At 54.2% G+C, this 215,076-nt stretch overlaps 9 protein-coding genes across 25 annotated transcripts; 7 read left to right on the top strand and 2 right to left on the bottom strand.

Annotated features, from left to right (window-relative positions):
- Window positions 1-6,265: 6,265 nt before the first annotated feature.
- Window positions 6,266-13,764, top strand: ERF (ETS2 repressor factor). Its single transcript, XM_081118511.1, has 4 exons — window positions 6,266-6,433; window positions 10,801-11,035; window positions 11,403-11,518; window positions 11,626-13,764. The coding sequence occupies exons 1-4, from the start codon at window positions 6,412-6,414 to the stop codon at window positions 12,900-12,902; spliced, it is 1,650 nt and encodes a 549-aa protein (XP_080974637.1). The 5' UTR covers window positions 6,266-6,411; the 3' UTR covers window positions 12,903-13,764.
- Window positions 13,765-17,658: 3,894 nt separating this feature from the next.
- Window positions 17,659-26,847, top strand: GSK3A (glycogen synthase kinase 3 alpha). Of its 4 annotated transcripts, XR_013997498.1 has the most exons (13): window positions 17,683-18,061; window positions 18,419-18,511; window positions 19,741-19,928; window positions 21,337-21,420; window positions 21,583-21,693; window positions 23,287-23,417; window positions 23,512-23,618; window positions 24,308-24,405; window positions 24,482-24,577; window positions 25,000-25,186; window positions 25,540-25,632; window positions 26,170-26,345; window positions 26,639-26,847. XR_013997498.1 is itself a non-coding variant. In XM_081117568.1 (12 exons), the coding sequence occupies exons 1-12, from the start codon at window positions 17,782-17,784 to the stop codon at window positions 26,241-26,243; spliced, it is 1,542 nt and encodes a 513-aa protein (XP_080973694.1). In that variant the 5' UTR covers window positions 17,659-17,781; the 3' UTR covers window positions 26,244-26,847. The 4 variants fall into 4 exon arrangements, 2 of the variants coding, with proteins under 2 accessions (XP_080973694.1, XP_080973695.1); XM_081117568.1 differs by having other exon boundaries at window positions 17,659-18,061; window positions 26,170-26,847; XR_013997497.1 differs by lacking the exon at window positions 18,419-18,511.
- A 414-nt stretch (window positions 26,848-27,261) lies between these two features.
- ZNF526 (zinc finger protein 526) lies at window positions 27,262-33,646 on the bottom strand. Of its 3 annotated transcripts, none has more exons than XM_081117565.1 (2): window positions 33,563-33,646; window positions 27,262-31,574 (listed from the first exon to the last, which is right to left on the bottom strand). In XM_081117565.1, the coding sequence occupies exon 2, from the start codon at window positions 31,555-31,557 to the stop codon at window positions 29,566-29,568; it is 1,992 nt and encodes a 663-aa protein (XP_080973691.1). In that variant the 5' UTR covers window positions 31,558-31,574; window positions 33,563-33,646; the 3' UTR covers window positions 27,262-29,565. The 3 variants fall into 3 exon arrangements, with proteins under 3 accessions (XP_080973691.1, XP_080973692.1, XP_080973693.1); XM_081117566.1 differs by lacking the exon at window positions 33,563-33,646 and adding an exon at window positions 32,557-32,641 and having other exon boundaries at window positions 27,268-31,574; XM_081117567.1 differs by lacking the exon at window positions 33,563-33,646 and adding an exon at window positions 31,663-31,748 and having other exon boundaries at window positions 27,268-31,574.
- Window positions 33,647-34,465: 819 nt separating this feature from the next.
- DEDD2 (death effector domain containing 2) lies at window positions 34,466-50,977 on the top strand. 5 transcript variants are annotated; one of them, XM_081119630.1, is made up of 6 exons: window positions 34,466-34,555; window positions 35,131-35,359; window positions 35,954-36,319; window positions 37,697-37,819; window positions 40,451-40,591; window positions 49,749-50,977. In XM_081119630.1, exons 3-6 carry the CDS (start codon window positions 35,992-35,994, stop codon window positions 50,138-50,140), a joined length of 984 nt encoding a protein of 327 aa, XP_080975756.1. In that variant the 5' UTR covers window positions 34,466-34,555; window positions 35,131-35,359; window positions 35,954-35,991; the 3' UTR covers window positions 50,141-50,977. The 5 variants fall into 5 exon arrangements, with proteins under 5 accessions (XP_080975756.1, XP_080975755.1, XP_080975758.1 ...); XM_081119629.1 differs by having other exon boundaries at window positions 34,466-35,359; XM_081119632.1 differs by lacking the exon at window positions 34,466-34,555 and having other exon boundaries at window positions 35,265-35,359; window positions 35,954-36,151; window positions 49,749-50,974.
- Window positions 50,978-65,777: 14,800 nt separating this feature from the next.
- Window positions 65,778-131,635, top strand: POU2F2 (POU class 2 homeobox 2; the record flags this gene model as incomplete). 6 transcript variants are annotated; one of them, XM_081118591.1, is made up of 17 exons in its annotated part: window positions 65,778-66,020; window positions 81,888-81,948; window positions 111,894-111,959; window positions 112,053-112,087; window positions 112,223-112,279; window positions 115,759-115,875; window positions 116,120-116,398; window positions 126,533-126,638; window positions 126,725-126,816; window positions 127,115-127,276; window positions 127,458-127,599; window positions 127,683-127,831; window positions 127,910-128,086; window positions 129,351-129,417; window positions 130,503-130,704; window positions 130,836-130,909; window positions 131,160-131,635. In XM_081118591.1, exons 3-17 carry the CDS (start codon window positions 111,902-111,904, stop codon window positions 131,489-131,491), a joined length of 2,049 nt encoding a protein of 682 aa, XP_080974717.1. In that variant the 5' UTR covers window positions 65,778-66,020; window positions 81,888-81,948; window positions 111,894-111,901. The 6 variants fall into 6 exon arrangements, with proteins under 6 accessions (XP_080974717.1, XP_080974716.1, XP_080974719.1 ...); XM_081118590.1 differs by lacking the exons at window positions 65,778-66,020; window positions 81,888-81,948 and adding an exon at window positions 103,740-103,798 and having other exon boundaries at window positions 131,160-131,491; XM_081118593.1 differs by lacking the exons at window positions 65,778-66,020; window positions 81,888-81,948; window positions 130,836-130,909 and adding an exon at window positions 103,740-103,798.
- Window positions 131,636-139,767: 8,132 nt separating this feature from the next.
- ZNF574 (zinc finger protein 574) lies at window positions 139,768-145,083 on the bottom strand. The gene is made up of 2 exons (XM_081120073.1): window positions 144,925-145,083; window positions 139,768-142,736 (listed from the first exon to the last, which is right to left on the bottom strand). The coding sequence occupies exon 2, from the start codon at window positions 142,714-142,716 to the stop codon at window positions 140,026-140,028; it is 2,691 nt and encodes an 896-aa protein (XP_080976199.1). The 5' UTR covers window positions 142,717-142,736; window positions 144,925-145,083; the 3' UTR covers window positions 139,768-140,025.
- Window positions 145,084-149,714: 4,631 nt separating this feature from the next.
- GRIK5 (glutamate ionotropic receptor kainate type subunit 5) lies at window positions 149,715-188,815 on the top strand. 3 transcript variants are annotated; one of them, XM_081120069.1, is made up of 20 exons: window positions 149,715-149,796; window positions 153,170-153,298; window positions 153,589-153,753; window positions 154,560-154,657; window positions 154,755-154,920; window positions 157,070-157,248; window positions 158,729-158,782; window positions 158,878-159,039; window positions 160,561-160,713; window positions 161,092-161,196; window positions 161,317-161,424; window positions 168,846-169,049; window positions 175,124-175,237; window positions 175,435-175,544; window positions 175,998-176,171; window positions 181,014-181,179; window positions 182,421-182,646; window positions 184,146-184,274; window positions 184,357-184,478; window positions 187,369-188,815. In XM_081120069.1, the coding sequence occupies exons 2-20, from the start codon at window positions 153,220-153,222 to the stop codon at window positions 187,795-187,797; spliced, it is 2,943 nt and encodes a 980-aa protein (XP_080976195.1). In that variant the 5' UTR covers window positions 149,715-149,796; window positions 153,170-153,219; the 3' UTR covers window positions 187,798-188,815. The 3 variants fall into 3 exon arrangements, with proteins under 3 accessions (XP_080976195.1, XP_080976196.1, XP_080976197.1); XM_081120070.1 differs by lacking the exon at window positions 158,729-158,782; XM_081120071.1 differs by lacking the exons at window positions 158,729-158,782; window positions 158,878-159,039.
- Window positions 188,816-192,301: 3,486 nt separating this feature from the next.
- ATP1A3 (ATPase Na+/K+ transporting subunit alpha 3) lies at window positions 192,302-209,331 on the top strand. The gene is made up of 23 exons (XM_081117564.1): window positions 192,302-192,498; window positions 196,335-196,424; window positions 196,510-196,569; window positions 196,647-196,850; window positions 197,890-198,003; window positions 198,117-198,251; window positions 198,921-199,038; window positions 199,177-199,445; window positions 200,699-200,897; window positions 200,975-201,084; window positions 201,165-201,299; window positions 202,313-202,505; window positions 202,822-202,997; window positions 203,090-203,226; window positions 203,521-203,671; window positions 203,749-203,917; window positions 205,771-205,925; window positions 206,004-206,127; window positions 206,925-207,070; window positions 207,588-207,718; window positions 208,099-208,200; window positions 208,561-208,652; window positions 208,955-209,331. The coding sequence occupies exons 1-23, from the start codon at window positions 192,493-192,495 to the stop codon at window positions 208,981-208,983; spliced, it is 3,045 nt and encodes a 1,014-aa protein (XP_080973690.1). The 5' UTR covers window positions 192,302-192,492; the 3' UTR covers window positions 208,984-209,331.
- Window positions 209,332-212,052: 2,721 nt separating this feature from the next.
- On the top strand, window positions 212,053-214,743 carry RABAC1 (Rab acceptor 1). The gene is made up of 5 exons (XM_081119954.1): window positions 212,053-212,239; window positions 212,526-212,738; window positions 213,068-213,165; window positions 214,337-214,438; window positions 214,522-214,743. Exons 1-5 carry the CDS (start codon window positions 212,184-212,186, stop codon window positions 214,608-214,610), a joined length of 558 nt encoding a protein of 185 aa, XP_080976080.1. The 5' UTR covers window positions 212,053-212,183; the 3' UTR covers window positions 214,611-214,743.
- The last annotated feature ends 333 nt before the right edge of the window (window positions 214,744-215,076 follow it).

The following is a 215,076-nucleotide window of genomic DNA, read 5'->3' as shown; positions in this document are numbered from 1 at the left end:
ATCCCCACTGCTTATGCGAGTTACAGTTACAACATGAATGAAAGAACCCCATCCTTGGGAGTTCACACTGTCCAAGGCCTATTTCCCCTGTCATTTAGGAAAGGTGCGCACAGGGAACTGTACCCTGCCTCTAGGAAATTTACACAAAATGTAGTTAATTTAGTTACACAGTTCATCGAAATTACAATAGTTTGGGGGAGGTGTGGGGGTGATGTTGCAGGAAGCAGGATAACACAGGCTTACCCAGGTTGCTGGGGTCGAATCCAGCTGGGCTTCGGCCAAGATGTGTGACCTTGGGCAAGTCACTTAATCCCTCTGTGCCCAGATTTCTACATCTGCAGGGTATAATTTTTTTTGACCCTATGACATAGGGTTGTTACAAAGATGTAATGAAGTAACATGTGCAAAACATTTAGGACAGCGTCTCCAGCAGAATAAATCCTCAGTGTTACGTGTTGTGGTTATTGTCATTCACGAGGGGTGGATTTCTACCCAAAGAGCTTATGCTCTCAGTCTGACGCGTAACCTTGTCCGAGTTGGTTTGTGCTATGGCAGTGGTGGTGGTAGTGGTTGTTTTGGAGGGATTCTAGAGTTCAGCACATTGGTGGGGTATTTATCAATCCATCAGGAAGCATCATGGTCTAGTGCTTGATGTCTCAGCTGTAAAGACGTTTAGCTGTGTAACCTTGGGCCTGTAAACTCCCTCAGTCTCACTCTGCTCATCTGAAAAATGGGCAACATTATAGTACCTTCCTCATAAAGCTGAGGCACAGACGACATAAGATGTTGGACCCAGAGCCTTACATATAGTAAGTGCTCAATAAATGGGAGTGGTGATTGGTATGGGCCCTGGGAAATCCCTACCATTCAGGAATTCACCATTCCTTCACCTTTATTCAAGGCCTCATTGTCCATAACAGCTTACACCACCCTTCAGGAAGTCATCTGTCTTAATACATGTGGGCTGAAGGGGAATTGGGTAACTTTTTATGAGAGTATTAAGATTTTTTGTGAGGGGATGGCATAATATTATGGTTACAAAGGCCCAGAGGGTTTAAGTGGAAGGTGGGGTTTCTCCCCGCCTATGGGAAAGGGCTACATTATCCATGATTTAATAAAATGGACATAGTGACAGGGTTTATTGCACCCATTGGTGAGTCTACACTGCTCACAGAGTGGTCCACCTGAGCAGGGCCACAATATCCATGGACTGTGCTATATGAGGTCACATTGACTCTAGGGCTCCCCTGCTCACATGAAGAGTCACACTGCTGATGGAAGTGACCCTGTTTATATGGCTGGGAGGGGGTGCATACACAGGTTACTGAAGTTGACTTTGTTGACAGAGGAATTCACACAGTGTTAAAGAAGTTACCCTGCCCAGCCAGTGTACCTCAGTGGTTGAGCATGGACATATGATCCAGGAGATCGCGGTTCGATTCCCAATCAGGGCACATGCCCAGGTTGCAGGCACGATCCCCAACAGGGGGGTGCAGGAGGCAGCTGATCAATGACTCATCACTGATGTTTCTATCTCTCCCTCTCCCTTCCTTTCTCTGAAATCAATAAAAACATATTAAAAAAAAAAAAAGTTATGCTGTGTGGTAGAGGATATGCCTTGAGGGGGCACACATTGTTTATTGCTGTGTCCCCACCTATCTGGGGCTCATGCTATTCATGAGGGCCATGCTGCCTATATGGGGTTGACACCACTTGTAAAGGTTGCACTGTTTGCATGGGACTCATGTGATTGATGAGGGTTACCCTGTCTGTATGAGCTTCCTAGGATCACCCTGTTTTTGAGCACTGTCTATATGGGATTTATACTGTCCATATGAGAGTAACACTGTATGTGAGTTTTTACTGTGGGGTGATAACAGCTGTGCGTGTACTCAGTTCACACTGGCAAATCCGTATCACCAGCCTGTTGTTTGGCAGACCCGGACCTAGGCACCAGTGGTAAAGCAGCAAAGAAAACAGACCCAAACCCTGTCTTTGTGGAGCTGACATTCAGTAGGACAAGCAAACCCTTCAAGGGTTTTTCCTGTTTATGTGATTCACATCAGGGGTCAGACGTTTTTAGGGGGTTGTGCTGGCATCCATTGACCATGAGGGTGTCTCTGTGTCTGGGGTTACATTTATTGGTATCACATTGGGGAAAGGGAGTTCACTGTTTAAAGATGAGCTTATTGCCTCATAGATTGTCAGGCACTGTGCCAGACTTGGAGGATGCTGCAGGCAACAAAACAGGCAAAAAAAATCCCTGCCCTCTTAGAGCTGACACTGAAGAGGAGGCATTCAGACAACAAGCAAATACATTGTGGAGATATATGTCAGATGAGGGTAAGGGCTACGAAGAAAAATAATGCACGAAAGGGACTTGGGAATCAGGCAAGATCTTACTGGGAAGGTGTTTTTTTGTTTTGTTTTTGTTTTTTAAAGATATTTTTATTGATTTCAGAGAGAAGAAGAGAGAGATAGAAACATCAATGATGAGTCATTGATTGGCTGCCTCCTGCAGGCCCCCAACTGGGGATCGAGCCTGAAACTCGGGAATGTGCTCTGACCAGGAATTGAACCCCAATCTCCTGGATTCTAGGCCCATGCTCAACCGCTGAGCCACACCCGGCCGGGTGGGAAGGTGGTTTTTGAGTGAAAACCTGAAGGAGATTAGGGACAAAGCTATGCAGACTTCTGGGGGAAAAGCCTTCCAGGCAGATGGAACATCGGCAAAATCCCTGAGGCAGGAATATGTCTGGCATATTCAAGAAATAGCCAAGAGGATGGAGATGAAGGGAAATGTGAGGTGAGGAGTTGGCTTTTACTCTCAGTGGGCAGAAAGGTCGCTGGAGGGTTTGGAGCAGCAAAAGGACATTATTAAATTTACTAGAACCCCACTGGCTGTGGGTAGAGCACAGGCTACAGGGGCCCGTGGAAGCAGGAAGACCAGTGAGAAGACCCCAGCCCAGGGGTGTGGTGGTGACGGTGGAGAGTAGCTGATTCGGAAATAGCTGAAGTCAGCCGATGGGACCTCCCTACAGATGGTGGATGAGAGAAAGGAGTCGTGGGTGACTAAGGTATTCAACTTGAGCAACCAGCAAAATGGAGTTGCAATTCCTATTTGGGAAGCTCAGGAAGACCATCTTGACTTGGAAAACTTGAGAAATCCCAACGGAGACCCTGGTAAAGCACTTCGATATGTGAGATTGGAGTTCAGGGGAGAGTCCTGAGCAGGGATAGAAACATGGGTGTAATCAGCATAGAGATGGTACATAAAGAGAGAAGAGGACCTGGGACTGAGCCCTGGGGCCCTTCAGCATTACAAGTCAGGGAGATGAGGAAGGATGAGACCATCATGGGGTTACACTTTCCATTTGGGGTGGTCTTACACTGTTTAGGTGGCTATACTCTCTACATAGAGTGGGCCATACTATTTCTAAGGGAGCTACAATGTTCACAGAGGAGTAATACTTCATTATTTGTTCACAGGGGTGGTGGGCGGGTTGTGACTATGATTTTTATTGTCCCCTCAGTTTCCAAGAGTGAAGTCTTGAAGGGTTGCAACTTCTGTAGGGACAGGTTTTGTCTATGCCTTAGCTTGACAACAATAGGATAAATGTTATCTGTGTCAGGACGATAAACTGGAACAAAGGTTGCTAGGTCCATGGGAGGATGGGGGTGTCCTCACTGGGCAGACAGAGCTGTTTTCTTCATGGAGCGTTGCACTTTCCATCACAGGCTAGTCCTGGGTCTGTGAGAGGTTGGGCTTTTCACCAGCCCAGGGGGAGCCTTTTCATAGTAAACTGGGGTGGGTCCCCTTGTTCATTGGTGTTGACATAGCCCTGGTATGTTTTTAGGAATGACCAGCGATGAATAGTTTTAATCACAAGTTCACAATACCTGTTTCACACATTACTGTTTCACACAGTAATGGCGGGGTTCACCTTCCTTGGGGGTGACTCTTGGTGTTCAAGTGTGAACTATCCAAGAGGGTTCATATTTCTATGGTGAAGTCACATGGACCCCTAAGGGGTTGTAATATCTGTGGACAGGTTTTCAGAAACCACCAGAGGTTATGCTGTCCAGGGGACATTTTCACCAGGGACTCCCATCCTCTGTGGGTGGTTCAGACACTCATGTGAGGCATGCCCATCACCCATAATTGTGTTTCATAGAAGCAGTGGGATTGAGTTATCCAACTGGGTCAGGGTGGGATTATGCATTAACAGGTGATTTCACACTGTCAATGCGATCTGTTTATTGTCTACAGTTGGAGTCTGTAGGGTGAAGGGTGCTTACATTATCCATGAGGTATATAGTTCACTCTGCAAATAATTACCACCAGTATTTATTGCATGCTTACTTCAAGTCCCAGATTTCTCACAACAACCTGGTTATGTAGTCTCTGTTAATATCCCCATTTTATAGATGAGCAAGCTAAGGCTCAAAGAGGTACACAGGCCCTCTGTCACAGAAGTAGTAAAGTTAGAGTTGCAACCCAGGTCTCTGACTTGCTGGTGGGATGGCAGGGGCCATTAAGGCTATTATCTTTGAAACTTTGCATTCTTTATCCAAAGGTGGGGGACAGGAAAATTGGTAGTAATGCCTAGTGGTTAAGGGTGATGGTTTCCAATAGAATAGATTTGAATTCCAGCTCCAACACTTCATGACTATAGGACTTTGGCAGATTTCCCCTCCGAGTCTCACTTTCTTAATCTGTAAATGGGTATAACAATAGTAATTCCCCTTTTGGGGGAATTAAATGAGATGATGCCCTGGACAGTGCTTGGCCCAGCGCCTGGCACATCATGAGCACTAGGAATTTGGGAGCAGTTATAATAACAATGATGATGATGATTATTGCTGGACCACACTGCTCCCAGAAGGTTACAATATCCATGGAGGAGCTGCACTGTCCGTAGGCAAGGTTACATAATTAATTCCCCAGGGGGCTGATGCTTCCCTGGAGTCCTTGCTCTCCCCAGGGAAGAGGCCTGAGACTTCTTCTGAGGCACCCGTGAGGGACTGCTGTAATGCAGCTAGGAACCCAGCAACGGAGGCTGGACTTGAAGCCCTAAGAACCCAGAGCTGACCCTGCAGGCCTTTCCTCCCAGTAGCCTGTCTTTCCCTGCCCTTCTTCTGGGTTTCAGCCTCTTTGAGCACCCCTCCCCTCCACACATTCCTCATCCTCTGGTACCTCAGAGTCTTTTTTGAGACTCTGCATTCAGGTTCGGCCTGTGAGTATCGCTTCTATGTGCCCTCTACCCAGTTGATCAGCGCTGATTTCGTTTCCGGAAGCCCCAGGCTCCTTCCATCCCTCCCAGCTTGGGAGCGAAGACTTAACACTGTCCTACGCTCTGGCCTTCACCCTACGCCCTGCCCTCCTCTCTCTTGGCGACCCCCCAGTGCCCCTTGGGAGCACATTTGTTCCGACTTTGTTCCGACTTTGGTCGCCCCCTCGCATCCTGGCCCCACCCCCGGAACCCCCTGCCCTGGTGATGGAGATGGAAGTACCTCCGGTGTCGGCCCTGTCCCCTGGACAGCTGCAGCTTGGGGATGGAGGGGGGAGCTCCCGAATGCATTCTCTTTGGTCACTTCCTCCCCAGCTGGGATTGGGGCTATATGGAAGGCCAAGAACCCATCCCCGGAGGAGCGGAGGGCACAGCCGCCTCCCCATTTCCGATGCTGGGAAATGCTTCCCACCCATTCCACCCCACCCCTGGACAGCTGCCCCCATTCAGGCTCAGGGTTTGGGGGGGGGGCAGGGTAAAGCTAGGCTGGGAAATGTGGTCCTGATCATCTTCCAAGGTTTTGACCCCCCACCCCCAGCGGAGAAGATTCTGCCTCCTCCCAAATGGTCCATGCCTCCTCCCGACAAAAGTTGCTGACCCTCCCTTAGAAGGTACCCCCCCTTCCCTCTTACAGGCTTCCCAAAAGACAATCTGGATCCTGCAGTGGGCAGGAGAGGAGGAGGGGCGGCAGGTCCCGAATGCCGAGGACTTAAGTTATCTGCAGACTTGGAGTCTCCGAGAAGGGTCATGACCCCCGAGACCCCATCCCACCGCCACCCCCTCCTTCCTTCCTCCCCCGTCGCGCGGCCCCTTTAAGCCCAGAGACAGCCAGTCCTCAGTGGCTGCTCGCCGGCGAGAGTGTATGTGAGTGCGGCGGGAGGGGGCGGGCGCAGTGTCTCCATGGCGACGCGGCGGTGACGTCGCCGGCCGGGGGCGTGGGCGTCCCGGCCCCGGAGTGCGATATTAACCCGGGAGGCGGCGGCGGGGAGGGGAGAGGCTCTGAGAGGCGAGGCCGGGTGAAACGGCGAGGGCGGCCCGACCGGCGCGGGACGGGACGGGGCAGCGCGGGCGCCGGGAGCTGCGGCCCGGAGTCGGGGTGCCTCGCCCCGGGCCCCCCAGCATGAAGACCCCGGCGGACACAGGTGGGGGCGGGGGCAGCACGTGTGGGGGAGACTTGTTGCCCCGGGAAACCAGGCGGAGAAACTTTGGGGGAGGGGGCTGAAGGGTTCCGAAGGAGCCCAAGTGATCCCCAGTTCCGGGGGACCCCCAAGCACGCGAGACCTGTTGCATCTCACGGCGCGAGCGGGGGGTGCTGCATGGAACCCCCAATTTCTGGTTTCGGGCGAAGTGGTTTGGGTGCTGCGAGTCCTGGTCCTCTCCCTGCCTGGACGCCGAAAGCTGGGCTCTCCCCCACTCCCGGAATCAGAGGGGTGGCTGGGTCCCTCCCCGCCGCTCTGTCACGTTGCACTCTGGGGGCCGGGACGTGTGCGGGGCGTGGGGGGGCTGTCCACGGGGCCCGCTATCCCCGGTTCTGTGCTGCGCGGTCCGGCCGGTGACCTTCACCGCGGTGCGTGCCCTGCACCGGCTCGGGGGGACAAGGGATGGCTTTTAGGAGGAGGGCGTGAGTGGGGATCCCGGACTCGGGGTCCGGGCTACGCTGCCCTTCCCCCGCCTGTCTACGCCGGCTCCTCACTCCCCCGCCCGCGCGGAGTCGCAAAGTTCCAAAGCGCAGCCCGAACGTTCGAAAAAGGAACTTTTTGTTTCCGACCTTAGAACGCGCGGCTTTAAGGTGGCTCAGGGGAGACCTGGGTACCCTCTTCCCGCCCCGCCGGGAACTGAGGGTTGAGCAGGGTAGGGAAGGTAGGGTGGACGCTGAGGCCCCCCCTCGCCCCCCCTCCCTCACTCAGCTCTTCTCTTTCAACCGGCCGTCTTTTCCCTCCGCCCCCCTGTTCCCCGCCAACTTGCTCCTCCTTAAGGGGCCAAGGTTCCCCTCCCCCGCTCCGTCGGCGGGCGGGGGGCAGCGGGATTAACCCCCCTCCCAATCGGACTTCCCCCCCTCCCCCGCCGCCCCCGGGCTCCAGCGGGCTGGACTTTGTGCCCGGGCGCGCTGGGGGGAGGGGTCCCAGCCGCCCCCTGCCCGTCCACCCCGTCGGAATCCGGCCCCGGGCGGGGACGGGGGAGGGGGAAGGGGGCCGGGCGCCGCTGTTCAAACTTGTTTCCTTCCCCCGGCGGCGGCTGCGGCTCCGCTCCTGTGTGCGGGTGTGTGCCCCGACCGGCCCACCCACCCCGCCCCCCCTCTGCTGGTGGGGGCGGCTCTTAAAGGGCTCGGAGCCGGGCTCCGGAGCTTTGGGGAGGCGCTTAGGGGTCGGGACCGAGGAGGGGGGCTGGGGCAGGGGTGCAGAGTGCTGTAGGGTCAGTCACGTGCGACCCACGTACTACTCTCCGGCTCCCACGGGCTCCAGGGACGCTGGGCTTTGGGGGCTGCAGGAGACTACCCTTGCCCCGAGGAGTGGGCCCAGGCGATCAAACAACCCCGCCTCGTCTTCCTTCCCTGCTAGGGGCCTTCCCCTTGTGGGACCGGCTGGGCTGCTCCCCCCAACCCTGTCTTGGGGCCGAGCCGCTTGCGGGTTCCCCGGCTAGGGGAAGGGGCGGGGGCCTGGGATGGTCTCCGGGTCGTCGGTCGGGTCGTCGGTCTGTCTGCCTCTTGGTCGGCAGCTGTGTGCCCCTCCATCCGATCCTCCATCCCGGCCCCTCTCTCCTCTGCGCGGCTGTTTCCCACTTCCTGTTTTCTTCCCGGCTCTGGCGCCACCGAGGGCTGCCTGGAGTGGGGGAGGTGGTGGGGCCCCCCAGGAGGCCGGCGTGCTCTTCCTCTACCACCACCCCTCCCTTCCGACCCCCCTTAGTTTCTTAAAAAAAGTTTGGACAGTCATGTGAACTTGGGGGGTGTCCAGGAGTTTTGGCTCCCCCAGGTTTCCACAGTCTATCAGGGAGAATCTCTACCCCGCCTCTGTGGGACCCAGGTGTGCCTTCTGGGACCCCGCCGTACCAGCCCTTCCTGTCTGTCTGCTGCCACTTCTCCACCCTGTGTCACAATGTTCTGAACCCCTCTCAGTGTCGGCTGCTCTCTCCCTACCCCCATTGTCCCCTCCATACTCCAGAGGTCCTATGCTCCCAAGCTTTCTTGGTGCAGGCCTGGTGGTTCCCTGATTTAAGCACGTGGACTCAGACACAGCACACACTCACACACGCTCCCCTTGCCCGTGCCGGTGCCTGGCTCCTGGCTCCAAGGCTCCAAGGCCTGGGGAACAGAGCCCCATTGAAACACCCTGACGTCACCCCCCCTTCTTCCTTCTCCCCCCAAAGCTGGGAACAGGCCCTCATGTATGCCATGTCAGATGAGGAAAAAGCCGGTGTAGGGGTGGGCCTGGCAGTAGGGTGGGTCCTTGGGTCCACCAGGAGTGGGAACCAGGGTCCTGGCCCCTGAGGGGGGATTGTCCAGGGAGGAGGCTTTACAAGGGGGCCTGGGACAGCCCCTGGCATGTAGCTTGAGGCCTTTCCAGAGCCCCCCACCTCCCTTCTGAGTTCCTTTGTGTTGCATGTAGTCTCTCTCACTCCTTCTCTTCTGCAAAGTTTATTTTTAGCCTCCTGCTCCCCCGCTCCCAGGACTGTCGCTGCACATACGTTGCCTGGTTACCGGGACAAGGAGGCTGGGGTGGGTGGGTTGGGAAGGGTGGCTTTAATTTGGGGGGCAGGGTGGAAGTCAGCACTCCCCTCCAACCCCAGACTGATGTCTCAGGGACTTTGCCCCCCCCACTGGGTCTGAGAACCAGATTGGAGTTTAGGTGGGAGGAACTTGAAGCTTGGTGTCCTGGTGGGGTGAGCTTTTTGGAGTGGGTGGGGAGGGTTCATGGAGCTGGTGGTTTGGTCTCTTGGCTTCCCAAGGGTTTCTGGGGCCTGGGTTCTCTAGAGGGATGGGGATAAGGGGGTGAACACGTGGATTCCTGAGAGGAGGATAGGGCTATGGATGCTGGGGTCCAGGAAGGCGTTGTCAGGGGCTGTCATTTCTGAATGGAACAGTGGCTGCTGGTGGCTGCTGTAGGTCATATCCCTGGAGCCCTGAGGGGCTGGTTTGAGGTTGGGATTTCTGAATGGGGCAGGGACACTTGGAGACTGCTCGCCAGGGGTTGGGGAGCTGGGTCCCTGTGGGGGAGACAGTCAACTGTGGATTTAGAGGGGGCGGTCCTTGTGGGAGCAGGAACCGCTGATCCCCTGTGTCCCCAAGAGGAAGAATCCCCTGTTGGATTCCAGACTGGGGTGGAGTCTCACCGTTGCCCCAGGCTTGGTTGGTACCTGCTTGAGCTGGGGCTTGAACCAGGGCCAGCCTGAAGAGAGGCTGACCCACACAGCCTGACTGGGACTTAGGACCCCGCCCATTTTAGCTGTCTACCTTGGCCTTCTCCCTCTAGTGGCACCAGGGCCCCTGCCCTGCCTCTTTCCCTCCTTCCTTTCCTCCCCTTCCCTCCTCCCACCCCTCCATTACCGGCTGCTTAGTGCTGAATTATTGATGGTCCCTGATTACCCGGGGGTTTGGGAAATGACAACAACCGCAGCCCCCCCACCTCCTCCCCCCCCAGGCTGCCCACCCCCTCCAGGGACCAGCCAGCCCACCACCAACCTCTATCCAAGGTTAATGCTGGGGGCGGGTAGGCAGGTGGGCAGGGAAGACGCTGAGGATGAGAAGGCAGAAGGGGAAAGAGGCTCCAGCGGTGCCTGTTCAATCTTGAGGCCTGGGCTGGGGCCCTCCAGCCAGGTTGGGCCCATGTGCTTGGGTCTGGGGAGGGCAGTGCAGCACAGAGGGTCCGGGCTTGGGGGGCCTCTCTCAGACAGTCTGGGTTTCGCTCTCCAGGGAAGACAGAAGCCTCTGTGTGTGCAAGCGCTGACCTCATCGTCAACCAGCCACCCCACCCCTCCTGGTCCTTTTAAGAAAAAAAAAATCCTCTCGGGTCTTGGGGTGGGAGTGAGGGCTCTGGTAGGTCTTCGGAAGGAGACAGTGTGTATGTTCCTAGGAGGGGACCCAGAGGAATTGGCAGGGGGTGGGGGTCAATATGTCTGATCCTGAATGGGAGTGGGGGCGTTCTGGGGGGGCCTTGCCCCAACCATCTGGCCACGTGTGCCCCTTCCTGCCCTTCCCCCACTGGCAGCCCTGCCCGCCGGCCTGGCTTGGTGCCTGGCCCCCTGGCACTGGCCCCGGGACCCGCCGCCGACGGTTTCCTGTTTCTCCCGGTGTCGCTGGAGCAGGCTCCAGCTCCCCCCACCCCCCATCTAGCCCCCCTCACACACAGACAGACACTTACACTGTCTCCCTTGCCTCCCCAGGTCTTGACTTGGCTTAGGGGAGATGGATTTCCCCACGTTGAGGGTGGGGCAGGAGGTGGACCCTGGGGGGGCCACCTAGAGGCCTGGACTTGGCGCCCTAACCCGGAGCCACTTCCCTGCCTCCTGTCCCCAGGGTTTGCCTTCCCGGATTGGGCGTACAAGCCGGAGTCGTCCCCTGGCTCGAGGCAGATCCAGCTGTGGCACTTCATCCTGGAGCTGCTGCGGAAGGAGGAGTACCAGGGTGTCATCGCCTGGCAGGGGGACTATGGGGAATTTGTCATCAAGGACCCCGACGAGGTGGCCCGGCTCTGGGGCGTCCGCAAGTGCAAGCCCCAGATGAATTATGACAAGCTGAGCCGGGCCCTGCGGTGAGGAGGGCAGATGTGGACAGCTCCCCACTGGTTGGGGAGCCCCTGACCCATGGGAATAAACTTGGGGTTTGACTCCTGGCTCTTCCAAATCATAGCCATTGACCTTGGGCAAGTCCTAACCCTTCTCTGAACCCATTTGTCAGACGGAAGTGTCCCGAGGAGAGAATACAGTCAGGTGTGGCCTCTAGTCTGGCTCCAGACCTGAGGGGAGAGCTGGTCCCTACCCTTTGGGGACTTGAGTTCTCTTTGCGGCCTAGGTTTCTCAGTCGCCCTTCATGAGCAGCACCTAAGGCATGTCATGGTATGGGGGTCCAGACTTAGGTCCCCTGTGACTGACCATCCGATGGTGTCTCTGCACCCACAGTTACTATTACAACAAACGCATTCTGCACAAGACCAAGGGGAAAAGGTTCACCTACAAGTTCAACTTCAACAAACTGGTGCTGGTTAATTACCCTTTCATTGACGTGGGCCTGGCCGGTGAGTACCAGGGCTGGCAGAAATGGCCTCCGAGGGGGGAAAATGGCCTGTCTGTATGTCCCGGCTAGGCCGGTTGCCTTGACACCATGTCTTTCCTCTCCTGCCAGGGGGTGCAGTGCCCCAGAGTGCCCCTCCTGTGCCATCGGGCGGCAGCCACTTCCGCTTCCCTCCCTCAACACCCTCTGAGGTGCTGTCCCCCACCGAGGACCCCCGCTCGCCACCCGCCTGCTCGTCGTCCTCGTCTTCCCTCTTCTCGGCTGTGGTGGCCCGACGCCTGGGCCGAGGCTCAGTCAGTGACTGTAGCGATGGCACTTCCGAGCTGGAGGAGCCGCTGGGAGAGGACCCCCGGGCCCGACCACCAGGCCCTCCTGAGTTGGGTGCCTTCCGAGGGCCCCCGCTGGCCCGCCTGCCCCATGACCCTGGCGTCTTCCGTGTCTATCCCCGGCCCCGGGGTGGCCCTGAGCCCCTCAGCCCCTTCCCTGTGTCCCCTCTGGCCGGGCCTGGCTCCCTGCTACCGCCTCAGCTTTCCCCGGCTCTGCCCATGACGCCTACCCACCTGGCCTACACGCCCTCGCCCACGCTGAGCCCTATGTACCCCAGTGGCGGCGGGGGCCCCAGCGGCTCAGGGGGAGGCTCCCACTTCTCCTTCAGCCCTGAGGACATGAAACGGTACCTGCAGGCCCACACCCAAAGCGTCTACAACTACCACCTCAGCCCCCGAGCCTTCCTGCACTACCCTGGGCTGGTGGTGCCACAGCCCCAGCGCCCTGACAAGTGCCCGCTGCCACCCATGGCGCCGGAAACCCCACCGGTCCCCTCCTCAGCCTCATCTTCCTCCCCATTCAAGTTTAAGCTCCAGCCGCCCCCGCTGGGACGCCGGCAGCGGGCAGCTGGGGAGAAAGCTCCAGTGGGCACTGACAAGAGCAGTGGCATTGGCATTGGCAGTGGTGGCAGCGCAGGTGGGCTGGCTGAGGGGGCGGGGGCGCTGGCCCCACCGCCGCCGCCACAGATCAAGGTGGAGCCTATCTCGGAAGGCGAGTCAGAGGAGGTGGAGGTGACTGACATCAGCGATGAAGATGAGGAAGACGGAGAGGTGTTCAAGACGCCTCGTGCGCCCCCGGCACCCCCTAAGCCCGAGCCAGGCGAGACATCTGGGGCCTCTCAGTGCATGCCCCTAAAGCTGCGCTTTAAACGGCGCTGGAGTGAAGACTGTCGCCTGGAGGGGGGTGGGGGCCCCACTGGGGGCCTTGAGGATGAGGGTGAGGACAAGAAGGTGCGTGGGGAGGGCCCTGGGGAGGCTGGGGGTCCCCTCACCCCAAGGCGGGTGAGCTCTGACCTCCAGCATGCCACAGCCCAGCTCTCTCTGGAGCATCGAGATTCCTGAGGGATGCTCCCCCATCCCCAATGCTTCTTTTGCTGCCTTAACTCCCCTGTGCCCTGGAGGTGAGGGCAGCTCTGGTTTCTTCCCTGCCTCCTCCCTTTCCTCTTCCATGTTTTGTATAAACGTTAATTTCTTTTTTTTTTTTTTTTTTTTAAATTGTGAGGGTGGGTGGGTGCCCAGGGCTGGGGGCTATCCATTCTCTGTGGGTTTCTAAGCTCTGGGCAAAGTGGTGGGGGGTGGGGTGGGAGGGAGGGAATTAAGGGGGCCACCTCCATTCTGGGGAATTTATATTTGAACTGAGGCTCCAGCCTCGATGCCCAGGAACTTTTTTATTACAATCGCTTAGGAAGTAAAGCCTTGTCTCCCTCCCTGTTCTGTGCCTCCTGTACCTCTCCCTGTCCACCTCTGGCCATCCTCAGCCCCAGTCCAGCCTTCCCTGCCCCTCCAGGGGCCATGAGTGCCTGGGTTTCTAACCCCACAGGGTTACAACAGGGGAGAGTCGGACATTTTATGATGAACCAAAAATTCTGTGTGTGGGGGGTAGGGGGCAGAGGAGGGTGAGGGGTGCCACCCATAGGCCACAAATCTCTACAAGTGCCTGCTATCCCTCTTCCACTCTCCACCCCAGCACTGGTCCAACCCCTTCACCCCCAGCTGCTCCTAGGACCAGCCCATAGGCAGGTGGGTGGGGGGTGGGAAGGGTGAACCCTAAAACCAAACTGGAAGCCCCCTCTGCCTCCCAGCTGGGGCCCCTTGGGTGGGGGTCTGTGGTCAAGCCTTATTCTGTATTGGGGGTAGAGGGTGGGGGGAGGGAAGTTGGGGGCTGTTGGAGAATGTATTCAAATCAATAAAACTTTGGACCTTTGGATGGAGTGATCTGTCTCACTGCAGGGCCATAGCCTGTGTTAGATTCTGAAGGACAGGTCTGGACTGGTTCCCCAGGAGATCTATGGCCAGAGTGCCTAACCCCATCTGAATGGGTAAAATCCAGGCCTGGGAAATGATCTCCTGACCTTGGGGGCACATAACCCCCAGGGCCTGATGATTAAGGTCTCAGGCATACTCTGACCTTCCTCTGATTGCTCCCTTATCCCGTGGGGACCACTTGTACTTGGGAACATTTGGACTCTTCACCTACTGCCTGAAATGCCTTTTCTCTGGCTCTGAATTACTATCCATGTCCCCAAGCTCTGGTGAAGGCCTGGACCTCCTTTTGCACTATCCTCTAGCACCCTCCCACACATCACATAAGGAAGGGCCTTCCTTAGGGCACTTCTGAGTTAGTCTGGGGTCCTTTGGGGACAGGCCTGCAGTCTCTTGAAATGTAGACCTTGCAAGGGATCTTAGTGATCTTCCCTTGGAACCATGGGAACATCATCTGCCAATAAGTCGAGAAGGAACGGGCTTAATCAGAGTTGCTACTGATTGACCTACTGTACCAAGTATCTGCTACCTAGTTAGGAGCTGCAATGCTTCAACATCTAGCAAGGTATGGGGAAGTGACTCAGTTAATGACTTGCCCAAGGTCCTGAGCTCGGCCAGGACTTTCAGTGAGGTCAGTCTCAAGTTTTTTCACCTCATGAGTTAGGGTGGCTGGATCCAGACCACGGTCTCAAGATCATAGGATCTGAGAGGTGAGCTCATCAAGCTAAAGCCTAGATTGGAGAGCTCCAATGGGATGAAAGAATAAGGAGGCGGGATCCAGGCTGCAAGCGCTCTTCCTAGACAGCCCAACCCCTTCAGTGCAGGTGAGGTGCCTGAGGCCCCAAGGGGCAAAGGAGTTTCCCCAAGGCTACACAGCGGCTAAGAGAGAGAATGGAGGGCTCGAGACCTGTTGGAATGGCTTCACTGGAACCCCACCCTGTGCAATTCTGAAGGGGAAGGGACTGGTAATTCCTACCCACTCTTAGTCTTCATTTCATGCCAGCCCAGGGTGGGTGGTCCCACATGATGTCCCTCTGTTGGCAGTGAAGAGAGGATCCAGAGCTGGGGTATTGGCAGGAAACCGAGGCTCCAGAGGCGGCCTGGGGCCGGCGGGCAACTGCTCCCTCTCCTGGGTGATGTAAGTCATTCCCTGGGGTGGGGGACACTGGGCTATTTCTGGAAGTTGGGATGAGGCACGTCTCCTGGCAACACAGATGCAGCTGAATTGGTGGTGGTGGTGTGATGATGGAGAAAGGGGGATGTCATCACTTGGGGAAGGTGGGAGGACCCTGCCTGTAGGCTCAGCTTCTGATTCCGGTGCCTTCAAATCACCTCTAACCAAGTCTAACATGGACTCAAAAGTCCTCAGTTCCAGAACTACTCTCCAGGTCAGACCAGGCCCAAACAGACTTGTTGCCCCCAATTCTGGCTGACTAGGATGTCACAGGTGGCTCCTGGTTTTGAAAACTCCAGTGGATCCTCTAATCTTAAGTGACCCACCTATATCTACAGTTTCTGCAAGACCACATCCTTGCTCCCTTCCACATCCTCCAGGGTCTCTGATTCCAAGTAGAAAGCCCTTTATAGATTTCATGACACTTAATTCATCCCATCAGAGGTTCCCTTCATACCTGTAACCCCCAGCACCCCCACAAACCCTCAAAGCTCCTTCCTGATGCTTCTCAGCCACCCCTCATCCCTTCAGGTCCCTCAGAGATCCCTTCAGTCAGTAGTAGTTTCTCACAGTCTCCCACAGACAGTTTAAGAACACCCCAAGTTCCCTGACTTATCCACTGGTCCCCAAGGAGGCCCCTTCATTGCTCCACGTGGGGAGGCCCCTGGGTACCTCCAGACACCATAGGCCCCTCAAAGACACTTACAACCCGCCCTAGCACCACTCAGTAAACATTCTCTCCCTACAAATACCCGGGTTAAGATTCCCTCAGGCTCCCCCAGACTCCCACGTATCCTAATGCCCTCGTGGCGGTTGCCTACGCGCAGCCTACTGCGCATGTCCTAGGGGTTCTGGCCGTTAAGTAACCGCCGCTATCCCGCCCGGCTCAGCCGCCCTTCTGAGCCTTCTCGGTGCAGTGTAGGATTATTTCCCAGGCTTTGGGGCTTGACTCAGATTTTTGCTTTTCGACTCAGAGCTGCCGTCAGAGGGCAGCAGGCACCGTCTTGCTAAGAAACTACAACTCCCCAAAACACCTGCTCCAGGCTGTGCGTGATTCTGCCGCTTTCATTGAGAAGGGAGCGAAAGTGTGTCCGCGCTTTGCCTTTTGGTTAATGTAGTCCGAAAAGGCTTCGGTGCTACCGTCCGTTCCGCCCCGTGGGTCTGCGTCCATTGGGAATTGCAGTCAGGAACAGACTTTCTCCAGACTTCAGAGAGGGCAGGATAGTATGACCACAGGCTCGGATTAAAGTGACATCTAGAGAGTGCATTTCCCATCATTCCACGAGGCAGGAGGGGCTTGAGGGTGATTTCATTCTAGTTCCAAGTATTTCCGGGACACACACACTCACGAACTCCCTTTGGTGCTGCTGTCCTTCCGGGTATGAATCGATAAATGGGGAGACTTAATACGTGCACAAAACCCTAGGCTACTCCTAGCAGCCGGCTTCCTTGTTTGGGCCCTCCGAGATTCTGTAATATAGGAAGCAGGCGGACGCAAAAAGCTGAGTGGGGGTTTAAGGCAAATTGTATTTTGTTTTTTAACGCTCGGCTCGACCTTCTGGTGTAACCCTCAATGCTAAAAAAAAAACTAGTATCCGAAGACTATTGTTCTGAGCAACCGCCGGGAACTTTGTTTCCCAAACCGTTTGCAGGGAGTTTTTCCTTCCCTATTTTTGGAAACTTGGAACTTGGTTTCCATTTTCCTGTAGCCCCTTAGTAGACTTAGGCTCTTTCTTAGGGCCTGGGGTCGGAGAAGGCGGCTTTGAAACACTCTTCAGTATCCACAGGGAACTGCCGTCTTTCACCTTTCGCTTACTCTTTCCCGAAGGTACCCTTCAGACACCACTCTACTGCAAGTGTAGGCAGTCTGTCCCACCGGGTCAGGAGACGGTGTGGCCTATTCCCCAGCATGCTTTGGGCTCACGGTAGATCCCTCACCTCAGTCAATAGGAAGGCTGTCCTGAACTCCATTTCCCAGAAGACACAAGGGCTAGCTGTAGCAACTGCTCCGAAGTCTGGGTGTTGACTACATATCCCGGCAGGAACTGCGGCCTAGCTTACGAAGGAGGAGGAACGCTGTATCTACTCCATTTCCTAGCTTGTCTCCGGAACTGCAGTATCCACTTAGGGTTTAGGGATCACCCCGGACTCCATTTCCCGGCGTGCTTTGGGAATCTCTTTACACCTGCAATGCAGTGAGGGCGTGGCGATGACTCCATTTCCCGGCTTGCCTCACGGCCCGATATCTGCGGGTCCTCCTACGTAGACTCAATTTCCCAGAGTGCATCTGGCTCCCGTAGTCATATACAGCCAATAGACTCAGTGAGCGACTGGACTCGGTTTCCCGGCGTGCGTCAGGTCATTGACGGAGTGGCTGCAACTAGGTTTCTGAGGCACACCGGGCGGCTCACCGTTGCCGCAGTGGAGTGAATGTGCGACTTTGACTCAGCTTTCCAAAGTACTTTAGGGTCCGCCGTGCACGCAGTCGACTGACTTATTGCCAACGACTCTATTCCCTGACGTGTAGCGCGGTTCATCATCCCCGCGGTCTACTCTGAGGCCTTTGCGGACTCCATTTCCCGGCGTGCCACACGGCTTTCTCCAGGCCGAGGGTGGTGACGGCGGCGAGAGGGGAGGCGGACTGCATCTCCCGGCGTGCCCCGCGGCGGGCGCTGGGCCGGAGCCGGAGCCCGAGCGGCGCGGCCTGGAAGAGGCCAGAGGCCGGGAAAGGCGGCGGCAGCCCGGGCAGCCCGAGCCCCGCGGCCTGGGCCTGCGCTCGGCGCCATGAGCGGCGGCGCGCCTTCGGGGGGCGGCCCTGTGGGCTCGGGCCGGCCGCGGACCAGCTCGTTCGCGGAGCCAGGCGGCGGCGGCGGCGGTGGCGGCGGCCCCGGGGGCTCGGCCTCCGGCCCGGGCGGCAGCAGCGGCGGGAAAGTGTCAGTCGGAGCCATGGGTGGGGGCGTGGGGGCCTCGAGCTCCGGGGGTGGCCCCAGCGGCAGCGGCGGAGGAGGCAGCAGCGGCCCCAGCGCGGGCACCAGCTTCCCGCCGCCCGGAGTGAAGCTGGGCCGTGAGTACTAGCGGTGTCGGTGGTGGGTGGAGATCAGGGTTCCTGAAATCTCTCAATCATCGATCGGATTCTTCCATATGTCCAGATAAGAGCTCGAGGTCATTGCCGTCCAAGACTGGGGTCTCGGCTCTCCCCCTCCAAGAGAAGGATTTAAGGGGTTACCGTCACTTGTAGTTTAGGATTAGAGTTAATAATCCTCAAAGAAACGGGGGTCACTGGTTCCTGTTCTTCTAGTACCGAGATCTTGGGTCCTTGAGGCTTGAAAACAGGGATCTGACGTTGCCAATCCATTAGAGAACAGGATCAGGGGTCATCGTTGCTTACAAATGGGGCTCAAGGGTTATTGTTCCCAAACAGAACAACATAAAATCACCACCACCGAAAAGGGGGGAGCTGAATTTGCTTCTCTTCAGAAGATGGGGATCTGGAGTGCATATTACTTAGAAGCAGGTAATTGGGTTTACTGTGTCTCCAAAGAACAGGGCTACAGCTTTCCAAACCTGGTACTCAGGTCATCTAGCCCTTTAAAGCACAGGCTTGGTATCATTACCTGTCTGTAATGTGTAGATTTGTACTCCCAATGGTGGAAATTAATAGTTGCTACTTCTTAGAAATAAGGACAGATTGGGAGTCAGCATACCCTTCGGACCAAGTCATAGTCACTGTTCTACAAAAAACATGGCTTGGTGGGTCTTTTTTTACAGAAATGGAATGGGGGTGGACAAGGGTCCTAGTTCCCCATGCATATGGATCTGGGTTGTACCCTTTTTATTATTCTGAGGTGTGGTATCATTGGCTCTGGAAAAATAGCTATGTAGGATCACCTCTTCCAAAAGAAGGTGTCAACTGGTCCCTCATAATGGATTTGACTCATCAGTGACCCCTTTTCTTTGGGGAACCTTTCATCAGTTCCCTGAAGAAAAGGTGTCACTATCACCAAAGAACGCCACCACACTTTGCTGCCATTCAGAGACTGGAACTAGGAATTAGTTTTCCTACGAAGCATTGAGGCAGGGCTAGCCCCCTGATCATAGAGATCAGATTCACCAGTCTCAATTTAGTGCTTATCTATTAAGGATCACCCACATGCAGGAAGGGGTCTGGGGCTTTGGACCACACAGATGAGTTCAGGTCAGTGCCTTCTCTACCTCAAAGTATTTGGGTAAGAACTGATTGTCCCCCAAAAGGGAGTCAGGGCACTAGGACTCATGCCAGGAGGAGTCATTTATTTCTGTCACCAAAAACCAGTGGTGAACTTTCCAGCTCCACCAGGGAGGACGTAGAGGTCACCCTCTCCTGAGCTGTGAGGAAGGTTAGTGCTTTCCTAAAGTAGAAGTACCTCAGGGTTACTGCTCTCTCAAGTGGGAGAGGTTAGGTCATGCTTTCCCCAGTCAGGCAGGGCCAGAGGGCAGCGAGCTCGGGTGGATTCATTATCTCAGTGTCATTGTCTCTCCAGTCCAAGAGGACCCAATGGTTTGCTGCTTATAGAAGTGGAGATTAGGGGTCAGCAAGAAGTTTAGGTGTCAGTATCTTCCTATATGGGAGGAGGGACAAGGAACGAGGGACAAAGAGGCCCCAGAGAGCTTCCTATGGAGATTCCTCTCCCCTCCATAGCCCCAGGATAGGGTGGTGGCCAGAGGGGAAAGGTCAGTGGATTTTGTGTCTCGTTTGTTCCCCAGGTGACAGCGGGAAGGTGACCACTGTGGTAGCCACTCTAGGCCAAGGCCCGGAGCGCTCCCAGGAGGTGGCTTACACAGACATCAAAGTGATTGGCAATGGCTCATTTGGGGTTGTGTACCAGGCACGGCTGGCAGAGACCAGGGAACTGGTAGCCATCAAGAAGGTTCTCCAGGACAAGAGGTTCAAGGTAGCTTGGGGGGAATGGGAACAAGGAGGTTTAACTAGGCATGACTGGTGTGAGAGCCCCAGCAAGAGCTGGGGGATCTGAGCATGGGCCAGAGGAGAAGGGAGAAAGAAGGGAGTGAGTTGTGTGGAAGATAGGAAGGTAGGTTCCAGGAAGGCCCAGAGCTGACAGTTTATTGGCCTTTGGCTCTTTGAAAGTGCTTTTGCAGGCAAGTTCATGTTTAATTTACATAAAGATTGCGTGGAGGTGTAGGCACTGTTGTCATTCCCATTTTAGGTAAGCAGAAACCAGAAACTGAGACTCAGAGAATTGCCAGAGGTCAAGACTAGATTCTGATTCCCTAGCTCTCCATCTTAACTTAATCACTAAGTTAAGCTTCTGCTCAGAAGAGAACGGGAGCTGGTGAGGTTGAAGTGTGTGCAAAGGTCTCACTCTGCCCTTGGTGCTTGGCAATTGCAGGGTGGATTCCAACCTGCCCAGTGCTCACTAAACCATGCGCCTTGGTGTGGGGCTCTGGACTCCTGAAGAAGGGGTGTCCATTCATACAGTGTTGCCCTACGAACTAGTGGATACCCAGGAAACGAGAAGGAGATGGAGGAGTGGAATTCAAGGGATAACTGATGTTGGAAGGGATGGCATTTTAGAGGCTAGGCTAATCTGGACGTGGAAGTGAGGCTGTGCTGGGAGGGAAACAGGTCAGGCCCTGGGTCCTGGCAGCGAGTAGTCTCGGGCAGGAGGAGCTCCAGGGTATTGTCAGAATTTGATTAATGTTGAGTCCTAGAAGTGAGAAGGATCTGAGGGTGGGGAGTTTTGAGGCTCCAGAGGGGAACAGAGAACAGGGAAGAATGCTGAGACTGGGCCTTCTGGGAAGAGGCTGGGGCTGGGTCCTCTTTGGGAAGATGAGAATTGGAAACCTGGAGTCTGGGACTCAGGATCCAAGCCAGGGTTCAAGGGCCCAGATACGTCCAGGGGAACAATAGGGAAGAGTGGGGACTAGGGTGAACTGGATGGCCACTACTTGTCAGGTGTTGCTTGTGCCATGCAGGGAGGAGAGCCTTATGCGGCCACATCATCTGATTTTTCAAGAGAAGCCGCAAAACTGGGCTGATTTGATTTGATTATTAAGTCATTTGATTCTCAAATATCAGCAATAAACATTTTAAAAAGTGGGCTACAGAAAGCACATCTGTGGTCTGGGTTTAGCCCAGAGGCCTCCAGCTTGTGTGTGAGGGGGATGCATTGGGGATGAATTAGGGGCTGCCCCAGAGGGGTCTGGGAGCCGGGACACAGGGAGTAGTAATTGCCTAGCTCTGTTGGCAGGAATGGGGGAGTAGGCTGTGGTGAGGGGTGTTAGGGAGGGGAGGCAAAGAGAGCTGGTGGTTTTCTGAGGCCCTCTCCCTTTGCCCCCAAGAACCGAGAGCTTCAGATTATGCGGAAGCTGGACCACTGCAATATCGTGAGGCTGAGATACTTTTTCTACTCCAGTGGGGAGAAGGTGAGACCTCTGGTGGGGGGAGTCCTTCACCTTCACTCCACTTGTTTTCCTGCCTTTCTCATGACTGCTAGTCCTTGCCCGGTTTTCCCCAAACCTTCCATCCCCCCGTCCTTATAAGTTCTTTCTTAACGATGCCTCACACCTCTCCTTTGCTCTCCACAGAAAGATGAGCTTTACCTAAATCTGGTGCTGGAGTATGTGCCCGAGACGGTGTACCGGGTGGCCCGCCATTTCACCAAGGCCAAGTTGACCATCCCTATCATCTATGTCAAGGTGGGCCGGCAGGCAGGCTGCTGGGGCCCAGGCCCACAAAGCTAGGGGCTCTGGACCCTCCTGCCTTCTGTGGGTTCCCTTGTTCTCCAAGTTTGTGTTGGTCTTTGGAGGTCTCATGTTCCCTGCTCTTGTCCCCATACCCCCAGAGCTGGAGCTCGCCAAATGCAGGGCAGCCCAACCTGAGGCCTTATTGAATCGGGGAGGCAGACTCACCAGGGTTGGGGGGAGGCTGCAAGGTTCCTGCTTGGGTCTATATTGGGAGCGCAGTGACACCAGTGGTGTTGGAGGAAGTAGCTCAGAATCAGATGGTGGTGACAGAGAATACAGAGGGGTACCCACTGAAGTCTGGCAGAGGAGTGGGAAGGAGGTGGGGCTGGAGGAAGGTTAAGGTCCACAGAGCCAGGAAAGCAGGCACCTTCCTCCATCACTTCTGCAGTTCATTCCCCAGTGCTTGGTGCTGAGCCTTGGGTGTTCCTATCCCTCAGCAGGTGTTTGAATGAATGAATGAGTGAATGAATGAGCGAGCGAGCCTAGTGATGATGTGGAGAACAGAGGCTGGGGCAGTCTGCTGCATTGGGATGAGGTGGGTAGGTCCAAGTTTGCTTGAGGTTGCTTGAGGTCCCAGTTGCTCCTCCTGGTGAGCCACAGGGCTCTACTAGTGGTTGGTGCTATGGGACCTTGCCTCCCAGGAGGGGAGTTCTCTGGTTTGGTGACTGTCCTGTGGCTGCCTGTGTGTCAGGCCCAGCAATGAGCAATTTCAGCGGCCCAGTTGACTAAGACCCAGGCCTTGCCCTTGAAGCTTCTCAGGTAGCAGGGTAGACAGGTGTCATCACAGAGAACTATAAAACTACTAGCAGCTGGCTTCCTAGAAGGAGCACAGGGAATTCTGGAAACACAGAAGGCCCCCAGCCCTGCCTGCTTTGGGGCAAGAAGGGTCAAGGAAGGCTTCTGGGAGGAGACCAGGTACAGGGTGAGGAAGTGGTATCTCTGGCTAAGGGCAGCAGGAGTAGAGGAGAAGGGGGCCCAGGAAGTAGGCCTCAGTAGTTACTGCTTGCCAGGCCCTGCAAGGCAGTGATGAAAACATAAAGATCACTGCTCTCTTGGCACTTAGGTTCTAGTTAGTCAGTGGGATGGGAGCATGGCAGGAAAACCCAGCTGGAGAGGGGCTGCTTGTGGGCAGTTTGACTGGTGGATAAAGGAGGCTGAGCCCTTCTTCCAACCAGTGGATCTGGGGGAGCTGAGTGCCTATAAAACAAGGCCTTCCTGATGTCTCTGTGTTATTCATCAGGCTTCTGCTGAAGTATGGGGTTGAAGCAGTACTCACAGAGTGGACCAGCACCAGCACTGGGAGTTGTTGGAAAAGCCCCATCCTGAACTTACTGAATCAGAAACTCTGGGAGTGGGGCCCAGCAGTCCCTATTTCACTAAGGCCTCCAAGTGATTCTGGTGCACACTAAAGTTTGAGAACCAAGGGGCAACGGAAGAATTTTCAAGTGGGAGACAGGGTCTGGAATGGCTCTTCAGGCCAAGAGGTGGAGCAGTGCCATGCTGTGGGGAGAGCTGGGCTGGAATTCTGTTCTCTTCCTGTCCCAGGTATACATGTACCAGCTCTTCCGGAGCTTGGCCTACATCCACTCCCAGGGCGTGTGTCACCGCGACATCAAGCCCCAGAACCTGCTGGTGGACCCTGACACTGCTGTCCTCAAGCTCTGTGATTTTGGCAGGTGCGCCCGACCTGGGGTGTGTTGGGTGGCTGAAAGGGCAAGGAGGGACTCCGACCCGTGTCTTGTGTTTATTCCTGCCTACCTCTTCCCACAGTGCAAAGCAGCTGGTCCGGGGGGAGCCCAACGTCTCCTACATCTGTTCTCGCTACTATCGGGCCCCAGAGCTGATCTTTGGAGCCACTGATTACACCTCATCCATCGGTCAGACTTATGGGAGGCTGTGGGTGGGGATGGCAGTCAGGGCAGTTTTTGAGTGTTGTGTGTGCCAGGTTTGGCAATAAAAGTTTAATTTCTATTCTTTTATGCAGTCCTCACAAATTTAGGAGGGTGATGCTGTTGTACACTCCTTTACAGATGAGCAGTCTCAGGCTTAGAGCGGTGAGGCCACCTGCCCGCAGTCACACTGCTGGGATGGCAGGGTTGGGCTTTGAAAGCTCACCCAACTCCAGAGTCCATACTGACTCTGGAATCTCCCAGTCAGCTCTCTCTTCTCATCCATGGGGAGTGGCTGATGATGACCCTGAGGGAATCTGAGGCGGGGCTATGAAGGTGTGACCTGCTCACTGGGCCTCTGTGTCCCTACTAGTTGGTGGGGACATTGCTATCTTCCAGGCATGAGGAGAGGGTGTGAAGGGTTTGAAAGAGAACATGCGTCAGCGGTGAGGAAATTGCCTGGTCCTTAGGTGTGAATTCCTGTTGCAGGGCTTAAGGTACAGACCTGGAAGGGGGAGAGTGCAGCGCAGTCAGGCAGACCTGGAGGTTCAAAGTCAGGCTCCAGGGTTCCTAAACTATGACCCTAAACAAGGCGCCTCCTCTCTGATCATAAGAGACAGAAGCGTTTGTAAGAGGATGGTCATGGTAGCTCTGACCCTTCCCCATTTCCTCTTCAGATGTGTGGTCAGCTGGCTGCGTACTGGCCGAGCTTCTCCTGGGCCAGCCCATTTTCCCTGGGGACAGTGGGGTAGACCAGCTGGTGGAGATCATCAAGGTGAGGGCAGAGCCAGGTGGGCAGGGGTGGGGCTAAGCGATAGGGGTCTTGGCTCAGACCCTTCTTTTTCCTACAGGTGCTGGGAACACCAACCCGGGAACAGATCCGAGAAATGAACCCCAACTACACGGAGTTCAAGTTCCCACAGATTAAAGCTCACCCCTGGACAAAGGTGCGGCAGGGCTAGGGGCTCAGGCAGCATGGCTGAGGTCCCCATTGGAGGCCAACTGGTCTGGGGATCTGGCTACAGAGTCATGGTGTGGGAGTGGGTCAGTAACTTTCATTAGATTTCAGTTTATGGAATTTCCAGTAATATGAAAGTTGAAGGACCCACAGTAGATTCAGGAGCCCCACTTTTCTAGTGGGGAAACAGACTTATAGCAGAGCCCATATAGTCATGGGACTTGGTGAGCTGCTCACCCGATACAAACTGAGCTCCCCTCAGTGTTTGTGCCTCAGTTTCCTCATTTGGAAAGTGAGTTTGTGGGAGGCAGGCAGTCACATTTGCTGCGGGCACTGCGGCAGTGAGGTGCAGGAATATGCAAGTGCCCAGGACCTATCATCCTTGTGACTTCTGCCCCTCCTTCTCCCCAGGTGTTCAAATCTCGAACGCCACCCGAGGCCATAGCACTCTGCTCTAGCCTGCTGGAGTATACACCGTCCTCGAGGCTCTCTCCACTGGAAGCCTGTGCCCACAGCTTCTTTGATGAACTGCGATGTCACGGAATCCAGCTCCCCAACAACCGCTCGCTTCCCCCCCTCTTCAATTTCAGTCCCGGTGGTGAGGGCACAGCCTGGGATCTGGGGCACTGGAGGGGCAGCCAGTGATTGTGGAGAAGACCTTGGAGTTGAAGACAGGAGTGGGGAGCTGAGGGTGGGCAACAAGGAACTCCTGGGGCTTGGGAGAGGGCCCCCCCCCCCCAGTTCAGGGAGACCCAAACCTGATTCACCTGCACCCTGTGATCTCCTATGCTAGGCTCTTTAGTTTTTTCTATAAAGTATTTGGTGGCTACACGTGTCTGCAAACACCTGGCCTTGCCAAGAGCTGGGTCCCCATTCAGTGCCCCTTTCTAACTCCATCTGGGTCTGCAGATGCCCTGCCCTCTGACCAGGCATGTCCATTCCTGTCTCTAGAACTCTCCATCCAACCATCTCTCAACGCCATTCTCATCCCTCCTCACTTGAGGTCCCCGGCGGGCACTGCCACCCTCACTCCATCCTCACAAGGTAAGTCAGGGCAGAGCAGCATTTTTCAGCAGGGGGGAAGGGGACGATTTTCACAGCTCCTAAATTTCCTGTAGGTATTTAAAAATTGCTGACAGTTTGATGGTTTAGAAAGTATATTTTACAACATGCGAATGGCCACTTGTGTCGAGCATTATTGCCTACGTTTGTGTTGAAATGCTAACTTGGAAAACCAAAGATATATGTTTGGCTTGCACAGATAAACAGTTGAATTTGTTGCCCACATTTAAAAATTGGGGCCATTTCATGTACAAATCCGGTTTTCCTGTTGCTCTTGGGGAAGAAAACCAGATGGGACAGCAGTGGGCCTGCCTTTCCTCAGGCCCTTTGAGTTGGCACCTGGCTCTCTGGTGAGCCACTCAGTAACTAGCCTGGCCCTTTGGCATTTGGGTTTGCAACCCTGGACCTAAAGTGACAGCTCTCAATTTCTAATGTAGCATTTCACACCAACTTCCTGCTTGTGGGGGTTGGGGGTTTGAAAGGCAAAGGCTAACTGGTCTGCTCCTTCCTCCTCTTCAGCTTTAAGTGAGACTCAGACCGGCTCAGAATGGCAGTCAACTGATGCCACAGCTCCCCTGTCTAACTCCTCCTGAGGGCCCTGCCAACTACCCTTCCATCTGGGAGCCCCAGGTGGAGCTGGGAAAGGGGGTCGCATAGCTCCTGCCCTGGCTCGGCCCCTAGACTAGAGGGCAGAGGTAAATGAGTCCCTGTTCCCTCCTCCTGTCCCTCCGTCACCAGCCTCACCCCTGTGGTGGGCTTTTTAAGAGGATTTCAACTGGTTGTGGGGAGGGAAGAGAAGGAAGGATGGATGGGGTTGGGGGCAGGAGGACCTCCTACCCCTTGGCCCCCTTCCCTCCCCCCAGGCCTCCACCTCCTCCAACCCACCCTCCTCTCCTGTGTCCCTTGTAAATAGAACCAGACCAGCCCATCTCCTCTTCTCTTTCCTTGCCCCGGGTGTAAATAGATTGTTATAATTTTTTTCTTAAAGAAAACGTCGATTCGCACCGTCCAACCTGGCTCCTCCCCCTCCTTCAGCTGTGTCCCCCTCCTGTCCTCTGCCCTAAGGTCTCCTCCCTCCTCTCCCCACCCTGGAGGGCCGGGGTAGGGGTAGTAGGGGGATCCTGATGTCTTAGTTTCCACAGTAAGGTTTGCCTGTGTACAGACCTCCGTTCAATAAATTATTGGCATGAAAACCTGCTTCTGTCTGATTGCCTTTTTCTACAGAGGTGAGGGAGGTACCTGGTGGGCTGTCCTGGGACAGGAGTGGGCTCTATCTCAGGCAGGGGGACAGGGTAGAGTGAACGCAAGCTGGGCCATCTAAGGCCTAAATCTGGATCCTGGCTGAGGTGCCCAACCTTCTTGTGTGAGGGTGAACTGGTCTGGCTTATGTGCTACAGAGGCCTGGGAGGAGCCTGTCCCCTGAACCCAGTGCAGACCATCTGTTTCCACCTAGGGAGGGAGAACTGAGGCTCAGAGAGTTCATGGCCATAGAGTGTAAGTGGCAGGGTCAAGACTTGAACAAAGAGCTGTCTCAGCTCCTGCTGCCTGCTGCTTCAGGGTCCGGGGGACACAAAACAGTCCGATACAGACTCTTTTTTTTTTTTTTTTGTTAATCCTCACCCGAGAATATTTTTCCATTTATTTTTAGAGAGAGTGGGAGGGAGGAAGTGGGGGAGAAAGAGAGAGAAGAACATCGATTGGTTGCCTCCTCCATGTACTCCAACCAGGGTAGGGGATTGAACCTGTAACCCAGGTATCTGTCCATGACCAGGAATTGAACCTGAGACCCTTCGATAGGCAGGGTGATGCTTTAGCCACTTAGCAACACTAGCCAGGGCCTGATGTAGACTCTTAGTGGGCATGCATGGGGGCAGAGGTGCCGTCCCCAAACCCTAGCAGATCCTCAAGCCTTCAATCCCAGGTCTCAAACAGGGCACCTAGGGACCACTTCCTAGGGATGCTGGGAAGTGACACCCCTGAGAAGGAAGGTTGAGGCAGAGAGCCTGGTTTTTTCTTTAGCGTAGAAAACATGCTGGGGTCAGATGGTGCTGAGCATGTATGATGAATACATAAAGCACATGAACCAGAGGAGAGAAGAAAGGCTAGGCTGGGTGAGGGGACCCATGGTGGGGCTCCTGGGGACCCCTTCCTCTTTGATACATCTGGTCAGCCATGAGGTCCCCCTCCTCACATCCCCATGGCCTATGCCCAGCTCTGGCCTGTTCTCTCCCTCCTGGACCATCTTCAGTTTTCCCTATCGCCCCACCCTGACCCCAGGGAGCCCTAACCCCCAGTTAGAACCCACCCCTCCTCACACTTCCCCAACTTAGTCCCGCTTTCAAGGCCTTCCCAGGTCTAGCCCTCTGTCCCATACAACTCACAGCCCTGCTTCATTCTGCCTCATCTGCCTGAGCACCTGGATCTGCAGAGGTCTGGGAGGAGCCTGCCTCACGGCCTGACCTGCCTTGTATCATCCGTTTAGAGAGGGAAGGATTGTCACCTGAGGATCCCTTCCTGCTCCCAAGACCTTTGATCTTTTGAAAGACCCCTCAGACCCCAACTGCTCTGTGACACTGGCTCACCTTTCCTCCAGTTACAATGAATTCTCTGAGCCCCCAGCCCCTGCAAGGGTTTCAGGTCACAATCAATAGCACTGGTTATGGCAGTGGGCTGAAGGGACCCCCTAAGTGCAAACCTCAGCAATGCCTCTGCCTAGCTGTGAGACCTTGGGCAAGTCTCTGCCCATTTTTTTTCTTTTTCTTTCCTATGGAACGTTTCATGAATTTGTGTGTCATCCTTGAGCAGGGGTCATGCTAATCTCTGTAATGTTCCAATTTTAGTATATGTGCTGTAACCCAGGGAGAACTCTGCCCATTTCCTCATCTGGATAATTCTGAGATCACCTCACAGGCCCTTTGGGAGGACAACACATGTATAGTGGTAACTGCGGTGCCTGCCACCGCTAGGGGTCAAATGTTCGCTGTTACTGAGTTGTGAATAACTGGACGGTCTCCAAGTATACTAAGAACTCACTCTCCGTGCTGTCTGCCTAGAATGCTCTCCTCTTCTGCTAGCAGATTCCCACCTCCTCTAGAAAGCGTCTGACTTCAGATCTCACACCACCAAGCTTTGTTCCCTGCTCTGGGACCCACTGTCCATATACATCCCCATTGCAACCCTGAGGAACCTGGTGCTGAGATCTGTCTGTGCCTTGGGCAGAGCAGAGGCGACTTGTCTTTTGCCCCAACCATCGCTCAGCACTCAGGAAGGAGGCCTTAGGACATCCAAGCTGAAAGAATCAACAAGACACACTTAGAGAGCAAGGCCATCTATACTTGTGTGTGTGCACCTATCACACTGCAGGCGTCCTGGGCAGAGCCTGTGTCTGACTCATTCCTGGTCTCCAGCATTACTATGTCTGCAGCTGAGCACCTGGGCACCTATAGGTTTCTTTCCACATCGTTAAAAGTGAGACTAAGGAAGCCCAGAGAAGTCAGTGTCTTCCTCCTCCAGGTAGAGCTGAGTCCCGGGTGCTGAGAGTCCAGGAAAGGCTAGAGCTGGGGGGATAGCAAAGTACCTGAAGATGTATGGGGCACATACCTGAGCACATGGCCGGGGCTCAGGAAAGGTTACCTGATGTTGCTGGGTAGCAGGGTGATGCAAAAACCTTGGCAAACCCCACTTTGCAGGGTGACCTGGGACAGATCATATCACATCTCAGAGCTTCAGTTTCCCCTCAGGCAGAGAAAGGTGATGAGAAACCTGGCAGGGCTGTCCTGAGGAGTCAGTGGGTAAGAGGCCAGGGTGGATACTGGCACCCACTGGGGTGGGTTTGCCAGGGGGTGGTCCCCTCTCTTCCCAGAGGTGTCCACACTTGCTGCTGCAACCAAACTCTTATTGTTGCTCCTAGCTGTGTCACACGAAGGCTGTGTCCAACTGCAACAGCCCGCTGGCTTCACTGGCCCCCAGGGCTGCCTGGCACAGCTGCAGTGTGTCCTCAAGTGCCAGTGGCTGGGACGTTTCGATGATGGCAATGGTCTCCCCAAGCTCAGTGCACATGATAGTCTGCTGAGGCTGGGGGGGCGGGGGTGGGGCAGGAGGTGGAGATCTGGGCTGCAGTGTCATCGTCCGTGTTCGAGCATGGACCCGCTGATGCAGGCGTAGGCCCGCCATGGCACGGAACCAGCGGCCACATGTCCCGCAGTTGTAGGGGCTCTTGTTGTAGAGACCGGGGATGGCAAGGCGGGGTGCTCGAGCAAAGGCCACGGGCCGCAGGTGCAGCCTCCGGTGCTGTTGCAGGTTGGAGCTTTGTGTGAAGCGCTTGCCACAGTCCAGACATTGGTAGGGACGCACGCCTGTGTGGGTCAACTGGTGGCGGCTGAGATTGGCCAGAGAAGCAAAGGTCTTGCCACAGGAGTGGCACTGGAAGGGCCTCTCGCCTGTGTGTGTCCGCAGATGGTTGTGCACATGGACAAGCTTCTTGAAGCCTTTGCCACAAACCCCACAGCAGTGTCGCCGCTCAGGGGGCCCATGGACTGTACGCCGGTGCCGGGAGAGGCGGGAGGCTGAGGCGAAGGACTTGGAGCACTGTGGGCAGGGCAGCTGGGCAGGCGGGGTGGGGGGCCGTGGCAGCGGCACAGGCTCAGCTGGAGTCAGGGAGGCTCCTGTTGTGGTGGGGGGCACCCCGCTCTTGCCGGCGTGGGTGCGCCTGTGGTACAGAAACTTGGTCATGTTGCTGAATGTCTTGCCACAGCGGCAGCGATGCAATGGGTTGGCAGTGTGGGCCCGCCGGTGGGCCACCAGAGTGAGTTCTGTGCTGAAGCCACGGCCACAGTCCACGCAGAGGTAGCGGGCTTCCCCTCGGTGCAGCCGCAGGTGCTGCTCCAGTGAGGCTGCTTTCTTGAAGACCTTGAAACAGGTGGTACACTCGTGTGTGCCACCCACATGGGCCCGCCCATGAGCCAGCAGACGGTTTGCTGAGCTGAAGCTGCGTTGGCACTGGCTGCAGCAGAAGGGGTGGGTTGTTGGTGCTGGGCCATGGGATGCCCGCCGGTGCCGCCGGCGTGCCCCTGCTGAGGTCCAGTGTTGGGGACAATCCCCACAGCTCTGGGCTCGGGGAGCTGTGGACTTGTCCCTCCCTATGGCATCGTCACCAACCTCTGCTGCCAGTGCCTCCTCCTCCTCCTCTGTCTCATCATCTTCATCCTCATCTTCCTCTAGCCCATTGCATTCCTCTTTCTCTAGGGAGTCAAAGTGGGTGCCTTGATGCTCCAAGAATTCCTCAGGGGTGGCACAGAGGGTACAGCACTCAGGACACTCATAGGGCTCCATCTTGACTCCGGGTGGAGCAGGGGATCGAGGGGGTGGTGCTGGGGGCGGGGGAGGGGGAGGTGGCGGCACTGGTGGTCTGGCTGCTGCAGTAGAAAGGTGCTGGGCCTTCCGATGAGCCACCCACAGCTCAGGCGAGGGGAACAGCTCCTGGCAGTCCCCACACTGGTACTGGATCTGACTTGCAGACTCCCGCAGGTGGGAGTCCTGGTGGGCCAGAAGCTCACCTCGGGAGAGGATGAGCTGGCTGCACTCACCACACTGGAAAGGCCCATCCTCAGTACCTGGCATTAGCTCTGGCTCCAGGCCAGCGTCCTGGGTGGTCAGTGCCTCCTCCTCTGTGACAGTGGGCACATGCTGCTCCTGGTGTGAGATGACTTCCTCCAGTGTGTTGTAGAGGCTGCCACACTCAGAGCACATGAACTGGTGGTGTTGGAAAAAGAGGGATGAGGCAAGGGCCTCCCCAGGTTTCATCTCAGTCACCTCGGTTGATATCTCCCCAAATGTTGGTACTGACATCTCTGTTGCCCCTGGTGATATCTGTGTCAGCATCTCGGCCATCTCAGCTGTCTCTGCCATTGTGGGGAAGTCAGTGCCTGGAGAAAGAAGGGAGCTGGTGAGACACCAGGAATCCATGGGGAGGGGGGATGTCTCAGGAATTCCTTTGCCCATCCTGTCACTCACTAGCCTCTGTCAGTCGCTGAGACTAGATCCAGTGTTTATTCCTCAGTCTTCAATGAGCCTGTGACTCTGAAGCTGACACATGTCCCATGGTGGCCAGACATCTGCAGGAGAGAGACAGCCCTCCTCAGTCTGGCCTCTGACACTGCCCTTCTTACCCAGAGGGCAGTTGCACCCTTTCTGAGAACACATTTCTTTTCGGGCCTCTTGGCCTTTGCCTGTGCAGTTCCCTCTCTGTGCAGCACCTTTCTTCCTTCTACATGGAGACACAGAGATGCAGCAAAGCAAAGAGATTAAGAGCCCAGGCCTAGAACCAGACTGCTCTGGGCTTGAATCTCAGCTCCACTACTTCCTCTCTCAGACTGTTTTCTCACTTGTGAAATGGGGCTAAAAGTAGTACTGACCACAAAGTCCCTGGTACTTGATAAAGGCTAGACAGAACCATTGTAGTTATCCAGAAATGTTTTTGGACTCTAGGTCTTTGAAGCTGCTATTCCTTCTACCAAGGAAGTTCTCTCCTCTTGTCTAGCAAACTCCTCTCCAGCATTTTCTTTATGAAACCTTTTCTGACAACATGTCTACAGCCTCAGGCTGGTGGCCACTCCCCATCTTGGGATTCCTATAGTATCCAGTGCCTCCTCTATCATAGCAATTATCATGAACTTGGGATGAAGTCTCTGTGCTCCTCAATGAGCTTGTAGGCAGGACAGGTCTGATTCATTATAGGGACTGTTGTTACCAATAAAACCACTGACCAGGGAGGTGTCCCATCTCCCCTTCTAGATGCGTGGGCTCAATCCAACCCAGGTCCTTTCACATAGCAGGGGCTCAGGGTCCCTTCAGCAAATGACCCTCCCTCCCAAGCATAACAGCTAATTTTCCAAGTTCAATTCCTACCTTCTCCATGTCTTCTTCAACTCATCTGGTAGTGCCAGACGGCAGGTGGAGTTCGTTTTACAGCCTGGCACATAACCCTTGCTCATATTAAGCTCCCAGGGGGCAGGGATTTCAGTCTGTTCGCCACTGATATATTTCCAGCGCCAAGAACAATACTTAGCATTAGGCACTGAGTAGATATTTAGTGAATGAATAATGCTCCTTCCTGGAAGTGAAGCCCTGAGAATTTAACTGTCCCGTTCACATTCCACCTCCCCACCAGACCAACTCCTATTAGACTGTGAACTCCCACAATAACAGTCCAGCACAGGGCCCTGCTTTCAGTTGGTGCGCAATAAATGCTCCTTGAGTAAATAATTCACTAAAAGCCCAGGAGCTAAACTTTCCTTAACTCCCTCACTAATTTTTGAGTTGCCAGGGCTTCAGAGTTTAATTTTTTCTTGTTTACAGCCCCACTCCAAACAGAGAACTCCTCTAGGATCAGGACCAGTGCCTGGTGTAAGGCTTATGCAAAGCAGGCACCCAGTAAATGCCCCTCTAGAAGGGAATCCGAAAGACCTAACATTTGGACCTTACACGTTTACATTCCCCCCCTTCCCAATCTTGGACTGTAAACTATTGTGGGGAGGAATGGGGGCTTTCTATACAGTATATCAGTAAGTCCTTCCAGGAAAGAACCCACCAGGGGCCTGGAAGTTCAACTTTCTCGCTGCACAGCTACACATCCCTTTTCTCTGAACAGACATATCACTTCAGCAACCTAAGAGCTCCCTGCAAGGTGTCGGGGAACCGCGAGCTTAAGCGTTGGGTCCTGCACGCCGCGGGAGCTCTATCAATGCTCCAGGGCACATAGGAAGGAGCGCTCTTCTTCCACTCCGCGCCGCTCCCGCCATCGCGCAGGCCCCAGAGCTCTTCGACCTCCTGTGCCCCCTTCGTTCTCCCTCCACCCTCTCCGTTGGCACAGAGCTCTCTTCGCCCGCCTGCCCCACGGCGCGGCGCCCCTCACCTGTCTCTCTTGCCTCCCGCAGCCCCCGCCGCTCTTGACACAGACCCTCCGCTCCTGGTGTGCGGCACCCCTCACTATCCACACCTCCCATTGGGCGGCGCCCTTACCCGTGGCGGCCAATCAGAGCCGGCAGCGTAGAGCCCGAGCCCTTGAGCCTGCGTGTTGAAGCTCAGGCGGGGCTCCGCGAGTTTCTCCACGCACACAACTGTTCCCTGTGGGCTGGGCTCTGGGCTCCGAGGAGCGCCTGCGCAGTTCTCCCGGGCCGCTTCTCTGCCAAGCCTGAAAGTGGAGAGAAGTGCCCACGGCTGGAAAGTCAGGGCCCGCGGAGTGGACTGGGCGGCGGGAGACCTTGACAGAGGTGTCATTTCATAGCTGAAGAGATTGGAGCATCTCGGAGAGCACAGCTTTGGAGCCTGATACACTTGGAGTACTCCTCTCTGGGCCTCACTTTTACTCCTGTGTAAAATGGCCTTGAATCATATCCAAAGTTGTTGAGGGGACTGGATGAAATCAAATATAAAAACGCTCAGCACAGGAGCACCGTGGGTGCTCACTATAACCCATTTAGCATGGATGTACTCCTTCCCAGTTTGCTTTCCCTTCCCTCCCACTCTTCGGTTGATTTAATGATACTCATTTATTGGGCACCAACGCGCGTCCGACCTGGACTGAGGTTCAATGTGTTGCAACTGCCATCAGAGAGGAAGGGACCCTTCCGAGGTCACAGCTGCAGCCCGAGCAAAACCAGTGCTGGCTGAGCCAGTGCCTGGCAGGACCTAGGTCTCCCGCCTCCCAAGGGGAGATAATTCTGGGGGTGGGAACCGGTCCAGGAGAGGACAGGTGCGGGCCCCGACCTTGAGTCACTTAAAGGGGGGGGGGGAGGACAGCCACGCCTAAGGCTCTGCCGTGAGGAGTACGGTTATACAAGCAGCCTGGACTCCAACTCTTCTGATAAGAGACCTGCTCTCCCCAGAGAGAAACTCATAGGTGCAGGTTAGAGAGGGTATTGGGTGGTCCTGTGACCTTGGACGGCAGAGACTGGAAGGGGTTATGGGGGGAGGGGTGTTCGTGGTGGGTGCCGTTAGGAGGTGCACAGTTGGGACGGAGAGGCCTATTGCAATCAGGAAGGAGGTATTGGTTCCTAACATGAGATGGAGGAGCCCTTATCTTGATCAGGGGAAGGAATTTATAGATGGGTGTTGGGGGTTTTGTTGGATGTTGAGGGATTCCTGTTGAGATCATGAGATAGCACAGTTGGGTTGCAGGTTCCTGGCTGCCATTAGGAGTAAGGGGCACCCTAAAGGAGGAGAGTCCAAGTCTTGATCTTCAGGGCCTGGGCACTACTCCGAGGTCGGTCGTGATTGTGGTCTTTTGCCATGGATAGTTGGGGGCAGTGGTAATGTGGGCGTCTAGGTCGTGATTACGAGAGGGCTGTTGTAGTCCATGAGATGAGTAGTTCCAAAAGGTCGTGACGTGAGGCAGCAACGACCCGGCGGTTTAAGTCACGGACTGGCAGCAACCCTGTCCCAAATCCAACCCAAACGCGGAACTACTCTCGCTCTGCGCAGGCGCAGCACTGGCCGGCTCAGCGGCTACTGTTGGGGGCGGGCCCTGAGGGGTGGGGCTTAGAAGCCTCGCTCTGCGCTTGCGCCTAAGGGGCGTGGCGGTCGCACCTGCGCGAGTTGGAGGAAGGAGGAGGGGCGAGGTGACGCAGGCGTAATAATAGAGAAGGTGCCAGAAAGATCCAAAACAAGTGGCTGCCGCCGTCGCCCAGGAGTCATCTGACGCGAGATTCAGGTGAGGATCCAGAGGGGCCTAAGGGCGACTGGTGGAGGGTAGACGGAACCACCTGGGTGCTGGGGAGAGGGCGGTACCATTCACACTGGGCGAGGGGGGTCGGATTTGGACAGCACCACCTGTGCTCCTTTGGTCGGTCCCACTTGTAGGGGCCTGAGCGTCATTTTCGGACGGCACCACTGGTGGGGAGCCGTGGGGCCGATCGGAGAGCATCGCTGGACGGAGCCCAGGGGCACGTCCGGCGGTACTACCCAGAGTCAAAGGGCCAGTCGGCTGGGTGCCCTGGGGTGGGCCCTCAGGCTCGTTCGGACCGAATCGCGTGGTTGGTTCCGGAGGCTGGTTCGGAACATACCACCTCGGGAGGGGCGCCCGGGCTCTGCAGGCCCGACCGGTCGGAGGTCGAGTGAGGTCTGGTGTCTCGACCTCTTATTAGGGGACCTCGGACGATACCATTCCCTTCCGGGGGAAGGGGGAGGCTGAGACGGCTAGGGTGTGAGGGTAGAGCTGCCTCGCGGGTCGCGACGCACTGGCGGGGGTGGCGTTTGGGCCCCCACGTCGCTGACCACTGCCCCCTCCCCGCTGAGTGGGTTCTAGGCCCTGGTTCGAGCTTGTTCCGACCCCCTCCCCCGGGTATGGCGCTGTCTGGGTCGACCCCTGCCCCGAGCTGGGAGGAGGACGAGTGCCTGGACTACTACGGGATGCTGTCGCTTCATCGTATGTTCGAGGTGGTGGGCGGGCAGCTGACCGAATGCGAACTGGATCTGCTGGCTTTCCTGCTGGACGAGGCCCCCGGCGCCGCCGGCGGCTTGTCTCACACCCGTAGCGGCCTGGAGCTGCTTCTGGAGCTGGAGCGCCGCGGGCAGTGCGACGAGAGCAACCTGCGCCTCCTGGGGCAACTCCTGCGAGTGCTGGCCCGGCAGGACTTGCTGCCGCACCTGGCGCGCCGGCGGCGCCGGCCAGGTATGGTTGACTTCCGGTGGGGAGAGGGCCTTGCTCTGGACAGTATCAGACAGCCTTTGTCCCATCCCAGTACCCCCTCCTCCCAGAGTATCAGTGAGAAACTAGAGGGAGAAGCGAGCTCAGGGAGGAGCGAGCTTGTGGAATTTGGCCACATCAGTAATGTTTGTGACCACTGTTTATGGAGGGCTTGTTTCATGCCAGACACAGAGTAAGCCCTTTATATGAACTATCCCTTTATATCCTTCTGGTAATCCCATGAGGAAGTACTGTTACTGTCTCACTGTGCAGGGCAGCAATTGGTTCAGAGAAGTTAAGCAGCTTGCTCACATGTTAAAACTGTGTGCTGGGCACAGGAGGTACAAGGTGACCGGACTGACAAAGTGCTACCTACATGAGGCTTATATTTATTGGGGGAATCTGGTATTAAAACAGATAAACAACTTTACATATGATTATAGAGAGACTAAAACAAAATAATGGTACATAGAGAGTAGGGAGTTCTAAGTGAAGGGAGGCCCCCTTAGATTGGATAACCAGCCAAGACCTTTCTGAGAAGGCTGCACTGCTGCCACTGCATAGAAAATTCCAGGGAGAGGGAAAGGCAAGCTTTGAACCCCTGAGGCAGGAATGAGTTTGGCATCATCAGAGGCAAGTGTGGCAGGAGCAGAGGGGACTAAAGAAAGGGCAGAGATGTAGGTGAGAAGCCACATTACAGGGGCTTGCAGATAACACAGCTAGAAAGTGAGAGCTAGGATTCACACTCAGCTGGTTTGTGTCCAGAGTGGATGTCCTTAATCCTTGTGAGGGAAGGACAGCAGTCTTGAGAAGGCCAGGAGCTGGGAGGGCTTAAGGCACAGGCTGTTGTGTATAGGCCAAGGCTGTTGAGGCCTTAGCGGGATTACTTGGCGAGATGCAGGGGCTAGTTTGGGGAGGGGGATTGTGAGGCTCCCCTGCCCAGAATAAGCCCATGGGATTTGGACAGTGCTAGGGAAGAACTGACAGCGCTTTTGGAAAAATGTGTCTGAAGGTCAAGGCTCTGGAAGGAAGATTTGGGGAGCCTGAAAAGAGGCCTGCTTACTTCTTCGGGCCTCAAGGAGAGTTGGGGGCGGGGCAGTTCATGGTGGGCAACATTGCAGGGTTCCTTACCATGACTCAGTTTACAGAATAACTCTGACTGAGTCCTCCTCTATGTCAGGAGGCATCAAGCAACTACTGGGCAGGAGGTGTTGGAGAGGGAATGGGTGTCTGGACTCTGACCTCTGGGGAACTCAGGTACCCTATGGGGCAGGTGTTCATCTCAGGGGGTGGAATTGGAGGCTGGGCCTGGGAGGGGCCAGAAGCTGTGCATTACTTCTTTCCATTTTTCTCTATCCCTAGTGTCACCAGAACGCTACAACTATAGCACCTCCAGCTCTTCTACAAAGAGGACAGAGGGCAGCTGCCGTCGGCGTCGGCAGTCAAGCAGTTCTTCAGATGCTCAGCAGGGCCAGTGGGAGACAGGTGAGCCCAGCCGGGTGGTTATAAAGGCAGTTTCTCTCTTTTCCTTCTGAACCCTGATAAGCCTCCTTCATTCTGCCTCATCAAGGAAGGGGCCCAAGGGGTCATTCTGCCTCTTTTTTTAAAAATTGATTTTAGAGAGAGGAAGGGAGAGGGAGAGAGGAAACATCAATGATGAGAGAGAAGCATCAATTGGCTGCCTCCTGCATGCCCCCTACTGGGAATCGAGCCTGCAACCCAGGCATGCGCCCTGACTGGGAATTGAACCATGACCTCCAGGTTCATGGGTCGACGCTCAACCACTGAGCCACACCGACTGGGCATTCTGTCTCATTTTTGCTTTGTGTGTTTGTTATTCCTACAAAAGCATGTATCCAGAAGCAATGTGTGGAGTTGTTCTTGTGGTTTTAGATTTCATCTAAATGGCATCACTTCATGGGTTCATTCTTCACATGGGTGTCTGTGTTGAACATGTTTCTGAGGTTTATTATCTTCCTAGATTCAGTAATTTTAGATTCATTTTGCCGTTTTTGCTTTACATGAATTTCTACGTTGTTCTGTTTTTGTTGTTGTTGACCTCTTTGAAAGTAAATTCCAGGCATCAGGACACTTTACCCCTAATCAGCAAGCCTCCCCTGAAAATGAGATTTTCCTCTACCACTTCAGAACCATTATCATACCTTAAGAATGTAAACACTAATTCTCTGGTATCCTAATGGTCCATTTTCATGTCTCTGTAAGATTGTCTCCATTTTCAGGATCCACTCATAGTTGAGTTGTTATGAATTCAGTTCCTACGTCTCCTTAACCTCTTACTAAAGTGAAACTCCTCCCCCACCCATACCTTTTTCTTTTTATCCCATGACATGGACTTCCTGACCCCTACTAGGCCAGTTGTTTTATAGAATGTCCCCATTATTTCTGGAAGTGTCTAATAATTTCCTGATGATGTTTAACTCGTCCCTTTGCCCTCTATATTTCCTGTGAAGTGGGAAGTGGGTCTGGAGGCTTGATTTGGTTTAGGTCCCACGTTTTTGGCAGGGATGTTCCTGGGTTGATGCGGTTGGTGTGCTTTGCATTGGAGCACATCAGGAGGCAGAAGGTCTGGTTTTCCTGTCGTGAGTGGGCAAGCTTGATCACTTGGTTAAGGGGTGTCTGCCATATTTGTCCTTTGCCAAGTGACATTTTCGCCCCTTTATGGTTAGTAAACAATCTGTGGGATGACACTGGCACATCCTGTTCAGACGCATCTCCAGTGGGCTTAGCATCCAATGGTGATTCCCACCTGACCCAGTTATTACATTGGTGATTGGAAAGTGGTGATTTTTCTAATTCTTTCATTTTTCTACATCTGTTAGCTGGCATTTTTTCAAGAGGAGTTTTTCTTTCCAACTCTGTACCCCCCCTTTTTTTTGGTGGAGAGTATCAATGTGGACTCATGCATTCGTATTTATTTACTGTGTTATGATCAATTAGTCACTCTTTCTGATGTTCAAATAGGCTAGCTCCTGTGTCTTTTTGATGAGTCTCCATCATGCACTGGGCACTTCCTGCTGTGTGGCACTGCAAGATGTGGCACTCACCTGTGCTTTTCCCTCCCTAGCCCTGGAATCAGTTGCTTTCAGAAGCCTGGTTTCCTTTAGAAGCAGTGGTATTTAGAGACCAAGATCTGGGTGCTGGGTCTGTTAGAAACTGTTCTTTTAAAAAGTTCATATTAGTATTTTTAATTTGAAATGAACACATAAGGATTTTTTTTCTTATACTGAAAATCTTAGTTCTTAGTAACATTGAGAGATGGATTTATTTGTTTAATTTTACAACAGTAAAAAAATAGCTTCAAAATTACGATGTCAATACGACTGCTGACGCTATGAAGGAAGCCACATATTTGTAGTTATGGTCCTTGGGAGTATATCCCATTGAGAGTTTGCCTTCAGAATGTTTTTATAAGTAACTCGAAATAATTATTTTGTCCACCTGTTTGTTACCAATTATATACATAGTTAGGTTCGTTTGTTCCTGTCTGTGTTCAATTTTGTTTCTTTTATCTTTTAAAATTTTTTTGACTATGTCAGAACTTAAGTGTGTAAAAAAAGTGTTCTTAGAAGTATCCCTTCCACTGTTGTCCCCCCTCCAGTAAATAATCAGTTTCACTCATTTCTAATGTATCCTTACAGTGTTCCCCTTGCAAGAATGGCAAATCGGGATATACTTGTGTCCTCTCCTTTCTTATGTGGAGTGTAGCAAGCTGTACACGCCTCTTTTGCACCTTGGTTTACTTCACTAACCAGTCTATCCTGGAATGGCTCTGTATTCTCTTTGCCACATGCACATTTACATTGTTTCCAAGTGTGTGCTCTTATAAGCTATGAATAACGCCTGTGGCCTCTGCCGTACTGGTTCCTGGTGTGAGTGCAGGAGTTTCTGTATGGTCACACCTGGGAGTGGGGTTGCCAGGTGCATGTGTGCTTGTCTGCCCTTCTGGGTGATGCTAGGTTGTCCTTAATCCCCATCTTAAGGACAAGGCTCTGAGGCACAGGGCCTCACCGCAGAGACCAGCTGTGAACCCTTCCCCAGGCACCTGCCTTGGTGCTCTACCTGTCATCTTGTCCTCAACCACCCCATTTTTCTCAGGCTCCCCCCCGACCAAGCGGCAGCGGCGGAGTCGGGGCCGGCCCAGTGGTGGTGCCAGACGGCGGCGGAGAGGGGGCCCAGCTGCCCCCCAGCAGCAGCAAGAGCAGGCCAAGCCCACCTCGGAAGGCAAAGTGACCTGTGGTAGGTGTCTGTGGGCCTTGGGGAATGCATGTACCATGTCCGTGGCAGGCTGCTGAGCCAGAGGACAGGAGGAATTGGTACTTGTCTGGGGTTTGGCACAACTAGTGACACCTGGCAGGAGGGCAGCAGTTCTTGTCCCTCTGTTTAGCACAGTGGGGTCCTTGTTCCTCTGTTCATCTTGTTTATCTGTAGTTGAAGGGTCACATCCTGTGCTACCTCCCCTAGGAAGCCTCCCTGACACTCTGCTGCCCAGTTTCATTTGTTTGTGCAGCACACATCTGCAAGGGTGTATTTATTCAGCAGGGGTGAAGTAATGCAGGGGTGGAAACAGGGCCCTGTGACAAATTGCCCGATTTACCTGTTGGCCTTAGCAATTAAATAGGCTGTTTGATCTTGGGAGGTGACTGAACCCCTCTGTGCCTCAGTTTGCACATCTGTAAACAGAGGCTGATGATGGTACCTTCCAGCTTGGATTGTTGAGAGAGAAAATGAGTTAACACACATAATACACTTGGAGCAGCATCTGGCCTGGGCCCTTGCTGCTGGGCCCAGTTTTCTCTTCTCCCTGTCACTGCACCATGTGCTTGAGGCGGGAACAGCAGTGAGGACCCTGCCCTAGTGGAAGTGACCTTCTTTCTAGTAGAGTGACAGACCAGTGAAACTGAAGCTCACTTTAGATAATAAGCTCCTCCAAGAGAGGCTGGGGATTGGATGGAGTAGCCTGCAGGCCTCCGAGCGGGTGGGAATTGGGCTTTTATTCTATGCAGCAGGTGCTATCAAGGGATTTGAGGGGGGGTGAGGTAATCTGGTACCTGGTTTTAAAGGGTCTTGACTGTATCTGGAAAAACAGTAAATGTGTTATGACTTGTAAAGTACTTAGATCAACTCTGGGCACATGGTATGTGCCCTGTCAGGTGTCTGTTAAGTAAAAGCGGGAGCAGGGAAATGAGTGACAAGGCTGCCCAGTCCAGCAAGAAGGAGAGGTCTGGCCTATGTTGGTCACATTGGAGAAGGCCAGAAGGGGGTGAACTAAGGAAATAAATGTAGAGCTGACTGGATCTGCAGACAGGTTAGGTTGGGTGTGTTGGGAGGACTCTGCTGTGGAAAGTCCTCCTCAGACATTGCCTTCGAGAAAGTCCACCTATCTGAGGGAAGGACCCAGGCCTGTGTGGGCACACTCTCTTACACACTCCCCCTCTCTGCTCATATCTCTGGTACACACTCTGAGTTGGGCAAGCCTGTGGACGTGGGATCAGGTGGTGAGATGCTCTGGTGGAATTACAGGCGGGAAGGTCCGAGGTTAAAGCAGCTCTGCATTCCCCAGAAGACCTTGGTCCAGGGTGCTTCCTCTCGCCATCTGCAGAGCCTCCTTCAGCCCACAGAGCAGCCATGCTTGCCACCTCCCAGTGCCCAGCCTCGCCCCTCAGGCTATGGTGACACATCCACCCCATAGATGAGACTGCAGATACCTGTGCAGGGCAGGTCAGGAGGAACAGACCAATAGAGCTAGACTGTGTCCTCAGACAGCCACCAACTTGAGCAATGGCTGCCTGGTCGTGACTCTTCCCCCAGTCTGGGGTAATTACCAGAGCCACCAGGCTGGCTGGGCTGCCTAGGGAGTCATTGCCTGCCTAGGGAGCAGGCCAAGCGGAGCCTGGGGAGGGGTTTTGCCAGTAGAGGCTTCAGGTCTCTTCCTTGAGGGCAGGGAGGTAGTTCATGGGGTGCGGCTGGCACTTGATAGGGAGGATGGGTAAGCAGGTCTGACTGCTGACTCATCAGGCGGGGTGGGGCTGGAGCCAGGCGCTCCCCAGTAGGGCTTAGTTTTTCCCTCTGAAAGCGGAGATGGTTTACCTTTAATGAGGCCCAGTCCCAGGGGTGAAAGGAGGCCCCACCAGACCTGAATGAGGAAGGATCCTGCTGTTCTTGCGCCCTTCTCACCTGTGACAGCTGTGGGGGGTGGCCCCCAGTTAGCTGCTGTCCACTGAGGGGTAGAACCAGACTGAACTCCCGAGGGTCGTAGAGTGTAAGAAAGGGGGAACAGAGGGTTGGGTGGGAGTCCTGGGCTTGGACCCAGGACCTCTGTGTTTCCATGTCCCTCTCAGGGCCATCACTGGGCACTTTGCTGGGCGTGCTATCTGCCTGACCTTGAATTTTCAAGACAGTGTTGAGGTATAGGAATCATGGTCCCCATTGTGCAGGGCTGGGGCTGGGCTGAAACTTGGGTTTTTTCATTGGGTAATTCCATATATTTATAGAGTGCTCACGCTAGGTGCAGCAGGGACTGGAGGCTCTTGCCTTCAAGGACCTTGAGTTCTGGTGGGAGGAGAAAGTCAAGAGAGATGTCAGATGTCAGCTGAGAAGAGAAACAAAGCAGGGCAAGAGAGTGCTGAAAAAAGCGGCTCTAGACATAGTTTCTAGATAGGGTGGTCTAGGAAGACCTCTCAGAAGAGCACTTGGATGGCTGGGGTAGAATGTTCCAGATAGAAGGGATAGCAAGAGCTCAGGCCCAAGAGGAAGTGTACCAGTAGTGGTGAAGGGAGGTGGCGGGAAGGCTGACAAGGCTGGAGCGGAGGGAGCAAGGCGAGGCTGCTAGGAGGCGAGGGCAGAGCCTGTGAGCCATGGGCCAGGGCTTCACATTTTTTTAAATTGATAGAAAGCAGATAGAGGATTTGAATGATGGGCTGAGCTTTGCTTTTCCCTCAATGCTTTCTGTGGAGAAGATACAGAAGCAGCAGACTAACGTCATGAACCCCATCTCCTGTCACCCAGTTTTAGTAGTTGTCAGCTTGTGGCTGATCTCATTTCATCAGCCATATTGTTTGGGCGTTAGTTCTAGGTGTCCTGTTATTTCATCTGTAGGTTTTTCACTGTATACCTCTCAAAGGTAAGAGATCTTTTAAGAAATTAACAATAATGTCTTAATATCAAATATCTAATCAGCGCTTACATTTCCAGTTGTCTCATGAGTATTGGTTCTCCTGAGTCTCTCCTAATCTATGGTATTTCCTCGCCATCTCTGTTTTCTCTCTTTCCCCCTTGCATTGTGTTTGTCTCATAGCCTTTCCCAAAGACTGGATTTTGCTAATTGCTTCCTGTGGTAGGGTTGATTGAATATGTTCCCCTGTTGCCTATATCTCCTAAAAATTGGTAGTTAGGGCTCAAGAGGCTTGATCATATTCTGGTTTGGTGTTTTGTTTTTTCCAAGCTCACTTTTTAAAAAAAAATATATTTTTATTGATTTCAGAGAGAGGAAGGGAGAGGGAGAGAAAGATAGAAACATCAATGATGAGAGAGTCATTGATCGGCTGCCTCCTGCACTACCCTTCCTTGCTGGGGATCGAGTCTCCAACCCCGTCATGTGCCCTGACCAGGAATCAGACCACGATCTCCTGGATCCTAGGTCAGTGTTCAACCGCTGAGCCACACCCAGCCGAGCTGATGCTCACTTCTTAGGTGGTGATGTGTGTTCTTAACCTTCCTCTGACATTGGCAGCAGCTTCTCATTGTCTTGATCCATTAGTTCAAGATTGAAGAACATTTGACACCTAGACTCTGGCTGTGTCTTGGGGAAGAGACTGGAGAAAGGGAGGCGTCCTACTGTTGTCCAGAGGAGGGTGGTCCTGGCCCTGTGTGGCAGTGGACGGCAGGGGTCTTTCCATTGGAGCACATTGGCTACCTCCCTCCACCATGCAACATGGGAGCGCAGGTCCTTTTTGCCCCCAGCCCTTCTACTAGGAACTCCCAGAGAGAAGATCCAGGTGTATCTCTGGCCCCGAGCCACACCTAGCACAGGGACTGGTATGCAAGGCTGCTCAGCTGCTCTCCTGGTCCTGGGCTTGGCCCTCATATCTTTCCTGGTCCCTCACTGAGAAGTCCCTCTCATTTTCCTCTGCCCCAAAAGAAAGACCAATGTTGCATGGGTTTGGGGGAGCAGAGGATTCTGGAGCCCACCCGAGTGCAGGAAACAGGAATAGTTCTCCTCTCTAGGAAGACATACCCTCACCCTCTGTCCTGGGAGCAGGGAGCATTTCCCTATAGCTGCCCAAGTGGAGAGGCACTGTTGACAAAGTCTTGGTGTTCATGGCCACAGGAAACAACTCAGCCAGCCCTCAGCCCAGGTCACAAGTGTGCTGGGTGCTCTTTTTGCCTTCCCCTCACTGTCACACCCGGGCCAGCCCATCCACTCTCTCCATGTCTGCTCCTTCCGTCCTTGGGCCAGCCACCTTTGGCTTCCCCAACTGCTGCCCTGGCCCTGTCTCTGATACCCTGCTGCACTTGGCCTCAGCTCTTTGCCTGCATCCTGCCATGTAATCCTCACTGGGTCCATGAGAGCAGGTGCTGGGGTGAGGGTGTCTCACACAGGAGGCCATTGAAGTGCGGAGAGGTGCGGTCACCTCGGGAGATCCCAGACTCCCTGCCATGGCCTGCCAGGACATGGTGGGTTCCTCACCTCCAGTTGTCCCCTTGTGCCCTTCTCCACTGTGATCCAGCCACACTGGGTGTCAGGCTGTGAACGTCCCAGGTTTGTTTTCTGCCTGTGGATATTCATGTGTCGGCTTCTCTTCTGGAAATGCTACTCTTCTCTCCTGCTTTTGTGTCTCAAGCTATTTGTCCACATTCACATTTCACTTCCGATATCATTTCCTGGAGAGGTCCTCTCTGATCATTTCAATCTAAATTACACCTTGTTCTCTATAATTTTCTCTCCCCACCCTCGGGATGTCTTTTAATTACAGATTTCTGTGTATGGTTGTAAGAGGCAGCAAACAGGATAGGGGTAGTTAAGAGCTCAGCCTCTGCAGCCAGGCACCTCAGTTGGAATTCCAGCCCTGCCACTTCCTGTGTTTGTGGCCATGGGCAGGTGACTCATCCCCTGTGCCACAGTTTTCCCATCTGCAGAAAGGGATAATAGCACTGCCTTACAAGGTTGCAGGGATCATCAAAAGGGTCAGTAGGTGTGAGGTGTGTGTCAGCATGTGAGAAGTCCCTCCCATTTTGCAGGAAGTATTATAGAGGTGTCTCCTATTGCTATCACATTATTTTGGTCAGGAGTCAAGGGGAGATTGCACATGTGCTGTGACCCAGGGCCCGTGGTGGAGTGGCAGTTCAGATAATGCACAGCTTCTGTGCGCTTCCTCTTGCATTCTGGACCAGGGTTGGACCATGGTCTGGTGAAGGATTCTCTCGTCTGTAAATGGGGAGAATGAAGGTCTGTGAGGACTCAGGGACCCAAGATAGGGAAAAGGCTTGGGTAGGGCCAGGCACATGGCAAGTGCTCCCTAAGTGGGGGTTCCATGTCTTCCAGTGCCACCTGTGCGTGGGGTGCTCGTGTCACTCCCACGTTGCTGGCACTCAGTAAATAGCTGTTGAATGGAAGAATGAATGAGACACACGACTCTACCCTGGTTCTGTCCTACTTCTAAACACCACCCCGCATGTTGTGGGGTAGCCTCTGGGTGAATAGACAGTATATGCCACAGGTCTAGTAGCAGTTCGTGTTGGGGAGAGGGGTGAACTGGGAGGGATTCACGTGGGCAGGACGTGGTGGGTGAGTGGGGCCATTTATTTTTTATTTTTATTTTTGAAATACATTGTTCATTTATTTTTAAAAATTGTGGTAAAATATGTGTAACATAAAATTTACCGTTTTAGCCATTTTTAAGTATACAATTTTGTGGCATTAAGTGCATTCACATTGTTGCACAGCTATCACCACCATCCAGCTTCCTAACTTTTTTGTCTCACCAACCGGAACACTGTCCCCATTAGACACTCCCCAGCTCCTTTTCCCCTTGGCCTCTCGCAACCTCTGTTCCACTTTCTGTCTCCATGAATTTGGCTATTCTAGGCACCTCATACAAGTGGAATCATACATATTTGTCCTTTTGTGACTGACTTATTTTACTTAGCTTAATGTTTTCAAAGTTCATCCATGTAGTAGCATAGCAGAATTTTCTTCCCTTTTAAAGCTGAATAATATTGATCATACCATATAATGTATATGTTATATATCATGTATGTATCACATTTTGTTTACCCACTCATCTGTTGGTGGATGCTTGGATTGTTTCTGTCTTTGCTCTTGTGAGTAATGGTGCTATGAACATGGGTGTACAAATATTTGTTCAAGTTCCTGATTTCACTTCCTTTGGGTACATACCCGCAAGTAGAATTGCTGGATCATATGGCAATTCTGTGTTTTGAGGAATTGTATTGTTCAGTGGGGCCATTCTGGTCAGTGGAGGCTGGCGGGTCACTTTTGTGAGCAAGTGAGGCTTGGCTGGGAGCACTTTCCTTGGGACTGGAGGACAGGGTATGGAAGGATACAGCCAGGGTTGAAGGAGATGAGGGAGGAGTTTGGCTCAGGATCCCAGGCAAGAGAGGGCAAGGCCTGGGCAGGGGCTGTGGGATTAGAGGTGGGTGTCAAAAATCGCAGTTCCTGTTTCTGAGTGCCTTCTGTATTGTAGGCCCTGGGTCAAGCATTTCACAAGTTGCCTCATTTAATCCTTATGACCCCACTGTGTAGCAGGGACCTCTTGTTTGTTTATGTTTTTCAGATGGGGAAACTGAGGCTCAGAGAGGTGAGGTCACATGCCCAAGGCCCCACAGCTAGAGAGTGGCAGAGCCGGGACTCACCTCAAGGTCTGTTGGACTCTGCCACCTGGCTCTGTGCCTCTGCCACTGAGCAGCCCTGTGTGGCCTTGGACAGGCACTGCTCCTCCTAGTCCCCTTGTTCCCCAGCCCACGCTGATTGAGGGCATGGTCACACATTCATAGGAGTCAAGCATGTGAGCCCAGAGGTCTTATCTGGTCCTTAGGATGGAGAAGCCAGGCCTGAATGCCATGGGAGGTCCTGGGGGCTGAGGCCAGGCAGGTTTCCCCGGGCCTTGAGCAGAGAGGGTGAGGTTCCCCTTGAGGCAGAAAGAGGAAGGTTTGGGGTTTGGGGTGGGAGGAGGAAGTGGGTGGTGCTGAGAAGTCATCTTGGGGAGCAGGGACCTGCCTTCTACTTTCTGCTCTGCTGTTCACACAGTCTGTGAAAGGTGAAGGGAGGCCGGAACATGACACTTCCCTTCCCAGAGCTTCAGTTTCCTCATCTGTCATATGGGTTGAATGTGACACACGGGGCTGATCCTGCTGATCCTACTGAATCCCCAGAGGTAAAGCATTCGACACATGGGGCACATCGGAACTGTTGGAGGCTGCCGTTCTTGGGGCACCCAGTCGGCACTGTGTGTGTACTGTGCCAGCTAGTTTCTATTCTTTGTTCTTTTTTTTTTTTTAATTAAGATTTTACTGATTTTCTTACAGAGAGGAAGGGATTGAGAGAGAGAGAGAGAGAGAGAAACATCAATTGGTTGTCTCCCACATGTGTCCTGGTCAGGGATTGAACCTGCAACCCGGGCATGTGCCCTGACCGGCAATCAAACCAGTGACCTGTTGGTACATGGGTCAGTGCTTAACCAGTGAGCCACACTAGCCAGGTTCTTTGCTTTTTTAATCCTCTTAACATCCCTTTACAGCAGGGATTGTCCCCTAGTTTAGGCAGGAACCTGAGCTCAAAGAGGTTGTGACTTGTCCCAGGTCACACAGTTAGTGCCTGGGTTCGAATTGGCTCCATTGACCTGAAGCTGCTCTCTGGGGCATGGGAGGTTCAGCAACCTCATAATGTGCTGCCACTGCCTGGCATGCAACATTGAACAAATCACTATACTTCTCTTTGCCTCCATTTCCTCATCTGTACAGCGGGGGTGATAATAGGGCCTGCCTCACAGGGTTGTTTGTGGATTCAGAGGAGCCTAGCAGGTGGAGTGGTGCCTGGCAGATAGTCAGTGCTCTGTGCTATGGACTGCTGTTATTTATAGCTTATAGCTGGTCCTCGGGACAGCCTGTGCCTTGTGTGAAGAAGAGGTTCTGTTAGTAGCCCCATTTCACAGGTGCAAATTCAGTAATCCCAAAGGGAGGCGATATGCCCAAGGTCACATTATAAGGATAACGTTAGTAGTCCCATGTCCTGTCCACTGCACAGGGCTGCCATCTCATTTGGGCGGAGGAGGGCAGGGTTGTAAGTGATAGAAATGCAACTCAGACTGGCTTAAGCAGACAAGAAAGTGTAGCTGAATCTCCAGGTGCTCTGCGTATCATGTGATGAGCTCAGGAGTCTTTCCCTTTCTATCATTGGCCCTGTGTAGGGTTCATTTTCTCCCTTCCTGAGGGCAAAGTGGGCCCCAGCAGCCCTGGGCTTACAGCCCACCATCTTAGCAGCCTCTGTGGAAAGAGAGCACTTGGTTCCAGTAGAGCCAGCCCAGCTCCAGCCTTGAGTCTCCTGGGTCTGGTGCTTGCTTGGTAGGTGGGGGGCAGGGGATGTGGTTAGCTCCACATGAATCTCACTAGTTGAAGGTGGCAGAGGGGTGAGGCTGGTTGTCTAAGGCAAGTTGTTCATTCATGTATTCCTTCATAAATACAGAATGAGCAACTACTGTGCCACGGGGCTATAAAAGTGAACAAAGCACCTACTGTGTGCCATGGGGCTATAGAAGTAAACAAAACAGACCAAAAGCTGTCCTTCAGGGAGCTCACATTGTGGGGAGACAGGTGATAAGCATGACAGGAAGGGAAAGCATAGGGTAGGTGTAAAGGTGCTAGGCACCTTGGGAGAAATGGAGCAGGGTATGGGAAACTGGGAATGCCGGGGGCCAGGGTGGTGGTTGTGAAGTTCTAAATGGGATGGTTGTGGTAGCCTCATTGGGAAGGTGACATTTGAGCAAAGACCTGAAGGAAGTGAGGGAGCAAGTCCTGTGGGGACTGGGGACAGAGCATCCCCCGGTTAAGGAGAGGCAGGACTGGGTGGAACCTGCCTGAGGTAGGGGAGGAGGGGGAGCAGCAAGGCAAGGCTGGAAGTGGGGCACGTGAAAGGAAGGAGGGCGCCAGGTCAGGAGGTAACAGAGGCCAGACCAGAGGAGGGAAGCCGTGTGAGGGTGTCACTCATACTTGGGTGTGGTTACCAGAAGTGGGAAGGATGTGGGTCAGGTGCAGTGTAACCCACAGGGTAGTGGGAGGAGCCTGCAGGGGAGGCTCAAGGGAGGGAGGAGGGGTGGCAGACTCCTGTGCAGTGTGTTGGGTGTCAGCTCCTCGCTGATGAGTCCCTCTTTCTCCTTAGACATCCGGCTCCGGGTGCGAGCAGAGTACTGCGAACATGGGCCAGCCTTGGAGCAGGGTGTGGCATCTCGGCGGCCCCAGGCGCTGGCACGGCAGCTAGATGTGTTCGGGCAGGCCACTGCAGTGCTGCGCTCCCGAGACCTAGGCTCCGTGGTGTGTGACATCAAGTTCTCTGAGCTCTCCTACCTGGACGCCTTCTGGGGGGACTACCTGAGTGGCGCCCTGTTGCAGGCCCTGCGGGGTGTATTCCTGACTGAAGCTCTGCGAGAGGCTGTGGGCCGGGAGGCTGTCCGCCTGCTGGTCAGTGTGGACGAGGCTGACTATGAGGCTGGCCGGCGCCGCCTGCTGCTGATGGAGGAGGAGGGGGGACGGCGCCCAACAGAGGCCTCCTGATCCTGGGTCTGGCAGGACTGACCCCACCTCCTAGCCTCCGGGCCACCTTCACCCCAGGAGGACGAAGATAGACGACCATCTCTGCCCCTAGGGGACTGTCACTCCAGCAGCTCTGAGGACTGAGACAGACAGATGGCCAGGCCCCCTGACAGCCTGCACCTTGACAGCTCCTCTGACAGGATGTGGGCTCTGAAGCCTAAACCACTTCCAGCTGAGTTTCCTTTCCAAACTACCCCCATCCCACCCTCAGGTGTGTTCCTTCAGCTCCAGGAGGCCAGGGGCTCAGGCATGCAGATCTCAAAGGGAAGGAGACATAGCCACACAGTCACCAAAGGCCCCCTGCACATTGTGTTCCCAACCCTGGGTGGTTTACACACACTGCCCCCATTGAAGTCTCCCCTGGGCTCCTGCCCTGGCCTGCTCCACACACTTCTTTGGCCTAAGGGCTTCTCTCTCAGGATCTCTGATATTATCGCCCCCAACCCTGGGCTTCAGCTGCACCAGGCACTGAAGTTGGGGCACACACGGGGCCTGCTCACCTTGCCCCAACATCTCTACAGCCAGCCAGGGCTCTTCCCACTTTTCACACACAGACCTGGCCCTTCACCTTTTCCTGCTCCCCAGAGCTGGATGTGGACTTGCACAAGGACCTACACCCAGAGTGTCTCACGTGTGTTACCAGCTGTATCAGACCAAGTGTGCTGCTGCCCATGGGGCCAGGACCAGAAGCCAACTGCCATCTCAGAAAGGGAAAGGCAAAGGCTTGTGGGCCGATGGGAAAAGTCTTTTACAAATTGCATCAATAAAACTGCCCTGGAAGGGGCATAGGTGGGCATCAAGGCTCCCTGGGACTCTTTCTTAATGGGCTGGAGGAAGGAGCTGTGCCTAGTACCAATCCTGGAGTTCCTGGCCCAGTATCAGGCTGATAGGTAAGCAGGATGCTAGATCATCTGCCAGTTGTTACCACAGGCTTGCTCTCCTCTCTGGGCCTCAGTTTCCTCATCTGTCAAAGGAAAATACTGCCTTGGAGTCACAAACCCTCCCAGCTCCATTTGCACTTGTTTTGCTCCTTGGGAGTGCCAATATTTTTCACTTGTTCGGTGAAATGGGCCAGCTATCTGCAAGACTGACAGCTCAGAGATGAGCAGTTAACGCTTTGCCTAGAACCCCTCTTCAGGTGGTTCCCCACCTATCATACCTTCTGGACAGTCACCTTCTCAAATCTGGATCTCTGTTCTTTCTCTTCCTGAGGCCAAACACTTCTTCCTGCTGCCCTGTGGCTGTAGGAGGTTGTGGCCTCCTACTCTTGACCCATTCCTTGTTTATGGGCTTAGGAACTCAAGTTTCTTACACAGCACCCAGTTTTCCTTCCTGATGGGGAAGGGAACCAGGACTGGGAAGCTGGGGGCATGGTGGGCAGGGATTCCAATTTCTGGCCTTTTGTGGGGGAAGGGATGGACCTGCCCACACCTGGAGCCTGTCCTGAACCCTTGACCTGTATATGGGGGATAAAGTGGCAAGTTTAGGAGTTGAGTCCTGTCCAGGAGTCAAGACCTGGTCCAGCTAGTTGCTGTGTGACCCCAGACGGTCCCTGTACCCTTTCTGGGAGGGAGCTAATGTCTATGGGGCACCTACTTAAGTTCTATTTGATACTTAGCCCCTTGTGTGAAGTAGGGATTTTACAGGAAATGGGCTGAGAGAGGGGAAGTGACTTGCCTGAGGGATAAAGCAGCTTCGGTGGGATGGAAAGCAGCTCTCCCCTAGAGGACCAAGTCAGGTTGGGGAGGGAGACCAGCTCCTGCGCTCTTTCTCCTCTTGAGCTGTGGGACTCTCCTTGGCCTGGGCAGAAGTAGGCTTTCTTTTCAGGACCTTCCCAGATTTAACTTGGGCTCTATTTTAATGGGAGCTTACTGTACTTAAGGGTGGGAGCTGCTGCCTGTTGGCTGGGCTAAATTCCAGGATCTGCCTCTTCCTCGGGCCATGGTGCCTGCCTCCACCCCTAGTGAATGATGGGTGCCACCAGCCCCCATGGTGGACAAATTCAGGCTTGGCCTCTGCTTTAGTTCCGTGCTCCAAGCCCCACCGCCTGCCTGGGCCCGTCCCGCCCGCGGCCCCCTCGCCCTTCAGGCTCTTTCCCCAGCGCCTCAGGCCGCGCGCCGGCGCCTGCAAGGCGGAAGGAGGGGTCCTAGCTTTGCGGCCCCAGGAACGCGCAGGCGCAGTACGCAGCGCGTGCCGAGTGGCGGGAACCTCGAGGCTGTCTCGCCTCCAGAGCCTCCCTGTGCGCATGCGTCGTGGAGCCCGCCTGTGCTCTTGCCAGAGCCCGGCCTGGCGCTGGGGGTGACCCGACAGACCCCTGAGGCCCAGAAATGGGTCAGACGCAGGCCTTAAGGACAACCCGGGGAGATCAAAGCTTCAGAAGTCTAGAAAGACTTGTGGGGCAGGGCCTGAACAGGCTGCCGCCAAGGGAAACGGACCGTGGGAGCTCAGAGGAAGGCAGGCCATGGTTCCGCGGAGGAGAGGAGCCCGCAGCTGGCTCTTGGAGGATGAGAAGTTCAACAGAATGACAGAGGGGACATTCCAGGCAGAGAATCTCTCTTAAACCCTAGGGAACATTCCTAAATGGGATGTGAGACAGATGCAGTCAAAGGTAAGTGACAATGCAGCGTGAGCCACCCCCTCACTGCATCAGCAGTCACCTACTGCCACATGCTGGCAGACAGACATGGCCCTGATGATTACAACCTAAGGTGGAAACATGAGCAGGCCCATTGTGCCTGGGGCATGGAAGCACAGGTCCCCCAAGGCTTCTGAGGGCCAGGCCCTGGGCTGATCTATGTTGGGGACCTTGAGAGGACTCTAGACTGGGCTCTGGCTTCTGTTCTTGTGGGTGAGCCAGAGTGGGACACTGAGTCACAGCCCAGAGTAGTCAGCGACTGAACAAGCAGCAGAGGCTGAAGGAGCCCGAGGACTCTGAGTGGAGGGACCCAGGAAGGCTTCATGGGTTGAGAAGCTCCCTGTTCACTCTATTAAACATTAACACCACCACCACCATCACCACCTAGATAGCTTTTAATTGTGAATATAACATTCAGAAAAGTGCATAAAACATAAATGAACAGTTAAGTTGTAAAACACCGGAGCCTCCCATGTTAATACATGACCAACACCCCAGAAAGTCCCCCACCCCGCCACCTTTCTGCCATGTGTTCCATCCTGATCACAACTCCCCTCTTTCCCTAGGCAGGAATACTATCCTGACTTTGACAGTAATCATTTCTTTTTTTAAAAAATAATTTTAAAAAATATTGATTTTAGACGGAGAGGAAGGGAGAGAGAGAGAAGCCAAGATTTGCTGCTCCACTTAATTATACATTCATTGGTTAATTCTTGTGTGCTCCCTGACTGGGATTGAACCCGGACCCTTGGTGTATCGAGACAATACTCTGGGCCTCGACAGTAATAGTTTCTTGCTTTTCTTTAACTTTCTAGTTTTACAGCACTCAGTGATATAGTTAATTTAATCTCTTTTTGCACTTGACATAAATGGCATCATGAAATATATTTTCTATTGTGTTTGGTTTCTTTTGCTCAACGTTGTGTGCGTTTCTTTCATGTGTTTATCCATAGCTGACTCATTTTTATGAACACCCCTCAAGTAGTCCATGCGTTGCAGCGTTGACAGGCATTTGTGTTGTTTCCAGTTTAGGGATGTTATGAATAATGCTGCTGTGAACTTTGTTCTGCATGTTTCTTGGTGAACATATGCTTACGTTTCTGTTTGGATACACCTAGAAGTAGAATTGCTGGACATGGGTACAAGTGTATTCAGGTTTGGTAGATACTGCCTGTGAGTTTCCTAGGGCTGCTGTAACAAATTACCACAAGCTTGGTGGCTTAACACAACAGAAATGTATTCTCTTATAATCCTGGAGGCCAGAAGTCTAAAATCAGTTTCACTGGGCCCAAATAAAGTTGTCAGCAGGCCCACACTCACTTCAGAGGCTCTAGGGAAGAATTTATTCCTTGTAGCTTCCTACTTCTAGTGGCTGCCAGCAATCCTAGGTTTGTGGCCACATCGCTCCAATCTCTGCCTCTATGGTTATATTGTGTCTTCTTCTGTCTGTGTCAAGTGTTCCTCTGCTCCCATATAAGGATATATGTGATTGCATTTAGGACCCACCTGAATAATCCAGGCTAATCTCACCTCAAAACCCTTACTTTAATCACACCTGCAAAGTCTTTTTGCCACATAGGATAGCTCACAGGTTCCAGGGGTTAAGCCATGGGCATTTTTCAGTCTACCGTACTCATAAGCTGTTCTGAAGTGTTTATGCCAACGTACTCTCCCAGCAGTACTGAATGAGAGTTCCCTTTCTTCAGTCCTCACCAGTACAGTTTTATCAGGCACTTTACCTTTGCCCAGCTGACAGATGCGCGGTAGGCTGTCACCGCAGTTTGTCTTCATCTTCCCTAATGATTAATTTCCGCTCACTCCTGGGTGAGGAACAGGCGGTCTTTGGGTGGGCAGGATTCTAGATAGGCGGAATAGCATGTATGAAAGTTTAAAGAAAACATTTATTTAAATGTGAAGAAGAGGTGTGTTTTAAGCATTAGGTTATTAAAAGTGAAGAGAATGCAGAGATATCGGTGCAATAAAGCCAATGGTAAATAAGATGGTCCAGTATGAGGCTCTGGCTAGGCAGGCAAGGGAGAGAAGCCAGGAGGGGTCTGGCCAACTGGCAGAAAACAGGTATCAAGGGGGCGGAGCTCTCTGTGAGTTGAGGCATGATGCCATGATGGCAGCAAGGGCCTGCCAGGCTGGGATCAGGGTGTAGGATACTGGATTTCAAACACAGAAGATAGTACTGGGTTGTGATGAAAGCTAGGCCTTTTAAATTTGGAACCCAAAGAGTCCTTCCTGTGTTAGAATCCTGGCTCTGCCACTTGGCTAAATGTCACCCAGTACTTTTCTCCATCTTTCACCCTCAAGTCATTCAACGATCATTTACCAAGGTATACATCTATTTCAGCTACTATGGGATGGGTCAGGCCCAATCCCTCCCTTGACAAGTTCTGTCATAGTATAGGATGTGATCCCTGGGGGCACCTCAAAGGGACTTATGAGGGGCTGTGGGAACTCAGCTGAGGCAGACCACGACTCTAATCTGGCTTCATAGAACCTGGCTTCCTTGAGCCTTATGTCCTCAGGTTCTATCACCCTCTGTCCCATTTCCTCACCGACATCTGTTGACTCCCTGGTCATTTCCCCTCATTTCTGGAGACTAGCACCTCCTCACAGACTTTCCACCCCAGCCCTGACATCCTACTGGGATACTTAACTTCCCTGTGATGGTCTGATCTAGCCTCTCAGTCTCTTTCCACCTCATCTCTGCTAAACTTCATCCCACTCCAGCCACCCACTCCCATGACCACACCTTGGACTTAGTCATTACCTGGAAGTGCAACACACATAGCAAACATTCACCGAGCACTTATAGCAAATGCCAGGCACTGTGCCAAATGGGTTACAGGTGTTTACCCCTCACAAAACCTGCAAGGTGGGTATTAATATCCTCATTTTCAAGGTGATGATACACACTCAGGATGGTGAATTCACTTCCCTGGGTGAAACTTAGCAAAGGGGCAGGATTCTTAACACAAGACCCTTTGGGTCCCAGATTAAAAAGCCCTGGTTTTGCCCTGGCCGTGTAGCTCAGTTGGTTGGGGCATCATCCTGATATGCCAAGGTTGTGGGTTTGATCCCTGGTAAGGACACATACAAGAATCAACCAGTGAATGCATGAAATAGTGGAACAACAAACCGATGTTTCTCTCTCGCTCCATCTGGAATCAGTAAATTAAAATAAATAAAAATTTTATAAGAACCTGGTTTTAACCACAACCCAGTACTGTCTTCTGTGTTTGAAATTCCAGTATCCTACACTCTGATCCCAGCACCTGCCTTCCAGGCCTGGCAGGCCCTCACTGCCATCATGCCTGTAGCCTCAACTCATAAAGAGCTCCACCCCCTTGATCCCTAGTTTTCTGCCAGTCAGCTAGACACCCCCCAGGCTTCTCTCCCTTCCCTGCCCAGCCAGAGCCTCATATTGGACCATCTGATCTCTTTTGCTAGCTCTCTAATAGCCGGGGTCCCAGCAGGAAACAGGGCACCGCAGCTGGGATTTTGAAGATAATTTAATAAAGGGACAATTTACAGAGGTGTGGGCAGAGTTGAGCAAACCAACAAGGGAGGTGAAGACAGCAGGAAGCTGTGACCACCCTTAGGTCTGCATGGGCAAAGAAAGGAAGTGATGGTATTACTGCAGCTAGGTGAGAGCCGTGGAACATGCTGGAGTGCACCAGAGTTGTAGAGGGTACCGCTGCTGCCAAAACTGTGGTGCTGACACGGAGCTAGGAGTAGGAGAAATATCGTGAGTGATGTTTCCTTCTCCCACTCTCTGATGTCCTACTGGTGCTTCCCATGGGGGACCCATGTAGAAGTCAGAGGGCAAGGGAGCCTGGATGATGTTGTCCATATGGGTAGAGTAGGGTGGAGGGTAGATCCCGAAGGGCAAATGGAAAATGACCAGCACTTTCTTGATTCCCTTCCACCCCTGACCTTCTGCCTCATCTGTCACCACATCCCTAGCGTTGGTCCATGTGGTTGAGATTGGCTCAGAGAAGGATGGTGGCAAAGTGGTGCATGTGGGAACCACTCCGACTTCTTGGTCAGTCTCCTCTCTGTCACCACTCTCCCGTGAATATCCCTCAACTCCACCCTTTCAGTCTCAACAAATTAAATTAAGGCTTATCAATTTAGCTTAATCAACTTTCTTCAACTTCCTATTGAAACCTACGCCCAGATTTATGTCACTCCTCCAGGCTCGGTTTTAGTCCAGCCTCCCCACCCTTGCATCACCCATCCCATCAGGACTCCCAGAGTATTACTCCATCATTCTTCCCTTTTGTTTCAACAGTCCTTCCTTCTCTCTCTTCCTTCTTACCCTATAAATTATCCAAATATTTACCACCTTTAAAACAAACACAAAAACCTCTACCTCCCTGTACTCTATGCCTGTTCTTTGTTCTACTCACCTCATCCAAAATTTTTGAAAAAACAAGTATGTTAGTGTTCTTTGGGTGCAAGCAACAGAGATGGACTCTTGCTAATTTAAGCAAGCAAGGAATTTATTAGAAGGAAATGAGGATGGCACACACAGTGGAAGGAGAGACAGAAGAACCAGGCTTTGGAAAGGACTGGAATCAGGGCAGTGGCAGGGATGAAGACAGCAGGAAGAAATGGCAGTTTCCTCAGGGTCCTGGCTGCCACATGAATCAGCTCTAACCAGGTGCCGGCCTCCTGTCACGTAAGCTCAAGATTCAAATTCCAGGGAGAGCTTCTGATTGGTGCAGCTCGAGTCATGTGGCCTCCCCTTGGCCTGTGGACAGCTGGGCAGCCTGATGGACAGTCTCATGGAATCGTATCAGGTAGGCTATGGGTGGTTCCTCAGAGAAAAATCGGGGAGATGTCATAAACGATGGGGAAATGGATGCTGGGCAGGCAGAAACAACGGATGTCTGCAGAGCACTCCTGCTCAACAGCCCAGCCTTCATCTCCCATTGGAGTCTCAACTCACCGAAACCACTAGAACCCAGCTTGTTAATGACCTTTGCCAAATCTAAGGACATTTTTTGGTCTTTATGTGCAGTTTTTAACTCCATTGACCAGGGTCAGTATCTCTCTCTTGAAAATCTTTCCTCCCTTGGCTTCTGCATAACAAATAACCCAAAACTTAGCATCTTAGAACAACAAACATTTATTATCTCATAGTTTCTGCAGGTCAGGAATCCATGAGCCCCTCAGCTGAGGGGATGTGGTCTTTTCTTAAGGCTCCAGTTGTATATGTGGAGGGTTAGCAGGACATAGTTTCCCCCAGGGTGAGTAATTAGAGAGAGGAGAGAAGAGAGAAGAGAGAAAGGAGAGAGGGAAGGAAAAAAAGAGACATACCTGCACATCTTTTTATAAACTAAATTAGAAATGGCATCCCATTACTTCTGCCATATTCTGTTCATTAGAAGTGAGTCACTAGGTCCAGTGCACATCGATGTGAGAGAGAAACATTGATTGGTTGCCTCCTGCATGTTCCCCTACCAGGGATTGCACCTGCAGTTGGGTATGTGCCCTGACTGGGAATCGAACCCACTACCTTTTGGTGTATGGGATGATGCTCCAACCAATGGAGCCACACCGGCCAGGGCATGAGTTGGTTCTTGAAGTCGAATAGAAGCCAGGAGAAGAAGAGTGAGAAAGGCATTACCGTTAAAGGAACGGCATATGTCAAGGCTGGGAGGTAAGAGGAGGCAGACTCAGGGAAGCGGTGGTGGTCTGGTGTGGTTGGAGTGTGGGGTGAAAAGTGGGCAGTGACTAGAGGGGGAGGGGAGCCGATATTGTGAAGGGCCTGACAAGTTGGCTAAGAAGTTTGGGGTTCATCCTATTGGCAGCGGAGAGCCCAGAAAGAGGTTAAAGCCTGGGAGTGACTTGATCAGAGCCATGTTGTAGCAAGAACACCTTGGTGGCCAATGTGGAGGGTGGACTGAAGGCTGGGAGGCAGGAGCAGCAGGCGAGCAGGAGGTGCAGAGGCCTGAACTAAGACACTGCAAGCAGGGAAGGGAAGAAGAGGATTTGAGAAATACTAGGTTAAATCTGATGAAATTACTGTTTTGTAAGAAAAAGCCAGTTAATGATTGGCAACTTTTATATGGTTCATCTTCATATTAAGGAGGTAAATGAGCTGGATGGGATTTCGAGCCTAATGTGGATATGAATGTGAGAAAGAGGCTGTCCAGGCTGGGGGCTGCCCTTCTGACTTGAATGTCAGATTGGGTGAAGGTGCCACTATGGGGGGAGGGAACCCAGGTTGGGGGGTATGGTGGGGGAGGTGGCATGTTCAGGGTGGATGTGTTGGTTTTGAGGTGCCTTTGGGACCGCTAAGAGGTTACTAGATATCTGGGTCTGAAGTTAGGAGAGGGATAAGTTGGAGATGAATTTGGTGATTAGCAGCATGGAGAAGGCAGTTGTGGGGGAAAATTCTCCCTGGGAGGGCAGCGGAGACTGAGGAGGAGAACCACAGGAGTGAGCTTTATTAGATCCAAAGATGATGTTTTCGAGATCTAATTGGCTTTATTAACGATTCATGAATCAGGCAGCATCCCATCTAGCAACAAGCTCTCCAAAGAGGATTTTTAAAAGATGGTCGTGGCCATGTGCTGTAGAGAAGGAAAGTCAAATAGGACTGAAAAACCTGTTGGATTTAGCATGGAGGAGCTTGTCTGGGAGTGGGGACAGCAATGGGAGTGGCTTGGACTCAGTTCTGGAGGGACAGAGACTAGGCCTGGCCTTGGGACTGTCCTTTCATCCTAAGTAATGCACCACTCCAGCCACCAGGGGGCAGTGGCCACACAGAATCCAGGTAGGAAGGATGCTCTGGGGCCAAGGAGCTTGTGGGTAGATGTATAGGGACTCCCGGGTCTGGCCCTTGCAGAGGCTGTTTCCTAGTGAGGAGAGATGTCCCCACATGAAGGGAGCAGGGAAGAACTTCTGGACCGCCAGAGGAAAGGAGCCCTTTCCATGGGGGAACAGGGGCAGACCAAAAATTCCCAGTCCTGTCTTGTAGTTTCCCTCTTTGTGGGCCTTTGGGGGTGCAGATGGTGCTTACTCAGCATGGTATTCCCAGTAGTCATGGGGTTTGCATTTTGGACCTTGATTCTCTCTAGTACCATTTCTTGATAGTCCTACCTTTCATTCTGTGTGTGAGACATATGAACTTTTAAAAACAACGTTTTTATTGATTTTAGAGAGAGAGGAAAGGAGAGGGAGAGGGAAATAGAAACATCAATCAGCTGCCTCCTGCACCCACCCCTGACCGGGGATCTGGGGATCAAGCCTGTAACCCGGGCATGTGCTCTGACCCCGGGAATCAAATCAGTGACCTCTTGGTGCATAGGTCGACGCTCAACCACTGAGACACACCAGCCAGGCCATACTGTACTTTTTTAGGTCTCACCTGCTTTCATGTGAAAGTCCTTCCATAGAAATGCCTCCCCCATCCTTCAGGTTTTATTTCAGGCATCACTGCCTCCTAGAAGCCCTCCCTCACTGCCCCTCTTACCTTCTCTTGGCTCCTACAGGGCCTTGTGTTTTCCTTATTTCAAGTCTTACAGTTCTGGCTTGTAATAGCTTGTTTATTTTTGGCCAACTTTATTGCAGTATGACTTAAATACAGTAAGATTCACCAGTTTTAAGTGTACAGTTTCTCTGTCACACACACACAGTCATGTAACCACTGCCACAATCATGAGGCAAAACATTTCCATAACTCCCCCAAATCCCTTCCTTGGCCCTTTGCTATAGTTTCCCCCCATGCCCAGCCCCTTTCAACCACTGACCTGCTTTTCTGTCACTAAAGTTTTGCTTTGTCTAGAATTTCATATAAATGGAATCCTACAGTATGTAGTCGTCTGTGTCCAGGTTCTTTCACTGTGCTTTGGGTTATGTCCGTGTCACTGTGTGTATCAGTAACTGTGTATTTATTGTCTGTTCTCCCCCAGATGAGGCTCTCTATGAGGGCAGAGTTGTGTCCCTGTCACCTTTGTGTCTTCAGCTTGCAGCATAGTCCTAGCACACAGTAGCCCTCAGTGAATGTTTCTTAAATGGAACAATCTGGAAGAACCGACCTGGGAGAGCTTCTGACCCTGAGATGTGCATAAGGCAGGGCCCATTTGCAGGATGTCCGTGGCCATCACCTTGCGCTCCAGCTGCTCCTCCATTTGCCTGGTCGGCTTCCTCTGCTCCTTTCTAAGCTCATTCCTTCCACCTGATCCTCGGTTCCCCACTCCTGCCAACCCCAGCTTCTTTCTGGCTTTTGGAAGTCTCTGTCAACTTGAGCCCTGGCCTTCCACAGCTCCCTCCCTTAGCGTGCCAGTCTTTCAGCTCGTCCTCTCACCTCCTCTGGGCCCCCCACCTCCTACACCCGGTCCTGATCTGTGTAGCTCCTCTGTGCCTCAGGGCCATCTCTTGGAGAATGCTGGAGACAGCTGGCTGCCCCATCCTGGGGAGCTACATTATGATTTCCCTTCCCTTCTCTCTTCTGCTTCCTGTCATTCCTGCCCACCCCCACCCTACACCTCAAACACCTTCCTGTGGGAGGTCTTTGGGGGAATCTCTAAATGTTGTACAGACCACTAAAATCTCTCTCTCTCTTATTTTTTTCCCTTGCCTCCCTCCCTCCATTTCCCACCTCCTTTCTCCTCTCCCCAGTCCCCTTCTCTCTCTCTATTTTTTTTTTTTTTGGACAACAAAAGATTTATTGATCAGCTATCATATATAATGATCTTCTTGTAATTATGGAGATATTCACAGCTTCTTCTACCCTTCTCTCTTCTTGACACCCTCATCCTGCACTCTCTCTGCACTCCACCATTCTCCACTCACCCCTTCTCCCTTCTCAGCAGCTTTCCCTTTCTCTCCCACCCATTCTCCTCCTGCCAGTGTGCTCCTTCCTCACCCACCCTCTCCCCCTCTGCTTGTGTCCCCAAAGCCTCCCTCTCTCCCTCTCTTCCTTCCTCTCTTCCTTCCTCCCTCCTGCCTTTCCTAGGTCCCATTCTAGTTCCAGTTATCTTCTTTTTCCCCTCTTACTGCCCAACTTCCCTCCTCCTTAATCCTTTCCTCCTTTCCCTCTATTTCCCTTATCTTACTCCCTTTATCGTTGGGGTTGTAAGGGAGACCCAAGATTTGTGACCCAGGTACAAAGATTTACACACACACACACACACACAGATAGGTGGCCACAGGTGTGTGAACAGACATGGTACATTAGTGAGCATGTGCATCTGTCTAGAGGTACATTCTGATGCACACACACAACTAAGTGTATTCATAGCTTACAATGTACTGTACTTAGTATAGTCCAGGTACTGTTACTTTACACATTTGTGAAATGTGAATAAGCAGGATGAGAGAGAGCTGAGCACACAAGTTCATTTGCACAGGAAGAGGTGGAGCGTGCACACCCATACCCAGAGACAGCCCTCACCTGACCGTACATGTGCACACCCTCCTCAGAGGAATCTAATACTTTTGGCATGGGGGCTCTTTCAGGAGCAGGGAGAGCAGGCATGTTTTCCCTATGTTGTGCTCAGTGTGCTGCGTAGGTCTTTGCATGTGTCTGGTGTGTATACATGGGCCACATTCACCCACCCTCGTGGGGTCATGACTCAGGGCTGGGTGGAGCCCCCCAGAGCATTTAGGACAATCCGCACCTACAGTTGCTTGAGTCACCTGCTGGATCTGCCTCTGGTAAGTACGTGAGGGATATCAGCTTCTGCTTACTGTGGATGCTCTGGATAACCAAGGAATGCCTATCACACGTAGGCAGCAGACCACGGCCCCTCAGCATGCTGTGGAGTGAGCATCTGACATGGACTTCACATGCATCAAATCAGCGTTTCCGTTTCCGGATCCTTAATATCGGTACTCCTGTGTTTAGTGTGTATTCGTTGTACACATTATTGAGAAAGACCAAGTGGTCTTTCTTAGAAGGGATGGGCTGCACCATGTGCTGGTGCTTTAGGTGCTGGGGGTGACGCAAAGGACTGTGCATCCCCGGCCCCGCCCTGGCCCGGAGCTTCCCCTCTGGTGGGCATCAGGGCATCTGCAGCTCCTCTATCTGTAGTACGTTCACACGAAGCGCTCAGGAATCTGTCAGGGATACCTGTCCCAGGTCCACTGCTCCTTCTTGCTCTTTCCAGTGTGAGTGGACCCTGTGCTGTCATTCCAGGCGTCCTTTTTGAGTTCCCTCCTTGCTAGTGGGACCCATGGGTTTTTGTATTGAAAATCTTAACTTGTGTTCTATGCACTCTGTGGGTCCCCAGAACCTGCTCCTGGATGTCTATCATGTTCCCACCAGGGAGCTCATCAGGTCCATGTGCCTACTTTATAGACACTTCCGTAGGGCACGTCTGCATTCATTTGTGTTGTGCACACAGTGTGGGTCCCAGGAAGCTGTTGGGTGTAGGGTCCTGTGTCTCTCACGTCCATGCCCTGTAGGTGCTGTGTGCCTAGTTTGGGCACGGGCGGTTCCTTATTTGTCTGTGTTGTGCACGCGCAGTGTGTGGGTGTTCGGGGAGTGGCCTGTTCTGTAAGAAGGTATTAAGTGGTTCTCTGTCTCTTACACACGTGCTGCATTCGTACCTGTGTCTACTTTGTGCACACACGGAGCAGCGCAGCTGTTTCTTGCATTTATTTGTGCTGTGCACACAGTGTGGGTCCCAAGAGGCTGATGAGTCCAGGAGGTAGTGGGTAGCTCCGTGTCTGTTACACCCTCCGCACAGGTCCCGTGTACTTTGTATGCCCGCGGGGTAGGTGTTTCCGGGATTTATTTCAGTTACGCACTTGCAGTGTAGGTCTCGGGAGCCCATGTACATGTGAGCAGTTGGTGATTCTCGTGTTTCTCTCACGCACACGTAGTGAGGGTCCCGTGTGCCCACTCAGTCCGCGTGGGGCATTGGTGCGGGTAACAAAGCGACGGCCGGCTGCGGCTGCTAAGCCCAGACTGCGCAGCGCGTGCCCGCGTCCTCTGTCCCTTCCTCCCCCCCAACTCCCTCCCGGCCTGGGTACCACTCGAAGCCCCAACCTCCTCTCGGCACTGCCGCGCCCCTGCTGGCAGGGGGCCGGAGCCAGGCGCTTTCCCCAGACCCAGCGCAGACTTTCCTCCGGTCCAGGATCCCTTCCCCCTGAGCCCCGCTTTCCTTCCTCTCCCTCCCCAGCCTGACTGTGCCGGGCACAGGGGAAGTGTTCAGTGACCGGGTACTGCCTCCTCCCTCATTGCTGTTCTTGTCTCCCCTGCCTGACCTCTCCCCCTTGGTGCTCCCGTAGCCCCACTTGTCACTCTCCTGGTCTCTGCTCTCACCCCAGCCTGCCCCTTTCTGCCTTCCCTAAGCTCCGTCTTTTTGTGCTGCCCCCCTTTTCCCAAGTCTTATTCTCTACTCCCCACACTCCTTTTATCTCTTGCTGTCTCTGTCTTGTATCTCCTATGGATCTCTGTCCACCAGAAAGCCTCTTCCAGTGTCTGTCTCCTCACCGTATCTCTGTCTCCTTGGGTTTCTCCTTCCTTGTCTCTTGCAGTCGTCTCTGTCTGTACCTCTGTGTTTCTCTGCATCACTTTGACTCTCTAACTCTCCCTCTTTGCTTTCTAGCGTGTTTCTCACTGTCTCTGTAGTTTTTTAAATCTCTTTTCTGTCTTGGCCTCTGTGTCTCTCTTTGCACATTTCTTTCTTTCTGTTTCTTAGGTTCTCTCTCCTTAGGTTCTCTTCTCCTAAGACTATTTCACTGTGTTTCTCTCTACGTTTCACAAATCATGTCTCCTTGTCTGTCTCTGTCTCTCTCTCTCTGTGCCTTTTTCTCTGTCTCTCAGTCTCTGTATCTTTTGGTCTCTGTCGGTGTCTTTCTAGCTTTGTGTCTCTCTCAGTGGTTGTTTTTTTATATCTCTCTGATTCAACTTGTCTCTTATCTCTGTGTCTATCTCTCTGTGCCTGTCTGTCTCTCTCCAATTCTGTCTTGCCTCTTTATTGCTCTCAGTCTGAATCCGGCTCTTTCTTCCATCTCTGGTTTTTGCATGTTTATCTCTCTTGTCTCTGTCTCTATCTCTGTCTCTCTGACTCTCTGTCTCTCCTGCCTGTGTGTCTTCTTCTCTATGGCTCCCTTTCTTCTTTCTGGCTCTTCATTTTTCTCTATCCATGGACTTCTTCTCTTTATCTCTTTGTCTCTGGGTGTCTCTGTGGTTCTTGGTGCCTCTCTCTGCTTTTGTGTCCCTATCTGCTGCCCTCCATCTCTCTCCCTCACCCCCCAACTGCGCTGTGCATGTGTCGATATTTTTCTGTGTGTCTCTGGCATCTCTCTGTCTCTGTTAGTCTCTCCCTGCTCCCATGTCCCCTGTACTTCTGCTCTTTCCCCTGTCTCTTCCCTCCTTGTCTCTGTGTTTCTGGTGTCCCTTTGAGTCTCTGGGTCTCAGGGCCTTTCCCTGCCTTTGAGTTCCACTCTGCCTCCCACCCCTCTCTCTCTGTCCCTGTGTCTATGTTTCTGTATGTCTCTGCCTCTGGGCATCTCTTTGTCTCTTTCCCTGCTTCTGTGTCCTCTGTGCTCCCTGCCCTCTCCCCTCTCCTTTTTCTCTCTGTCTCTATCTCTGGATGTCTCTGGGTGTCTCTGAGAGTCTCTGGGCCTCAGGGTATCTTCCTGCCTTTGAGTCCCCCTCTGCTCCCTGCCCCCTCCTTTTCCCCCCTCTGTCTCTTTCTGTATCTCTGTGTGTCTCTGTGTGTCTCTGTGTGTCTCTGGGGGTCTCTGGGCTTCTCCTTGTCTGGGTGCCCTCTTGTAATCCCGGCCCCTCTTCCCTCTCTGTCACTGTGTCCGTCTGTTTCAATGTATCTCTGAGTATCTCTGCGTCTCTCTGTCTCTGCGTATCTCTGTGTCTCTGTGGGTCTCGGGCCTCTCCCTGCCTCCGTGTCCCCTGCGCTCCCCGCCCTCTCCCTCTCCCTCGCTCCCCCCTCGCTCTCTCGCTCGCGCTCTCTCTCTCTGAGCATCCTTGGGCCCGGGGTTGCCATGGGGACAAGGTGGGAGCCGGGGATGGCGCGCGCCTGGGCTCGCGCCGGCAGCTCAGGCGAAGAGCAGCGGCCAGAGCAGCGCCAGCAGCAGGCAGCGAGCGGGCGCGGGAGCGGGAGCGGGAGCGGGGGTAGCGTTGGCGGCGGCGGCTCCTCCTCGGCCATCCCCTCGGAGCCGTGCAGCTGACGCGCATGGCGAAGACAGCGGCGCCTACCGATGGGAGCAGCGGTAAGGCAAGGCGGCGCGGCGCAGCCGGGCGGGCGGGCGGCGGGCAGCCTCCTCCTCTCCCCAGCTCGCCTGCGCGCCCGCTCGCCCGCCCTCCCTTCCTCCCTCTCCCCTCGCAGCCCCTGCCCGCCCGCGCCGCGCTCGCCCTTCCATTTAAAAATCTTTAAAACTTTGCATATTAATATCTGCGCTTTGCATAATCTGACCCGCGCTTTATTGATTGCAAGAAGCTTAATGCAGCCGGCTCGGCCTATTGCAGAGAGCTCTCCGGGCGGGAGCCGCGCGGGCGCCGCTCGCTCCGCACCGCGCTCCGGCTGCCCGCCGCCGCTGCGGCCCCGGCCTTCTCGGCTCCTGCCCGGCGCCCGGCGCCCGGCGCCGGGGTTTTGCCCCCTTGCTGGGTATTTTTATTATTTGGGGGTGAGGGGGTCGGCTTGCTGTCAATGGCAGCGAGGGAACCAAAGGAGAGATGTCGGGAGGTGGGGGAGAAATAAGGACAGAGAGGAGAAGCGGGAGAGAAAAAGGGGAGAAGGGGCGCGGAGGATGGGGAAGGGGAAGCGCAGAGCGGAGGCAGGAGGGAGAGGAGGGAGCCGTCGGCGGAGGACCGCACTGAAAGGACGCGGAGCGCGCGGAGACAGAAGAGAAAGGAGCGAGGCGAGGGGAGCGCAGACTAGAGAAAGAGCCGGCAGCCGGGAGCTGGCGAAGCAGACCAGGCGCTCGGCATTTTGTCGCTGCTGCCTCCCAGGCCAAAATAATAATAATAATAAAGAAAAGGGGCAAGGAAAAAAAAACAACCAACACTAAAAAGACGAAAACAAAACACATCGAAGCCTGGGCCACCATATACAAAAAAAGCGGGCGCAGAGAAGAGAGGCGAGGCGGCATCAGCTCAGGCTGGCTCCACCGCTTTGGAGAGGCTCCCGGGGCTGGGCGGGATCCCCATTTTGGACCCTGCATTTTGGGAAGGGGCGACTGTGGAGAAAATGAAGCGAGAGGAGGGCAAGGCTGGTGCTAGTGCCGCCTGTTTTTTCCCCCCTTTCCTGGGGGGTGTGGGGACCGGTTTAGTGCGATGATGGTGAGGATAATGGTTGGTGATGCTGTCTGAAGCTCCGAAGCAAGCAGGGTGCATGGGGGGGAGAGGTAAGAGGGTATAGGGAACTAGAAGGGGCTGAGGGTGTGGGAATGAGGGGCCAGAGAAAGAAACGGGGTGTCTTGGACTGTCGGAGGGTGGAAGATGGGGAGAAGGAGCAGCCGGGATGGGGCGCAGAGAGGCGGTGGCGTCTCTGGCAGCAGGAGAGGTGGACAGTGGAGCTCCAGGGTCCGGAGTGATGTTGGGGATCCAGGGCGCACCCCTCAGCTTTCTGGGCAAAGTCTGTAACTTGGGGGACCCCTCAGCGGCCTCCTTCCGCCTTTTTACTCCCGTCTCTTTTCTTCTTCTAGGCTCCCTTTTCTCCATCTCCTTGCCTGTTTCGTTTTCTCTCTGTTTTCCAGCTTTTCTGTCTCTTTCTGCTCTCAATAAAAGCTCCCCTACCCCGGTTTTTCTTTTCTTTTTTTAAATATTCTTTCTCTTTACCCCTCCCTTTCTTTTTCTCTTTTCCCTTCCCCTTCCCCCTTCCTTTCATTCTCCCTCCTTGCCACTCATTTCCTCTGTGTTCCCATCCCTTCTGTCCCCTCCCTCAGTCCCATTTATTCATCACTTGGTAGCACTCGCCTTGAACAGTGTGCCAGGGAGAGGGGCTCCATGCAAAGACAAGAATCCCCTAAGTTCCATAAACCTAATCACTACTCCATACCTCAGTGTATTTCTACCCTCTTTTCCCTGCTGGGGCTTGGGTCTGCCCTTGGGGTTCTAGCACCACCCCCTATTTCCTCTGGCCTCCTAGAGGAGTCCTGCTGGCTGCTTACTGGGCCTGTGGGAGGGGGAGGGGAAGACCTTAAGTGAAGGCTCAGGGCTATGGACTCAGCCCCACTGAGAAAGAAGGGTGTGGACAGAGAAGAAAATGACATGGATGGCTAGTGGGAAGTGAAAAGGGGAGGAAACTAGGGCTAGGGTCCACCTGAGAAGGTCCTCAGAGCTTTTGAGCCCCAGGTAAGTGATCCTAAGAGAAAGCCTCTGGCCTGCTGACCACTCCCCGCTTTATCCCTCCATCCTGAGGCCTGTGAAGTTGGGGAGCAGGTCTGGATTTAGAGAAAGACCCAGTGAGCCACTTAACTTGGTAGCTTTTAGTTTCTTGCCATACCGTCAGGAAAATTTGCCCCCCTCCCTCGGGGTACAGGGGAGAGTGCGCAGTGGGGGGCTGGTGTGCATAGAGCCCAACCATGGCAGCCATATGCATGTGCACAAGGCCTGTGTGAGTTGGGAGCGGTGTTCAGGACCGACTGACTGTGTGTAGGGCTTGGGTGCCTTGGCAGAATGAGGAGCCAAAGGCTTAGAGTCATGACGTGTGCTCAGCGGGGGGCCGGGTACTGGGGTCCCCATTGTAAGCGACACGTTTGCAAGAAGGAGTTGGTGTGTGTATTTATACTGGACCTTCCGTTGTCTTGATGTTCACGGACTCCTCGCTGCGCGTACACTCGGCAGGCCCTCTCTGGCTCTGTGTGTGGCGGGCATCCACACGTGTACAGGTCTGTGTGCCACATCTGGCATCAGTGGCGGGTGTGTGAATCTGGATGTGAAGCATGGTTAGAGTAGAGGCTCTGCCGTGCGTGCGTGTACTGGGTCTTGTGTGTGCCCATAAGGGTACACATTAAATAAAGTCACATATTGCAAGTACTGTTTCTGCATAGAGCTATTATTGTTTTTGTTAGGTGTCTCTGTGTATCCTGGGTCAGAGGGAGGTGGGCTTGTGTAGTGGGGTCTGGATGCAGTGATGAGAGATGTGCACAGAGGTCGCAGATGTATGGGTGGGCTTGGTAGCGGGCTTGCACAGCAACCTTGAAACTGGGTTCAAGGAAACAAAACTGGAAAAGATTCCCCCCTCCCTGAAGTCAGGCAGCCCAGGGAAACCTTCTGTGACTCTTCCATAGTAACATAGCGTCCTATGTCAGGACCACAGGCAGGATCTCCAGTTGCTAGTGACACAATTCTGTGTTTGCTCCCTGATTTCTGGATAATGCTGGACAGAGGCCCATTTGTTCCCATTGGAGAAGTCCAGATGCCCATCTCCCTTAGGCTGCTAGCCAACCCTCTGGCTGATTGCTATGCCATCTTTGGGGGCTTTGGTTGCCCTCACTTCCCTCTGCAAATCTTTGCAGGGAAAATGGAGGTGGCTGTGGCAGGGACCATGGTAGGGAAAGAATTCGGCCTCTGTGTGTGTGTGTGTGTGTGTGAGAGAGAGAGAGAGAGAGAGAGAGAGAGAGAGAGAGAGAGAGAGAGAGAGGAAGGGAGGAAAGGGGAGGGAGAGGGAGAGGTTAGACTATACATCCTAAACTGCCTGCTGGCCAGATTTTCTCCCAGTGGGTCCATCAGTGGCCACCCCAGGCCATCTTCAGTCTGGTTCTTACACACTGACTCCTTCCATGCAGGGGCCATAGGCCAGAACCCCCTCCCCACCAATGCGGCAACCAATCCAAGGGCCCCAACCTCTGTAACCCACTGGATAGAGCTTCGGAGAGTCCTGGTGCATAATCCCAGTGTGTGGGGGATGGCCCAGGAAATCAGGACAAATGGCCATGCCAGGGGCTGCTTGCACCTTAATGGGGGCAAGGGAGCAGTTTCCCTGTCTGGCATGTGCTGGTTAATTTCCAGGTTTTCTTTCAGGATTGAAATGGTTGAAATCGGTTGTGGAGAATTGTTGGAGGAGAGAGTGAGTGTGGGGTCTTCTTAGACTAGGGTCTGATTTTTCTTCTCAATAGATACCACTTGTCATTTTCCCCTTGGGTTCAACACCTCCTGATCTAATAATGATGAGGACTCCGACGCCCCTAACATCCGCCTAGCTCTTATAGCAGGCCTGATGTTGCCCCTTTCACAGATGAGGGTTTGAAGTCCACGTGACTCTCCCAGCCCATAAGCCACCAAGCAGTGCTAGGGTCGAGGTCTTTGGACTCCTAGTACCGAGCCTGGTCTGTCCTCGGAGGTCTGCCCCTTTCCTTGGCTGTCCCAGCACCATTTCCTTTCTCTGGCTCTGCCCCTTCCTCCTCTTTTTCTCTGCCCCCTGAGATGCCCATCCACAGACCTGTCTTCCAGGACCTGTCAGGTGGATGGATGCCTTACGTGGCTCAGCAAGGGCTTCGAAGACCTGGGTCTCACTTTGTATCCTGAAGGGAAAGCCACAAACGAGCCAGGTCGAGAGCTCACCGTGTCGGTGACATTTTGGGGTTGGGGCTGTTCAAAGACAGCGCTATGGATGAGCTTACATTCCCTCCAAAGCCTGCCGGGAAGCCTGGTTCTGTACAGCCCCTTCCCAGATGCAGATGGTGGCCTCGAGAGGCAGGTGCACCGTCCTTCTCTTGCTCACAGCCCCACCTTCGAGAGATTATTGGAGCAGGCAGCTTTCCTAGCTCTGACACACTCAGAATGAGGCTGGAGGTGGTGGCCCCACATCCCAGGTCCCCGCATTCAATAGGTGTTTATTGAGTGGTGTGAGTCACTGAGCTCATGGAGTACAGTTTGTTCCCTGAGGTAATCAGGTGACAGTGGCATGAGCGCTCCCTACCTGAAAATTGTCAGGCACCAACCTCAGACTGGGAAGTAGATCCCATCCCAGCCTTAGACAAGTGTCCGAGCACAAAGGGAGCTTTGAGGTCATTGGGAATCCAGAGATGGAGGGAGGCGTGGGTTTAAACCGGCAAGTGGGTCTTTGAGGATGCTCAGGCCTTGAGGAAGGGGACAGGGAGGAGGGCAGAAAGATGGCCAAGCCCAGCAGGGAAGAAGCTGCCCAGGTAGGGGGTATGGCCCGAACAGAGGTGGGCACCATGTGTCCTCGTAGAGCCTTTCTGTGGAGGCTCTGAGAAGTTTGGACTTGATCTGGCTGGGCCCCCGGGAGCTATCCCACGTGTGATCACTCACACACATGTGCATCTCATAACACTGCCTTGGGCAAGATGGACTAGTGTATGAGTGTGAGTGTGCGTGCGTGCAAGCACACGCAGAGCCCTGCACCCTAGCGTCCTCTCAGACAGTCTCCCTCGCAGAAACCAACAAGGGCTACCTTCACCCTTATTCCCAGGATCCTATACTGTTCAGGGCTGCGGCCCACACACTGAAGTGTGAGAGCAGGCTGGGGACCCTCCCCCACTGGGGTGCGGACTCATGTGGCATTCACAGACTTAATCCGCCGCAGTGAGGCCAGGGAGGCAGCATCTGTCACTTTCACAAACACAGGCAACGGAGTCGGAGAGACACAGTCCACTGGCTCACAACCGCTTGAGAAGCAGATGCCTGTACCGCACAGCCCCCTATGCCCAAGCCTTTCCTGGACCCCCACGCTGAGCCCACACCTATACACCTAGTCACCCCCTGCATCAAAGCACACACAAGTGTACTCACGCGCACACTCAGGTGAAGCACAGCCCGACATCCCAACTTCCTGTATAGACAACCACACTCTCAGACTCTGACTGTAAGCACAGCTGCTGATGTCCTAACCCCTTATTCATACACACACACACACACACACACACACACACACACTCTTTTTGACTTAAAGCACAGCTGTAGCCATCCCACCAGCCAAACACATATGCCTACAAGAGGACTCCTACACTCACACACACACACACACTCAAACACACAGACTCGCGATCCACCAGAACCACCGTGGTCAGCGGTCATTGAAAAATGACAGTCTGAGTAGTGTGCGGGGGTGAGGGTTGCCCTGAGGCATGGGCTGCAGGTCACACAGCAGGGGATATCGGACTCCCTTGAGGAGAGGGTCAGGCAGACCCTGAAAGGGCTTCATTGGTCTGGACGGTTCTGCCAGGTAAGGGGGATTCAACAAATGCAGGCCAGAGGCGGGAGCCAGTTAATGGCCGAGGCCGACGATGGCCGAGATGGCTGGTCAGCGAGGAGGGGAGGCTCGACAATTGATGTGACTCTGGGCTGGACAAATGATGGTGCATTTGGCTGGAGCTGGCTGGGGGGGCCTCGGGCCAGAGACCAGGCGGCCATTCTCGCCTCAGTAAGGAAAGGGCCAGTGCCGCTGTGGTGCAGCGGGGTGGGTTTCCCAGCTGGGCTCCACCACGTCTCTTGCCTGGTGTGTGTGTCTTGGAGTCTTTGTATGTGTGTGTGTGTGTGTGCACATGTGTGTTTGCGTGCGCACACACACTTATCTGCAATTGTCAATGTGCAATTGACAATTCTACCTCTGTAGAACTTTGTGTCTTTGGGACTCTTGCTGTGCACCTCTGTGTGTCTTTGTGTGCGCTCGCGTGCGCACATGTGTGTGTGTGTATGTGTGTACATGCTCACCCATAAAGTGCTCAGGACCTTTCTCATTGGACCCTGTGCACCTTTGTGTCCAAGTGTGCGTGTGTATATCGAGTGTATAGGGACCTTTCTTATGGTAAGATGCTATGCACTCTTGCGTGCTGGGTTTTTGTTTTTTTTTTTGCATTGAGGAGAAGGTTGGGGTGAGGGAAAAGGGATGGGTTTGGCTTTGGACTCCCAGCGCTCCATGCATCTGGTGGCCCACGAGGCTGTCTTTGTGCATCTGCTTGAGCCTCTCTCTGGGTATCGGCGGGCGTGGGCTTGTGTGCTTGCCTGCTCCAGAGTTTGTCCACAACAGCATCTCCCTCTGAACGTGGCTATGGGCGGGCTGGGCCAGACCAGATGAGGGGCCATCTCCCTGCATCTCATCATCTCTCTGGAGGGGGTCACACAATCCACGCTGGGCCTGGCTGGGACCCAGCAGCCCAGCACAGTGCAGGCCACCCCTCCTCCTCCTTCTCCCCCCCATGACCTTTGAGCACAGCAGCCCCAAATACATATTTATCAGAGGGGCTGTGGGGACCAGCCCCTCCCCCACCACTCCCCTCAGGGCCCAGGCTGCCTGGCTGCGGAGAAATTAACCTTGTGACACAGGAGCTTGCTGACACCCCGGCCCCCTCCCCATTCGCACAGCATATATGAGCATGGGTGGGTATATGAGAGAGAGACAGAATAGGTACTCACCAGACTGGGGAGGCAGCAGCAGCTAGGGGAAGAGAGACACACAGGTATACACGTGTTTATGTCACCCATCTCACACACACACACACGCACTCACACTCTCTCCCAACTACAGAAGCTACATAAGTCTGAACAGATACACAAAATTTGAAATAGATTTACATGTAGACATATACAGTGGTTCTGAAATAGACACACAGATTTTCAAACTCATGATAGACATGTGCACCGCGGGTCCTGAGACCCAGTACATGTACCTGCAGTCAGAGATTCTCTGAGAAAACGTGGAGGAACTAAAGCCTGAAGATCCACACAGACATTTGTGCACGTATCTCCAGAGATGCTGAAATGAACACACCAGATGTGGAAACAGGGATAAGCACAGACTCACACACAAGCATGTATGTCCAGACGTCCACACATGCATATAGGTACTGAGACTCACAGGACAGAACAGATACCAAAACACCAGTATGCTCCTCATGTGGAGATTTTCTTTTCAACAAAAAAGACACAAAAAAGGTACAAATACTAAAACATGGCAGCACCCAGCCCACATGCCCACGCATGCACACGGGCCATGTTCAGAGGTCCCATGGGGAAGCCATACTGGAAGGGACAGAGCATCCCACTTACAGCAAAATGAAAATGAGTAGATGCTTAACTTTGAAAATGTTCACAGAATGAATTCACTCATCACACAGGGACTGAGCTCTGCATGCATCAGGCCCCATCTTAGAAGCTGGGAAACAGTGATTTACAGATGGACTTGGGCCTTGATCTCCGAGATCTGAACCAATAGGATGGGTGCTGATCAGACCTCAGCGAGTAGTTAGTTCTAAATGGCAGTAATATCTGGGAAGGAAAGGAACAAGGGGCTGTGGGAAGGTTTCATGGGACGACCCGGTTTAGATTGGTGGGTCAGGAGTAACACCTCTGAGGAAGTGACATTTAAGCTGAGTGTTAGACACAACACGCAGCTTGTTAAGTGTGCACACACACTCCTCCTAAAATTCACTGAGGCCACACAGGCATAGATAACGCAGGCCCAGATCCTCTGCCCCACCCTGCTGTGCCTCAGCACCCCTCTGGAGAACTCTTCTGGTGGGGAGTGGGATCTCCTTGGCTGGGGCCCGACATCTGGGGCTGGTGCCCCACTGAGCAGGGAGATCAAGCTGCCTGGGAGAGTCCAGGGGTTACGGCTACATTGAGACAGTAACATGAGAAGGGCGGGCAGGGTCCAGAGGAAAAGGTGAGGCAGAGGGCTTTCCTAACAGAAGCACTTCCTGTACACAGGCACGGAGGTGTGAACCAGTGTGGATGTCACTGGACCAGCAGGTGTGCTCAGGGAAGGGTGAGAGATGAGGTTTGACATCATGCGGAAGGGCCGTGAGGCACAGAGGGTTTTGAGGAGGGACTCCACAGGGCATGAGCTGGGCACTAAGTCAGGGGACCCTCAGAGTCTGGAGTGGAGGGGGGGCAGGAGGGATGGGGAGACTGCCCTGCCCATCTACTGTGGTAACCCTGGACAAGGCCTGGCCAGGGAGGGGGCGGACTGCCTTCCCCTTGCTCCCAGCCCCTTCTCTTGGCCACAGAACAGAACAGAGCAGGCTACAACTTGCCCCCATGTGGAGATTTGCTGGGAGCTGGACGTCAAGGGCTACTCTCCCCCTTAGTGACCACCGACATTCTATTATTTTCTGAGGCCTGTGGCCAGGCCTGAGCTGGATGCCAAGGTACAACGGTAAGCCAGACCCTTCCCTGCCCCAGAGGAGTCCCCAGTCTGGGCAGGCTGACCCTGACAAAGCCCTGTCAGGGACTGCAAGGGTTTACTGAAGGCTTCTTGAGCTTATTCTAAGAAAATGAATGAGTCAGATGGCCCCACAGGGTGTGTGGGGAAGGAGTGAGGATGGAGCCTGGTTTTGGAAGATGAAACCAACCCGCATCTGCCACCGTGAGGAAGCCTGTCATTGCCCCATCACACTCAGGACATCTTCCTTACCCATAAGCCCTACATGAGCTGGTGCCCTCCTGCCTGTTCGACTTCTAGTCCTTTCCTCCTGCCTCCAAAAGTTTAGGCCACTCTGGCCTTCTTGCCCTTTCTCAAACACACCTTGTTCCTGCCTCAGGGCCTTTGTATCTGCTGTTTCCTTTGCCAGGAAAGCGTGTACCCTCATACTTCATTTGGGCTGCTGCTCAGCACCTACCTTCCCCGACAGGTCTTTCCTTACCTCTCAGTCTAAAGTAACGTCATCTTGTAACCTACCTCTTCACCTGCTCTATTTTCCTACTTAGCTCTTAAGTATATGTTCTTGTCTATTGCATCTCTTCCTCTACTAGAAAGTCAACACCATGAGGGCAGGGACTTTGCCTTGTTCATGGCTGTATCCCCAGTGCCTAGAACAGTGCTCAGCACACAGTAAGTGCTCAATGGGTCTTTGTCAGATGAACAGGAGCTGCCGGGTCCCCTGGCATCCTAGTTGCCCAATATAAAGGCAGAACTGGACATCTGCTGTGCTGTAAAGGGTGGAGGGATCTCACCTTCTGGGGACATCCTGTAGGGGCATCAGGCAAATCAGGCTACCTGCTGCCAGCGCCTTGAAGCAACCAGACTACAAACCCGTCATCCAGGGTCTGTGTGCTCCCCTCTGACTCCGTCATAAAGCTCCCCTCACCCCAGCCAACTTATCCTGAACCCCCATAATCACATCTGCTCAGCCCTACTATTGCCTTTCCCCTCCTCCCCCCAGCCATGAGGAAGGGAAGAGCCCAGGCTGTGGAGTCACACGCACCTGCTTGGAGTCCTGTCCTGGCTGTGTGGCCATGGGCAAATCACATCACCCCTTTTAAGCTTCAACATTTCTCCTCGGCAAGATAAGGTTTTGTGGGGATGAAGAGTGACCCCGTGTGTGATGATGATACTAATAATAACTGCTATTAATTGAGTACTTGCCAGGTGTTGGGCATTGGGCTGGGTGCTTTGAACTTTTTTTTTTCTTTTTCATTAAAAAGACATGGAGGGGGAACACCTGAGCATGGCATGTCCCTAGAGTGTCAGGCCTGGGGCACGGTGCAGAGTCACAGAGGGGCTGTAATCTGTACCATTCCAACATGTGCTTGCACACACGTGTACCTGTCGTACCGCGCCGGCCAGGCAGTGGGGCTTGTGCTGTGCTCCGCCTGTCAGCAGACGCCCCCAGGGATAGTGTGGAGGCTCCTGAGGCAGCCACTTTCAGATGAGAGCCCAGCCCCAGCCGCCAAATCTGCTCACCCCTACTACTGCCTTCACTAACCCAGTGGGAACCTTCATTCGTCACATCTGGATTGTAGGGCCTGCACAGGGTCTAGCCTAGAATTGGTCTCAGGAAATACTTATTGACTGACTGATGAATGAATGAATGAACAAAAGAACATATTTAGCCAGGTGTTTTCATTGCATTTGCTCACACCAAGACATATCACCAGGATGTGCTTTCTCCCTTCCCCTCCCCCTGCGCTCTCCCCCACCCCCTCACCCCCGAATCCTGCTCACATACAGCATTTATGGCTAATAAGCTTGATATCATTTCTATCATTCACTTGCCCCTTTCTATGTCAGGCCCCCTGCTAGGTTTGTTATAACTGTGGTTTTATTGATTCCTCACACCAGCACTGTGAGGCAGGTGCTATGATCTCCATTTTATGTTTGAGCAAACTGAGGCTCAGAGAGTAGGAACCACTTGCCCAGGGTCACACAGCAAGGCGGCAGCATAACTACTTTCTAACCACCGCAGAAGCAAAGTCATTAGTCCTCTGGCCTGCATGCACACTTGCTCTTGCAGTTTTTCCCCTTCCTGCAGTGGGATGGCAGGAGCCAGGAGCCCCAGCTTGGGTCCCAGCTCTGTCTCAACCAGTTGTGTGACTTTGAGAAAATCCTTTCCCTCCCTCTAGCTTGGCTTTCCCTCCAGCTGTTCTTCCTGTCTGCGAGCCCTCAGCCAAGGGCACAGAATTTGGCTTGGTCCTACCCTACCCTTTCTAATGGAGGAAACCAGAGCAGCAATGTTTCTCCACTTAGCACTTCAGATTCATTCACATTCCCAGGCACTGTACTCTGCTGGACTTGGACAGCTGGCTGGAAAAGGCTAAGGGGACAGAGAAAGGCCACTCATTGTGGGCCCACCAAGCACCTCTCCACAGGCCTGCGGCTGCAGGGTTTATTAGCCCCATTTTTTTGTAATTACAAACAAATGTTAACTGATGTGATATTGGTTCATTGTTTAAAAAGAAAAAGAAAATGCAGATATTCAAAGAGATAAGAAAAACCATGATAAATCAGTTAAATTTTAAAAAAATTTAACTTGACGTCTAGTAGATAGCTTTGTAGATAGCTTTTTCTCAAACCGGAGTATGCCTGAAAATTGACCCAAAGAACGTATTAAAATTCAGGCGCCTGGGGCCAAACTCAGAATTCCGACTTCTGCTTTAAATTTTTTTTTCTTTGGGAAAAAAAATATGTGTGTGTGTGTTTCATAAAAATGGGATCATATACTACACGCCAGTTTATAACCTGCCTTTTTTTCTTCCTAACGATGAATTAGGAACATTGCTCCCTTGTCAATGGATGTGTTTCGAGCATATTTCCCACACCTTTGCAGTCCTTCTTTTGTGGTTGCTGTATCATCATTTACCGTACCAGACCCCTGTCGTAGGACACCTAGCTGTTTTCTGGCATTCCTTGTTATAATTATTTCCAGTTAACAGATGAGGATACTGAGGCTCCAGGAAATCCCTCGCATGTGTGAAAAGCTAAGGCACCATCCAAAGGGATCTGGGGGTGGTGAGGGTGCTGGGGATGGTTCCCAGCCTCACTCAGGGAGGGACTGAGGGGCCCTAAGTGGAGGGAGGGGCTTGGGTAGAAGCCCCTGAAGTGAAGACCCCTGATCTGTCACAGGGGAAGCTGGTGCTTGAGGAGAGACAACCCTCTTCCAGGTCCCCAGACCCAGGCACGTTGTCAGCTTGAGCACTGCCCCATCAGGCTCCTTCAGCTCTCTCGCTGCCTCCCTCCCTGAGCCTACTTGCTGCCTGCTCCATCCTTGCCAGCTTATCAATAGGTTAAGTGGTCAGGTCAGGGATATTGACCATTTGATTAGGACCTTGTCAGATCAATCCCTGGCTCATCTCATGGGCCTCCTCCCCTGCGCGCACCCCCGCCTGCTCTTCTGTACCAGGGAGCAGGTGGCCTCGGAAGCCCCTGCCCTCCCCACACAGCACCCCAGAACCAGGAGCCCTTTGGCAAGTTCAGATAAAGTGAGAGCCAGCCTTGGGCTCATAATCTCCCGTCCTGGTCCTGCCAGGTCAGGAGCCCAGGATGCCATCTCCAGTTCTGCCCTGCCTTACTCACCCTGCCCCCAGCCCCCCAGCTCTGTGGGGGCCCTTCCTGGTCCTCTGTCTAGGTGCCATGTTCCCGAACTCCCACCTTGCACCCCTCTCTCTTTCCTGCAGTCATTAGATCTTGTTTGTTTTGCACCCCATGCCCCTCAGAGTCCAGTCAGACAGATCTATCTCTCGGCTGTGTGACCTTGGGCAAGTGACTTCACGTCTCTGAGCCTCCATTTCCTCATCTGTATCTTGGGGATGATACTCACCAGATGGTTGTGAGGATTCTGTGAGATCACACCTGCAGAGCCACTAACCACACCCAGAGCTCAGGAAACACTGGACGTTCTCACCAAGGGCTACTCTGCTGAACTGATCCTAACCGATGTGGTTGTGAGGGCAGTCGCTCAGTCCATTTGTCCCTCAGTGGAGGTGTATGTGGGCAGCCTGTGTCTGCGTGGCCACGGGACACTGTCATTCTCAGGCCTGTCCTGGGCCCCAGCTCGGGGCCATTCCCTGATTGATGTTGGGGACCTCCAAAGGAGCTAGACCCCAGCCTATTCTCCTGGAGCCCACAGTCTGGCAGGCAAGTAGCAGATAGACCCTGGGACACAGCAAACCATTGTAGCAGCTGTGAGGAGACCTGACGGGCCAGGTCCAAATGCTGAGCTTTCTTTCTTTCTCCAGTGACTTCACTGGTGAATCTTCCCCTTCTCTGTGGTGCAGCTGCAGGGAACGTAGATTTTGGCATTAGAGAAATCAGGGTCATGTCCAGGCTCCTCCTCTTTCTGTGCTAGGTCACTGTGGGCCAGCTGCTTCCCCTGCCTGTCCCTCAGAGTCCCCATCTGTGAAATGGGGAGAAGGCATCTTCTAAATAGCTTCCACTCCCACCTCCTGTCTCAGGCACTGCTGGCAAGACAGCTCCCAGCTGCCACTGAGCTGTCTTTCCCTGGAGAAGTTCTCTACTTGGGAGTGGGGTCTGTCAGAGAGCGAATGGGGACACGGGTCCAGGAAATGGGATGAGGAGAACTGGAGGCAGACGGTGGGGTGGTGCTGCCAGTGGGTATCACAGCTGAGGGGCAGAGGGCAGAGACGGGGAGGGGGCCCTGCTGGAGGGAAGAAGCCCCAGCATGGGCGCTGTCCCGGGGAAGACCCCAGCCCTAAGGCGCTGACTCCAAGCCCCTCAGAGGCTCGGGGATTCCCCGCCGCCCCGCCATCACTTACACCAATATTGACGGTTAATGCCGTGTCGCCACCGTGTTCAACACTCCGCGCGGCTAATTGTTTTGACTGGGAATCGGCAAGGCGATTAAACGCCATCGATTTTGCCCTGCGCGCTGCATCGATTTTTAAATTTCCTATTGATCCTGGCCCTAAATCTCCTTAACCAAGACCTCACCGTGGAGATGACAGCCGCTGATTAGCTCCGGGGAGGGGTGTGGGGGGGAAGACCCTGAGGGGGGAGAACCCCAGCTCCTTCCTCCCCCCAAGAACCAGGGGTCCTGGTCCCCTTCCAGCCCTGCAGATGGAGGCCCAGGTAGAGAGCCAGGCGTGGGGTGGAGTTGGGCGGACCCCTCGTTCTGTTATCTCTTGGTTCCTTCTCATTTGGGCTTCTCTCTGGTCCCCCTGCCTGTGGATCCCTCCATACCTTCTCTTTGTCCATCTGTGCCTCCCCATCTCTTCTCTTTCTCATCTATCTGTCCGACTTTCTGTCCATCCATTGGTTCGCCGCCTGTCGTCCGTCTGTCTCTTTGCTGTATTAGTCCAGTTTTTTCTCTTTCTCTTCTCTCCTCCTGAACTCCAGTCCTGCCTGTGTCTTCGGCTGGTCCTGGGTCTCACCTGTGCTGCCGGATTTGCCATGAGATGGAAGAGTGGTCTGCCAAACCTCAGGGTCCATGGCCATTCTGCCCGTCCCCGTCTGACTTCCCTCCCGGGAGTGCACCCACAGGGACACAGAGATGTCAGTGTCTTGGCTTGTGACCTCGCCGACAGGGCTCTCCCTCTCCAAGCCACAGCTTGGGGTGTTGCTCACCGTTCACTCTTTAGTACTCGCCTGGTGGGGAGTCTCCTGCAATCTTGTCTCGTCTGGAAGTCTGTCCTTATGCTGCAGCCCCTGTCCCTTCTCTGTACCCAGAGCAAGCAGGGCACGGGTGATCTTTGTGCAGGTTCAAGAGCTTTCCCAAGAAGACGACATTCTCAGAAGGCAGGACACCAGGGTTCAGGAGGAGGCACACAGGCCCAAGCTCTCTAACCAGCTCGGGCCCCGCCCAGGTGTACAGGATCCTCGGGAAGTCAGTCTCCCGGTAGCCTCACCTGCTGCATCTGCGAAGTGGGGATGCTACCAGCTGTCACTGCGCCTTCCTGCAGGGCTGTGGAGAGGCTCACAGACATTTTGTGGGGATAGCTCCCACCATGTCCTGTCCACCCCTCTGCCCTCTTTATCTTCTACACAGAGTACAGCGAGACCTTTCTAAAGGCAAACTGGACCGTGTGCCTCCCCCCAGGTGCTCGGACCAGGCTGTGCGGGGTGCAGTCCCTGCTGTCTCTTTGGCCCCATCCTTCCCACTTCTCCCGCTGAGCCCTGGGCAGGCGAAGGCCCGACATTCTGTTTCCTCCCAACCGCCCCTCTGCCTGACCAAAGTTGATTTGTCTGCCAGGCTGGGCTCGAGGGTTGCATCCCTCGGTCTTCCCTGGCCCCCTCTGAGACTTCTGCCACGCCCTCTGCCTTCCTCCAAGTGTTGGCACTGGCCCTTTATTCTGCCTCCCCAGCTTGCCCATGAGCCCCCGGAAGACAGGGCAGAGACCTTGTCTAATCCCTCACTGAACTCTCCACCCTCGGTCCGGAGCCCGGCTCAGACAAGCCTCAGTATTTTGCTGATTAACTGAGTGAATAAATGAGTGAACAGATAGACAAGTCAGAAGCATCAGCTTGACTTTTATTTTCATCTCCCCACAGCTCGTAGGCACCTGATAATGAGTGACCCTTGAGACTTCTTCCTCATTTGATCTTCCCAGCATTCCTTTGAGATGCATAGTTTGTTAATGAATTAATTCCTTTACCCATCCATCCAGACTGTCATCCATTAGACACTTATTGATACCCCGCTTTTGCTGGGCCTCTGCCAACAGCTAAAGCTGGGAGACACAGTCCCTGCCCTTGAAGGAGCTTCCAGTCTGATGGGAAAAGATGTTTCACAAGGGCAGGAGGCAGTATGCCCACTTATAAGATGGGAACACTGAGGCTCAGAGCCCAGACATGATCGCCGGAGGCAGCAAGTGGGTGTGAGGACCTGACTCCACATTCACCAACTGTGACCCCTGGTGGTATAGCAGGAGTAGGGTCCCTCCACTTGAGGAGATGCTTCCTGAATTTGAAGGGTGCTGACGACCTTCTTTTTTCTCTCCAGGTTCTCAACTGGACCGGGTTGGTGGCCTGAATGTATTAACTTCGCTGCGTCTACCCAAGAGGTAAGGGCCATGGCCCAGAGCTCTGCGCCTTGCTGTGTTCTGGGTCTGTTTCCTCTCAGAAGCCCCTGATTCCCCATCCTAGTCCCTGCCGCATCCCAGAGGGTGCTGTCCTTCCTTTCTGCCTCTGCTCTCCATGAGGTTTTAATACTCTGGGCGTCTTGCGACTTTCTGGCCAAACCAGTGGTTCTGGGTGTTGGTGACTGTGAGGGTTTCTGCTGAGTGTCAGGGCTCAGTACGGTGTGGGGGAAGATAACCTGGTGGCTTAGATGACAGCTTGGGGTAAGACACACCCGTGTCTGGATCACTTTTTTGTCCCTTCCTAACTGCAAGTGACTGGGGACTGTCTGAGCTTCCATTTCCTCATCTAGAAAAGGGAATAGTGATAGAGGCCACTTTACACTCTGTTCCTAGGACAGAAAGCTAATGAGGCCGTTCCAATTCCTGTCTGGGGCTAAATGCACCAGCTGTGCCCCACGCCAGCTGTGTGATCCTCAGTTTCCCCACCTGTCAAAGTAACAGCAGCCGCCACCCAGGATGTGGGCATGAGAAGTAATTTTGTGAACGCATGTAGCCTCAGGAAGCGGGAGCTCAAGGTAGAGTTGGAAGCCCCCTGAACAAGTGAGGGTTGGTGAGACCTCTCCTTGGAGCCCACTGACCTCCCGCCCCCAGACATTGGTGGGTGTTCTCCAGCCTCTCAGCCCTGTTAGAGCAGTGGCTCTGGGCACCTACTCTGGTGTTTTCTCTACTCAGCTTGGTGAGGGCCCAGCAATGAGCATCATGAGTGGGGCCAGGACCCCTGGGGTGGGACTTCCATGCTGTGCTACCCCTATTCCAACCAGAGCAGCTTAACCCGCAGGCCTCAGGACCCCTGGGGAGTCCTCTGGCTGCCCTCATAGGCCTCTTACTCAGGCATCCTAGCTGCACAAGGGGGTCACAGACTCACTCTAAGAAACAGGTAAAACTGTAGTCCAGAGTGTGCATCCTGCAGTGGGGACTGTGGAGGACTGAAAAATGCATGGGGCAGGGGCTGCTTTTCGGGTGTACTGACTGCCTCCTGCAGAGATGCAAGGGGACAAGGTTTCCCACTTGCCAGATTTTTTTATTTTCCCAAAGAAACCAGAAATCCAGACTTTTGTGTGAAATCTCCCAATTTTTAAATGTTGGCAACTAACAGAATTTCAAAAATCCACGTGTGGTCCAAACCACACATTTCTGGCAGTCTTTGGCCCATAGATTTCTAGTTTTAGTATAGACTTTCTCCAAGGAAAACACGTCCCTACATCTACATGACTGTGTGCTCCAACCTCAGGATGCTCACAGGCCCCCGAAACTCATCCATGGACCAGAGTCTGGGTACAGGTTGCCTGCTTTCTCCAGGGAACCAGACTGTAGCTTTCCCAGGAACTCGCACGCCCTCTGATACTCTTGACACTGAAAAGAGGGTCAGGGAGCTTCCAGGTTGCAGACTTTGTTTGAAGGCTAGAGGTTTTGAAGAATGCCTAAAAGTTGGCCTAAAGTAACAGAGGAGTTTAAAAGTAATTATGTTTCAGAGTTGGTGGAGATCTATGATTTTAATTCTTTGTGGTCAAACAGGTGTTTGTTAAGTGTCCCAGTTTTCATAGACATATGAGTGACAGATTTGGTAACGTGCCCGAGAGCTGTTAAATCCTAATGAGGAAACTAGTAGTTGTCAGGGGGCACCTATGGGCCAGGGCCTCTTCTGGGCACTTTTCATTTAACCTTCACTGAAGCCCTGGAGAGAAGATGTTAGTCACCTGTTACAAGAGAGGGAAACTGAGGCACAGAGAGGGGTGGCAACTAACCAAAGGTTACTGAACAAGTAAGTAGTCTGAACTGGGGTCTGCCTGAACAAGTAACTGAACTGGGGTCTGCCTGAACTTCAAGCTCTCTTCTTCCGCCTCAGCAAAACTCACCCCAAGTTTTGGGATCTCCTCGGGATGCCAAAGGAGCAAATTTAAAAAAAAATTCTCACCCAAGGATATATTTTTATTGTTTTTATAGAGAAAGGAAGGGAGAAGGAATCGAACCCATGACCCTTCGGTGCACTGGACAATGCTCTAAACAACTGAGCCACACCTGCCAGGGCTGGGAGCAAATTTGATTTGGGGAAACACTTGGAATCTTACTTGGCGTCATCCTGATAAATCTAGCAATGAAGAGATTGGACAGTACAGGGGCGACTTGTTGCTCTTTTGGTAGAAACTAGAGACAAATCTACGACAGAGAGATGTTTGGTTGATAGAGTCTGAAAACTCACCTTGAAGGCCGTTGCCAGAATAGCTGAGTGGTTCCAGGGAAGGTTCATCTTGGCAGGCAGATGTGTTTGAAGGAGGCCACACTCTTTCAGGTCTATAATTTTGTTACAAACCACAACTGCCCCCCCCCCACCTTTCCTTTATAGCCACACTTGGAGGGCGAGTTATTCCCCAAATGTGAATGGAGCCCCGGTGGGAGCTGGAGCCTTAAACCCCATCATGCATTGTGTGTGTAGTGTCTCCCCACAGCTTCATGGTGAGGGGACTTCTCTATTTGTCCAATACGACCGCACCCAGCCTATGGCATAGTGTAAATGCTCAGTAGGCGGTTTGTTGAGTGAATAAGGGAGCACACAGATGTACAAACTGTAGCTGCTCATTTATTGCTTCAGCCAACCTTTCCTGGGGTTTCTTGTGTGCCTCAATCTGGTGACAAAGAGGAGAAGCAACCTGTATGACCTCTGAGGGTCTCGGGCTGGTGGAGAGACAGGCACAAATGCTACGACTCCGAACTGGGGGGTTTGTAAGATACTGGGCCAGGGAGAAGTGGGATGTGATGGACCCGCCTCCGGGGCCTCAGCATTCTTTGGGGGGAGGAGGTGGTAAGGGGAGCTCCTGTAGGGTTAGGAGAAGCCTGGGAGTAAATGAGTGGGTCACTACTGGGGACCAAGGATGCTGGCCTGGCGTAGAGTCCCCATGACCAACATCCAAGGCCCTCCCAGTGCTGGACAGGAGCAGGGATCTGTCTCTACCTTTTCTCACCCTCCCTTCTGTCCTTCCATCCTTCCTGGGGTCACAGGTGACCCAGACACAAGCCCAAGGGCATGCCTGGGTGCCCACACACAATGATTTGGAAGCAGGAGCTTAGCTGTGGATGACAGGCTTCCTTTGCTGTGTCTGGTGAGGTGACTTGGAGATAACCTAGGACTGCACAGGGAAGAGGGACATCTGGGGGAGAGTAAGTGTGGTGGCGGAATGCTTCAGGACTGGCCTGTGGGGTAGTACAGGTGTTCTGCAGCAAGAACCAAGAAGCCAGCACGTGGGCTCAGGGACTTGCCCGGATCCTCCAGGTGTTAGCCACCCTTAGGATTGTGCTTTGGGCCTGGGCTTTGGTTACAGGAATAGGCTGTGCGCTGTTTGTTACAGATGTGGCTTGGGGGCGTGGAGTGGGCCAGGCGGGAGCTTCCGTGTGGGGACGGCTCCTTGGATGTCGCTGGCACGCTGTGGCTGTGGGATGGTCCACAGGGAGAGGCTGGGCGGCTGCAGGCATGTTGGCCGGGCTACAGGCAGTGGTGCTCCTCCCTGGAGTTAGGATGCAAGGGGCTGTTGCCGTTGAGGGCGCTGGGAGGTGGCAGGAGATCACTGGATTCCTTTGGCTGCCTTTGCCTTCCCTGGGTGGGTGCAGACAGCTGCCACCCACCCAGGACTGAGAGTGTCTGTCAGCCACGGGGTGGGGTGTCACACACGTGGAGGAGGGAACAGTAGCTCAAATCTCTTGGCAACTTCAGGGACTGATGGCTCCCTGGGGTCCGTGAGAGTACCAGAGTAAACGAAGGCAGCAGTGCCCACAGTCCTGGCAAACATGGAGCCCCAGGGGCCGAGGGCAGGCACTTGCTTGTGACTCCACGTAGAGGGCACTGGTAGGCAGAGGGCAGGCCAATGACTCTGACCCCACAGACGGACCCTATGAATGATGCGCCCACCCCTGCCCCAGCCTCGGCAGGCTGTCAGGCTCTGGTGGCCCTGCGGTGCCTCCGCGGTCTCCGCCTCTGGGTCCCTCCTCCTTTGCCTCGCCTGGGGCTACACTCGGTCCAATTCCCTTCTCCTTCGCTTGGGCTTCATCCGTGTCTTGGCCTCTCCCTTCCACCCTGGTTGCCTCCTTTTCCTCTGAGCTTGGATCTGTTTCCAGTCTTGCCTGGAGGATGTGTAGGGTCCACGTCTAGCTTTCTGCCTCCAGAGAGAGTCACACAGAGACGTGGACCTGGTGGGGGCGAAGGGGGGCGAGGAAGAGAGAAAGGAAAAAAGGCTCTTGAGGGAAAAGCAAGAAAGGAGGTGTCCCCCCCATTCCAGTATGGCTTCTGAGGTTTGCGCACAGCCATCTGCCCTCCTCCTCGTGGGACACCTGAGAAAGGGGAGTCCAGAGATACACCAGAGAGGAGGAGAGTGGGAGCGAGAGACTCAGGGAGACACAGTGAACACCCCACGACGGACAAATTCCTGGAGAGAAGGAGCGACCCAGCCGAGCAGACAAAGAGACACGGGGATAGCAAAAAGTCCGCCGGGAAAGCGGAGCCGGAGACGCAGACAGTTAGAAAGGAGCAGAGCGCTGCGGGAGTGTGCCGGCCTGGGGGCGGGCAAGCTGCGGACGGATGTAAGCCGCTGGGCTTGGGCGGCCGGGCCAGGGCGAGAGGGAGCAGGGATGAGGAAGGTGGGCCTGTGGGGCAGGAAGGATGTGCCCCTGCCTGGCGTCTGGCGGCCGCGCCCCTCAGCAGGCCGCTGTGCGGGCAGAGTATAAGGAACTTGACCAGGGCGCCTCCCGCGCATCTGTGTGAGTGGACGGAGAGGGTGCAGGGGTGAGGTAGGAGGCATGTACTGCTCCCACCTGCCCTTGTGATCCTGGGCCCAGTCTGCTCCGTCCCTCCCTGCTGCTGCCCAGGACCACCCCTGTCAGTCTATCTCCCCTCCCTGCCTCGGCTCACGGGGCCCAGAGGACCGTGGAAGGGCTTGGGCACCCCTGACTTCTGGCCTGGAGTGGGTGGGGAGAAGGCCGTGTGTGTGTGTGTGTGTGTGTGTGTGTGTGTGTGTGTGTGTGTGTCTCCCTCCAGTCCCTCTCTAGCTTTGCCATCTGAGACTCTCCTCCTCTGGCCGCATGTCCTTCAAGGCCCCTCTCACCAGCTGTCTCACTTCCCTTGTCTCCTCTCCCTGTCTCTCTGTCTCTCCACCTCCTCTCACTCTCCACGCGATCTTTCAGCTCCTCTCTGTGTATCGCTCCTGGTTTCTCCCTATCTGCCTCTCGGCGCCTCCCCCCACCCCTTTCCGGGTTCTCCCTGGCCCTGGCCCCCATTCTCTCTTTATCTGCGCCTTCCCTGCGTGGCTCCATCACTGGCTGTTCGCTCCGTTGTGTTCCCGCTCTTTCTGTATCTTTCTGTCTCTCCGGCCTCCGCTTCTCTGTCTTTCCATCTGGTCCTCTCGTTTGTCCTTCCTCCGCTTTTTCTCTCCGCCTCTGCCTCCTGTGCCTGTCTCTTCTCGTCTCTTTCATCTTCTGTCTCTCCCCTCTGTCTCTCATACTCTCTGCGGGTCTCTACCTCATCCCTTGTCTCTCCGTGTCTCTGGCGTCCATCCCTGCCTCTGTGTGTCTCTCTCGCTCCCCCTCCCTTCCCCCCTTTTTTCTGTTTCTAACACCCACACTCACATCCTACCTCAGGAGTAATTGCTTTTGTCTGGGTTGGACTGGACTTGTGGTGGGGGGAGGGCGGGGGGAGCGGGTGGCGCTGGGGGGGTTGGGAGGGACGGAGGTCGCTTAGTGGAGTTGAGGTGGCGTCTGCCAAAGCAGGGGATGCTGGGGAGCAGAGGTCCAGCGGTGAGGGGGCAGGGGGAGGGGCCTGGGCCCATCCTGGTAGGGGTCTGGGCCTCTGGTTGGGGATGGAAGAGGCAAGCAGGCCCTTGCATGCGGATATGGAGGCGATATAGCAATAAAACGGGATAGCCAGCAACCTGTACTGCCTCAAAACCTCCCCCACCCAGAGACACCCCCCCCAAACATCATCATGTGCACGGAGCCACCATGACACACACGGAAACACACCCAGAGCCTCCAGTCCACTCGTGGACACACTGGGCCATCGTCACACAGGGACACAGGGAGTCACGTAGACACACAGAAAGCACACGGATCTCTGACACTCGTAAAGGGAAAGGGTCTCTGATTGTGCAGAGACGACCACACCTACAGCTACCCACCAACACAGGCACAGAACCCACACACACGGACACATGGGGACTCACACCACAGTCCCCAGACCCTCGCAGAAACATCCAAGCTCAGACACACTCAGGTGGGGGCTGAACACACCAATACTCAGATTTCCTGGAACACGGGAACACACGGCCACCTTGTTATCTGGGGACAGAGGTCATTGAAATGCTACTGGGACAGATGAATCTTCATACATTCAGACATTTGGGGACAACGAGAGTGGGGGAGCCACTCATGGAAGTACACGCAGGGCCACCCAGTCCCCTGATACACTCTCGCAGGCTGATGGTCGCAGAGACATGACTCAATAGCTGAGCCATGCGGGGACACAGAGTCTCGGAGTTCCACAGCAGAGGCACACAGGGGGCGCACACACACCCTACACATATGGCACAGACAACCCTTTTCCTTGGAACCTCCTATCCTAAGCCTCACCCCCCCCCCCCCATACAGGCCAGGCTCTGGAGTGAGGCCAAGGCAGCTCTGCCCACGGAACCTCAAAGATGGAGCAGCCAGGGGCTCTGTGGGTGGGCAACAGGCTGCCTAGGGGCTGCCCCACTGTTCCTGGCATTCACTCACCCTAGTTTACTCCAATTCACCCCATCAGTTAGGTCTTCCCCTGCTCAGGGGCTCAGGACAGTGTCTCCCCAGCCCCCCAGGTACCCACTGCCCACCTCCCAGAGGTCCATCAGTCTCATACCTTCGAAGGGCCCCACCTCCCTGAGCTGCTCCCAACTGAGGGGATCCCTGCTTTGTCGCAGGGGACTGTCCCTCAATTTCTCCCAGCCCCCTCCCTGCCAGTGTGACCCCCATCCCCATCTATTCCCTGCCCACTGCCATACTCACCCCCTTCCTGGCTGTCCAAGCTCTCAGCTTCCCTAAGCTCTCCCGCTGTAGGGGGCGGTGATGGGGGTGGACCCTGGCCCCTCAGAGGCATGAGTAAGGGGTACCTGGGGGTGGGGGGCCTGGGTGCGGCTCCGGGAAAGGGAAGCAAGGCAAGCGGAGAGAGAGACGCAGAGGCAGGCAGGCAGCCAGCCGGCTTTATATCCCTGCCGTATTGATCCACCATGTCACAGCCCCGGTCGATAGCCAGCCGAGAAAGAGAGGGAGTGAGGGGAGGGGAGGTTTGGGGGAGGGCAGCGGGACCCCTATAGTCCTTGGCCCATCTGGGGCCTCCTTGGCAGGCTGTGGGGGCATACCCCAGCAGGCCCACCCCCCCAAAACAGGCCCATCACCATATCCTGCCCCTCTCCCTCTTGGCTGCGGCCCTCTCCCTGAGAACTGCTTTCGTAAAAGAATTTAAACACAGATTTGCCCATTTCTTTTTGTTTCTGGCGGTTCTTCATCCATTGTGGGCATGGGTGGGGGGCTCACAGCTGTTCACTGTCTCAGCTCCCCTCTGCCTTCCGCAGTTGGGCTGGGCAGGTAAGAGGCCTCGAGGCAGTGTTGTGTTGACTTAGGGACAGACATTAGTAGGAATCCTCCTGCTTTGCTGTGTGAGCCTGGGCGAGCGAGAGAACCTCTCTGAATGCCCTCTTCCCCAGTCATCGCTAGCCAGGTGCTCAGGAGGGATTGTTCACATCTGTTTCCTGCCCCCTCCAACTTGAGGTTCCAGCTTGAAGCTGTGCCACAGACAGACCACATTTAAAATCTTTCTCCTGTTCCCCTTGCCCCAGTGGTCTGGGACAGAAAACTCAGCTTCCCCTTTCCTCAGCCTCCTCTTTCCTCTCCGCAGAACTTTCTACCACCTGTCCTCCCCCCCATTTAAGCTTCCCCTGACCTGGGTGGGGAAGGGAGGATGTCTCCCTAGGTAGGAAGGGAGGAAAAGGGAGAGGCTCCTGGACCCGGCTGAGATCCCTGGCGCTGTGCTTCCATCCTGGATCCCAGCCCTGGCTCAGTCTCCTCTCTCTGAGCCTCAGTTTCCCTCCTACCCCCATCCAACCCTGGCCAAGCTCAAAGGTTCTGTGTGGCTCTGGGATCCACAGGGATTGATGCAGATGGGAGGCAAGGCTGTCCAGAGGGTGAGGGCAGGGCCAGAGGGGTGCCTGGTGCCCCTCCCTCAGCTGGGCTTGCCTGGGTCCCAGGTGTTCCCCCAACCCCCAACTCCCTGGGGCTTGGGTTCTTTGTCTGTCCAGATCCTCCTCCCCTTCCAGCCCAGCCTCAGAGAGGTTGAGGAATCACCTTAGCCTTGACCCCAGGGGGAGGGCAGAGGAGGGGCAGGCGGGCCCCACCCCCACCTCCTGCCCTTGGCCATCCCTACAACCCCTCTCCTCCCTGCTTTCTTGAGTACCAGGCTGCCCCCCCCACCTCCAGCTTCGGGACTGCCGTTCCCTTTGTTAGGAAGGGGGAGGGGAAAGAGAGCTGAGGGGACGTGCCTTGACCCTCGACCTCTCCCCTTCCCTCCTCCCATCTGGGTCCCCAGGGGCTCAGAGCCCCCTTGACGGACAGTTCTGACCATCAGCCAAATGGCTCTGGGAGTGAGCAGGGGCCAGGTAGGGGGGAGGGGAGGGAGGCCTGGCCAGGGCCCTGAGCCCATCAGAAGGAGGGTGTTTTACGGGTGTTTTTTGAGCAGCAGGGGGAGATAGGTACCCACGGGGGCAGGCCCTGGAGGAAGCCTGATTGCACTGGGGGATGTGGAGGCAAAGCGGGGCTCTACTCAGAGCTAGCAGCTCTGGGAGCCCTGTGGGTAGGGGCCTGGCCTGGGCAGACACCCCCCACCCCACCCAGCCTGCGGCATTGGGAGTGCAGTGAGTTTAAGAAAAAAAATTAAAAGAAAAAAAATAACAGGAGCAGGAGAAGCTGGGGGAAAAATATATAAGAAAAAATATAATAAGAACTAAGCGGTGGCTGCAGGAGAGAGAAAGGGCAGGAGGCGGGGAGGGGGGCGCAGGGGGGAGGGCGGCTGGGCCCTGGTCGCTGCGGAGGCCCGGCCGCCGGCCTCTGCGCTGAGCCCTCCGCGTCCCCCCTGCCGGCCCCCTCCAGCCCCGATCGATCCAGTTTCTTGGCAATAAAGCATTTTTATTGTCAGCTGCCCTGAATGCCAAATGTGAGCCTGGTCCTGCTCCCCCCTCAAACCGCTTCCTTACCACCCCTCCCCCAGTCCTCCTCTACCCCCTCCTGCCACCCCCCACCGCAGCATCAGCATGGCCCATCACCAAGACCCCCTCCTCTTCTTCCTCATCTTGTCAGCCGCAGTCCCTCACACCCTCAATAATCCACCTAGCCCCCTTCCCAGCTAGGCCGCCGGGCACCCTCCCTAGCCCTAAATCTGCAGGGAGCAGAAAGGTGGGCTCTGGAGGAGTGGCCTTGGGGGGCACAGGGATGGACAGGAGGGTGCTTGGGTGGGCAGGCAGGGAGATGATGGCCACAGGTTGAGGGAGGCGTGGGCAGAAGTCAGGAGAGCAGAAGCTGTCTGCAGTGGCACAGGCTGGGGACAAGAACAGGTGGGGGAAGGCAGGCGGGCCTGTCTGGCCCCTGCCCTGTGATCAGCTGCAATCCTGCAGGGCCTGTCCTACCCCTTCCAACACTGAACTTGGGCCCCTGTCTTGGGGAGGCAGCCTGGGGCCCAGGAAAGAGAGAGGCTGGCGTTGGACACCTCTTCCACTTACCCACCCATTTCAGGCCGGCCAGAGAAAGCCCCAAACTTCAGGGCCTGGGACACACCACTCAATCCGTAGGACTGCTGGTGTAAGGGCCAGAGGAGAGGGTATTGGAAAGCAATTTACAGAGACCCTGGTGGCCCCACCTGGATTGCTCTTCTTCTCCCTCTTTCTCTTCCCTCTCTCTTTGTCTCTCCAATTTTCCCGTCTCTTTCTCTCCTTTTCTGCATCTTTCTGACTCTCTCTCTGTGGGACTCTCCTCTCTCCTCTATTGCTGCCTCCCCCTTCAGGAGTTTAAGAACCCCACAGGCTTCTCTGCTCTCCCCAATAGTCCCTGGCTCTTCATTCCCTACACCCCTCTTTTCCTTTCCTGCTACATCCTTTCTCCTCCGATCTCTCCTACCTGCTTGCCCCCCATGCCCTTGTCTTACTCCAGGGCTCTCTTGGTTTAGCCCCTCCTGCAGTTGTGAAAATAAACAGAGGCCCAGGTCCTGGAACCTGAGCAGGAAGTACAGAGAAAAGGTCTAAAGCCCCTCTTCTCTCTTCTCTGGGGGTGTCAGTGTCCAGAGGAGTTAGAACTCATCTACACCTGTAGAGAGAGAGCTGGGGAACTGGAGGCTGCAACCCGCCTGTGGGCCACAGGTGTGCTGTGTGGCTTTGCTCGACACACTTGCCTGCCCTGAGCCTCCGTTTTTCCCTGAAAAATGAGTTGCTCAGATGGCCTTATATCCTTCCCTGTAGGAAACCTGTGTCTTGAAGGGGCCACAATCCTCTCAGGTTCCAGGGGAGGGAGTGGGTGGCAGGGTCCTCCTTCTGGGGAAGGTGGTCACCCCTCCATCCAGGTGCTTTTATTACGGTGACATTTCAAGGCTGCAGACCTGCCCTGTCATCATTTCCTAGTGGCTTGGGATGGTGATGCTGGCGAAGCCTAGGATGCCAGACTGTCGTCTTGGGCTGGACAGGGGAGTGACCCAGCCAGGATCATGCTGTAGGGAGTAGGGAAGACAGATTCCCACCTCCATTGTCAGTTCTGGAAGGCAGGGGCCATGTCACTTATCCCTAGCTCAGTGTCTGACACACGGAGGTATCTGTGGGGGAAGAATCTATGCAATGGTTAGGCAGGAGGAACGAAACAGAGAGATGGCCGGAGATGGAGCAGGGCTGAGGGCCGGGGGGCAAGAAGCCGGAGTTCAGCCATCTCTGGGTTGAATCAATGGGAAATTAGGGGTACTTAGGAGGAGAAAGATTCAGGGATGACCCCAGGTCTCCTTTTCAGGCAGCCATTCTTCACCTAAGACTCAGTGACCCAGTCAACAAATCCCTGCATTGGTGCAGCAATCTCATTCCCTTCCACCAGGCCTCACAGCCACCTGGGTTTGGAAGGGGGGTAAGGAACTCTGTGCCAGATCCCTCTGGCACATGGGAAGATGAAGTCTGTGTTTAAAAAGTGGTGTATATGCCCTGGCCACTGTGGCTGAGTTGGTTGGAGTGTCATCGTGTATTGAAGGGTGGCAGGTTTGATCTCCGTGGGGGCACGTGTAGGAGGCAATGGATTGGTGTTTCTCCCTCTCTCTAAAATCAATTTTTAAAAAATTGTGCGAGGGGAAAAAGGTGGTGTATGCACATGCATACCTACCCACATGTCATGTGCTTGCTTGTGCCTAAAACAGTTCTTACCCTTTTCCGTCAGGGATTTTTTATGTACTACCTTCAGATAATAGTTTTGCAGTTAGTAAAGGGCCTTCCTAACAGGAGAGAGAAAAATCCCTTTGGGCCATGCACTGGGACAGGGCTTGTGTGAAAGGGCCTGCCTGAGTGGGGCCAGCAGAGCCCTGGGATGGGGACAAGCTTGGCAGTGATTGAGATGTATGGGATTCTGGCTGAGGCCCAGGGAACCTGGGAAGAGTTGAGGGGTCTGAGGGTAGAGGGTGGAGAGATGGGGCAGGAGGGCAGCTTCCCACTTCCCTGCTTGACAGCTGGACGCAGACTTAGGAGTCCTTTCCACCTGGCTCCAGATGCCTGTCCTTGGAGAGGTCCTCTGATTGACCCTCTCCCCACTGGTCTCTTATCATCCGCCAAACCTGCCCCTTTGCTCATGCTGCTCCCTTGCGGGACTGCGTGCTGCCTGCTAGGCACTTGACCCGCGGGCTCTTGCTGAACCCCTGACCACCCTAGGTGGCAGGCATGATCATGATTCCCTTTGCAGATGGAGACACTGAGGCTCAGGGAAGGGAAGTGGCTTGCCCAAGGTCACCAGCCAGTGAGTGGCAGAGCCACGACTGACATTCAGGCCCAAGTGACTCTGATTGGCTCTCTTCATTGGTCCAACCCATAAATGTTTATCAGGAGCTCACTGCTAGGGGTCAAGTTCTGCTTGGAGGTGCATGGGAAATGTGACTGCCTGGGTGAGGGGTTCAATCCCATCTCTGCCACGGACTTGCTGAGACACTGTGGGCAGGTGGCTTTTCCTCTTTGAGTCTCAATTTCCTTCTCTGGGTCATAGCCACCATCTCGCAGGAGTCAGTGAACAAGGAAATGCAAAATGTCCAGCAGGTAAGGTTACGTGACAGATGGCCATGCCCTTCTCCCTTGTTCTGTCTCTGACTCTTGCCCAACCTCTAAATTCCAAATCTTTTGAGCTTTTACATTTGACAAGCATTTTTTCCAAACCACTGTCAACATTCACTGTCTGCTTAGATTCTCACCACTACCCTGTGAGGGAGGAATTATTTTCTTGATTTTGCAGAAGTGGAAACTTAGGCTCAGAAGACTCGTCTTCTGCCTTGGGTGCTTGTCTCCATAAAGGATTCATTTAACTGACACATTCCACACGTCTGCTGAGTACCTGCTATGTGCTGGGCCCTGTGCTGGGCACTGGAGAAAAAGCAGTGGACAAAACTGGCACAGCCAGCTTCCATGGAGTTGAAAAACTGGAGGGGATGCAGATCTTTAAGTGTAAATGTTAATTAAATGCAAAGTCAGAAATTGTGATAAATTCCCCTAAAGTAGAGAAAAGAATAGGGAACCGACAGAGAGAGCTCAAGACATTTAAACTCAACTTTGAAAGATGAGTAGGATTTAACCAGGTAAAAGATGTTCTAGGCAGAGGGACAAGCACATGCAAAGGGCCTGGGGTGGGAAAGAGCTTGGTTTGAATGCTGCCTTTTCTTCAGGAGGCCAGGGAAGCCTCTGGGAGGCAGAGACTCAGGTTCTATCTATTTTATGTTCTCCACACAAACCTCAAGTTGCCTGGTGTTTTTGGCTCTGAGTTCACTGCCAGACAGAGGTCCTGCATGGAGGGGAATGTGACACTGTCCCATAGGAGACTCCTGTAAGAAGTGAGCTCTGAGCAAGGTGGTGCAGGGGGAGAGTGGGTCCCCTCACAGCCACCCCTCACAGAATGTCCCAAGGCACCAGGGACACTGTTCAGTGTGCATCCCAGCATTGCTGTGATTCAAGGTAGGTGACCAGAATGAAAACTCTTAGTGAATGGCTCATATTGGCAGGAGGCCATAACTGGGACAGGGATAGGAGACATGGATGTCTTAGATGGCAAGCTCAGGTTCAAGTCCAGTGTTTCTTACCAAGCCAAAGGGAAGAGGTGGCAAGGGTCTGGGGCAGAGGCAGAGTGCATGGATGGCAACATGGACTTTGGATCCCAACTGCCTGGATGTGAATCCTGATTCCATCTGTGTGACTGCAGACAAATTATTCAACCTTGCTGAGCATCAGTTTCCTCATCTGTAAAATGTGAATGTTGACAATGATTCTCTCTTACAGTGTTGGGAAGATTCCATGAGAAAAGGTGTAGAAAGTGTTTCTAACCAGTAGGTTCAGGGTTCCCCCTTTACTTGGAGCTTGGGCTTGGTTTGCAGGAATAAAAGCCAGCCTGGAAAAAGGGAGTGAGAGGTGGGGAGCAATAGGAGGTTATGTATTAGAGGCAGACAGAGGCCAGGCCCCATGGCAGGGTCGCAGGATGGTGGGTCAGGATTAGGAATCCGGAAGCTATCCTTAAGTACCCTGGACAGCGGCCTCAGCCCCGCAGAGCCCTTGCAGCCATGGGCGCACCCTACCGAACATGGACTTCTATTACGGTCTGCTTCTTGGCAGTGAATTGGGGGTGGGGGTGGGGAGCAGATGATATTGCAATGCGTACAAATTGACCCTTGCCCACAGGAAGCACCATCATGTGGATGAGTCATAAATGTACAGTTTAATCAATCTTTATCGAGCGAACGTCAGTGTGATCACTCCCTAGGTCAGGATAAAGGAGGCAGTCAGTGCCCAGGAGCCCCACCCCCGTGTGTCCCTTCCAAAACACATTCCTGCCTCTCTCCCAGCTGGAAGCACCGCCGTCCTTACTTTGGGAGTAATCATTTCCTTGCTTTTTTCTTTGTGCTAGCCACCTGTGTGTCATGTAATATATTCCAATTTTAATTCAAAAAATGAATATAAGCTCATTATAAAAACCAAAACGATAATAGAGAAGGTTAAAATTCCCCTTTGAGTCTCCTCTGCTTTCCCACTCCTGGCCCCTCACCACCCACAGAAAATGTGTAGTGTTTTTGTCTGGGTTTTACATAAATGATATTAAGTTGTATAAATCATCCTACAACTTGCCTTTTCACTCAGCAGGTCTTAGAAAAGTTTCCATGTCCATATCCGTAGGTCTGTCTCATTTTCTTTTATGACCATATACTGACTATGAATATATTTATCTAGTCATTGTTCTGTTGTGATATCTAGGTTGTTTGATGTTTCTCTGTTTCAAACCTTGATGTGGTGAACACTTTGTGAACTTTTTGAATTCCTTATGCATGGTGGCAAGTATTATATTTAATATTATGAAGTTCCTTCAGCCCATGTTACTACCCAGATTTCACAGATGAGGTGCCTGAGGTTCAGAGTGGTAAAGTCACTTGTCCAAGGTCACAAAGCAAGGGAATGGAGGAACTAGTTCCCAAAGTCTTGTCTGTCTGACTCCCAAACCAGTGCTTCTATACAGGTAATTACAGTCTATGGAACCAAAGTCCTCATTCAACAAACATTCCTGGAGCCCAGCAAACTCCACCCTGCCCTGAGGCCTTGCCCTGTGAGGACAGACTCATTAAGAAGTAATTACAATGCAGTAGGATGCTGCCTGGAGCTGTGGGAAGACTGGGGTCATTACTATTAATTGGGCCTCTGGTGGAGTCAGAGAAAGCTTGGGGGGGGGGAGGAGAGGGGAGATTTGAGCAGAGTCTGTAGAGGTGGGTAGAATTTGGGCAACAAAGTAAGCATGAAGGACAGGCACATAAAGGAACCCAAGTGGAACAGAGGAAGAAGTGAGCTCTGAGGGCAACATGGTGAAAGGTTGGCAGGGGCCCATATCCACTTGACCTTGGAGAGCTAGCCTTGGACTTTGTCCTGTGGGCCATTGGAGCCTAGAGGGATTTATCCACTCAATGGATAGGGTTTGAGCACCTGCTGTGTGCTAGGTAGTGTTTTTAGATGTTGGGGATACAACAGTGAACAAGACGAAAGAGCACACCTGCTTTCAGAGCGCTTACATCTTAGAGGGAGAAAAAGGCAGTGAACCACGTCCACAGTAATTGAGTTCCAGAGGTTGCCTTGAAGAAAATGAAACTGGGTGATGAAGTGGAGAGTGATGAAGGGAGGGCCTCTCTGAGGAGGTGGCCTTCCAGCTGAGACTGGAAGAATCAGAAGAATGGGAAGAGATGGGAAACAGAATCCTAGGGGAAAGGTCAGCAAGAGCAAAGGCCTCAAGGTGGGGACACACTTGGCTTCCCCCAGTGTGGCTGGCATGTGGTGCTCTTGTGGGGAAAAGTGAGGTCTTGCAGGACCTGGAGGCCATGGTGAGGAGATGGGGCTTGTCCTAGAGGCCACAGAAAGTTACCAGAGGGCCTCTGGACCAAGGACAAGGGCGCGTGCATTTCAGCCTTTGGACAGCTCCCTGTGCGGAAAGACACAGCGTGGTGGTCAGTGCTGGGCTGAAGTGGAGTGTGCAGCCTGGGGGCAGGTGGGGGCTCCTGGGCTGAGGGTGCAGCCTCATTAGGGAAGGGCCCAGGGTCCCAGTGGGTATGTGGTGAGGGATGCCAAGGACCCTGTTCTTGGAGGACCTACAGTCTGAGAGACACATACACGTCAAGATGAGGAGCGTGGAGCTCAGCACAGCAGTTAGCCTGTGCCTAGCAGGCTTTAGTGTGAGAGACTCTAGGTCCACGCCAGCCTAGCTATGTGACCATGGGCCTCAGTTTCCTCATCTTTAAAATGGAGATAATATAAGTCCCTACTAAAAGGTGAGGGGTCGGTGGAACCCTGAGTACGCTCAGCCAGGCCCTCTTTAGACTAAGCCCACAATGCATTCTTTCTGTATTTGTTCTCCAGCTAGTTCACCCATCTTGCCTGTTCTTGTTTCTTTCAAGCTGCAGAATGTTAGAGCTGGAAGAAGCCTTAGATTGCTCCTCCAGCCCCACCTCCCACTTATGGGTGGGGAAACTGAGACCCAGAGAGCACAGGGAGCTGGCACTAGGTCACCAGATGGCCAGTTTCAGAATGGGGATCTGGTTGGTCTTCTGACTTTTATGTTCTTTGAGCCATGTCACAATACTTCTCAATTTCTTCTTACTTGAGGTGAACTCCTGGAAATTCTGGTGGGTTTGGGAAATTGGTGGTGGTGGTGGGGATGCAATGAGGAGTGTTTGTGTAGATGCATTTATTAAGCACCTGCTGGCTTCCTGATGTGTACACCTTGCTGCTTCCGAGATGCCTCTTCCTGATCTTCCCCTTGGCACTGGCCCAAGTCTCCTTCCCAACCCGGTGCCCTTCTCACTGTCCATTGGTGATGTCCTCAGGTCCACCCAGCCCCCCCTGCCCAGCCACCCATGTGTAAGCTCACTAGAGTCCTGTAGACTCGCACTGGAATTTGTAGCCTCATTTGCATCCTCATGGCCCCTTCCTCCCCTAATGTCTGAGCCACTGTCCCAGCCTCCCCCCTGGTCATCCTGCCTGCAGATCCCCCACCAGCTGGTCCTCATGCCAGCCCCCATGGATCTCCTTTACACAGACTCTCCCTGCTTAAAAGCCGTCCACCTACAACATCAGATCCAACCTCAAGGCATGCAGGGTATCCTGCTGGGATATTTCTCATCCTGAGCTTGATCCCTCCTCCCCCGATCTTTCTATGGCAGGAAAGGCCCTCATTTTTTACTCTTCCCTCTTCCCCACATCCCACCCTCAGCCAGTCACCAATCCTGTTGGGTCTACTCTCAAAATTGCTTCTGGAGACACCTGCTCCTTTTCTACCCCCTCTGCCACCACCCTGGTCCCAGCCATCATCAGCTCTTATGTGGACATCACCCATTTCTTCATGGCTGACCTCCTTCATGCTCTGGCCCCTCCAGATTAGTCTCCCACAGCAGCCAGAATCATCCATGAAAACGTTCACAGAACCACGTCACTCACCAGCTTAAAACCGTCTCAGTTGTATCCCACTGTACTTACAGTAAAGGCCAAAATGCTTACCCTCACCTGCAAGGCCCTGTGGTCTGGCTCGCCTTCCTCTCCACCTCGTCTCCCACGTCCTCTTTGTTCACTCTGGTCCAGCTAGATGTGCCTCCTTTTTGCTCCTGGAATTGCCATGTTGTTTGCTGCCTCAGGGCCATCACCTCCTCTGTTCCTATGGCCTGCATGCTCTTCCCCACACTTTGCCTTATGAATGGTCCAACTGCTGAGTAAGTGCTACCCTCCATCTTATCTCAGGTATGCTAATCCTGAAAGCACTTTTCCCAACCTGGAATTGCATATTTATGTGATGGCTTTTTAAAATTGTTCCCCCCCCCAAAAAAAGACTGTAAGCCATCTGGGGGGTGGGGAAGAAATTTCTGTTTTGCTTTTTCAAAAAATTTCAGCTTTACTGAGGTATAACTGATTGTTTTGCTTTTAACCACTGCATTCTCTGAGCTTAGCAACGGCCTGGCACATAATAGCGTTTATCGGGTACTTACTGACTCAGTGATGGAATATCAGGGTATTTCATCAACTCCAGTCTTCCCCTTGGATCGTGAGCTCCTGAGGCAGGTTCAAGCTTGTCTCTGGGTCCTCAGCCTCCAGCCCAGGGCTTGTCACTAAGAGACACGTAGGAAATGTTTGAACTGAAGGAAATGGGGAACTGATGGGTTCCTTCAACAGAGAGAATCCAGTGCATTGCTGAGTATCAAAAATAGACTCTAAGGGCTGTGGGGGTTGGGCTGTGGGCTGTGAGGAGATTCTGGTGTCCCTGAGTGGACAGGGAATGGCTTTCTGCTGTCCACTGGAGGATAGGGAGCATTTCAAAGCTCTAAGGAGGCCCATGGAGGAGTAGAGAAAGAGCAAGCTATGATAGCTTTAGTTTGAATACTGCTCCACCACTCACATGCTGTGTGACATGGGGCCAGTGACTTCACCTCTCTGAGATCCAATTCACCAGCAGAAAAGGGATGATAACAGACCTTATCTCCTGAGACTGTCGTGAAGGTTAGAAATAAAGTATTGGCTCAATTAGCACAGAACAGACTGTGCTGCTGCTACTGAAATGTTTCAAGTCCCTGGAGGCTGGGTGCTCCTAAGCAGAACATGGGGAGGATACTGCTTGACCTTGACTTAGGGCCACTGGAGAAGCCATTCTGAGGGCAGGCCCAAGGGTGAAGCAGGTGTACAAACAAGAAATGAAGGCTTGAGCCCAGAAGCCAGGAGGGTGGGGAAGAGGTGGGCAAGCAGTGCCCAGGGCGGGCCAGGCTGGGTTTGATTTGAGAGTATTGGAGGCCCATTGGAGGATTGCATGGCCATGTAGCAGGCAGGACCAGCGAGATATCCCTTTGTCTGTGTGTCTGTCTGCCACCCTCATCCTGTTTTCCCATGTGTTTAGGTCCCCAAGCCAGCTTTCCCTGTCCCCCCAGAGACTGCCCTGGCCTGAGCTCTGCTGAAGACAGATGTCCTGGGAGGTTGGTGTCAATGAGTCTTAGGCCGAGTTCATCTTCTAGCTCAGCCATCGACTCACAGCGTGGCCTGCAATCCAGTCTCCCTTTCTGTTGCCCAGCTGGGGGTCTGAGGGGCCTCTGAGCTCCCACACACTACTGGCCTACAGATTAGGAAGCAGTTACCGGGGAAAGACCCCTTGGGTCCCCACACAGCATTGAGACACAGCCAGGGACTCAGTGGAGATGTCGCCAGACCACAGCAGCATCCAGAAAGAGGCTGGGGAACCGAGCTGCAGACAGGGTCCCCAGGGGCGGCTGAGAGGAAGAAGCCATGGCTGGGGGCCCTGAGGGGTGAAGAATCCTGCTCTGCTGTCCCCGGTGGGCTGGCTGCTCCCCCCACCACTCCCCGCCAGGCCCCCAGGGGACCTCGCTCTAATAATGTATTTGATCGACTCGCCGGCCGCGTACAAGCGATTATTGTCTTGTCGGGAGTCAAACGTATCGATCCGGTGAGAAATATGAGCGGAGCAATGGGGCCCGCGTGTCAGTTACCAGCCCTGCTGGCCCTGGGGAGCCCCCTGCGTCTCCTTTAATTACCGCTCAGCCCTGAGCCCAGCCTGGCCTCCCTGCGCGGCCTCCTGCCCAGACTCCCTGCACCCCCAGGGCCCCCCGCTGCTCCCCAGCTCCCATGCCCTACCTGTCTTGCTCAACATGGCTTGAGGCCTCTTCTCCAGCTGAGAGACCGCCATCCCCTGCCTGGTCCACCTCATTCCTGGCTGCCAGGCCCTACCCACCCAGTGTGCCCCAAGCTCTGCTCCCCTGCCCTCTTTCCTCTTTCAGGCAGGGGGACATCTCAAGCCCATTCTCCTTCCGGATTTCCTGAATTTCCTGACTCGGGAACTCAGTTCTGATCTGCCTGAGGCCATAATAGTGGAGCCAACGTGGGAGGCAAGTGGGGTGACTTCATCCCATGGGGGAGCATGGAAGGCTCTTCCCTGCTCTGTCCTCAGCTACAGGCCTGGGAGGGCAGCTCAGAAATGAGCGAAGCTTCTCTCCTTGCTCACCAGAAGGGGCTGACACCCGGTCATATCCAAAAGCTCACTCCACACATGGGCGATGGTGACTATGTCTGGGGTGGAGCATGGGTGTGGCTTGATGGGGTTTGGGCCCTCCATTGTGTCCTTATGACCCTCATTTCCAAATCTCCCAAAACATAAATCCTAAATCAAAACAGAGTGTGCTGGGCAAATGAGGCTTTAAGACAAGGCTCCAGTACCCCGCTGCCACTGGACTGCTGTCTGGCAGACCCTCATGTATAGAAATTCTGCATGAGAGATAGGGAGAGAGACAGAGACCAGAAGGCAGGAGGTCTGAGTTGGAGCCGGGATGATGCAGGGCAGTCTGGATTTCCTCAGTGAAATGGCCTTTACAACACGGGATGCTGTGGAGTATAGACAGCTGGAAACTGGCCCTTCTGTGTGTGCAGAGGTAAGGACTGCTGGTCATTCGCATCCGGTGGGCCTGCCTGCCTGCCTGGGCATGTTTGGGTGCGCAGGGCCCATGTGGCCCGAAGGGCACTCGTGAAGATCTGCTTGTGTGTTATATCCTGTGTGAGTGTGCATGGGTGTGAGTGTGGGCGCACATGGCCAGGAGGCCTTCCTGGGCACACATGTGTAGATATGTCCCTGTGCCATGTGTCAACGTGAGGGAGCAGAGGGGGTGTCTGAACAGGCGAATGGGCAGGGAGGGTTGGTTGTGGGGCCAGTGCACAGAGTGTTCCTATGTGTCTGCGTGTGCACACGTGTGTGTGAAGTGCTGGGGTCCGTGTGTGTGTTGGGAGGGTGAGTCCAGGCTTCAGTGTGCGCGCATATTTTGGGGGGGTCCCCCAGCGTGGGGCGTAATGAGTACTGCAGGGCCCGGGGAAGGCAGGTGGGCTGTTTGGAGAAGCGAGGCAGCCCCGCAGCCTCAGACCTGGCACCGGCAGGAGGAAGAGGGCAGCTGCCTGGCCGCGCCTTTGTCTGCGCCGCCCTGCACCCGGGAGTCCTGCGCCTTTGTGTGACCCTCGCAGGTGTGCGCGCGGGGGCGGAGGAGGGGTGGGCGGGGAGGGGAGCCGAGGGAGGGGCTCCCTTCTCCGCAGCCGGCCCCGCCCTCCCGCCCATTGGCTGGGCGCTGCCGCCCTCTGGCGGGCGCGGAGGGAAGCGCTGGCCGGGAGCGCGGCGGCGCGGAGGGCCAGCCGGCAGCCTGGGGACCCGACGCTCCCCTCCAGGAGCCGCCTCAGGCGCCCGTATTTGCCCTTTGGCAGACTTCTTGCTGCTCCGGAGCAAAGTCCCGACCTGCCTCCTGCACTGCCACTGTCCATAGGCGCCGCTTCCTCTCGGTGGTGGCCCGGGACGCTTCACCTGCGGGCAGGCGCACGGCAGGGTACCCCCTCTCCACGGCCGCGCCGGAAACCCACCGCGAACGCCGCCTCCTGCTGCGCTTTTGGGCTCTGGGCTCTTGTGAAGGCCACCCCACCTCTCTGGTCCTCAGTCTTGTCTTCTGTAAAATGGGGCAAATAGTGATCGCCTCAAGAGATGACGCTTGTCAAGTGCGAGGTGCAGGGCGTGGCCTTGGAAAAGCCTCCCCCCCTCGCCCCCCAAATGACACTTCTAGCCAGTGTTTTAGTGATGTCCTTATGGGCCCACCTTCTCTCCCAGGCCCACTCGCCCTGCTCCAGATTTGCCCTGGAGGCAGCAGTGGGCTGGGGCAACTGTCGCAGGCCCCTCCTGGAGGTACTGCCGTAGGAGTCAGCTCTTCCAACCTGCCCGTGCTCTGCCCGCTACCCCCACTTCCCCTACACACATGATTTGGGGTCCCTGCTGCAGGGGTGGGCCTTCCAGCCGGGGCATTTTCCCTTCCGAAGGGGGCGGACCCTGTGGTTTCCTCCCAGGGTGACTTCCGGCAGAGAGGACTTGGCCCCCAGAGAGGGCGGGGAGATGACACAGTTGTTCCCCCAGCCCTGTGGGGCGGGCAGCGCGGTTCACTCCAGCATGGGGGCTCCAGGTAAGGGGCCCGCGCCGCCGCCCAGAAATGTGGGCAACTCCTGGGGTTTGCCCGGCTGTGCCCATCGCTGGCCTGCCCTGCCCCTCCTGCTTAGCTGTCTCCTCTGTCCTTTCACTCTGTCCCTCAGCAGCTTCCCCCTTCCCACCCTGGCTCCCCACTCCCAGCCCCCTTTTCTTCTCCCCTCCCACATCAGACACCTGGGGCTGCCGACCTCTTCTCCCCATCTCTGCCGCCGCGTCCTGAAGGCTCCGGGGGGAGGGACTCAACCCGGGGTTGGTAGGGGGCTCCTGTAAGGAGGACCGGTGGGTGGGCCATGAGTCGGGGCTGCAAACCTGTTGGAAGGCTGAGCGCGGTGCCGGCTTTAGAGTGTGTTTGCGTCTGTGTACCCTGTGTGTGAGGTCGCCGTGAGTCTCCTGAGTATGACTGTCATGTGTCTGCGTTGAGGGAGAGTGGGGGGCTGCTGTGTGTGCCATTGTAAGGGTAGCCTTGGCAGTGATCTCTTGGCTCACTTCACTTCATTCGCCTCAGATGTCACCTCCTCAGGGAGGCCTTCCGTGACCTTCCCATCTGAACTGGCCACTCATCCTGCCATTCTCAGTCCCCTTGCCCTGCTTGTCTTTTCTTGATGGCACGTACCACTGCCTGAAAATTTATATGCTTGTGTGCTTAATAACTGCCCCCCCCCCATGTCAGTTGGCTGAGTGAACATTGAGTGCCAGGCACCGTACAAGGAGTTTTGGTTTGTTGTCTCATTTGATGTAGTGCTCTATCTCTGCATGATGATAGTTATCTCTCAGCAGTGCTGATGGGACAGTTAACTGAGCTAATATGTGCCAGTGCTTAACACGGTGCCCAGAACATGGCAAGCGTCAGTACTTCATGACTGTTTTATCTGTGGTCACATAGGTACGACTGTGGGTATGTGTCACATTTCTGGGGGACAGTGGGGATGAGTCTTGTTTGGTGTGTGCCATCCTGTGTGCATCAGTGTATGTGACCCTCCATCAACATGTAGTTATTTGACAGCTCTGTGCTGGGTGTTGGAAATACAACCAGAAGGCAGCTTCAGCTCTGTCCTCCTGGAGTCCCCAGTCCAGTGGGAGAGACAGATGAGTCACCAGACAACAGAGGAGGCACAGGCAGGGGGCTCAGGGCTTGGAGGTGGAGGCACAGGGGGCTGTGGGAATCCAGAAGACTTGTCCAGTTTAGCCTGTGGGGGGTCAGGGAGGGCTTCCTGGAGGAGGGAATGTCTTGGCTGATATGTGAAGGACGAGTGGGTGTGAATAAGGTAAAAAGGTGAGGAGGAGACTGAGGTGGAAAGAAGACAGGATGGCATGTGGTTGCCTACTGAAGTGATCACACGCGCAACCATGCATGTGTGTGTGTGCATACTTTGTGCACACAGATCCAGGGCATCCACGTATGCAGGCTGTTTGCTCCCCCACTGACTCATCCCTGTCTGGGGTTGAATGAGGGCCTCATACGTGCTAGGCACTGGATTACAACCTTGACTTGGGATTTCTCACTGAGTTTCCCTGCCTGGGAGGCCTGCCCTGGGTCCCCCCTCCCAATACATTATGTGGTTTGGGCAGGTCACTCATGATGCCTGGTCTTGTTGTTGTTGTTGTTAATCTTCATCCCAGGATACTTTTTCCATTGATCTTTTAGAGAGAGTGGAAGGCAAGGAGGGAGGGGGAGAAGAGGAGAGAGAGAGAAACATCTGTGTGAGAGAGACACATCGATTGGTTTCCTCCTGCACATGCCCTGACCGCGGCCGGGGATTAAACCTGCAACCCAGGTACGTGCCCTTGACCGGGAATCGAACCCACAACCCTTTGGTCCGCCAGCCAATGCTCCAACCACTGAGCAACACTGGCCAGGGCTGCTTGGTCTTGGGCTGCACATCTGTGAACTGGGTTCAGGGGTCCGCCCTGGCCATCTCCCAGGATGAGGTGGCTCTGGACATGTGAGTGTGTGCATGTCTGTGTGTGCGTGTCTAGCTGAGTGACCTGGGTGTATCTGTGGATGTACATCTGTGTGTGAGTATATCTGTCTATGAGTGACTCTGGGGTGTGAGTGTGTGCACGTCTGTGTGTGCGTCTGAGTGACCTGGGGATATGTGTGCACATCTGTATCTAACTGCATTTCTGTCTGTGAGTGACTCTGGATGTGTGAGTGTGTACGTCTCTCGGTGTGACTGGGTGTGTGTGTGTAAGCAAGCCCAGGTGTGCATACTCATGTCTGGGTGTGCTTTGCATATCTGCCCATGTCACTGTGTCTGGGCCTCTGTCTTCATCTGCACACATTCCTGTCTGGGATCTGTGCACACCCATCCCTATGTGAGTTGCATGTCTCCATCATGTCTGGGACCCTGCCTGGCTGTGGCTCTGGTGTGCATGCTGTGGCAGCTCTTGCCTGTTGTCAGCACAGTTGGCCACATCTCTTGTTGTGTCTGCCCATATCTCCATCCCTCCCTCCTGACAGCTCAGAAGTGTTCACTCCCTTGAGGCTGCCCAGGGACAGCTGTGGGGCTGTGGGGGTGTGAGGTGTGGTTCCTGAGGAGGCCCAGACTAGGCCAGCTGGGCGGGCAGAGGTTCCCGGCAGCGCAGATTCAGCCCAAAGGGGCTCCCAGGCCAAGCCTTGATTGAAGCAGTCTGTGGAGGCAGGGGACCCAGGGGACAAGCCAAGTGGGACCAAGAGGGGTGAGGGGCAGCCCTTGGGCCCTCTATATTTAGCCCCATTTTCGGTAAGTGCTAACGAGAAGCTGACCCAAGTCTGCTAAAACCGGCCGGGGGAAATGCAGAGGAGAAGTGAAAGTCGGGTGGGAGGGGCGAGGGAAGGGTGAGGAGAGGAGGGCAGCCAGAGTCCCAGGCCTGGGGCAATCGCCTGGGGCAAGCCTGCAAGTGGGTGTGAGGCCAGGGGCGTGGGCAGCCCTGGGTGGGTCTGACTCGAGGACGGGATGGTGGGAATCAAGGGGCCCTGCAGGGCTCTGCCTTGCTTTTCCCTGCCTGTTCTGTTCCGCTATAAACGTTCATAAATAAGCAACCAACTTTTCTGTGCGAAGGTGTCTTTGAGAGAGGCTTCAGAAGTTTCCAGGGGCGGGAGCACATTAGAATCGCAGGGACGGGGGCTTTTGAAAACCTGATATCCAGGCCGCCCCCTGTCCCAGTGAAATTGTGTCTGGGGTGGGAATAGCATTAGTATTTTTGTAGTTGAGAGAGAGGGGCATGGGGCAGCCCTGCTGGGCCAGGTGCAGCCTGCCTGCAGGGTTGGTGGCTCAGTGCCCTCCAGTGTCCATTAGGTCATCCCGTGGCTTTGGGTTCATGGTGGAAATGGAGTCCCCTATTTGTCCTTGGCGGGGAAGGCCTGATGAGACCCTTTTCTCTGATGGGGCTCTGACGGAGGAGAAGAAGAGCTGGCGAGGCCTGGGCAAAGGGCAGCACTGGCCATTTTGCCATTCGGCCAGCCTGAGGAACAGTGGTGTGAGGCTGTGTGTGTGTGTGTGTGTGTGTGTGTATGTGTGTTGGGGGGTGGGGTGGGATTAGGGAGAACAAAGGAAACAATGGTGGAAGTGTCCCCTCAGACCACTTTTGTCCCTCCAGCCACTATCCCTGCAGAGGGGCTGTTACCTTAAAGGTGTAGGTTGGAGTTGCTTAGGGATTGGGCTGAGGGTCGAGGTATCAGGTGACATCAGGAAGAAGGGCTCGTTTGGGACAGGATTGGGTCCTGGTCCCTGGGAGAGTCTTTCATGCATTTATTCATTACAAAGACACAGTCCCAGCCTGAGCCCACCTAAGAGACAAAGCTGCAGCGAGAGATGGTCAGAAATATTGATAACCTGTTCTTCTGAGATGGGTGATGCCAGTGATGAGTCTGGGCTTTAGGTCCATGCCCAGGTGGTCAGGGTATGTTAGGAGGCAGGGGCATCCCAGATGAGAGAAACAATGACCACCTGGGGAGTAAGGGAGGACCTCACAGAGGAGGTGACATGAGCTGGGGCCTTAAAGAGGAGCAGGAGCTTGCTGCTAGAAATGGAAAAGGTGGCCCCAGGTGGGAGAAGAGCAGAGGCAGAGGCCTGGAGGAGGGAGATCTGGGCTTGGGACCACCCTCGTTCATTGGATCCACATGCCTAATGCTAGGCAGTGTCAGGCACCCTAAGATAAGTCAGACCTGCCCCTGAGGGGATCCTAGTTTAAGGGGGGGAGACATACTGGGGTCCAAATGGCTATAGCCTCTAGGACAGTGACAAGGGCAGATGCTGGGTCAGGGTGGAGGGAGCATGGGAGAGACATCTGTGAGTATCAGGGGTGGTGACTTCATAGAAGACGGAGCCTGTGCTGGGTCCTGAGGGATGAGTAGAAGGTCGCCAGTGGGCAGAGTGGAGAACAGCATTCCAGGCAGAGGGACCAATCCGTGACAGTCTCAGGAAACATTAGTTAAATGGCAGAGAGACAGCAGCACAGAGGCAGAAACAAGGAAGAGACAGAGCTGCAGGGAGACAGTCAGAAACACTGGCAACCTGTTCTTCTGAGCTGGGTGATGCCAATGGTGAGTCAGATCCAACTTTGCATCCTGGTGTGGTGGGAAAGGACCGGGACACAGAGGGCCACGGCGCTATGGGGTCGTGGCTAGGACAGTGGGAGGGCACAACTGTGGGAGGCCATATTCGTCTGCTAGGGCTGCTGTAACAAATAGCACAGCTGGGTGGCTTAAACAACAGAAATTAATTTTCTCAAAATTCTGGAAGCTGTAAGTCCAAGGTCAAGGTGTCAGTAAGCCTGGTTTCTTCTGAGACTTTTCCCTGTGTCTTCACTTTGTGTGTGTCTGTGTCCCAAACTCCTCTTCTCATAAGGACACCAGTCATATTGGATCAGGACCCACCTGACCCAATGACCTTTTTTTAACTTAATTACCTCTTTAAAGACCCTATCTCCAAATACAGTTGCATTCTGTGGTACTGGGGGGATAGGGCTTCAACATATAAATATTGGGGGACACAATGCAGCCCGTAGCAGAAGCTGAGGATGAGCACGGCCTCTCTGGGGTGGAGGTGAGGTCAGAGGCTGCCCTGGTCTGCGGCAGGAGGGGCATTCCCCAGCCAGGCGGGAGTAGGGAACCTGCAAGGTCTGGGCTTCCCATGAAGCAGAAGCCCCAAGCAGAAGGAGATGCCTGGTGTGGCTGCATGATGCATGAGTGGTTAGAGATGGCAGTGGAGGGTGGCAGGGGCCACACCCCAAAGGCCGGCCAAAGAGCCTGGGCTTTTCTTCGGGAGATGGTGAGCCAGGGAAGGGTTCAGGGCCAGGGTGTAGGAAGGATCTCCCTGGGGCACTGTGGACACTGGCTGAAGGGAGGGGACAGGACTGGGCAGGGGTTTCAGGGATGCTAGGAGGGGCAGGATTTAAGGCTGTCTTAGGGTGAGATGTTGCCTAGAGCAAGGCCAAGGACTGGGTGATTTTGAGCCAGAATTAGACAGCACTCCTGCCTTTGGTGCCCCAGAGTCAGGAGCAGGGCCTCACCGCAGCTCCCTTTGCGTGAGTCTCAGGATCATGAACCACTCAATGCTCCATCCCTAGAGCCCAGAAACAGGGCCTGAGCTCCCGTACAGTTCTGGGCTCCCGCTCCCCACCTCAGCCTCACCAGCCTATGCCTTAATGGAACTACATGCTGGTTTAGTCTTTTTTTTGCTTTTAATTTTTCCCCTTTTTTTGTGAAAACTTAACTAACCTATAGCAAAGTACCCTGAATTTAAGTGTACAGCCTGATGATGAATTTTTACATGTGTATAAACTCATATTGACTACCAAGCAGATCACGATGCGAAACATTTCTAACCCCTGCAGCCTTCCTCATGCCCTTTCCCAGCTGGCACCCCCGAAAGGTACCCACCACCTGACCTTGATCATTTGATACCATCTCCCCTCTTTCTGAGCTTTGAGTAATTGGAGTCCTACTGTCTGTACACTTTTGTGCCTGATGTCCTTCCCTTGGCATCAGGTCTGTGAGATCAGTGGTCTGTGATGCAGGAGTTCGTGCTTTTTCCCACTGTGGAGTATTTCCCTGTGTGGACATACCACAATTTGTTGATCCATTTCCCCGTGAAAGGGACCCATGAGTTACTTCCAGTTCAGGGCCTTTACTAAAGGCCTGCTGGGAACACGTGTGCCTGTGGGCATTGGTGGGCAGGATGCCGGGAGTGGGTGTGCGGTGGGGAAGGAGGGGGCACCTCTTAGCTTTCCTGACTTGTGCGTGTATCAATTTACACTCCCACCAGTAGTGTGGGACCTGCCTTCTTAATCAGGAATTTTAAACCCGAGCGGCAAAATTCCTCAGCTGCAAAATTCCTGGACTGTCTTTTTTTTCAGAGAGAGTGGAAGAGAGGGGGGTGGAGAGAGAGAGAGAGAGAGAGATACATCAATGTGAGAGAGACACGTCGATTGGTTGCCTCGGGCACGCGCCCCTACAGGGGCCGAAACAAACCTGCAACCAAGGTACGTGCCCTTGACCAGGAATCGAACCCTAGACCTTTGGTGTGCGGGCTGATGCTCTGTTCTGACCGCTGAGACCAGGGCAATTCCTGGACTTTTTTCAGTTGCTGAGGACGTCCCAGCTCTCTCTTTAGCTGGCCTTCTGAAATAATGGGCTCAGAACACACTGGAGTTGGACAGCTCCTTTGACAGGGTGGGATCACCGCGTAGGTGGGGATTTGGAGTAACCCGTGGGAGAGACATTTGGGTCATGATTAAGGTCTGAGGCCAAGTTGGGAATCGAGCCCAAATGAAGATCTTGGACTATCTGGATGGGAGTTGGGATCCAGGGTGGGTAAGGGGATTGAGAACGTGTCAGGCAAAAGCCTAGATTTGGGGGGGAAAGTCCAAGACCAGGAAGGATTGGGCTGGAGTTGGTGTCAGGGTGAGCTTGGGCTGGGGTGACTGTTGGCAGTGAGGTGGGTGGAAGTCATGACTGGGGTCCATTAGCCTATATCAGTCCTGATTAAAAGCTGAACCCTGGAGTCACAGAGACTGGGGTCCAGTCAGGGCACCTCTGCCGTCTCACAGTGCTCTTGGGGAGGTGACATCCCCTCAGAGCCTCAGTTTCCTTCTCTGTGAAAGGGAGTAATATTAGCAACAATTCCTAACATGCGTTTGGAGTCACACCCAGCCCTATGCTTGGCACTGGTACGCACTCCGCTTTCCACTGTCAGCATCAAAGCACTAAGAAGACAGGGCTGTCTCCATTGCACTGTGTCCCTGGTGCCAGCTTGCTGCCTGCCACCTCCCCTTGGTCACTGCCTTTCATTTCCAGGGTCGGTAGAACTATAGAAAGGAATTGTGTTTTAGGGGCCAGGTATCTCACTGGGATTTGGGCACGCAGTTGGAATTCAAGTCCCAGGAGAGGTCTAGGATTAGGTTTGAGGACAAGGTCAGGGCAGAGCCGGAAGGAGTTGGAGCTGGAGTTACTGAGATCAGAGCGGGGCTGCTACGCCTATGCACGGAATACACGAAGGGAGACCGGTGGGAGTGAGGTGTGGAGGGAAAGTAGTGGGCCGGGGGACCCGCTGGCGGTGGCTGAATCACACCCGGAGATCTTAAGACTCGTTCCTTTGGGGATGCTGCAGTCCTGTCACATCCCCCAGGCCCCGCTCAGAGTGGAAAACATGCCTCAGCTGAAACCTGGTGGGGCAGGACGGGCGCCTGGGCGGCACGCCTGAGCAGAGGCCCCGGGCTGAGTCTCTCCTTTGGAACATCACCCACCTCCTCCCAGGAAGCCGGGCAGCGAGGTCTTCTCACGACCACCGGCCACTGTCTACCTCCTGCCCTGCCCCATCGCCTCCCAGGGCCAAGCCTCCCTGTGCACCTTCTGGAGGGTAGAAAGGATCAGTCAGGAGCCTCAAGGCCTGAAGGCCCTTCTCTTGTCCTCCCAGAGAAGGGCAGAGGCCCAGAACCAAGGGTGTGTCTCCCGGAAAGAGACACTTGCAAGGTGGCAGAGGGTGGGGGGGGGGGATTTGGGGAGAGGCTGGGGTGGTGCTGGAGGAAGGACTGAGAGCCTTCCTGGCTTCCCCTTCCTCACCCCACTTCCATCCCTCCTCTGTCCCCAGAAATAAGAATGTCTAAGCCCCTGGAGGCCGAGAAGCAAGGTCTGGACTCCCCGTCAGAGCACACAGGTGTGTGGGGAGGCAGAGGGTGGGCAGGGGGCAGGTGTGGTGGGGAGCTGCAGGGACAACTGGTGACAACTCACCTTTTCCCTCTCATTTCAGACACTGAAAGAAATGGACCAGACACTAACCACCAGGTTAGCAGGGAGTGGATGAGCGGAGGGGCGGGGAGGGGGAGAAGGGAGCAGCAGGGGGCTCTGTGGGGAAGGGACATGGTGTCAGAAGCTGCTTCATCTCACAGGTCCCATCCCCCCCCAACTTTCTCTTCACAGAACCCCCAGAATAAGAGCTCCCCATTCTCCGTGTCCCCAACTGGCCCCAGCACCAAGGTAAGCACCTGTCAGAACAGCCAGGGCAGGAGGAAGGAAGGGGATGTCCTGTGAATGGTGGCAGTTGCTTTTGGGAGAGTGTCCCACAGGCCTGTCATGGGCCCAGGGCCTAAGGGGGCACCTAGCCCCGTACCTTGGTGACAAAGCTCCTCCCACCCCTTCTCACCCTTGGGCTCCCGCCCCAGGCCTGTGACTCACCCGGGCTCCTTCCCCTTCCCTGGGGGGTGGGGGTGGCCAGGGAAATCCCCCCCAGAGCCCCAGGGCGATGAACAACAGGAAGCCAAGGGCCCGCCCCCATCCCAACTTCCCTGACCGAACTGGGGCCTGCCCCACCCCATTTTCTGCCCCCCAACACACACTCAGGGGGTAGGGGACCAGGGGACATCAGACCCAGTGAAGATGGCTGGGGAATGAAGGGATGCTGGAGGAGAGGACGATGGGGAGGCCGAAAGTGGCCACCAGAGCAAATCCCAAATCCAGATGGGGCCCTGCTGCTGAGCACTGATGGGCTTCCTGGGGTGTCTGGGGCCCAGGTCTCCATCCTCCAGCCTGGTGGGGGCAGCCGGCAGGTCCAGAGTCCTAAAGGCAGCACGGGGGGTGGGAGAGGCAGGGCATGGGCAGGAATCTTGATCCTTACCAAAGGTGGCAGAGGGACCGGGTGAAAGGGCTGGGGACTGCTCTGTGACCATGGGAAAATCACTTCCCCCCTCTGGGCTTCTCAGTTTCCTCTTCTCTAACATGGGGGGAGGGGGACAGTCAGATCTGATGGCCTCGGAGGTCCCTTCCACAGCTAGCATGCCCTGATGCCACTTGGTGGGCAGGTGTGTGGTCCTGAGCGAGTTGGACAGGGCCCAGGGGACAAGGGCTCCCGCTTGGAGCTCCCTCTCTCTGATCTTGGTTTTGGCTTTGACCTGAGCCCTCAGAGCGTCCACCTCCTCCACACCCTCCTTCCTCAGCTGAATCTTTGCAGCCTCTCCTGGCCCCATGGCAGCCCTGTTTCTTCCTGGGGAAACCAGTGGGGCCCAGGGAAGGAAGGGTTCTCACTCCCTTTCCCAGGGAAAGCTCAAGGCCACCCCCGGCCTTGGCCTGTCCGCCCCTCCATCTCTCCTGTGCCAGGCTTTCTGCTACTGCATGCTCCCCTCACAATTTCAGACAAATCCACACACCACCGTGTACGATCATTTACATCATACCTTTGTCAATTGGCTCAATTAAAAAAACAACACCAAAACATTTTATCTGGGGGAATGAGCAGATAAAAAAGTAGAAAGAGCATGACAAAAAGAACCCGAGCACCCGCCAGTCAGCCTCGACTCAGGAACCCGCTTGCTCTTTCAACAGCTGAAATAAATGTTTTTTAAAATGGAAATTTCACAAACGGAAAACCAAAATCACTTGCCATGGAAATAAATGCAATGATTATTAAAATGTACCCAGAGACTCTTGCCTGCCTAAGGGTCTGAGCCCCAGGCCTGCTCTCAGTTAGCAGGGGAGTGGCCAGCGCTGGGAGGTGTCACACATCCTAGCACCCGACAGAGCCTTTCTTAGAGAACCAGAAGGAACGAAAGAGCTCTGCAGGAGGAGTGTTCTCGCCCTGCGCCCGGAGTGTCGATGTTGTTTTTTAAAACTTTTGATTGAAACATGACACACATACAGATCCTCAGTGTACAACTCTGGGTTTTCACAAACTGAGCAGCCGTGTCTCCAGCACCAAAGCCAGACGCAGAGCAGGACCCGACTTCCAGCAGCTCTCGTTCCCCGCCGGGAATCCAGCCGCTGCCCTGACTTCTAATGCTCACTGTTGTTTCATGCTGCACCCTGTGGCCCTCAAACTTTCTCACATTTGCATCCCATACTTTGGGGCACGCCACTCACCTCTATTGTTTGCCCTTTTCCGGGCGTCTGTCTTTGCCACGGTCTGCATTCCAGATGCTACGCCCGTGCCAAGCTGCAGTATCACCTTGCACAGTTTGCTTTTCCTACGCACCTTTTTTTTTTTTTTTTTAGCAAAACGATGCTGGGACACTGGGCTGCAGGATGATCCCGAACGTCCCCTCTGGCCCCAAGAGAGTGATTCATCAAGCCATGCCTCCTCCCACCCCCACGTGTTCTTTACCAACAGACCCCCCAGGCGAGCCCACCAGTGTCTGGCTTTTTGTGTAGGAGAGGAAGGAGGCCAGGGCTACTTTATGCTGGTCTGCCCTACGTTTTTTGTTGTTGTTTTTTGTTGTTGTAAATATATCTTTATTGATTTCAGAGAGAGGAAGGGAGAGGGAGAGAGAGTGTTGAAACATCAATGATGAGAGTCGTCATTGATCGGCTGCCTCCTGCATGCCCCCATGCCCCTAACTGGGGATCGAGCCCGCATCCTTGGCATGTGCCCTGATGGGGAATGGAACAGCGATCTCCTGGATCTTAGGTCGATGCTCAACCCCTGAGTCATGCCTGGCTGTGTGGTGTTGTTTTTAATATGTTTTTATTGATTTCAGAGAGAGGAAGGGAGAGGGAGAGGGAGATAGAAACATCAATGATGAGAGAGAATCATTGATTGCCTGCCTCCTGCACACCCCCTACTGGGGATTGAGCCTGCATCCCCGACATGTGCCCCAGACCAGGAACCAAACCCTGACCTCCTGGTTCATAGGTCGATGCTCAACCACTGAGCCACACTGTCCGGGTTGCCCTACGTTTTTGATGCAAGATGCCTCCGCATCCTACAGAAAGATAAGGAGGAGCTGAGGGACTTGGGGGTACAGGCTGACAGCTGGCAGCATCTGGGCCCACAAGCCTGCAGATGTGCTTTCCTTGTTCTGTAGCACTCTTGCTTTATATTTTAAAATCTGTGGCTGGCAGGAGCAGAGTAGGAGCCGGGTAGATCTCCCCTTTGGGCAGGCTGGTGGGCACAGTCTCTTCAGCCCACCTGACATTCTCTGCCCACTGCACCCATTTGTGCTGTCTGCCTGTTTCTGTTTGCATTTGAATTTGTGACCTATGTTCTAAAACAGTGAGGTTTTGTTTGTTTGTTTTTTACTATCCTAAGACCCTGTCTTCCGATAAAATCTTACTCCATTGGACAAATAAGAGAGAGATGCACCTTTGGTTGAAGGAGATCAGGACTGTGAGACCCAGACCCCCTTATTTGAGGTTCCAGGGCCCCATAGCATCATCTCCCATTTTACAAATGGGGAAACTGACTCCCCAGAGGGGAAAGTGCTCCCCAAAGGTGGCCCTCTCCCGTAGGGAGTTTGGGTGCAGGGGTGTGGTAGCCCATCTGACTGATGAGGAAATGGGCCTGAGGGGTGGCCTGAGGCCTCGGTGAGTCAGTGCAGGTCTGGCCTCCATACCCTGTCCTGTCCTCCTGTGCCCTCCGGAGGCTGCTGTTGCCACACTCGTGCCCTCTCTTTGGTTCGCAGGTGGGCATTCTCTCTGGCCTCCACTTAACATTCTGGGGTCCCGGACCCTGCCTCTCTCCCCCCCAGATCAAGGCTGAAGACCCCAGTGGTGACTCAGCCCCAGCAGCACCCCCGCCCCCCCAGCCGGCTCAGCCACATCTGCCCCAGGCCCAGCTCATGCTGACGGGCAGCCAGCTTGCTGGGGTAAGTACTTGGGAAGGACAGGGACAGGGTCACAGGCCGGTCACCTCCATCTGTTATAGGACCAGTGGCCCGGGTGTCCCTCCAGGGCCACGCCACTCTCTGTCATCTGCCTCTTGCCCTCCTCTGCCTCCTGGAAGACTGGTCCCCTAACCTGTTTGGCTCAGGCACTAACCCCTCTCTGCCTTCTCTGCTCCTCCCCGTGCCCCCTGCGTCCCGCTGTCCCGCTGTCCCGCCTGCCCCACAGCTCACGGCACTGATGCCAGCTCAGCAGCAGCTCCTCCTGCAGCAAGCGCAGGCCCAGCTCCTGGCCGCCGCCGTGCAGCAGTCCAATGCCGCCGCCGCCGCTGCTGCCGCCTCCTCCACCTCCTCCTCCTCTTCCTCCTCTTCCTCCTCTGCCTCCTCCGCGACCTCGCAGCCCCCAGCCTCCTCTGGGGGGGGCGACCTGCCACCGCCACAGCCTGCCAGCCAGCCCCCGGGGACCCCACAGCTCACCCTGTCCCAGCCCATCCAGCTCACAGCACAGGTAAGGGCAGCCAGGGAGCAAGGCCCCAGTGGACGCCCCTCAGGGGCTGACTGACCCTCGCGGACCATTCCCACCACCAGCTACGTGCCGGGCAGTTCCCAGCAACCCTAGGAAGCTTTGGGGGATGCTGGCCCCATCTCTCAGAGGGGCAGAGAAGGGGCATCCTCCACAGGACAAGTGCCTGGCCAAGCTGGCTCGCCCTTTCTTTCTTTCTTTCTTTCTTTCTTTCTTTCTTTCTTTCTTTCTTTCTTTCTTTCTTTCTTTCTTTCTTTCTTTCTTTCTTTCTTTCTTTCTTTCTTTCTTCTCCCTCTCTCTCCCTCCCTCTCTCTCTCTCTCTCTCTCTCTCTCTCTCTCTCTCTCTCTCCTTTCAATATGTCTTTATTGATTTCAGAGAGAGGAAAGGAGAGGGAGAGAGAGAGGAACATCAATGATGAGAGAAAATCATTGATCAGTTGCCTCCTGCACGCCCCCCACTGCGGATCGAGCCCACAACCCAGGCATGTGCCCTGACTGGGAATCAAACTGTGATCTCCTGGATCCTAGGCGGATGCTCAACCTCTGAGCCATGCTCAGCTGGGCCCGGCCAAGCATTTTCTATGCATCTGGCTGAGGGGTCACAGCCACTTGGGAGGTTGGCATGTTATCCTCAATTTATAGCTGAGGAGACCAGGAGTCACCCCATGAATGGTACCTGTGTGGATGCAAAACGAAAGGCGGAGATCAGAATTAGGGCCTCATATGGTGTCCCTGGCTCAGCCAGTGAATCGCTCTTTCAGAAAAGGGGACTATGATCCTGAGGTAGGAAGTCCTGCATCCTTCCTCCCCATCCTGGAGACTTCTGGACAAATCCTGATTAGGGGCTGTGTTAGTTTCCTAGGGCTGCTGTAACAAAGTTCCACAAACTGGGTGGCTTAAAACAAGAGATTATTGTCTTAGATCAGAAGTCCAAAAGCAAAGTGTTGGCAGGGCTGCGCTCTCTCTAGTGGCTCCAGGGGAGACTCCCTCTTTGCTTCTTCTAGCTTCGGGGAGTGCAGAAATCCTTGTCTTGTAGATAGATTGCTCCAATCTCTCCCTCCGCCATTGTCTTTCGGTGGTGTCTCCCTCTGTATCCAAATTTCTCCATCTTATGAGGATACCAATCATCAGATGAGGGACCACCCCAATGACCTCACTTTAACTTGACTACATCTGCAAGGACTCTATTTTCAATAAGGTCAAATTTACAGACACCAGGGGTTAGGACTTCCAACATATCTTTGTGGGGGACACAATTCAACCCATGACCGTCGCCAACAGATTTCCCATGAGGATAACCAGTGAGAGTAGAGTAGTTGGGCAGACTTGCCTTCTGCGAGGCCTACTCGCTCTGGCCCACCCACCCACATCTGCCCGCGCCACCCATCTATGCTATCTGCATGGTTTCCGTAAGCGTTTGAGCCTTCAGCCCGTGCTCCAAGGCGGTGAAGGTCCTGAGAAGTCCTACAGCAAGGAATCCTGTTTAACTTCCCTTAGCCCGGGGTTTTGCACAATGACTGCTCTGCAGGTGGCTTCCTCTCCCCACCCCTTCACAGAACCCCTGGGCAGGTGCTGCTATGCCAGGGCGCTGTCCAGCCCACGAGGCTGTTCCCTTGACAGGGTTCTGCCTGTGCAAAGGGTTCTAGCACTAGTGACCAGCGCTCCCATTTGGGACTGTCCTTCACACCAAGCTGGTATCTGCCTCCTTAGAGCTTCCTGCCTCTGGGCCTGGTTCCCAGAGCCATCAGTGTCTACGGCTCCATAACGGTTTTTCAGACGTAGCCTCCCAATGCTGGACTTGCCGGCAACCGTAACCAGAGCCTGTTTGGCACTGCCTTGGTACCAGGCACTGTGCTAATGTGACCACCTTGAATCCACAAAGGCTCTGAGGGGCAAGTTGACGTGCCTGCACCAGGTCGCACTGTGAGCATGAGTGGCAGAGTGGCCTAGGAATCCAGGGTTTTAACCACACAATCTGGGTCTGCCTTCAGCTGACCACGGGACATGTGTCCTGCCCCTCACCCCGGCCACCAGAGACCCCAGCAGCAGATGTTCCATTTCCTTGAAGCACAAATGGCCCTTCACAGAGCAACACCGAGGCTCAGGGCTCCGCACTAGGTCTTGAATCTTGGTGTCCCTGCTCTCGCTCTTCTTCCTACCTGGGAGTCAGCTTCCTCCCTGTCCCTGGACAGCTCCTCAGCATCCTCCAAGCCCCAGCTCCAGAGTCCACAGCTCCAGGAAGTCTCCCATGCTGTCCCTCCCTCCGGCTGGTCTGCTTTCCTGCCTCCTGCCTCCTCAGGGGACCCGTAGTCCAGACCCCTCTTTCTGCTCTCCAAGGCTGTGTCTCAGCATATGAGGAAGTATCTGTTGAAGGAACAAAGATGACAGGGAGGAGGAAGGACAGGGCAGCCTAGTGCAGACCCAGCCAGGCCATTATCCCCTGTGAGCAGCAGACACCCCTGTGTCCATACACCCCTAGAACCACGTCCCCCAGTCTCCGCGCGGACACCAGCAGCAGGCTGACCCCTGCCATCTGCCATCCCACCAGCCTGATTCTCAGGGTCTCCTGAAGCCCTTTCCTCTCCCTCCTCCCACCCCAGCTTCCCTCAGCTCTCATCTTCCCCTGTCTGTCTTCTGTGAGTGCAAAGCTAGGCCAGGTTTGTTTTCTGGGAGCTCTGTCGCCCATGATCTCTTCCTACAACAGACAAATGTGTATTCTGTTCTGCCAGTGTGTGGGCCTGGGCTGTGGCGGGGACCATGTTCCTCCTGCCCTGGCTGTCCACCAAGGTACGGCTGACCTGGCCCCTGGGTTTCACCTGTCTCCCATGTCCTGTGCCCTCCGATTCCACTCTCCATGCCTGCTCAGCTCTGTCCCGGGGTCATGTCACAGGCATATCCCACCTCCTGTGTCAGGCCCTGAGTGACTCAGACCCATCCTTGCCCTCGAGGTCTCCCAGTCTTATAGAGAAACAAACACACCGATGAACTATTAGGAAATGTTTTAGTTGAAAAATACTAGGAAAGTCAAAAGCACTCATAACCCTATCATTTAAAAGTTATAAAAAGTACGAAGGAAAGTCTCCGGTTTGTCCCTCTAATGCCAGCTTCCAAAGTAATGTTTTTTAAACCACTTGGCAGGAACCCTCCCTGCGTTTTCTTAGTTTATACAGATAAAGGGACGATTATCACACCATTTTCTAACTTGTGTGTCCAGTGCTCGGCACAATGCTTGCCACCAAGAGGGCCACACATGTGTTTACTGAATCAATGAGGGATGTTTTGCTGCAGTTTTTCAATCAAGAGAGGGAAGACATCTCTCCAGGGGAGTCATTCAGAATGTCTGGGGTAGGAATAGGCATTGACTGAAAATTTACATTAACTGTTAAAACATCATTTTGTATTTGGAGAGTGAAAAAAAATCCCAATTTTTAAAATATGACCATGGCAAATAGAGCTTGACAAAACCTTTTAGGCTGGCAGGACTTAGTGAATAAAGGTTTCCCAGGGAAACCTACTGGGTGTGGTGGGAAAATAAAGGTGACCTATGTCTGAGAGAGTCAGGGAAGGCTTCCAGGAGGAGGTGATATCTGAACCAAGGTGGGACAAATAAGAGTTTACCAGGTGGATGAGCTAGAGAAAGGGGTTCCAGGCAGTGGGAACAGGGAATTCTAAGTGAGAGCGCAAGGTGGGCTCACAGACTTGGGAGGTGGGAACTAGTGTTGGAAGACAGTGAAAGATGAGCTGGGAGAGGGTGTCAGCCTGACCACCCCAGGCGACTGAGAAGAAAAGGGAATATTTGACTCGTATCACTGAAAAGGTCCAGCCTGTCCTCAGAGATAGGTTTCCCTTTTTGCTTTGGGGAGATCAAAATGGGTACCAGAACTTGTAGACTTGTAGCCACCCTGCCCAGGGAGGTAACACACCCAGTGGCCAGCTTTGAGTCTGTGCCCCTGACCCCTGAGAAGGTGGAGTTAGCCACACCTGGTCCAGGTGACCTAAGAGTGGGAGTGGGCAAGGACACATAAGGAAAAGATGGGTCCTATTGCTTGAAGAATGGGTAGTGGGTGCCAAGCCAGCCAAACCACCCACCTGGAGGGTGTTGTCAGTGCACCCACAGGCCCAGGAGCCAGGCCCACAGTTCTTGAGTTGGGATCTGCTAGGGCTTATCTGTCCTGGAATTTTAGCATGAGGCAGCATGGATGTGACACACAATGCACGTGCAGGTGGTTTTCCTCCCTGTGGAGTGGTTCTCTGTTCTGTCTCAATTGCTGCGACTGCCTGGGCTCCATGTGGCAGGGCCAACCTCTGGGGGACATTGGTGCATAGAAGAGTCCATGCTAGAGACAGGCCACCTCTGTTCACGCCACCACCCCTTTTAGAGCTTCTCCTAGTGACTGGAAAAATCGTAGTCATTTGTTCATTCAACTAACATTTATTGAGCACCATGTGTATGCCAGGTGCCCACTCATGGCCCAGAGGGGACAGCTATGAACAAGGCAGAGGTGGCTGCCCTTGAGGGCCTTATGTTCTAGTGGGGAGACAGATAGTAAACAATAAACAAACCAGCAAAACAAGACTGTTTTAGAGTAAGTGTAATGAAGAAAATGAAACTGGGTGGTGCCGTAGAGGAAGGAAGCCACTTTTAATAGGGTAGCCAGGAAAGGTTTCACTGAGAAGGTGGCCTCTGACAGCCGAGGCCTGAATGAGTCAGTTATGAAGAAGCCAAGGGGGAGAGCTTAGGAAAAAGCAAGTGCAAAGGTCCTGAGGCAGAAACCAGCTTGACTTGTTCTGGGCACAGAGGAAGTTAGTATGGTTAGAGCAAAGTGAGGGAGAGGAAGACAAGTAAGAGGTGAGGGGGAGGCAGGCAGGACCAGGTTTTGCAGGGCCTTGTAGGGCCCAATCAAGGGATTTGGAATGAATAATAAGTGTCATGGAAAACGGTTGGAGGTTTTTAAATAGGTGAGTGGCGTGACCCGATTGACCCTTGACAAAGCTCTCTCTTGATGCCGTGGGGAGAATGGACTATGAAGGATGGGAGTAGAATCGAGGAGCCCAGTCCTTGCAGGCATCCAGGTGGGAGATGGGGGTGATGATAGGTGGCCAAGGGGGTATGGATGAGATAAGTCAAGGGTGGCTCCTAGGACTTTGGCTTCAGCCCCTGTGTGGTGTTCAGGTGGTTTTCTGAGATGGCAAGTAGGGGGAAAGGGTTGTTTTGGAGGGCTGGGTAGGAAACCAGGAGTTTTGCTTTGGACGTGGTAGGGTGTGAAGAGCCTTAGTCATCCAAGGAGAGGCATCAAACAGGCAGATGGATATGTGAGGCTGGAGCTCAGCTAGAAGTTGTGAGTTGTCAGGAAGAAGATGGAATCCATAGCCAGATGGGTCTTCCACCCTCGAGAGCTCATGGTCAGGTGGGGTGACGTGAGGGGATGACATGAGGGTGCAGGAGTAGCAAATGGTCGTGCTGGAGGAGTAGGTTGAGATTTCCAAAATGCTTTATGGATAATAATATTCCTCAGGCCTCAGAACCACCTGGTGGAGAGTTAGACGTTATTACCCCCATTCTGTAGATGAAGAAACTAAATCTCTGAGAGAGAAATGACTCAGTAATGATGACTGCCACGTGGGGAGGACCACGTAAGTGAACAGGGGTCAGCCTAAACATTCTCCCCATGTTGTCTCATTTAATTCCTTTAATGGCCCCCTGAGGTCAGAATTATTGAGGTGTCACCTGAGGAAATTGAGTCTTAAAGAGGGAAGGTGCCCACGGTCCTAGGTGTGTGAGGAACAGTCAGGTTTCGGGTTATCTCCAGAGCCCGGGTCTTTCCAGGTGCACCATCATCCTATCACTTAAGGTGGCTGCGGCCCAGAGAGAGTTGGCTTTCCCTGAAGTCACACAGCAAGAATCAGGCAAGAGGGCTGAGGTCAAGCCCCCAAGATTCTCAACTGGAAGGGACCCTTACACACCTCTAGTCTACCCTCTGCACTGTTCTGGGCAGATGGGGTGCAGTTTCACCCAGGTGGCCCTCAGGACAGGTGCTCACTGCCTTCCCAGGCAGCCCATCCACCACTGGGCAGACTGACACGAGCCTGTCCTCATTTGAACACAATCGATCACAACATAACTTATGTGGTGTCTAGAGCCCATCCCTTCTTGCCCTCCCCACTCTGGACTTAACTTGAGGCTGTCCATGTCTTAGAGCTAGTCATAATTCGTCAGATCAAGGGTGGCCAGTGAGTGTCCATGGACAAACAGCGTCCCATTGGTGGTGGCTGCCAGAGCAAGCGTGGAGACCTCTGACAGGCTAAGGGGAGTCTTCCCTGTGCGTCGGGGTGAGGCCCTGCACCTGGGCGGGGTACAGCTGGCTGCTCTGGGCCCAGGCCTCCCCTAGTTCCTTCCTCCCAGGTGGAACCAAGCCAGATGGGAAAATGAACAGTTATACTCCAGGTCACCCGTGTGTCATATAAACCGTATCTCAGTCTTTCTGCCCCCAATCTGTGGCCAACTGTAGCAAAGCATAGTCTGCCCCAAACAGCACTAGTCCTAGGTTTTACCTCCTTCATTCGCTGAACATTCCTTGGTGGCCTTTTGGGTGCCTGCACTGGGGTGGGGGTGACCGGAATACAGCAATAAGCAAGAATGAGTCTCTTCCCTTCTTGGCGTTCATGGGGTGTGTTTTGCTGTGTGCCAGTCTTTCTCACGGGTTAGGTCCTGAGCAGATGATACACTAAATATCCTGGCGGGGTCCCTTTCCACCACTGGCATCTCTGCGCTTCCTCTAGCTGCACCGCCTGAGTAGTGGTAATGCGTCTCCAAGTGGCTTCAGCTTGCATGCTGTTTCTAGATTGTGGAGAAATGGGGCCACCTACTGGCCAACCCCAGTCCTGAGCCAACTCACTGCTCACCCAGAATCATCTTTCTCCTTGAATTCCTTTAGATAACAAACATTTAGTGAACGTTCCCCATGTCCAGGCACCTTTCTATGTGGGGGATACAGTGAGGAATAAGGGAGCCAAATCTGTGCCCTCATGGAGCCGGCACCCACTCTGGTTGGGGAGACAGGAAGCTGATAGTTGCTATGAAGGAAAGAAAAGAGTGTAATGGACTAGAGACTGACTGAGGGAAAGGAAGACTCCTTATCAGAGGGGTGGCCAGGGGAGGCCTCCCCGAGGAGGGGGTGTTTGATAGAGACTTGAGTGATGAGGAGGGGCCATTCATGTGCAGATCAAGAAGGGGAAGAAGGCACACACAGCAACAGCTTGTGCAAAGGCCCTGAGGCAGGGACTTCTTTTTGGGTTCAGTAACAGGAAGGAGACCGGTGAGGCAGGATTAGAGTTAGAGAGTGAGAAAGTCATGGGCGGCGAGGAAGGAGACACAAGCAGGGGGCCGGCTCGTGCAGGACCATGGCAACGAGTTAGATTATATTACAAATGTCATCAAACCCAAAGAAGGTTTTCTGGTTCAATTAATAATTTAGAACAGGAACCTGGATTCCACAGATCACCCCTCAAGGGGTCTGGGGATCGAATTCAAGTAGGTCCTTGAACTTGGAAAACGGTTATGTCTCAGTTTTCACTATCCTCTAACCAACAACATAGTATTTCCTTCTGTCATGAATATAGGCAGCAGGCCACAGTGGCACAGCAGCACTTGGGCTTTGTCACCAATGGAATGCACAGCTGTTTCCATATCCTGTACAGTTGTCGCAGGTCTCTTAAAATACTGTTTCACTCACTATGGCTTTGAGATTACAGTAGTCATCAGACCTATTGCTTGATCTTAAATAATACTATGCCAACTAAAGAAGCCTATAGGTTACTATTATGACAATTCAAAATGCTTTTGATGACCGTATTTCAATATAATTGATTTCATTTGAAATCTTATATATTTTATCTTGTGCAATTTTTTTTTTTAATTCTAGGTTTTGTGAGACACCAAAGAATTCAGAGCACAGAAAGTTTAGAACTTTTGGGTGGGACTTGCAGTGGACTGGGAGGGGGAGGGGAGGGGGGAACCAAGGCTGACCTCCAAGTTTAGGGCTGAGTAGCTACAGTTAAGTTCTTCATTTGGACTCCTCACCGTGAGACCCACTGCAGATTGCACTTCATCTTCTCCATTCTTTTCCTCTTCCTGCCGATTCAGAAAGAAATCTGCAGACACCGCTCTTTCAGGCTTTAGGGGAGAAAGTGGGGTTTTTCGCTGAGTGTCAAGCTTGGGAAAGACAGGAGTCAAATATTTTAATCAATAAGCTAAGGGTTATAGGAAATCAAAAAAGTACTTTAATAAGACTTTATTTCTGTTCTTATTTGATTCAATTCCGTGGGCATTTAATGGGGCTTACCAGGCCCTGTGAAGTTTTCAGGGGTGCAAGGACAATGAGACGTGCCTCTTCCCCTAGAGGTTCAGCCCAGCAGAGGAAAAGGGTCCACAGGCAAACGCAGTGCATCATGAGAAATGCAGAGTGGAGCAGGGTGGGTACAGTTTGGTGAGGTCTGACATTTATATGTACAATTTGCAGGGCCTTTTAGAGAAAAAGAAGACAAAATTATGAAACCAAAATTAGGTCCACGGTCCACTGTAAATGGGAGTGGGGGCTGAAGTCCGAAGCCCAAGCTTCCCTCATTCGTGGGAAGGGAGACAGCCATGCAGATTTTATTGATGGGGGGGCGGGGAGCGGGTCACAAAAGGGAAGGCAGAATGGACAGTTTCAAAGGATAAAGTGTTAGGACTCCAAACCCCTTCAGCCATAGTCTTGGATGATTAGCAGCAGGAGTGAGAAAGGTGAAAGGTTGGAGCACCCAGATACTCCATCCACTTCCCAAAGCACACAGAGAAAGCGGAGACCTTCACAGGTGGACAGGGACCAGCCTTGAATTGTGGCAAGATGAACGGTTGGAAAAGGAGAGATGCTGGGCAGAAGTGACTGTTCAACAGTTATGTCTTTAGCTGGACTAAGTAAAATGTTCAAAATCAAGAGGTGCAGAGGGTTTACAGTGTTGTCAGTTCCTGGTGTAGTTTTCTAGATCTAACCCATGCACACCCAAGGAGAAACCTAGGTATAAGTTTTTAAAAATACAAACAGTAGCATATCATACCCACTGTTCTGCCTCTTGAGCTTTCTACTCAACAGGACATCTTGAAAATTGTTCCATATCAGGGCACAAAAAGCATCCTCATTATTTTTCATGACTGCATAATATTCGTTGCAAAGATCCACTCTAATGCACTCACTTGTCCCCTGCTGTTGCGCACTCACCTCCACTCTTTTGCTGAAACACCACTTGCTGCTGGGACTATCCTTCTAGAGATGTTATTTTGCACAAGTGTGAGTATATCCCTAAAATAAATTCGTAGATGCGGAATGGCTGAGTTAAAAGGTATGTGCATTTGTGCCCTGGCCAGTGTGGCTCAGTCGGTTGGAGCGTTGTCCTGTACACCAAAAGGTCGTGGGTTCGATTCTTATCAGGGCACATAATACCCAGGTTGTGGATCTTCACTTTGTCTTCCTTCTGAGCATGTCTGTCTTTGCGTCCAAATCTCCCCTTTTCATATGGAAACTAGTCATAGTGGGTTAGGGCCCACCCTAGTGACCTCATTTTAACTTGGTCATCTGCAAGGACCCTAACTCTAAGCAGGGTCACACTCTGGGGGTCTGGGGGTGGGGATTCCAACATATCCCCTTTCAGGGGGACACAGTTCAACCCACAGTAGTGCCAAAGATTGTGATTGTGCAATCTCCTCACCCGCTATGTGCTAGAAGTTCAGTCCATACATGATGCCATTTGCCTCGGAGTGTTTTAGAAGGAGGAAAGACTTGGTCTGATTTACATTTTTAAACAGTTCTATTTGTTCCCTGGGAATGTAAGACAAGGCAAATATTTCATTAAGGAAGAAAAAGTAAATAAAGAGTGAGCCCTCCTGGGACAGCCCAGTAGGACACTCCAGAAGCCTAGGGTTGAGACAAACCTCCCAGGTGCTCTTAGCTGAGGGATGCCAGTCAGAGATCCATGTGCCATCCTTCACTGCCTGGTGCCAGGCTACCCTGTGCAGCACCCCTTGGGGCTCAGGTGAGGTAGAGGGACTCAGGCTGTCTTTCTGTCCATCCCCTTCCCTGCCAGGACATACAGCAGCTCCTCCAGCTCCAGCAGTTGGTCCTTGTGCCGGGTCATCACCTTCAGCCACCTGCTCAGTTCCTGCTGCCGCAGGCCCAGCAGAGTCAGCCAGGTAAGGCCCCACCTGATGGCCTCCCTGCTGCCCCCACAGAAGTCCCCCTACTCCCTCACTTTGTGTGTTCCCCCTTGTCTTCCCAGGCCTGCTACCGACGCCAAATCTATTCCAGCTACCTCAGCAAACCCAGGGAGCTCTTCTGACCTCCCAGCCGCGGGCGGGGCTGCCCACACAGGTGAGTGTCCACCGAGTGCGTGAGGCAGGGACAGCTCCTTCTGGGAGTTTGCAGGCTGGGAGGCAATCTGCAGAGTTCCAGCAGTGAGAAGCCCCACGCAGGGCAGCAGAGTGCAGCCTTGATGGGAATTGGCAGCCCACTGTGAGGGGGAGGGGGCCTCTTGGGAGCAGGTGGAAGGGAACCTGCAGGAAGAGGCTGGAAGGCAGGGAGGGAGGGAGGGAAGGGGGACTGCCTAGCCATTACTGAGCCCCATCCTGGTCCTCCGTCCTGCATCCCACCCACCTGCCCACCCCACCAGGCCGTGACCCGCCCCACGCTGCCCGACCCGCACCTCTCGCACCCGCAGCCCCCCAAATGCTTGGAGCCACCATCCCACCCCGAGGAGCCCAGTGACCTGGAGGAGCTGGAGCAGTTTGCCCGCACCTTCAAGCAACGCCGCATCAAGCTGGGCTTCACGCAGGTCAGGGATCACCGGGAACCACAGTGGGGTGGGGGTGAGGGGGCCGGACGAGCTTGTGGACCCTTCGAAGTCAGAGCCATCTCGAGGGCGGGGCGAGGGGCGTGGTCACCTGATGGGTAGGGCCAGCCCAGTACTGAAAGCTCCACCCTGACCGCTGACTCTCCCTGCCCCAATGGCCCAGGGTGACGTGGGCCTGGCCATGGGCAAGCTCTATGGCAACGACTTCAGCCAGACGACTATCTCCCGCTTCGAGGCCCTCAACCTGAGCTTCAAGAACATGTGCAAACTCAAGCCCCTCCTAGAGAAGTGGCTCAACGACGCAGGTGGGACTGGGGTTCCTAGATGGGTGGCAGGCTCCCAGGTCGGGGGAGGCCCCCTCTCATGCCCCATCTCCTCTCCGGCACAGAGACTATGTCTGTGGACTCCAGCCTGCCTAGCCCCAACCAGCTGAGCAGCCCCAGCCTGGGTTTCGATGGGCTCCCTGGCCGGAGACGCAAGAAGAGGACCAGCATTGAGACAAACGTCCGCTTCGCCTTAGAGAAGAGTTTTCTAGCGGTGAGGCCCCTTCCTGGACAGTGCTGAGGGCGGGTGGGAGAGGGGGGGGCCCCCCGCTAATGAGCCCTCTGCCCGCAGAACCAGAAGCCTACCTCAGAGGAGATCCTGCTGATCGCAGAGCAGCTGCACATGGAGAAGGAAGTGATCCGCGTCTGGTTCTGCAACCGGCGCCAGAAGGAGAAACGCATCAACCCCTGCAGCGCGGCCCCCATGCTGCCCAGCCCGGGGAAGCCAGCCAGCTACAGCCCCCATCTGGTACCAGAGCCCGGGGGTGGGGCACAAAGCTCTGCCACCTCCTTGCTCCTCAGCAGGCACCTTGTGTGAAGCACAATCTACCTGGTTGTCCACAGTGCCTAGAACAGAGGCAGGGAGACCTGGCACAGTACAAACACCCTTGCACCTGGCACAGTACAAACACCCTTGCAGACAGGCTGTCACATGCATGGAGCACTGTCACACAGGGACAGCTTCCAGGGAACTGTGGTTTTATGTGGGGGATACAAGCACACACACATACCAACATGGCCAAACAGAGTTATCACAGGATGTAGTCACACAGGGATGGATACGGGTAGGAGATGCAGGCACCCTCCCCCACACACAGAGGCTCACAACCACACAGACACAGGCAGGACATTATTACACCCCTGGGTATGCACTCAGCTCTACAGCCTCATACATCCCCGTTGGGATCAGACACACTTGGACATCCCTTTGCTCCATCTAGAGTGGAAAGGGCTGTGACAGGACAGAGAGGAGCAAAGGGCCCAGAGGAGCACCCCCACCCATGATATGGAGAAAAGAGGGACCATCTGAGCTGGTCATGAAGGTCAAGAGAGAGTCAGCCAGTTACATGAAGGACAGGCAAAGGGACTTGGGTACACAGAGGCTTAGAAGCCAGAGTTTATCATGCCCAATTTGAGGAACTCCAGTAAATTTAGTGTGGTTGGAGCTGGAATGTATTGAATGAATGGGGGTAGGGTGGTAGAGGGTGGGCAGGGGCCAGACACCCAAGTTACATGCTGAGGAGCTTGAACTTGGGCAGTGTGAGGCTAAAGAGGAGTTTTGAGCTGGGGAGGGACAGGACACATTTAGAGTAAGGTTTCTGGGCTTATGGAAGGGTGAGACTAGAGGCAGGGAGGCCAAGGAGATGGGTGGATGTTCCCAGAAAATCAGGCCAAATGACATTCCAACACTCTGATGCAGAGACACAACTTACCCTCAGCCCTGCCCCCCACCCCCCCCACACACACTTCAGACTTGCAACTGAGTAGTGTCAGAGGATAGGTGGGAGCCCCTCGATTGGTAATTACTGGTTCCTGCTGGTGGCTCAGGATCAGCTAGGGTACCGGTGAAGAAGGATGGTGGAAAGCACCTGGCACAGTACAAACAGCGTTGTACCCAGAGCCTCCCTTCCTCATTCTGGGGGCAAAGGAGTAGGCGTCATACCCATTGGGAGCACCACAGGGGTTGGTGGGAGACAGTGGCCTGACCATTGCCTTCTCTCCTCTCTCCCCAGGTCACACCCCAAGGGGGTGCCGGGACCTTGCCGATGTCCCAAGCTTCCAGCAGTCTGAGCACAACAGGTCAGGGAGGGCAGAAGATGGTAGGGGTGGAGTGGGTGGGGAGAACACAATGCAGGCCTGAGCCCAAGGGTCTCAAGTGGCTCAGGGTGTCCATGGGCCTCAAGGCTGAGCCTGGGGATGAGGGAGCAGGGAGAACAGAGGAGAGAGGGCAGATTCACCCCTCCTGGCCAGAGAAAAGCATGGGGTTGCTGAAAGGTGATGTACTTGGGTTCTGTTCCTGGCATTTATAAACTGTGTGAACTTCCAGAAGTGACTTTACCTCTCTGGGCCTCAGTTTTATAAAATTATCATGAATGTATAATACATGCAGAAGCTATATGCATGCATACAAACATACAAGTGTCACAAAGACACACACACACACTCTCTTTTGTACAAAGCCCTCCTTTCTTGGGACAGGGCGTCATACACCATACATAAGAATACTATTTTTAAAAACCCACCATATTGCCCCTCCCCACATTAAGAAATAATAAGTGGAGGTTTAAAAAATAGTAAGGGTGTTGCCTGGCACTGTTCTAAATGCTTTATAAAGAATATTGACTCATTTAATCCTCACACTCATTTTACTATCCCCATTTCCCTGATGAGGGAACTGAAGGCCAGAGAGGTGAAGGCGCTTGCCCAAGGGCACAGGTGAGGCATGACAGAGCCAGGAATTGCTGCCTTGGCTGCCTGGCCTGAGTCTGGGCCCTGAGCCCTCTCAGCCGGCCAGCTCCTGAGCCAGTCAGCGCACAGCCGCACCCTCCATGCCTGACCCCTAGAGGGAGCCAAAGGGCTTTGTCTTCTGGGTGCCCCCTGTTCTTACCCCTATAAAAGGAGCCCTGGGATGAGGTTCAGGGCAGGGTACAGGGCATGGGCTCAGTGAGTGACCGCTGCTCTTGCTTTGATGACTGTGATTGCCATCACCGTGGCAGAGCACGAAGAAACGGCCCCGGGAAGAGGAGGCAGGAGGCCTGAGTCGGCTCTGACTGAGGAGGTGCTGGGAGGCTGCGGCTGGAGGAGGCAGGCAGGAGTCGACCCAGGGGCCTGGGTGGAGGGCGAGTGGAAGCTGAAGTCTCCCTCTCTCTGTCTCTCTCTGGCAGTTACTACCTTATCCTCAGCTGTGGGGACGCTCCACCCCAGCCGGACAGCCGGAGGGGGTGGGGGCGGGGGCGGGGCCGCGCCCCCCCTCAATTCCATTCCTTCTGTCACTCCCCCACCCCCGGCCACCACCAACAGCACAAATCCCAGCCCTCAAGGCAGCCACTCGGCTATCGGCTTGTCGGGCCTGAACCCCAGCGCGGGGTAAGTGGGCAGCTGCAGGTGGGAAGACAGTGGGGAGAAGCAGGGTCGCTACTGCTTCCAGGGTGGGGAGCCGAGCCCCAGTTCTGCCGGCGGCCCTGACCCTGCTAATGCCCCTGCTTTGCCTCTTGCAGAAGCACAATGGTGGGGTTGAGCTCCGGGCTGAGTCCAGCCCTCATGAGCAACAACCCTTTGGCCACTATCCAAGGTGCGTGCTGCCTCATGTCACCCCCATGGTCACCAGCCCTGCCCTCAGGGGCCTTGGGCCCCTCCATTGCTGCTCCAGCCATGCCATCCTGCCCCTGCTCACTGCATTGCTCGCCTCTTCATACCCATCTCACCTTTGGGGAAGGTGTGAGGGCTGCTCATGGGGGTCAATGGGGCTGATGGGAAGACAGGGCACTGCGGGCAGGACGCTGGAAGGCGCCCGCAGCCCAGCCTCTCTCTCTCCCCGCCAGCCCTGGCCTCTGGTGGAACCCTGCCCCTTACCAGCCTTGACGGCAGCGGGAACCTGGTGCTGGGGGCAGCCGGTGCGGCCCCGGGGAGCCCCGGCCTGGTGACCTCGCCGCTCTTCTTGAACCACGCGGGGCTGCCCCTGCTCAGCGCCCCGCCCGGCGTGGGCCTGGTCTCGGCAGCGGCTGCGGCCGTGGCAGCCTCCATCTCCAGCAAGTCTCCTGGCCTCTCCTCCTCCTCCTCCTCCTCCTCCTCCTCGTCCTCCACTTGCAGTGAGGCCGCAGCACAGACCCCTGGAGGCCCGGGGGGGCCGGAGGCAGGGTCCAAGCCCGAGTGAGGGCCCGCCAGGCCTCCCCTCCTACTCCCCTGACCTCCACTTTGGTCCCCGCCTAGAAGAGGGCGAGGAGGCCAGCAGTGGGGGCGTAGAAGGTCCTTGGAGCAGGAGTGACAAAGGAGGAAAGACCAAAAACATCAAACAACCAAAAAAAAAAGAAAGAGAGAAAGAAAGAAGAGAAACCAACAAAAAAGAAAACCAAAAATAATCACAACAGAAACCAGCTGCCCCAAAGGAACCAGAGATGAAAACAAACAAAAAAACCAAAAACTCCCCAAAACCAAACAAACCAAAAACCAGTTGCAAGCCAGACCTCAGTGTGCTCACCCTCACAGCTAGGACACCAAATAAGAACCCCCAGCCAGGGGCCGAGAGACCTCGCAGGGCGGACCTCACCCTGAGCCCCAGGCTGGGGGGCTCACCTGCAACTTTGCCTCCCCCACTGGGAGCCAAAGAAGGAAAAAGAGAACTCGCCAGCCTCCCAGTCCCAGCCCCCAGCCCTGGGCCAGTGAAGATGGCACAGCCTGGGGCAGAGGGGTGGGCTCAGAACCACCCCCAAATGTTCTTTTCCAGAAGGTGAAAGAGAAAGGGCCTGAACAACCTTACACCAAATATTCAGTAGCTTCATCCAAAGGATGTACAGAATTTTTAGCGTTGAGCTCAACAGAATGTGTCCCTACCATGTGTCCCCCCCCAACCCCCAGCTCTCCCCATCCAGGCAGGGGGTCTCGCTTTAACCTCTCCCCCCCGCCCCCCGCCCCCAGCCAGGGGAGAGTGCAGGGGAAGGCCTGAGATGACTTTTCACCCCTGTACTTGCCCCTTTTCCCTTTGAAGGGTGGGCTAGGCCGTTTTTTTGCTAAGTTCTAGCTCTCACATGTCCCCCCACACCCGGTCACCCTCCTCTGCTCTGGGACCTCCCCCCTACCCAGCCCATGGGAAGGTGGAAGTTGCAGGCAAGAGGGCATCCGAGTTGTCTTTTTTTCCATCCTTGTCTGTCAGTTTCCCTGAAAAAAAAATTCATATTCCAGTGCCTATCCGTGGAATCCTTCACGTTCTTTGACATTGACCAGAAACCAAAAAGAGAACTCACTTCATGCCCCCCACCCCGTGCCCCTCTGATACTGGCCGATGCCTCTTCCTCCCCTCCCACACATGCAGACACACACGCACCCCAGTGGTGGGGTTCCTCGAGATGGCATCCCCATCAGGGTCCATGTGGCGGGGAGACAGTGCCATGACCTGTGGTCCCCATCTGAGAGGGCACTGTGGTGGCCACTGCTCCCATGAGACCTCCCTCTAGTCTTGGCTGGACCCTGTGTTTGCTCAGCCCTGGGCTCATCTCGATGACGGACAGAGGAGAGCTGCCGCTGGGAGCCACTTTGCCCTCCTGCTATTGTGGAGGCCAACAAAGTTTTGAACCAAAAACAAAAACAAAAAACCAAACAAACAATAAATTAAAACTAGAAAAAAGAATTTATATATATATATATTTAAGGGAAAGAAGACAAGGACTCTTCAAGTATAAGAAGGAGCCGCGAGGTGGAGCCAAGCCCTGCCCCAGTGGTCCAGGCCCTTGGTCCCCAAGGCGGATGGAAGGACGGATGCTTCTTTCTCTTCACAAATACCTCATGGACGTTGTCTTCGGGAAAGCCGGAGGTGGGCGGCTGGGGCAGGGCCTGTCCCTCAGCCAGGGCGGATGGAGGCGGGTGGGCAGGGCTGAGAGAGGGTGTCAGGGACTGGGGGAAAGAGCCCCATGCTCCCTGCCCCACCCCAATCAACTGAAAAAGCTTTAAAAACAAAACAGGAAAAAAGGAGTAAGAAGACAAAAAGAATGGACGAAGGAAAACTAACAAACTTTCGGGTGGTTTGATCCCTCCTTTGATTTCTTTCTCTATTCCATCTGTCCCCTCTCCTCTGTGTCCTTTCTCTCTGCTCCCCTCTGTCTCTCTCCCTCTTCCTTCCTTCTCTCACCTCTCTCAATCTCGTTCTTTCTGTGTCTCTCCTCAAACCAAAGTGTTGCTGTGAAGGACGAGAGCCATGGAAATCAGAGTGGCCCCGCCCCTCGCCGGGCAGAGCAGAGCAGAGCAGAGCAGAGGGGGGACCCCAGGAGACAGTGCTGCTGGACACTCCGAAGAGAGGCAGACACAGCCTCGGATGCCACCCTGGGCCCCGAGGCCTCAGCGTTCTTTTTCTCGTCTCCCTTCTCCCACCCGGGAAATGAAACTGTTGGGCTGGGCCACGGAGGCAGCAGAGACTCGGCTCTTGCCGGGGTCTGGGATGCCTTGTCTGGGCAGCAGCGGAGTGGCCGCCCCTCTGACCCTGGCACCCATGATGGGGCCTGGCGTGCCATCGGCCCACCCTCGCCGGAATGTAAGCATCTCAGCTCCGCTGAACTGACTCCCTGCCCTCACCCTACCTCTGAGTTTGTCCATTTTTATTTCCTGAAGAGAAGAGACTATTGAGAGGGCCTGGGCCCCAGCCTGAGGGTGGAGAGGGGGGCCAAGGGCTCCTGAACAGACAGTAAGGACATTTGAGCAGAGCAAAGTTAAAGGAATTACAACCAAAAACCCCTCCGAGAACACAGGCAGCATGGAAGGCATGGTGGAGATGACTCAAAAAAAAAACAAACTATGATTCTAGACCAAAAAAAAAAGAAAAAAAAAAAAATGGGGAAAAAAAGAAAAAAATTCCAGGACTCACCACCACCCACTTCATCCTGCTTCCTCCCCATCTAGTCCTGCCACCTGGGACCTCACCCCCTTCCCAGTGTGGGGGGAGTGAGGCAGACAGCAGAGGAGGAAGTAGGGGGCAGGGATAGGGCCTATGCCCTGACACAGGTGGAGGGACCCCCATGCAGCCCGGGGGTGGTGGGGACCCTCCCCATACAACCCCTATAACTGGGAAAAGAAAAACAAGAATAAAAGAAAATTCCTGGGAGGGGGAAAAAATAACCAAATCCCAAGCTTTAACTACAGCTGTGAAACCAAATATTGGGAAGGGGGTGGGAGGGAGGGAGGGGCAAGTGTGCCCCAGGTCTCCCCCCTGGGCCCCCCTCCCCCGAGGACTCGAGATAAGGCACCAAATACCTCATAGAACTTTAATGTTAAAAAAAGGAAACCAAATATCGTTGGCTGGGGGCCAGCCAGGGCAAGGGGCTGGGGGGCAGGAGGGAGCCAGGGTTGGGAAGGTGATGGGGGAATTCATGCCCCCCACCCCCCTCTTGCCCCTTCCACTCCAGTCCCCCCCGTCTCGACTCCGGGAAACAAAACTATCTCATCGTTTTTATTTTGTGGTCTGTACAGAGCCTGTGTCCGTGTGTCTGTGTGTGAGCGAGAGAGTTGGGGGGTTGGGGAACATTATATGGGGGCTGGGGAGGGAGACCCTAGGCCAGGCTCTGGGCTAGGTGAGATGTCTGAGGTGAGGGGCCGGGGGCCTGGGCTAGAGAAGAAGATGAATGGATTGGAGAAATGGGGCAGGGGGAGCCCTCTGAATTTCTCTTCTCCCCATCCATGACCTCCTGCTTGAGGGAGGGACAGAGACTGGGTCTACCCTAACGGTGGGCCTTTTAATTGTGCCAAAAAAAAAAAAGAAAAATGCCAGTAACTAAAACACCTGTCTCTGTTCTCTTCTGGGAGGGAAGGGTGGGGGTATAAGGGAGGGTGGGTGGAGATGGGGAACCCAGGCCCCTGTATGAGTTGGGGCTAAGATCAGAAGGAAGGGGAAGGATATGAGTTTCCCACACATCTCCCTGGGGAGGGCCAAGAGAGAGGGTCTCCAAGCTCCACACCCAAGCCATGTACAGGGTGACCTCCTGACATGACTAGATTTCCTCACCCACCCAGACCCTGGGTGCCTCTCTCCCATTTAGCCTAGGGTAAGGGGAACTGAGTGAGAGAGAGAGTGAGACAGACTGAGCAAGACTGAGACACGCGGGCCCCCACTGGCCTGAGTGGGAAAGGCAAGTGCGAGAGATAAAGGCCTCCAAGAGAAAAAAGAAACAAACCAAAGATTTAACCATTAAAAAAAAAAAAAACCCACAGACAACTCCGCTACCTTTTTATACGTTGGAAAAAAAAGTGAAAAAAATTTAAAAATAAAAATTAAAAAAAATACACAAAACAAGCCGTAGTTCCTTCGTGCGGTTTGAACTTTGACCTCAGCAGTCTCCAAAGCAAGATGACGATGACAAAGGCGAAACAAAAGAAAAAGAAAAAATAATGTATATTTTTAAGTATTTGTCCTTGAGATGTTAGCTCCTTGTTAAACACAAAAAGGAGAGAAAAATCCAGACAGAAGTGTTGCTGGGACGGAGACAACTATTTACTATGTCTGTGACCCCTCCTCTCTGCCTCCCCCTTCCTCTCCTGTCCCCTTTCCTCTATCCCTGCTGCCCCCCCCCCCCAGCCTGTCCTCCAAGCCCAGGGGCTCAGTATTTATTTATTTATATAACTGCAGGGTGACTGGGGGCCTCTCTCAACAACTTGTAGAGAAGGCCTTTGACCATGGTGGGGTAGGGAAGGGGCAAGGAGTCTTTGGGGAAAAACAGGGGCCTGATCTTTTACCAACTCCTCTCTGCTGGCTCCTTCCCGGCTTCTTATCCCACTGCTGCCACCATCACCTCCCAAATCGTAGGCTGCGCTAGGGCAAGATGACCCCCCCACCATGTAAAACTGATTGGCTCAGCCCTTGCTGGGTGGGTGTCTCTCACCTACTCACTAGAACGACCAGGTTGGAATGGGGATGGGAGGAGGTGGCAGCTAGTGGGCATGGGAGACCAAGCAACAGCATCCAGAAATTGACTGGGCCCTGGAGACCTTTTTCTCCATCCTCACCAAGTTAGCCCCCCCTTTCAGTTCTGTCTGACCCCTGTGTTGGTAGGCCCTCCCTTCCCATCCTGCACCCCCTTCCTGTCTCTTCTCGTGGTAGCGGGTTAGCGTTTCAGTGTTCTTAACTCCAATCTGCTTGTTCATTGTACAATGTGCTTCTTTTAAGGCCCCATTTTTGTAACTTGAGTGTGTCATTCATCTGAACAACATCAAAAAATAAAAAATTAAAAACTGTACAGAGAGAAATGCTGTCTGCTCTCCCTTGGTCTCCTCTCTGTCCTGGGAAGGGTGGTGGGGGGAAAAATCAGGGTATGTGTGTGCTGGGGAGGGGAAGGTTTCACTCAGAAGTAAGGCCTGAGCCCTGGTCTGTGTGGTTCAGTTGCCCGGAGCGCTGTCCCCCAAAAGGTAGAAAGGTTCAATTCCCGGCCAGGGCACATACCCAGGTTGTGGGTTCAATCTCCAGTAGGGCCCTTACTGGAGGCAACCTGTGGATGATGATATTGATGTTTTCTACTCCCTCCCCTCTCCCTTCCTCTACATATCAATGAAAAGCGTATCCTCAGATGAGAATTTTAAAAAAAGAAGGCCCAAGCATTTTTTTTGTTTTTGCTAATCAGAAAACCAAGGTTCAGAGCTTAGGATGAATTCAAATTCCTGAATTCAAATCTCAGTTCTGCCATTTTATAGAAAAGTGAGCATCAATGTCCTCATCTGTAACAGGGACAATACCTACCCTGGGGTTGCAAGAATTAAATGATGCAAATCTTGGGCACACTGTCTTCAATAAATGAGAACCACAAAAAGCCAGGAAACCAGTACTCCATTTACATCCCCAGAGGACTAACAAAACCCTTTAAAAACTGAGTTGATTTTGAAGTTGTCTGGTGAAACAAGGTACATACCCTTCTTTTTCAGAGCAACATACTCTCAAACTTTGTGCCCATGCTAGGTCATTTGAAAGGAACAGCAGCTTCACAGGTGGTGTAGTCAGAACCAGAAAGACCCAAAAGTTGTCGCTCAGGTCATCCTGTGACAAGCACAGACGCCACACCTGAGAGCACTCTGGAGCTGAACTAGCATCCACCTGTAGCCCTCTGAATGTGCCCAACCACTCCACAGGCCCTCTCCTGTACAGTCATACTTGGGACTCCTATCAAAAACACATTGGGCACTAGGGGACCACTGTTCTGTCCCTTTGACAACTCTTAAGCAGCTTCCATATCCAAGTATAAATTGGCAATGCAAAGCTCTTAGAGGGGTCTGCAAGTCGCCTGCATCCGAACTCGTGTGTTCAAAATGTAGACTCCAGGGTTTCACCCACACAAACTTGCTGGATCCAAAGCCCTGGGGGAATGGCCTAACACACATTAACATTCAAGAACCTTTGCCTGTCCAACTCGAACTCCAGCTTCCAACAAGCATTTAGTGCCATCTTTTTTGACAGTGGTTAAATTGAGAACTGAAAATTTCAGCAGGGTGATGGTGAATGAGTCTTGTTCATAAACCTGTTTGCACATATAAATTTTTCTCAGGGTGGGAGCCCCAAATTTCCTTTTAGAGGCTCTAAAAAAGAACAATAGAGGAAGGGTGGTGACCCCACTGTCACAGAGCCTTTCTTCTCTACTGAAAGCATCTTTATCTTGGGGTCAACTAACACCTTGAGGTTTTCAGCCTGATGTTTAGCTGGTTTTACAAGCGTATCTTCCAATTGTTCTAAGTACTGATTTGATATGACTGTTAGGATAGGATGTTACAGCTCTTTGTGAGGAGGTAGTCTGAGGACAAATCTTTACATGGTAATTAAGGTGGGGGGTTGGGGGCTGTCTGGTATGCTGGGCTAACTTGGCTGAGTCCTTTCTGCAGGGTATAAGGTTACTGAAAGAAGGTGTCTAGGATCAACACACTCTGGTCAAAACTGCTTAACAGATAACTTGCTCTTCATCAGGAGATATCAAGATACCAAATGGGTGAGTGCTTTTTCTTTTCTAAAATGACTAAAATAAGCATAATGTAGCAAAATCTATTAACAGTGTTAGGAGGCCTTGTTTCTAGCCTGGCCCCACCACTTGTGTGGCCTTGGTTTCTTCCATCTCTTCCTTCTCTCAGCCCTCATTTTCTTACCTGAGTAACAGGCTAACCCAGTCTGTGTTAGAGCCCCAGTGTCCAGAGGGCAACAGAAGTGCTGAAGGGAGTCCAGAGAAATGTGGTGGCCCAAGTGGGCAGCAGAGAATGACAATTTCCCTTTTACTTCTCATTTATTAGTGTTCCAAATAAGAATTCTAACAAAACGACTGGAGTAATCTTTGGGGGGGGGGGGGGGGCGGCTTGTTTTCCTTGGGGTGTGCCTCTTATGACACAAGACTACCACAGCAACTGAGCATTCCCAACAGTCACACACTCACCATCTCATTTGCCCACCCTCACTGCCCAACTATGCAGAAGGCAGCAGAGTGTAAAGCATATGGGTGATTAAACCAAATGAAATTAAGCTTAAGTTCAAGCTCTGCCCTATCTGGGTTAAATGACCTTGGGCAAATCACCTCACTGCTTTTGACTTTGGATTCCTTCCCTGCATAATGTTCTCCTCGCAGGATCAGTTTGACAATTACTCCAAATGGCACTGGCCAGTGTGGCTCAGCTGGTTGGAGCGTCGCCCTGTACAACAAAAGGTTGAGAGTTCAATCCCGTCAGGGCACATGCCTAGGCTGCGGGTTTGATCCCTAGTCGGGCACATATGGAAGGCAACTGATGTTTCCCTTCCTTCTCTCTTTGAAATCAATAAAAACATATCCTCAGGAGAGGATTAAAAAAAGTATTCCAAAAATGTAGGAAAGTATTTGAGACAAACTAGACACGCAAACATGTCAGCCACACGAGCCACCCCTCTCCCAACAAACATCTATTAGCTGAGCCAAAGACCAACTCCAGGTGGGTATCAAGGCACCTCCTCTTATGAAGCTTCCTCCCCCAGTCAACCCTTAGAATCAACTCCACAGCTGGGTCTAGTCCCAGGAGCCACCCTCCTCTACTGCCATGGAGATCATGCTTTTTCCAGACCTGAATGTGCCCTCAGGGATCCACAGTGGGAAAACCAGATGGCCCTCAGAGAGCCGACTTACATCAGGCCAGGAAGTGGGGGATAGTAGTGGTGAGGAGAATCTGATTTCCCCAAATATTCCCACCACCAGTATTAACAGCTTTTAGGCTTTTCTATGAAACTGTGGGGACCTCTAGTGGCAAGTGAGCCATGCTGCCTCCATTTAGAACCAGAGTGAAATCTTTACTCCCCAGATGCCATAGCCTTGGAATTCAGGTCTTCAATATAGCAAATATTTACCAAGCTCCTACTACTTGTCAGGCCCTGTTCTAGATGCTGGGAACGAGGCCATGAAAAGTACCAGGGCTCATGGCTCCCAAATTCCACTACACACAGCCAGGCTAGCCAAAAGCACATAAATGTCCAACTCAGTCTTTATTGACTATTTCACTTTGGGACCACCAGTGCTAACAGGTAGAAGGGTGAGGGGCACCCTTTTGCATTTCAGAGACCCCAGAACACCCCTCAGAACAAAATAGGTCCAGTTACAGAACTTACATAGCGGTAGGGGAAGGTGGAGGAAGGAGCACTGTATGTACAGAAATTTAAGGGGATGCTGGAGGGGGTTCTTCAGCAACAGGGCATGGCACTGCTGAAGAGGGAAACAGGCAGGGTCAGCCACTGATCTGGACACCCTCAGCCTCAGCCAGAGGGTAGATCTCAATGGCCTCCACAAGGGGTAGCGCCTCCACTGCAGTCTCCATCACTGCCAGGCCAACAGCAGCCTCTGCCTCTGCCAGCTGCTGCCGCACAGCTGCCTGATGCTGCTGCTGGTGGGTCTTGCGGTGTTTCCATAGGTTGGAGAAAGAGCGGTAGCTCTTGCCACAGTCGGGGCAGGAGTAGGGCCGTTCACCCGTGTGAATGCGGCGATGTTCTGCCAAGCGCATGGAGATGGCAAAGGCCTTGCCACACACCTCACAGGCAAAGGGCCGCTCACCTGTGTGCAGGCGCCGGTGGTCCTTCAGGTGGGTACTCTGACGGAAGGCCTTGCCACAGTCTGGACACGGGTATGGCCGCTCACCTGTGTGGATGCGCCGGTGCACCTGCAGTGACGTCTCTGTGCTAAACAGCTTCTTGCACTCGCTGCACTCCAAGCCCCGGCGTCGGGTAGGGGCCGCAGGGGCTGCAGCAGCAGTGCCTGCAAGGGCCGTTGGGGGGGCAACTGGTGTGCGAGTGGCCCGTGGGGCCCGTGGGGCTGGGGGCTCCTTAGCCAGGACTTCTCCAGGCCCAGCAGCTGCATGGGCCGCCTCATGTGCCTGCAGCCGAGCAGCTGAGCCCACTTTCTTGCCACAGGTACCACACTCAAAACGCCGTGGGCCCTGGGCAGCAGCAGCTGCACAGCGGTGCTCACGGAGACGCAGTGAGGAAGGGAAGGCAGCACCACAGGATGGGCAGCGGTGGGGCTGGCGCCCAGCGTGGGCCACAAGCTGGTGTACCTCCAGTAGCCGGCGCAGCAAGAAGGAGCGGGGGCACTCACGACACTTGTAGGGGTACTCACCAGTGTGGTGGTAGCGGTGCATGAGCAAGCGGTAGGGGCGGTGAAAACGCACTCCGCACTCCTGGCAGCGGTAGGGGAAATGCTGGGCATGCACCAGGCGGTGCTGCCTCAGTGTGGAGCTTTGGGTGAAAGCTTTGCCACAATCCCCACACCGGTAGGGCCGCTCCCCTGTGTGCGTGAGCCGGTGGCGGGCCAGGTTTGCAGGCGAATTGAAGGGCTTAGAGCAGTCTGGACAGGGGAAGGGCCGTTCACCCGTGTGTGTGCGCAGATGGTTTCGCACATGGGACTTCTTCTTGAACATCTTGCCACAAATGCCACATTTATGGCGCCGTTCTAGCCGGTGCACAAAACGCTGGTGCCGGGTGAGCTGTAATGCCTTGCCAAATTCACGGCTGCATAGGAGGCAGCGGTAGGTGCCTGGGGCAGCAGGTTCTGCTGAGCTCTCCTCGGACACTGGGGGCTCTGGGGCCTCTGGCTCTCCAGTCTCTGCTGGAGCTGGCTCAGGGAAACCAATGACAGGCTCCTCTGGTGGGACTGGTGTTGTGGGTAGAGGGACACCTCCCACCCCATGGGTACGCCGGTGATAAAGGAACTTGGTGAGGTTGACAAAGTTCTTCCCACATGGACATGAATGCAGAGGATTTGGGGTGTGGGCTCGCCGGTGGGCCAGGAGGAGGGCCTCTGTCCCAAAGGCTAGGCCACAGTCCACACACAGGAAGTGAGACTCACTACTGTGGTCTCCAAGGTGTTGGTCCAGACTGGAAGGGCTAGGGAAGACACGACTGCACAGGGGGCACTTAAAGACACCCTCCCGGTGACTCCGCAGGTGCTGCTGTAGCTGGTGAGGTGAGAGGAAGAGCTGATCACAGGCAGAGCAAAAGAGCTCCTGGGTAGCTGTCCCGCCTGGCTCTCCACTGTTGTTCCTCCGGGCCTTCCGCCCCCGGCGATCGCGCCCAATGGCTTCACCATTGCGCAACTCATAACTGTGGTCAGAGGATGGCAGGGGATCAGGCTGAGTCACAGGCACCTCTGCAGGTGTTGGGGTCAGGGTCTCCTGCTGCAAGGCAGGCTCCTCAGACTCTAGGGCAGGAGCAGGGAAGTGGGTGGCCTGGTGCTCCAGAAAGTCAGCTGGCAGCTGGAAGAGCTGGGAGCACTCAGAGCACTTGTAGAGGAGCAGCTCCACCTCAGTCACCACCTCAGTAGTGGTGGCAGCAGCAGAGGGGACAGCTGCCCCTTCCCCACCTTCTTCTGCTTTGCGGTATGAGTGCTCCACGGCCACACGGGCCTGGCCCATGGGGGACCCCAGGACAACTGGGGACCCCAGGACAACTGGGGCTGAAGGCTTGGTGGGAGTGGCCCGGAGATGCGTCTGCCGGTGGTTCAGCCAGAGCTCTTGGCTGGCAAAGAGAGCCTTGCAATCAACACACTCATAATGGATGGTATTGGAGCTCAGGGGAGGCACCTTGGGTGGCGATTCAGCTGGCACTGCCTCCTGAGGTGCCATCATTTTTAGATGCAGTTCCTGGTGCTCCAGGAGCTGGCTAGGTGACATAAGCAGCTGCCCACACTCCAGGCACTGATACTGGCTCTCCTGTACTACAGTCTGATAGAGGCCTGTGCCAGAAGCTGCCTCCGTGGCCACAGTGACTCCAGGGTCAGCCACGCCCACCAGCTCAAAGTGCTGCTGGGGCACGTGGGAGTTCTGGTGCATGAGCACCTCCTCCAGGGATCCATAGAGCTGGTTGCACTCAGAGCAGACAAAGCGATGCTCAATGTACAGGACTGTCTCCTCTGACTCCTCAGTCATGGCGGCAGCAAGGCCCTGGGCTGGGAAAGGGGAGATTTGGGGGCAAATCACAACTAAGCGATTGCTTCCTCAGTCCTCAGGAATGATTCTTTCCCTTTACCATCCCTCCACCTAGATCTATATCCCCTTCTGACTTCTTGCTTCCATTTTTCCACTCCTACCTGCCTTCCTAACAATCTTTCCTCTCCCCAAACTCACAAGAGCACCAAGCACAAAATCTTCCCAGCTGGCTCTTCCTGGTGAATCTACCCAAGTCTCACCTCTGAATCCAGTGGAATCAAACTCCACCCACCAGATCCTTCTAACCTGCCTCACAGCTGGCCCAAGGCCCCACCCATCAGACAGAAACCCATGTCCTCTCCAATCAGACTTCCTTCCACTGACTCCTCTCCCTACCAACCATCCCATTCCCATTCCCAGGCACCCAGGGGGAGTCCACCTACTTCTTCCAGCCTTGCTCCTCCTCTGCTCCCTCCCCCAGACACTCAACCTCTTTTTACACCTAAATCACTCAAATTGCCCAATGTCCCACACCTTTAAGCACCCTTACATTGTGCAACTCCTCTCCTATACACACAACCCTTCCTATCCACAATCTCTCCCTCCCTCTGGCGTCCAGAAGCTTCACATCAAACTATCCCTTCCTCCAATTAACTTTTCTCACATTGGCCTAATCCACCTCCACACCTAGACTTTCCCACTTGACCACTTCCCCAAGATACCCACGTCCTCCTCTTCAAATAAAGGCCCTCTCCTACAACCCTTACCCCTTATCCAGAATATCCAGATCCATCTTCACAAATACCTAACTCATTCTTTATACCTAGACCCTTCCCATCACCCTAACTTGTGTCTCCAGGGTACCCAGATACTCTTCATATCAACCACCTTTTTTTTTTTTGCTGCATTGAGACTTCATCTACAATTCTAATTTCTCTCTGGGATACCCAAATCTCCTATTCGCGTTGATTAAAACCCCTTGTCTTCATTTACAACCACCCTAACCTATTCAGGGATTCCTAGACTCCCCTTCATTATTATATTAATCTCACTTTTTCTTTGCAAAAAGACCCCCTCCCACCTTAACCCATTCTAGGATGCTCAGACCTCCTCTTCATATCAACTTAATTCTCCTTCTTTGCTAAAAGATCCGGCACACACACTAACCTAATTCAGGGATATCCACACTACCCTTCACAATAGCTTGAACCCCGTCACATATAGACCCTCCCACTGCCCAAATCCCCTTTAGGGATACCCAGATCCTCCTCCTCTTATGCAGAATCCCCCCGCCCCCCCCCCCAGCACAGCCAGATCCCTCTTCCTCACATCTGAACTCTTTCACCAGCCTATTATGTATTCTGCGGAAACCAAGACCCCCAACTACTTATCAACCAGTAATACCCAGATGCCCAACACAGATCTCTCTCACCACCCCAAACCCCTCCAAGAACACCCAATTCCCACTCTTCACCTTGACCTAATTTCCTATACTTTTCCAAAGGACTACCTCCATCCGACCTATTCTAGAGGCACCCAGACACCCTTTTCAAGTAATAACTCTTCTTTGCACAGAGACCCCTTTCAACACATCCCAAGGGTATCCAACCCCCCTTCACTTCGGTTTAATTCCTCTTCACACCTGGACCTCTTCCTCAGCTCTAAATCTGCCCTCTGGGAATGTCTGTTTCCTAATATCTTTTTAGGTCAAGACCCTTCTCACTGGCCTAATTTTTCGAAGTATAACTCAACCTTCTCTTTATATTAACTTAATTGTCTCCTTTCTCACGTCCTAAACTTCCCCGGGCACCCAAGTGACCTCTAACCGTCCACCCCCTTTCGGTTCTGGACGGTCCTACGGCCAAGCCCGTTGCTCCGAAATCCCCTGAAGCCCTGGAGACCCTCTGAGGACAGCTCTAATGTCTCCCTTTCCACAAAGGACCCTCCCAGGCCTCAACCCGAGCCCGACCCTCCTCACTCAGCTCCATTACTCGACTCTAGACCCCTTCCCCACCGACCGCCCCAGCCCGGCCCCCGCTCGGCTGCCCGCAGGCCCGGCTGGCAGTTGGTGCCGCTTGGCACTCACCGCCGGCGCGCGCGCCCCGCCTGCCGCCCTCAGCGCGCAGGCGGGGTGGCGAGAGCAGGCCGCAGGGGAGGGTGAGCAGCTGGGCCGACCCTTAGCGCGCGCGCCCGCCCGCCCACACTCACCCGCCTCCGCCGTCTCGCACGCCTCAGGCCCGGGCCCGGGCAGCCGCTTCCCTTGCGCGGCCACCCTACAGCTACGCTCTCTCTAGCTCCCGCAGTCGTCACCTCTCGCCTGCTCCGTAGCCTCGCTCTCGCCCCAATCACCCTCAGCAACGCCCCTCCCACCTTCCTCTTCGGCCGCCGCGCGGACGTACAAACGTGCCCAATCATCGCCTGTCTAGCCCCTGCTGTTCGGCCAATAGGCACTTACGTCCCCAAGCTCTGGACCAATAGTATGGAGCGTCTGAGTTCTCTTCAGCACCCAACCAATCCTCTAGCGACGTTTCCTCGCCGGCCGGTCCCGGGTTGATAGTGCCCGCCCCCTTAAGTCCCCTGGAGGATGCTCCTCCTCCACCATCCCGTCGTCTTCGCTAGACGGCTCAAGAGGAGGGGGCAGCGTGATGACGTCAGGCAGCGGAGTCAGGCCGCGGGCGCCATCTTGGGGACACGGGGGGTAGTCGCGTGGGGGACGGGGGGCAAAGTCGGGAAATTGAGGCACGTGACACTCAGAGGGCTCGGGCAGGGGAATTGAGGCAGGAACTCCGGAGAGCGAAGGGAGAGAGTGAAGGAGCACGAGTCAGCGCGAACAGGAGAGGAAACTGCAGCACCAATTACAGAGAGGGAAGAAAAGGGGAAATCAAGGCTCCAGATTCATTTTGTTAGGAAGAGAGGAATAAAGGCAGCGTGCAGGAAGAGGAGAAACACTGAGGGGCTCTTGAGGGGTAGGAGAAATGTCAGGGGAAAAGCAAGAAGAGAGAGAATCTGAGGGATTGAGGAAAACCTGAAGGAGAAAATGGGAAATGGAGAGAAAGGAAAAGCCGAGAAAGGCAGTTTCATTTGAAGAAACGGGGGGGGGGGGGGGGGGGGGGGGCTTGGGAGCGAGTTGCCCCAGCCAGGACTGTTATAAATGTTTCTAGAGCTACTTGCACACCCAAGGAAGGGGAGCTGCAAGAGACTGACGTGGTGTCGTGTTGTGTGGCCCTCCCGCGTTTCTCAGATGAATAACTGAATCTTAGAGGAACTGTCATTTACCTTCCAGAGGCCAAAAAGTTACTAGGGAACCTCAAACACAGACTAAGACCTAGGTGTGACATTTCAGTCATAATTTTGCTATGTCATACAATTGGTTTCTACCTGGTTGTCCTAATTTTCCACTTGATTAAACTCCCTAACACCTGGCCCATGTAATTAAAAACAGGCTGCTTGGCCTTAGCTCGTTTTGCTCACTGGTTGGAGCGTTGGACTGAAGGGTCCCTGGTTCTATTCCAGCCAAGGGCATGTACGTGGGTTGCAGGCTCAGTCCCGGGCCCAGTCTGCCGGGAGCGGGAGGCAACCAATCAATGTGCGTCTCTCACATTCATGCTCCTCTCTTACCCCCCCCTCCTTCCACTTTCTCTGAAAAGCTATAGGAAAAATATCTGTGGGTGAGGATTTAAAAACAAACAAACAAAAAAACAGGCTACTTGGATTGGATTGAATTGAATCTTGGCCCTGCCACTTCCTAGCTGTTGCTTTGGGCAAGTCAACTCCCTTGTACCTCAGTTTCCCTATCTGTGAAATGGGGGAATAATGGCCCCTGTCCCATTTCAGTTTAATCCTCTCAACAATCTTAGAAAGGAGGAACTATTATTCTCACTTTACAAAAAAACTGGAGGCTCAGAGAAGTTAAGTAACTTGTCCATAATTAGGAAGAGCCAGAGTCAGGATTCCAACCTAGAAGTTGACTCCAAGGTTTACACTCATGACCCCCAGGCTCTACTGCCTGGCAGGTGGGGACCCAGTGGCATATTGAATGGATAAATGCAAGAAGTAAAAGAAAGAAGTTGGTGGGAATCTGTGATCCCTAAAGCTGGTAATCTGGGTTTTCCCTCAGGGTGATATAACTTGGGGTGGGAGCCAGAGAACCTGGAAGCTAGGTTCAGCTTTTGACAAGTTCTGTGTTCCTGGGTAGGTTCTCACTCCTGTTGAGGCCTCCTCTTCCCACTTGAAATTGCCAGCCATCCCTGGCTGGTGTGGCTCAGTTGGTTGAGCATCCTCCAGGTTGCAGGCTCAACCCTCGGTAGGGTGCATGCAGGAGGCAGCCAATGGATGCTTTGCTCTGGCATCCATGTTTCTCTCCGCTACCTCTCTAAAAATCAATAATAAATGTATAAAGGAAAATGCCAGCCAGCTTCGCCTGTCAGGCCCATTTCTGCTCTGACCTGCTTGGACCTCCCAGCTTATCTGGGTTGGCTAGTCCCTTCTCTTCAGATGACTCAGGAGTAAGCTAAGGCCTGGATCAGTTATCCCAGAGGTGGTGGCATGGGATTAGGACTTCTGGGACAGATTCAATTTAGAGAGGCCAGGCATTCTATGTTGGAGTTCCTGCATAAGCAAAGGCCTAGAGGAAGGTTTGAGTCTGGGCTTTTAGTTCTAGCTGCAGCTGAAGATGGGTTTTGGGGGCCATAGATGTTGCCCACGTAGGGTGAGGAGGTGTGTACAAAGTTGGTGGTCCTTTGGGGTGAGTTGTACGTGTCAGATGTATGTTGGGGATGCTGCACATGCCAGCTGCAGAGGACTTCCCATGCCAGGCCAGTGTGAGTTGCCACATGCCACATGTGTGCTCGAGGCATGCAGTCACATGTGCTGGAGTGCTGCACGTGAGTGTCAGTGTCTCCTCCCCGTCACGAGCAGTTGGGGGTGGTGGTGAGTCACGGACTCAGCCTTCAGCACCAACTGTCATGTTCCTTCCCCCCAAATTTCACCCCCCACCCAGGCGGGCACCACCCACCCCCACTCCAAGATCTGTATCGCTGCTTCTCTCCTCCTTCTCCCTGCCCTGCTCAGCTCCCACCTGAGGGGGAGGAAGTCTCCCACTTCAGTTGGCTTTGCCCTCCAGCTCCCTACTCTTTCCCACTGTCTCTCTTCAGGTGACTAGAGAATATAGGGCCTCTACTCCCCACCCACTCATCTCCATGTGTCCCAAGGATTTCTCTATGCGTAATGGAGAATTTCCATACTTACCACCCATCCCTTCGCCACTGTGGGGCTATTTCTATTTCTGAGGGCTTCTCCCTTATCTCCATGGGCTGGCTGCTCCTGCTTCAGTGGGCCTCTTGTGTCTGCATCCTTGTCTTTGTGGGTTCCCTGGTGTTTGTGGGCCTTGCCCCCATTTCTGTGACCTCTTACTCTCCTTGGCCCTCCTCCCTTCTCTGTGATGTGCTGTCTTGTTCCCATTTCTGTGGGCCTCTCCTGCCCATGGCCTTCTCCTAACACCATGGACCACTCCCCGTTCCCAAGGAGGGCTTTCTGTTTCCATAGGCCTCTCTCCATCTTGACAGGGGCTCTCTGGTTCCACAGCTGCCCTGTCTCTGAGGTCCTTTGCTTGTCACTCTGGTTTGCTTCTTTGTCTCCAGGGGCCTTTTTCTCTGGGCTTTTCCCTATCCTTGTCCTTGTGGGGTTTGTGGACCTTGGCCCAACTCAGTGGGTCTTGATGGCTGTATTTCTGTTTCTTTGCATGTTCCTTCATCCCTTTAAGCCCTCTCCCCCCAGCAGCATGGCCTCCTCCTCAGGTCTCCCCTTCTCACCTCCATGATCCTTCGCCCAAGGGCTGCCTGGGTGGAGTGGTGGCATGGTGTGGTGGAGGGGGTGGCCTGGGGATGGGCCCTTCGTCCAATGCAGGGCCTTCTCCTCATCAGCATTCTCCTCGAGGGGGCCCCCAACCCCGACCAATACAAGCTCCCCCTCCTCCGACTCCCCTCCCTTCTCTCTTTCTGACTGCCTCCCTCCCTTCCTCCAGCCCGCCCTCCTCCTGCCTCCCAGCTTCCCTCATCTCTCCGCCCCCCCTGGCTCCAGGACCCAGCGCGGGTGGCTGGCAGGCGGGCGGGCAGCCGGCAGCAGCCTCAGCCTCTCAGCCTCAGAGGGGAGGAGAGGTGGCAGTGGCGGTGGCGGCAGTGGGCAGCAGTGACGGCCAGCAGCAGGGAGGCAGGCCCAGCTGGGGACCAAGAGCCAGAGGCTGATCCTGCAGGGGACCAGGAGTCGGTGGCCAGGCCCTCCCACCCAGGCCCTGTGCTGGGCACCCCCGGGACACCCCACCCTCCTCTGCCTTCTCTTCCACCTGCTTCTCCCCCCCCACCCCGCTGTCCTCTCCCTCCTTCCCCTCTCTCCCCTTTGCTTACTCCTGTCTTGGCTCCCTGGGTCTCCCAGCACCCCATCCTCCCCAGCCCCTCCACTCCTCGGTCTCTCCCCACCCCCAGCATGCTTTTCCCGTGGGGGCTGAGGGCTTAAGGACTCCAGACCCTTGCCTCGTCCAGGGCAGGGCCAAGGCTGGGGGGAGGGGGGAAGGGGTGGCCCCCTCCCCCCCACCAAGCCCTCCCCTCCCCCACTTCTCCTGATGGCTGGCTTCCTTGTCTCCACCCAGTCCTCGCCCCCAGTGGCCCCCCCTGGGCGTCCCGGCTAGGGGAGGGGGCAGGGGCCCTTTCCTGGGCCGGCTTCCCCCTCCCCCGGCTTTGCCGGTTCCCCCTCCTTCCCATTTTCACCTTCCTCTCCTTCTTTCCTCCCTCCTTCCCCTCCATTTGCTCCTTCGCCCTCTCCTCTCTCCCCTTCTTTCCTCCATTTTCTCCTTCCTCCCTCCTCCCCTCCCTGGCCCACCCTCTCCTCTTCCACCTGTCCTTCCTCCCTGCTCCTGGGGAGCCCCCGTTTGGATTAGTTGGGGGCCACTGCCAGAGGCGGGGGAGGGGGCCCTGTGGACTGCCCTCTCCCCCCGCCCCAGCCATACCACCACCCAGTGCCAGAGCATCTCTCTGCCGCCGGTCCTCGGGCCTCGAGGGAGCCCAGCCCTCCGTCCCACCAGGATCCGTAAGTGTCTGCAGGGCAGGGGTTGGGCCGGGGCCGGCCGAGTCCTGGAAGACTGTACTCACAGCCGCGGGGTGAGGGGGGGAGGCACATTTCCCTGCTCTGGGGACGGCAAATACCCTCCCCCACCAGGGCCTGCCATCTCCCCAACCTCCATTCCCCTTGGCCCTTTCTCACCCCTTCTGGGTACACAGCTGGCCCTCGCCCCTCAGCGTCTGGGGTCCTGAGGGGCTGACTAGCTCTCACTTGTGGTTTCACTCCTCCGGACTCCTGGCATGTCCCCGCCCCTGCTCCCTCCAGTCTGGGTCCTCCGTGACCGGCTCTGCTCTCACTGTTTCTGTCTCCTTTCCTCGGAGCCTCATCCTCTCTGCCTCCCATGGACCCATCTCCATTCCATCCGGTCTCTATCTCCTGGAAATGTCTTTCTGTTTCACATGGCTGTCGGTCATCTCTGACTCTTGTCTAACTTCTCTCTTCCTTGCCGGTAGCCTAACTATGTCTTTGTGTGTCTGTTGATCTCTTTCTCTCTCCAAACTCCCCTGTCTCTTGTCTCTTCTGAGGCTGCCATGCCACGTATAGCCCTCTTGCCACTTCTGTCTACTCTGTGCTCTGCCTGGGCCTCTGTTCACTTGGCCCCCTCAGTCTTTAAACCTGGGCTTGGAGGCTGGCTTCCATCTCTCAGTTTCCTGCTTTTCTCCTCAGGTTCACACAGCGTCCATCCCCTCAATGGCTCACTCCTTAGCCCCTGCCCCGCTTCATAGTCCACTTTGTGACTTTGTCTTGTCTTTTCCTTGATGGTCTTGCCATTCACCACCCCCTATCCTCTTCCCACTTCTGTCTCCCCTCCCCCACATACCCCAGGCACCCTGAGTGGATGCACCTTCATGCGGATTTGCTCCCCTCATATGGGTGCTTTGCCCTGTCCCTGCCTGTGCCCCTCCAGGTCACTCAGCCTTCCCACCTCAGTTTTCCTCCCTGACTCTCCCCTCTCTACGAGTTTGTGAGTCTATCTCTGTCCCTGTCGGCTCTCAATCTTGTGTCTTCCGCACACCCCTTCTTCTGTAGATCTGCTGTGTGGCTCTGATACATATTTTCTCTCTTTTCAAGGAGCCCTCTTTTCAGTTTTGTGATTTCTTTCCTTCCCACACTTCCTGTACCTGTTGTCATTTCGTTTGCCCTCTCACCCCATTTGCCTTCTCCAACCCATTTGCCTTCTCACCTTTCATGGCAGTATCTCGCCTGCCCACTTGTCCATCTCCCTTCCCTGGCAGGGCCCCTAAGTCAGCCCCTTCTGCTCAGTTGGCTGTTTCAACCTAAGTCTGAGCCCTGAGCCCTAGGGCACAGGCCTGCTAATTTCCCTGCTCCTCCTCTCTCTCATCTCCCTCTGGTCTGCCTCCTTTGGTGTCTTCTAGGTGATGTCTATGTGTTACTCTCTCTTATTTAGTCCCAGTTACTTCCTTTAGATCTGTCTGTCTTTCTGTCTGTGCCTTCCTGTGCATCTGTGTCCATCTTGCTGCCCCCACCCCTGACCCTGCACTCTGTCTCTGTCTCTCTGCTCCCACCTGTGTCGGCCACCCTTAGGCCCCTGCGCTTTTGGCCCTTGTCTCTTCCTCAGTCTTTCATCTTCTAGTCTCTGCTCCCTGATTTGCCCCAGAAGCCCCTGATGCCTCAGGATGACCCCGGCGATCCTGCCTCTCTCCCGCCCCAGCCTCCACTTCCCTCCCCTGTAAGTTCTTCTTCTGGGTCTCCCAGTTTTCCTTGCTGTTCCACCCTTGACAAGCCTTCACCTTATTCAAATTGCAGTCTGCAGCCCACAGCCTGTCCAGCATGCTCTTTTACCCCCCAGCCTATCTTCCTCAGAAGCCCCCACAGAGAGACAGACAAACAGACTTGCTGAAGGTCATGTGGAAGTCGGGGGTAGAGCGGGGACTAATGGAGTCTCCTGCTGCCTGCCCTAGGTTTTCCTGCCCAGAAGGGACAGTCTAAAGTGTTGTATTGTGTCCCTGCCCTCCCCCAGCAGGTTTCATTCTGCCATCTCGTCTGCTCAAGCCCTCCTTCCTTGGGGATTGGGTGGAGTACAGGGAGACCCCAAGGCTTACCTCCCAGTATTTTGGACCTCACAGTAACTCCCTCCCATGGGCCCCAATGTCCTTCCCTTGGGGCATGGCCCTTGTCCAGGGGAAGCTGCAAATCTGGCCCAACTCATCCCTGCCCAGTGGTCACCTTGCAGAAGGCTGGGGCACCCGCAGGAATCGCTGGCTCGCTGGAGGTGGGGAGCAAGTGTGGGAAGCAAAGATGCACTGTCTCCCCCGATCCTTAGCTCCCCAGAGCAGGGTGGGGCCGCAGTTTGGCACCTTCTTTAGCAGGCAGTGCACTCCCTGCCTTACTTTTCCCTCTGGCTCTCTCTGGTGGCATCTTGAGTGGGTTTGTGTATTTCCATTCTCTGTCTTCCTGTTCTATTCTATCTCCCTCGTGTCTTGACGTCCTCTCCTGCCTGCCCTGGCCTTTCCCTCTCCATCTCCATGTCTCCCTGCGTCCTGTCTCTTCCCTCCTCCTTTCTGCTTTGCTCTTCTTATCTCCCTGGAACTCTCCTTCTCTGTTCTCTCCATTTCTAGCCCATTTCCTGGTCGTCTTATCATCTTCCTGGTCCCTTGTATTTCTGCCTTTCCTGAGTTTTCGTATTTCCCCCCTCCTAGCCTTTCTTTCTCTTTCTGTCTCTCTCTTTTCCCCCTTTTCTTTCTTTACTCTTTTTAGCCCCTTAGCTACCTTAGGTCTACCTCTGTGTCTCCATGTGTGTGTCTCTCCATCTTTTCCTCTCTCTCCAAGTTTCCTAACTCCCGGATACTCTACCCTCCAGACCCCGGATGTCCAGGCCTCTCTCCCTGTGGGATTGTGGGAACCAGGGACGTCAGGAAGGTGGCAAGTGAGGCCTGGGAGGGGTTGCTTAGCAACCACTGCATCCTCTCCAGCCGGTTTCTGTTGCCTAGTAACGGCTGCCTGCCCAGAGACAAGGGTGGGACTGGGGGGGGGGCACTTCTTGGTTTCCTACTGGGGTGGGGATGGTCCCTGGAATTCCCCCTTACCTGAGTACCATATCAGGCCTCCCTCCTGGTTTGATAGCTGTGGATATTCTCTGGCAGTGGCTCTCCCACTCAATGCCTGAGTGCTGTGAGCTCCTCCCTGGCAGTGCTCCCCGAGCCTGAGCTTCCTTCCTAGCAATGCCTTCAGCACTGTCTTGTCAGCTTTTAACGTGGGCAGGGCCCTTCAGAGCTCACTCACAATGTCCCAGGGTCTGTGGCCACCACCCTGTCCAGCAGTCCTCTAGAGGGGCTCCGAGGCCCCCCATCAGCAATCTCCCCATGGTCGATCCCTGCAGGTGGCGAGTGGGGGCCGCGGCAGCTGCGTCCCCATGAGGAGGGGAGGAAGATGCCGGCTGAGCTGCTGCTGCTGCTGATTGTTGCCTTTGCCAACCCCAGCTGCCAGGTGCTCTCATCACTGCGCATGGGTGAGGCCCTGCAGCCCTGCCCCTGCCTCCTCAGAGACCTTCCCGTCAGCCTCAGGCTCCTCTTTGGGAACCCAGGCAGGCCATTTCCTCAGGACCCAGGGATCACGGCCTCTGGCCTCAGCTTTCCTCAGCATTGAGGAGCGGTAGCCCCGGTTACTTCTTCCCTGGACCCAGGAGTCCAGACCCCCAACTCTCTTCAGCCTCAGATCCAGGAGTCTAGACACCAGTCCCCACCCCCACTCCCACCTCAGGATCTCAGAGTCTGGTCCCCAACCCCTGTGTCCCCTCAGCTGCAATCCTGGACGACCAGACGGTGTGTGGCCGTGGCGAGCGTCTGGCCCTGGCCCTGGCCCGGGAGCAGATCAACGGGATCATCGAGGTCCCAGCCAAGGCCCGGGTGGAAGTAGACATCTTTGAGCTTCAGCGGGACAGCCAGTACGAGACCACGGACACCAGTGAGCAGGGCCACGGGGGTGTGGGCTGAGGCTGGGCAGGCTAGTGGCCTTCAGTGTGTCCTGGTGGCAGTATGGTCTCAACAGCTCAGAACTTTGTCACCAATTTAGCAAATCCAGTAATAATGGTAGCAGAAGACATGGGGAAGTCTCTCCATGGCCTGATGTGAGCCCGTCTCAGTCTCCAAACCAATCACTGTGGCCAGGACAATATGGTTCTGTGATCTTGGGTCGGGTGACAATCAATCCTGGGAACCACGTGGGTTCCCTGAGGAAAAGTTAGGGTTCTGTCTTGAGAATGGGCACTGGGCACCAAAGCAACAGCTTCTACCTTCCAGGCTCGAGACCCACATGTTTACGGGGAAGAAAAGTGGAAGAAAGAGGAGCTAGAAAATGCAGCAGAAAATGGCAATTAGGGGGTAGAGTATAGAGGGGACCTCGGCCATGGGTTCAGGGTACAGGTGGTGTTGGGTGCACCCTAGGTTGTAGCGTGGTTAGACAGGCTGAGGAAGATGCAGGCTGAGAACTGGGCACTGGATCTGCAGCCAGAAGGAGGCCCCTGGTATTTCCTCTTCATCCCTTCCTTTGTTTTTCTATGGTTTGACCTGTCCCTTTGCTGCCATTTCTCCCTGTCTCTCTCTCTGTCTTGTGTCCCCTCCTTAAGCCCAAAGGGTGGCAGGAATTGGGCCTCTGGGTCCCCATGGTGGAGGAGTTTCCATTTCACCCCTGGGCTGGGGTGGTTCCCAGGGCAGTGGGGATGGAGAGGAGGGAAAGGGTCCTTGACTCTGGTCTTTCTCCACCCCTTGCAGTGTGTCAGATCCTGCCCAAGGGGGTCGTGTCTGTCCTGGGGCCCTCCTCCAGCCCTGCGTCTGCTTCCACCGTGAGCCATATCTGTGGGGAGAAGGAGGTGAGGCAGGGTGTGGAGCGGAGCAGGGTGGGGGTCCCTGGGAGGTGAGGGTGAGTGGAGGGAGCAGGATAGAAGCAAAGGCTCCTTCTCTGTTCAGATCCCCCACATCAAGGTGGGTCCCGAGGAGACGCCTCGCCTTCAGTACCTTCGTTTCGCATCCGTCAGCCTGTACCCCAGTAACGAGGACGTCAGCCTGGCAGTCTCCCGAATCCTCAAGTCCTTCAACTACCCCTCGGCCAGCCTCATCTGTGCCAAGGCCGAGTGTGAGGGAGGAAACTGGATGTTTTGTTTTCTATTCCCCAAACTCCCTTCCCAAGTGATCTGTCTCCCACACAGTCATGGGTGCTCCCTGGTTAGAACGCCTGGGGGATCCAGGCACAGCCCTCCTGGTATCCATTATTCCTTCTGCTTCGCAAACCCAGAGCTCTGGTTCCACAGACCCCCTCCTCCCACTTCCCAAAGGGACCATTTAGCCTACAGATAGTGCTAAGTGCCTGCCAGGTGCAAGGCCCCTGCTAGGTCTAGGCGTGGTCCCTGACTTCAGGGGGCTGTGGGCCAGTGGAGGACACATTCACTGAGCAGTTGCGATGGAGTGACATGTGCTCTGTTAGGAGTTGAGCAGGGGCTGTCGGAGCACAAAGTCTGGGAGGTTTGGAGCCCGCATCCCCGAGAAAGGGACATTTCAGCGGGACCTGAAGGGTGGGGAGGTGGGGAGGAGGGTGGGAGCATGTTCCGAGCAGAGGGCATGGCAGCACAGGGTTGTTACCCAGGCTGTGTGGCCCCTTTGGGAGGCTCAAAGATGCTCCTTGCAGCAGGAGTGTGGAGCATGGGGCAGGATGTGCAAGTGGGGCATAGTCGTGCAGCGCCTTGCAGTCGTTTTATCCTAAAGACGATGATGGGTGGGACAGGGGGACAGGACCCCATGAGTGTTGCAGGAAGCAGTCTTGGGCTGCAGTGCAGGGAGTGAACTGGAGAGTGACACGAGAGGTAGCAGGAAGACCAGGAAGAGGCGGGGGGATGGTGCTGGTTAGGGCCCAGGTGATGGCAGATTTGAGAAGAGTTGTGAGGGAGGAGAGAGGGCAGGGTCATGAATAGGTTCTGCCTTAGGAGAGGCAGACTTTTGCCTGTTTGAACTGTGAGCAGGTTCTGCCTTAGGAGAGGGGGACAGTTCAGGGGCACACGCTGAGTTGGAGGTATCTGTGACACTCAGGTGCAGCTGTCTGAGAAGTTGGTGGGCCTTTGGGTGCGCAGCTGGAGAGAGGGGGTGCTCAGTAACCTGCAGGAAGAGTTCCTGTTTCACAGTGGGTTTACTGAGCACCTGCTATGTGCCAGGGGTTATTCTTGGCATTAGGGACCTGGCAGCATGCAAGCCAGGCTAGAACCCCTGTACTTGTCAGCCTGACACTCTAATGGGAGGAGTTAGCAGTGAGCATGAAGGAGGACATTGTGTAGTCAGAAGGAGTAGGTCCTGTGGACAGACAGATGAGGGCAGTGGAGAGTGGACTGGAATGAGGGGGCAATTAGAGATGGAATGGTGGGGTGGGGGTCATCGGGGGGGTGATATTTGAGTAAAGATCTGAAGGTGATAAGGGTGGGAGCTGTTCGGGGATCTAGGAGGAAAGTTCCAGGCAGAGGGAACTGCCAGTGCAAAGGCCACAGGGCTATGTGTGGGAAACGGAGGAGACCTGTGTGACTGAAAGAGTGAGCGACAGGGGAGATGAGGTCAGGAGATAATGGGGCGCGAGCAGATAGAGTGGAGCCTTGCAGGCTTTGGCCTTCGATCTGAGTGAACAAGAAGCTGTTAGAGGGTTTGGAGCAGAGAAGGGACAGTTCTGCTTTACATGGTTCTGGCTGCCGAGTAGGGAGCAGGCTCTCTGGGGCAAGTGTGGCTGTTGTAACAGGCAAAAGATGGCACTGGCTTGGGCCAGGGCAGGGATGGGGGCAGGTGCAGTTCCATGGGGTCTGATGTGTTTTGAAGGTAGAACTCAGATGGATTGGCATGGGTGCGCGCGAGAGAGGAGGCCAGGCTGCCACCTAGGGTTTGGGCCTGAGAGACTGGCGGGCTGGAGCTGTTCACTGACCTGGGAGACATGCTGGTTTTGGTGAGAAAAGTGGAATTTGGCTTTGCACGTGTGAAGTGTGAGGCGCCTGTCACACACATCAGTGGGAGCAGAAAGGTGGCAGGAGGCAGTCCTCTGGAGTGGGGAGGAAGTATAGGTTGGGATTTTAATTTGGGAGGATCCAGGCGTCAGGTCCAGTACCCAAAGACAGCCTCACTCTGGACAGACAGCTGCCCCATCTCCTGAGTGCACCCTCGTCCTCTCCCCAGTTTCCCCATGGTGGTGAGGAAGGAGTGTTCGCCCTGTGTCAGGCACACAGAGGGGCTCTAATCCGGACTGACCCCACCTCCAGGCCTGCTGCGATTGGAGGAGCTGGTGCGAGGCTTCCTCATCTCCAAGGAGACGCTGTCAGTGAGGATGCTGGACGACAGCCGGGATCCCACGCCGTTGCTCAAGGAGATCCGTGATGACAAGGTGTCCACCATTATCATCGACGCCAATGCCTCCATCTCCCACCTCATTCTCCGTAAGGTGGGTCGCCGGTCGCTGCTTCCCTACAGGCTCAGGGGCAGAAACATGGGGCACAGAGCACATCACACAGTGCCCACAGGCCTCGGTGGTTGCATGGGGGTATGGAGACCTGCTTCCTGCATGCAGACAATAATCATGAAGTTTGTCTCTCAGCTCAGCTGCTGCCCAGTTGCAGCCTTAGTCAAACCCTGGACTGTCACCTCCCTTCCCTGTGAATAGCTGTCGCCCTGGTGGGTTGCTAGGAGGGTTAATGAGTGAGTGGTAGGGAAAGTGCATGGGATCGTGCCTGGCCCGGACGAGGGGAAGCTCCCTGGTGTCCTTATTAAGTGCGTGTCCTGCTGTGTGCTGAGGCACTTTGCACGTATTCTTTAGTTTGGCGCTCACCCACGCTGTGGGCGGGTATGATGATCATTTGTGGATGCAGAAGCTGAGTTCCTGTGGAGAACGGTCTGGCTTAAGGCCACCCAGGAGGGGCCAGTGCCAGACCTTCCACCATGGGCCCTCCACATGCCATCCACCAGTGACCCACATTCATTCATCATTTATTGCTTCCCTGCTCTTAATTTTTCCTCATAATCTAACCTGTAGTATTTACTTTTTCCAGTTTTGAAACAATTAAAACCATGTGTCATCACTTATTATAGCTTATAGGAAGAAGTGTGGGCAGAATCCATAGGGCTCTGGGGCAGGATGGCTTGTAGAAAAGATTCTGCTCAGGTGGCAGGCTGGCCCAGGCTAGGGTCCTGGCTCCCGCTATGTGAGCCGAGGGGCTAGTGATCATTTTCCTCTCGAGACTGCATGTCTTGTGGAATGGGCTATAGCCCACGTGATAATAGCTCCTGACACTCAAGCAGTACAGGCTGGTGCCACTTAATGTTCTCATGACCACTGCAGGGACAGAGTTTGGTCATTCCTGGCCTAGAGAGGTCTTCTAGCTTTCTTCTCCTCAGGGACTATGAGAAAGGGGCTAAAACATAAGTCTTGAGAGTCACATTGGCTGTCTTTGGTGCAAAGTGCTTTTAAAGGTTGCAGGGTGGTTTATCTGACCTGTGACCAGGCTGAGCCTTACACGTCAGCAGCCCCAACTGGCTTGGGGCAGCAGGGGCATCAAGGTTAGGTTCTCTTCCCCACCTGCCCTGTTTCTGAGGTGTCCCTGTGCCTGTCTCCAGAGGGCAGTCTTTTAAGTGACGTAAAGAGGGATGCAGGCATTTCCGGGCACCATTCTCTCCTCCAACAAAACCTGTGTCCCACCTGGACCACCAGTCAGCACAGTTGGACGTGAGGGATCAAGGTCTCCCTCTTCCTGCATGTGCCTTCTTCTCCCCGTCTCTCTCTGTCTTGGGGCGTTTATTACTGTATTTTCCACGGGTTGCCTTCTCGCCAGATTTGTCTCTAATCTCTCTTCCCCTCTTGGCTTCTCCCCATTTCTGCCTGTGGGTCTGCCCCTCTGGTCGCCTCTTTTCCTGCCCGTATTCTCCAGGCCTCGGAGCTGGGAATGACCTCAGCCTTTTACAAGTACATCCTCACCACCATGGTGCGTACCCCAGCAGCCCCTCTGGCCCCCATTCCCTCCCATGGCATCTGCACCAGTGGCCTGGCCCCGGGCCTCACTCCTCTTCTCGGTCCTAGGACTTCCCCATCCTGCACCTGGATGGGATTGTGGAGGACTCCTCTAACATCCTGGGCTTCTCCATGTTCAACACCTCGCACCCCTTCTATCCTGAGTTTGTGCGTAGCCTCAACATGTCCTGGAGAGAGAACTGCGAAGCTAGCACCTACCCAGGCCCTGCGGTGAGCATGCGCCCTCACCCCTGTGCACAGACACTCTGCATGCAGACACTCTGAGGCCCCTTCAAATCTCTGCCAGTTTGTGCTTGGAACCTCTGGTGCTCCCACTCGCTGAGTGCATGCTGCAGGGCCTCACTCTAAGTTTGACTCTGTCCTCTCCACCTCCCAAGCCACTGCAGTCACACTGGTCTCCAGGTGCCCCTGCTGCCCCAACACACCCACACCTCAGGGCCTTTGCACTTGCTCTCCCCCCTGCTGCGCATGCACTTCTCCAGAGAACTGGTGACTCCCTACCTCATCACTGAGTCACTGCTCAAATGCCCCCTCAGTTGTAAGACCTTCCTTGCCCACCCTATTTAAAAAATGGGAATCTCCCCACTATATAGCCCCTTGCCCTGTTGTATTTCCCTCCATAGCCCCTATGTTTGCTTATCTAATCACAATGTGGCCTGCTCTATATTTTGCTTAGATATAGGTACAGATAAATTGTAAGTTCCCTGAGGGCAGGGGTTTCTCTCTGTTTACCATTGTATCCCAGCACCTAAAACAACCTAGCTTAGACTAGGTGTCCGATAATATATGTTGAAAAAATGCAAACATACAAAAGATGCATATTTATGTGTCTTTGTTCACAGACATCTGGTCACATGTCAAGTTACTGAGACAGTCCTATATACACAGAAACTCACATGGACACGGAATGATGCATTCAGTCGGATGTGCATGCAGGGATATCACACATGGACACAGGCAGAGGCACATTCATATGTGCCTACCTTCACCTATCTGCATGGCACAAGATTCACACCTGCACACGAACCCAGCTAAGACACTCTCACAGACACACACACATCCTGTGCCATCAGTCACAGTTCCATGACTGACCCACAATATTGAGCTCTCGCTGTGTGCCAGGCACTGTTTTGAATGCTTTACATGCATTATCTTGTTTGATCCCTACCCTGGTGCTCAGAGGCAGAGATGACTATTATCCCCACTGTACAGGGGAGGTTCAGTGGACTTGGCCCACTACAGGGATATGCCCCCTAACCACACCCTGCCCTGTGTATGGATAAACAGGTACATTTGCCCAACCCCACCTATATAGATGCCCCCCAGACACACTCAGAGAGGGGCTATGACCATCGTCTACTGCCTGCATCGACCACACAGACATGCAGATTCTCAGGCACACCCTCAGGCCAATGAATACCCCCCTATGGGGGTGATACAGCTGGCCCTCCAGGCAAACCCTCTCAGATGTGCCCTTCCCCAAACAGACACATGGCCACGTGCCTTCAAGAAGAGATGCTTCCACAGAAGCCTGGGCAGCACCCACACCTTCCCCTGGCACATGCATTCCCGAGAGAGACACCAGAAACTTGTCCTCGCTCCTGACCTGCATGGTTTCACCTTCCCAGAGAAAAGAGTTGTCTGAGGGTGGGGGGTAGCACCAAGGGGCTTTGGAGCTTCCGTGGCTAAGCTGCCTTTCCCTGTCCCGCCCTACCTCTGTTCCCCACCCAGCTGTCAGCTGCCCTGATGTTCGATGCCGTGCATGTGGTAGTGAGTGCCGTACGGGAGCTGAACCGCAGCCAGGAGATCGGGGTGAAGCCGCTGGCCTGTACATCAGCCAACATTTGGCCCCACGGGACCAGCCTCATGAACTACCTGCGCATGGTGAGCCGGGAGCGGGAGGGCTGAAGACGATCAGTCTGCCTCAGGTGGGGGACTCACTGTGTCCACCCTGTGGCCCCTCTGCCCTTTCCCCCAACCTCGACCCCACCCACCACCTCTTGCTTTCTCTGGGCCTCTTCCTCGCTCTCTCCTCCATCCCTTCTCTCCTGGCTTTCTTCTTCCCACCTGTACTGCTGTTTCCCTGTCTTTGTTCCATGGCCCCTCTTTTGCTGGTGTGTTGTCTTGCTTAATTGCTGTCCTTCCCGATCCCTCTCCCTCTCTCTTGTCCCCTCCACCTCTGTCTCTTCTCCTCTGGGCCTCTCCCACCCATCTCTCTGGGCCCCTCCCACCCTTCCCTCTGGCCACCTCCCACCCTGCTAGGTAGAGTATGACGGGCTGACCGGGCGGGTCGAATTCAACAGCAAAGGACAGAGGACCAACTACACCCTGCGCATCTTAGAGAAGTCCCGGCAGGGCCACCGTGAGGTGAGCTGGCCCAGGGTGAAGCCAGAGCCCTGACCGGGTGGGGGTTGGGTGGAGGTGGAAGGTAGGGTAGGGCTGGGTAGGACCCCACCCATTAGAGTACCACACCCCTCTCCTCCCCAGATCGGGGTGTGGTACTCTAACCGGACCCTGGCCATGAATGCAACCACTCTGGACATCAACCTGTCGCAGACTCTGGCCAACAAGACGCTGGTGGTCACAACCATTTTGGTGAGTGGCCCTTGTGGGGAGGCAGTAGAGGAGGGGCCTTTCCTGAGTGGTGCCCAGCTCAGTCCTAGTCAGGAGGAGAGATGCTCGGCTGGCACACTGCACGCACCAGTGGGGACATGACTCATGCACCCAACAACCTTATTGGGACCAAGGCATTACCATCCTACTCCTTGCCACGGTAGGGCAGGCACAGACTCAGCCATCAGAGCCTGCCCAGCCCTGGACTCGGCCAGCCTGCCATTCATTGCACAGCGCAGAGGGGAAGGCCTGGCTCACAGGAGGGTGCTGCGAGCGTTCCACGAGGCTGTGCAGGCAGGGCGCCCCTTGGAAGGCCCATAAATCATGGTCACAGGAGTGGTCGTTTGTCACACTTGTTAACCAAGTGTGTTGACACGTCAACTTATTTAATATCCATCTTGAAGATGTAGAAACCGAGGCTCAGAGAGGTGAAGCGACTTGCCTAGGGTCACACAGCAAATAAATGGTGTCAGGATGGAAGCCGAGTCCCTAAGGCCCCAGAGTCTGTGCTCTGAACCTCCAGTCCTCTCATCCCCTTGTCCTGCAGCCCCAGGGGTGCTGCTCCTGCATTTTACCAGCCCAGAGCTAGCCTTCATGGGTCAGCGCACATACTGTTCTGCACGGGCCCTGTGCTGGGCCCTCTTTAAACTTCTCCTCTGCTTCGTGAGGTTTGTCTTATTTTCCTTCTTTTGGAGGTAAGGAAACAGGTCACACAGTAAGTCTCTACTGGAGCTGAGTGTCAGTCTCTGAGGCCATGCCTTCTCCCCGTGCCCTGGTGCAGCCCAGTGGGCACAGTGGTCTCCAGGAGGTTGGGGGGGGCGGGTGACACACAGGTCCTGGTGAGCAGGAGTCTGTCTGGAGCAGCTGGGCCTAGAGGCTGGACATGCCAGGCAGCCATGCTCTTTGTAGCAACCAAGCCCCTGGCCCGCTGGCACCAGTTGTCTTTGGGGGTCCCTCAGTGCTTCTGTGAGCTGGGTTGGCTAATGCTGTGGATGCTGAGGTTGAAAGAATTACCACAGGTTCCACAGGATGTCAGAGGCCCCCAAAGCAGCGTGTCTCAGGGCCATTCCCTCAGTCCCTAGGGAACTCCTGATCTAAAAGTGGACTTCGAGTATCCCTGGAGAAGGGCCAGCGAGCCTGTTGGGGAGGGACAGATGGCCTGCAGACAGGAAACCAGACACTTTGTAACAGCCTTACTGAGAGGCCCTGAGGGCCAGGCTGGGCTGGGTGGCAGGAGTCAGACCTCTGTGCTTGTGGGAGTGTTATCAGTCCCAGGGCTTTCCTGGGGCCTGAAGAAACAGGGTCTTTGGTGGGCAGCAGGAGCCACAGGAGCAGGGGCCTCAGGAAGTGTTTGTCAGTTTGGATGTGGAGGCAGTGGGCTTGGTGTGCACAACCAGGTGTGCCTGTTGATTCATCAACATTTTCTGACTTGTGTTTCTGGACAGAACCTGTGTCAGACACTTGGGGATTCAGACTTGAGTCAGCTTGGGCGCCTGGGGCAAGATGCAATCAGGACTTGTCTTGTTCCCTGCTCGGTCCCCAGGGCCTAGAATGGTGCCTGGCACCTAGCAGGCATGGAGGGGTGGTGAGTGCTGCAACAGAGGTGTGTGTGGGGGGGTCTCTGAAGGACTTATTTATGCTTACCCTGTACCTTGGAGTTGTTGGTGGAAGGAGCAGGACCAGATTGGGATGTCAGAATAGCTCCTGGGCCCATGAGGGAGGCTACAAGAGAGGGGGGTGCTCCAGGTGGGAGAGTACAAGGCTTGAGCTGGGCTGGGCTATGGGCAGGGAGGGGGATCTGATGTGGGTTGTTGAGAAGCAGCGAAGATAGGGTGTGGTACCTGTGGTGCCCAAGGGCTGGGCTGAGGGAGGGAGCAGGAGAAGTTCTTCCATGGGGTGGAGGGTGGGGGTGTCCCTGGGGTGGTGCTCACAGGTCTGGAGCTGAGAAGGACTGACTGGTGCCAAGATTGAGAGAGGCCCCACAGGGAAGGTGGGGGTGTAAGAGAAGGAAGGCCCAAGGAGATGAGGCTGTGTAGGGGCCTTCCTCAGACCCTGCTCTTCCTGGAGGATTCTCAGGGCACTCGGTATCCATGATTCCCTTCATCAAACTGTGGTGTCTTATCCTGCTCTTTGGTGACTGTAGGGTTAGACAGACCTCACTTTCTTTTTTGGCTTTGCTTCCTACCACTCAGGTTGTCCATACTTTTATCTGTAAAATGGGTCTGTTAATCCCACTTTGAAGGGCTGTGGGAGGATTGCATGAGATCAGAAAGCCCCTGGTGGTCCCAAGCACAATTATGCTAAGCACAATCCCTTTCCTTGCTCTCTCCTGATCTGGCATCCTCATGGCCGATGTCTGAGCACTGTGTTACTCACTCAATGTTCATGGCAGCCCTGAGGTGGGTACCATTATGGCCCCTGATTTTCAGATGAGGGTTAAGTGACATGCCCCAGTCACCCAGCCAGAAGGTGGCAGAGCCCACATGCCTGTCCTTTGCACTACACTGCGTTGATTTGTCTCCATTTTTGCTTTTTTTCTGAGACTGTGAGGGCTGGGTTCTAGGCCTGGCTCCGCCATCCACATGCTATGTGACCTGGGTGGGTCTCTTCTCTCTGTCCTCAGTTCCCCCTTTAAAGTGGGGGAATGAAAATATTCATAATAGAGTGAAGAGGTTGGACCAGGTCAGATTGTTTAAACACCACTCCAGGAAATCCTGCATATGGATTTGGGTCCTGGGTTCACACAAGGGTCCAGGCAAGCAGCTTGTGAGAAGTGTTCTAGAACCCACTCTACTTTAATTTTTTTGTTTTTTGTTTTAAGAGGTTTTTGTGGAAGTGCAACATGTATACAGAAGCTTGCGCAAATCCTAAATATACTGCTTACTGAATTTCCCAACACTGAACACACTTGTGGAACCAGCCTTCCTGCTCGAGCCCTCCTCCTGCCCCTTCTGGTCTCTAACCCCTCTAAGTAACTACCATCCCAACTTCCATCACCACAGATTAGCTTCTCCACCTTTGTACGTTGTGTAAATGGCGTCATACCCTATGTTCTGTCTTGTCTGGCTTCCTCTGCTTACATGTTTGTGAGATTTATCCACGTTGTGAGTAGTTTAGTCTCATCGTTGCATGTTCTGTTATATGAACATAGCACAGTTTACTTAGCCACCAAATGTAGATGCACTTGGGAGTTTTTTCTAGTGTTTTGCAATTATGAAGAGTCCTACTATGAACATCCTACCACATGCCTTCTGGTGAACACACAGCATGTCTGTTGAGTGTATACCCAGGAATTGCTGGGTCTTCTCAGCTTTAGGAGATACTGCCAAAGTGTTGTCCGTAGTGGTGGTACCACTTTGCACTCCCACCAGCAGTGTATGAAGGAGAATTTCAATTGCTCCTCTTATTTCCCATGTCTGGTGAGTGTATGCAAGACTCAGTCATACTGTGGTTTTCACCCCCATTTTCCTACTGATCAGAGAAGCAGACCACCTTTTTGTGTTTATTGGCTGTTTGGAAATCTTTTGGGAAGTCTCTGCTCAATTCCTTTTTATTTTTTAAAAATTGGGATGTATTACCTTTTTATTGATTTGTGAGTTACTTACATATTCCAGATACAGTCCTTTGTTGAAATATGCATTATCGATGTCTTCTCTCACTTTATGTCTTGCCTTGCCACTCTCACTGGGATCTCCCCACCCCTCCATGATATCCTTTTCAATCTTCACCCAAGGACATGTTTTTTATTGATTTTAGAGAGCGAGAAAAGGGGAGAGAGAGAGATGTGAGAGAGAATCATCAATTGGTTGCCTCCTGTGTGCACCCCAACTAGGGATCACACCTACAACCTGGGTATGTGCCTTGACCAGGAATCGAACCCACAACCCTTCCATGTACAGGAGAATGCTCCAACCGACTGAGCCATACTGGCCAGGGCTCCCAATGATATCTTTTGATGAAAAGATTTTTAATTTTACTAAAGTCTACTTCATCAGTTTTTTTCTTTATGATTAATTCTTTTAGTATTTAATAATTCTCTGGACCAAGGTCATGAAGTCTACTTATTTTCCAAAGTAACAAATTTTCCTTTTATATTTAGATCTACAATCTACCTGGAATTTTTATGTATCATGTGAGGTAGGGGATCAGAATACATTTTTTTCCAATGTGCATGTTTAGTTGAACAGCGCCATTGATTAAAATCATCATTCTTTACCCCTTCACCATAGTCTTACCTTTGTCATAAATGTAGGTTTCTGACCTTCTGTTCTGTTGTTCATATGTCCAGCTTTGCGCTCATACTATATCATCTTACATACCATAGCTTTAAACCAAGTGTTAATATCTGGTAGGGTAAATCCTCCGGTTTTCATGTTCTTTAGAATTGCTTTGGTTCTTCTTGATCCTTTGCATTCCTATCTATATTTAAATATCATACTTCAAGAGTTTTTAGTATTTTACTATTTAATACTAAAACTTTTAAACTGCGGGAGGGACAGAAATTAATATAAACCTAAATTAAATGGAATTAAAAGAGGGGGTGAAGAGTGAAAAATCAGTCTCCTTTTCTCTCTAGTTCCCCATTTTTTCCCACAAAGGCCACATCCTTCCAGAAGTGTCCATGCATATACAAGCACATCCCCTCTCTCCTTCACAGAGAATAGCATATTGTACACATTCTGTAGCTTGTTTTGTTCCTCTTAATAGATCTGAGAGAACTTGTTATTTTAGTAGTTGCCTGGGATACTTTGATGACGTCAACAATCTTTTTAACCTGCCCCAAATTAGTTACTTCAGTGTTTGTTCCCACTACAAGCAGTGCTGCCATGACTCTCTGGGACCTACATCTTTGTGTACAGGTGCATAGACATTTGTAGGATGAACTCTTCACTCAGACTTAGCAAAAGCCCACTGTCTGTCTGCAATGCTTCTACAGAAGATCTCTTTGAAGAAGCCTGGAAACCTTGAATTAGAGGCTCCTTTAAGACCCTTAGTTCTGACGGTCTGGGGCTCTAGGTTGAGTCATTGTTTTCTGATCTTGAGTTCTGTTCACAGGCGCAGTCCCTGTTTCTGGCTCTATAACCTCAGACCCTGGTCCTGAGGCCTTGACCCCAAATCCACAGCCCAAGTGCCACAGTCTTGAATATAGGGATCAGCTTGGCCTGCTGGAAGGAACAAGAGAATTGGACCCCATAGCATCTGGGTTTTGAATCCCAGATCTTCCCAGTCTCCCCTTCCCACTGTCCTGCTTCCGCTGTGTGGCCTTGGGCAAGGCACTTGATCTCCGTGAGCTCCAGTTTCCTCCTTTGCATGTCAAGGGGGCTGTACCAGAGCCTTCCAGCTCTAACCTTGGGTGCTTATCTAGATAATTTTTGATTCTTGACTCTCCAGCTTTGATATTCAACCTGGGTCCCTATCTCTGTGTCTGGGGTCTCCCATGTTGCTCTTGGATTCTGTCCACTTGAGGTCAGTCTAGCGTGGGCCTTCAGAGCAGAGCTTTGGAGTCACACTGACTGTCCATCTCAGCCACGTGCTACTTCACTTCTCAGGACCTCAGCATCCTCATCTCTAAAGCAGAGGTAATAATACCGACCTCCCACGCTGACAGAATAGCTGTCACACAGGGAGCCCACAAGAAACACTAGCTGCTGCCGCTATTATTAGTAGTATCTCACATTCCTACCCCCAGTTCCACAGTTTTGGATTCCAGGCAGCCTGGTTGAAAGAAAAAAACTGCTGACTTTCCTGCATTTCGTCGCCCCCTCAGCTGAGGGCCTTTGTGGGGTCCTGGAATTCAGAGCTCATAACAGGACCTGGCCTCATTGTACCTACCTGTGTGACCACCTCAAAACCTGGAGGCTCACAACAGTAATGACTTATATCTCACAATTTTGTGGGTCGACCGAGCAGTTCTGCTGGTCTCACTTGGCTGCTCTGCGTATGGTGGTTAGGCTGGGCTGGAAGGGCCGAGTGGCTGGGCTGTGGGTGTTGGCTGTTGGCCAGCGCACCTCGGTTCACTCATCCTTCAGCAGGCTGGCCTGGGCTTCCTTCCACGGTGGTCCCAAAAGGCTGCTCTGGGGGCCCAGGCTCTGGAATTCACACAGCATCACTTGAACCGCATTTCACTGTCCAAAGCAAGTCTTGAGGCCAGCTCAGAGCCAAGGGTGGGGAAATCGGCTAACCTCTCGATCGGAAAAGCTGCAAATTACTGCAGCCACTTTTGCCTCAGAACTCAGTAATGATGTGTTGAATAATGGGTGACAGGTCACTTGACCTCTGTGAGCCTCAGTTTCCCCATGTGTAAAGGAGTGTAATAACACCTCCTGAGTAAGGTCACTGTGAGGGGTTGAACTGATAGGATCCCAAGAACCCATGCAGCACAGGGGCTGTACTCAGCAGGCGCTTGGTACATGCTTGCTGTTGTGGCCATTTCCCAAGTCCTGACTCCTTTCGTTCCTCAGTCCACAGTAACACGGCACAAACAGCTGCTTAGACAATAGCTATGGCAAGGTAAGTGTCCCTTCTGTTACAGGCGTTTTCACAGGCCTTGTCTTGCCAGCACTTGGAGTATTCTCTCAGTGTTTGCACTTACTTGGCTTGATGAGAGTCAGATTTGCTCGAACCCCTCAAAAATAAGCATCATCGGAACGAATCAGCTCCAGGCCAGAGATTGCAAATGTCAGGTGTTTAGCGTGCACAGCATTAAAAAAAAAAAAGGTATTAGAATTTGAATTGTGGCTAACCTTCATAACTAGGAGATCTTACAGAACCACCTGGGTTTCCAAATTCTCTCAACGTGGGCCATCTGGCATCTCAGGCCCATTTCTTTTGTGGTGGCATTGGGCCAGAGCTAAATCCTGGTGGGGGGACCCTCTTTGGTTCCTTGCTGGCCCATGAAGTCAATTCAGTGGCTTACTACAGGTTTGTGGGGGGAAAATGTGGAGCAGAACAGAAAATACCAGGGTATGTTGCCATAGGCACAAACCTAAGGACTGTTTTGTAGAACCAAGTCTGGTTATGGCATGTGAGTACATGCCCATATATGTGTGTGACTTGGGTTGCAAAGTAAAATGAATCCCTTACTGTGGGTCATAGTAAAAAGTTTAGAAGACCCTGTTCCAGCTGGGCATGACCTCCATCCAGTCTGATTCACTCTTAGGTTGCCTACCTCCCTCATAGGCATTTGAGATTGAGACAAACGAATGCCAGGCTGGCCAGTGGAGATGAAAATGGCACCTGTGATGTGCTGGGGGCAGGTAGGGTCCTGTGCTTTGCCCTGGGCCTTCAGGCCTATTTCCTGCTCTGAGCAGATTCTGGATCTAACTGCCCAGCCTGTGCCCTAGGATCCTGACCCAGCCACCAGACACCTAATCTCTGACTCTACTTCTCCCCTCCCTCTCCAGGAAAACCCATACGTCATGCGCCGGCCCAACTTCCAGGCCTTGTCGGGAAATGAGCGCTTTGAGGGCTTCTGTGTGGACATGCTGCGGGAGCTGGCTGAGCTGTTGCGCTTCCGCTACCGCCTGCGGCTGGTGGAAGATGGGCTGTATGGGGCACCTGAGCCCAACGGCTCCTGGACAGGCATGGTTGGCGAGCTCATCAACCGGGTACGGCTGCACCGAGCTGGGCTACAGAATGGGTCACAGCCTATGGTGCTAGGGAAGGCAGGGAGGGGGCAGCCAAGGGAGGCTTAGAATTAGCCTGGCACATAACAGGAGAGGAATGAGTCCCTGGGGGCTCCTCATGCCCATGGCGTGCTGTGCACCTGTGCCCAGCGAACCCCATGGGGTGCATGTGGTGGGGAAGAGAGGCAGAGGGTCACCTCCTGTGTCCCAGTCATTTGCCTAATACTTCCCTATGCCACCATGACTTAGCTGGTGCTCAAAGATTTGAGCAAATGAAAGAGATGTGGAGTAGGAAGCAGGCAGAGGACAAGGAGGTCGAGAGAGGCTTCCTGTGAAAGGCAGGGCTTGGGCCAGGAGGGCAGGGACTGTGCCTCATTTGCGCACAATGCCCAGCACCTGCCATGAGGGCCTGGCACATTGCACACATTGAAGCTGCTGAACGCACAAGTCCTCTTCTTCAGTGTCTGTTGAGCACCTACTATGTCTTTGCACTATGCTGGCAGCATGGGACATAGTGGTGAGCACAGTGGACCTGGACCCTGCCCCCAAGAGTTTGGTGTCTCCTTAAGATGCAGAAAAGCGAATGACCACAAGACAGAGCCCTTGGGACTGATGGGGGAAGTTCAGTCCTAGAGGAGGCTTCTTACCTAGCCAGGCATCCAGGGAAGGCTTCCTGTAAGAGGTGGCACCCAAGCAGATACTCAGAGGGTGTGGAGTCAGATAGATGAAGGGGTTATGGGAGGAGGGCAGTGTTTTCAGAGCTGAGGAGATGATATTTACAAAGGCTGGGGGATAAGAGAGTGGGGCACACTGGAAGTACCAGCAGGCCCTGCATGTAGGCAGGATTTGGATGAAGGTGAGGAGGGAGAGGCAGGGGTCCCGGAGGTCACAGGTGAGGGCGCACCGGAAAGAATGTTTTGGAGTCAGACCAACCTGGATTTGAGTGTTCAAGTGCATTATTTCTCTTCTCTGAACCTGTTTCCCCTTCCTGGGATGGGATGATACCTGACAGGTCTGTACTGAGGGCTACAGAAAGTGGACAGCCCAAAGCACATGTCATTTGTCAGCAAGGGGGGGCCCTACATAGTTCCTCGTTTTATTCCAGGTGCTAGAAGCTCTGTGGGCAAATGCCCAGAGGCAGGACTGTGCCACAGGAGACAAGCCCCAGCTTAGGGCACACCTAGGCAGGTGTGCAGAGTGAGGTCTGTGACCATGAATGATCAGGGCAACCTTGACGTTGGACTTGGCTAAGGACACTGGAGATTCTCATCCTCCTGCCTCTTCCATCCCAGAATTCACTGCTCCTGAATGTCACCAGGGTAGAGTGGAGAAGGCCACTTTGCTTGACAAGGACATTTATCCCATAGGGCACAGGTTTTCAAAAGTTGTTTTGACTGCAGAACCTCTTTTCCAATTGAAAGCGCCTTCAGAACCCTGGACAAAGCAGAGCTGCTTTGGTGGAGGCGGAGGTGGGGGTGTCCCTGGGGTCCTGGCAGCTGGGTTTCCACCACCCCACCCCATGGGCAGCCCGAGGCACTGTTTCACAGGATGCCAGGGTTGAAAGCTTCTGCCCCAGGTGGGTTTAAAGGCCCTGAAGCCGGAACCTGAGGAGACAGGAGGGGAGGAGTGCGAAGCTGGCGCCTAACACTCACCCAACTGGCCGGTTTCCGTATGACCTCCATTTCCACGGCTCAGTCTTCAGGGCCCCAGAAATAAGTAGACTCCAGGGCAGTAGCCCCCAAACTGAAGTCACTAAACTGTTCATCAACAAAGAAGTAGTGGAATAGTCCTATTCGCAGCTTCGTGACCTTGGACAAGAGTCTTAACCTACTGTGCCTTGGACCTGCCCCACAGGATTTTGGAAGAATTTGGTGGGATGGTGCCTGGGAGAGCATAGGACCGGTCAGTTGCTGCAGTTGTCCTGAGTCCTATTTGAATTTTGGCTTTGCTGTGCACTAGCTTTGTGACCTTGGACAAGTTACTTAACCTCCCTGTAACATCGTTTCTTCAACTGTAAAAGTAGGGAAACAATAGCTATTAGCACGCAGGGCTGTTGTAAACATTCAGCGAGTAGATCTGGGTAGGGCCTTAGAACCGGGCTGGCAGGTGGTGGGTGCTATATGCAGGTGCCCTGTTTATATTATTGCTAATGTTATTTCTGTTTGCACAGTCAGCACATATATGTATTTATGTGTTTGTCAATTCTCCAGCCAGCTAGCATTTATTGAATGTCTACTGTATACCAGGCCCTGAGCTATGCCCTGAGGATACAGTGGCCAGGCCTGGCTCTTACTTAGTGGTTTAAAGAGTTTGGCTCTCAGAAGGAGGTCCATGGGATGTGCCCCCAAGGTTTGAGCTGGCTTAAGTGAGGAAACAGAATCAGTGGGGTTGGGGGGCAGCAGGAGTGGCAGGATGACCAGCAGGGAGATAAGGGGACAGGGGAGATGGGGACAAGGGGAGGCTGGAGAGTACCAGGGCTTGGTGACTGCCTGGGGTGGGGAACATAGGAGAGAAGACTCAGGCATTCCTCCCGTTTCTGTCTCGGGCAGCTGGGCGATGGTGATGACATTTAGGGAGAGAACACTGGAGGAGGAGCAGGCTGGCAGCGCCCAAGACAGGCGGGGTTTGGCCTTGCCGAGGCTCAGCTGCCTGCCGTGGGATGGCCGAGTGCGCTGAGCTTTGCAGATACTCCCCACCAGCCTCACAGCAGCAGAAGCAGCTGCGTTTATTGACTTCATACCATGTGCCAGGAACTTTCCAAGTGTTACCTCCTTCTCCTAACAATCCCTCCTGTCCCAGAGGGCACTGCCCTCCTACCATTGTAAGATCTGGGGCTCAGCAGTGAAGGGACTTCCCCTTCCCCACCCTCCGCGCTCACACACACATACACAGGGCAGCCAGGTGTGTCTGACCCAAAGCATGTGCCCTTTCCAGATATCCAGCAGGTACTTGGGAGTCTGCAGTGAGCAAGGTAAAGCGCTCACGCCATGCCAGGCCTTCGTCCAAGCTTTTTGAACTTGTGTTAACTCCTTGACTCTTCATGGCCACCCCACAAGGAAGGCCTGGTATTAGCACAGTTTTCTCTAATGGACAGGGTGAGACACCAAGGTACCATGTCCAGGCCACACTGCTAGTGCCAGGCAGAGCCAGGGCTGGCACCCCAACAGGCTGGCCCAGAGCTGATGAGTAACTTCCAGATGGAAGAGAGCCCAGGGCACCGGCAACCCCTGAGTCACCCCCGGCCAGTCTAGAATTATGGTCCATTTATTCCACCCAGTGGCCATGGCTGGAATTGGCCTCCATACCATCATTGCCGCGGTGTGAATTCAGGCCCCAGCCCCTCTCACCATCCACCTCACTGGCCTACAGGCCACCCATCTCTCTATTTGTGTGCCCTCCAGTGGAATCTTTCTACAATGCAAGTCTGACCTGGCATTCACATGCTTTAGCTGTAGCCTCCCAGGGCCTTCAGGATAAAGTCTAAGCCCTCCAGCCTGGCCCTCGAGGGCAGAGCACATGTCTTAGGTTGGCAGGCAGCAAGGCCGGTTTCCACTATGGGAGGATGTGAGAGGAGCAGTTCAGTGGGGTCAGGGCAGTAAGTTATCTCTGGACATGGACCCTCTGAGATGCCTATTTGAAATTCAAGTGGAGAACTACAGATTTCGTTGTGCGGCTGAGCGGGCAACATTTAACTCACCCCTGTTGATGGATATTTGGGCGGTTTCCAGTTCTCACTGGTATAGGCAATGCCATCGGCTAGGCCTGTGGATTCGTGGGTGTGTTCCTGAGGGCTGCATTCCAAGCAGTGGAAGCACTGGGTCAAAGGGTGTGGATGTTTTTTAAGTTTCGACTGCCAAATGGCTGTTCAAAAAGGTTCCACCAATTTATATTTCCACCAGAAGTGCACAAGAATGTCAGGCTTCCTACGCTCTTGCCAACAATGGGGATTATCAGTCTTTTTAAAGTCTTTGCCAATCCAAAAGGCTAAAAAAGCTCTTATTGTTTTCACCTAAATGGAATGTTATGTGACTGCATATTAATCCCTGCGTGGATGAACTGTAACTAGTGAAACATTTTTTATATTTAGTTCTTTCCAGGTATATTTTGTTGTTTGTGCTGTTATAAGCAACTGTAAACAAACACCTTTAGGCACAAAAGCTTTGATTGGTTCTCTTACTAGAATGACTGTGTGAAAGAGAAAGACCCTCTGTATGGCTTTGGCACACACAGTCGAACTGCTTCCTAGAGAGACTACACCAGTTTCTAGACAGGCTCCTCAGCACAGAGGGTTTTGATTGGCTTTTAGATATTCAGACAACCCCCATCATTTTTAGTCATCAATCTTTTTTTTTTTTTTTTTAAATATATCTTTATTGATTTCAGAGAGAGGAAAGGAGAGGGAGAGAGAGACAGAAACATCAATGATGAGAGAGTCATTGATCAAGCCCACAACCTGGGCGTGTGCCCTGACCGGGAATCGAACCCTGATCGCCTGGATCCTAGGTCGACGCTCAATCACTAAGCCATGCCCAGCCGGGCCGCCATCATTTTTAAAGATGGCATATCAGTCTGATTTTTCCTGTTTTGACTGGTGGACCACAGTCAAAACTGGGGCTTATGTGGTCAGGTGATATAGATGGGGTGTGAGCCCAAGTTCAACTCAGAATGGGTCTGCTAGGCCTGTGGACCCACCCTGTGTTTTCCCAGGTCTTGGTTGTATCATTGGAATAGATACATGTGGCAGCTGGCAGAGCTGACCCGTGGAGTTAGGGCCATTATGGTAGCAAGGAAGCCCCTAGAATTCCCCATCTTTCCCAGGATAGTAATCCAGAAGCAATTCTGCATCCTTTGGGGGAATTGCAGCGATTAGTGCCGCCATTAATGGCTTGAAAGAAGCAGGGGTGGTGATCTCATCCCCATGCTACTGAAGGCAGATGGGTCTTGAAGAATGACTGTGGATTATTATAAACATAATCAGGCAGTGGCTCCAATTACAGTTGTTGGCCCAAATGAAGTGTCTTTACTGGGGCAGGTCAACACAGCCCTTAGCAGCTGGTACGAGCTACTGATTTGGCAAATGCTTTCTCTCTGCGCTGCTTTCCCAGGACCACCGGAAGCAGGCGCATACCCGTGCTTTCAGTCTTGCCTCAGGGCAACTTCAGCTTTACTGCTTCCTGTCAACGTATAGGCCACAGAAAACAGTCCACACAGCATCAGCTGGCCCAATACACTGAGCAGGAAGTAGCCTTTAGGAAGGGGGTGGCAGTAAACCAAACTTGCTGTTGACATCCGTCAGTCAGGCTCCAGTCTGGAGACGAAAAGCAGAATTCGATGTAATAATTGTTAACTAGGTGGAAAGTAGTTAACTAGTTGGCTGAAGAGTAAAAAACCAACAGTGAAGGGATCATGGAGGTGGTAGCTGTAGGAAACCTGAGGGGACGGGAAGAAGTTGGAAAGATTAAAACCTAGGAACACAGAGGGGCCCAAGCCAAGCTGAAATGCAGAGCTCAGAGGCTGTACTGGTGATGTTTGGTGTGTGTATTGGATTTGGGCAGCAACTTTTACCTGGGTCTGAGTTAACTGTGCTACTTCAGCCCATTTACCATGGAGCCTGGCACAGAGCAAGCATGTGACAAATGTCACCTGTTTAAGACAGAAGAAACCAAGATCCCAAGAGCAGGTCAGCATGCAGGCATCTCAACTCCAATCCCAGGTTCTCTCCAGGGCTCTGGAGTGGTGGTGGGGGTGAGGGTCAGTGGCATGTTTTATAAAGTAGCATGTTAATGATGAATTTGATGGGGGGGTGGGGGTGGGATTGGATAGGAGAGGCAGCCAGGCAGGAAACAGGCCCCAGGAGCCTCTTATAGCAGACATGAGGTGACGAGGCTCCAATCTTGGGCACTCCTGGAGCCAGTCCAGGCTCCTGACCCCTCCTGCCCTCTCTTTGCCTCATCGGCTTCTGATATTCTCTTAGTTGCTCTGTGTGCGTTTCTCCCTAACCGCCCGTCTGTCTCCTTGGCCACCCCTCTGCCCCTGCCCTGCTTCCCCTCCAGCAGAAGGCGGACCTAGCTGTGGCTGCATTCACCATCACAGCGGAGCGGGAAAAGGTCATCGACTTCTCCAAACCCTTCATGACCCTGGGGATCAGTATCCTCTACCGAGTGCACATGGTACGGTTCCCGTGGAGACAGGAGGTTGGAGGCAGGGACTAACCGTGGGGCCCAGATGCCTGCATCCCCAAGGGAAGTAGAGGCTGTGGGCTGGACCTAGGAAGGGCCAGTTGGGCTCAAGGGCCCCTGGTGGGGAGGGGCCAGGAGTTGGCATTCAGCTCAGGTCAGGGTAGCTCAGGGTCACCCTCTCCCCACAGGGGCGCAAGCCTGGCTACTTCTCCTTCCTGGATCCCTTCTCCCCTGCTGTGTGGCTCTTCATGCTTCTTGCTTACCTGGCCGTAAGCTGCGTCCTGTTCCTGGCCGCTAGGTGAGTCCACTGCCTGCTGCCTGGGAAGAAGAGGCGGGAGGAGGCCTGAGGCAGGGCCCATGACTGACCTGCACATTCTGCCATCTGTCTGGACCATCCTCGGCCTGCACTTAGGACCTCGGGTTCCCTGCATCATCCCTTCTCCCGGCTGGCCCGTCTCTGCATTTCACCCTGTGGCTCTAACTGGCTCTGTGGGTCTCTCTCTATCTCTTTCTACCTCTTCTCTGTGTGTCTCCATCTCGGTGTATGTCTCTCTGCCTCTTTTTTACCCATGTGTTTCTCTTCCTGCCTCTTCTCATGTGTGTCTCTCTGTTCATCTCTTGGTCTCTTTTCCCTCTGTTTCCTGTTTCTCCCCCATCTCTCCTGATCTCGGTGCTGTGTCTTGTTATTGTTTCTCTTGTTTTTCTACCCTCTTCGGCCCTCTTCACACTCCCCCACCACGTCTCTCTGCAGGCTGAGTCCCTACGAGTGGTATAACCCACACCCATGCCTGCGGGCGCGCCCCCACATCCTGGAAAACCAGTACACGCTGGGCAACAGCCTTTGGTTCCCTGTCGGAGGCTTCATGCAGCAGGGCTCAGAGATTATGCCCCGGGCGCTGTCCACTCGCTGCGTAAGCGGAGTCTGGTGAGAGGCTTTCTGTCTGCCTACCTGGGGCTGGGAGGGGCCACTCTGAGGCCTGGGTGGATCCCTGGTCCCCACTGCCAGCTGAGTGGCAGGGAATGGGGTGGAGAGACCTGAGCCCCAGCTCTGCCACTCACTAGCTGTGTGACCTTGGGTAGGACACATTCCCTCTGCATGCCTTAGTCTTCTCATCTGAAAAATGGGGATAAAAATGCCCATGGCTCAGGTTGTAAGGATTCAGTGAGGCTGTTACAGAAAAGTGCTTCTGCTGACACAAGGGATCACAATCAGAGTGACCAATGCTGTTGCTGTCACTGTCTCCGATGTTGCTCTGGTGATCACAGAGGCTTAGAGTCCTTGAGCCAGGACATCCTTCACTGGCCTGAGGCCAAGGCCCACACAAAGACACTTGTTCCCTCAAAGTCCCATGGGGACCCCATAGTTTGGACAGAACTTATTTTGCTCCATGACAAGCTCCGAAAAGCTACATGTCCAGAGAGCAGACAGTAACTCATGGTGTCTGGCCCCCAGTTTAATGCCAGGTGGAAATACCAGCTGAGAGTCACCAGATCTCCTGAATTTTCTAGAAGAGAAATCTGGACTTGTAAGTGAATTTACCCAAAGTTACAGAGATGTGGTTTCTGGAGATTCTAGGTCTCTGTGTGTTGGGTTTTGGTTTCTGATCGCAAGAAGCTGTATTATTCACCTCTTATCCTCCTTTCCACCTCCACCCCACCCCAGTGCCTTGCACAGTGCTGTGCATGTGTGCTCAGCAAAGGATGGCAGCTAGGGGTTTTTTTAAAGAATAGTTTATTGATTTTTAGAGAGAGAGGAAGGCAGGAGAGAGAAACATCGATGTGAGAGTGCAACATCATAATGGTGCCTCCTGCACGCCCCCTACTAGGGATCAGTCCCAAAACCCAGGCATGTGCCCTTGACTAGGAATCAAACCAGCAACCTCCTGGTGCATGAGACGACGCCCAACCAACTGAGCCACACTGGCCAGGGCTGTTTTCATTATTATCTGCTAAAGGAGGTGTGGCCTGGGAGGCCCTCTGTCTTCAGGCCCCAAGATCTGTACTATCTGCAGGGAGCCTGGCCTCTCACCTGCTAGGCGCTAGGACAGAAAGGGCCAAGGTAAGAAAGACAGTGGCTGCCCTTGGGTCCCATAGGTAGGCCACTGATCCCATGTTGGTTCTGAATCACCTGGATAGTGAGAATACACACTTACACAGATGTAAGTAAGTCTTAAACAACAACCCTGTGAGGAGGGGCCTACTATTGTACTTATATCTCACTGGTGAGTCCAAGGTCACACAGCTAGGCAGTGATGGAGCCAGGATTTGGGGATTTTCCAGAGATCTTTCTATTATTGATTTCTAGTTTAGTTCCATTATGGTCAGAGAACATTCTCTGTAGAATTTTAATCCTTTGAAATTTATTGAGGCTTGTTCTGTGGCTCAGCAAGTGGTCTTTCCTGGTAACTATTCTGTGCGCACTTGCATAGAATGTGCTGTTGGTGGGGGCAGTGTTCTATAAATGGCAATCAGGGCCAGTAGGTTGATAGTGTTATTCAGGTCTTCTGTATCCTTACTGATTTTCTGTCTACTTGTTCTAGCAATTATTGAAAGAGGCATGTTGAAATCTCCACCTGTAATTGAAGAGAAATTGTATCTATTTTTCTTTTCAGTTGTATCAGTTTTTGCTTCATGAATTTTGAAGCTCTATAATTAGATGCGTAAGTGTTTAGGATTGGTATGTCCTCTTGATGAATTGATCCCTTTGTCATTATAATGTCCTTGTTTATTCCTAGTAACAGTCCTTATTCTGAAGTTACCTTTAATATTAATATAGCCATGCTTTCTTATGCTTAGTATTTGTATAATTACCTATATGTTACCTACATATTATGTTTAAAGTGGGTTTCGTATAGGAAGCGTGTACAAAGGCCGTGGAGCAAGGGTTGGCAAACTTTTTCTTTATTGGGCCAGATAGTAAATATTTTAGGCTTTGCTGGCCATGCAGTCTCTGTCGCAACTACTCAGCTCTAACTGTAGTGCAAAAGCAGCCTTAGACAATACGCAACTGAGTGAGTGTGGCTGTGTTCCAATAAATCTTTATTTATGGACACTGACACTGCAATTTGGATTTTATATGTCATGTGTCATGAAATATTACTCTTCTTTTGCTTTCTTTTAAATTATTTTAAAATGTGAAAACTAGTCTTAGCTTGTGTACCAAAACAGATGGCAAACCAGATTTGGCCTGTGGGCCATAGCTTGCCAACCCCTGATTGAGACCTTTCTTGTAATTATTGGTATGGTCAGGTTTAAATCTGCCAGCTTGCTGTTTGTCTTCTATTTGTCCCATCTGTTCTTTGTTCCCATTTCTCTCTTTTTCCTCCCTGCTTTGGATTTATTGAGATTTTTTAAATTCTGTTTTATGCGTGCTCTTGACTTATTAATTATACTTTTTTGTTTTATTTTTCTTAGTAGTTGCTCTGGATTTACCATATGCATCTTTAATTATTACAAAGTACTTTCAAGTAACATTATGCTACTTCACATAAGATGTCATGCCCTTACAACGGTGTACTTCCATAACTCCCTTCCCATCCTTTGAGCTACTGTTGTCATATTTTTACTTCTACTTATCTTATGAATCCCATAATACATTAGGTTTTGTGTGTGTGTGTGTTTACTTCAACAGTAAATGTCTTTTAGATAAATTTTTAAAATGAGGAATATGTCTTTTATATTTACCCACACATCTACCATTTCTGGTGCTCTTCATTAACTTCATAGACATCCAAATTTCCATCTAGTATTTTCCTTTTACCTGAAGAACTTCCTTTACCATTTCTTGAAGTACAAATCTGTTAGCAATTAGTTCTCCAAGCTTTTGTTTGTATGAAAAGTTCATTAGTGTGTTTTCTTCTTTGAAGGATATTTTTTCTGAATATAGAATTCTAGGTTGGCAAGGTGTGTTTTTTTTCTTTCTTTCAGCACGTTGTCGCGTTGTCTTCTGGCTTGCATACTTCCTGAAAAGAAGTCTACTGTCACTCTTATCTTTGATTCTCTGTGTGTAGTGTATTTCCCCACTTATGGCAGCTTTTTAGATTTTCTCTTTATCACTGGTTTTTCAGCAGTTGATTATAATGTGCCTTGGTGTGTTTTGTATATATGTCTGTTTATCCTACTAGGATTTATTGAGCTTCTTGGATCAGCACATCTATAGTTTTCATCAAATTTGAAAGCTTTTTGGCCATTACTTCTTCAAATATATATTTTTCTGTTATCCTCTGCCTCTCCTCTCTTTCTGGAATTCCAGCCACATTTGTAAGACCACTTGATATTATTCCCCAGGCCACTCAGACTCTTTGCTCATTGTCAGTCATTTTTTTCCTTTATGTGCTTCATTTTGGACAGATTCTTTCACTTTGTTCCAACTCCCTGTTCTTTTCTGCTGCAGCTTCTAATGTATGTAGTCCCTTCTAGTAAAATTTTCCTCTTAGGTGTTGTATATTTCATCTCTAGAAATATCAACATTCACTTCTGCTTCATGTCTTCCATTTCTCTCTGCATTATGTTCATGTTTTTCTTTATATCCTTGAGCATTCTGAACATTTTTATAATAGCTGTTTAATGTCCTTGTCATCTCTGTCAGTTCCGGGTCTTTTTCCATTTGAGTGTTTTTACTCTTGGTTACAGTTTCCTTTGTTTTTTTATATCTGGTAACTTTTTTTTAATCCTCACCCAAGGATGTTTATTAATTTTAGAGAGGAAGGAGAGAGAGAGAAACACTGATGTGAGAAACATCAATCAGTTACCTTCCATAAGCACCCTGACTGGGGAGCAAACCCTCAACCTTTTGGTGCATGAGATGATGCTCCAACTGAGCCCCTGGCCAGGGCTGTCTGGTAATTTTTTTTTTGGATGACACACATTGTGATTTTACACTGTTTACGTGGTTGAAAAGACCACTTCAAAGAGCCTTGGACTTTTTCTGGCAGGCAGTTAAGTTACTTTTAGATTATTTTTATCCTTTCCAGGCCTGTTTTTAAGTTCTTTTAGGGCAGATCTAGAGTAGCCTTTATTCAAGGGCTAAGCTAACTATTTCTAATGTGTTGTCCTTTTGGGTCTCTACTGAATGTCTCATGAATCCAGTGAGATCTCTCTACTCTGACTGGAGGGAGCTCAGAAGATTTGCAGCCCTGGGACTTGTTCTCTCTTTGAACGTTGTTCTTGTCTGGCTGCTGGAATCTCACCCTGTGCGTGCACAGACTCATATTCAGCCAAAGACTCAAGGGGACCCCGTGCGGACTTCTGGAACCCTCTCTCTGTGCGGCTCTCCCCTTGGGTACTCTCTCCCACAAACCCCAGCTGTCTTGGCCTTCCTGATTTCTGGTCTCCATCTCCACAGCTTAACCAGGCTGCTAGACTGGGCTTCCCTTCCTTCCCAGCACTGCAGTCTGTAAATTAAACCCAGTCGACAGCCTTGGCAATGGCGAGGCTCACTTCATTTATTTTTTCCCTCAGGGATCACAGTCCTGAAATACCCGTTGTCCTATGTATTTAAATGGTTTTCTATATGCTGTCTAGTTTTCTAGTTTTCCTTGATGGGAGAATATTTCTATCTTATTCTCCTGTGTCTGGAAGCGGAAGTCTCTGGAAGCAATATTTAAATCCAGAGAGTCTGATTCCAGAATCTATGCCCCAAGTCTCCACTAACCAGCAGTCACTGAGCCTCCTAGGTGCCAGGTCACTGAAGGGGGCACCACCAGTGGGGCCCATGGGTGGGGGGCAGGGGGGCTCCAGCCTGTGGCTTACCCCTCCCACCCCTCAGGTGGGCCTTCACCTTGATCATCATCTCCTCCTACACGGCCAATCTGGCCGCCTTCCTCACCGTGCAGCGCATGGAGGTGCCTGTGGAGTCAGCTGATGACCTGGCAGACCAGACCAACATTGAGTACGGCACCATCCACGCTGGCTCCACCATGACCTTCTTCCAGGTAGGGCCCCTGAAGCTGCCTGGGCTTGATGTCGGGATCTCCACTGTGCAGAGCAGCTCAGGGTGGGCTGGGCAGGGCCTCCTGGGTCAGAGGACCTGAATGTCCTGAAGGTTGGGGAGGCCGGGGAGCAGAAGACACGCTCATACTCTCGTGAGGAGTCTGGCTGGGGAAACTGAACTTTCACCCAAGGAGTGGGAGAAAGGAGGCAGGTGTGGGATCCAATGTCGAGTCAGTGCTGGACAGGCCAAATGGAGTCCAGGAGGCTGCTACAGTCAAGCCTGGCAAAATGGGCCAGCATAGAAGATGGGAAGGCCCTTCAAGGTGAAGGGAGCTTGTCCATATGCATTTTGGGGTGGCGGGAAGCAATCAAAAGGAAAGCAAGCCTGGTAAGGAGGTTTGAGTGAGAAACTGCAGAGGCTTCAAATGCCAGGATAGGGCTGAAATTGGACCCTGTAAGTGGGGATGTGGGAACGATTGAGGGGTGACCCCTTTAAAAGCTGGAAGCTCCCTCTGGGGCAGTTAGAGGTAGATGAGTGGTCTGGAGAGGAGGCTGGAGCTGGGCAGAGGCAACTGGCTGAAGGAGTAATCAGGAGAGGAGGAAGGGGATGAGTTCCCAGGTCTCTCAGGTGGGTGGCGGAACCATTTCCCAGGTGGGAGACCATTGGAATAGGATTGGGAGGTTGCGGGGCCTATGGGGTACTTAGGAAGGGCAGAGTCTAGACCTCAGATCAAAGAGGGGGAGGTGGTGCAGAGGGCGGGCATCAGGTGGCAGAGGAGGGGTAGTAATTCCCAGAAGGTTCCCGCAGGGCCTGTGGGAAGTAAGCTGTCCTATTCGGCATGGACTTGGGTCTTCCTGAACCAGGCTGGGCCCTGGGTAGACTTGAGGGTTGAGCATCTGCTCCCAGGTTCTATGAGTAAGGCCTGGGAGCACTGCAAAGTCAGGGCTGGTGTCAGGCAGAGCCAGGCACAAGGATGGAAGGGAGGAGAAAGGTTGAAAAATAGACCTTGGCCCCTTCCTCCCAAGCCTTTGGGCCTCAGGGCTCTCGCTGGGCTGGGGGGTGTGGGATGACTTGGACCTGGCCTTGAGCCATCTATCCATCTGTTTTCTCCTCTGTCTTCCTCTGGTCTCCTCGCTCTCTCTCAGGCTGAGGGAGACTTGCTGGAGGGCAGGGGACAGGGTTCAGAGGAAGGGCAGGGGGTGGAAAGCCCCTCACCCCTTCCCCTGTGCCCACTCTGCCCAGAATTCGCGGTACCAGACATACCAGCGGATGTGGAACTACATGCAGTCGAAGCAGCCCAGCGTGTTCGTCAAGAGCACAGAGGAAGGCATCGCCCGTGTCCTCAACTCTCGCTATGCCTTCTTGCTCGAGTCCACCATGAACGAGTACCATCGGCGCCTCAACTGCAACCTCACCCAGATCGGGGGCCTCCTCGACACCAAGGGCTACGGCATTGGCATGCCGCTGGGTATGGTGGTGGCAGGGCTGGGGGCTTGGCAGACAGGCCAGGGACAGGCCACCAAACCTGTAGCCTGGCTCAGGACAGGTGCTCAGAAAATGGGTGATGAGTATTGCTGAATGGATGGAAGGGAGGGAGGAAGGATAGAAGGATGGCTGGATCTGCCAGAGAGACTGGACATGTCTCTCGGGGCTCATCGCTGGAAGCTCACCACCAATTTTGTCACCAAATTATGGCATTTTAGCTTTTAAACCCGTCCGTGTGCTGATGGCTGCAGCTTATAGTTAACGTATTACTGTGTAAGAAGTTACTCTAAGTCTTAGCTGCTTTGTGGCAGCGTCGGAGCTGTGCCAGGGAAGCAACGTGGCCTGGTGCTTGGGGGGACAAGCTCTGAATTCACAGCTAGGTCCAAATGCCCATCCCCTAACCTCCAACTCAGCTAGAGTCACCTGCCAGGGAGTTGGAAATACTTGCCTCACGGGATCACTGAGAGGCTTGAATACATTTCTGTAAACCAAGGGTCTGGCACACAGTAGGTGCCTGATAAATACTAATCACCCCACTCGCTCATATGCCAAGTTCCTGGCACTCGTAGGTGCTCAGGAAGTATCGCAGAGAATGAAGAAATGAGCACAGGACAGGGTAGGTGTGAGGTGTTTGGGTGCAAGGCTGGTCTAAGGGGAGGAGAGAGGTGGTCCAGGGTTGGGGCCATGCAGAGGAGAGGTGTGGCTGGGATTCTGATGCCCAGCTCTGTGCCAGGCATGTGCTGGATGCTGGGACAACACAGCAGGAAGCTGCAAAGCTCCATCCTCCTGCGTTCTTCTAGAGGCACAGACAGCAAACCAGCAGTGAACCCAGCTTTATAATGTGACGTCAGGTGGTGACAGCTGCTCTGAAGTAAATTAAGGGGAAGAGACTGACAGGAAGTAGAGCGCTTAGTGTCATTTTAAATGAAGTCAGAGAAGACCCCCTGAGGAGGCACCAGTGAACAGAGCCCTGGGTGAATTGAGAGAAGGAACAGTCCAGGCCGAGGGAAAGCTTCCAGGATGGGATGACTCCTGGAGGACTTGGAAGAGCTAGGAGGCCAGTGTGGCTGGAGCTGAGAGCCATGGGGCGGCGGAGCCCCAGGCGGCTGGGCCAGCGGCTCGGAGCTTGTAGGCCAGGAAAGGGTGCTGTTCTCATGGCATCTGGGAGCCACTGGAGAGTTTTAAGCATGAGAACGGCATGATCTCTGACTCTGTTTCTGAAATTGTCCTTTTGTCCCTCTGGCTGCTTGTGGAGAAAAGTCTGTGTGGGGATGAGAGGAGGCTGCAGGGAGGGGACCGTGACAAATGTGACATGAGGTGTAGTGGGGCGTGGCCTTCATGGTTGCAGGGGAGCAGTGGTCAGGGCAGACCCTGGGGATGTGGCAGAGACAAGAGGAGGGCCCAGGGTCAGGGAGCAGTGGGGTTTGGTGGGCAGGGCTCTGGGGCCCGGTGGCCAGTGTGCCCCTTGTGTGCCCCGTCCAGGTTCCCCGTTCCGTGATGAAATCACACTGGCCATCCTGCAGCTTCAGGAGAACAACCGGCTGGAGATCTTGAAGCGCAAGTGGTGGGAGGGGGGCCGGTGCCCCAAGGAGGAGGACCACCGAGCTAAAGGTCAGCCGCCCCGCACGCTGTGCCCTCCTGAAGCCCCCCACAGCCCCCATACCTGCACAGCCAACCCATCTCCCACCCCCAGGTCTGGGCATGGAGAACATCGGCGGCATTTTTGTCGTGCTCATCTGTGGCCTCATCATTGCTGTCTTCGTGGCCGTCATGGAGTTCATATGGTCCACACGGAGGTCGGCGGAGTCCGAAGAGGTGAGGGAGTTGGCAAAGGGTGTGGGGGAAGCTGTGGGACCCCAGGGCAGGGGGGGCATGAAGACTGCGGCACTGGGGGCATCACTGGAGGAAAACAAGTGGCAAGGAGGGGTCAGGGAGCCAGGGAAGTGAGGGGATCTGGGAGGATCCAAGGGTAGAGGAGGCGGAGGAGAGGAGAGGAGAGCAGACAGATTGGGGGAGAATCCACAGGCATGAGGACAGAGGAGGAGGGGCAGAGGTAGCGACGAGGAGTGAGGGGGCACAGCGAGAAGGATGTGGGGAGAGGCAGAGCAAGGAGAACTAGGAGGGGAGGTGATGAGAATGCGGCTGACCCAGGCTGGACTGCTGATGGGCTCCCACTACGCTCGGGCCTCCCTTGCCCAGCCGTACTCCTCCACTGCCAGACCTGTCCGGGCCCCTGCACTCTAGATGGTTCTGGCCTTCCCCTCTCCCTACTAGCCCCCAACCCCTCCTCCTGGCCCTCACTTTTGGCTAATGACCTTGTTTCTACTCCCCTGAGCTAAGCAGGAGTGAGGAGGACATGCAGAGCCCCACCTCCACATCTAGCTGTCTTGCACTTTCTCCACTTGCCCTGGTAGTTACTCCAAGAAGGTCCACACTCCTAGCTAAGGCACCTCCATCTGGCCCCGTCTCCTCCCTCTTGCCTTCCCCAGGACATCCCTCAGCAGTTCCCTCCTTGCCTCCACATCGCCAGTTCCCCTTTATTGAGTCAAGGCTGGCAACATAGGAACATGCTGTCATTTCTCCCATCTTCCAAAATCCTCTCAACCCCATTTCCCTCCCAGCCACCACCCAACCTCTCCTTCCCTGACTGCCTTGAGAGACTTGAGTCTCCCTGCTGTTCCCTATTCCTCTCCTCCCATTCGATCTTGTACACACTCCAATCCAGCTGCTGTCCCCACCTCTCCGCTGAAGCCACTCTTGTCACCAGCAGCCTCTATGGGTGAAATCCAGTGCAGGAGGCTCAGGCCTCATCACATGTGAGGTAGCAATAGGCTTCAGCCCAGCCCATCATCCGTTCTCAAAACCCACTCTTCTCTGCACTCACGTCGGTTTCCTCCTACCTCCCTGGCCACTGCTTTGTGGGGACTCTTGTGCTCAGGCCTGGAATTTCCAGACTCATGGTTTGTAAGACCATCTCTATGCTGAGGACTTCTGTATTATCTATTGTCACATGACAAACTGTCCCCAAATTTAGCAGCTTTAAAACAGCAAACATATCAATTCACAGTTTTTGTGGGTCAAGAATCTGGGAGCAGCTTAGCTGGGCAGTTCTGGCTGTCCAGGGTCTCTGGTAAGGTCATGCTCACAATGTTGGCTGAATGCTCAGCTGGGCTGGAGGAGCCACTTCTAGGATGGCTCACTGTCTCAAAATGTACCTATGGAGTTTTAATTTATGGAGGTGACTGAGCAATGACACAGAGAAACCAGTCCATTGAAGGAAGATTTTTATTACTTACGTTTCCTGAGAGGAGAGGTCTGCCACACCACACAGGGCCACATGGGGAAGCACCGGGTTTATGCAGGAGCAGGAGGCGGGGGAAGGGAGAGGCAGTCTCTCCCTGGTCACCAAGATTTTAAAGATGTCAAAACATCCTCAGGTACAGAAAATAAAGAACATGATGAATACACACATTCACATGGCAGCTGGCTGGAAGCCTCGGTTCCTTGCACAGGGACCTTGCCACTGCGCTGTTTGTCTACGCCATGGCCACACCCTGAGTGAGTGATACGAGAGAGCCAGTCAGAAGCCAGCATGTCAGCTGAGCTGGCGTGTTCTGGTCATACAGCTGCCTACTGTAGCCCCAAATGTGTATCTCACAGGGACCTGTCCCTGAACCCAGGATCTATAAATACAGCTCAATACTTGACATCTCCACATGGATGTCTAACAGCACACAAAACGCAGGTGTCTAACATGGAGCTCCTGCCCACCCACCAGGGAACACCATCATTCCGGTTGCTTCAGCCAAAATATGTGGAGTTACCCTTCACTCCTCCCTCTCACACCCTCTGTCTGATCTGGCAAATCCTGTTGGCTCCACCTTCAAAATATTGTACCCAGAATCCAACCCCTTCTACTTCCTCAGTGCCCTCAGTGCCTCCCTGCTCTTGTCCTTGGCCTCCCTACTCTCAGCACAGTTCCAGAGTGATCCTGAGAGCACAGCGTCCCCTACTTCAAACTCTCCACTGGCTCCCATCTGACTCTGAATAAAAGCGAAATCCTTACAGTGTCCTGGCCTCACATGAGCAGGCTCCCGTTGCTCCTTTGACTTCCTCTACCTCTCTCCCCCTGCACTCCCCAGTCTCAGGGAGCCTGAGCACACACCACTCCCGCCTGGACACCTCCCAGCCCCAGGCTACCTGCTTTTGCATCCGTGTTGTTTCGCCTTCAGCACACTGGAATATAACCTCTACAAGGGCAGGGATTGCTGTTTGTTTGGTTCTCTGCTGTATCTTCAGGGCCCAGAACAGTGCCTGGCACACAGTAGGTGCTGGACAGATAGGCCTAGCAGTAATGACAGCTTGAATCTGAGGCAACAGATGGAACACAAGTAGGCGGGGAAGGACTAGAGGCAGTCAGAAAATTTAGAGTGAAAAGACGAGAGGAAGCAAAGGGCAGGTTCAGGAAGAAACCCACAGAACGGAGACTGGAGAGATAAGTGGAGACAGGAGCTGAGAGGTAAGACAGGAAGAGCAGGGAGAGACAGAGGAATGGGAGGGAAGAGAGGAGGCGAAAGGACATGGGGGTGGGGCGGGGAGAGCAGGGGTGCAGAGGGGTGGGAAGAGGAAAGGAGGGGGTGTGGGGAGAAGCTGGGGGCGGCCGCCAGGAGAGCCCAGGCAGGTGACCCCCAATCATTGCCCGCAGGTGTCCGTATGCCAGGAGATGCTGCAGGAGCTGCGGCATGCGGTGTCCTGCCGCAAGACGTCGCGTTCCCGCCGGCGCCGTCGCCCCGGTGGCCCGAGTCGGGCCTTGCTGTCGCTGCGTGCCGTCCGCGAGATGCGTCTCAGTAACGGCAAGCTCTACTCGGCCGGCGCGGGTGGGGACGCGGGCGGCGCTCATGGGGGCCCCCAGCGCCTCCTGGACGACCCAGGGCCTCCTGGCGGGGTCCGGCCCCTGGCTTCCACCCCCTGCACCCACGTGCGCGTTTGCCAGGAGTGCAGGCGCATCCAGGCGCTGCGGACCTCTGGGGCCGGAGCGCCCCCGCGTGGCCTGGGCGCCCCCGTGGAGGCCACCAGTCCTCCCCGGCAGCGAACCGGCCCTGCTGGGCCCCGCGAGCTCACTGAGCACGAGTGACGACGGACGGGGCCAGGCAGATGCCCAGACTTGGCCGTAGGGACCGGGCCAGCCCCAGACCCCTGTCGCCCCCGCCTCCCCATGCAGCGAGGAACAGGACTTGTGCCCCGGCGGGCCGGACGCCACGCTTTTGCCTTGGATTCCCGGTGAAGTCCGAGGCCCGGCTCCAGAGCCTGCCTGCGCCCCCTAGTGGACTCGCGAGAGGGTGCCGCGGATCCGCATTCTGCCCCCCCACTGCGGACAGGAGGAGCGCAGGAACCGAGGACTCCAGGGTCCGAGGGCCACAGGACTATTCCCGGAAGCGGAAAGCAGTTAGCCAGGAGAACCTCATCCTGGGACTGCTCAGGCTCCCAAGACGACGCAACTCCCCACTTCTGGAGGAGGGCCTCCGGGCAGAGGTGTCCCCTGGGGCGCCCCTCGCCTCTTTTTTCTCTCTTTTTTGGGGGGAGAAACTTCGGAATTTCTATGAGAACCCCCCAGGGAGGGGGTCAGTTGGGCCCTCATCCCTCCCCCTGCCACACCCCAGTCCCGTTGGAATAAAAAAAGAACAAAACCCCCAGACTGGGGATAGCCCTATCTCATTTCCTGGGAGTGTGAGGGCATTAGAGGATTGGATCCCCCGCCCCCAGGGAGTCTGCTCAGAACCACATGCTGGATGGTCACTTTTGCAGTCAGCACCCTCGGCCCTGCCCACAACCAGCAGGTCAGCCCAGGTCCCGACAGCTGGCCCCTCTCCGCTGACCTTCGCTCAGGACAGAAGGAGGCTGCGACAAAGACCCTGAGACAGATGGAGAGAGATGCGGGAATCTGGAGAGGCGGAGACACCAGGGAAACTGACACAGAAAGACAGAAACCAGAAGAGGCTGGGGGAGGGAAGGACAAGTGAACTGTTTAGTGTGGTGGTGCCTGGGTGGCCGGTGTGGTGGCAAGTGTGTGCCTGGGAAGGGATGATTTGGCGACTCTGTAATCATGTGCATATGTGTGTGTATGTACATCTATGAGGCCATCTTCAAATGTCTGTGACTGTGACCCTGTGTTTCTGCTGAAAATGTACCTCCCAGCCCACAAGAGAGGAATACATAAATCCCCATAGAGAGAGAGAAGGGTGGGTCTGCTTTGTGTCCTACCCTCTCCCGCCCTGCTGCAGGTTTCTGTGGAAACTGCAGCTGAGAAAGGACGAGTGAAGGTCACACAGCAAGAGCCAAAACGAGGCCGAGTAGAAGGGTAGAGATGGAGAGGTGGGGAGAGAGAGACGGAATGGGAAGAGACCCAGATCGAGGAGAAAGGGGAAGAGAATGAGAGGGGCAGAGGATAGGGAAGGAGTTAAGGGCAAAAAGGGGGAAAGAGAGGGAGCTGGCTGTGATGAGACAGAATGGAGAGGGGCACGAGAGGGATGGGCAGAGGGGGGAGACAGACAAAGTAGGGAGGGTAAAGTACCCGGAAATTGGGGCTGAGAGAAGCAGGCATTGAGGTGGAGCAGAGACAGGTGAGAGACAAGAAGCCATAGAAAACTAGATGGTGACGAGAGGGCTGGAGCGGTGAGTGAAGCCAAGCAGGGACAGAGGGTGAGGGTGAGGCTGGGCCTGCCCATGTGGCCTGTGGCCCAGAGCAGGGAGCTGTCCGTTCAGCACCGGACCGCCACAACGTTGCTCTGGCTCCCCTGCAGTGCCTGTCTTTGTAGAACCTGGGCGGGCCACACCCCAGGAGACCTGCCTGTCACACAGCACCCCGAGTGTCCATCCAGCCCCTACTGTGTTTCAGACACTTGCCCTCAGGGACAGGTGTGGGGGTGAGCTTGTGTCTCAATGGTTCTGTTCTCTCCACATCTCTTTTACAGACTAATCGATGTCTCTGCCCTTGGGCCATACTGTGTCTGTCCAGTGACTAGAATATAATTGCAGACATTTCTGTTCTCCCAGTTTTGGTCCCAATACCTCACTGCTAATGGTCTCTGGATTCTCTCCCCATTTCTGAGTCTCCCCTCCCCCCTTTCCGCTCTGAGTCTTTAGAGCCTTTATCTCAGAGTCTCTCCAATTTGTTAAACATTTGTGTCCCTGTGTCCCTGTCACCTTCACTGAGTGCTTCTGTTGCTCTGTCTCCCTCCATCTCATCTCTGTTTTTGCCGGTCTCTCTGTCCATTTGTATCTGCCTCTCTCTGGTTCTAGACTGTGTGTCCATGTCTCCTCTTATGTGTGTCTGTCTCTAGTGCTGAGTTCCCCTGTTGCTGTCCATCACTGTGACCTTCCTCAGTCTGCCCCCACCCCCAACTTCTGCAGAGCCTCTGGCTGGGAGCATGATGCACAGTCATCAGTCTCACCAGGGCTGTGTCTGAGTAGGGAGTGCATGTCTAGGGTGGGGTGTGGGGGACCAAGGTTTTCCCGAGCCCAGCTGGAGAGCAGGAGGAGAGAGCCTAGAATCTCCTGGGATCCAAACATCCCAGGCTTTTCTGCCTCTCAATCCCCTTCCCCATGGTCCAGGCTCTTCCCTGCAGGTCAAGGTGTCAGGAGAGGGGAAGGATATGTTGACGAGTCCTCTCTCCTCTAGGAAGGGTGCAGAGTTGGGGAGAGGGGCCTGGGAGCCAACTACCTGGCTTAAAAAAATGTGGCTCCCCCCCTTCCCCAGTCTCCATGGAGACAGGCCAGGTCTGCAGGCCCAGCCTCCTTTGCTGCATAGTCGGCCTTCCTGTTACCATGGCAACAAGGGACAGCAGAGAGGGAAGGGGATGGGTCAGAGTACAGGATTGGGCGGAAGCTCTGGGTGCTGGGGAAAGCCACGGAACTGACTCCCTACCTCCTCCTACTCCCTGGCCCCATCTCCCTGTCCATGCCCATCTCTCTATGCCTCTGAATCTCTGCCTCTGTTTCTGTGTCTCTCACTCTGGCCTCCAGCCTTTTACATGTTTCTCAGGACAGGTCCCTAACTTTCCCACCCACCACCCACACACCAGGCTCACAGCCTGCTCCTTGCCTGTGTACCCAACACAAGCACTCCCCTAAGTGGAGATAATATGCACATTCTGAGAAGGCGACAGGGCCAGGCTCTCTCTCGCTCTCTGCTCCTACTCTCCCCAGGGAGAGTCTAGAGCATTCCTCATAGAGCAAGGGGGTGGGGTGGGGTGGGAAGCCATGACTCCTCAGGTGCCAGTGAGTGGCTCTGGGGTGTGGGTGCCAGCTGTGTGTGTGTGCATACACATACCAGTATGGGATGTGTGTGGCGTATGGGTGGGGGTGTTGGAGTGTGTTTGGAGGTGCAACAAAGGTATACACGATAGCACCCCAACAGATGATGTGTACAGCTTGGGAGGTGTGTGGGATGGCATCAGGGGATGTTTCTGTGAATTACTGTGCCGTGAGTCCGTGGGCACCTTTTTGTCTGTCATTAACGATTAGCAACCATCATTTGTCAATTTTGCACTGTAGGCCTTTGCTCATGCCCAGGTATACTGGGGAGGAGCCTATGTGATGGTGTGTGTGTTGTGTGACCATGCAACAGCATCCACAAAGGCTTCTGTGTTGTCGGGAAGCAGCGTGAGGCCTGTAGTGCACAATGGCACTGAGCGTGGATGTGTGTTGGTTCTGAGGTCCGTGGGTGGCATGGTTTTGAGTCTCCGTGAGATGGAACAAGGACAGGTATGGTGGAGTGTGTGATGTGTGTGTCTTCAATGTAGTGTTCTGAGGGGGGGTGTTCATCTATGTGGCACTTGATTATGATTGTGATCGTGTGGTGTGATGGGTGTGTGAGGTATGTGCTATGTGCATTTCATTCCTACATGTTTGTGGGCCTCGCTTGGGGTTGTGTGATGGGGTAGTGCAGTGTGTGGAAGGGTCCTGTGATTGTGAAACTGGTGGGGTGTGATGCAGTGGTGTATGTGTGTGTCCCCAGTATCTGGACTACCTGGATGGTGGTCACAGGTATGATGCTGAGCGGTCTTCTGGCTGTGATGCGTCTCCTGTGTACCTGTGCACTTGCGTCCTATTGGGTGGCTCTGCCATGGCTCTGGGTAGGGAGAACACACACAGTGAGGGGGCCTCAGGGCTCCTCCCCCCTCTGCAGCACCCTGTCCTCATTGTGGGGTCTATCTTCCCTCTTGTGAACTCTCCAGCTCCCCCTCCAGAGCAGAACCCATGCAGTCTCCAGCTCCCCCTCCCTCACTGCGGACAGAGGTGCTCTGGGCCCCCTGCATCGTTGCGGTGGTTTACCGGGCTTTCCCCCACCCGGTGTCCACCTCCTAGAGCGCACCCCTCTCCTGCCTGGCACCCCCCCAAAGTGAGGGGAATTCCAGGGCTTTCCCTCCCTCAGCGCCCCCTCCTCGGAGGCGCCCTCCACATTGTAAGGGTCTCCAGGTTCTTCATTGCGGGGATCTCCGGGATCCCCCCTCCTGCAGCGTCCTCCCCTGGCAGAGACTGGGGGCGGGGAGGACAGCTGCAGTACCGGGGGCGGGGCCCCGTCCGTCCGTCAGGGCGCCTGAGCCCCTGATTGGCCGGCGCCGGTCCTCCCCGCGGGCGCGGGCATATGAGACAGCGGAGGCGGCGGCCGCCGCAGACCCTGTGCAGTCGGGCTGACGGCTGACGGACGCGCGGACGGCGCGGGCGCTGCAGAGGCCCCCCCAGCCCGAGCCCGCGCCTGAGCCCACCCCGAGGCCCCTGCTCCGGCCCCCTTCCCGCCCGCGGGCCCCTGACCCCCGAAGCCGCCAAGATGGGGGTAGGTGCTCTGCCGGCCAGGGATGCGCGCGCGCGCGCGCGCGCGTGTGTGTGTGTGTGTGTGTGTGTGTGTGTGTGACATAGCGGGTCCAGTGACACTGGGTGTCTGCGGGGGTGGGGGCTCCGGGACCCTTGCGCCCCGCGACCTGGTCTGTGGACCCCGTGAGCCCGCGGAGACGGCCCCGCTTGTTGTGTGTCTGGCTGAGTGTGTGCTCGGGCGTCTGTGTGGCACTTCGGCGTGTCTTTGTGCGCGGGGTCCGCGGGGCAGGGGCCGGCCGCCGCATCCGCGCCCGCCTGCTGCTGTGGGATGCTCGGCCGCGTGCGCGCGCGGGCGCCGGGCTCCGCCGGGCCCTGGGAGCGCCGTCTCCCTGCGGTTGTGTAGCGCGGGTGCTGTCCTGCCGTCTGCAGCCGTGTCTGGGTGTGTCTGCGAGCTGGCGTTTGTGTCTGGGGGTGTCCAGGCCCCTCCGCTTCCCTGGCCGGGTGGGGACCAGATGACCTCTCTTTCTCCTTCCAGGCCTGAGTGGGGGGGCTCTGCAGTGCGGTGCAGCGCGGCCTGGGGCTGCGGCTGGGGCCAGCCCCTCATCTGGGAGGGCAGGCATTGGGGGCTGGGTGGAGCGGGACCAGCGAGGGGAGGCTGAGTGAGGGCGAACGTTTGCAAATGCGCGGTGGGGGGGGGGGGGTATCGTGCATGCCTGGCTATGCCCTTGCCTCAGTGTCTGTGTGTCCTTGTCTGTCTGCGAGTCTCTCCAGCAGATGCCGCCTCCTATCCTGGCTGACCACCTGACCCCGCGCAGCCCTGGATTCCTCCCCGCGTGTCTGGGGCGGGGCCACGGGGGCAGGAGTGGGAGAGGCGGGTGGGCTGGGCTGGGTGGGGTGAGGACAGAGGGTCCGGGTGAGAGAGGCCAATGGAAACGGAGTATGAGGGATGGGAGGAAGATGGCGGATGAAGGCTGCCGGGCCCAGGGATGGAGGTGGGGGATGGGGGTTCAGATCTGTGGATTGGGGTGGGTGAGGGGGGATGGGGAGAAGAAATGGGTGGACAGAGGACTAGGAGAGAGGAAGGGGGAGGTGGGAGTCAGTGATGCTTCCAGGTAAGTGGGATGGGGGAGGGGACGCCATGGGCAGATGGAGGAGAGGACTGAGGCTAAAGGCCTCAGAGAAGGAACTGCAGGGAGAGGGGGTTGGGGGTACTTAGGGAAAAAAGTGGGGACAAGAAGAGAAGTGAGGTGCTTTAGACACAGGAAGCAGAGACAGAGACATGGAAAGATGGAGAGAAATGCAGAGACACAGAGATGCTCTACAAGAGACAGGGAGAAAGAGACAAAGAAAGAGACACGGGCAGAGAGACATGAGAAAGACAAAGAGAAACTGAGGCAACCCAGGGACAGACATTTGCTATCCAGACACAACCCAAGTCAGCCTGGGTGATGGGAAGAGAAGGCAGAGGGCAATAGGGGAGGTTGAGGGAGAGATGCTCAGAGATGATGCCCCAGACACCCTGAGGGGAGGAGGGGCAGGCTGGCCAAGGCACAGAGGCCATGTGAGCTAAGGGCATCAGGGGGAGGCAGACAGCACAGGAAATGGCAAGGAGCCACACAGGTGGGCTGCAGCGAGGCAGGCGTGCCCCCCACTCTCAAAGGTGCTCTCACCCTGCAGTGCACCTACCTGGGCTTCCTGCCTTCACTGGGAAAGCCTTGGCTATCCCCCCCCCACCACCACCACCAACAGATAGAAGGGATTCCGGTTATGGCAAGGGCAAGCAAGAGCCAAAGTGTCCTAGCCCCTCCTCCTTCAGGACAGGAGTCCAGATCCCCAGCCCCTCCTCCTTCAGATCCAGAAGTCCAGGCCCCCAGCCCCTCCTCCCTCAGACCTAGGAGTCCAGGCCCGCAGCCCCTTCTCCCTCAGGCCCAGGAATTCAGGCCCGCAGCCCCTCTTCCCTCTGACCAGGAGTCCAGGTCCCACTCCTAGGCCTCATAGGGACCCAAGCATCAGCTACCAGCCTCCCCTAAGGCTTCAGGGGTGAGCAGCTGGTTTTCTTCCCCACTCCTGCCAGGCCCCCATCTCTCTTTCCTGCCACCCCCTTCCCATCTCTACCTTGACCCCATGAGCTTATATCTCCGCATCTCTCCATCCACGGGTCTACTTCTCTGAAGAGGCAGAGACCCCTGGGATGGGATGGAGCAGTGTCCTCACTGTCCCCCAAACCTCTGTGCTTCATGTCAGACGCAGTGCTGCTGCAGGGCTGGCCCAGGGCCAAGCCTCCCTCCTGCCCCCTGCACTCCCTTAGAGGCTCCAGGCTGCAGCCCCTCCCAGTAGCCCCCCAGCTCAGCTTCGGGTCTGGGGGCAGATAGCAGGCAGCTCAGCCCTCTACAAGGTCACGAGGAGATTATCGCTGAGCCTCGCTGAGCCTGGGATCCTGCCTTGGCCATGGGCCCATAGGATCTGTCAGCAACCCTCTACCAGCACCCAGTCTCTCCCCACCCCCTCCCATCACCATCCCAGGACACTGCCTTCCCCATCTGCCTAGGCCACCAGACTGGAACTTCACTCCCCTACACACCGCATCCAGTCAAGCCAGGACCAGGGCTTCTGCACCCTAAATCCCAGCCAGCTCCCACTCTGTCCTCCAGAGACCTGACTGTGACCACCCCCTGTTCCAACCTGTCCATGGCGCCCACCAGCCCACAGGAGAGAGGTCAGGGCCCACAGCTTGTTAATCAAAGCCTTCAGGACTAACTGTCTCCTAAGATCTGCTGGATCTTCTGAGAGACAGAGACCGAGACATCCATAGGGCTGGGGAGTAAGGCCCAGGAAAAGAGACAGGTGGAGATGACAGGGAGAGAAACATATAGGAGAGCAGGAGCTGGAGGGACAGGGATGGCGAGATGGACGCAGAGATAGACACAGAGATAGAGGGAAATATGGCAGAGTGAGATGGTGAGAGACAGGGAGAGACACCGAGCATCACAGAAAAGAGATAGTTTGAAAGATGCAGAGACACAAGACAGAGAGAGGCAGAGGTAAGGATGGAGAAAGACGCAGAGACAGAAAATACTGACTCAGAGAGTCTGCGATCCTAACACATCAACTTGGAGAGAGATAGGAACCCAGAGAGATAGACTCAGCTGGACTCAGCAGAGATAGTTCAAAAGATGGAGACATTGCATGAGAGACAGAGAGACATAAATATCCAGAGAGGGAAACAAAAGTCATAGAGAGACACGTGCAGAGAGACTCAGAGACACAGAGAGAAGGACAGACAACATTAAGTGATGAGGGAGAGAGACCAGAGATAAAAGTAGCCACAGAGATACAGAGATGGAGAGATGAAGAGATAGAAAGAGACAGAGAGACAAAACAGAACAAGACAGACACAAACAGAGACCCAGGCAGATCGAGAAACAGACAGACATAGTAAGAGACAGACACTTGGAAGGTTGGACAAGCCCAGGGAGAGGAAGAAAGAGACAGAGGGAGACACACAAAGATAACAAGATGCAGAGACAGAAGGGAGTGACCCACAGATATGGGCACAGAAACAGAGAGAGAGAGAGAAGCGCAGACTGACCCAGATGGAGACCCTCAGGGACAGACACCCAGCAGCACATGGAGCCAGAGCCGGTGAGGCCAATCGGCAGAGACGAGGCTCACGGGTGTGGGAAACACCCAGAGCCAGAGAGGACCCCCCCAGAAACACAGGCTGAGACCCCTGAGCCAGCCCCCTGCCCAGAGACACAGGGCAGGGTGAGAGTGGGCTCGGAGGGCCGGTGTCCCCCTGTAATCCCTTCTCGCCCGCAGTCTGGTGACTCTGACAGCTATCGTGTCGCCACCTCGCAGGACAAGAAAGATGACAAGAGTTCGCCTAAGAAGAGCAAGGCCGCCAAGGAGCGCCGGGACTTGGATGACCTGAAGAAGGAGGTGGCAATGGTAAGGACCCCCCCCCCAGCATCCAGAGCACCTTCCCCCCCCCTCCCAGGCACCACACTCACATGCCTGCCCCCCCGTTCCTCAGACCGAGCACAAGATGTCAGTGGAGGAGGTCTGTCGGAAGTACAACACGGACTGCGTGCAGGTGCGGCGCGGGCCGGGGGGCGGGGGCCGGGGCCAGGCCTGCTCAGGGAGGGTTCTGTGTGAGTCCTGTGCCCCCAGGGTCTGACCCACAGCAAAGCCCAGGAGATCCTGGCCCGGGACGGGCCTAATGCGCTCACGCCGCCGCCCACCACCCCGGAGTGGGTCAAGTTCTGCCGCCAGCTCTTCGGGGGCTTCTCTATCCTGCTGTGGATCGGGGCCATCCTCTGCTTCCTGGCCTACGGCATCCAGGCGGGCACCGAGGACGATCCCTCTGGGGACAATGTGAGTGTCCTCCATCCTGCCCTGCCCAAGGCCACTTCTCCCTGTCCCTTTAGACTTTTCGAAGCCCACTCCCCTCCTTTTTCTCACCTAACTTTCACAATCATCCCATGAAAGAACTGGAGAAGGTACAAGGGAAACCGAGGCTCAGACAAGCCAAGTAACTTACCCAAGGTCACACAGCAGGACACATAGCTAGATCTCCATCCCAAGACTGTGTCATCTCAACGGCCTTGGGGACATACACTACCAGGTGGTCATGGCCTGAAAGATACCCAAAGAGAGAGTGTACTCATGCAGAGACCCAGGCACACACCCCTACGGATCTGTCAGGACCCATCCACCAACACAGCGGACACACACAAGGACAGTCTCAACAGACAACATGCCCATAAACAGTGATTACATATAGATTCCTGCCTGCACACACACACACATATACACATATGCAGAGTCAATGCAGTCACACTTGGATCCAGTCACATGGCCACCTAGTTCAGACACACAGGTACAGAGAGACAGACTGATGGAACTCAAAGACAGACACAGAAATTCAAACACACACAGAACTGCAAGCGGACAAATATGAGGATCAAGCACAGACAGACAGTATTCCCATAAATTAAAACCTAAACAGGAAGACAGACAGAGATTCCCACATAGACTCAAACACAAACAGTCCAGTAAATTTAAAGCCAGACACGCAGACAGCCAACACACAGACAGACACATGGACAGGCAATAGTACACTCCCAGATTCTCTAACACAGACAGAAAGACAGACAGATAGATGCACAAAACAGAGAGATGGACAGACCCAGACACCCAAACACATCCATACTCAGAAAGAGGGACTCAAACACAAAGAAGCAGACAGTCTCACAGACGAGAGACTCAGACACACAGACCTTCAAATGGACACAGCCCTGGGGTCAGACACACAATTACAGACCCCCACTGACACACAGCTCCCTTCCCAGATTCCACAACCCGGGTGGGGCTGGGAGTGTCTGGGCAGCCGTGACCCTGCCTCTCCCTGCAGCTGTACCTGGGCATCGTGCTGGCAGCCGTGGTCATCATCACCGGCTGCTTCTCCTACTACCAGGAGGCCAAGAGCTCCAAGATCATGGAATCCTTCAAGAACATGGTTCCCCAGGTGAGGGGAGCCCAGGAAAGGGCCAGGTGGGGGTGGACAGGTGGGTGGGGACTCTGCCAAGTGACTCCAGGCAGAGAGAGTCCAGGAGGTGACTCTTTTCCATCCCACCCCAGCAAGCCCTGGTGATCCGGGAAGGTGAGAAGATGCAGGTGAATGCTGAGGAAGTGGTGGTCGGGGACCTGGTGGAGATCAAGGGCGGGGACCGAGTCCCAGCAGACCTTCGGATTATCTCAGCGCACGGCTGCAAGGTGGGCCTGGGGCCTGGGGCCCAGCTCTGCCCTTCCTAGAGTGGGCCCAAGAGTCCGGGACCCCAGCTCCTTCCTCCCTCAGACCCAGCTGTCCATGCTCCTGGTCCCCACACCTCAGACCCAGGAGTCCAGGCCCCTGGTTTCCTCCTCCCTCAGACCCAGGAGTCCAGGCCCCCGGTTTCCTCCTCCCTTAGACCCAGGAGTCCAGGCCCCCAGCCTCTCCTCCCTCAGACCCAGGAGTCCAGGCCCCCAGCCTCTCCTCCCTCAGACCCAGGAGTCCAGGCCCCTGGTTTCCTCCTCCCTTAGACCCAGGAGTCCAGGCCCCCAGCCTCTCCTCCCTCAGACCCAGGAGTCCAGGCTCCCAGCCCCTCTTCCGTCAGACCCAGGAGTCCAGGCTCCCAGCCCCTCCTCCCTCAGACCCAGGAGTCCAGGCTCCTGTCTCCACTCCTCAGACCCATAGGTGCCTTAGACCTTAGCAGGAAGCCCTGTACCCTCCCCATCTACAGGAGCCCAACCTCTGGCCTTTCAAACACCACTCACCCACCCAAGCACCCAGGCTTCTAGCTGTGACCTCAAGGGACGCAGACTTCAGCCCCAGCCTCCTCTGGACAAACAGCCCCTGATCCCAGGCCTGGGGCTAAGCCCTCTCTCCTCCGCACCCACCCCCAGGTGGACAACTCCTCCCTGACCGGCGAATCAGAACCCCAGACCCGCTCTCCCGACTGCACACATGACAACCCCTTGGAGACTCGGAACATTACCTTCTTTTCCACCAACTGCGTGGAAGGTGAGGCAGGGTGTGGTGGGGGCACCAGGCTGGGGCAGGGCTGGTCCAGATGGGCATGTACATCAGGGGCTCAGGTCCTTCTGAACCTCACTGAGCGCCCCCTCCCCCACCTCAGCTTAATCCTCTCTGGCCCCACAGGCACGGCTCGAGGGGTGGTGGTGGCCACAGGGGACCGTACTGTCATGGGCCGCATTGCCACCCTGGCTTCAGGGCTGGAGGTGGGCAAGACGCCCATCGCCATCGAGATTGAGCACTTCATCCAGCTCATCACGGGCGTGGCCGTCTTCCTGGGGGTCTCCTTCTTCGTGCTCTCCCTCATTCTCGGATACAGCTGGCTGGAGGCTGTCATCTTCCTCATCGGCATCATCGTGGCCAATGTCCCAGAGGGCCTGCTGGCCACTGTCACTGTAAGGCCCGGACCTCTACAGTGGGTCTGGGGGAGGGAGGGCTGGGGGTCCAGACCCCTGGGTCTGAGGGAGGAGGGCCTGGGGCTTGGATTTCAATGTTGTTGATCAGGGTAATTTGGGATTAGGGGCCGAGCCTCCTAAATCTTAAATGGGGAGGGTCCTGGGACTCCGAGATCCTCATTAACAAAACAAACAAAAATCTTGAGAAACACTCAAGGCATAAAGGGCTAACAATCCCATCACTTTTTAAAGTTAACTTACAGATTTTAGAAGTGTACAGTAGTGGTGGAAAATCTAAAGAATACATTAAAGTAGTTTAAAAATAAAACAATGGCCCCCTTCCCTCCGCCCAGCCGGCAGCCCCGTGGCGGGATCTGCTCTCTGCTCTCCTCCCCGCAGGTGTGGGCACGTTGCAGCGTGTTAGTAAGCTTTCACGCACGTAGAAGGGACCGTCCTAGGCATACTAGTCTTCCCCTTGATCTTTGACTTCATATATCAACAACGTTTTCCATTTTAGCATATTCGAAGCTACTCTGGGTCAAAGGCTGTTCATTGACATAAACATATAATACACATACACAGCATCGCACACGTGAATGGACAGCCTGAGAGTCTGGGCAAATGAAACACACGCACATCGGCTGCACCAGCCTCAAGTTCCCCAGAAGCCCCTTCAAGACCTCACCCAGCCTCTACCCCCACCCCCAGGGTAACCCCCACATGGGCCCTGCTGAAGCATAGTTTTTTTCTGCTTCATATCAGTTGGAATAATTCAGTGGGAACTCTTGTTACTGGCTCTTTTTTGCTGACATCATGGTGGGGTGTTTTTTTCTTTTTTTATTGATTTTTAGAGAGGAAGGCACAGGGAGAGAGAGAGAGAAAAAACAACAACATTGATATGAGAGAAAAACATTGATTGGCTGCCTCCTGCACACCCCCTACTGGGGATCAAACCCACAATCTGGGCATGTGCCCTGAGCGGGAATCGAATCGATGACATTTCGGTGCACAGGAAGACACCCAACAATTGAGCCACACTGGCCAAGGCTGGACATCATGTTTCTGAACTTCATCCATGCAGTTCCCTGCAGCAGTAGCTTGTTCTTTTTCACTGCTGTATAGTATTTCATCTTTATTTCACAATCTATTTATATTCTCCCTGGGCTGAGCAATGGGCTGTTGGCATTCATGTTGCTGGGCCAATCCTGCCACCTGGCTCTGCCTGTGACTTGCCTGTCCTTGTGTGCCCAAAGGTGTGTCTGACACTGACAGCCAAGCGCATGGCCCGGAAGAACTGCCTTGTGAAAAACCTGGAGGCTGTAGAGACCCTGGGTTCCACATCCACCATCTGCTCGGACAAGACAGGGACCCTCACCCAGAACCGCATGACAGTTGCCCACATGTGGTTCGACAACCAGATCCATGAGGCCGACACCACTGAGGACCAGTCAGGTGAGGGTGGGGCCTAGGAGGGGACCAAGGGGGCCTGGCCCCAAGATGTCCCCAGCTGTGACACATGCCTTCTCCAGGAACCTCGTTCGACAAGAGCTCGCACACCTGGGTGGCCCTGTCCCACATCGCCGGACTCTGCAATCGGGCCGTCTTCAAGGGTGGTCAGGACAACATCCCTGTGCTCAAGGTGGGTCTGGCCGCTCGCCTGGCCTTGGCCTTGCCGGTGCCCATCCCCGCTGCTCTGCCCTGATAGCCTTCTCTCCCCAGAGGGATGTGGCCGGCGATGCCTCCGAATCGGCCCTGCTGAAGTGCATCGAGTTGTCCTCCGGGTCTGTGAAGCTGATGCGGGAACGGAACAAGAAAGTCGCCGAGATCCCCTTTAACTCCACCAACAAATACCAGGTACGCGGGGCTCTCGCAAGACCGGCCTGGACCTCACTTTCCCTATGAAGCCTTAGTGGTCACCTCTACCCCACTGCCCTGCTTTCCGCAAGCCCTAGGCAGCCACTCATCCACTTTCTGTCCCTTGGGTTTGCCTGTTCTGAACTTTTCACATAAAAGAGATCCTATGGCCTTTTGTGTCTGGCTTCCTTCACTCAGTGTGTTTTCAAGGTTCCTCCATGCTGTAGCGTGGATCAGTGCTTCATTCCTTCTTATGGCCGAATAACCTTCCGTTGTATGTGTGGACCGCAGTTTGTGTGCTCCTGTTGGCTACCATGAATAACGCTGCTGCGAAGGCCATGTTACAAGTTTTTGTGCGCGTGTAGTTTGCGTGTCTCTTGCGGGTATACCCAGAGATCGCTGGGCCATATGGTAACTCTGCATTTAAACTTCTGGGAGCTGCCAGACTGGTTTCCAAAGTGGCTGCACCATTTTCCATTAACTCACATTGTTTAAAGGACCCTCTTGGCTGCTGTCGGGGGAAATGCTATGGGGCAGGGAAGGCCAAATGGGGGTTCGGTGTGGAGGCTGCTGAGATGTTCCACGTGAGAGATGGTGGTGGCCAGACAGGGTCCCTGGATGTGGGAGGTGAGAAGAGATCAGAGTCTAGGTGTATTTCAGAGGTGAGCCGACCAGATTTGGTGATGGATCAGATGTGGGATAAGAAGGGGTCGGGGGAGCAAAAGGCAGGGAGAGAGGCCCATGTCTTATTGGCAGCCGACTTTTCTGTGAAATACACAGAGGGGCAGAAATTCTGTGGTACAGAGAGACAGAAACAGGCAGAGGTGAGCAGAGATCTCTGCAAGAGTCTGAGAAACAGACGATCTCTCAGGTCGAGATTTAGACAGCGCCCTCTGGGGAAGCTGCATGGCGCCCATGGCTCTGGACAGGGCTGGGGCCCTCTGCCAGCCTGCGTGGGCAGCTTCCAGGTCCCTGTGAGATTCAGGCACACCCACCCTCTGCCCTGTCCACAGCTCTCCATCCATGAGACCGAGGACCCCAACGACAACCGGTACCTGCTGGTGATGAAGGGCGCCCCTGAGCGCATCCTGGACCGCTGCTCCACCATCCTGCTGCAGGGCAAGGAGCAGCCGCTGGACGAGGAGATGAAGGAAGCCTTCCAGAACGCCTACCTTGAGCTTGGTGGCCTGGGCGAGCGTGTGCTGGGTGCGCACCACGGGTGGGGCTGAGCTGGGCAGGGGCAGGGACAACTCCGGGGGCAAGGAGGGGGTGATGCTGCCCAGAGCTGGCTCAGAATAGGGCCTCCCACAATGCACACGAATGAATGAATGAATGAATGAATGAATGAATGAATGAATGAATATGAATGAATGGAGATGGGATGGTATCTTTAGGAAATGAATGTTGGCTGAGCGTCCAGCCAGCTGGGAGATGACTGCTGGGACTGGAAGGCCAGGAGCTGTGGGGCAGGAGGCCCGGAGGCCCGAGGCTGGAGCCCTCATGCCCCGCTGGTCTGCCACAGGTTTCTGCCATTACTACCTGCCTGAGGAGCAGTTCCCCAAGGGCTTTGCCTTTGACTGCGACGACGTGAACTTCACCACAGACAACCTCTGCTTTGTGGGCCTCATGTCCATGATTGACCCGCCCCGGGCAGCCGTCCCCGACGCAGTGGGCAAGTGCCGCAGCGCAGGCATCAAGGTGTGGCCTGGGACCGCTGGGGGGTGGTGGTGCAGGGCCAGTGCCCCAAGGGCCAGTGCAGAGGCTGGACCATCCCCAAACAATGCCCACAGGTCATCATGGTCACAGGCGATCACCCCATCACAGCAAAGGCCATTGCCAAGGGCGTGGGCATCATCTCCGAGGGCAACGAGACAGTGGAGGACATTGCTGCCCGGCTCAACATTCCGGTCAGCCAGGTCAACCCCCGGTGAGCGGCGCCCAGCTCAGCCCTCTCCCCTAGACGGCTGCCGGTCCCCCTTCCTGCTGACTCAGCGCCTGGTTCTGTTCCCCCTCCACGCACGAGGACCGGCAGGCTGCTGTGTCTCCACATCCCAGCTTTGCACTCACGGGCTGTGTGACCTTGACCAAGCCGTGCAGCCTCCCTGAGCCTCAGCCTCAGAGCATGGTCCGTCCTCTGCCTCTCCTGTCCGCGGGTCTAGTCTGCCTGGCTCCCTGTCCATCAGTCGCTGCACACGTCCTGACCACTCTCGGCTCTTCCCAGGGACGCCAAGGCCTGTGTGATCCACGGCACCGACCTCAAGGACTTCACCTCCGAGCAGATCGACGAGATCCTGCAGAACCACACCGAGATCGTCTTCGCCCGCACGTCGCCCCAGCAGAAGCTCATCATCGTGGAGGGCTGTCAGAGACAGGTGGGCTGCGGCGGGGTTCCGCACCCGAGGGGCCTGGCCAGGCCTCGGGGTGGCCTCCTCACCCCCTCTTCCTGCAGGGGGCAATCGTGGCAGTGACTGGGGACGGCGTGAATGACTCCCCCGCTCTGAAGAAGGCCGACATCGGGGTAGCCATGGGCATCGCCGGCTCTGATGTCTCCAAGCAGGCAGCCGACATGATTCTCCTGGACGACAACTTTGCCTCCATTGTCACCGGCGTGGAGGAGGGTGAGTGGCCAGGTAGCCCTGGAGACCAGGGATCGGGCCCTCAAACCAGTGACCTTTCAGTGCATAGTACGACGCTCAGTCAACTGAGCCACGCGGGCCAGGGCTGGGGCCTGTTCACATTTATTCTGATCACCAAAGTAATGTGATAATTATATAAAATGTAGAAAAACATGAAGAAGAAAGTTGGAATCACCTGTAACCTCACCATCCAGAAGTGGTCACTGTTGGTGCCGTGGTCTCTCTCTTCCAGTTTCCCTCTCCCCATCTGAAATGTCCCCAGTGTGGAAAATAATGCACAAGAGAGAATTCAAAAAGGAAAGCCAAGCCTAAAGTGACAAATTAAATGCCCTTTCCCTTGTCTCCTACCTCCCAGAGGACACCATGGTTAACACTGTTACCTCCCCACCCAGGCATCTATGCATATGCAATACACAAATGCGTGTTCACGCCTTCCAGACATCTACTGGGATCCTACCTTGTGCATCACACAGGGTGCTGGACATACAGCTGTGAGCAGAGCTCAAGGAGCTGGGAGGGACAGCCTTAAGTTCACAAATAAATACATAATTGCAAGTTGCAACAAGAGCTAAGAAAGCAAGCAGGGTGCTGTGACAATAATGGAGGTCCTTCCTACCTAGAGAGGGTGGACAAGGAAGGCCTCTCTAGACTGACAAAACCAGTTTAACTTCCAGGAAGGGAAGTTCCAGGTATACCCCAAAGCAGGGTGAACAGCATAGTGGACCCCGCTGCCACCATCGCCCAGCTGACAGTCACAGCTCGTGCAGATCTTGTTCCCACTCCCCTCCCCCACCACACACTCTAGATCACGTTGAAGCACGTTTCAGTCACCGTTTCATCCATAAATATTTTAAGATGAGGTACCATTAGTTTGTGGAGAGCAGTGCGTGCATTAGAGGGAAAGGGAACAGCAGGTGTGAACACGTAAGCATCTTATCTTCACACAAAGGTGATCAAACCATCCATACCTACATGTAGCCTGCCTTCCTGTTCCTTCTTCACGACATGCCTTGTTGCTCATGTCTCTTAGCACAGGAGAGAAGGTAGAGGGAGGGGCTGGCTGAAGTTGTCTTTAGTTTCTCTGTGCTTTCTACACGCTGTACTGATAGAATTTTTATTGGGCTGTGACACGTACGGTAAGGTGAGCAGCTCGATGACTCTTACGCACGTCCACATCCATGCAGCCACCAGACTCTGACTAGGAGAGCATTTCCAGCCCCGTTAGGGTTTCTCCAGGTCCCCTCCAGTCTGTATCCCCCCTCCCAGAAATAATAGCTGTCTTGACTCTTGGCACCATAGATCACTTTCAAATCTCATCTAAATGGAATCGTGCACTATGGACACTTTTGTATCTGGCTTTTTTCACTGTGTGACATCTGTGAGATTCAGCCATGGAGGTGGGTGACACAGCCTGTCGTTTTCCCCGCTGAGTGGTATTCCACGGTATGGATGGACCAGTTTACTTACCCACTCCTATTGATGGGCACCGGGTTCAGTTCTGGTTTTTGCTCTTGTGACTAATGCTGTGATGAGCATTTGCACTTGCTTTTTGGTGGGCATAAGTACTGATTTCTCTTGGGTATAAACCTAGGAGCAGGATTACTGGGTCAATAAGGAAGGAGATGTTTAACTGTAATAGAAACTGCCAAACAGTCTTCCAAAGTGGTGGTATTTCAAGAACGGTTGGCCAGGGACGACATGGTTGGATGTTTGTGTGGACAGGTGGGCGGGTGAAGGGATGGATTAGAAAGGACGCGGGAACTGGGCAGAGAGGGGACAGAGGGAATAGGGTGCCATGTGTGGGCACCTGAGGTCTGAACCTGTCCCTGCCACAGGCCGCCTGATCTTTGACAACCTGAAGAAGTCCATCGCCTACACCCTGACCAGCAACATCCCTGAGATCACACCCTTCCTACTGTTCATCATGGCCAACATCCCGCTGCCTCTGGGCACCATTACCATCCTCTGCATCGACCTGGGCACCGACATGGTGAGCCCCCAGCCACACCCAGGGCCCTGGGAGGGTAAGGCCCCTCACTGCCCTGCTCACCTGGCCTCTTCTGCCCAGGTCCCTGCCATCTCATTGGCATATGAGGCTGCCGAGAGTGACATCATGAAGAGACAGCCCAGGAATCCACGCACTGATAAGCTGGTTAATGAGAGGCTCATCAGCATGGCCTACGGGCAGATTGGTAAGGATCTGGGGACCCTGCCTCAACTACAGCTAGATGCCCAGGACCTAGAGCAGTGCCTGGCTCACTGTGGGCACCCAGAAACCTTGTGCTGAGCAAGTGGAATATGAGTAGGACTTGATGCTGGAGGTTTGGAAGGAGAGGCTTAGAGATGGGTGATGGTCACCATGGTGGGGCTGGCACAGGTGGAGGACAGGCCAGGGTAGGGGGCAGTGCAACCTGGGAGCACATGGGACACCAAGGAGCAGATTAGAGTTGGCCTCAGGCTGCTCCCCCATCTCCATGATGGGAAGGATAAGACCAGCCTGTGAGCTCTGTCAGGGCTGGAGCAAACCCCTTCGCATTTCTCTCTGCCCCCCCAGCCTGCTGCTGCAGGTGATGTGAGCTGAGCCTTAGAGGTGCTGAGCTCCCCGTCACTGGGAGTGTCCCAGTAAGCAGAGGCTTCATGGCGGTGATCAGAAGCCTGGGGAGGTCGTTCTTGCATACAGGGGCCCATAAGACTCAAGCCCAAGGGTCCTCAGGGATTTCCTGATGTTCAGGTGGCCTGGGTCAGGTGGGAGGGAACCAGCAGGTTATCCATCTGGAGAGAGCCCTCTCCCTGAGGCTTCTGTCCCAGACGACCCATCTCAGGCGCTCCCCACCAGAGTGCCCTCTGGGAGCCCAGCGCCTGCTGATGTTCAAGCAGGACTGAGGTGGCCCACCTTCCTCCGGGTGGGGTCACAAGGGGCCCCAGAGGCGCAGTGGGCTGGCTTTCAGCCCCAGCCAGAGCTGCCACTCATCTCCCTCTCCCCTCCCAGGAATGATCCAGGCTCTTGGCGGCTTTTTCTCTTACTTCGTGATCCTGGCAGAAAATGGTTTCTTGCCCGGCAACCTGGTGGGCATCCGGCTGAACTGGGATGACCGCACCGTCAATGACCTCGAGGACAGTTACGGGCAGCAGTGGGTGAGTGGGGCTGGGCCCACAGCATGGCCGCATCCCCCAGGCAAGCTGTCCTGCTTCCTACGATGGCCCTTCTGCCCCAGGTCCACGTGAAGACCTCGCTGGGCACTCAGGGCCTCCCGGTGCTCTAGGCCCAGCCTGTCCTGGGCCTGGTGTCCCCCGGCCACACTCTCTGCCCTGTTAGGCAAGACGCCCCCACTGCCTTTTCCCCCATCTCTGTCCCTTCAAAGTTCACTGGCCTCCATCCCCTCAGGAGGCCTGTGGGGTCCTTGACCTCCTCTCACTTCCCTCCATGTGAGAGGTGTTCCCCGGTCCCCAATTGATGACTGAGGTCTCCATTGACCTCCCCTTCCTGGTACATCCCTGACTTCCCAGGGGACTATGAGCCTAAGACGGGAGACAGTTCTGCGGTCCTGGGGGACCTCCTTGGGACAGAGTCCCTGCTCTGCCCGCGGCGCAGACAGGGAGCCTGGGGCGGCCACACTGGCTGCGTCCAGCGCTCTGGTCCTGGCTCTTGCAGACCTACGAGCAGCGGAAGGTGGTGGAGTTCACGTGCCACACGGCCTTCTTCGTGAGCATCGTCGTGGTGCAGTGGGCCGACCTGATCATCTGCAAGACCCGCAGGAACTCGGTCTTCCAGCAGGGCATGAAGTGAGGGCCGGGCTGGCGGTCCACTGTCCCCTCGGGCCCTTCCCTTTATCCGTTTTTGCCTCTGAGTCGATTTTGTCTCCAGTGACCGTGTGTGTGTGTGTGTGTGTGTGTGTGTGTGTGTGTGTGTGTGTGTGTCTCACTGGTCCCTCTCCGGTCTGCTTGACCTCGTCACACCCCTGCCTGCCTGCCTGTGCACTTGTCACTGTTTCTATCCTGCCTTTATCTTTCATTGTCGTCGCCTGCCTGGGTCTGTCTTTGCCTCTCTCTTTTAGTCTCTGTCTCCCTGTGTCTCTGTGTCTGTCTCTCCGTCTGCCTTGGCTATGCCTCTGTCTCGTGGGGGGGTGAGGGCTGCCTGGGTCCAGCCCTGCCTGTGCCTCCAGGAACAAGATCCTGATCTTCGGCTTGTTTGAGGAGACGGCCCTTGCTGCCTTCCTTTCCTACTGCCCTGGCATGGACGTGGCCCTCCGCATGTACCCTCTCAAGTGAGTGCCCCTCCCCTCTCCCAGGACCCCCCACCACCTTCAGGATCCCACCAGGAATCTTCCCAGTGGGCATCCTCACAGGCCCCACCTCTCCCAGTGTCTCTTGAAACGCCCTTCTTTGTGTCCCCCACTGCAGTCCCTGTTTTGATGCCACCAAATCTCCCCCGTCCCCTGTGGGACATCCTCACAGTGGGTGCTCTCAAGACCTCAGTCCGCAGCCATGGCCAAGGCACCCCTTGCTTGTGGGCAGGATGGATCAAAGGAGAACCCCCCTCAGCATGGCCCCTCCTGTCTTCTGGGACTGCCGGCTGTCCCCACGCAGGCCCCACACTGACGCCTCCTGTTGTCCCGTCTCCGCAGGCCCAGCTGGTGGTTCTGTGCCTTCCCCTACAGCTTCCTCATCTTCGTCTATGACGAAATTCGCAAACTCATCCTGCGCAGGAACCCCGGGGGTGAGGGGCCAGCGGGGCAGAGGGACGGGGCACAGAGGAGCCTGGGGGGACGGGCAGGCCCAGTGGGGGTGGGGCGGGGCGGCACCCCGGCCACTTGTCTGATGCTAACCTCACTCCGTCTCCCCGCTTCCCTTCTGTGTCGTCTCTCTGCCCCTTCCCACCTCTTCTCTCCCTGTCTCCCTGGGCCTCCTCGCTGTCTTTCCACGTGTGTCTCTCACCTTTCTGGTTTCCTTCTGTGTCGCACACTGTCGCTCCGTCTTTGTGCTTCTTTCCATGCCTGTCTCTCTTTCTTTCCTCTCCAGGTTGGGTGGAGAAGGAAACCTACTACTGACCTCAGCCCCAACGCCTCGCCCATCTCTTCCCTGCCCCCAAGCCCAGGGCAGCCCCCTCCAATCCCCCCCATTTTGTATTCTCTGGGGAGGGGCCCTGTCTCCCCATGGCCCCCACCTTGGCCCCACCCCTTCTCTCTCCCCCCACCCCTCTGGCTGGCTTCTCTCCCCACCCCACCCCTGCCCCCGCCTCTCCCCTCTCTTTTCTGTGTCTCTGGCTCTCTCCCTCTCCTCACCCCTACTTCCCAGCCCCCTCCCTGGGTTCTTTTTTACTCCCTCTCAACGTCCCCCCACCCCGGCTGATGCCATCTCTGGTTCTGGACAATTATCAAATATATCAGTGGGGAGAGAATCAGTGTGTCGTGCTTGCTTTCTGGACGGGAGGTGTGGGCGGGAGGGTGTCCCCAGTGCTGGCCCACGTGGCCGGGGGCTCACAAAGCCAAGACTGTGGACAGACACCAGCTTGGGAGCCGCGGAATCTCAGGGTCATCGAGTCATGGGTTTTAGAGGAACTAAAGTTAGAATGAAAGCAGCTTGAATTCACCAGGCGATGGGATTATGGGATCAGACTGGGGGAGAGGAAGAGAATCAGACTCGGGATCCTCTATTAGAGTAGGACCCAGGGAGGTGGTGACAGTGACAATCATGATGATGGTGATGGCAGTGATTCACTGAGCATCCACTCTGTGCTCTGCCCTCTTCTAAACTCTATGTGTATAAACATATTTAATCTTCACAGGTATGAGGCAGGGAGAGGGAATGTGACTTGTTCAAGGTCACACAGCTGAGAGGTGACAAATCTGAGATTTGTAGAGGCTGTCCAAGCTCTAAGTCACTGTGCTATTCTCTCTCTTTTTAGATTGATTCTAGAGAGAGGAAGGGAGAGAGAAAGAGAGAAACATTGATGTAAGAGAGAAACATCAATTGGTTGCCTCCGGCAGGCACCCCAACCAGGGATTGAACCTGCCACCTTTTGGTGTACAAGACGACACTCCAACCAAGCCACACTGGCCAGGGCTCTCTCTCCTTTTATTGAGATAAACTTTCATACAGTGAAGTGCACAGATCTTAAAGGCACAGCTCAACAATTTAAAAAATTACATCTGCCCTGGCTGGTGTGGCTCAGAGGGCCTCTCCAACAATGTCCTTGCCTCGGGGCCCCACCATCCATGGCCCATGCTGCCCAACATCTCCAGGCCTTTGCCCATTGTGCCCGCTGCTCAGAACAAGTACTGGTGGGTTATGGAGTAAAATCACTTTCATTGAGTTCCTATAAGGAAATCCAACAGCTCTCATAACAAGAGTCAACCCCAAATTTCCCAAGTTTGGCCATGGGAGGAGGCAGCTGCTGGACCTCAGCCTCCAACTCTCAGCTCCCCAATACTTATCTTCCTCTTGGGGGCTCTTTTACTGGTGACCCCTGCTGCTCCCATCACTTTGAACTCAGGTGCTGCTCCCCCCTTAACACTCTGGGCTACATGTGCACTCAGTGTCCTCCTTTGATTTCCTGAAGCCAAGTGGGAAATCTGAACAGGATTCTGCTAAAAGCCTGGGGCTGGTAAATAGAAACAGCCCATCTGATCTTCAAAGTGTGGCTCATTCAGCTTCAGTTTAAGACCCCCCTCTGGGGGCCTCCCTGCCTATTGCTCCACTAGCCCCTTTGGCAGGGGAGTGTCCCCCACCTCCTGGGAGTGCCCTCCAACACCCTCCTCCCAGCTCCTCCTGGGTGAGCGCATGGATAGAGGCCTCTTAGGGTGCAGTCGCTTCCTGCCTCCCCAGATCCTCCTGCCTCGTGCCAAGTCAATCGTGAAGTTTGTCTTGCTCCCTGGCTGACTGGCTCTTTGCCACCTCAAAGCCCAAACCCAAAAGGGACGTGGACCTTGAAAGACAAGAGTTGGGGAATCCCACGTGGGAATTCCCCTTCAGCCCCTCCCAGCCCTCAGTCCAGGCTTCCTGCCACTTCCCCATAGGTGCCGGGGCTGATCTGTGCACCCCTGTAGAATGGCCATCATTTCCCCACAGCTCACCCAGAGGGGGTGGGGCAAAGACAGAGAAACACCGCTGTGGGAACTAGGGAAAAGAAAGGCCCCGGTCTCACACGCCAGCCACACTTTGGGACATGCAAGGGGCCAGCAGCCCTTAATGCGTTACAGTTAAGTCTGAGAAGGCTTAACTCTAGAAATAATCATGACATTCATACTAGAGCAGCAATAACATCCACTACCATTTATTGAGCAGTTACAAAGTACCAGGACTCAAGCACTTTACATGGACCGTGTAAATGAATTATCATAACCCCACTGAGTGGTACTATCAGGAGCCCCACTGTCCAGATGAAGACACTGAGGTTCGGGAAGCTGACGGGGTCAATGCAGCCTGGATTTTCACCTCTGACTCCAAAATCCCAGTTCTTTTGTTTACAAATTCCTCTTAAAAATTCTCAACCCTTCTTTCTTTCCTATTCACGGGGGGGGGCGCGGGGGGCAGGGTATCTCTAGGTTCCCAGTTCTAATCCGTTCATCCCTGGGAGCCCAAGGGTTGGGGGGAGATTTGCTCCGCACCTCAGATACCCCTTCCAGCAGCCATGGCCCCTCACCAGCCTCTGCCTCTTGAGGAAGGAATAAGATTTCCGTGAATTCTCTACAGTCCCTCTATTCAAAACGTAGTCTGTGCACCAGGAACATCAGCGTCACCTAGGAACTTGTTAAAATGCAGATGAATGGGTCCCACCCCAGATGTGCTGAATCAGTGTTCCCATGAAGCCTCCAGGTGTTTCGTATGCCCCCTAGAGTCAGAACGGCAGCTCTACACTGTCCCCACCGTACCCGCAACGGGAGAGAGTACCTAACACCTGCTTCTGCCTTTGGAGCCCCCTTAGCGGCGACTCGTGAAAACCTTCCCGGCGCCGCACTCCCGGCTCCTAGAACTTCAACTCCCACAATGCCCAGAGGCGCTCGTCGTCCCTTTACCCGACTACATTTCCCAAGATGTTTTGCGAGCCAGACAACCATCATGGCGTCCACGCTCCCCGCCATAATAGAAACTACAACTCCCACAATGCTCAGCGGCAGAACTCGGGTCCCCAGGGGCTCCGGAACAGCGCCACGTAGGCTCGGCTGGGTGGGGCCCCGCTCCGGAGGGGCTGGCGGGGTCTGCAGGACCCAGGGATAGTTGTAGCGGTTCTGCTCCTCACGACGCAGACATGGCAGCCGAAAAGGACCAGCAGAAGGATGCCGAGGCGGAAGGGCTGAGTGCCGCGTGAGTAGACCTGCTGTAGCCCCCCACCCCCACCCCGATCGGGAGTGCTGGCCCTCCGGCCCTCCTCCCTCCGGCCCCAGGAACCCAGGCCCCCAGACACCAGAGTTTAGGCCCCTGGCCTCTTCGAGGATTCTGGAGTCTGGGCTCTCAGCCCCCTCTTCCCCTAGGATCCAGGAGTCTTGCACCCTTACCCCCCAGAACCCCGGAGTCTGGCCCCCCTCAGCGTCCTGTGGCTGGGGGTCCGGCCTCCATCGCCGTCTACCCCTGACCTGGCCTCCCCCACCAGCACTCTGCTGCCGAAACTGATCCCCTCCGGAGTGGGCCGTGAGTGGCTGGAGCGGCACCGCGCAACCATCCGGCCCTGGGGCACCTTCGTGGACCAGCGGTGTTTCTCGCGACCCCGCAACCTGGGCGAGCTGTGCCAGCGCCTCGTACGAAACGTGGAGTACTACCAAAGCAACTACGTGTTCGTGTTCCTGGGCCTCATCGTCTACTGTGTGTGAGTGCCTCTCCGCCCGCCCCCGCCCCACCGACCAGGCCCCGCCCCACCGACCAGGCCCCGCCCCCAAGTCTTGCCTGTGGGCCCTGCCCTCAGCAGCCAGCCCCTCCCCTCACCGGCCAGGCCCCGCCCCCATGGGATAGCTCTGCCCGTCTTTCACCCAAGGTCTGGTCCCTACTTCCCAGTCAGCCTCGCCAGTGTGACCAAATGGGACCTGAACTTGGCTAGCCTCAAGGACATAGCCTGCCATCTGCCTGTGTAGAAGGTCAGGGTCCCCCTAGCTGGGCCAGCCCGGGCTACCTGACCTGTGCCTCCCTGCCCTCCTCCAGGGTGACGTCTCCCATGCTGCTGGTGGCCCTGGCTGTCTTCTTTGGCTCCTGTTACATCCTCTATCTGCGCACATTGCAGTCCAAGCTTGTGCTCTTTGGTGAGAAACCCCCTGTGCAGATGGATCCCTGAACCCTCAAATCTTGGTCTTTTGGACAAAAGCCTTAGACCCCAAACCCAAGTCTACCCATGTCTAGATATACACCAGATCCCCCAAACCTTATCCCTTAAAATCTCAGACTCACCAGATGTTCCCACCTAGTCTCAGCTGCCCACATTTCTGTTCCCCAAACCTAGAATGAAATACCCGGGAACCCACTCTCTACTTAGTTCCTGTCCATTAAACCTACTCCTCCCCTTACCCTCCTCCCTAACCTCTTTGGGGAAAGCATCAGCTGCAGATACCCACACGGGACACCAGGTGGCGATCTTACTCTGCCTTGGATCTGTCCCCATCCCTGTCCTGTTTCCTGGGGTGGGATCAGAAGGTTCTTGGGACTTGGGACTTCCCAGAGAGGGAAGCTGAGGCCCTGTGGCTCATGTGGTCCCAGACTGACACCAAGCACTATTGGGAAGAAAGAGGCCCCTAAGTCCCCACCCAGGGGATGCTCAAGGTTTGGAGTGGGGACAGGGAGGAGTTGGGATCAGATAAGTAGGTAGTCTTTCAAGGGCCTGCAAGTTATGCACATGACAAAGGTGGCCTGGTGGAGAGGCATGGTGGGCAAGCACAGGGCGTGGAGGGAGTGCCTGGAGCACAGCCACAACCTGGTTTCAGCCGCTGCCGCCCCAGGGGCCTGCACACCTGTTCTTCCACTCTGCCACAGGAGACCAGAAATCTGTACTGTTCCATGAAATCATTTGGTTTCTCTGTCAGCCTTAAGTAAAATTCTTGGGGAACATTGTGCAGACTCAAAAAACATATTTGCAGGTCAGACTTAGCCCTTGGGCCACCAGTTTGAGACTCCTAGTCTACAGGAGAGCAGGTTGGAACAGGAGAGACCTAGTCTGGGGGAGTGGGGGGAGCTGGGAGCTTCCTAGAGGAAGTGGGTTAAAGGCAGGGGGAGGGGCCGAGGAAGGTGTGCTGTATTCTGGCAGACAGTGAGGATACTGGAGAAATGGGTGGGGCCTAGACTGGAGGGCCTAGCGTGAGGAGTTTGGGTGATCCTGAGGCTCCCAGAGCTTGTGACACCAGACTGTTGGGGGCATCCAGGGTTACCCTGGGAGAGGGCACGCATTTCTGAACAGCTGCCCCAATGCCACCTGCCCCCCAGGCCGAGAGGTGAGCCCCGCCCATCAGTATGCCATGGCTGGTGCTGTCTCCTTCCCCTTCTTCTGGTTGGCTGGTGCAGGCTCTGCTGTCTTCTGGGTTCTGGGTGAGTACAGGGTCTGGGTAGTCGGGGTGGGTGGTGGGGGCCAGGTGAGGGAGCAAGGCCCTCGACTGTCCATTTTCCTGCAGGAGCCACCCTCGTGGTCATTGGCTCCCATGCCGCCTTCCACCAGATCGAGGCCATGGACAGGGATGAGCTACAGATGGAGCCAGTGTGAGGTGTCTGCCAGCCTCCAGAGCCAGCTGCCCCATCCCTGTCCTGCATGACTCTCCAGCCAAAGGCCCCCTTCCCATCATAAGCCCAGGGAACCAGCTTTGGAAATAAAGCTGTTGTAGTCATCATTCAGCACATATCATACTCTCCCAGGATCTTTTGTGGGTCTGTATGGGCTGATGCTGGGATACTACGGAGACCGAGGCAGAGGGGGGGCCTGCGGTGGGGGGAAGACAATAAGATAAATAATTAGAATATGAGAGCATCGCCAATGGTGGTAAGTGCAAGGAAGAGAAAAGAATTGGGAAGGGAGACCATGCTAGGAGGACTCGATGCACAGCTGGACTCACAGCTGCGATTTATTGTCAAATGATACAAAGCTAAGTCAGCAAAGGATAAAGGCACATGGGGCGAAGTCAAGAGGAAACCAGGCACAAGTGTCCCAGAGTCCTCCCAGGGAAGTCACACAG

Source organism: Miniopterus schreibersii, assembly GCF_964146895.1.
Source record: "Miniopterus schreibersii genome assembly, chromosome: 18".
Lineage (NCBI taxonomy): Eukaryota > Metazoa > Chordata > Mammalia > Chiroptera > Miniopteridae > Miniopterus > Miniopterus schreibersii.
The sequence above is the reverse complement of the archived record's forward strand: the minus strand, read 5'-3'. Positions and strand labels throughout refer to the sequence as shown.

Excerpts from the sequence above, each read along its gene's own strand:
- DEDD2 (XM_081119630.1), top strand. The coding sequence starts at position 35,992 with ATGGCGCTGTCTGGGTCGACCCCTGCCCCGAGCTGGGAGGAGGACGAG. Across the intron at positions 36,320-37,696 it reads GCGCCGGCGGCGCCGGCCAG|TGTCACCAGAACGCTACAAC; the intron begins GTATGGTTGACT and ends CTCTATCCCTAG. Across the intron at positions 37,820-40,450 it reads GCAGGGCCAGTGGGAGACAG|GCTCCCCCCCGACCAAGCGG; the intron begins GTGAGCCCAGCC and ends CATTTTTCTCAG.
- ZNF574 (XM_081120073.1), bottom strand. The coding sequence starts at position 142,716 with ATGACTGAGGAGTCAGAGGAGACAGTCCTGTACATTGAGCATCGCTTT.
- RABAC1 (XM_081119954.1), top strand. The coding sequence starts at position 212,184 with ATGGCAGCCGAAAAGGACCAGCAGAAGGATGCCGAGGCGGAAGGGCTG. Across the intron at positions 212,240-212,525 it reads GCGGAAGGGCTGAGTGCCGC|CACTCTGCTGCCGAAACTGA; the intron begins GTGAGTAGACCT and ends CTCCCCCACCAG. Across the intron at positions 212,739-213,067 it reads GGCCTCATCGTCTACTGTGT|GGTGACGTCTCCCATGCTGC; the intron begins GTGAGTGCCTCT and ends GCCCTCCTCCAG.
- GSK3A (XM_081117568.1), top strand. The coding sequence starts at position 17,782 with ATGAGCGGCGGCGCGCCTTCGGGGGGCGGCCCTGTGGGCTCGGGCCGG. Across the intron at positions 24,406-24,481 it reads AGCTGGTGGAGATCATCAAG|GTGCTGGGAACACCAACCCG; the intron begins GTGAGGGCAGAG and ends TTTTTCCTACAG. Across the intron at positions 25,187-25,539 it reads CTTCAATTTCAGTCCCGGTG|AACTCTCCATCCAACCATCT; the intron begins GTGAGGGCACAG and ends TCCTGTCTCTAG.
- ATP1A3 (XM_081117564.1), top strand. Across the intron at positions 199,039-199,176 it reads TTCCACCAACTGCGTGGAAG|GCACGGCTCGAGGGGTGGTG; the intron begins GTGAGGCAGGGT and ends CTGGCCCCACAG. Across the intron at positions 200,898-200,974 it reads CACCACTGAGGACCAGTCAG|GAACCTCGTTCGACAAGAGC; the intron begins GTGAGGGTGGGG and ends TGCCTTCTCCAG.
- ERF (XM_081118511.1), top strand. The coding sequence starts at position 6,412 with ATGAAGACCCCGGCGGACACAG. Across the intron at positions 6,434-10,800 it reads GAAGACCCCGGCGGACACAG|GGTTTGCCTTCCCGGATTGG; the intron begins GTGGGGGCGGGG and ends TCCTGTCCCCAG. Across the intron at positions 11,036-11,402 it reads AAGCTGAGCCGGGCCCTGCG|TTACTATTACAACAAACGCA; the intron begins GTGAGGAGGGCA and ends CTGCACCCACAG.
- ZNF526 (XM_081117565.1), bottom strand. The coding sequence starts at position 31,557 with ATGGCAGAGACAGCTGAGATGGCCGAGATGCTGACACAGATATCACCA.
- GRIK5 (XM_081120069.1), top strand. The coding sequence starts at position 153,220 with ATGCCGGCTGAGCTGCTGCTGCTGCTGATTGTTGCCTTTGCCAACCCC. Across the intron at positions 157,249-158,728 it reads CCCACCTCATTCTCCGTAAG|GCCTCGGAGCTGGGAATGAC; the intron begins GTGGGTCGCCGG and ends CGTATTCTCCAG. Across the intron at positions 181,180-182,420 it reads CCACCATGACCTTCTTCCAG|AATTCGCGGTACCAGACATA; the intron begins GTAGGGCCCCTG and ends CACTCTGCCCAG.